This window comes from Cydia pomonella, chromosome 12 (genome assembly GCF_033807575.1).
Source record: "Cydia pomonella isolate Wapato2018A chromosome 12, ilCydPomo1, whole genome shotgun sequence".
Classification (NCBI taxonomy): Eukaryota; Metazoa; Arthropoda; class Insecta; order Lepidoptera; family Tortricidae; genus Cydia; species Cydia pomonella.
In genome coordinates, this window is record NC_084714.1 from 21695405 (window position 1) to 21939197 (window position 243793).

Here is a 243793-nt window from a genome sequence, read left to right on the forward strand (position 1 = left end):
TAAAATAACAGTTAGTTCTCGTAAGCCGGACCCCGTAAGGTTGCACTATGTTATTGTATAACCTGAAACCGTTACGGTCGACTATTGTTCAATGTTCACTCATTAAGTTCCGTAACGTTATTGTATTATATTTGTTTATTAGGGTTCACCTCCGCAGAATTTCGGCAGAGTCAAAGAAGTATTGTCCATTTTATTGTGTATAATTAAGCGTAGCTTTAGTTGCGTGGGAAACTTTCGGTACCGTTACACCGTTATCAGGAGATAGTAATGTTACCTCAAAAGGACCAAGGATACGGTTATACGCGTCATTCTCTCGCACGCACTCGTTCGGCAAACGTCAACCTCCTGAGTATCGTTACGCTAGTAGAGCAAAATAGTGTTGCCTCTAGTGTAGTTAAGCTTTCACGAATAAAATAATCTTCGACGATCAAGATCTATCTTTAAGGAGTATTTTCCTCGATACCAAAACACGCATTATCTAAATATTTAAGTATTTTTATAGTATATATATCGTTGTTTGAGTACCCACAACACAAGCCATTTTGAGCTTACCGTGGGACTTAGTCAATTTGTGAAAGAATGTCCCTATAATATTTATTATACATTATTTACGTTTATCTTAGCGTTTCGTTTTCTACAAACGATCGTCATCTTGACTAGGCCTCCAGGCGTAAAAAGTACCTAATCATTAATCGACAGACAGGTGGATACGAGGATACGAATTGTTACTTCCACTATGGAACTCTAATACAAAGCTATGGGTTGCTAACTGCGAAGTATCTTATTGTCAATGGTACCAAGCCAAAGAAAGCAAATTGAAATTTTAGTACTAAAAATACGAAGTGGTATCTTAGTACTGAAATTTCCACCACCACAGTAATACTCGTAATACCATAGTAATAGTCTACGTGAGGGATTTTTATATTGTATTTTACTCCATATGTCAAATGAATAAGGTGCAAAATGATCTTTGTAAATATTGGGTCGCTCACTAGTGGACTGTAAATGACACTTATTTGCACATTTTATGCGAGTGGTAAACTGGAGAGGTAACGTTCGAAGGCCTTGCCCTGACGTTTATTCATTACATGACCTGATTCCAACGGATAGGTAAGGAAATCGTTCAATTGAATTAACATTACTAAATTGAGCTGGAAGTGCCGTGTGGACGGTTTAGTAAATGCTGTCTTTGCGTTGCGAAAACTTAACCCGTTATCGGGAAAACTTACACTCCTCATAGGAGCCTCAAAGTAGGTTAACTTTGCTCATTTCCACTCAATCTTATCTTACAACAAGCTTCTCAGAGACAAGATTGGATGCTGGAAAGTTCTTAACGTACAAAAACTAGCAATATCTTAAGAATTTATGAAGTATGGACATACTTGTAACAACCGTTACTAACGCTAAGTATGTACCTAGGTACTCGTACATTATGACACATCTTCCATCATCATTGTTTGAATAGCTTTTGTTGGAAACAACATATCTATGAAACTTTGTTTTCAATTTTCATTTTGTATTAACCTTTTGAACGTTTTTCCACACGTGTCAAGAAATGCCATGGACGCCATAAAGTTAACTGGTGAAGAGCGAATATGAAGCTTAACTGACAGTAGGAAAGTCGCTTTGACAACGTCCGCCATAGCCTTTTTAATGGTCATTGGCGTCGCGGGCACGACAGACGATGACCGTTTTAGTGGTCTTTGGCGTTGAAAAGGTTAAATATGTTTCGAGAAACGTCGAACGACCCAATAACTATAATAATCTGATGCCCGCCATTGACATTCGTGCAAATACGCGATACCTCATGTACATGGCTATATTTAAGAAAATATTAATACAAATAAATTATGTTATTAGTTTTCCGTTATTGATATCGCTGGGGCGATGCTGTTGAAGCGGACTTGCGCGATCTCCAGGCCGATAACTGGCGGGAGATGGCACAGGATCGAGACAACTGGCGTGTACTCGTGTCGGAGGCCAAGACTCATTTTGGGTCGCTGCGCCATTAAGTAGTAGTAGTAGTTTTCCGTTCGTGTCAGTTTTTTAAAACACATAAAAAATCGCAAACCGCGAACGTCAACTGTCAACTTCGTATTCGCAAATATCTTACATACCCTGACATGCGTGCTAACCTTCGTAAATCTTCGTACGAATATCAGTAGTCTGAGTGAGCTGTGAGACAGACAATGGACTGGAAAATTCTGTATTTTGAGCCAGTTACGTAACCGCTCGCACATAACAGTCGATACAATAACTCAAATGAAAGCTTCCTGAGGGGATCAAACCTCTGGTTTCAAAGTCAAACAATACTCTCTGGCCCACTGAGCGGTAGAAACTTAAATTGGTTTCGTGTACAAGAAGACCTTCACGTGTGTCTCGTAAGAGATACACGTGTGCCTGAAGAATACTTTATATTTCGATGGATAGGGTACCAGGTTACCTCTTTACAACTTAAAAACGCCAAATCTCACCAAATTGTATTGAGATGAAAAAATACTGTAGTACTTCGCTGCGTACTCTTAAGACCTGTTTCACAATGTCGAAGTAAAGTATTGGATAGCTGATTAACAGTCATGCTTATTTGATGATTGTGAAATGCCATCGATGACTTTATTTGTTCGATAAGTGATAAGTACCTTATTTTAGGACTTTACTTGGAGGTTGTGAAATAAGCTCTTAAACAATGTTTTTAATTTTTGATGTTTTTAATTTAGAAACAGGGCAGGAAAGTGACAATAAATCAAGTTCCTTTCATCTAATGCTGCGTTAAGACATGAGTAAGTATTTGGAGTCCTTCGTTTTTAGGACTTCACAATTTTTTTAGACTTTGCTCATTATGCCACAACTTAAGTACTTCAAAACTTTTCGAGAATAGTCTTCTGTAGAGATTCATTTCATAACAATCAAAAACTTTGCAAGAAATTTCAATAAATCTATTTATTTAAGAGGTTAATGAGTATTGCAATAAATTCGATTCACAATCAAAAAGTTTTGAAATCTTAAAGTCTCGTAGAACTGCGTAGATTTTTTCTTATACAACTACTTGATCTAGTTCTTGTAATTGAGACTCGTTTAGAGACTCGTGTTCTTCCCGACTAGTGTTGGTTAAGACTCGAGTCCCTTGAGTCATCTACTTTAAGACTTGACTGTGTTACAGACTCTAGTAATTTGTAGAGATTTGAGTTTACAAAATAAAACACAATATACTAGGTATGGTTATAAGTCTAAATTATTTGTCACCAACAGTAACACTATTTCGCCTTGAGAAGGCTTAGCTTTGATGATAAAGCAATGGCCCGTTTTGAAGCTGTGAATATTTGAATTGAAAATAAATATTTGGGCACAATAAGTACGCAAATTGACCTAGACCCAAATAAAGGTAAGGTCTTTTAGAATATCTATTCTAGATACCTACCTACAAAGCTTGAGGGCAAGAACTAGACAATATACAAAAGAGGGGATGAAAGAGTAAGTCAGCTCAGGTTAGTTACTTTTTTTGTCAAATGTTTTCATTGGAAATATTATAGAGTATATAAATATGATATAATTGAATAAATTCGTTTTTAAGGTATTTAAGTACTGTATTGTTGGATATGTTTAAATTATGATTAAATCTTATCGGTAATATTACCTATGTTATGTATAATGTAAAGTCGTAGTCGAGTCCACCTTTGACACTTAACTGATTATTAGATATCCCTTTTGTAACAACATAAGATTCATCAAATGTTGTTGTTACGCGTTGACCTCTGACATTTGCACTATGACACAGTTTCGAATGTACATAATACCGACAATTAACCACCAATCATTTAATTGTCGAATGCGTCTAATGGTTCCTGTTTCATAATTAATAGTAGCTGTATCCGCTTGCAATAATGCCTTCTACTATCAACGTGATGAATTAATTTCATCAAATACCTCCCGCCCCGAATGATGGTCCCATGCCACGATAGTTCATTTTTATATGAAGAGCTGTCAATTCATTGTAGACATTTTTTGGAAGAGTACTACATTAATCTGAATATTGTAAAACCTAAATGATATACATATATATGTGTGTGTGTTGTATCAGAAGGATAAAAATTGTAAGAAATCATTTAATATTTCCTATTTACTGTAATTTAATTACACTGTTAACCGGATTACTTCGGCAACTTAACTGACAGCGGAAGGTTTGCAATATAAATATATTATATACATATATGTATATAAAGTAATGGATCAGTTTAAATGCTGTAAACCTGTCTGTTGTGTTGCACGATGAATCTATTTACCACTCAGTATCAACTCCTATGTTTCCACAATATAACTTGAAAAATGTTTCGGCACTGTTTGTCTTCTCCGTAGTCCATTTATTGTATCTTTTCATGTAATGACTGTTTGTTGCCATAATAAAATAAAATAAAATAAAATAAAATAATCTATGTAGAAATATTACATGTAAATAATAAAAATACGATATAAACATATTAATTCGATTAGTTTTTAAATTAACATTTTTAAAGAGATTTGAGGATCTGTCATTGACGTAGGGACCATCATTGGAAGCGAAAGGTATAGTCATCGAATGACTGAGGCAATCAGAATACATGTCGACTTAAAGGTAATGGCCCATTTCAAACTATGCTTATAAGTGATATTATCTATGAAAAGGGACCTTATTGTCGATGGCGCTTACGCCGCACTGCTTATGCAATATGGAAGCATCGATGAGATGGCGTTAGCGCCACCGACAATAAGGTCCCTTTTCAAAAGATGTTACAGCGATAATATTTAATCGATAACGTAACATAAGATCGTTGGCATTGAATATATTTCAATTTTATTTTTCATTTAAATTACTTATCTGATAAAGTTATTTATAACTTAGTATATTTTTTGTAAATATATATGTTTTTTTTTCCATTCGACTATGTATACTTTGACATCTCTTTTTTTGCGTGACATTGTTTCATTTATTGATTTCATATTTTTTTATTTCTTTTCTAATGTTAAGTTGACGATCTTTCAGTGAAAACCTTTAATTTATCCTTTTGTATAAAATACTCTATTTTTCTTTAATAAATAAATATAAAAAAATACGATACTGATCTGTCAGTGTCAAAAGTGATATTTCTTCAACCAAACCGCCTTTTCATACAAACGTAGTCCCCATTTTCCTCTCTGAATATTAACATTATTGAAAATATTTTTATACAATTTGATGTGTGTTAATTATAGCTATGCCCGACCGTTTGTTTTTTTCGACTGTTTCAATATTACTTATAAGAGTTAGGAGCATTTAAAAAAATGTATGAAACCTGTTTTTCGCTCCTAAGTTTTATAATAATTAAAAATACAGAAAATCTAACGGCATCATAGCTATGACTAAAATACATAAAATTCAGTAAAAATATTTTCCATAATGTCAATATCCAGGGAGGGAAATGAGGACTACGTTTGTATGGAGAATCAGTTGCCCTCTTTCCTCTTAATAGTAAAAAAAATAGGCTATAGTACAGTCAGCATCAAATACGCAAAGATAGTGACGTTCAAAGTGGCCAAATATCTCGGGACGAAATGGCCAAATATTTTGGGACAAAATGGCCAAATATCTCGAGACAATATGGCCAAATATTTCGGGACAAAATGGCCAAATATCTAGGGACAATATGGCCAAATATTTCGGGACAAAATGGCCAAATATCTAGGGACAAAATGGCCAAATATCTCGGGTCAATATGACCAAATATTTCGGGACAAAATGGCCAAATATCTAGGGACAAAATGGCCAAATATGGCCAAATGCTTATTTCTGTGGTAACAATGACGTGTTACGATATATTCGGACAATTTCGCGATCACTATAGGTATATTTTATGCCGACTATACCAATATTTTTTTATATCTAAATACAATTTTTTGGTTTGCCTCCTGATAAATTATAGAAACAAATCTAAAGACGAAATCACGCTGAAAATAAATTAATAAATCGTTTTGTAATCAGTCAAGTTATATCTTAATAAAATCTAGATCCTTTATCAAAATAACATGTTCTGAAATATCTGAATCCCACAAAACATCGCAAGTTCTTCGACACGAGTCATACTATAAAAAGCAGATTAAAGTTCAGTAATACCTTCCAGTAAATTGGATACGTAATACGAGTCCGTTTGACATGTCACTTTCAATCTGAGGATCCCGGAGACAAGCCGGTAATAAAATAAAGGACTTGTTTTGTTGGACTTGGCTGGGAATGTGCTTGACATTTGCGGGTCAGTAAACTGTTTTTGACGAATTTCTTTGGGGAATAGTGCATGGATATTTGAAGCTTTGTGATTTACTGTGGAACTTGCGGAAAGAATATTAAGCATTTTGAAAGAGATTCGTTTTGATTGTTTCAACACCTTAATATTGAAGTTGTAGCTTTAATATTTAGTATTTTTTATATAAATGAACAGTTAAATAATGAAACAAAAATTTACTTATCGTTAACCATCCAACTATTGCTTCCAATTATTGAAGTAAAACTTCTTATGCGACTTCCAACAAGGTTGCGTTAAACGTTTAACGCTATAATCGGTAACATAAAGTAGTAAGAGTTTGTGATGAGTAAATTCGTCGATTAGCTCAGCTGGTTCCATAGTGTAATGGTTAGCACTCTGGACTCTGAATCCAGCGATCCGAGTTCAAATCTCGATGGAACCCGACTTTTTGCATTTTTTCTTTTTATATTTACTATTATTTATCTCCGCATTACGAAGTTTCACTTCTTCCGCGCGGAGGGACTCCACAAGTAACTAGCCATTTAGCTAACGGCCCGATTCGAAGAATGATTAAGACACGTTTAAGATCGTGGAAAGATCTTTAAAAGATCGATAACTAAACGACATGTCAAAATTGACGTTTATTTCGATTCTGCTGTGATCCCAATAAAATCTTACTACGATATTTCTAACGTTAAAGTGACATTGGTTGCCCGAATCGAGCTACTTCTGTCAATTATACGACAGTAAACGATATCTAAATAAGAACTTATCTAAACCAGAACTTATCGTTATTTTATTGCATTAAGTCTGCATTTGCATTGCGTAAGTCTACCCATCTATGTTTTAAGGCAGTCCCTCTGCCAACAAACTGTCCTGTAGTTTGGCAGAAGAGTTGTTTGTAAAATGGGGTTTATTTATCCTGAATATATGATTTTTTTAAATAATGATTGAGCCTATATACGTCCCACCGCTGGGCCTATGACTCTTCTCATACACGAATGGGTGAGACATAAATTCACGGACTATAGTTGGATGTACTTATAGTACTTATAGTTCATAAACTAAAAAACTTACTCAGATCATAAAGTAAAGACTGGCCGATGTTAAAGGTGAAGTTTGCAAAGTTGTCTTTAGGGACACCTGCGCTCTATTATACTTAGGCTTTGTTAGTTTTAGCAAGATCAAGACCACTTAAATAGTTTTGATGGTTATGTAGGTTACCTATGACGTAGTAGAGCCGGACCAAGCTAAAGCCACCTAAAGTTACATTTCTCTATGCTCTGAGGGCCTACCGCGAACCACGTTCGACGTGTTGCCTCCCTGTCACACTTACTTACGTATTTACAAGTGCGACGGAGAGGTAACATGTCGAACGCGGTTCGCAGTAGGCCACCTGGCCGACCAATTTAATTTAAACGTGTAAGTGTGCAAACGACGTGCGAAGCGGAGGCAGTGTGCCATGCGCCTATAACATCATCTTTTTTTGTTATGTATATATTTTTAGGACTTGAAGGAGGCATTAAGCTTGAATCGTGTATTTTTTTTAAATCTTGACCGTTAAAGGGTTAATATGATTGTATTAAAACCTGCAAAGTATTCATAGTTTTAAGACAAAGCTTAAACAGTACTTGCTCAATCACCAGCTTAACCAGGAAACCTGCAGATTGGAAACAAGTTGCCTGTAGTCAAGACTATTATTACTTACCACAATGTTTTTGCTCCTTCCGCAATGGAATCGACACCATTCCCCACACACCATCCTTATAATAGTTATTTTATTTAAGCTGATTATGCTACTATTAGTTTTTCTTTTGTTTACGTATTTTAGTCAAATTTGTTTTATGGTTTACATGATCGAAAACGGATTGAGATTATGAGTTTCATCTTATTATTATGTTTGTCAAATCTGTCACTGGATTTAATTCGTGTAACTACCGCTGACCTGGCCTAGTTACGCACGCTTAATGCCGCACCACGATACGATCCGACCGGACCGGTACAGACTGATACGTTTGTTTCGTCCGTGCAATTTTATTTAAACTTAGTGTTAAAAGTATGTTCGTCATGTTTATTTTATGTTTCTTTCCTTTTTTCTGTTACCTTCCGTGATTATTTCGCACTCGATGGTCTCATCGGAAGATCAGCGCTGGAAGTCGCCAGCAACATGCTGAGATGAGGCCATTTCGTGACACTTTACTCTCACTATGTTCTCTTTTATGTCTGTCTATTACTCTTTGTGTGTTTATGAATAAAACAAATTCTATTCTATTCTATTAAGTTACAATCCAATAAAACATTAAACCCTCCTCCTCCTCCCCATCCATCTACTTCAGTTATTTATTTATTGTAATTTTAGTTTAAATACGTACTTTAAATTGTAGGCTAATGTTTTTAGACCTAACTAACCTAAATATATTATTTCTTTTATTCAAACTTACTCATTATTTTGTACGAACGACTCTAGGGATTATTGAGTGATGTATAGTTTTGTGTGAAATCCCGTTCTTATCCCACAGCTACTCTTGCGGGCTTCTGCAAAGATTTATCATAATTATTTAGGAATCCCTTAGCTTACTCATCACTATATCATACATCTTACTTTATAAGATTCCTGGAGATCAATTCTAACTTATAGCTTGATTTCATTTTGTTATCATACACACCTGCATTTCGCTCGCACTTTCGCATCGTATCAATACATATACGAGCGAGACGCACGGATGAATAACCAAAAAATGACATCATTAAGAAATCAAAATCTAAGTTAGAATTGGCCTCCTGTTTAGAAATCCGCATTCAATTAATTACTAGCTTCTGCAAACTATCTCCATACCAATTTTTATCTTGGCATTAATGTTATTAGGGCCAATTTTCAATTTGTTGTCGAATTTCTTTTTTCGACAGATTTAATAAAATTTGATGAATAGATAATGTTTCCTATTCTATACAATATAAACGCAATATCAGCGTATTCCTAAATAATTACTCTGAGTTACGAAAACGTCCATTCGTAAAACTACGAAATCTTATCCATATTCAATAAAAAAGTCGTAAAAAAAAAATTGGCTCATTAGGTAGGGATTATAACTGATCAGCAGTTATTGTTCCTAACCTTATTTTAACCTTATGACTGGCTGACGTTACAAATTTACATAAATTTGATCAAATTCAGATCAATTTGGAAGGTTCGAATGCTCGACTGCTCGAATTCATATATTTCAACGCTCACCATGGCTAGCACATGGTTTGTCCATGCAGTGTCCAAATTTCTATCTCGATCCGTCAATTCCAAACGAACTCCAATTCAAACCAGATTGGTGTCATAATTTATAAATCTGCATTATCTGCCGAGATAAATGCGTCACTTGGTGTAAAATGAGTCTATTGAAAATATCTTCGAAACGGAACATAATTATTGTTATTATAGCCGTCTACGTTAAAAGTTCGGTGACCATACTTCGAACATAGAGGGTTGCAGTTCTAAAATTTTCCATTTTGAAGGTACCTTCTCCGGAGTTGCAGGCGTACATAGGTGACGGAGACTGCTTACCGTCAGGCGGGCCGTATACTTGTTTAACACCGACCTAGTATAGACGCATTTATACCAATTGACGCATTTATCCCGGCTGACTTATGCCTTCAGCCCCTATTCTCGTTATATTCAACAAATGTAAACTGTATGTTTCCACAAACATTGAGATCTCCGGAGACTCCGAACTGGAAGCAGGTGAGAGGCAAACCGTGTACTCGTTGTTTCGAGAAATATCAAATTTCTTCGCAAATGCATTAGACTCACGTTTAGTTAGGGGACGTATTCGGACACGAGGATTCAAATAGCAGTATTGCTAATTCATTGTATAATGACGATGACGGCGACTGGGCTGGCCTAATGGGACCCTGCCTATGACATCGGCTTCATCCTCAGTCCTGGGTTCAAATCCCGATAAGGGCACCTCCGATGGACATAAACAATTTGTTCATGACTATACCAATATTCTTCGTAATGTTGTGGGCTTTGCGGAAGTCAAGTCTAACACACTAATTTGAACTTTGAACGTATCCTGATATAGTTCAATTCTCGTGCATTTCAGTCATACTAGGCCCTCCATTTATTGGCATCCATTTATCATTGACGTATATCTAAGGTCGGGCCTTACGGGTAATAAGAATGGGGCCAGTACAGCGGTGTCACGCACACGAATTCGAGCCAATCGTGCAGTCTAACGCCACAACGCGATTGCTTGATGAGTTCGCATCACGCGCGCGATTGGTCGCAACTAGTTGCGTTAGACTGCACGATCGGCTCGAATTCGTGAGTGACACCACTAAACTAGCACCATTCTTACTGCCCGTAAGGCCCGTCCTTAAATATGTGTCGATGCCATTTACATGATTCAAATATGATTCTGTCAGTGGACCTTCGAATTGGTCTGTAACATCTTGCAGTGGATTAAAGTAGGTAAGAGAGAGCACTCAAAACAATATACTCTCTATCTCACTTCTATACATTTCACTGATTCAAGAATAAGGTTCCAGGGCGTTGGGAGAGTACGAAGGCAAATTGAGGGAGACATTGTACCGCTAATAGTATAAAGGTGTATGTGACTACCATACCTATAGGAAGTTAGGACTTTGTCGTAACTAGTTGGGAACATTCGGACAGAACTTTTGACAGTGACTGGATTCTGAATAAGTTATATGATAAGGATAAGTTTCAAGAATTTAGTCGACGTATAGGATATAAATTATTATATTGTAATATTATTGTATAATATTTATTTAAGATCAGGTTTATAATACATTTAAATCATAAATATATACCTATAGTCTGATAAATATATAAATCGTCTCTCTATCGCTCGAACATGCAACAGTGATAGAGAGGCAGATAACGAAATTTCTGTTTTCGCGGAAGGCCCTCTGTTTCTTTTGATTGTGTGATCGTAGAAATAGTTGTTTTGAGTCTAGTTTATAACTAGAAATGTTCAAAAAAGGCCCTTACTACCGATGCATTCTTATAGCAAACAAACTACCCGAAAAAATAATAAACGAAATGGAAGACAACGTGTTCAAAATGGAACTAAATTATTTGCTCCTCAAAAAATGTTATTATTCCATAGACGAGTACCTGAGTGATGAATCTTTGCCCAAATAAAATTATGTATAATAATAATAAATTATATTAAATATGTTTTTAATATTATATAATGATAATTTGAATTTAATATAAATAATACTAATTTATTAATGTTTCTGTGGGAAAGTATTTACAAAATAAATAAATATAAATAAATTAATGGCAACTATTAAGTTAAAATAATAATAAAATATTAAATGTTATCTTTCAATTTTATGCCTTGAACATAAGTATGAATTAATAAGTATGAACATAAGTATTTTAATTATATGTGCTTATGTGCATGCACCTCCTAGTTTTAGTGTAGTTTAAGATATACTTGCTGTGCCCTAACAGGGTTCATGTGTGAACTTGCCCTAATGTAATACCACATGATTAATATGCAATAAATAAAATAAAAAAATAACTGGCATAATTATATTATTACCAACATTTTTAACCTTCCGTGTTACAAAAGCTGTCACTCGGACGCCGCGTCTCCTCCAATTGAAGGGGGATTTAAATCTCTTCGGGTCAGAGCCGGTGTAGCTTTATTTGACGTTCATAAGTGCATTGTAATATGCCTACTTGAATAATAAACTGTCTTTATCTTTGAAGTGTCAAAACTGAAACTGAACTGTATGCATATAGGTCTATGTTGCTAGCTATAGTCTATGCCTTCGCCAAGAGAAAAAAAGGCGGGGCAATTACTACCTACCTTTTCTCGAACCATTTTGTGTCATTTTCAAACCCTTATAGCTTCGTTCCAGAGTTCCAAATTCTCCGGATAGGAATATATGAAATACATCAAGTTTCATTAATCTGGCTTTAATACTGTAGATTTTATCAATGCCTAAAAAACGACAAACGACAAAATGGTACAAAAATCTTGACCGTTTAATAAAACGTAATTGTACTTATAGTATGCAAATACTAATGAACGGCAGAATATGCGGTATTTTACTTGGCCGCGAGCCACACCGCCCACTTGTATCCTGCATATTTCATACTACCTACCCATCCTAAACCAAATCATCAAAACATTATGTAAATGAATTTCCGCAACGTAAAACAAGTGACTCTGGAACTCCATCTTCAGTAAAAGTAAATTCCATAACCGAATTAGGAATGACAGTTTCTTTTTTTTCGTTCTTTGTGGTGCAATGGATTCAGCCAGCAGATTTTTTGTGACAACCGTAGCGCTGTTTTATATTATAATACGGCCAAAAAATATGAATAGCAATATTGAGGCCCTTCTCTAACTTAGTAACTTCATCGATTCGAAACCTAATTATACAATATTTAAAAAAAAGTCATGAACATAGGTCGGTCATTCTACAAAAAAAATATTCCCGTGGCTACACCGCATGGCTATTCGCAAATTCCAAGGAGATGCTGCATTATTAGCAGTGACTGTGCAACCATAACTGATGAGCGGAATATCCTGGGAATTTGTGAATAGGTATAGTCAGGGGAATGAGATTGCTGTAAATTGACCCAGGTCTAAAACGCACCATTAATGTTTTCTGCTAGTTTTGGAAAAAAGCTATTAACATTAAAATTGCTCCTAAAATTTGTAACTTTTTGTGTGTTATAAGTAACTAAAAATAATAACTCAATAACAATGATATCCGCGATCCAGTGCACGAACGGCTGTCCGCTCAGTGCTCAGCGTGCTGCGTTTGGAGAAGAACCTGAAATCACTGCACCTTAATAAAACACGATTGAACTGGTTTACAATTCATTAATAATTAAATATTGACAAACTTGATTATTTATAAATACACAAACTCAAAATACTTATGAATGAAAATACTGCTGATATGTATCTCGTACTAGAAACATTTAATTAATTAGTTCCTCGGCACTTTGAATATAAGCCATGAATGTAAAGGAAATACATGTCATATTACGGCGAAAATATAGAAAGGCGTGTGAAAGCCCATCCATATTGGAAATAAAATATAAAAGACTGACAACACTTTTGTACCGGAAGAGCAAACTTGTGCCCAGCAGTGAGACTTATAAGTATATTCGTTGCTTCTATTTTACAAGCTTTACACCCCTTAAATTAGCTCAAATTAACCAAGAGAACGTTTTAACACAACCAGCCTACATTTAACAGACAAACAGTCTACAGATCTTAAAAACAAATGAACCAACAAAAGCAATTATCAAGTCCAAAAACTTAGCAGCCCGGCCCTCAGTGACAGAACTAACAAAACTCAAAATTAATTAATTAAGGCCGTTTACCTAAAGGTTCAACCTTTGATCCGTGTGGACTTAAACCGTTTTAGTAAGTTCGACCCCAGAGTGCTTCTGATCGTCTTTATTTGCCGAGAATTTGGAAGTTGGAAAACGTTAAAACTAAGAAATAATCGAATTTAAACATTTTAAACTGTCGCGTGTCACTAACAAATAATACGGTTTAACACACGTATTTTAAATAGTGACTGAGTAAGCGACATGTGCTCACTGAGTAGTGAGCGACATGTTTCGGAGAGCCATCTCCATTTTCAAGCACTAACAAGACGACAGCGTAGCACAAGACCACCCCCCAACCGGTTATCTCATTACGCGTACAACGCGCGGCGCGGCGTGCAGCAATACGCGGTGCGCGGCAATCGTACTAATAAACACTATTGGAGCATAATCGCTCACGCTCTATGTGTAAAATTAACGCTTTTGTCCCTAGGTCACACTTACCCTGGTTCTTTAGAGACGACATACAGTCAAGCGATGAGAACCTATCAGATTCAATATTGCCGTTCAAAGATTACGTGCACCATAACGCTTTAATTACGAGTAATTGTAGGCTTTCGGCTAATGATAAGTTAATTATACAAGTTATACGGGCGGTGAAAGGGAATTTATTAGTATCAATCATTTCCTTTTGATCTAAACTGGTGTGGAAAGGCACCGCCATGTCTATATATAGGTATGCAAATATAAAAGAATTTCAAAGAATTTAAATAAATAATTTCGAGTAGTGAAAACACGTGATCTAAAAGGTACGAAAAAAGAAATAAATCTTAATTGAAAGTTTTATGCCATTTAGGAAAATTCCCTATTTATTATCTTTTACAGTACATATGGTGCTGCTTTACCGCCCTAGTTCAAAAATTTAAAGGGCCATTTGTACTGTAAACCGTTGTACAATACACGAAAACTTGATATAACAAAACACGTGTACATTATTTTTTCCTGTTCTCAAATATATAGTCAAACAAGCCATTAACTAGCAAGTTGCTTGAGCATCACTTTCTATAGGAGTTAGAAGATTTAGTAACTTTTTAGTACCTACTTTGGAGGACAATTTCTCCCAATAGGTTGAGTTTGGGCAGCTAAAAATAAATACGTGTCCGTTATTTTAGACTGCTCTATAACATATATAAATCAAATCGGAACCAGACAGTTGGGTACCTTTCCTTGTTAGTCAATTTGTGTAATAATGTCTTATAATATTTATTTATTATTTATGCTGTAGTTCGTCTGATAACTACGAGAGTGTTTGGGAATAAGTTATTTCTACCTTGTTAGTTATCAGACATCCATTTTAAAATAGTTGATCCGAAAAAGAGTATTCTCACAAACGGAATTGAAACCAATTACTTACGAACACGCTAGAAGACTTTCAACTCGTACTCGTAATTTATTGGATCACGTAAAGGTCGGCACAAATTTAATTGTGTTTCTGAAATTACTGATCCAGGCACGTTTTGTTAACCTATTTTCTGGCATTCAACTTGTTCAGCTAATACAGGCTCAAAACCACGTTAACACTGGGTGCGTGGGTCGTTGTTGTTCTAAAGTGTGCAGAAAATGACACGTTTCTGCTCCAGAGCACTGTACTTTCTTTTTTTTTCTCTTTTTTGACGATACGCAACTTTGGTTTTAAACGGATTCGTCGTACAATTTCCATTCTGGCAAATAACTCCCCATTGCATAAATAACAATCTTTTTACCTTAATTGTGTTTTTTTTTAATGTACATGTATTTTACTTTCCTCGTATTCATTCATTTCAGCCTCGGACTATTGGCGCTCTCACTGCGCTCGAGCGAAAACTACCTCGACAGGAATGCAAGGGAACCCTTGGTTAACAATCTACTATTTTTACTGCGGCATATTTTTGATCATTTTAACAAATGTTTGCGTTTAAATACCAAAAGAGTTTGAAAATAATACGTTTTGTTCTAGTTACTCGTAAATGAAAGTTAGTTTTAATTTTTAATGACATTTTGTAAAAGAGGTGTAAGCCTCTCCCCTTGATCCCCACAGCTCCCGATGTTGTGCTATTTCTGACCAGTTGCTGATGAAGGTGTCTAGGTCGTCCCGCCATCTCCGTCTAGGCCTGCCACGTCCGCGCTTAACTTGCGGCATCCAATTGGTATAGCCCACCTATCCGGATGCATGCGGCAGCCATAGCCCGCCTATTTCAAATTATTTTGTATTAAACTCACTCGATAATTACATTTCTAAGTGTCAGAGCCTAAGATTATTCAGACATTAAAGTACCCTTGACTGTTTATATTTGACACCAATATTGTTCCAAAGAAATGCAATCGTTCAATCACGTTGCTCCCATGAAGTTTAAATAAAAAGTGGCTAATATACTTAAAATTCATTCTAACTAGAAATTAAGCCAAATCTGACCAATAAAAAAAAATAACTTGCTATCGAAAACAAACAATTTGTAATATCGCCAATAAATCCATTAGAGCAAAAGGTCCGTGTTAACGCGCGATCGTCACGTTCTGCCTGGGGGGTGCGATTATTCATCGAACGGTCGGTATAACCAGTATAAGTGCTTTTCTGACGGTCAATCCTAACATTTGTGAGACAGCAGTGAGCCACAGGGCATACTAATATAATAATCATCATATGTGCTGAAAAGTGGCCGTTTTCAGCACATGCTGGATATAAGTATCCCCCAAAGATACCCACTGGGCATGTGCTTCTCACAATTTCTAGTAGATACCTCCACGCGTTCCCGAGATAAAGGGTCTTGCCAGACAGACGGACGACAACACAGTGATTCCATAAGGGTTCCGTTTTTTCTCTCGAGGTATGGAACCCTAAAGAGCCTCTTATTGCACAGTGGTTCATTAAATGTTTGACTCATCAACCAATAGATAGCAATAGGAACATGTCCATAAGAATCCGTTTTAGGTTTTCTTTAAGGGCTGCCCGCGAGCGTTAGATGTAATAAAATAGTTTTTGGGCGAGGGGCGTTATTAAAAGAAACCTCTTGGGTCCTCTGAAAAGAGCCATGGCTTCCCACAGCGTTACAATGCTGACAGGGTGACCTTTTACGGCAGTTTATGTAAGTTTTATTCGTGATTCAGTTATTTGTAGATAAATCTACTGCTCTATGCTTAAAAGGAAAGGGGACGGCCGTTTCTCCATACAAACGTAGTCCCCATTTGTCTGTCTGGATATTGACATTATGGAAAATATATTTACATAATTTGATTTATATTAACCATAGCTAGTAGGGGCATACATTTTACTTTTTTCGATTATGTGTTTATAGTAAAAAGTAGGTGCGAAAATCAAGGTTTCATAAAAAAAAAATGCTTTTAACTCTTATAAGCATTTAATTCTCTTCTCTTTTAAGTATTTTATTATTATTATTATTTGTATCTCCTTGGATTTCACGGGCCTATAAATCCCGGTCTTTTGATAGGCTTGCGTGGGGATATAGATCCAACACGTAGAGCCCCTTGGAGAGATTTAATGTCATGTAGAACGCATGCTGGAACCCGTTCACGGGTGCAACATTAGATACCCATGAACCGGTCGCAGCAGGCATTGGGACTATTGTAGAAAAAGTGAACAGTAAAACGGTCTATGGATTGAAATTTGGGTGGACAATGAGACTGGGTTATTGCAAAGACGTCCGGACACCTGCCATAACAATGTTTTCACTAGTTATCGAGGCAGGCGGTGACTCGCCGCCCACTAGATGGGCCCCTGAAACTGCCGTCGTGAAGACGACCAGGAGCAACACCGGTGTGAGCGGCTCAGGGGAGGGGAGGCAGGGAGAGGTGTACGACGCTTTCTGCCCAGTGGCTGATAACAGCCACTGTGCCAACTCGCGTCTTATGCAAATTTTCACTTCCACCCCTGGAGCATTTAGCTCTAACGACTCCTCTCTGGATGGCCAATGAAGGCAAGCCAGAGCTGAGAGTCCTGCGGGTCCCCTTGGGGTCCACTTCGACCGACGAAGATACGCCGGAGACGGAGACCCTGACCGACTCTCGGGAGTACTCGGGTCCGTGGGGTCGTTACTCCCCAGCAGCTCGCCACAAGCTGCCCTGCGGGCTTATTATTATAATAATTAAACATTTGAAAAATCAAACGTAGGGACATAGCTGTAGTTGATATGCAATAAATAGTGTCAAAATATTGTTAATAATGAAAATATCCAGAGAAGAAAATGTATTACGTTTGTAAGAAAAGGTGATTTCGCGCAGTCGGCCACTTTCGTCTTAAAATCATGGTAAATAAGCTTTTTAAACATGAGATTACGAAGGAATTGTTTCTTCTGTTTCGAAAGAAGGGATGTATTTTCTTGGAAATTTTCTACACGCTTTTATTGAACTTGCAATGATGTATGTAACTTCCGATCAATTCTTGCAAGCTAAATTAGATCTACTTTCCACTATTTCATTGTACGTTCAATTTGGCCCGTATGTATCTGATATAATATTGATTTTACTACGTGGCTGCTTTTCCGTAAAGGAAAACATTGAGAGGAAACCATAAAATTGATACGAAATTCAAAGTTGTATGTGAATTCACAATACAATAATTGGGCCTGCATTGGGCTATGCTTGGGCTAGGAACTGTTATTTTGTCTCATAGTGCCGAATGTATACATTTATGTATTCTAACGGTTAAAGGCGATGTATTTAGTCGAAGAACAGCGACGTAGCCTTTACAAAATAAAATCAACAAGCTTAAGCCAGACTTGCCTGCAGGAATATGTTTTAATTTTAATACAAAAAGAATATGTCTTCTTTTTTCCGTTACGTACTTACATGACAGGTTTTTATGGCTCTTTAAATTCGCTTCGTTGTGTAAATAAGATATTTTTCTGATTAATTACGTTTGTCTGTTTGTCTTCTTCATTATCTACCAAACTATATTTTAATTTTTATGTTTTGGTATATCGATAAATTAAATTAAACACAATTAAATGTTTTTGTGTTGATACGTCCGTATACGCTTTAATATGTATTTAAGTTCTTTAGGGCACTCAGTTAAAATACTTTCGGCGTAACCATTGCGACGTGGTAGAAGAAAAAGTTGTTAATTACTAAAATTGACAAGCGGAGATACATAAATAAATAAATATTATAGAACATCATTACACAAATTGACTAAGTCCAACAGTAAGCTCAATAAGGCTTGTGTTGAGGGTACTTAGACAACGATATATATAATATATAAATATTTATAAATACTTAAATACATAGAAAACACCCATGACTCAGGAACAAATATCCATGCTCATCACACGAATACATGCCCTTACCAGGATTTGAACCCGGGAACATCAGCTTCGTAGGCAGGGTCACTACCCACTAGGCCAGACCGGTCGTCAAAATGACGACCGGAATACATGAGATGAGACATTATAAATGTTGTTATGTATTTTTCATGTCACTATATGATATTACTATAATGTTTTACTGACTTGTAAAAGAGGCCTTGAGGCCTACTTGCAGAATTTTTTTTTTTTTTTAATTTGACAATACACCGGCATGTTGTACAACTAACCGTTATCTCTGTGCTATAATCTCTCGCGCCGAATAATTGTCCGTATGACAATACCTTCGTCTCTTTTCGTTGTAGTTAATTGAGAATAATATTGGGAAAGTAAGTTTTTCCGCATTGTAATTACTTAAATGTTACATTTCTAAATAAATTTAAGTGCTTCACTTAAAAAATGTCTACAATCATTTTACGTGACAGGCTATTCCGTATAAAAAATGAACTGTCATAGAAACCATCGTATATTATCGAATTGAGGCTTTGGCAATATGTGCACAATCTGCCATTGCGGGTAATTTCATTCGAGGCGGGGCGTGTAATTTCTGTACAAAATACTATTATTTATTCTGTAACCTAGAAATGGACGGAAGCTAGCTATGGATAATACAAAATATACTTATAATTAGGCTAGTATCGCGATGTAGGCTAAATTTTAGTTATTCTAAATCTGCAACGTATGCTGTCGTTTCCGACTAAACTGACTGCATTAAAGCTAACATCGCATGCAGTAATCAGGCTGATTCTGATATAACAATCTGTTACTGTTTTGATCCTTTTCTGTTACCTGGACGATAACCCACACTGATTGTTGCGAGAGAAATACACTGGAAGTCGTGACGAGTCGCGCTTATTGGTGCGCATGTCAATACGAGATCAAAACCATAAAAAAAATGTTGTATCAACTATCAAGCAGAATCGTCTGCTTAAAATATTTTTTAAGTGGAAAGTTTTATGTCCTCTGTGAAACTTGAACTCACGACCACTGAATCACTGACCCAGTGCTCTGCCATCTGAGCTGCCGAGACCTCAACCAAGGACAGCAAATATTTCCAACATATAAGCCTTTCAGAGAGACACCCTAGCGACATCTACCGTAAGAATGTTACCGTAAGAGTGTTCTTGTCCTTGGTTGAGGTCTTGGTAGCTCAGATGGCAGAGCACTGGGCTACTGATCCAGTGGTCATTAGTTCAAATCTCACCCAAGACAGTAAATTTATTCACTTTTAAATTTAAACTCATCTTTCTTCTTTCTCGGGCCTTATCCCATGTTCAGTTGGGGTCGGCTCTCCTAATCGCTTTTCGCCAGCTTGTTCTATTCTGGGTCGTCATTGGATCTAATTCTAGAGCTTCGAGGTCACTATTTACTACCGATAGCCATGTGAGACGGGGCCTTCCGGAACCTCTTGGACCGGTGTCGATAGCTAGCACTTTACGGGCCATATGGTCTTCGGGCCTTCTCATAACGTGTCCGTACCAGCGTAGTCTCGTTTCGGCTAGCTTATCAGATATCGGTGTTACTTTCAGGCTTCCACGTATATACTTATTTGCCACTTTATCCATGAGGGTTACACCTGCAGCGTAGCATCCTCATTTCGGCTACATGTAGTTGTTGCGCCTGGTCTTTAAATTTAAACTAATAAATAAGTAAATGAGAATCGGCCACAGAGTAAACATTGCTACAGTTTGCACGGCCTGCAAGCTGCTGACGACAAATATTGCATACATACACCGGCTGATCCTACATAATACTTTCACTGGTGTTACTTAGTAGGTACACAGATATTGAACTTATTTCAAGATGCAGTGCAGGCTAGCAGAGTTTAAAAAGTTAAGTACTTTACTAGGTCTACGTCGTGATATGATATAATATTTATTTGTAAATATTTACATTTACAAGTATATACAATTATCTTGTCATAGATTTCACATTGCATGTCTATTACATTATTGGATAATTTGCTATATTCATAATATATTGCCAATGCCGTCCTCTCAGAGCTTAGGGCCGGTACAGACGGACTGCAACTCGACTGCAACTTGTATGGGAACTGCATGCCGACTGCACTCCAACTGCAACGTCGACATGCAGTTCCCATACAAGTTGCAGTAGAGTTGCAGTCCGTCTGTACCGGCCCTTAACGAGCTGCGTTCGGAGAAGGACCTGTATCCTTACCATGAGTTTTACAGCCTGTATATCAAAATTGCATAATTGGCTACTAGAAAAAAGATTTTACAGTATTAATGAGTTCCTATCACAATAATGGACAGAGTAAAATGTATTATTTACACTATTTACTAGGTAATTCGGTTGATTCAATGTTTAATGTTCTTTATATGACATTTTAATTAATTGTGGTTCCTGTTCGTTATTGTGTAGTACTTTTATTATAATGTCTGTGTCGTAGTATTTTAATTCATCATGATGACTTATACCATAGTTAAGTTAATATTATGTAATAATTTGTGTAATTAAAATATTTGTTAATGAATGAATTAATGTACTATATGTATAATATTTAAATAGCTATTAATATTTGCACGCCTTCTTAAGGCAAAATAGTTGAACCAAATTGTACCTGCCTATTGACCATCTTACTGTACACTATTTTATGCAAATAAATTACTTACTTACTACTTACTACTTACTTACTTACTTACACTGAAATATTCGCTAGCAACTACGAAGGTAAACTAACTCACAATGCATGCCTCTCGTACGGACATTGGGACATTGGTGCAAGCGAGATGCACTGTGTTGACGCAGTTGCTAGCGTTTAAGGCCGCGTAAAACACATGGTGATGGCACTGAATCCTAAGGTTGTCCCTCACCTTAAGGTTGTCTGGAAGAGATCGCTTACAGCGATAAGACCGCCTGTGGCTACCTTTCTTTACATTGTAAATCTGTTTTTAAATTTGTTTTCTTTGTGGTGCAATAGTACATTAATATAGATGACGGGAAACGAAGGGTTGTACGAGCGCCGAGCGTATTAGCGAGTCTCGTCGAGATTTTTGGAGTGTTTTTCTGAAACTTGCAATAAAATAATAATAAATAGGCTGATGATAGTGATGATGTTGATGGTTGTTTCATGTCCTAATGTGATAGGTTATTCAGTGCATCGGGTATTGAAGGCGAACAAAAATGTGATTATTTTGGCGTTACGGCGCACGCCGTTACGCTTTTTTCCTGTTTTTTCTTTCTTTTTTCTTCTTTTTTGTGTTTTTAATTATCACTGTGAGGTTGTTGAATGGCAACGAATATTTGATTATTTTTGTGCTACGACGTACGGTTTAGGAGATACAGCCCTATAAAGATTTCTGCATGACTGAAAAAAAACTTTATAGGGCTGTATCTCCTAACCGTGCGTCGTAGCGCAAAAATAATCAAATTTTCGTTCCTCTTTAGGATACCCTGAAATAATATTTAACAAAAACAAAAAAGAAAACAAAAACAAAAAACAACAAGCAAAAAAAAGAAAAAAAACATAATGGCAGAATTTTGCTTTTAGGTTTTTTATGGTTGAATGCCAAGACGTGTCATAATTTGTCGCTTAAAAACAAAAGAAGGTTGCCTTACGTGGCCTAGGTGCGTAAGGCTGTATAAAATTCTTTCACATATCATCTTCACTCATCGCACCTGATATGTAGTATTTCCAGACCTAATTTGCAGTAAGTCATATCAACATTTCTATACAAGTTTGAGAAAAGAATATTTACTTACTGAACTCACAGCAAGTGGTCTGTGATTGCAGTACAATCCTCGTAAAGATTGCTACAACATATTCTAGCCTTCTCCGAAATCTTAACTTTCCACCGGCTGCAGGATATTGGTATTTTCTCCTGCATGGATCTGAACGTAAAATTACTCGAACTACTTTGAGTTTAGAAATTTAAAAACGTTCTAAAGAACGACGGGAAGTACAGTCAAAGAATTTATAATTTCAGTATCTGAACGAGATCTAGTAAGTAGTTTTTTTTAATACGTCATAAATCCCATAACAATCGAGATAGTATACTACATTATAAAATAAAATAGTTATTAATATAGGTTTAGTTTATTAGGTAATAAGTTACTAATATAATATAATATAATATGGAAATAATTCTGAAATAAATGTTTATTTAATTTAATTTAATTTAAAAAAATAAAAAATAAAAAATTTTCGTCAAACCCATACGTGTGGAGTATCTATGATTAGATCTTCAAAAATGATATTTAGGTTTCTAATATCATTTTTTTCTAAACAGAATAGTTTGCGCGAGAGACACTTCCAAAGATAAAAAAGTGTGTGTGTCCCCCCTCCCCCTGTAACTTCTAAAATAACAGAATGAAAAATCTAAAAAAAATATATGATATACATTACCATGCAAACTTCCACCGAAAATTGGTTTGAACGAAATCTATTAAGTAGTTTTTTTTAATACGTCATAAATGGTACGGAACCCTTCACGGGCGAGTCCGACTCGCACTTGGCCGCTTTTTTAGTATGTTATTGACACAATGAAAAAGTATGTTTATAGGTTTTCCTTTTTTTTTCAAAATTTGCAAAACAAATAAAAAAAAGCGAAACCTATAAACCTAGAATATATTATGCTGAAGCGATCGATATCAAGATCAAAGTGATGTGTTAAGATTTAGTTAATGCAAAGCGTTTCCTCCCGAAATGGAATTTCATAGAAAAATAACCGTTATTTCGTTAGATTCAAAAACCTCCTTCTTTAGACGTTAATCCGCTATTCTTACTCTCTTTTGTTAAATTGTGCAATAAAATTGAAATAAAATAAATAGACAATGACGCTACTTCATCCGATCCCTGAATATCAGAGTTCACTTCGCGAGTCAATACTATAGAATCGAGGAAACGGCTATAAAACAGCGGGGAATGAAATAACTGATATTAAATTGAAATGTCATGAATGTATGTTGAACGTTTTTCAATAAAAGAGTTCGTTTATTGCCATGGCCGACTCAACGGGGATTTAATTTGACAAGTGTGGCATATGGCGGTTATATTGTTTTAGATATATATTAGAATTTGAATATTATATAAATACTATCCCTAACCAAACTACTTAAATTTGCAAGGTTTTTAAATATAGGTTTTTTATTTTATTTGTTGAACACACTTTAAAAACGTTCGCACTCACAGTAAGTAATATAAATGGTTTTTCGCTATATTTCATATTTGCAAAATTAATTCTTAAATCCTAATTAAAAAAGTTATAAAAAACCAAAAAACAATCTAGATTTCTGCACACATTTTGGAAAAATATCAAAATTAGTGTGAACCGGCTTACTCGTGATTAAACAAAAAAGTTAACAGCATCCGGTTTTTTTTTCAATAGACTTTCAATCTGCGGCCTTAGAATGAGTTGATTCCATCACGATTTGGAGCGGGTCTGTATGACATACTGTTAATTATTCTGTGACCGTATGCCAGTTAATAAGGCATCATTATTATCACATAAGACGATTTTGCAAGTTTTGACCCCCTCCCACCTCCATGTAAGAAAAAATAAGAATATGCCGACCCCCTCCCCCTGTATTACGTAAAAATTGGAAGGAAACATGAATACACATTTGGTTGGTTTAAGTTTTCATCAAAAAAAATTGGACCGTTTATTTGTATGTACAAAGGTACTGGAATCTGTCTAAGCTAACTCTGCACCGAGTTTGATAGCATAGAGTGTGGAAGTATTTTTATGCTACGTCGGTGCCAAACAAGAATACGGCACGCCTGATGGTAAGCGGTTACCGTAGCCTATGGACGCCTGCAACTCCACAGGTGTTACATGCGCATTGCCGATCCTAACACCTCACGTCCTCGTTGAGCTCTATTATAAACGTCATCATTTTCATAGGATCTTACATAACAACTATGAAGACCCCTTTCCCTTCCCCTAAAATCATCTTACGTAATAAATAAATAAACGACGCCTAAGTACCATAATTAATTTGCGCCTAAACGCACTCTGGCCGTCTTACTTTCAACCACATAATTAGGAATGTACGTAGCGTCTTACCAGATTAACTCGTTAATTATAGAATTTCTAATAACCGCCGCTCGCTATTTCGAGAATCGCGAACGATGTCAGAATTCCAAGCATCATAATTAATTACACATATAACTTTTCGTGTCAAAATCGAGTGAGTGATTGACAAAATGAAATATCGATATGTATGCTATCGAGTTTCGATTATTAGATAGGTAATGAAAATTAATTAAGGAAGGATATAATTCAATATGAAGGATAGGATAACGTTATTAAGGAAGGACACGTCCGCTTTATTCTTTAATATATTGGCAGGGCCAAAATACTTTTTAATGCCTATAACTTGTCCTTTTTCAAATTAAAATCAATTTCTAACGCCAAAAATTCAGGTACGTACGTACGTAGGTAGGTAGGTATTATATTACTTGTTTCTGAATAAGCCAAAGGCATGAGAATGCATGAACATAATTACTTAATCCACCAATCCCGTGAGCTGATTAAATTGATAAATTTTTAATGAAATGGGAATACGTAAGTAACTTGAAGTTTTGAAAACGGAAGCATTTGTTAGACACTCATCTATATTCCTTTCAATAAGCGCTTTCCGTTTGCATCCAATCCAAAATTCTAAACATCATTACGAGTACCACTAATCTTCTCTCGACATTTGCAAGACATTAATTTGACAAATCCCCTCCAGAATGCAGCGGAGCGGAGAACTTAGCGCCACAATACCACGACTAATGGATATTGCGGAACGTGAGGGCAATTCTAACTTACATTTTGATATCAAATTAATAATATATGATGCCATTTTGTTCTCATTTGCCTGTATGTCTCGCTCGCGCCTACACATATCGTCGCTCCTATGCTTCGAGTAATCTAATATAACTGTAAAAAAATTGTTAGAGGAGAGCGATTTGTAGCAACAATATTTTGTTTTTCTTTTTTTAGAAGTAGTAGTTGCAGTTATATTGATGTAGTATATACACAGTGTTTTCAAAATGCATGTATTAGATGTCTCACTAAAATACTGAATTAGTTTAAAATAGTTTATTTATCTTTGAGTTTTTTACAATTAAAACAATACAAATCCTTCATTCAATCGCTTGAGTTTTTCCTCTCTGTCCTAATCTAACTTTCAATGTCACATTCTACCAAAACCGCGGCAAAACTATCTGTCACTTGTCAAACACTTGACAAAATAAAACTAAAAGATCGTTCGAGATATCCTTATCTAACACATGATCAATTAGTCAGATATGCATTATTTTATTGAAATTAGAAATTACAGCAAATTCGTGATTTCGTATCTCCATAGATAGCAAAAATACGGTAAGATTTTTCACCGCAATAAACTCACGAAAGTACCACTTTTGAAAATTAAAAATTATTTTAATATGTTCGATGTTTGAATCGAGGTAAAGATACGACAATGACGAATGAAGTGTTCATGTGTTTACTGTGATGTATGTGAAGGCCTTCCTCTTCGTTTGTATTCAAAAACTGAGTTGCGAATCTGTATTTATTTTTGATATCATCAAGAATATTTTGTACAATATTATATCCATTCATCGCGAAATAAATTTACCAGAGCTTATATTATAATTAGGCAGTTTAAATTGTCTACATTTTGATCTTGCGTATTTTGATACTATATGGATAAGTACGAACGAAATTCACACACGAATAATAACTAACTGTTGATGAAAAAGCAATTTCTTAATTAACACGATATTATCATGTAGTAATTTTGTGTTTAAATCGAGATATTGGTTCAAAAATTCTAGATATGATAACTAAAACTAAACTATAGATAAACTAAACTAAAGATAACTAAAACTAACTTAAACAAATTAGAAAGTATGCAAGTAAGATTCCTAAAACTGTTAGTTAGTAATAAAACTAAAGATAAAAATAAAAAAGATTATAGAAATTTGTTCAAAATTTGTAACATTCTTCCGGTAAGCCTTAAGCATAAATATTTAATAGTGTTTAATAATCACGGCAGTCGAGAGCACACCCAGTTACACCGTAACGATGTTTGTGGAACCAGGTCGGTGTCTGCGGGCAAGTTTGTCGTACCGACGGTCTCTAATTATTACGGCGATAGGTGCCTCCATAAACGCCTACCCTATATATTTAACAGCCTGCCCTCAGACATCAGACAGGAAGCCAATAAAGTTAAGTTTGGTAAAAAGCTGCGTAGTTACCTTGTAAACTGCATAAAATAATTATTGAGCATATAGAAATATCAAATATCAAATATCAAACATTTATTCAGCAAATAGGCCACAGGGGCACTTTTACATGTCCATTTTTACAAACAATAAATTTAAAAAAAAAAACAATTACAAATATCGAATCTATGAAATAATAAATATTTTATTAGAGATGTATACTGTCTCTAAATGTCAAATTACACAAAAAAAACTATGATAAAAAAATAAAACCATGAAACGAATCTCATTGTAATATAAATATAAATATAAGAGAGTAGAGACTGCACGATCCCACAGTCAAACCGTGTAAACTGTTTTGTGGGACTCCGTACCTGTTTGAGATGTATGATTTTATGTTAATAATAAATAAATAAAAAATAAATAAAAAATAAAATAAAAAAAAAGAGATCTGTTTCTTAAATGTAGTGATTGAAATAAATACATTGTTGAAAAAACATGAATTCGCATCCCCGCCGTCCTAGCTCACTAGGTCACTGAAAGAAATGTTTGGTTAACGGTAATAATAGTAGATTGTGTCACAAGGTAGCAAAATGAAAAATTACATAGGTATGTCATGATGTCATTTTCTCTCGCTTGCACCAACACATATGCGGACTAATACGAGTGAAATTTACGCACGAATTAATTAAATAAAGGAAATAAAAATGAGAAGATAAAACAATTTCAAACGATTTTACAATATTTATTAAACAATACCAATCAATATTTCAAATAAAATAATGTCATATAGATACTGTGCAAATGCAGCGAAGCGGAGTGTACCGCAATACCGCCGTTAATGGATGCTGCAGACACGAGACATAATTACTAACAGAACAGTTTGTCACCGAAACTAAAGCGAGGTTTAGAGTTTAGACTAGCAAGAACTTGCATGCAATTTTTATTACATTTGCGGTATCTGATTAAACTTTTGAGAGCAGTTTACCGAGGTAGTCGGCCAGACTCACAATTTTTACTCATTGTTCACTACAACAGACCCGGGTATGTCCTTAAACTACGTCCAAAAGATATGTATGAGCACTGTGAATGTCGTCTCGCTTTGTGTGGTAGAGCAGAGCCCAACTGGGGAAGTACCTCCACCTTACAGAAAACCGCAAGCAAATAACACTAGACCTTACTCATAGTGTTGTGTTCTTGCCGGTGAGTAAGGTTGCCAGAGAGCTCAACGAGGGTGCTGAGTGGTAGAGTCGGCAACGAGCATGTAACTCCTCTGAAGTTGCAGGCGTACATAGGTTACAATACAATTAGAATTTAAAATGGCGCAACTACAGCTCTTACAAAGTGATCTACTGTACCCCTCCCAATGCATATCTGGGATTTTTTATCTTATCGTATAAAATAATATAATCGAGTCTATGTAGCATTATTAATTATTTTTACAATATTATAATAATTTTTTAAAAATATTATACTCGTACCTACTGAGATACCGAACTTAACCGACCGCAACGATGACATTGAATTACCGTAGTAGATATTTCAATTTAAAGTTCGATGAAAATACATTGTTTTTAAAATAACTATAAACATATTCAGAACTGTTATATAGTAGGTTCATTATAGATTTAGCTGATAAAGATGCAAATTAGGTGAGTTCCCGCCTACAAAGTTTTCTCGTTGTTAAGAATTTCACAAATTCTTACAATTTCAGTTAGTAAGTTATTGGTAAAATTGGGCATTATTACTCAGTGTTCTGTTGACGACTGTTTCATACAATATTTACGTCACTCATTGGCATCTTTTTTTAGGGTTCCGTAGCCAAATGGCATAAAACGGAACCCTTATAGTTTCGCCATGTCCGTCTGTCTGTCTGTCTGTCTGTCTGTCTGTCTGTCTGTCTGTCTGTCTGTCTGTCTGTCTGTCTGTCTGTCCGAGGCTTTGCTCCGTGGTCGTTAGTGCTAGAAAGCTGAAATTTGGCATGGATATATAAATCAATAAAGCCAAGAAAGTCGTACAATAAAATCTAAAAATTTAATTTTTTTTAGGGTACCTCCCCTACAGGTAAAGTGGGGATGAAATTTTTTTTTCGCTTCAACCCTAGAGTGTGGGGTATCGTTGGAAAGGTCTTACAAAACTAATAGGGGTTTTCAAGAAACATTTTTTGATAAAGTGAATATATTCGGAGATAATCGCTCCGAAAGAAAAAAAAATGTGTCCCCCCCCCTCTAACTTTTGAACCATAGGTCCAAAAAATATGAAAAAAATCGTGAAAGTAGAGCTTAAGAAAGACATTAAATGAAAACTATAGCGGATATGATCAGTTTAGCTGTTTTTGAGTTATCGCAAAAAGTTTTCCCTTCATAGTAAAAAGACTTATTTTAATTAGGTACTGATTATGCAAATTTGCCTATTTGTTTAACTCAGGTGAAAAGTACCGTTTCATCCCTTGGTTAACAATTTACTATACTTTAAGCTCCAGTTTAGCTTATTGTGACGGAAGAGTAACTACGGAACCCTACACTGAGCGTGGCCCGACATGCTCTTGGCCGGTTTTAATTGTTATAGAATGAACGAACGTAACTGTAACAAGGTTCTGCAATATACGTGCAGAAAAAATATTTAATTTTTTTTTAATCAAATGAAATCATTTGAATGTCAAAATTTATTATGATCTCTGAATGATACTTTTCAAAGTGTATATTTCGAAATTGTTTACACCATTACATATTTAAGTAAACTTGGTTTCATGTCTACGTAATTTGAAAATTTCCTTTAACTTTACTCAATTTAAAAACGGATTCCTTAACCCAAATCCCGAGTCAACCGAGGAATGTTTATGAGCCCTAGCCAATTTTCCAGCTCGCACAAAATACCACACACCCTCGGTTAATACTACGCTACCACGTAATTCACACATATTATCTCAGTTAGCGCTTCTTTAAAAACCTATCTAAATTTATAAACCACGACGTGGAGGTCGATTCCAATGTAACCTTTTGAACGCCAAGATCACCTAAAGTCGTCAACTACTAAAAGCCAAGGACAACTATAGGTGTGCGAACGCTGTCAAACTAATCATCATGTGTAATCTTCACACTTTCGAGTAAGGTTTACATTAGCTTCATTGCGCCCGGGAGCTTGGCGTTTGAGTGATGCTTGTGTTTATGACATAAGGCGTTCAAAAGGTTAACAATTGATTAAATGGTTTGGAACTATTTTTCATACCTAGACCGTCTTGGTGAAAGACGGAATGAACGTGATAATCGCGGCAGTAATGCGGCGGCGAACGTCACTTATTTTATCAAAGAAATTGATAGATACAGCGGCGGCAACAACGAAACACCTTCCAATGTTTATAATTTGTAAATCGAGCAACACAACTGAGTTCAACTTTTACCATTTTAGCACATAACCGCCAAGCTCTGAATACATTTTTTTCTTTTAGAGTTAAAATATCAGTCCCTTTTGTTCTTCTACCTTCTGCATCATGTTTTGTTGTAACTGGACAGAAAGATTATAGAAAGAAGACAAGAAGATTATAGAAAATCCAGCGGACCTGCTCCACGAGGGAAACCCAAGTAAATAATTTTATCTCACTGACAAGGTACTATTTTCATTGTTCAAGGTTTATTTTGTTTCCCCTTCTTATTTTTCTAGCCCATTTTCGTTCTTTCTTTATTCTGTTCCTAACACTAAAATTCAATGTCGTCATCGTCGATACGACGTTGAAGATCGCCCACACTGGACTTACTTACGGTAGGAAATTACGTCACAGGACTTCAATGTTATGGCAAGCAGTAGATCTAAATACGAAAGGGCCAAGTTTAATCTGTGGTTCACATATACACTGGTTTAAGGCCATGAGATGGAAGAACAGAGTGAACAACAATTTTGTAATACATCAGGTTATCGGCAACCGTGAAATGACATCAGGAACGCGGCCATTAAAGAATGCCTTCAAACTGCCGTTACGCGATGAGCTTCGGTTATTTTAGGACAAGATTTATTTAAGGAAAGTGCTTCAGGTGTAGTTCATCCAGAAGAGATCTTTTTAGGGTTCCGTAGCCAAATGGCATAAAACGGAACCCTTATAGTTTCGCCATGTCCGTCTGTCTGTCCGAGGCTTTGCTCCGTGGTCGTTAGTGCTAGAAAGCTGAAATTTGGCATGGATATATAAATCAATAAAGCCGACAAAGTCGTACAATAAAATCTAAAAATTTAATTTTTTTTAGGGTACCTCCCCTACACGTAAAGTGGGGGTGAAATTTTTTTTTCACTTCAACCCTAGAGTTGTGGGATATCGTTGGAAAGGTCTTTCAAAACTAATAGGGGTTTTCAAGAAACATTTTTTGATAAAGTGAATATATTTGGAGATAATCGCTCGGAAAGAAAAAAAAAATGTGTCCCCCCCCTCTAACTTTTGAACCATACGTCCAAAAAATATGAAAAAAAATCGTGGAAGTAGAGCTTAAGAAAGACATTAAATGAAAACTATAGCAGACATGATCAGTTTAGCTGTTTTTGAGTTATCGCAAAAAGTTTTCCCTTCATAGTAAAAAGACTTACTTTAATTAGGTACTGATTATGCAAATTACCATGTCCGAATGGCCATGGCAAGACGTGATCGGGCGTTCCGGAAGTACAAACGCAGCCGGTGTGACGAAGACTGGCAACATTATAAGGCTGCTAGGAATCGGTGTAATCGACTGGTGAGAGCGGCTAAGCGTAAATATATACATGAAAATATTATTTCTTCATCCCAAGCTGACATTTGGAAATTCCTAAAATCTATTGGTGTCGTCAAATCTCATAGCCCATGCAATTCATTCTCTTCTTTTTCTATTAACGATTTAAATAAACATTTTGCAAAAAGTTCCACCTTAGACCCTGATACCAAAGATTTAAGCATCTCGTACATTTCTTCTTTACCTTCTATTTCTAATAGATTTTCTTTCTCCCCTGCCACTGATGATGAGATCCGTAAAGTAATCCTGTCCATTAAGTCCAATGCAGTTGGTCACGACGACTTGAGTAGATTAATGATTGTCTGCATCTTAGAATGTATTCTCCCAGTTATCACTTCTCTGATTAATTCTTCAATGTTCAATGGGGTTTTTCCTTCAGTGTGGCGGAATGCCCATGTTATCCCTTTACCCAAAAATTCTAACCCCATTTTACTTAAAGACTTTCGGCCAATATCCATTCTCCCATTCATGTCAAAAATATTAGAAGCAGTAGTTCATAAACAACTATCTACCCACATCTACTCTAACCATTTACTGTCGCCTTTTCAATCCGGTTTTCGCCCTGGGCACAGTACATCGACAGCTCTGCTGAAAGTAGTTGAGGATGTGAGGCACGGCATGGAGAACTCTCTGCTAACTGTATTGGTTTTAATCGATTTTTCCAACGCCTTTAATGCGGTTAATCATGATCTTTTACTTGCTGCGCTAAAACATTTAAACATCTCATCATCAGTCGCGGAGTGGTTCTCTTCTTACCTCCTGGATCGCCGGCAGGCGGTTCGCGCTGGTCAGTCCTTTTCTGACTGGCTAGAGCTCACTTCGGGTGTTCCACAGGGTGGCATACTTTCTCCTCTTCTCTTCTCTATATTTATAAATTTGATTACTAATAGTCTTAGCTGCTCTTACCATTTGTATGCTGATGACTTGCAACTTTATACGCAAGCAAATACCAAAGACATCGGATGTGCAATCGCTAAAATTAACGACGATCTTAACCGCATCGCTGTTTGGTCCCGTGACTTTGGAATCGCCGTTAACCCCACGAAATGCCAAGGTATAGTTTTGGGAAGCCCCCGCTTACTTTCGTCAACTGATCTTTCTCTCGTTGCGCCTATCCTATTCGAAAGCACCGTTATACCTCTGTCAGCGCATGTTAAAAATCTGGGCTTAATTATCGACAGTGGTTTGACATGGGAGCAACATGTGTCTGACGTTAGTCGCAGGGTGACCAATACATTGCGGGCGCTTTACAGGCATAAAAACTTTTTACCGGCAAGTACTAAAATTTTACTTGTTCAGTCCCTAATATTACCAATCATTGACTACGCTGATGTGTGTTGCACTAACATTACACAAGCCTCGCTTTCCAAACTTGATCGTCTCCTCAACAATTGCATCAGATTCGTTTTTAACCTCCGCAAATATGACCATGTCTCTGCTTTTCGCCGTAAACTCCAATGGCTCGCAATTCGTGAACGCAGGTCATTGCGAATTTTATGTACTTTGTATTCAATTTTATTTGACCCAGCTGCACCCAGTTATCTCAGGTCTAAATTTGAATTTATAACAGCCCGTCCTGGTTATGTTCTTCGTGCTTCTCGAACTCTGAAGCTGGCTGTCCTCCCTCATCGGACTGGATTCTTGTCCAACTCATTCACTTGCCAAGCAATACGTCTGTGGAATGCTCTCCCTCTGCCTATCAGACAAGCTCAGAGCAAGCTTTCTTTCAAAAGCAAGTTGCGTAAGCACTTATTTGAAAACATTCGTGACTAAATGTCTGCGTGATATCTCACACTAATAGGTACATTATTATTATATATATGTATGTTTATTTATATATATTGAATATGTATATATGTAGGTATATTTTAAAATATATATTAGTGTAAGTATAGTATCATAGTAGTCTCGACTTGTGTCTATTTCCATATCAACTCTTTACAATCCTGCACCAAACTAACTATTTCTGTTTAGCCCAATGGTTGACTGGTAGAGAATGCCTCAAGGCGTTAAGTCCGCCATTTGTACTCTTTTTGTAAATTTGTGCAATAAAGTTTAAACAAACAAACAAACAAACAAATTTGCCTATTTGTTTAACTCGGGTGAAAGGTACCGTTTCATCCCTTGGTTAACAATTTACTATACTTTAAGCTCCAGTTTAGCTTATTGTGACGGAAGAGTAACTACGGAACCCTACACTGAGCGTGGCCCGACATGCTCTTGGCCGGTTTTATTTAGTTCTTAATACGGCTGCCATAAGTTTTTTCTGAAGTAACTTTATCGATTCGAAACCTGATGAACTTTCCTTCCGTACCGGCCAGGCTGCCAGCACGCGCGCTGTTCAGAGGTTGGTAGTCCCGTCTAAAAGAGTACACGCATTATGTTAGAACTCACGCATATTGATAGAACTCATCGATTACTTACTACCGTACAGAAATAACACTTCCTACAAAACCGGAGTTTGACAACGATTCAGGGTCGAATCATACTGTCCCTTTCTAATGTATCGCACTGTCTCTTTCGGCTATTTAGCTGTCAAATTTCAAGTCATTACCTTATTGTAAAAACATTTGTATATGAAAATGAAATGAAAATGAAAAATATTTATTTCGTAACTTATAAGTAGCTTTTTACATCTGTGCCGATGCCTCTTTTTAAGTAATGAATATACTTGTATTAAGAAGCACCGCTCTCCCGTAGTGGTAGCTTACAATTTTGGTGTGTACATTACATATACAGGCCATAAAAATAATATTCTATTAAGTTATATAAAATTTAAATTAAATTAGTTAGGTACTCACTAAGTTGTTACAATTTTGCTGGTTCTAAAAGGCATAGCTTACAGAGAGTTATTGCTTCTTATAATTAACCTATAAGTAGATACTCTTATAAATATGCATGAACGCGTGAGTGAGCGACTGTGTATGTATGTGTGTGTGTGTGTGTGTGTGTGTGTGTGTGTGTGTGTGTGTGTGTGTGTGTGTGTGTGTGTGTGTGTGTGTGTTTATGTGTGTGCGTGTGTTTGTGTTTGTGTGTGCACGTATGTTACACGTGTAAGTGTTTGAAACCCGCATGGATTAGGTAGTTAAGTATTTAGCAACAAGTTTTCAATCTCAAAATAGCTTTTTGTTTTCAACCATTTAACAACCTTAATTTTACAGTCGTGGGTAGTGGTAGAGTAAATGTCAATATTTTGGTTTATCGCATTGTACAGATTAGCAGATTGTGCTGACTGCTGTCTCCTTGCAAATACTGTTTTGAAAATAGGGGGGTTAATTATTTTGGTTTGTTTTTTACGCCGAGAATCTATTATTGGTTTGTAAGGGGTTTTCTTATGAGTTTTTATAATTAGTTTTAAGATATAGAGTTTTCTGACAGACAACAAATCGCAAGATAACTATAGGTCAGTGGTAGGAAATCGGTACGGTTTAAAGTACATGACTTTAAGCAATGACCTTTGTGCTCTCTCTAGTTCTAAGAATTTTGTTTTTGTGGCACCACCCCATACAGTAATACAGTATGTTATAACTGATTGAACCAGAGAAACGTATATTTTATTTAGCATGTCCTTAGTAGTTACATGCCTTAAATTTTTAAAAGTCCAGATAAGTTTTCTTATTCTCGTCATAATACATTCTGTGTGAGAGTACCAAGTTAAACGTTGATCCAGCATTATACCTAAATATTTTGTGCGCTCGACTTTATCTATGGCGGTACAGGAGCACTCAGTTTGATATAGTACAGTATATGTATATGTAAAATCATTGTATAGGTAACACAGGTCAGGTAAGGAAGCGCATAATTTTTTTTTGTAGGTATAGCAATCTGTCAGATTTATATAATGTATATTCTCATTTCTTTATTAATTTTATTTTTCTTTTCCCTTTGTAAGAATTCGATATGTTTTCTGAAAGAGCTACGTATTTGTATGATTTGATATGACATTTTTTTTTTATCAAATTCTGCAGAGAAAAGTAGCTACTGTATAATCGAAATTGTATTTTTTTTTCTTATTTAATGCATTTTAATTATAAGGTGTAATGTTTTGAGAAGATGTGTCCCGCTGAGTTTCTTGCCGGTCCATATTGGGATACCCTCCTCCAATTGAGGGGGGATTTAAATCTTCTCGGGTCAGAGGTGTAGGGTTAGAGCCGGTGTAGCTTTATTTGACGTTCATAAGCGCATTGTAATATGCCTACTCGAATAATAAACTATCTTATCTGTGGTTGTGCACGCAACGGGACGTCAAGTTGTGCCAACCCTAATAATTGCTCGGAGCAATGCTGAGCCGAACGAAGCCGAGAACACCCGAACGCTCTGGTGTCTCCCCACTGCTTATGTATAAAGTGGACATAACGGTATCCCTAGCCATATTATACCTTTGTAAAGTTAAAAGTTAATATTTAATAATAATATTTAACGACGAATAACTTTAACCTCTTTATTTGAAAATTTTCCTCGTTGTACGGTCAAAAAATGAAAAAAAGAAACAGGAATGCAGCATCCTCGCGTAAATAAATATTGCAAGATTAATAAAGTAAATGTTAACTCAAAGCGAGCTGATTGCGCAAAAGAACTACTAATTATTTCCTTTGCGAAATTTATAACAAAGCGTATTTTCAATTACTATTTCTTAGTTCCATGTTTAACTAAGAGGCCGATTCCGATTTACCAACTTGTAATAGTTTTGATCTTAGCTTACGCTGATTGGTGCAACCAAAGAGAATTTGAAATAGAGGTAGATTGTCAAGGAAATGTTTGTAGCCACAGTAAATTTACTGCTATTTTTCGACTCACGATTAAAACTTCTAGAACGACATTTGACTTTAATCCTTATTTTATCACTGATATATATTAAATATCAAAAACGTAGTGCCTTCTTACCGAGCAACGGCTAAAGTTTGTGGTATACCTATGGCCTTTGATCTATTAGATGGCGCCACTTTTTGATATTTAACAAATTTAACACTTATCAGTGAATGAATAAGAATCAATGTCAAATGGCGTTCTAAAAGTTTTAATCACGTGTCGAAAGATGGCAATAAATTTACTGTTACTAAATGCTACAAAATTTTCTTTTACAATCCCTCTATTTCAAATTCTTTTTGTTGCAACAAAACACAGAATATACGAAATGAAGTAAAAGCCGGGCGTGAGGTGCGCGCCTATCACCAAGACGATCGTCAAGGTAACATCAAAACCAATTCAAAACCATTACAAGTTGTTAAATCTGAATCGAGCTCTATGTTTTGTATTACTTGAACAGTCTGAGGGTTTTTTCATTTATTTAACCTGGGAGTTTAAATTTAAATTATTTGTATTTAGTTTAAACCATGTTCTATGGTAGACAAAGGAAAAACACTCGCTTCGAATAATGGTCCATATGAAAATTCAGTTGTCTCGTGAAATGTTTGTAGACATTCATTTATTTAGAAATATAACATTCAAAGTACGGAAGGTGAAGGTAAGGAAATAAATCTCCATGTACCAAAAAGTATCATCAAAAAACCTTAAATAGGTGGCGCTACAATACCTAGAATACTTGAACAAAAAAATCAAATCACAGACAGCGCACTTCACTCTACTCTAGCGCTACTCTGGAGAGATTTGGAACTATTATTTATAGCTGACAGCTGGACACTTTTGCAACAGTTCTACCATAAGAGATGTCACTCCTCTTAATTCCACACTCCATAATTCAAAGAATAAAAACACGATGAAAACATATTATTGACAATTATTTTTTTAAATTAAGCCCAACCTAAAGACACTTGAAGGAATCTGTCATAGGAACCATCATTCGACGCAAGTGGTATAGCTATACAAAACGTGATATTGTATTTCCTTTACAAGAGACTGTTTAAATATTTGGTAAACGAGGGTGCGGGTTGTTAGGGTCGGCAACGCGCACGTAACACCTCTGGGGTTGCAGGCGTCCATAGGCTACGGTAATCGCTTACCATCAGGTGGGCCGTATGCTTGTTTGCCACCGACGTAGTACATGAAAAAACATGTATTCTATTGTGTACTATGTTTGACACGTTCAGTAGGTAGGTATATTAAATAATAATGCTTTATTGTGTCGTAAACAAAGCAATCAGAACGGAAGCGCGAAGCCGGGTCTATTGCAGCTGAATGGCACACATAGTAGGTCACTGCGCAGATACATAGGACCCAAAAATACCTACTTTATCAAAGAATTTTTATTAAGGATATTTCGCAGCGAAACTATTTCAGTCGACTGTTTTCAAAGCTTGCAAGGGTGAACTCGCATGATCACGAGTTTTTCGGATTGCCAACGACACTTTTATTTGTCAAGTTCGGCCTGGGTTTATTCGAATCCATCTATCGTGTGAGCCCCGGAAAATCGGCTTATAACCTCGCTACAAAGCGAATTGATGTAATATATTTTTATTTTATTTTATTGATTTTTTTTATACTACGTCGCGTCGGTGGCAAACAAGCATACGACCCGCCTGATGGTAAGCAGTCTCCGTAGCCTATGTACGCCTGCAACTCCTGACGGATTACATGCGCGTTACCGACCCTAACACTCCACACCCTCGTTGAGATCTGGCAACCTTACTCACCGGCAGGAACACAACACTATGAGTAGGGTCTATTGTTATTTCGCTGCGGTTTTCTGTAAGGTGGAGGTACTTCCCCAGTTGGGCTCTGCTCTAGATCTGGAATGACATCGGCTGTGCTGTGCCCTACCACACAAAGGGAGATGACGTTCACAATGCCCATACCTCTCTTTTGGACGTAGTTTAAGGACGTACCCGGGTCCATTTTATTTTATTACAATACAATGATGATGATGGTATCCTGCTATACCTCATCAGGGACATCGGGCTCTCGGAAGGGATTTCCATTTTGACGGTCCAGCGCGGCCTCCTCCAGCTACGCCCAGCCGAGGCCAACTGATGCAGCCTCCTTTTCCACTGTGAGCCTCCTGGTGGTGGGCAACCTTGTCCCCTTTTTTACGTATAAAAATAGGACAAAATATTTTTCGTATTCGATCGAGGGCATTAGGTAATACACTATTGATTGAATAAATGATTATCGTTTATTTACAGACACGTATGTTAATAAATATAAAAGACTAAAAATAAAATCCGTTTATTCCAGATTTCAGTCCACACAATTAAATATGTAATTGCAAAATGGAGTATTTTCCTCATCCGGCGAAACAGGAACTAATCGGGACCACATGACACAAAACGCGTTACTGAATTCTGACTCGCTGCCAAAAGTCGCCGTATGCTACCTCCCTGAGGCCCGCCGTAAAATAAATAAGTAAATAAATCAATATTATAAATATTATAGGACGTTATTACACAAATTGACTAAGTCCCACAGTAAGCTCAATAAGGCTTGTGTTGAGGGTACTTAGACAACGATATATATAATATATAAATATTTATAAATACTTAAATACATAGAAAACACCGCCGCCGAAAATCAATAATTCACTCTGTCACTCCATAACAGCATCCTACGAATGATAGCGGATAGGGTTGACTGTCCCTGCTTGTTGCCCTGTGAGGGATTGCATTCCCCCATCAGTGTTGTTTTATTTTAAATTAGTGTTTGCTGTACCTACTAACCCCTTAGTTTGTAAGTTCTACTAATAAAAATATATGTTCATGTGTTACATGTAATAAAAATTATTCATTCATTCATAAGTTACGGTGACTGCTTACCATCAGGCGGGCCGTATGCTTGTTCGCCAGTGACGTGTAATAAAAATATAGACTATATTACAATTTCGCGGTGTCCGTTTTAGTCCGTCCGCAGGCTAGCGCGGTTGCACCGAGCGGAGCGGGTTAACGAAAAATAGTACATGCGTCCACTCCATGCACCCGCGCCACCTAGCGGACGCCCTAAGGGATTTACCGAACAATGTAGTAATAAGTCAAATTAATCTGTGTTGTTTCGTGAATACCAACTCAATCACTGGTCGAATGCGTTTAATCAATCTGTGATGCTGTCAGGCGTGATTTCGATTGTCCTATCAATCTCGACCTGTAGCCAGATTCAGATTTACCAACTTGCCACGGTTTTGATCTTATTTTCAACATTGCTCACGCACATTGATGCATGCGAAATGAATTGAAAGTCGTGCGCGTCGTATCAACAACAAAGTTCAAAACAGTAAGAGCGAAAACGAGCGGGAGCGGAAGAGTTCGAAACGGCAAGGTACAGTTTTTTGCAGGTACGGTTTTCTGCAGGATCTCGTTTAGTAGTGTATGTGTTCACATTATAATCTCACATGAACAGAATTTTTGCAGTATCCGGCAAAAAACCAAACCGTTTAGTAAAAACAGGATCTAAATAAATTACATTTATAGTTTAATTGAAGTGACCGCTCAAGCTTCCTGCTTGTAGCGTCTGCCAACTTCACTCGTTTTCATTGCTTTGCCGCACAAAGCAGGAAGCAGGAAGCAAGCCTATTGAGTGTGGACTGTAAGAGATAGCAACATAGCAGGGAGGATGACAAACACTCGTGGTAGTTTAAATGTATATTTTTTATTTCATTTTAGCCACGTTATAACACGTCTAGTCTTAATGGCTGCCTCTTATGGAATGCCGGCTCGAATACCCGTTCCATCTGGCTGCGAGATCTGTGTAACTGTCACCAGTCACTGTCCAAAAAGCCGTAAAGGTTGCAAAGCTTTACATATCTAGCCTAGTCGAGTGAAAGAGACAAACATTATTTACAATACTACGCCCTAGCCTATTCTACCCTAACTATCGATTGGCCCTCCCTACCTCAACTTCCATTCGTTTCTTTTTTTTCTACTTTTTTTTACTTCAAGATGAATAGCTCCAGGAGCGTGTCATCTAGTCGGCCGTCTCAGTATATATACAAGGAAAAAATACATATATGCTGTTCCCTTCTTCTTCTTCTTCCTCGCGTTGTCCCGGCATTTTGCCACGGCTCATGGGAGCCTGGGGTCCGCTTGACAACTGATCCCAAGATTTGGCGTAGGCACTAGTTTTTACGAAAGCGACTGCCATCTGACCTTCCAACCCAGAGGGTAAACTAGGCCTTGTTGAGATTAGTCCGGTTTCCTCACGATGTTTTCCTTCACCGAAAAGCGACTGGCAAATATCAAATGATCCGACATGAACATATATGCTGTTCCCTACATTAACATAGACTTTATAATATAAGGATGTTAGTATTACAGAGTGACATAATTCCGTAGAACCATATAATTGTATTCATTAATTAAAATATAAACATTTGTGCATTCCCATCATTCTATCTTTGTAACAGTTATTTTTATATTAGGTATAACTTATCCCAATGGGAATCTATAGGAAAAGTTTAAGGTAACAGGTAAAGCTATAAGATATAACGTATAACATTTATAATTATAACTTACGTTGTGCAAAACGTATAGTATTTACAAAGCTTGCTGGCACAATATGAATTATTATGTTTGTAATTATTATGGGCGACTATATACAATACAATATATACAATATTAACTCTTTGAACGCCATGAACGCCGAAAGTCGTTGTTAATACTAGATGTGGCCACCACGCCATGGACGCCCATAAGTGTTAAGACATATGCTGTCAAAGTAACCTTCACACTTCCACATTGACGACGTTGGCGTGTTTGCGACGTTTTTGATTACAAATTACAATTCATTGCAGTTCTCTTTCATGCGGCATGAGTCGTCTCTGCACACGTCGAACAGGGACATACAGAATCTGACATTAGTTGGTGATTTGACACAAGGCCATTGACTCACAACCGGGGCAGTTAGGAGGTGTGTAGGCTACGCAGTTCTCTTCCCCGCGGCATGAGTGGTCTCTGCACACGTCGAACGAGGACATACAGGACCTGTAGGCTGAAAAAAACATTTATTCACTACAAGACAATGCAATACACTAAAGTACAGTACAATACTAATTGAAAGAGAGATATAGATGAAACAACAGGCGATCTTATCGCTTAAGAGCGATCTATTCCAGACAAGAGATAGTGGAGACAAGAAAATTAGAATTTGCAATAGGTGGTGCAGAGAAGAAATATATAAAAAGTCGAACAGAATATTCACCAAACAACACAACATTAAACACATGAATACACATAGATACTTAAGTACTTTAGATATAAAGATTATGATAGATAGATATATATTTTATGTATAAAATCTATATCTATCTATAATACTTAAAATCCATAGATTTTAAGTATTTTTGCTTTTGATGCCCCAAATAAAATAAATAGGAATAGGCGCTCTGGAGAGGGGAGTGCAATGTAAAATTGGTTTACCTCCATTTATAACTTTGTAAAAATTGCAGGATTTTATTTTTTATTTTATTTTTTGATAGGCAACAACACATAATGGAATGGAAGGATGGTTTATTGTGACTTTAAATACACGCAAAGGAAAGGACGAAGGCCTGTATTTGTCTTTGTAATTTTAAGTAAATAGGTACCATACTAAAGAAAAGGGACTGGGCTAAGTACTAACTATATTGCTTGAGGCCAGATTAGACCCGACTGGCCTTTGAAAAACCTTTGAAAGGTTTTAATGGGCTTGATCATTCTCTAAAATATTTTATTATTTGATTTTTCTTTGAATTAGCGAAAATATCTATTTAATTTGGTTGTGTTTTGACATGAATATGGTTACTTTCTGAAACTAAGTAAGATTTATCTTAGCAACAAAAATAAGTAAACTGCAAATAGGCCACAAGGGCGCTTTTACAAGTAATTATTTACTAGCGCTTCAGAAAATTGCCCATCTAAACAGAAAATAAGCGTTGAATTAACTTTAAAAGTGAGGGTAAAAGTAACTCTTGTAAGGTAATTTTTCTTATGAATTTTTCTTGTAAGTTATGAATTATGAATGTCAAAAACTTCCACCGGGTAAACTACACCACAGACTAAAACACCGCCCCGAGAAAATACCGACGCAAGAAACTCGGCGGCAAGAGAAAACAAAGCATTTTTACAAGCTTTTATTTAACTTGCAATGTAACTATTATGTATCTATCTAAAATATTTGTACGAGTCAAATCTTGCAAGTTAAATTTGACCCACTTCACGACTTCCAATGAAGCTGAAAATTTGCAATCACACGTAAGTAGGGAGACAATGCAATATTATGATACCATCGAGCTGATCTGATGGTGGAGACAGGAGGTGGCCATAGGAACTCTGTGATGAAACTGTGGACTTTATCGAGCGGGAATACGGTACACAATCGAATGCGTTTTTCAATGGCAGTTACGGCGGTTATGCCTTATAGGGCAGAGGTACTACTAGTAAATTCACTACAGAAAGTGAGAAATATAAGAGGGAGCGTAAAGCCAAGAAATTAGAAGGAAACAAAACATATGGAACTTGCGACGGAAGATATGTCTGTCGCGCAGGTTTTTATCTTTGATCGATTTGAACCCGGGACCATCGGTTTCATAGGCAGGGTCCACTACCCACTAGGCCAGACAGGTCGTCAAAACATGACATAGACATAGAGGAGGCTAAAGCATAACTGCATTTTTGCTTTAGCTCCCTCTTAAATATAATATTTGTTGATGAAGTAAACGGGCGGAGCAAAGTGTAAGTTTGCTCGGATTGCAGAATATAAGCTCTTATAGACTTAAACAGCTCGTGCAAGTAACAAGGTTTCAAAAGTATCTACCATTCTGTAACAGCTTAACAAAAAGTGATGGTTCTATATGTAGAATAATTAAGACGGTAAAAGATATACTTTTGTATGTTTTAGAGATTTATCTATATTTGGAAAAGTTATACGGAATATCAGATACTTTTGACGCGTTGTTTCATCCACTACTATTGAAGCTGACTGTACAGCGATATTCATTTTATTAACAATTGTTTCCATTTTTTTAAGGCCGTCCGTCAGCTGGCGCGGTTGCACGGGAGCGGGTGAGCGGGTTAACAAAAAATAATAAAAGCAACGCTTTTTTTGTGTAAAAAAAAATAGTTGTTCTCTAACAAAATAAATAAATAAATATATATATATTATAGGACATTATTACACAAATCGACTAAGTCCCACAGTAAGCTCAATAAGGCTTGTGTTGAGGGTACTTAGACAACGATATATATAACATATAAATAATTATAAATACTTAAATACATAGAAAACACCCATGACTCAGGAACAAATATCCATTGCTCATCACACGAATAAATGCCCTTACCAGGATTTGAACCCGGGACCATCAGCTTCGTAGGCAGGGTCACTACCCACTAGGCCAAACCGGTCATCAAAATTGCTATAAAAGTATATTACGTTTAAATATTTTACAAGAACAGTATAATAAATAAAAATGCCAAGTTTTACAACGAGCTCCCATAAATTTTTTCTGTTTGGAAAACTTTGATGGCTTCTCCTGAAAAGTAACCATTTTACAAATCCGACACTGTTACTGGGACCCTCGAATTCTGTGAAAACGACTGCCACTTTATTTAATAAAGGTTTAATATAAGTAATGAAGTACTTTCCCCAAACTAATAAAAGATGTCCCGGTGGCTACGAAACTATATCTCAAAGAGCGCCGTAAAACTAAGCCAGTTATCGCTTCATCCTGCTTCCTGAAGCGGCATTACAACTTTAGAAAGAATATTGATTTGATATTACTCGCTGTTGATGAAGATCCCGCTCGCACACTTGTACCTAAAGGTAACATTCGGATAGCAACAGTGGAGATATTACTGACGTGTTGACGCAGGTAATGTCCTTGATAAATTGCGTTGCTGGCGCTATACGTTCAATGTGAATTGGCCATACATTTTATCAAAGAGATTGTTAGTGATAATGCTGCTGCAGTCAACATCCGAAAATAATCGGTATTTAACGATTGACATTAAAAAGATGCAACGAAGCTTATTTTGACTGCTCCCTGCTTTTATGCTCCCATCTTAAATCCTGCAACACGCTTGTGTTGCAGGTGTCCATGGACGACGGTAATTGCTGCCCTTCAGGCGATTCATCTGCTCGTTTGCCTCCTATATCATAATCTCGCCTCCTATAAAAAATATCAAATCAAGCACAGATGTATCAACAACGTAGGAATGCCTCTGTTCCCTAAACTCCACATTTGTCCCGGCAGTCCGATAATCCGTTTAGGAGGTCCCTTTATTTTACTGTCGCAATAAGTCATTTTGTTTAGCCCTCGGCTCTCGTTTCCATTGCGTACCCAGTGCCAACCGCATGGCCTCGGGGCAAACAGTTTAAGGACAGCAGAAGATATTTTTGATTTGATTTGATGACGTGTTCAAAATGACTTGAAGGTCTACCGCGAAGCACGTTCGACGTATTGCCTCCCTCTCACACCTTACGTATGAATTTACAAGTCCGACAGAGAGGTAACACGTCGAACGTTGTTCGCGGTAGGCACTCTACATAACTCATTGAAACCGTTTCAAAAAAGGTGTCCTTGCATTAAATAAGGATCGGCAGTTTTTTTATTTGTGACAAAAAAGGATTTAACGTATGTCAACTGCAGCTACATTCCTGTTGCGGCGTCGTTGTTGCTGCGGCTGTATCTGTCAATTTCCTTGATAAAATAAGTGACGGAATGAACGTCATGATAAGTAAGTATGTAATTCCGGAAAATACCAAGTTAATACAATTCAAGCCTTCCCAAAAACCACCCTTGGACTTGACAAGATTGAGTAACGAAATTGGTATTGAAGAAGTAAAAGAAGTAAACCTTTTAGGATTAAAGATTTGACAGGAGCTTAACTTGGAAGGGACATAATGAAATTTTAAAACCAAACTTTCTCACTTCGTTTACGCACTAAGTGTAATAAAAAGAAACACAAATGTCGAATGTGCGCGGTCCACATATCATTCCTGGTTTCGGTACGGAATTATCCTATGGGGCCACAGTGTAAATGCTGACGAACTTTTTGTTGTACAAAAAAAATGTCTTCGCATTAATGTAAATATTCGGCTACCAGCAAGCTGCAGGCACTATTTTGTACTGCAAAATATACTGACTCTACCGTGTATATACAGGGTGATTCATGAGACGTGAGCAGGACTAAGCCTACACAATCAGGTAATGTTAATGAATCGTTCACCATCATATTTAAGTAAAACAATCACGCTTTTTATCTGTTATTTAACTTTTTGTTAAGGACAAATTTGATTATCTACAATCATGGACACCCTACAGCACTCAATTAACAAAGATAAAACCTCTTTAACCGTTATGACAGCACTTTGATTATGAAGAAAATAAAATGTCACACTTGAGTGAGATACGATTTTATGAAAGTAACCACACTCTTCGATGACATTCAATTTGTCACTTATTATGGATAAAACAAAGAGGGTGACCATAAATATCGAAAATAAAATAAAACTCTTTTTTTTTTAACAGTAAAAATTAAATTAACGTTAATCTCACAAAGCCCTCTCGCGCATGAGAGGAGGCCTGTGCCCAGCAGTGGGACGTATATAGGCTAAATTATTATTATTATTATTTATATTTCTTTACTTGTCTCTCCGACTGGAGGAAGTTTTATTCCCATATTCGCGGGCTTTTGACCAAACGAATACAGAAAGTGTGAAATAAAATCCTACTGTTCTAGAGTTAGGAACTTACGAACTATCCTGCATGTGTTCATAACAGCAGCTTTTTGCAGGAGGATATATGTGAGTGGATGAACATCGAGAGATTTTAGGCTGGTATGCAGAGAACGAGGGATAACACCAGTGGATGAAATTATAATCGGAATAGTTTTTACGGTATTCACTCGCCATTGAGTTTTAATCTCTATGGATAGGTCTGTATATTTACTGATCTTTTCGGTGTGTGTAGTGGTGAGATTGTGGGTGTTTGGAATAGCAACGTCGATCAGATAAACAGTCTTTGCAGTTTTGTCATGAAGTGTAATATCAGGTCTATTGTAGTGGATAGTTCTGTCTGTAATTATGGTTCTGTCCCAGTAAAGTTTGTAATCGGGTGATTCTAGTACAATCTGAGGAGTGTATTTATAGTAAGCGGTCCTGTTGTTGATGAGGTTGTATTTGAAGGCAAGATATTGGTGTATGATAGCTGCAACTTGGTCGTGACGATGCTTGTAGTCAGTCTGGGTTATGGATCGACATGCTCCTGTAATGTGCTGTATTGTTTCCGAGGCAGCATGGCACCTACAGCATAGGTCTGTGGTTAGATTGCGATCGCGGATGATATGTTTTCTGTAATTTCTGGTGTCTATTATTTGGTCCTGGATGGCTATCATAAATCCTTCGGTTTCCGGGAACAACTCACCTCTCTTGAGCCACATGTTGGACGCCAGCCTATCGACGTTGGGATTAATCAGGTCGAGTCGGTGTCTGCCGTGAAGTGCCTTCTGTACCCACTCTTGTTGTTTTTGTTGCGGCTCTATGATGACTTCACTTTTTTGTGCTGTGTGGTCGTTTAGATTTAGCGGAGTGAATTTTTTGTCGGTCATGACGACGGCCTGATGCATTGGAGAGCGGGAAGATTGGTCGTGGAAGAACTTTCTAAGTGACCTTACCTGTTTGTTGTGGAGGTTCCTGATATCAATCAAGCCCCTTCCACCATCAGCCCTCGGTAAAGTCATCCTCTGGGTGCAGCTTCGTGGATGGTGCTTACGGTATTTAGTCATTAAGGTGTTGATGATTCTTTGGAGATTACATAGATCTGTTTGTGACCATTGGATAATACCGAAAGAGTATGTAAGTATAGGGATTGCGTACGTATTTATTGCTTTAATTGTATTTTTAGCATTAAGGTGTGTGTTAAGAATTTTATGGAGCCTGGCTGTAAACTTATTTTTTAGTGAAATTTTAGTTGTTTTGTAATGGATTTGTCGTGTTTGTTGGTAACCTAGGTATTTATAGCCGTCTTCATCATTAATAGGGTCGATTTGTTCGCCACTATTTAGAGTGTAACTATTGTGTTCTACTTGACCATTTCGAATTGACTGAATTTTGCACTTATCTATGCCAAAGTCCATACAGATGTCTGATGAAAACGATTGAGTGATATCTGCAAGGTTGTGAATATCTTTTAAACTACTACTAAAGAGCTTTATGTCATCCATGTACATTAGGTGGGATAAGGAGTGCGAGGTGTTTCCGTACTTAAGTTTAAATCCAGATTTGCTATTGTTTAATAGGGAAGACAGCGGATTAAGTGCCAGACAAAACCAGAGTGGGCTAAGGGCGTCTCCTTGGAAAATGCCTCTGCGGATAGTGATAGGTTCCGTTTCTATGTTTGTTGTGTTGCTAAAAATTTTAATAACAGTTGACCAGTGTGTCATGGTATTTTGCAAAAATTGTATTATGGTGTCGTGTACTTTGTAATGTTTAAGAATATAAATAAGCCAGGTATGTGGTACAGAGTCAAACGCTTTTTTATAGTCAATATACATTGTGTAGATATTTCTTCGGTTAGAGAGTGCTTGTTTGCTAATAACGGTGTCTATTGTGAGTTGTTCTTTGCAACCTTGGCTTTTTTGACGGCATCCCTTCTGCTGTTCCGCTAATATGTTATGTTGGTCAATATGCCTGTATATAAGTCTGCTTATACAAGAGGTAATGATTTTGTAGATATTTTGTAGACAGGTAATGGGCCTATATTTAGCAGGGTTTTTTGTGTCGGTTTTATCCTTCGGTAACATATATGTTGTTCCTTGCGTAATATATTGTGGTAGGGTTTTAGGATCATGAAGGAATTGGTTAATGTGTTTTAACAATATTGGGTGCAAATAGGTGAATTTCTTAATCCAATAATTGTGTATTTTATCAGAACCAGTAGCTTTCCAGTTGTGAGTTTTTGCTATAACTGATTGTAGTAGATCTAGACTAATCTGTTCAAAGTTCATCATAGGCAAGGATCTATGTGATTCTTTTTCAGCCTCGATCCAGTCGGAACGTCGGTGTTCCACCGGCTGAGACCATATTTCAGACCAGAAATGATGTAGCTGTTCCGCAGTGGGAGATTCGGAGTTGCCGTTAGGATTTTGTCCCGGTTCTTGGTTACTATTGTGCGGTTGTTGCAGTGTCCTATAGAAAACTTTTTCGTTATTCATGAATTGCTTGTTTTGTTTTTTACGAAGAGTTGTCAGTTTATATCTGCGGATTCTACTAGTAAGCGCGCTAAGTTTTTGTTTGAGAGTATCGAGGAAATGGCTGAGTTGTGTGTTTTCGTTTTCATGCCGGGAGTGAAGTTGATATTGTCGTTTTATATTATTTATGTGCCTTGTAAGTCTTGGGCTAGAGTTACCATTGATAAATTCAGTTAGTCTGCCAATCTTAGCTCTCAAGTCGGTTATTCTGTCCTGTAATCTCTTTTGCCAAGTGGGAGGTTGATAGTTGTACTGATATGTGTCATGAGGTTCTCTGATTTTAGAACCGGCTTGGGTTGCAGCCACAAAGGCAGCGCAATAAAGGGTTGTTTGGGTAGTTTCAAAATCAGAATTATCGGTTAGGTACCTTGGTAGTAACACGGTGTTGATAAAGTGTACAATAGAGACAAGTTTTTTGGATGGCTTTTGTTTTGGTATGATCGGTCTATTGATGGGGTTTGAGCTATCAAACTGTTCTTTAGCAGCTATAAAGGCTTGTTCTATGTCGTCTTGCATTGTTTGCGGAATACAAATTATTGTTTCGTTTTCAGCGCTACTTAAATTGTCAAGTTGGGTCTCGTGGTGATCTATGGAGTTGTTTTCGGGTATAAAAGTTTGTTCAAATGTATCATTCTGTAAAGTTTCGGTCAAGACGTTGAAAAGATGTGGACTACCTGTATTTTGAACACTGTTGTCATCTAATGTCAGTTCACGCGAAATTTCATATCTAAGTTCTTGCAGTCTTTGTTCGCTGAGGTATTTATTATTTACAATAACTCGCCGTTGGTCTGCTATTCTCTGCTCGGATACATGAGACAATTGAGGGTGTTTTGCAATTACTGTCTGATATAGTGGTTTCCTATATGCTGTAGTATTGGTTTCTAAGTTTGTTATTCTATAGTACTCTCTCATTATTGACTCATTTATTTCATTCGTCCAGCTCATTCTTTGGCTACTATTCTGTGTGACTGTTTGTGATTGTGTTACATGGCAAGGTGAATCTTTTAGGTCGTTCTCGGCTAATTTCCTAACTTCTGCTATATCAGCATCTGATAATAGTTTATTTCCTACTATGGCCCTCCGTTGGTCTCCTAATCGTTGTCTGCTAACTTTGAAAGTGGGAAAAGTTCGGCTGAATTCGTCATGTAGCTGTGGCAAATATTTCTTTGTTTCAGATCCAAGAGCGGTAATTCTAAAATATGTGCGCAAGATGAAGATGTTCATTTCTCGAGACCATTTCTTACGCACATTCTGACGAGCCGTGGCGGGTGCAGGTTGGTTGGCAGATCTTGCCTCCTGCACAACATCCTCGGTCGTATGAAGTGAGTTAAAAGGTGACGTACTCGCTGATGTACTCTCGGAACCTGTATTAATCAAGTAAGAGTCTGGTGATGATGGGACTGAAGAAAACAAAGAAGATGGCGACGCTGGAATGAAGGAACACAACGAAGTTGGGGATGGTTCGCGGATTGGGGGTATTTCGGCTGTAGTATGTTCTTCGATGGAAGCCCGCCTGCTCAGCTCCGCATCGCCGCTGGTTCGCATGCTGTGGCACCCAGCAGCGGCTCCAGATGCGCCCCGACGATCACCCTCGGGTAGCGGCCCGTCTGCGGCTGTAACAGATTGTTCGATGGGAGCCCGCCTGCTCAACTCCACATCGCCGTTGGTTCGCATGCTGTGGCATCCAGCAACGGCTCCAGATGCGCCCCGACGATTACCCTCGGGCAGCGGCCCAGAGCGTAGAGTTCTCGATCGTAACTTCATTAACCTATGGGAGGAAGAAGATCAGAGAAAAAAGAAAGGAAGAAGAAGAAAAGATAGGAAAGTTGGGATCTTAGTTTGGGAAGGGTAAGCCTAGTTGACATTGGCAAATATTTTGTGTCTCCCTAATTGGGGTGCGGTCTAGATGTTTCGACCTCATATGAGATGGTATCACCAACCCGTAAGCCCGCCCACCACGGCAAGGTGATCTCTTTGGGGGGTTATTATTATTATTATTAATCTTACAAATACTGGTACAAAACAGTTGCTGATAATTTACTGAATATGCAGGCTTGATCCTGCTCGCGTCTCCTGAATCATCCTGTATATATTAGAGATCGGAATATTTGTCAGGAAACACATGCATATGTTCATACGAAAAACGCGCTCGACGCCAACACAAATTAGCGCTCCCTCAATATAATTGAAACATCTTTAAACAAGGTCCATATTACATATCAATTCAATAATAATAAAATACCGGAAAATAAAAAGGCGGAAAACAAGTGTTCTATATTCTGTAAGAAGCTTAAGACGTTCCTTGTCCAAAAAGCCTACTATTCTATTGAAGAATTTATGAATTATGTTACTTGACATATATTACTTAGTATGAATATACGTTTGACATGTTTTAATAAATAAGATACGAGTATAATATAATTTTAAATTTCAATTTAATGTAATCGTATGTGCATGTAAACTTAGTTATAATATGTATGTGGCTTGAAATTTTTGTGACATTATTTAATTACTTTATAATAACTGAACCTTATATCAATGTTTTGTCTGATTGGCGTTTTCTAAAAAAAAAAAAAACACTTCGGTAGGCCCCTGTCTAAGATCACAGGAAAGTGAGAATACTTTGAGAAGACTTTAATCGATTAGTGGACATATTTTGGCTGATATCATGATGATAATAATATTATGATCACATTTGAGTCGCTTAATTGCGACCTTTTTTTTTATACTACGTCGGTGGCAAACAAGCATACGGCCCGCCTGATGGTAAGCAGTATCCGTAGCCTAAGTACGCCTGCAACTCCAGAGGAGTTACATGCGCGTTGCCGACCCTAACCCCCTCACACCCCTCGTTGAGCTCTGGCAACCTTACTCACCGGCAGGAACACAACACTATGAGCAGGGTCTAGCGTTATTTGGCTGCGGTTTTCTGTAAGGTGGAGGTACTTCCCCACCTTGCCTTCCTTACCTTGGATAACCAACTGTCAGATTTTGGAATATTAGTATTAAGAAAAGGTAATAGGGTAGATATATTATTAGGGTAGGTATATATTTCCTAAGAAGGTAGAGTGGAGTTGTCCCAATTTGAAGTTAAGCGTCTCATTTACACTGGTTACCTTCATGCGAACCGTCAGTAATAAGAATACGTCCCGAGAAGGTTTTAAATGCTTAGGAAAGATGAAATATTTTGCTCAAACGGTTTCGAAATTTTCTAAATATCCGTTCTGAGAGATTTAGGAGATTAATTGCACGTAATACCAGCGTGGACGAAATTTTTAAAGGTATTTTTCGCTAGTTCGTATTTCAGCCGATTATTTATTTGAAAAAGTACTGTAACTGGACTGAGTAAGGTTTATAATAGGCTGAAAGTTAAATGAGACATACGATGGTATATAATTGTTTTGGGAAAGCGGAATGTAAAACGCGTGATTAGAGAGGTTTCTCAGATTGGAAATTAAGGTTGGATTACACAGATATAGAGATTTAGCATTTATGTTAAACGAGTATGAGCGGATATCTAAAAATATAAAGATTTTACATGGCTCTAACAAGGCAATATATGCTATTCAGGAGTTAAAAAAATATGAACTAAAGAACTACTAACTAGAATTTAATGAGCGAGATCTCATGCAATTTACTACACCATCTAAAATAAATAGTGAATTATAGTATCGTAAAAATAAAAATAAAAAACCGGGCAAGTGCGAGTCGGACTCGCGCACGAAGGGTTCCGTACTGTTATTTATAAAAACGCCAAAAAAAAATATGTTTGTTGTATGAGAGCCCCCTTAAATATTTATTTTATTCTTTTAGTATTTGTTGTTATAGCTGCAACAGAAATACATCATCATTTCATATTCATGAGATACAGACAACCTGTACACACGGACACACGGACGGTGTGATGACAGACGGACGGACAGCGAAGTCTCAGTAATAGGGTCCTGTTTGACCCTTTGGGTACGGAACCCTAAAAATATCCATTGGACATATGGACATGGACAGTTGACAGTTGACACCCTACTTTTATTGAACGGAGGTATTAGGTGTAGGTACGTGTGTCAAGTGCGTGTCGCTGTGCGTGCTAATTGCTCATAAGTCTTTAGCTTTTTATGCACAGAAGTTTTATACTCTTTAGATTAGAGAGACTAAACCATTGGGGTGACAATAATTATCAATTAAAATTTAACTCCAACTTAAAGATAAGGCATGACAAAAAAAAAAGAATGCCTCAGACAAACAGAAAGTGGCGTAGCGTGGTAAGTAAATAGAATATTTGAAAGGACAGACTTCAACCAAAACCTTAAAAGGTTAAAATTTTATAGCCAACCCTTCTAACTTTTTGGGTTTATGCCCCCTCTTAACCACTTGATGTGCAATGACCCGGGCAGAAATTACTATATAATATGTAGTTTACACGATTTATTTATTCTCATGAAATAAATCGATTGTTACCATACTTCATATTATACAGTTTTATGATTTACTCTAACTGTATTATAACCAACACAATCTTTCGATTTAGCCCTTAGTTGACTGGTAAAGAATTCCTCCTGGCATTAAGTCTGCCATCTGTACTTTTCATGTATTGTGCAATAAAGTTAAGAAATAAACCCTCTTGTATCTGAGGAAATGAAAGGTACTTTACTTACTATCGATACATTGACCTCCGACGCAGCACCCGCCACAGCACTGTCCGTGGTCTGCGCACTGAAACGACATCAACATCATACAAGTTCCGAGCTTTATGTTTATTGCTTATGTATTATGTATGTGAAGCATCATACGTTTATTAATACGTGAACGGAATAAAGGAAAAACTTTTCATCACGTGATCACCGATACGTCTTAGAAATCGAAAACTTTTTAATAGTCATAGTTTTATTAGAAGAATTTTATAACTATGTGAAACTAAATGTATAATAATATTAAGTTAAAGATAAAATATTAAAACTTAGTTTAAGATAAAATAAATTGTATGCCCGAAAAGGGTAAAACATATAACTAATTATACTTCTCGTACCTGTGTACACAATAAATATTTCTGATTCTGATTCTGAAGTGTCGGAAGCATCGGCCCGAAGAACGATTTTCTAGTTTGAGTCATCTTTGAAATATGCGAAATATATAGTATCGTCAACAAATCATGGAAAAACGGACGAAAAATCGCTACTAACTATATTGGAAGAGTTTCCGCAATTTCTCCAGAACTCTTCGTCAATGAGATCCTTACCTGAATTGATGTATAATATGTATTATCGCATTGCGCATCTGAATATACTATGTGTTCATAGTGAGATATATCCAAGGAAACATCTGTATCTATACATGTTTGTTCTATTGTTGTTTCTGTGTTATCTCCGAAATATAAATAAAAGGAAAATTGGGGAAATTACTTAGGAAATGAATCTGACGAATTAAGAATATTCATAATTACTTCCGATAACAGGACTTAAAGGCCTATAATTAAGTTTAAAAAATACCTCCGATGTTTCGAGGAGGATAGTCCCCGTGATTACGATAGTCTTCTCCGAAATTATACGTGATTATGTCCCGTTTTCCTAAATAATTATATGTAAAAGCCGTAAAAGTTTTAATCAGTATTGGCGCACGGAGCGGGTGAGCGGGTTAACAATAAATAGTATGAGCACCGCTAACTGTACCTCTAGTGTACATTTCATTCGATAGCGTAACGTAACATACGCGTTTAGCTTAAGTCTAATTTTGTATGGGATTTAGAAACAGCGCGCTAAGCGGGACGTTTTGGAAACTCAAAATCTCATACAAAATGAGACTTAACGCAAACGCGTACGTCACGTCACGCTATCGAATAAATTTACACTAGGGGTACTCACGCGGACGCATGGGGTGCATTACAGTGGCACCCGCGCGCTTGCGCCCGCTCCGTACACACGCACTAGCTAGCGGACGCCCTTAAAATGCTCACCTTGTTCCCACCAACTCTGCAGTCCTGAGCAACCGCCGCCGCGACCAACCAAAACACGACTATAAAGCGCATTTTAACACATAGTTTACTATAAACAACTATTAGAATTTAAGTTAAAATAATTATATTTTTGACTATAGGCCATCTACTCGTATCCACTCAACTGAGACATTTCGTTGTGTAAGTTTACGGTGTCTCTATAACTGAAAATAGTAAAAAAGGATTTAGTACTACGGTATCTACTGGGGAATCGCGGGAAGTACCTGACGAACCGTCTGACTTACGTTGTAGTATATTACTGGAATAAATATGCTAGAGATGCACACTTGCGCAGTGACAGAAAAGCGGAGCGACAGGCAAATTGTAGTGATCAATGTTATTGCTGCTGTTCAGGCGAGTATTAGTTTCATTCGAACCAATGTTCGTAAATGCCCTCAAAGAATACAAATGAGTTAACCACGTAAAGGCCCAATGTATGTAATAACCTAATGACGAATATGACGAGCATTATTTCCAGGATAGTATTAGTGGTACTTGCGTGGAATCGAAGTTCATCGGTGCCGCAGAAGCCTTATTGTCACCTCCGGCGGCAGTTTGTGCGATGATAACCTCTTCTTTTGATTTTGTAGACCCCATCATGATTTACCCGATGAGGAGCAGCATTACGTTATTTAATTGTTCTATAAATTGTCCACTTGAGCTATGTTTACATTTTAATTAATTTAGCTCTCATTATCACTCGGTGACTGACCGCACGCGCGACACAGTATATGGCAGGGTCGGCATGTAAGGTGAGGGTTCGGAGTTGAGTAGAAACGAGCGTTCCGCTTAAATGATGCTTTACTGCCCCTGCAGTGGTATCATGGTCGCATTTTTATCACCTGTCAATTCATGTGTCACTTTCGCACTTACATATTTGTTAGAGCGTGACAGGCATGGTGACAAATGATAAAGAGCCGACCATCTTAGCCCTACTGAATACATGAGTAAATGGTCCTTATATATATCCTATGAGCTACGTACATAACTATATCTAGCATACACTAGACTACACTCCGTTTTCAATTTATTTATATATTTTGTTTTATTGCTTTCTTAAACAAACGAAATTCATCCCAATTGTGTAATGGCCCTTACGAGGTTAAAACTAAGATGCGCCACAGAAACCTATCAAAGTTTATGCGTGGTACAAATGCATCACTTCGCTCACACAGAATTTTAGGTGTCGGCTTACGTCAGCGAATAACTCGCGAACGCGAAGCGGCGCGGGTGAATTCAATCCTTTGATACCTATGGAAGTGTCCTACGTGGGCGATCTAGTTGTGCCGTTGGGCCGCCGCGCCGCGCCGCGTCGCATCGCGAGTTATTCGCTCACGTAATACACTGCGTTAGATATTTAATTATATGTATAAGTCGGCAGGTAGGTATACCTGCGTATATTGCATTTATCTGGTTGATAATTTATTTCCGTGGATAACTGATATTATCTTATGTAGGTACGCCCAGTACACGTACAAACAAGAGTACAAGCGAAATGCACGAGAAAATGATAACAAAATAACATCACTTTGATATTAAAATCGAATAGACCCCGGGCTCACGTGCTTGGTAAGCAATAGATATTAGAGGTGTGGCGTATGTGAGCATGTGACGCGCGCGCAGCGGCCTTGCCCATTGTAAAGTTAGTTCAGGTGCATTACGTGTTCATAGCGAACGCAGAAAAATAGACGAGTACACAGTGACTGGCGTTAGACCTTATGTCAATGTAATAATGTTTACGAATAGTCAAGTCAAACTGTGTTTATGTCGATGGAGGCACGTGGAGACTAAGCGTTGTGGAAATTTGTTGGAAAAAAATATAAATTCTTAAAATAATAATCGACTGTTGCCTATCCGACACGGATTTTTTTTATTTATTTTTTTATACTACGTCGGTGGCAAACAAGCATACGGCCTATGTACGCCAGCAACTCCAGAGGAGTTACATGCGCGTTGCCGACCCTAAACCCCCCCCCCCCCCCCTCGTTGAGCTGTGGCAACCTTTTTGTGGTTGGGATTAGATGTATTTTAGAAATGTCGAAAGTGAAACGGTCTTCAATGTTTTTCCTATAAATCGGTAGGTAAGTATTATAAGTAAATGTGATTTTGGATATATGACGTTTTCAGTTTTTCTTTTATAAACAATGGAACCGTTCAGTTACAATATTTTAGATATTCTGCACGCAGGACTACTATTTATATCTATTCTGTAAACATTTACAAGGTAAAAGTGATTCCTAATAAGAGGATAGTGGACGCGACCACTTCTCAATACATACTTATTCCCCATTTACCTCTCTTGATTCAACATGAACATTATTAGTAAGTATATATATATATATATATATATATATATATATATATTTGTAACTAACAAAATATGGATTGTGTCGTCCGAAATAAATGTTTTTTTTTAATACATTTGGAACATTATAGAAAATATTTGTACACCATTTAATGAAAAGTAACCCTGTGGTTAAACGAGGGGTTCGTTTAATTTTAACATTTGTAATTTATTTTTATTTATTTTTAATTGTGTATCAATATAAAGCACATTTTAATGCCGCACTAACGATACCTTGTAATCAACGTAATTTTTTTTAAACAATTTTTTTCAGTAAGCTTCTTTACTCATAATGTCAACTTTACATTGTGTAAATTTGTCCTTATGAGTAAAAGAGCTGGGACGGCAACATAGTTGTATATTTGCATACTCCATGCTATAAATTTTAAAAGTTGAAAAGCCAAGGATTAAATATTAAGTCTATTCTGTGCTTATCATTTTTAAATAGCAAGTGTACATTAAAACGCATTACGAATATTAAAATTGCAAGATTCTTTGAAATCGTAAAAATTTGCAGTAAAAAGTCCCGTCCACTTTCGTCACTAAGTCAGTCCCTCAACAAATCCTCGACATTACCGCACTACCCTTTTATCGGGCATCTGCCCTTAGACATCTACATTATCTACCCCACAGACGTCTGACAGCCCTTTAGGAATCTGTGCACGTAATGGAAAAATGGAATTGAAAATTCCGATCGGATAATACTGGATATGGGTTTGAGGTGGATGTGTTGTTTGTTTTTATTTGCAGAGAAACTACCCAAGTATAGTCCAGTAGGTACAGTCAAGTGTAAAAATATGGGTGTACACATCTTACTTAAAAATATGTCCCATAGCATCTCATTCCAGTGTAATAAGAGCGTAGTACCATATTTATGAGACGATTCTCTCGATACATATTTTTGCAACTGACTGTACCTACTACAACTATGTTCCATAATAGCTACATAATAATCACATGTTGGCGAAACTGGGTGCGTAGACAAGACGTCAAGAAACCCAACTATTTCTGTCGCACTAATATGAAAGAGTGATAGAGAGAGATAGCTACGATACGGCGTTTTGTCTACGCACTGATTTTTTCCGGCATTCTTGGATCCGTTCGCCTCAGCATTGCTCCGAGCAATTATTAGGGTTGGCACAACTGGACGTCCCTTTGCGTGCACAACCACAGACAAGATAATAACTTGAATTTGACAACCCTATAGCCGAAAGGGATAGTGCCATACCTACATTAGAAGGGACAGCATGATTCGCTCCTGAATAGGTTTGTAGGAAGTTTCTTTTCTGTACAGTAGTACGGTCACAGACTATAATAGTTGCATCATCTAAGGTTCACGCTAATTTGGCTATCAATACTAACGGAATGAAATGTCCAAAGTAAAGCAAATTCTGACCCCCTTATTCATAAACGTCTACTAAAGTTGACAAACCGCTAATAATCGTTTATCCCTTTCCGACGTATTGGTATGATGGAAAGGGACAAACGATTATTAATAATATGTCGACGTCACCATCCCCCATGATCTCGTGAAGGCTGAGAACGAGATAACCGCCATGTGGAATGTTGACTCGTCGATCATTGTTCCGATAGTCGTGTCAGCGAACAGTCTCTCTAGAGAGACTCGCTGGGTGGCTGGATCAAAGGTCAGATGCAGAAGACGGTAATCTTGGACACACGGCGCGTATACAGTCAGTGTAATACGTCAGTTCCTCTCTCTGCGGCCCTGACCACCGGCAGCTTGGGCCCTGCCCCGCTGCTGGCGGCACCCTAGGTTAGGTTTTTTATAATGTGTTTATATGTATTTTACTCGCCGGCAGGATCACAACACTATGAGTGGGGTCTAGTGTTATTTGACTGCTGTTTTCTGTAAGGTGGAGGTACTTCCCCAGTTGGGCTCTGCTCTAGATCTGGAATGACATCCACTGGCTGTGCCCTACCATACAAAGCGAGATGACATTCACAATGCCCATACCTCTCTTGTGGACGTAGTTTAGGGACGTACCCGGGTCCAATTATATAATATATTCTCAATTCTTTTATTAATTTTATTTTTATTTCCTTTTGCAAGAATTCGATATTTTTTCTGAAAGAGCCACGTATTTGTATGATTTGTTTTTTTTTGCATTGTAATATGCCTACTTGAATATAAACTATCTTTATAGATACATTAACAGAGAGGCTCCATTGAATCGTCTGCTTTAGTGTCGAATTCGGTAGTTTTTCCCGGACACTCCCAAGCACGATTCAGCCAGAAGCCAAAATAGCGCAAGCTAGTTTGCGTATTTTGCTACTAACAATAAGCAAAGAAAAACAAGTATCGATACAAAAAAACCCGTTCCACCTGTCACACAGTTAATGGACAATCGAAAGATAAATTTGGAACAAACGGAAAAATAAAGGAAATTACGCAACCGTCACACAATGGAGCGATTTGAAAAGAAAAATAAATTACTTCTAACAATACAATACACGTTGACATCCCTAGAATTGTTCACCGAAACGAAACCTAACGATAATGGCGCTTACGACCTTTCCGGCACTTCAATGGCAATTCGTATACAAGCTTGATAATTCTCGATTATAATTTAAAATAGAACGACGTAACCGCTATGTGTACGAAATAGATTTATGTATTAAGGAGTATTTTTGAGGTATTTCCGAGACTCTGTTCAATCAAAGAATTCAAACCTCGCTTTGAGAGTTAATGGTGTGTTGCTGAATCGATCAATGCTATTTGAATTGCTTTGAGGTCTTACAAAAGAAGTAGTAATTAAGTATGTAAGTATTCGTTTGAAAAAAACTGGTTATAATCCATGTGTTACCTACACACGCCTGTTGAAAAACTATAGCTAGGTACTAGCGTACTAAAGTGTATGTCAGCGCTATCTGAGACTAGAGCCGGAGGCTTCCTTTGAAGTTTCACCACACTAACGGTTGAAACGTACTATTGTTCTGGGTTTGAGCATTAACCTCCCGCAGCTCGACTTTCGGCACTGACTATGGTCGTTCCGGGCCTTCGGCCTTAACACGGAGCTCGGCTTTCGGCCTTCACATTTGGACACTTGAACTATTGTTGTGTGATTAAGCACTAACCTGCTGCTCGGCCTTCGGTCTCGCGTAATGAGTGCGCCTCTCTTGGACGCTCCACTCCTACGGCCCAAAACGGAGCTCGGCCTTCGGCCTCGCTCTTCGACATGCTTGGCCATTGATTCGTAACTGAGCTCAGTTCACCTGAAGCTTAGGCCTTCCTTTGAATGCGTTCATCCTTTAATTTGATGCATTTAATAAAATGGGCTCATGCCGTTCTTAATCATGTCTGATGTAACATTATAATTGCAAGAATTCTAATGATACATCATATATGTATATCGGTTAAGGCATTCAGAAGTTATGGTGGAATAAACACTTACTTACCCCATATAAACATGAACCCTGAATACTTCTTTTTTTGGGAAGTCATGTTATAACATTCTCGTAATAATAGGTACTTATTACTTTTGCCCTTATCAACGTCAGGGCTCCCCCGTATATTACAATTTTGTATCATTACAGAAGGAAATCACACAAGAGTTCCCTATTTACTTATTTACCTTATATTGAGTCACGTATTTCAATAAAGGCTAATGGAATGATGAATGAATGGTAAAAGTAAAATACACACAAAGGTAAAAAGTATGGTGATAGGATTCTAAATCAATAAGACAGAAAGTTTATTGACATGCGTATACACGGTATGTATTTTTGATATAACCTCAAACTTAAAGTAGACGTAGGTTTGAGTGCTTTAAAACCATTTTAACTACCACAGAATTATTAATTTACGACTTTTTTTTGAGCGGCAATGTATTTCGTACATCATAATCAATTATGACAGTTGTAACGTCGCGTTATTCAATGCAACATTTTTGAGTTAAAACAAGGTAGTGACACATTGCTTGCTGAATTATTTTATATGGAAAATTAAAAGTGGTATGTTTTTTATAAAACCCATGAAAGTGTGTTCATTACAGCCTAAACTGACTACCCTTTGGTTATGCGGTCATATCAAAAATACACGCTGTACTAATAATAATTATAACAGCCATAGCAAGTATTGGACAGAAAAGCAGGGCTATAACCGCGAAAATAGAAGTTTGGCAATTGCTAGCATTTTTCTCTGTCACCCTAATTACGTCTTAGTGAGAGTAAAAGAGGAAGATCCCCGCAATTTGCGGATTTCGTTGCGAGTTTTCGCAGTAGGCCCCCATGTGCCCGATTTGGTTTTAAAATTTAAATCTGGCTTTTGGTTACGGTTTTGAATGTTTTGATCTTAGTTTGTGCATGCAAAATGAAGTAAAGGGTCGTATCAAAACGATTTTAACACAATAACAAACTGTTAAATTAGAATCGACCTCCAGTTTGAATATGGTCAAGAATACTGTAATAGTATTTTATGCAACCGTTGTATAAGAAGGGTCAAAAAAGGCGAGTAGCCTGGGTTAAAAAGGAATACGCTACGAGCATTTATTGACCTACTTACAGAACTACTAACTTATAAATAAAATACAAAAGTAATTTAAATTTAGGTATAAGCGCGGGATACGCCAAAATGAAAAACATTGTCTATGGTGAACTTTTGTTTTTAATTGACGTTCACTATAATGATAATGCAAAAAAATAAAGTTTTATGCGTATAGGTTATGCGTGTTATACCTAAGTCTATAACAGCGAGTATTTTAATACAACTGCAATTGGAGCAAGGGTTTTTTCGAATTATTCATTTTTTCGAGCAGCAACGTATGCAGTACATATCATCATCATTTGACAGTTGTGACGACGACGTTATGATTAAAAAGAAAGTAGTTATACACTGCGCGCTGAATTATTGTATAAGGAAAAATAAAAATTGAATTCATAAGGGCCCTTAAAACATCTGGCCCTATCAAAAATACATCCTGTATAGTAATGGACACACAGTTACTAAAGTTTAAAACTTTATACCCGCTTTATGAATGGAATTTATTTGCAAAGTGGGTATGCACTTTTTAGAGTATGCAAATATAAATAGAGGAGGCAAACGAGCAGACGGATCACCTGATGGTAAGCACTTATGCAGCTCGCGCTACATATCATGTACTTTGCATAAGTAGTCAACTTCTATACGTTGACGTTCAATTAATTAGAATAGAATAGAATAGAATAGAATAGAATAGAAAAACGTTTATTGCAAAACCATCTACAAACAGCACCGCATTAGAAAACAAAAAAAAAGTAAGAAAGAAGAATTACTCATCATCTTCCTTGCGTTGTCCCGGCATTTTTCCACTTTTTACGAAAGCGACTGCCATCTGACCTTCCAACCCAGAGGGTTAAATTACTCATACAAAATGCAATAATATTTGGTTAGTTCGAATTTATTTCGTAAAAGGATACGGATTCCTGTAATCCAATCTTCATTGACACTTGTTTTATGGTTTCTATCCAATTTTATTTCCTTTAATATGATTTTGCTGTTACAATTACACAGAGTAAAGTTTGAACTGCGCAATCCCTTTTGTATATTTAGTTAGTCACTTTAGTTATTTATATAACTTAATTATATTAGGGTTACGCCAGAGGCAGGCTCATGAATATCCCTAAATGGATACGAAGGAAGGGTCATTTTTGCGAGTACCGACAGACTAATTAACAAATATTCGGGTAACATAATCACATTTGTTATCACTACTCACTGAATGCCATTAGTTTAACTCAACACTAAATAATTATAATTTATTCTCGAAATCTTATGAAATATCACATTCGGCCATCCGACTGCGTGCTACCTCCGGTGCACGAGCAAAAATAATATCACATTCGGCCGTGTTGCTTAGTGCCTTTTTCAATCGTATTTTAGGCATAAATAGTGTTTATACAGTACAGTACTTACTAATACTATTCATTGTACAACTGAATACAAGAAAATAATACAAAGAATACAGCAACTCAAGTATTAATTATAAGTTTTTATACCGATATTAATTAATTACCTACATAATCGGCACGTATCTAATGCATCTATAGAATAATCCCAAATTATAGATATATTATAATCGACATGTATCTAATGTATCTATAAAATAAGCCCAAAGCTATTTAGAACCTTAGAAATCTATTAGTTCAAGGGCTAACATTTCTCATAATTGTTATAATTCCAGCAAGTGTTCTGTTTCGTTGAATAGGATTAGATCCGAATTTAGATAGTGTAAATATTTCGACTCAGCCCTTAATAATAGCAGTCATTTTAGACCGATCTTTAGGTCCAAAGATGTCTGAAGGTCAAAATAAAATCTATAACAAGTCCCTGTTTAAAGTCGAAATGTGCATAAAATGTGCCGATTAGTTTTGGTAGGAACTCGAGTCTTTTGAGTCTAAATGTGAAAAACTCGACTTGTTTTTACACGACTCAGCGCTTAAAAAACTTCCGAGTCTTTTAAGCCCCGAGTCAAGTTCTTTATTGAGTCTTTTAAGAGCAACGTAAAAGGACGAAGGAAAAAGGAAGGGAAAGGAGGAAAGGGGAGGAGCGTTCGGATAAAGAGTTCATAAAAAAATCTAGTCTTATCTAAATGTATTCCTTACCCTTGAATTTCATGTGAGGACAATGCGTTTTCACATTTTTTTATACATAATGTAATAGTTATCTTTAAAGGACTCGAGTCTTTACAGAAGACTCATATATGGATAAGAACTCAAGGAACTTGAGTCTTAACCAACACTAGTGCTGAATAAATCTGATACCAACTTCGTTACATCAACTACGAATTTTTGAAAATTTTTAATGTTTATAAAACCCAAAAACAATTTAATTAAAAATATACGATCTAACTAATACCTAATAAATAATTTGGCGTCACGTTTCCCTCTCCTTACGTAATACCCGATGGTCGACAAAATAGATCGCAAGAAATCACTTCGTTAGGGATCATTCCTTGGTGAACACTAATTTACTTTCACATTGATCAAATGTGGGGAGTTACTGCTAGCGAGATGTTGTCAAAAATCTATAGTTAAACACGAGTACCAGTGGCGGGGCATTTAGTCACTCTCATTATATTTAGGAATTTTATTGCCTAGAATGCTAGAGTGGTTAGTGAACTATCCCTTCCATCCCAATGAACATTGTTAACTTTACCCCTCTTAAATCTATTTAGCTAAAAGGGAATGAAACACGTTAATGAGACAAATTTAGTAAAAATAAAGGTGCAGTGCAAGGTGCCGTGCAGGTTAGGATCTCAACAACTCAAATAAAACTTCGATTCATAGTCAACAACTATAATCTTCTAAAAGATTGAGTCTCTTGTGCGTGAGTCCTGGATTGGTCCCGCGGTGACAACATACAGATTCTTATTCTCGACAGACATACGGCCAGATTCGAAGAATGAGATACGATAACTATAAGTTCTGGTATGTCATATAATTGACACAACAGCTCGATTCGGGCAACCAATGTTACTGTGACGGTAGAAATATCGTAGATAGATCTTATTGGAATCGAAATAAACGTCAATTTTAACATGTCTTTTAGTTATTCATCTTTTAAAGATCTTTCCAAGATCTTAAACGTATCTTAATCATTCTTCGAATCGGGCCGATAGTTACGTTCACCAAATCACTTATTACTCGAAGATAAACCGCCAACAGTGGGCTAATCCATAAAATGGGCCGATGTTCGTCAGAGCCTCTTGTTCGGACACAAGAGTCCCGGATTGGTCCCGCGGTGACAACTGACCACGTATTCTTATCATGTGACTAAATTTACTATAAGTAATGTCTACTCATTACTTAATTATACTACATTGTAGAAGAGCCTAGAGAGAAAGTGACGAATACTATGTGAGAGTCAGAATCGCGGGTGTACCTAAATAAAATTAAATGAAAACCATACCATATTTTTGTACCTAATTTGTACTATTTAGTACCTCGTTTAAAAAAAATTGTACCTCACGGTACGTAAAGTTATCATCAAAAAACAGGTCACCCGCCATCCTGACAGTCAGAATGGCGGGTGTACTTTATTACGCTATGTTCCCGTGGTTATTGATAAATTCTATAAAAGCCAAATTTTTGTACCTTTTTTGTACCTTCATATTCAATTATAATATGAGTCATTTTATTTGTGCTTTCCCAGTTTTACTCATTTTATATTTTGCTTGCTATTACAATTTTGCAGGCGTTATAATTTTTCAAGTTATCGATTTAATTTTTAAGAAAAAACGCTAAGGTACAATTATTTTTATTACACCAGGATTTAGTACCTTTAATGTTTAACCTGTTAAGTTCAAATAACTCAGTAAATCATGTCTTAAAAAAGGCTAAGCGCCAATTCAAAGAAATCTTCCTAAGAAAAATCATTTTTAAGACATGATTTTCTGAGCTATTAGAACTTAACAGATTAAACATTAAAGGTACTAAATCCTGGCGTAATAAAAATAATTGTACCTTAGCGTTAAAAAAGGCTAGGCGCCAATTCAAAGATATCTTCCTAAGAAAAATCATTTATAAGACATGATTTTCTGAGTTATTTGAACTTAACAGATTAAACATTAAAGGTACTAAATCCTGGCGTAATAAAAATAATTGTACCTTAGCGTTTTTTCTTAAAAATTAAATCAATAACTTGAAAAATTATAACGCCTGCAAAATTTTAATAGCAAGCAAAATATAAAATGAGTAAAACTTGGAAACCACAAATAAAATGACTCATATTATAATTGAATGTGAAGGTACAAAAAAGGTACAATAATTTGGCTTTTATAGAATTTATCAATAACCACGGGAACATAGCGTAATAAAGTACACCCGCCATTCTGACTGTCAGGATGGCGGGTGACCTGTTTTTTTATGATAACTTTACGTACCGTGAGGTACAAATTTTTTTAAACGAGGTACTAAATAGTACAAATTAGGTACAAAAATATGGTATGCTTTTCATTTGATTTTATTTAGGTACACCCGCCATTCTGACTCTCACAATACTATATGGAAGATTTAATTTTAGGGCCAACACGTTAGGGACTTACAGCGGTATTCTTACTTCTATAGTACCTTATATTATCAATCTTATAGTACTTATCAACCGCTAAATAAGCCTAAATAGTGAAACAGCTAGTATGCGGCACGAAATAAGCAAGTATAGTGCTCAAACAAGCAAAATAAGCAAGTATAGTGCAAGTGTACTCTTTCTCTGAATTTCTCGAAGTGTCAACTTTTCGTTTTCAGCACTAACCTGGAAAAGGAAAGGATAGTCGCCACTTTCAGAGAAATTGCTCAGCGCCCGGCGTTTTTATAAGGATTTAGCGTCGGGTTTGGTGGATTCCACGGGTGACCAAACGACTGGTCAGTATTCTGCCCAAAGAATTAGCATCACCATTTAACGAGGAAATGCGGCTAGCCTGCTGGGCACACTCCCTGCTGGCGATGAGTTAGAGGGTGTTTTTTGTTTGTAGGATTTTTTTAGTGTATACTTTTAGAATAAGTTGACAAAGCCTATTGCAGATTTTACCGTTGTATTGTATTGTGACGAAGCCTGTAGCTGATTATGACTTTCTGTTCACATGACGAATCCTGCGTTGTGCATATAAAATTATGGTCCCTCAGTATATTTTTTAATCTTAGCACTAAATTTTAAGCGTTATAAATTGTAAGTGAAGTACAATATTCAGTGTCCTGTGTACTTAAATTTAATAATTTCGAAAGTAAGAAAGATGATATATTATTTTCTTTATTTACTTAAACACAGTTAGGTAAGCGGCAAAACAAACAAAAGTAAAAATTCATTGTCTGTGTGGTTCCCGATTTAAATTTATTCATTATTTAATCTCAGCTCAGGCATGAATTAGTAACCCAGCCGAGAGCTTCCCAAATATCAGCCTCCATCTTTCACGTATTTTTTTTAGACAATTTTGCAATTTAAATTTCAATCGAGACGATGGGTTGGGGATCTCGTCCACATGGAATCCAGTCATTAATATATGTAAGGGGAAACGAATGTTGTCGGCAGTCAAAAAATCAAATATCGTTAGTGTTGTGTGTCGACAGACTAACATCTCTAGTGCGCCAAATACAAAACGTTCCAAGTTGATAAACAAGACCAAGTGCGGGTATTTCGACAAACTCGCGTGGCTAGAAGATGTCGATGTCAAATTTAGCCAGTCTTCTCCGAGACCATGCCGTCCTCGAAACGTCAGAGGTAAATTTAAAACTCAATACGCGATGAAGTCGCGTTTCTATAATTTAATAAGGGGTTAAGTAGGTACAATAATTTTTCACACATATCAGTGTAGTAGGATAATGACAGTCCATGTCCAATAATTGGTCCCTTTAGCTTATTTTAAGGCAGCAATGTAGATTGGATTGCATTTTACCCTAATTTTAAACTATGCGAGCTTGACCCGATCCAATATTATCCCGACATATTACTTTAATTGACATCCCCGATTGCTATTGACCATTTTATAGCCCCAGTAGTGGGTATCGGATTGTAACAATGTAATTTCACGCGCCGAATTACATCCGAACGCGTTTATGTACAATCAAATTAATTTCTTTGAGTTCCACCGTCTACTGGAGACTAAATTAATCTAAATATTTATCTGCGTAAATGCTCGACATCCAATTAAATGATTACTAAATGTGAAATCTGTTTAAAATTAAATAGAAGGTTAGGCCAATACTAAATTATACTAAATTATTTATATCTTTTGATAGCTTTGACAAAGGAAAACATCGTGAGGAAACTTACAGGCATAAGTATGTTTAGGTGCACAAGTGTTAAAAGCGTCTTCTGAAACTGTACATCATAATGTAACATTTCATGTCATGGATGTAACTGTGTAAAGTGTGCCCATTACATGGGCTTAGCGCTGTATTTTAATTTTTTTATTTCACTTGAAAAAAAATAACCATTACTAACTTTTGTACTTTTAAAAACTATGTTAGATCCAATCAATATTTTTAAAGTATTATTGCTGATCCATCGTTATGTTGTGGACTGACACTTTAAAAATAGGTAGGTAACTAACACAAACGCAGGATCATAGCCAGAGATCGCTTTTTAGCGATAAACCGCTTCTTGCTGACCTGTTCTTAAACTATTGTACCAGTTCTTTGTAAGTTTTATTAATATAAGTATTGTACAATAATAAGTATTTATATCTTCCTTGAATTATTTCTCCAATCAAATATACCATAACACGATTGAATATACAATCCATAAAACTCGTAATCTAATTCGTGGAGCTGCCACCGCCAGATCCGGCAATCCATACAATTCACACAATCCATACAACTCATACAAATCCCGTTTGAAATGGCTCATCTCTAAAGAGCTGAAAACGTGTGGAATATATTATACCTATACCCTTACTTTGTTATTGGCAACGGTTACCAAGCACAAACGTAAAACACAAGGAATAATAACTTTTTACTTTTAATTCTTCCTTACGGTAATTTCTACTACCTGAAGGTAGTCTGGAAGAGATTACTTTTTTAGCGATAAGACCGCCTGTTGTTGCTTGGTTTTTATGTTAATTTGCTGTATTTAATCATGTTTACAATGTGCACAATAAAGAATATTATGATTATTAACTTTATACAAAATGTCAGTCTTAACCCGGGAAAATAATTTAATTAAGTACGCAACGCATGCTCATAACTGACTGTCAGTTTTTATTTACCCAAACTAATATAAATTAGTAAAAAAAAATGTTTAATTCAGTTACTTGAATTTTATTTTTAAGTGAATAGTGTCTTACATATAAATAGTGAGTGAAATGATTTCATCAAAAATGCATTTAATCTTCATTTGCTAGACCCAAGTCATCCCGTAACTTCTCTCTGTGTATAAGTTTTATACGGAGCACTAAAAATCGTCGTGTTATGATTTTATATATGACTTTAAACTTAAACTTTAGCCACTACTACTACTTTAGTAGACAAAAAAGTTACAATAAGCCTTGGTCATCTTTTTAGATTGATCACAAAATTTAAGAAATATATTTGTAATCTATAGTTTGGGTCCAACAATGACCCGGCGTCGATTTTGACAGCGTCATTGCGCGGAAACCTTCGCGTTATGGAGTGTGGAATTAAAAGGAGTGAAATCTCTTATGGTAGAACTGTTGCAAAAGTGTCCAACCGTTAGCTATAAATAATAGTTCCAAATCTCTCCAGAGTATCGCTAGAGTAGCTAAGGACCTAGGCGTTATTAACGGAGTGAAGTGCGCTGTCTATGATTAGATTTTTTTCTCAAGTATTCTAGGTATTGTAGCGACACTTTTGGTATATGGTCCATATTACGCGTGTGAGGCAGTCTCTTGGCAGTTTTGGGGTTCCATGCCCAACTACACGATAAAAGTTGGTGGCAGAAACCGGATTTGAACTATTTATTTCTATAATGCACAAGACAATTTGCGTGTAACGCAATATGGTGTCCTACAGAGGCCACAGCACGATCACCAAAAACGAGCTGTAGTGCACCTTTTGGACGTTGGACACTTGAAACTATAAATAAATAAATAATAATTATAAATAATAAAATTGACAATTTGATCAACAATACCCAATTAAACCACCAATTTTAAAATCATGGTGACATTCGAACCCGCATCGAAAATGTAATCAGATTAAATGGACGCAGCTTGATGGATAATTGAGGGTCCGATGTATTCTGGTTCAGCCAAAGCGACGCTCTGTGTAAGCGTTTAGAATTACTGTTTTTGTGTATCGTCCATAATGGCCCAGCATATTACGGAATACAATACTATCCGCATTTCACGACCAGACACTTCAAAACGAGCGTGTTTGAAACCGAATAAAAGAAATGGGACTCCATTTTAAATTGAGCGTCTTTGATATAAAATGTGGATGTTGTTTCTATAGATTGTGGCTTCATAGGCTTTTAGAGTGAGAAGCTGTTAGTGTGTTTCTGCATTTTTTTATGATACAGGAGGCAAACGAGCAGCAGAAATTGTCTAATCCCATGCCCATGGACATCCGGGACAGCGGAGGGCTTGTACCTAAGTGAAGTTCTTTTCTTGAAGGCTTGCAGGTTGTATCGGTCCAGAAAAACCGCGGGGGACAGTTCATTCCGCAGCTTAGCTATGCATGGCAGGAAGTTTCTGGAGAAACGCACGGTTAAGAACTGCCACACTGCTATACTTCCCTTTTAAGGCATAGAAAGGGGTTTTTTTTATAAGCATAAGGCCCGTCTGATGGTAAGCAGTCTCCGTAGTCTATGTACGCATGCAACTCCAGAGCTAGAATAATTACGGGGATTCATTGACTTTAGGTCGCGGGTTCAAGTTCCAGTCAAGAGGTTTTGTAACGGAATGAGTTTAACAATAATAAAAGAATAACCCTTATTCATAAAACTTCACGAGTCTGAATTAGTTAAATAATGTTTATCCTTTTCTTACAAATGCATAAGTCAAAATGACAGATAAAGACAAACGATTCATAGCTACTTAATCCAGGCTTGTAATACGTTTATGAATAACGCCATAAGAAATAATAACAATAAGAAATAGCCATCCACGCCCTTGTCGCAATCCGGATAGACTACTTCCTGACGAAAATCCGAGAAACACAAAACAAAGCTGCACGATTAATCGTCTTAATGTGTACAATACATTACCTAATGATATGAAGACATTAAATAGTATAGCATTCAAGCAACAATTGCATCAATGACTAAATAACTACAATTTCTATAGCACAAATCAATTCTTGGACATGAAATTTAATTAATTGGACTTGACTCGTAACAACGTATATTATGATTATTAATAGAGATAGTATTTTATATGTTTTGCATAATAACTTATAAGTTTTGTACATATTTTGCATACCATTTCTAGTTGCACATAAAACCTACCACCTATGGCATAATGAAGTAAAAGTTGTGCGTGAGATGCACGCCGATTACTAAGACGATCGTCAAGGTCATACCAAAACCATTAGACATTGTTCAATTATAATTGACATATGCCTATGTACAATCTAGATATGTAGCATTAACCATCAATATTCAATTCCAAATTGATATTAACACAAGGTAGTTTTCTGGCTTTTGAGAAACCGCTCACGCCGGCGCCGGATGTTACTCATACCTATGAGGTTAATCTAGATAATCTAGCTCTGTACCCCTAGAGTAAATAAATTCGATTTCGAAACGTGACGTACGCGTTTGCGTTTAGTCTCATTTTGTATTGGATTTAGAAAGAGCGAGCGCGCCAAGCGGAACGTTTTGGAAACTCAAAATCCTATACAAAATGAGACTTAACGCAAACGCGTTCGTCACGTTATGATGTCGATCAAATTTACACTAGGGGTACTGTTTACACTTAGCAAAACTGACAGCCCAGTACATATTTTTTATACTACGTCTGTGGCAAATAAGCATACGGCTCGCCTGATGGTAAACCTATGGACGCCTGCAACTTCAATAGGGTTGTTTCCATCTACAAATCTTAGGGCAGAATTGTATCCCAATAAATTCTTTTGGATTACAAGAACATGTTAAACTACTTTTAGGGGACTTGTAATGACCATGTTTTTGTAAATATTGAATTTAAAATATCTTTTGGCACACGTTACGTAACCAAACTCGAAACGTCTTTGAAGATTCTGATGACGTCACAACTCTCGGATTGACACTGTTGACAGTTAGGCGATAAACAACAAATGACAAATGTCAGTTGACAGTTCGCATCTTCTACGTGTGTATGTAGTTATGTGTAAAACCGTAAACTGTGACGTCACACAATTTTCAAAGAGCGTTTTGGGCGCGAAAGCATCTGTCAAAATATATTTTGTTAATTTAACATATTTAAAGCCGTTTTTAGTATAAAAATTGAATTTTAGTGCAACTTTTAGTTAATATAGAACGCAATACAAGCGTTTCAAAAAATTGAAAACAACCCTATTGCCGAATTTTACAAAGTGGACAACATTCACACGGTCGAGTCACGACCCATCTCTGAAGCAAATCGAATCACGCCCCTAGCAAAAACAAAAGGCTATCACACGGTCAGTTCGACCCGTTCCGAAAAGGCTTGTCAAGAGCATAATGTAGCAACAGATGTGCAGCCGGGCTTGATATTGCCTGCCTTCGTGCCTATCCATCACGGCTCTGGGGTTCAGTAGAACAATCGGCAAAAAAGAAACCGTTATAATTGGCAAAAAAGAAACAATCTGATATTTTCACGATTTTTATTTATTGACTGCGTGAACGGTGTAATATTGACAATCGCTAATTTCTACACTTTATAATTTGGCAACACTCACGCGCACGCTACTGTCATATCGCTTATAGTTCGTGTCATCCATGATGACGCGCAGACTTGTCAAATCTAACCTTTAATAACATACAATACGAGTTAAGGCAGGCGTCGTCGTGAATGACACGATCCATATCAAGGCATCTTGCTTACTGTTGCAACAGAAAGTGCTTCTACAACAGTAGAAAGTTTAGAAGATATTAGCGATTTTCGAAATTATCCTCATACCACCTTACATTACGAAAAGTATTGTGCTGAATTATTTCCAAAAATAATATTACGTAGGTATAATGAAAACACATCAAGAAAGAAAGTTAGTAAAGTTCTCCGGTATCTTTCGGCCCACGGACGTACCAGAGCTGACTACTCTATTCCGTATAATGTATCTGCGAGTCGCAAGCTTCTCATACAGGATGAACTGCAGAGTTTCAACGACTAAAGAACAAATTATTATTATTTGCTTGTAAGTCACACTACTATATACCTACAAATAAATCAAAATAGATGTGATATACTAAAGAAAAAAGTGACCAAGCCCTCTGGTGGTGGTGGCCGAGGGCTGAATGTGGCATCTTCAGTTTACGCGGCCCGAACCCTCAACTCTGACCACCAATCATAACGGCGTATACAATTCAACGGCTCTTATTTGTTCATAACACGGAGGTCGATTCGAGATTTGGTTCCGATATCAAAACGATGTCATTTTGTAAACGTTCGCCCACGTGTCTCGCTCGCGCCAATATATATGCGAAAAACTTTACATAAACCTTCGGTTAATTTGGCACTTTCCTCGAGAAACTCGTATATTATGTGTATTCGTATTTATAATAAATTACCTGACATTTTTAAGAATAATAATTTGAATATATTTAAATCACAAGTCCAAGCTCGGCTAGTACAGAGATGTTTTTATAGTATTAATGATTTTTTAAATAATGATTTAGATAATGGAATCTGATTGTATTTGACTTCAATTTTATTTTATTTCATTTTTGTTATTGCATGATTTTTATTAATAGTAAGAGTTTAGATTGTGATTTATTAGTGTATTAATGCTTCGTTTTAAGGAAATGCTTGTTTGTACACCTGTAAAGGTAGAGTCTTGGTGAGTCCATGTAAAATTGTTACAATAGTAATTAACGGCAATGTAACCCATTTCTCACAAACAATAAAGATTATGATTATGGTTATAAAGTACGAGTGAATGCACGCACAAATTAATTTTTTTTTATCATTGTCATGTCAAAATTAAAGTTTGAATTAGCCGCAAGGACGAGGGAAGTGCACGCGCGAATGATAAAGAGAATGTATTTATTTAAACTTTATTGCACAAAACACAAAAATAATGTACAAATGGCGGACGTAATGCCTAATGGCATTCTCTACCACTCAACCATTAGTCCAAACAGAGACATGTAAAAATGATGCAACGAGAAAACAAAAAATGTATTTCTCAGAACTGTTCTGAAAGGCTTGAATAACTACACAGTTTGGCCTCACGAACATGTGGTGTAATGATAATGCCTTTAACGGTGCTTCCACATTGGCTGTTATAAAACGTTATATAACATTGTGTAACAACGACAACATAATAATAAATTAATATCAATACTATCATGATATCCTTGTCACACGATATTGTATAACATTATAACAGCCAATGAATTATTGAGCTTACTGTGGGACTTAGTCAATTTGTGTAATAATGTCCTATAATATTTATTATTATTTATTAATGTGGGACCACCATAATAACAATTTATTTCCATCCTGTATACTGCATCGCACTCTCTCTTGGAACATCGCCAGAACGTCTCTTCCAGTAAATGTTACCTTCCGCCCATGGTACCGTTGTGTCGCGGAACATTTTGAATTTAATCTCTTGTGTAAGCATTGTGCAGGCACAAACAGAAACACACGGGTTCGCTAACAGCAACTTTTAACAGGGTACTAACGCCAAATTGCGCGGTATAATATTTGATTTTTACACGTTTTAATCTGGAGCAAATATCATGAAATAATTCACACGGAAACTAGACTACATTTTCAAGGGCAGACTCCAAACAAAACTTTAAAAGGTTAAAGTTGTCTCGATAAAAAAACACCACGAATACATGTCTAATTTTCATTTAATTTCAGTTGTATATAAGTCCTCAGTATCAGTAGTACTTGTGTAGTATCCTGCATGCCATCGTAGTATTATTTTAGTAGGTATAAAATAAGCAATAGCTACTGGTATAGCCAATGGATCTGACAAGCAAAAGTTTAAAAAGAAGAATATTTGCAGAGGAATTGATATAAAAGATAAAATCTGTCTTAGTATCTTCTGCCGCTAGTTTCACGCTACGTACCGTATCTTTTATTTCCTGCTGATTTCCTGGTTTTACACCCCTCTTAACAGTGTGAGCGATGGTGTAGGAACGTTAGCAGGCGTTAACTTATGATTTTCGGGAGCCCTTTCCCATTGGGATCTTCTCTCAAAAAAAATGTGATAATTGAATATCAATTAATAATTCGAAAGAAAAAATCTTACATTAAAAATAATATAATAATAATTCAGCCCCCACTGCTGGGCACAGGTCTCCTCTCATGTGCGAGAGGGCTCGGGCTATAGTCCCCACGCTAGCCCAATGCGGATTGGGGACTTCACATACACCTTTGAATTTCTTCGCAGATGTATGCAGGTTTCCTCACGAGATTTTCCTTCACCGAAAAGCTAGTGGTAAATATCAAATGATATTAGAACCCTGGATAGAAAGTCGGACGTCATATCCACTCGGCCACCGCTTTTATATTAAAAATAATTAGATTAAATTAAGACTTATAGGTCAAAAACCTAACCTACATCCAGATGACCTAGAAACTTGATATTTGTCATCAAGGTAGGCTTAGTAATTGATAATTAGTATCAATCAACAAAGGAATAACAAAGTATTAAAGTATTGGTGAATAATGGAATAATTTTACAAATAACAATGTATTTATAATGGATACTATTAGATTGTCTCACTAAAATACTGAATTAGTTTACAATAGTTTATTTATCTTTGAGTTTTTACAATTAAAACAATACAAATCCTTCCTTCAATCGCTTGAGTTTTTTTCTCTCAGTCGTAATCTAACTGTCAATGTCACATTTTACCAAAACCGCGGCAAAACTATCTGTCACTTGTCAAACACTTGACAGAATAAAACTAAAAGATCGTTCGAGATATCCTTAATATCTAATATTCGGCCAACCTGATAATCTAGAAGTTTGTCCTCAAACTCAATCTAGCAGGTACTGAACAGTATAAAACCTTGTTTTTCAATGAACCACACGAGTATACATAAGTTCATACATTAGTCTCTAATGTGCCATCATGAATTTGTTTAATTAACCTTATTTACGCAAAATTTTGTAACATTTCACCCTTCAATACACTGGTCTCTAATATGCGGCCGTGTATATCCCCTTTGTCAATCCAAAACATTAACAATATCCACCTGAGATGGCATTTCACTCCACACCACACCAGTCACTAATGCGGCTGTATGAACCTGATCACTCAGTCTAAAACATCAACAATATTCATCTGAGGTGACATTTTCCATTTCACTCCGCACCACTCAAGTCACTAGAGTAGCCGTGTGAACCTGGTCACTCAGTCTAAAACATCAACAATATTCATCTGAGGTGACATTTCCATTTCACTCCGCACCACACTAGTCACTAGTGCAGCCGTGTGAACCTGATCACTCAATCTAAAACATCAACAATATTCATCTGAGGTGACATTTCCATTTCACTCCGCACAACACTAGTCGCTAGTGCAGTCGTGTGAACCTGGTCACTCAGTCTAAAACATCAACAATATTCACCTAATGTGACATTTCATTCTAAACCACATTAGTCTCTACCGTAACCATGAGCCTGGTCACCCAGTCTACAACATTAACAATATTCACCTGGTGTGACATTTCACTCTAAACCACATTAGTCTCTAGTGTAGCCGTGGACTTGGTCACTCAGTCTGCAACATTAACAATATTCACCTGCTGCGACATTTTATTCTAAACCACAGTAATCTCTAGTGTAGCCGTGACCCTGGTCACTCAGTCTACAACATTCACAATATTCACCTGGTGCGACATTTTATTCTAAACCACAGTAATCTCTAGTGTAGCCGTGACCCTGGTCACTCAGTCTACAACATTAACAATATTCACCTGGTGCGACATTTTATTCTAAACCACAGTAATCTCTAGTGTAGCTGTGACCCTGGTCACTCAGTCTACAACATTAACAATATTCACCTGGTGCGACATTTTATTCTAAGCCACAGTAATCTCTAGAGTAGCCGTGAACCTGGTCACTCAGCCTGCAACATTAACGATATTCTCTTGATGTGACATTTAAATCCAAACCGCACCAGTCTTTAGTGTGACGGGTGAACCGGTTCACTCAGTTTATCCATATTTACCAACAAATAACAGCAAAAAAAGGCAACACTAAATCTTTTCATACTTGAATGTCTTTTGACAACAATAAACATGACGTTTTCATAAACTAAAATCATTTTCTTTGACTTTCATTTTCTTTACTAAGTACATCAAGTTTCTTAGGTTAGATGGAATGGCCTTCTTTTCAGGCATACAATTATATTTTCACTAACTATTCTCACTATCGGTTACTTTGTTCAGATCAATCAACATATCATATTGTATCATCTAAAAGTCAAAAAATATTTTGAATAATCTGCTAAACCTGAATCATCAACATATCAATCATTATAATGCTATACTTTAAATTTGCATGACTGTATACAATCTATAACCTGGACATTTTTGCATTTTCCTTGTGTCGGTCTTATGCCCTATTATTTTGTTAACTGCCCTATTTCCACCTGTAATTCTATAAATATCTGAATTTTGTGTACCTACTTTATACATTTATTTATTTCATTTTCAATACAAACTTACAGTGTACACCAAATCGCTTATATGAGAACAATTACATAAAAAAAAAAAGTCTAAGTATGTTACAGGTTTAAACATATCTATAAACATAGCTATATACATTCTACATATATTTCCATAAGTCATGAGGTTCAGTAAATAGGGCAAATGCAGCATCTGCTTCAATAGTGCAGTCATCAATACATCATTCAGTTACGGATCGACCTAATATATATATAACAGGAAACAGGTCTACCTTAGGCACATAATCTACCATATCACGACGTTGGCAATGGCGGCAATGCTCATCTCACAGTTATGGTCACGCCAGTAGTGATCTGACCATCTGCGACATCGAACATAGGACTGCGCTCGAGCAATCCCCACAATCGGTTATCAGTTCAGCCTTCAGAAGAAAAGCCCTCGCCCCCGAATGTCAGCAAGCAGCACCGCAGAACCTCTGCGCCTCGTGCGCCTTCCAAAACGCATCAGGGGTCTCGTGACGTAGCCGATTTATGCTCAGCGGCTCCAATTGCTCCGACGGCCGTGCACCGCTCCGGCGTCCAGTCTCGCACAGCCGTTTAGCGGTACAGACTCGTACCGCCATTCAGACGTGTAGCCTCGCGTTAGAAGTCCAGACTCGCACTGTCGCTCAGACGTGCAGACTCTTGCCAGTACATTCTGCAATCATAACTCAGGACAATATCTGTGTTCGGCTTAACATAGCATGTTTCATTCAACATTTGAAATTACGGTTGAACTATCTTTGCTTACTAAATATTTTCTAATAATTTATCAAAATACTTTTTACTAAATGTTTGATCAAAACGAATTACTTAAATATGAACTGAGGAGGCCTGTGCCCAGCAGTGGGACATTATCTTGTAAAAATGATAATGGCTTCAATTTCATTGACATGCATCAAAATGCAAACTTACAAAACAAGACACAAAGTCTCATATTAAAAATAGGTTTTATATTAGTTAAATTATGTCAATAAATATGTGATCAAAATATTGACTTAAATTGTAGATCCAATACTGTATGAGCTATAGCAAGCTATCTTAGTCACAATAGTAATTACCGGCAATGTAACCCATTTCTCCATTGTAAAAATGATAATGGCTTCAATTTCATTGACTGCATTAAAATGCAAACTTACAAGACAAGTCACAAACTCTCATATTAAAAATAGGTCTTATATTAGTTAAATAATGTCAATAAACATATGATCAAAATTTTGACTTAAGTTGTAGATCCAATACTGTATGAGCTATAGCAAGCTATCTTAGTCACAATAGTAATTACCGGCAATGTAACCCATTTCTCCATTGTAAAAATGATAATGGCTTCAATTTCATTGACTGCATTAAAATGCAAACTTACAAGACAAGTCACAAACTCTCATATTAAAAATAGGTCTTGTATTAATTAAATAATGTCAATAAACATATGATCAAAATTTTGACTTAAGTTGTAGATCCAATACTGTATGAGCTATAGCAAGCTATCTTAGTTACAATAGTAATTATCGGCAATGTAACCCATTTCTCCATTAAGTCATTGTACTAGAGTCGGCATCTCTAACAAAATGTTTCCACACCTCAATGAAGTGTCGGCACTTCATTAGGTTTAGTACGACTCCGACTACAGGCGTGATACACGCATGTGACAAAAAAAAAAAGTTATTTTTTTTTTAAATAAACTGAAAATGCCTTTGTGCGTTATGAAAATGCATTCTAATAATATCAAGAAACGTAATTAAAGCAATATAATAAAGATTCAATGCGAAAAGCTCTTGTTTTAAGCTCATTTAGATTATTTTCAAACGTCACTTTAAACACTCACGGTGGTACGCCATTTTCTGTGGCGCATAAATTACATCTCGCAGATGTAATACATAGGTACTAATGATTACTTACCTTATTCTTTGCAAAATAATAATTATATACCTACACCAATAATGATATATTACTCTTTATCTCGTAATTTTTTTTGTAGTTTCTTCTCTTCTCATATTTAAAGAGTATATTATGCTATAAGTGCGATTTGATCAAAATTGCTACGAGTACGAGAGTCAAATAGAAAGTTCAAAGCTTTATGACCATTTTTATAAATCTTAATGTCGTCCGTATCACATACGTAAAACAATTTAAATACACTTATAAGGAAATACAATACATTTTATCTAGATTCTTTACAATGCATATGTAGACAGAAAATGAACAGTTGTCATAACAGTTTCGCCTCTGGCTAGCTACACAGCTATCCTTATTCTTTAGCTTAGTGACAGATGTCAAACGCCGAAAATGGCGGACACAATTTGTTCTCGATAGCCTGTCTAGTATATTTATGTCAATGCATTTCTCACAAACAAAAAAAAAGATTATGATTATGATCTTTTAATGTTAATTCTCCATACAGAATGTTATATACCAATAATTTATTTTATTTTAACTCTTGTAATTAAAAATATGTCTTGTACCACTTATTATTATAAGTATTTTATTTATACACTAGCAGTTTTTGAAGCGGATGCATGTATATCACAGCACTTGTGTTTATCTAGTGCCAATAATTTATTACCATTTCATGACATTGTCAGATTTCAACAAATTTGCTTGCATGAAACTTTCAAATACTTCAACTTGTTGAAACAAGGAACATGTGTGGAGTATACTTAACTTTTGTTATAGCAGCAAATACAGCATCCCCTTAACTTTTGACATAATACCTGCAGTCATCTCTCACCGCAGATTGCTTTTACTGTAAAGAATCCCTTGCACCATCCAGTTCGGGGAGGACACCCATCACGCACTTGCAGTACCCATTTGTGAAGACATTTGGAGATTCTAACAACACACAACATGCAACATGTTACATCTCACTCCACATTATCACTCGTCATGTAGATAAATACAGTGGAATCCATTTATTAGTCAACCGCTTACTATGACATAATTATTGTGTGAAAGTTTGAATATAAAATTCCTTGTAACAAAATCGCATAAGATGACTTGGCTTAAAGTGACAATTCGCTTAGTATGACCTATTTATCCTATTTTTATCAAATCATGGCTGACACATTCACTGGTTTTTATGGCAGTCCCCACACTTTCTACGCGAGGATGCTTGGTGCATGCTTGGCGTCTAAGTTGTTTAGTTTTGATTCTAATTGACAAGTTGATAATTGGTACAAAATTAATAAAAGTCATCTCTCATAAAGGAATTTGAGATTAATTAAGACAACATAAACAACAACTAGGTTTTATATGACATCCACTTAGTATGACATATTTGTCACGATCGATTGATGTCATTATATGCAGATTCTACTGTAAAATTATTGCATTGTAAGTTAACTCTGTAATATGAATCTTGAAATATTATTCTTCTTGTAGCAAGGCATTCAGTAACATTCTTTGGTTGCACTCAAGTAATTAGTATGAGTAAGTAGGTCTTCATGACTAACCAAGACTTAGTCGATATCTCTTAATATCGACACAATTTGCATTCCACAACAAAATATTATTATGAATAATAATTCTATATGCATAGATATATAAATATGTGTGTCCTGATTGACTGATTCATTAACACAGAGCCGAAAGAACTAAAACTAATAATTAATAAATGGCCACTTTTACAAGTATCATAACTAAGAATTAGACAACAGGCCTAATTCTTATTTACTCATCACTGAATTAACTACCTCTGATAATACAGTCAACATCAAGAATTCATGTGTAAAAGAATTTCATACTTTTTTCTTTTTTACTGCACATGTTACTACAACCATACCATTTGGACAACACAGGCCTTTAGTGGCTATGCTGGCTTGATATATTTCATTTGAAACATGTTAACAAATATTAATTATTCAGTTAACATAACAATTTTGATCTGTCGGAAACATACCTCAAAGCGACTAATCTTTTGTATTAGTCAATTTTATGTCTGGCAGTAATACTCACATGTCATTATTTAAACCAATACTTACTTGTAAATTATGTGAATGCCAATGAAACATTCTATAATTTGACCTTACCTCACTTCATCTTGTGATTATATATTTTTATACCTCCAAACCTTTTACACACGGCCATAGTGCATATTTGAGTGCAATAATTCTTCAACAATTAGGCCTTTGTGGGTATGCCAACCCCCATCTTGTTCACCCTGCAATTTCATCTTAGAATTCTAACATGAAGCTTTACTCAATATTAAATAACCAAACTTTCGTATCTTTCTTTGCATGTTTTAAGGTTAGCATATGAGCATTGTTGTTCACATGGGTATATGCCATTATAGCTATGATTTCATGCTGTAAAATGTTTTCATATATGTAATACTCAGGATTCAAGATTTGTTAGACACTATAGCACTCAGTTTGCTCTGTCAACATGAACTCTGAACATGATGGCCTGTCCCAGTTTTCCTGTTTTTTTGTTCTTTGATATTTCTTCAGTTCTTTGCCACTTCCGATATTAGATTGTCTCACTAAAATACTGAATTAGTTTACAATAGTTTATTTATCTTTGAGTTTTTACAATTAAAACAATACAAATCCTTCCTTCAATCGCTTGAGTTTTTTTCTCTCAGTCGTAATCTAACTGTCAATGTCACATTTTACCAAAACCGCGGCAAAACTATCTGTCACTTGTCAAACACTTGACAGAATAAAACTAAAAGATCGTTCGAGATATCCTTAATATCTAATAATACTAATAATTTCTGTACAAAAATGATAGGAAATGAGAGCCGAGATATCAATAACATATCCAGATCCAATTCATACGCCTCTGTGTGATGAGTGTTATAAGTATAAATATTCCACATTCTCCTCAAGTCCATATTAATTTGTTTAAAGCAGAGCATTTCAAATAGAAACCCTTCTATAACACTTTTTCTTGATATTTATAGACATTTTAAGCATTCAAAGCAAATGGAAAATGTTTCTAAGAGCTTGCATTTTTATAAAATGATTATATGGAAAAGCGCTCTTGTTAAATAAGTTTCAACTCAGTGCTTGGAAATAAAAGAACCCACAAACTATCCTATAACAGTAAACCTTTAACATAATTTGAACTGTGACGCCTTTTCATTAAGATTGAATATGCAGTACACGTTTGAAAGAGATAAGAAGTTGCTTAAGTAACTAATATTGTTACCAGTTGGCGGAGTATATAAAGTGATATTTAAATTAACTGCATATTAAATAGACTTTTAAAATGTTGCTGTATAAAATTAAACAGGGTACCAGGATTACGGTAAATATTTTCGACAGCGAAACGTGATGTACGCGTTTGCGTTAAGTGTGATTTTGTATGAGATTTTTGACTTTCCAAAACGTCCCGCTTGGCGCGCTGTTCAAAAACCCATACAAAATGAGACTTAACGCAAACGCGTACGTCACGTTTCGCTATCGACTAAAATTACACTAGGGGTACTGCACGTATTCGTATCAGTTTAAAAACCTCATACGTTTGATTTCTCCTGCTGCTAATTGTAAGAGTACCTACCTTACCTATACTAGTAAGTAATAGTAGATAAGTACGGTATTACAGTGCGTATAGTATTGCCCGAAGTTTTTATAAGGTAGAAGTACTAGTGCTCCACGCTGCACTAGTCACCGACGTGGGCACTTTATTTCATGGAAATATAGGTTAAATTTGAACAACGAAGATTTTTCTGTATTCGAACTTAATCCTTGTCAGTTTGACATAAACTGCCCATGTCGAGCACTAGTAATTCTACCTTACTATTTTTCTGTCCAAGGGAGCCGTTTGACGCTTTCCGGCCGGAGGGCAGAAAATGCTTTATTTGTAAACATAAGTTTTACAGTTAAGGTCTTATTTAGGGATTATCAAATATTTCTCTTCTAGAATCCGAAGCTGACGAAGTAAGTAAACCGATTCCCGACGCCCTTGAGACAACGGCTTGATGCCTCAGGGCGTCACGCAAGGTTTGTAATTTATTTAGCAAAACCTCTCTTTAGATTCGAGTGGTGTCACAAAAAAATGCAGGAATTTCAGATCAAACCGCACCTGGCAAAAAAATTACTCATCATTCGCTTGCCCTTATCCCATTCATTTGGGGTTGGCGCAGTTCCATATCTTTCTGTCACCCGTCATCTCATCGTTCACTCGCGTTCGTTTCATGTCATCTCTCACACAATCCATCCACCGTTTCCTAGGTTTTCCTCTCCCGTTCCATCCCTCCACATTCATTCGTAATACCTTTCTCGTCACATGACTGTCATCCCTCCGTATCACATACCACGCTCAGCGATTTACTCTTACTTTTTCTATTAATAAAATGACAATAAAATTACTATGAAATTAAAATACCAGCTTGAAACAGACAGCTTATTTGATAAGAAAGAAGTTGCCATATAAAAAAATAGCTTATGACACGACTCGCTGCTCGTAAGCTCGCAACTAAAAGGTGAAATTATGGAGTGTGGATTTAAGAGGAGTGAAATCTCTTATGGTAGAACTGTTGCTAAAGTATCCAGTGTCAGCTATAAATAATAGTTCCAAATTTCTCCATAGTAGCACTACAGTAGCTAAGAACCTAGGCGTTATTGAGGGAGTGAAGTGCGCTGTCTATGATTTGTTTTTTTTTTCAAGTATTCTAGGTATTGTAGCGCCACCTATTTAAGGTTTTTTGATCACAGTTTTTGGAATATGGAGATTTATTTCCTTACCTCCACCTTCCATAGGTGAAATGTTGAAAACCAGTTCAAACAGAACAAAACAAGCCTTTGTACGCCGGAAACACCAACGGAACAGCGCGTCACCAACCTAGCTCTCTATTTAATATTACATTTATTATCAACCTTAACTCAACGGGTTAAGGTCTAATTTGCAACTCGATAAAATGCTACTAAGCTTTTGTTTTCTATTAAAGTCGCCATCAGATATATCGGAGCAGACGAGGTGCTCAAAAATATTTCAACACGCACTCTAGCACCTTGACAATAGCGGCGGGTTCAGATGTTTGCGCGCACTGGTGCCGATCCGATATATCTGATGGCGACTGTACATTTCTAATTTATTTTCGACTTTAATTCAACGTGTTATAGTCTAAATTGCAACTATTAAAGTGTATGTTGTTAAAAGGGACCTTATTAGCTGCGGTGTGAAGTTTTACTTTACATGTAGTTTTGAGTTGGATTCGCTTGCGTGGGATCGCTGAATAATGGGTTTGTTATAAACTTTTGTACACGACAGTAGCCTACGGTCACGGGCTTTAAATATGGAGCTGTAATTAGTATTCGTTTCGTTATTACAGTTACTGTTGGTAGTACCTATTCATTTCAAATGCTATCTTGCCTTTTTAGGGTTCCGTAGTCAACTAGGAACTAGGGATTGCAATCCGGTCCGGCGGATCCGGTAATCCGGCCGGATCCGGCACTTTTCAGGAGCTGCCGGATCCGGTAAAAATCACCGGATCCGGACCGGATCCGGTCAAATAAAAGAAACGCCTAAATACAGCACGCACTGTGCGGTTTAGATGAGGAAAAGGCGACGGATGAGAGGTATGAAGTTGAACAGAGCATAAAACGAATGGAAAAGTGTAAATTTAGTTAAATAAAAATATATTTATTATGACGATGACTGGGAACAGAAGTTGCCTTTCATGTTGGTGGCACGATACGACGATTACATAAATACTGTAATAGAAGGAAAAATTAAATGATGGAGATGCCATGGAAGGCATTTGTAATTTATGCTAAAGAGAAGAAAAGAGTGTCATAATGTTGTGATTGAAGATTACAAGTAAACAAATGAGCAGGATTAAGTCGGCGGTACTCAACCGACTAGAGTTGGGCTAATCAATATGTGTTCCATGTGTGAATGAATATATGATTGTAAGTTTGTACTGAAAATTTATGTATGAAATGAAATGATAACATTGATAATCTTTAGTTTACTTCGATTTTTTATATATATGATAAAATATTGTTTATTTTCTATTCAAATTTGAGAGAATCTTTTGTATTTACAATTTCATCCAATCTTATGCAATTTCCTTCTTGGTACATGCTACTTTACGTCTAGCCAATTCTTTATTTGATCCATGTAACTTTTCTTAGGGAGTCCCTTTCCGCGATGGATTTCAATCCTACACTCTATTATTTTTCGTATGAGATCGTCGTGTCGTGTTCCTTTCCCTATAATTTGACCAATATAATTTTCTATAAATTAAAAAAAAAGTTATTTTTTTTAAATCTTACAGTCTAACTACTTTCTTGGGCAAAAAATTAGGGAAAATTTAATATCATTTTGGTTAATAGTAAAATATCTTATTTTCTTACTAGAATGGATGTCAACGTTACAAAGAATTCAATCAAGGAACAGTTATGAAAACTTGTCTTTTCAAGGAGTTCCAATTCCCACCCCACATCCCATTAACGGGCTTTGGAAACTAATCAAATTTATAATTGTAAACGAAAATTTGAGCACTTGTCAATGGTTATATATAATAAATGACCGATTTCATATTTTAATTTTTAAGTGATATTGACAATGTCACACTTTTTACTACTAAGGCTTATTTTATTGTTAAGAAGTTATTTATTAAATTCAAATTATAGATTTTTAGCGTTTCTTGCGTCGGCGCACGGAGTGGCTGGTCTTGTCTCTAGAATTTTAAATTACCATGGAGATGGGGTCACCATTCCGTTTGTTGATGATGCACTGGCGCGGTGGAGGACCCATTTCCCATCGGCGACATTGCCCGAAGCTCCGCAGGTCCAGCGGGCATGGGACAACGTGGGGGCCAAGGAAACGCTAGCGCGGCTCATTGGTGCGGCCACAGGGGTGGACTTAGCTAGACTCCGTTCGGTGTCGAGGGCAGATGCGGGGGTGTGGCTGCAGGCTCTGCCTGCTCCTCACTTTGGAACTCTCCTGGACAGCGACTCAATGCGTGTGGCAGTGGCGCTCCGCCTGGGATGCGATGTTTGTGAACCTCATAGATGCATCTGCGGCTCCATGGTGGAAGCGAATGGTCATCACGCATTGAGTTGTTGTCGCTGTGCGGGAAGGTTTCCGCGTCACCATGCACTCAATGATATCGTTCGGAGGGCCTTAATTTCCGCCAATATCCCTTGTGTGCTTGAACCGCCGGGTCTCTGTCGAAGGGATGGAAAAAGGCCCGACGGCTTAACTTTGGTCCCTTGGGAGAAGGGCAAGTGCCTGTTGTGGGACGCCACGTGCGTCAGCACTTTTGCCGCCTCGCACCTCAGCCGTACGGTGCATACAGCGGGGGCCGCTGCGGAATGTGCTGCAGCGAGAAAGCATGACAAATATTCGGCCCTACTTAATAATTATTACTTTATCCCCTTGGCTTGTGAGACGACAGGGTGCTGGGGGGTGGAAGCTATGGATTTTATAAGGGAGATAGGGCGGCGAGCTAGGGAGAGGGGGTGTGATGCCCGCGTGGGTTCTTTCCTGGCGCAAAGGCTATCCATCGCAATTCAACGCGGTAACACAGCGAGTGTGATGGGCACCTTTGCGCCGGGAACAACTCGCGGGGGCCTCTTTGAGTAGTTTGTTAGTTTTAGTTTAGCTTAAGCTTAATTTGTACTGTATGACATCATTATCTATTGACGTAATATTTAGAGTGTATTTGAATTAAATTGTAAATTATATAAATAAATTAATGTATTAATATGAAAAAAAAATTAAAAAATTATAGATTTAGGAATACGTATTACGCAAAAAACTAGAAAAATATGTCATTTAATTAACTTTGATATCCCTATACCAATCCGGATCCGGTCCGGCCGGATTGAAAATCAATCCGGTTTGCAATCCCTACTAGGAACCCTTATAGTTTCGCCATGTCCGTCTGTCTATCTGTCTGAGGCTTTGCTCCGTGGTCGTTAGTGCTAGAAAGCTGAAATTTGGCATGGATATATAAATCAATAAAGCCGACAAAGTCGTACAATAAAATATAATATATATTTTTTTTAGTACCTCCCCTACACGTAAAGTGGGAGTGAACATTTTTTTTGCTTCAACCCTACAGTGCGGGATATCGTTGGAAAGGTGTTTCAAAACTAATAGGGGTCTTCAACAAACAGTTCTCGATAAAGTGAATATATTCGGAGATAATTGCTCCGAAAGAAAAAAAAATGTACAAACAATCTACCATACTTTAAGCTCCAGCTTAGCTTATTGTGACGGAAGAGTAACTACGGAGCATGGCCCGACATGCTCTTGGCCGGTTTATTGTCATAGCTTTTGCACGTAAGTGACCGACACGTGACCGTCGCCATACATCAGGCAGGGACAAATGGGGATGATTGAAATGAAATCACCTATTGCTATCAGTGCACGGTGGGGTAAATGGGAATACACCTTGGTATTTGCCTGAATAATCCAAATTGGTTAACAGCACAGGAAGGAATTTGAGAGCCCTTCTGCAACGGACTCAAGCAGCCCTAATACGCCATGGAATTTACAATCACCTGATACAGTAAATGTTCGGTAGGTAGTTTGGGTACACCGTAATAATGTATAATAGAAAACTAGCACCTGTGTTGGTTAAGACTGGACTCATTTGAGTTTTCTGCTTCAAGACTTGACTGTGTTTTTCAGACTCATATAATCAAGTCAAAACTCGAGTTCTTTTCTTAAAGAAACAAAAATAAAAATCAATTGTCTTCATGTATTTTTTGTCGTCGTTACACACAATAAAGATATCCGCAACAGGCTTCGTAATTTTCCCTTATTTTAATTATTATAATAATGTAATTTTAAAGGACCGCCCCGAATCGCATCCGACCCAAAAGTTCCCATCACATTAGCAGCGTTTCCACGCTGTATAGCCAACGAGGCCCCCTGCACCAGATACGACCTGGAGCGTGGATCGCAGCCTCTATCCCTAAGCCGGCGACCAAGTTCCTCCAAGCAGTCTCTACAACAAGGCACAACCTCATACATTGGTTCCAAGGCATATTGTACTTAGTGTGCTTGAGTTTGGCTGTATATTCAGCGGCTGACCCAGCAGACCTAAGCGTACGGCTAAGGTGAGACGGTGCAAACGTACTGACACACGTGGCGTCCCACAAGAAATTGCTCATGTAAAATTAATGTGTAAGATACACAAATCGTATGAAAATATTTTATACTAGCGCCTGAAGGCCTACCGCGAACCACGTTCGACAAGTTGCCTCTCTGTCGCACTTGTAAATTCTTACGTAAGTGTGACAGGGAGGCAACACGTCGAACGTGGTTCGCGGTAGGCCTTCTGTTTCTTTTATCCATTTTGTACGAGTAAGACGAAACCTATAAAATTGCTGACGGAGTCTATTCGGAGGTTCTAGTCCTTTTGAGTTGTGCTAAAAAAAACTCAATAAAGTATATAACATATTAGGCAGTTTAACAGACTTGGAAGCGCTGAGCTTCATAAAAACGAATCCAGTTCTTCAAAATGTAGACTCAAAGAACAGGTGTTCCTAACAACACTACTGTCAAACAGTCTTGTGAAAATAGTCTGCGGCTCGGCGTTCGTGGATGCTCTTCCATACTGTTAACAGAACAGTTTCGTAGAAATACCAAGAGATGCTAATATAAAGCGACATTTCGGGTGTCTGGCTCGGTTACAGTCGTGCACTCTCCACTATGTTAGTTTTCACACAAAAGAGGGTAGCCGTTCGACATTGCTCAAGCCATCTTATGCAGATATTTAGGACTTGAAAACGCATGGTATTATACAATGGAGAATTATATAAATTTTTTGCAACAAGTTTTCATTTCCTATTAATATAATATTTATTTTATATAATATTTAATAATGTCCTATAATATTTATTTATTTATTTATTCCACAAGCTCAGTGCAGATAACTAGCTACGTACTCGTACTTGCCTATCCATTAGTACAACGCCCGCCGGCTTTTTGTAAATGTGGGATGAACTGTCGTCCGTGGATCGATGCGATTGTCAAACCTTTAAGAAAAGAGCGTACTCCCATTTTAAAGGCCGGCAACGCACTTGTGTTGTGTTGCACCTGTCCATGGGTGACTGTTATTGCTTACCATCAGGCAATGCAATTCGTCTGCTCGTTTGCCTCCTATTTCATAAAAAAATAATGTCTATAATTGACCCTTACTCTTGGTTTCGTTATTTTTAGAGCCTGTTAAATTCCCTCCGGCCGAGTGAAACGACAGTCTTGTCCGACATGTCGGACGACAAGGAATTCTAATTCCTCGCTGTCTGACCACTTGGACGATAAGGAATTCTAAGATTCCACTATGTTCGATCGTCGAACCACCAGGAATTCCAAACTTCCACTTAAATGTTGTTGTTGGTGTTGTGTTCCTGCCGGTGAGTAAGGTTGCCAGAGCTCAACGAGGGTGCGGAGTGTTAGGGTCGGCAACGCGCACGTAACTCCTATGGAGTTGCAGGCGTACATAGGCTACGGAAACTGCTTACCATCAGGCGGGTCGTATGGTTGTTTGCCGCCGACGTAGTATTAAAAAAAATAGTCCGATCATCGAACTACGAGAAAACGGACCACGCGGCCGGACGGGTTAAATTCACTTCGTAAAAAAAACGAAACTAGAACTCGTAGAACGAGGAACCACGACGTAACATATGACTTTGGCTGTGCGATGCTGTGGATTGTTGTTGGATAATCTACAAACAAGACATTTATCGACCGTCATCTAGCCAGAAGCTGGCACATGATTTCCTGGCGAGAATGAACGGAAATGAAACATTTTGTTTATGTCCCATCGTCCACACTGAGCTCTGTTAACTAAATATAGACTTTATTGCAAAGATATAAGACTTTACGACCGGTCTGGCCTAGTGAGTGACTCTGCCTACGAAGCCGATGGTCCCGGGTTCAAATCCTGGTAAGGGCATTTATTCGTGTGATGAGCATGGATATTTGTTCCTGAGGCATGGGTGTTTCATATGTATTTAAGTATTTATAAATATTTATATATTATATATATCGTTGTCTAAGTACCCTCAACACAAGCCTTATTGAGCTTACTGTGAGACTTAGTCAATTTGTGTAATAATGTCCTATAATATTTATTTATTACTTTATTTATTTATAAGGTCCACCAATGAACAATGGCCTACATGCATGAAATATTTATTTTTGTGTTTGTTGACAAGAGATTAATGCAAAAAATATGAAATATTAAAATATTGGTTATAAAATTGGCTGAAATATCGGACAACCTATGTCAACTTATTAAATTATAGAACGGGACACAATAATCCCTTATTAAGTTTTAGACAAGACCAAGTGCGGATAGTTCGAAAAACTCGCGCAAAATCTTCTCCGAGACCACGGGGACAACGCCGTCCTCGAAACGTCGGAGGAACTTAACTTTGTCAAAGATAGTTATGGGCAATGGAAGTGAAAACCAGAAATTAGGCTTCAGTATCATTTGGGTAAAAAATAAATAGACTATGTTTTTCTTCCTGTGTATTACCCAAGAAGATACTTGAATTTTAACGCATTCACTGCCAGGGGGCGTGGTCTAGAAACAAACTTGTATGACGGTGAACGCATATACAGCGTGTATTTTTGATACGACCACATAATCAAAGGGCAGTTAGTTTAGACTCTAATTAACACACTTTCATAGGTCTTATAAAAAATGGACGACTTTTATTTTTTCATACAAAATAATTCAGCAAGCAATTGTCATGATTTATAATATAAATGACATATATTATATATTATATGTTCACATTTAATAACAATTATAAAATTATAAACATATATTATATGTTCACATTTAATATAGCAGTTGAATAATAATTGGACTGTGACAACATTGTTATGTTGCCCCGATTGATACAGGGGTGGTTGGGAAAATAACGTTATGCTGTTGGCAACACGGTAGTTTTAGCAAGTGGTGGGGACACGGTAAATGTTGGACAGGCTCGTTCACTTGGATTGGGGAAGTCAAAGGGACGACATATTGATGGTAGCGGGTTGAGCAAGGTAAAGAGGCACTTCCATTTTATAATTAGAGCAATGGGATATATTTATAATATTTCAGAAGTGTTAACGTACCACTAACCCACATTAGGATTTTTAGATTCGGTCGGTAGATTAAAAACGTAAGTTGTCTTTATTTCATTAGTAAGTACCTACTTGATATGAATCTTGAGTGATTTATGTGTTTCGAATGCAGTTTGTTTCGCCGTAAGAAGCTTAAGAGTTTCATTATATTGTTGCTTTGTCGTGATGTTTTAAATTATCAAGAAAAAAAAAGGTAGTTTTATAATACGTGAGTGATAGTGTTATTCAATTTTATCATCAAGGACCAAGTAAACTTTACAACATTCAATTGTAAAAGTATTGAATTCAGTTTGGTTTATTTTGATGAAGGTAGTACCTACATTTTGCAAACGGAAAAATAGTTAAAGTTAAGTAGTCATATAAATGGGTGAGTAAGGAGTATGATTTAATTGGAGTTAAATGTTTGACAGTGTTAAAATTAGAGTATCTGACCTAACTACGTGTTCGTTGCAAAAGTATTTGGAATTTAAGAATAATTGTCGATATAAGTATTTTAGTTTTAGTACAATTATTTTGATCGGTTACGATTACGACACTTACCTACAATGCAATAATAGGTAATTATTGTAGTATTAAAGCGGCAGATTTTAGATATTGGAATGAGTTGATAGTTATGTACCCACCTATTTAATGGCTATTTAACACAGATTACTGTTTTATATACAGTTATTATCTATAAATGATCAAAATTTTTGTCATCAAATTGCAGCGTCGTGAGAAAATTTATACATTTATGAGTATTTGAAATGCCTATTATTTTGATCTTATTATGTTTTCACTATTACAGATTCTTTGATGTGTGGATTTGTGTTGATGGCCAATTATCGGAATCTTATTCCTTTCATTAAATATAGGACATGCCCAGCAGGTCGAGTTAAATTAAAACGTTATAAGCTCTGTTCATGGAGATTGATTAACTATTTAAAGTGTATGTATGGCGTGGAGGCGTCATTTATATGACATGGAGGTGTCATTTGTGTATGACGTGGATGCGTCATTTGTATGACATGGAGGTGTCATTTGTGTATGACGTGGAGGCGTCATTTATATGACATGGAGGTGTCATTTGTGTATGACGTGGAGGCGTCATTTGTGTATGGCGTGGAGGCGTCATTTATATGACATGGAGGTGTCATTTGTGTATGACGTGGAGGCGTCATTTGTATGACATGGAGGTGTCATTTGTGTATGACGTGGAGGCGTCATTTATATGACATGGAGGTGTCATTTGTGTATGGCGTGGAGGCGTCATTTGTATGACATGGAGGTGTCATTTGTTTGTGGCGTGAAGGCGTCCTTTATATGACACGGAGGTGTCATTTGTTTGACGTGTTGATGTCATTGATGTTGATTTGTATGACGTGTTGACGTCATTGATTTTGTTTTATATGACGTGGAGGCGTCATTGAACTTATTTGTATGAAGTTTAGATGTCATTGATGTTGTTTTGTATATTGTAGTGGCGTCATCGGAGTTGTTTTTATGCCGTTGAGACATCATTGAAGTCGTTTTGTATGACGTGGAGACGTCATTGAAACATATTTTTTTTTGACGTGGGGACGTCATTGATGTTTAATTTCAGCATTCGTCATTGGAGTTTCGTGTTGTATATTGGGCACGCGGCTGATGAAGTTGACTTTTGTACAGACCTATGTCGGATGAATTTGAGAATGTTGAGATACGTTTGGCAAAAGTATTACATCATACATACATGTATACTTGTATAGCGCGCGTGTACGTTGTTGAAGTTCAGTATACGCATGCCTGACCCAAAGTAAAAAAAAAAAAAAGCTTTTGTCGTAAGGGTCTGACTGGCTGATGTTTATAGTTTATTGCATGTCATCTTAAAATGGTTTAATTTGTTTCTTATAAAAATATATATGTCGCGCGAGTGCGACAGATTTAGGTATGTCGATGTCGAGACAGCTCAACAGATTGTTGAGTATTTTGTGATATAATGCATTTTAAGTCTATTTAAGACTCTAAATATGGGCGGTTGTAAAGACATGAAAAGGGTGTATGATTTTTTTCTTCTCAACATATCTTTCTTCAATGCAGCAGTTTTAGAAATCAGTGAATTGGTAATAGTAAAATAGAATACCCTCGTTGGACAGAACTAAAATGCGAAATAATTAGTACCTACTTATTTTATAGACATATTTTTGTCGAAAATTACCTACGTTTACAGTGTTACACATGTTATCTGTAAATTTTGTATGAGACTCATAGTTTCTGCTAATAAAAGCTTTACAGTTGAAAGCAGGCTAGCATAAAAATATAAGTAAATACAGATACTTATTTAAAGTAAGCTAGTGTACAATAACGTGAACAAGCGTTTTGTGTAGTATATACTTACGTAGTTTTAATGACATGAGTAATATTAAGAGGGTAATATTAAGAGTTTGGACGTGAAACTATGAGATAAATAGAATAACAGATTCATAATGTGAGCGTACATTATGGTAAATTTACATGAGCGTATGTAAATTAGATGATGCTAGTTTTTCATAATGTGAGCGTACATTATGGTAAATTTACTTGAGTGTAAGTAAATTAGATAATGATAGTTCTTCATAATGTGAGCGTACATTATGGTAAATTTACTTGAGTGTAAGTAAATTAGATAATGATAGTTCTTCATAATGTGAGCGTACATTATGGTAAATTTACTTGACTGTAAGTAAATTAGATAATGATAGTTCTTCATAATGTGAGCGTACATTATGGTAAATTTACTTGAGCGTAAGTAAATTAGATGATGATAGTTCTTCATAATGTGAGCGTACATTATGGTAAATTTACTTGAGTGTAAGTAAATTAGATAATGATAGTTCTTCATAATGTGAGCGTACATTATGGTAAATTTACTTGAGTGTAAGTAAATTAGATAATGATAGTTCTTCATAATGTGAGCGTACATTATGGTAAATTTACATGAGGGTATGCAAATTAGATGATGATAGTTCTTCATAATGTGAGCGTACATTATGGTAAATTTACTTGAGTGTAAGTAAATTAGATAATGATAGTTCTTCATAATGTGAGCGTACATTATGGTAAATTTACTTGAGCGTAAGTAAATTAGATGATGATAGTTCTTCATAATGTGAGCGTACATTATGGTAAATTTACTTGAGTGTAAGTAAATTAGATAATGATAGTTCTTCATAATGTGAGCGTACATTATGGTAAATTTACTTGAGCGTAAGTAAATTAGATGATGATAGTTCTTCATAATGTGAGCGTACATTATGGTAAATTTACATAAGCGTATGTAAATTAGAAGATGATAGTTCGACATAAAGTTCTGACGTTTCATTATAGTAATTTTAAATGAGCGTTTGTAAGAGATTAAGAGTATACGAGTATTACGAGTATAAGAGTTAACAGTTTAAGAGTATACGTCTTAGAAACAAAATAAATTCGTTGCCTTCCAAAACAACGTTATTTAGGAAAAGTATATTTGGAATGGCTCCAAAATTTTTAGTAAAATTCCTAATGAGTTGAGAAATACAGATGATATGTTTAGTTTTAAAAGTAAATTATTTAAATTTTTAGTTGACAAAGCATATTATAGTATAAGTGAATTTTTGTTAGATGATTATTAATGCTAACTGTGCACAGCATGCAGTCACAGTCCTTGAACGAAAAATTGTACGCCTTACGGCACAACATAGTGATATGATGATGATGTATATGGGACCTGTACAATTGTATACATACCTATGTTGGACAAATAAATGCTTTTGACTTTTGAGATCTTAATGAGATATAAAGAGATTTGTTACGGGCTAGAAGCCTGAAATAGTCAATATTTTTTTTATTAATGAGATAGTTTAATTGGGTTAAATGACACTATATGCATAATGTGAGAATGGATTTTAACAGTGTTTAAATTTAAATGCATTGATTCTAAATCACTTATTTAGTATTAAACGACAACATAGAAATTATGATGGAAAGAAGTTATGATAATTAAACTCATGCAGAGTTTGTGTAAAATTGCTATCCGAGATGGTCTACCAGTATGATTCGAAGTTACGCAGGTACACGATATATAATAACAATGTGAGAGAGCATTGTGGTAACTTAACACAAGCGAAGGTAACTTGAGAGAAGTTAACTCAAGCTTTTGTATGACAATAATAAATAATATATTTATTACCATGAGAGCGAGTATTGAGAGTTTGTTTTATACAGAACTATTCAGTGTCAGTGCCAGATGATAGTTTTGTTAAAGACATCAAAGAGCGAAAGAAATATAATTTATAACGAATTTGTTTGTTTTCAGTGATGAAAATATTTTTATTCAATTAAGTTATTTAACTTTTGTTGGACGTGAGAGTGCGTCTAAAATTTGAGTATTGTTTGAAGTGAGCGTGCGTCAAGGAATGTAAACATTAAAGTACGTGAGAGTTCGTCTTAATATTTTATTTTTGTTTGACGTGAGGGTTCGTCACGGATGTTGAGAATTAGATGAAATTGTTTGTTTTTTGACGGAAGTGTACATCATTGAAATTGAGAATTATATAATGCGAATGTGCGACTGGTCAATTCTGTATGACTAATTGCTAAAGATTTGACTATGGCGGTCGCGAGAACGCGACGGATGTTTTTTTTTAGTCCAAATAAGATGACTAATCTTTTCTTTGATTGTTCATAAATTATATCCTAACGTGACATTGCAAGTAATATTAACAGTATTCAGTACGATGACGAGAATGCAACTGGTTATGGATGGAATGATAATAAAAAAAGTAATTTGTAGCTTATATTGATTTTTAATTCCAACAAGCATACCTATGTATTGATTAAACGGAGATACAGAATCACAATAGTGACTTGTGAGAGCTGTGAGTAAAATATGAAAAAAAACGTAACGTTTGTAGCGAACGTTCGTTCTCTTGAAATGGTTCATATATTAATTTATTTCTTTATATGGATGAAATTAAAATAACCCTGAGCATAGGCCTCAAATTTTGGAGAGGTGAATCAAACGAAAGATGAATTAGTGAAATTACTCTTATGACGATAAGAATTATAGATTTTTATCGACGCTGGCAGTTTCACGACTGTTGTGTGTGTATGTGTGTGTGAAGATATAGATACGCGATTTTTTTAGATATAGAATTTACAGTGGCCTTGTGAGAAGAGAATATAAAGTATAAGTGGGTAAAATGTAAGACAGCGTATTGATTACAAGTTAGATCGAAATTAAGTTTGATCTCTGTTGAATTCTATAACACAGAGTATCAAATATTTTATTTTGTGAAATAAAGTAAAAAAAAGAGAGGCGACAAGATAGAGGTAGAATAGAAGATTTGAAAATATGATGCCTGGGATAAATGTAACGCATATGTTCGAACAATAGGATAACTAATAAATAAGTGTTGAACGTAGTAAAAGAAAGGAATTCTTGAAATTATTGATAATAGTCAAAAATAATAGAGTAGAGAGATTGGGTATGTTATAACATACAGCCGTTTCTTTATAATTGATATCGAGAGGAATATGGAACAAATTAGGAGTATAGAAAGATGATTGTATCTTATCAAATAATTAAAAGACATGACACGATTGACTGGCTTGAGTTAGCTGATGATCAGGAGTTTATCAAACGAAGTGGATGCTAATAAACCTATCTACGTTTAGTTGAGCTTTTGTAAATATTATTTTGGATAAATAGTATACACGTCGCTTTATTGATGTAAAAATAAACTTTTGTTCAATTTAATCCACTCAGAACAACATAGTTGACTAAATGACTACTTATACGCAGTCTTGACGAAAGATACATGTGTTAGAGTTGTAGCTCCTTTTTAGTATTCAACAAGCTAAATGTGATAGTATTAAAAATAGTAAAATGAAATTGTGATAACATTTGACATCTTATATTGGCTATGGATGTTTAGTGTTTTTTGACTGAACTTTTGAGTCGCAAACTTTTGTGACAGCGAGTTTGTGATCAGTATTAGAAGAAATATCTTTATATATATGTGAAATTTTAGTTAATATTTTAGATTATAAATTAGTTCATATTGCATTTTGAGATATGGTACAGACATTAGACATTAGAGACATTGTTGTATGAGTATATTTTTATGCACACGAAGTTCTAACTATCTTAATTTTGAAGTAACTTTAATGATCATCGAATAAAAAGGTGTTAAATGTATAGAAATGCATTAAATAAAAGATCAGAGGTAATTAGCATGGACTAAATGAGATATTCCGTTGAATAAAACTAATGAATGCAGGTGGATGCATAATGTTGAAGTGATAAGTGCTAACAAATAAACAGTAAGAGGATAGTACCTGTATAAGTATATGTATACCTACCTATGGAGATTACCAAAATACCAAATGTTATAGTATAATAAATGTGTTTTACTGTACGACTTAAATAAAGAACAAATATAGTATATAGAGTAGACTTCAGACAGTACAAGGGCATCTCTGGTAAACATATTTTGAGTAATCGAGATTGTAAAGTAAACAGCAGATCGAACATATTGCAAACGATTTGTTGTATCCATGGGATTTGTGACAAAGGCTAACAAGTGAAAAAAAAAAGTAAGCACTTGAGTGTAGATGATGGCAATTGCCCTAAATATAGATTACGTAGGGAAACAGGGAAGATAAAGGAGCAATTATTCAGACAGATCAATAGAGAGACGAATATTTTGTTTGCAGATTAAATGGTGATTATCTAGAATTGGTTGGAAGTTATATTTACATAATTAACGTTTTAAACTTAGCAAACGCGGTGTTCAGTTCGAACGATTCAATATAAGTTGTACTTGTAGTACCTATGCGAGTATGCGTTGTAGTCGTAACAGCATCAGTTAGTAGCGACGTTAAAGTTAGATAATTACGACAGGACAGATAAGATAATTGAGTTGAACGCAAATGTACATGGTCATATTTCGCAAGTTGAAAGTATAAAAATATGATACAGATATCCAGAAAACGTTTTAACCTGCTACGTAGTTCCCGAAATTCAAAAGTGGAAGTAGTAAAAAAACGATGTATAATTTATTAAAAAAACGCATGAAAAAGAGATGTGCAGTGCATAGACGATAGAGATTTGACGTATCTGTAGAGTTATTAGTAGCGTTACAAGGTAAATACGCAATAAATTGTATGTAATAAGCTTAATGAGGATAGTTAGTTAATAAAGTTAGTACTTACCTGACGATAATAACAAGTAGCGTCCAAATAAGCTATAAATATAGGTTTGACAGAAGAGTTATTTATATAATCTTTATTGCACAAAAGAAAACCTTATTTATTAAAAGGCGGACTTAATGCCATGAGGCATATTTGGGGTTATAGTCCTTTCAGTAAAGATATATCTGTTATGGTTTGCTACTTATCATAATTTATATTATTTACAAAACTAATACAAGATATTGGATGAAAAAAAAAACTCGTAGAGGTTTAAGGCAAGAGAATATTAATAAAAATGTTAACTTAGAGCAATGATATGAGCAATATATTATGGCATAGATGTAGTCCTAAAAAAAAAATATATATAGAAAAAGTAGATTTTATTGGATATGACAATAATTTGATTTGGTAGTTTCAATCATTGTTACAATTAAATGAACTTAAGTTTTTAGTGATGACACTTGTCATTTTACATTGATGTCACAGGCGCATCTAGCAGTGCTTTAGTCACCTTAAAAGTAGTATACTGGAATCTTATGTTACTGTATAAATACAACATAAAACCTGAAACCTGATAATATTTAAACTGAAACTTTTGTTAAAATAGTTGGCATCGTTTGAAATTACAAGGCACAAAATTTAATTACCTCAAGGACACTTTAGTATCACCTCTAGTAGAGAGTTGTGTAATAGCCTCTGAAAGTGGCATTTGAATAAAGAAATTGTCGTGTGTTATTGTCATACGAACACATATTATGAAATGAGTAGTATTATTAACAATCAGAGCACCTTTTAAATAAAAAAGTACAAAAATTTGAACATTGTTACAGGTAACAAGTTCCAATTATACGTTTATATAAGTTTGGCACTTCACGTGCATATATGGATCCAGAGACATAATATTGTACATGTATAAAATTTCAACTGAACTTAATAGTTTTGAGCTGAACACAGGACTAATCACCATTAAGATTGTCACGTAGACTTCAGAGTTAAAACCATTTAGGGGTTAAATATTATATCTTAGCTGTTACTACGTTACGTAACGATTAATACGTGAATGGAGTAAGATGAAGTCTACATTAACGCAGTGTATACAATATTGGGTCAAGAAAGGTTTGATTGTTAAATGTAGAACTGAAAAAGATAGTGCTGAAGTCGAACCACTTTTGACTGTAAAACAATGGGTATTGAATTAAATAAAAGACAAGTTTTAACGGACAGAAGTAATGTTTGGTTGTTTGAGAAAACAAAACAAACTTTATACATAATAAAAACTGAGCTTTGTTTTTTTTTTAGTTATTATACGAAATTAACAACAGGTATTAATTAAGATTTTTCATTGACGTACCTAGCAAAATGCTAATGTCACAGCATAGTAGTAAGTTATATGAACAAGGCGAAATAGAAGACCGAATGTCATGATATTATTTTCATGTAGAGATACATTATAATTTTATTTAACACATTTCCTGATTATGTAAATGTATCAATTGTGATAAGTTGAGTTTCAATTTACTTCATTGGAAACTGTTTTGACGCTTTCAATAATTTTTGACGGTTGGTGTAAGATTAAACTGGATCTAGCTTTTAGTGAGAAGGTTCGTGCGCCGGAGTCATGCACGAAGTTGGATGGCCGAATGTCATGATTTATAATATAAATGACATATATTATATATTATATGTTCACATTTAATAACAATTATAAAATTATAAACATATATTATATGTTCACATTTAATATAGCAGTTGAATAATAATTGGACTGTGACAACATTGTTATGTTGCCCCGATTGATACAGGGGTGGTTGGGAAAATAACGTTATGCTGTTGGCAACACGGTAGTTTTAGCAAGTGGTGGGGACACGGTAAATGTTGGACAGGCTCGTTCACTTGGATTGGGGAAGTCAAAGGGACGACATATTGATGGTAGCGGGTTGAGCAAGGTAAAGAGGCACTTCCATTTTATAATTAGAGCAATGGGATATATTTATAATACAATGTATCACTACTTTATTTTAACTCAAAACGTCTCATTAATGACGCGACGTCACGACTGTCACAAGTGATCATGATGTACGAAATACATTGCCGCTCGAAAAAGATTAAAATATGAATTATGCTTTGGTAGTGAAGACTAAACTAAAAAAATCTTTCAAAATGGTTTTATAGCACTAAAGCCTACATCTAGTTTAAATTTGAGGTTATATCGAAAATACACACTGTATGCGTCGTACAGTGAATGCGTTAAACCTCTAAATCTAATACATGTACGGTATACATAATTTATAAACGCTGGTTACTCGATAAAATCGAACAGAGTGATCCACTTAATAAAAACCTAAGAGATAGAGTTTTACTCGTATACTGGAACTCATATTATTCACCCACATTCATTCCGAAGATTTTAATTAATCAAATTTTAGGTGAAGCATTCGAGAATTGGTCAGATGACTAGCATATGTAGATGCTTATAGGATGTTGAACTTCAAAACTTGCCTTTCTTTATCCCTGCCCTTCGAATCAGAGTAGGTAGATACAGTGGACCACCGCCAACAATGTAAGATCGAAAAACGTTATCTACCTCTCTGTCGCTCGAATATACCAGAGCAATAGAGAGGCTAATAACGAACTTTGATTCATCGATGTTGGCGGTAGGTCCTCAGATACAGAGGATCTTTGAATTTGTTCGCGGCCCTCAGGGTCTGTCAGAATAAATGGATGGCAAACTTCTGACCCTCAAGTTTCGGAACCAATCCGAAAGTTGAGCTAAACGTATACGGAACTTGTAAATAGTTTGATTTTCTGGGATTGATTATATTAAGGCCTAATCGTCGCATATTCATAAGTTTGTTGTAACAATACTTCCACGTGGGATCGCAGATATAACTAAAGAAAAAAAAAAAAAAAAAAAAAAAAACGTGGGATTCATTCATAAATTATTTTTTCTACTCGTCGACTGTAATGATTGTAATTTTATACAGTGGAAACTGGATAAGTGGAATCGCAAGGGACCGGCTGTTTAGTTCCGCTTATCCAGGTTTTCCATTAATCCAGTTTTCCATTTAACCAGGTTCAAATTAAATTCAAAGTTCAAAGAACCAAACTGAACGATGTGTGACCTCATACAAAATACGTAGTTAAAACTACATACTACACTTTTGACTACTGAGTTACTTACCAATTTTCATTAATCATTTAGGTTTTATAGTAAAAAAAGGATTATTTTATATGAGTCGTAGAAAAAAATATTGTACACAATAGTGATACCTATAATCAAGCTTTTTAATCTTGTACCTTACTTTGCAGGCAACTCATTGCCTAAACAGCCTCAAGTGACGGCACCAATCATGAGAACAATCATGAGAACAATTAAGAGAACAATTTGAGTATTGTTGATATTTAACTGATCCTTGTAAAATCTCTAACCACTTTGCGCGTTAAAAGTTGGATGTCCCATTCGTCCTTTATGCTTTCGACGTGTTTAATGAAAGATAATACTTGGTTTCAATATAATCAACAAATTACAACTGTGTTTTTTTCTCCACTCATGGCAGTATGGTGCCATTTATTTATTAAACAAACAAAAATTAATGAAACATCAAAACTATGGAGTTCTATCTTATTTCGGATAAAATTTCGCCAGTGTTAAAAAATGATACTTATATTACAGCATTAGTATATATATCCCATTACTGGTGCCACGTCCATGATGGGGGTGTTTAACTATACACGGTGCTCACGAGGAACCCGAAAGATTTTAACCACGTACTTCTGAGGCCTGAAAAGAAGGAAAAAATGTTATATGAGTTTCACTAAATTTACCCAAAAAAATTTTTTTTTGTTTTTTTTTCAAATTTTAAACTTATTTGTACATAAAAAGTTAATGTTATGGTAAAACTGGCACTGAAAATATTTTTTACTTACTTTACTTGTCACTTTTTGACATCTATCAATAAGGATATTTAGACTAACGCCCCATAATGGCATCATCGCGATCAAAAAGGCGTTTTGCACTAAGTTACGATAAGATGTTTTTTTTTTACATTGGTATTAACTCTAAAACTAGGCGAAATCCAGAAAAGTTTATATGACATTTTAGTCTCTAAATGTGATCAGTAATACACTGTCAAAATCTTTTGGGTTCCTCGTGAGCACCGTGTATCCATAGATAATTTTTTTTGGACCGTAGCCACCGCCGGTTTTAGCGTTGATCATTTCGTTAATTTTGCGTGAGCAATTCGACCTTAATTTCCAGTATACTCGTATGAAATTTTACTTAAAGAAAGACCCAATTTGTCCCTAAAGGTCACAGGAATCTCATCACATTACCCATGGAAGTTAAAGCGCCCGTTAAAAATGTGGACACAATTTCACGCGCTAATTGTCCCTCTCTCCGTCTTCACGTGTAAATCTACATTCACGACTTCCCAAGGCAATCCCAACCTTATTCTCTTTAAAATAAGATTTATTTTGAGGTGATGTGATGCGGTTCTTGGAGCTATTTTAGCCGATGTCGTATTTAGCCGTCCCATTGCTCACAAGACGATATTGCAGAGATTATGCAAACGTTATTTGAATATGTATGGAGTTACCTAAGCATTTGTTATGCTATTTTAAACTACATTTGTACAGTAAGAGTGGGTGGTATATTTTCTTACGTTGGTTCCTTAAGAGTCACACGATCTAGCAGCCACCATAAAACGACTACAAATAACTTATACAGTGTGTAAATTCAATACGGGCAAACCTTTAAACGGTGGTTAGCAATGGGCCTAAATAATATATTGAGATAACTTTTGCTTAGAAATACAATGAAAATAATAACCATACAAATTAATTTCGCCGCACACACAGCACACAAGTTACGAAGTACTACAAAAAGCTCGTATGTCGTAATGTCATGTTATGTACCTATCGTAATGTTTGCAGTATATTGATGATCGGCAAATTTTCTAAAATTTATTACGGGGTCATAATTTGCCCTTTAAGTTGGTAGACAATTTTAAATACCTGGAACATATGATTACTTCTGACCTCAAGGACGGTGCTGACGTCGTCGCGTCGTGTCGCAGGGCGCTAGCTGTGAGGGCGAACATGATTGCCCGCAGGTTCGCTTGTAGCTCACCGGCAGTAAAAGTTACATTATTCCGAGCCTTTTGTACATATTTTTACCTGCAGCCTGTGGGGGAACTACACGCAAAGACAGTACAGTGTCCTGCGTGTTCAGTATAATAATGCGTTTAGGGTGCTGATGGGGGCTCCCTCGCTGCTGCAGCGCATCAACAATGTTTGCGGAGGCACGCGTGGATAGTTTTGCTGCCATTATGCGCTAAAGAGGCGCTTCGTTGTTACGTAGGGTGAGGGACAGCACCGACAACATCCTAGCCGTGTTTGCAGACAGGTTAGATGGGGCATGGGGCCTACCTGAACTACTGCAGTGCACTCCATATGAAGTTAGTTAATAAGTGTGTGTGAACCTACTAACATTAGTTGTAAAATTTAATGTGTTACTAACAATATTGATCATTAGTTAGTCTTAAATAAATGCAATTTTATTTTAATTTAATTTATAATTAAGTGTTACTTCTAAAACTTCATAGTTCATGGTTACACGGTTAAATTCGATGTATGGTTTGATTTATTGCCCGTATTGGATGTACATACTGTATGTCTGGTACTGTAATCTTGGTTGCTAGAAATTGTAAGAAATTAGAACGAGAAGATTTAAGTACATATAAAAACTCGCCCTTTTTTAAATATTTCTATCAACGAAAACACTAGTTTTCGTGCACACATACATCATATATTTATTCTGATAGGTTAGTACCTATGTATGCATGTATGTGTATGTATGTGTTCATGCCAAGTTTCATTTGCATTGCATTTAAAATGGAAGCGTAACCATGATTGTATGGGAGCGGCTTTCTTGCGGTATGTTCGTGTGACTCTTAAAGCCGAGAGCATTTTTACCCTAGGGCCAAAGAGGCCATGGCCCTGAGAGGCGGGCTGCACTGGGCTAAGTACGGAGCGGCAAAACCCCAAATCTAGAAATGTTCCACTGGCTGAAGGTTGCGATGTTTCGACCACCAGTAATATATTTAAAAATCTCACTATCGATAGCTAGATAGGTATTCTTAAAATACAGTCCGCACACGAGTTACTTCCATCTTTGAGATAAAGAACCTAGGTCCTTATTAAGTTACTAAACTTATGTAGGGATCCGAAACTTTTTTTTGATCCATGCCGTGTAATAATACAAAACCCAAATAAATGAATATATTCAACATTCAAATCGACAAAACGCTAGTATTCCCCTTGTTTCTCATTTTCCTCTCACACCTCGAAAAAAACAACTTTGCCTTGGGAATTTTAAACTCGATATGCAGCGCCAGCGAGGCCTTTTGCCCTTTGATTCAATAAAGGGCAAAAGGCCTCAAAGCGAACACAATCTGTTTAAACCGCCACACACATTTCAAAGCCAGGTGTCACGTGGACACGTGGACCAAACAAGGTAAAGTAAAAGCCAAAACCATGGTGATAATAACAGAGTAGGTGCGGACAAAAATAATTTGAAATAGAGGTGTATTGTCAAAAAAAACTTTGTAGCCACGTAAATTTACTGCCATCTTTCGACACATTTTTAAAACTTTTAGAACGCGATTTGACATTGATCCTTATTCTTTAACTGTTATGTGTTAAATTTGTTAAATATTAAAAAGTGGCGCCATCTTACGAGGCACAATCTAAAGGTTATGGAGCCATCGCTCGAAACGATGTCGCAACCTTTGGCCTTTAATCTATTAGATGGCGCCACTTTTTAACATTTAACAAATTTAAGACATAAGTATCATTAAAGACTAAGGATCAAAGTCAAATAGCGTTCTAAAAGTTTTAATCATGTGTCGAAAGATGGCACTAAGTTTGCTGCGACTACAGAGTTTTCTTTAACAATCCACCTCTATTTCTAATTCTCTTTGGTACGGTCAAGGAATTTAATTTCAGTACCATTTCGTACCTTGTCACAGTGACAATATGTAATAGGGACCGTGCGCGTTGGAGGGTCTGCCATCTTGTGGCCTGAATCGGAACCATAAACATGCACATGTACACGTCACGTGTTTTCTTGTGCATAATAGGTTCTGCCATCTTGTGGGTTACATCGGAACAAAAAACATCACTTTTACGCCTCGCGCCACAAATCTGACGGCTCCTGTGCTGCCTCCTACAGTTCATGCACGCTCCCTATAGGTCCTTAGCGACTTTCATGTTGTTTGTCACTGTGACAGAGTACAAAATGGTACTAAAAATAAATACTATGGCGTTATTCATAAACGCGTTACTAGCCTGAATAAGTATAAATCATTTTGACTTATGTATTTGTAAGAAAGGGATAAAACATAATCGAAATAAATCAGGTTCGTAAAGTTTTATGAATAAGGGGGTTAGACTGTACAAACACACTGTGACGTCAACATTAACGGGGTCTTAGCCTGTTCGGTAGTGACCCTGACCCTGCCTAGAGGAGATCCCGGGTTCGTATACTGGTAAGGGCATTTATTTGTGTGTTTGAGCATGCTATAAGTAGGTGTGTATTAATCTATATTAAGGACATATAAAAAGCGGTGGTGGCCGAGTGGATATGACGTCCTACTTTCAATCCGGAGGTCGCGGGTTCAAATCCTGGCTCGTACCAATGAGTTTTTCGGAACTTATGTACGAAATATCATTTGATATATACCACTAGCTTTTCGGTGAAGGAAAACATCGTGAGGAAACCTGCATACATCTGCGAAGAAATTCAAAGGTGTATGTGAAGTCCCCAATCCGCATTGGGCTAGCGTGGGGACTATAGCCTGAGCCCTCTCGCACATGAGAGGAGGCCTGTGCCCAGCAGTGGGACGTATATAGGCTGAATTATTATTATATTATATTATTATTATTAAGGACATATAGATTGTTCTTTATGCTTTGCTTTGTTTGGGAGGTTAATAAAAACTTGCAAAAAGTGACCCTAAACTACGTATACTCATAATGCGGCCAGTATTTTTTAGAACTTTTGCGCCGGGTACGTGTCGACTCGGGGACTAACGGGGAGTCGGAGGTCGTGTTAGGTTTTTGGACAAAGTTTGTTGTAGAATTTATCTTATATTCATTTATGACGAAACCTGTGGCGGAATATCACTTATGTAGATGGGACGAAGTTTGTTGCGGATTCTGTTTAGTGCCTATTGCTTTTGACGAAGCTTGCGCTATGGATTTAGATGATGGTTGTGGTTTCAAATTAGTTTTATTGAATAAAGGGATTATTTGCTTATACTGATTTAATCCTACTTTCTGAAATCGATCTGAACAACTGGAATCTATGAGTGCTCTAATTTTAAGGCATTAATTGTAAAAAAAAAATGCTAGGTTGAATTTTTGGAGTGCTAGTAAGATTCTAAGTTTTATTTGTTATAAAATGTACTGAAATGACGTGTGACACTTCTTGGCTTCTGGGGACTGCAATGTACCTGACCAGTAATATATGATCACGCGCCATATTGCGGAATTTCATTGGAACAAAATTTTTCATACTAAACTGAACTGTCACCCTATACATGAGACACTACAGCGCCCTCTTGACAATGATCATATATTTCTGGTCGGGCTTTACTTAGGTCGATAGTAATACTGATCACAAATCGGCACACCAAATACCACCTAGCCATAGAACGATAAAGGCCTTAACGAGGGCGTGAACTGTGATTACGCCTTCCGAAAATACCGACAGCGGCATTAGCGGAGCGTTTAGAGGCCGGAACCCATCAAGCAAGAGTAGGGACGTGCTATGGGGACATTCGCGGGAACATTCCGTACCAGAAACATTCCAGGAACGTGGAAACAAAGTCCTCTGCTCACTGCCAATCCTACTAGTAGATATGCTCATCTCGCTAATCAGGCGTTTGTATACTGAAGATTTGCCGCAAAAATCGAAAATATTAATTTCGTCATCTTCCGCTCTATCGCACGAATAGGGCAACGAAGAGTGATAGATAAGCAGATAATGAAATTTCGATATTCGTTTTTCGCAGTAGGCCCTCTATTACACAAGCTGGTATATATACCGACTGCTGGTCTAAACTTACGAGTAAGTCCAGATGGCTGACAAATGCTTTATTAAAGGTGACAAATGACTTGTTAAAGATATTCATGCTGTAAAATTCCAAGGTGTTGGCAGTTGGTGTTAACAGTTCTTGTAGATAAGTAGTTATGACTTCAAAACATTTGTCATTGTGTTTTCTTAATTTATTAAGTGTCAAAAATCCTGGATAATCTAGAAAGACGAAGGCACTAGCCAATCTCTCTCTACAGAATTATATCCGACACATCAGCCGGGCTAGCATACAAGTGGTGCAACAGCATCTCGCCCGCGAGATGGACTACTCGCCTTTTTGTAACTGTTCATGTATTAAATAAAGAGGAACGGGTAGATACTGCCGCACCCTTCCTATGCTTGGCCTACAGGTCTTCTTCCTCGCGTTGTCTCGGCATTTTGCCACGGCTCATGGGAGCCTGGGGTCCGCTTGACAACTTATCCCAAGATAGGCACTAGTTTTTACGGAAGCGACTGCCATCTGACCTTCCAACCCAGAGGGTAAACTAGGCCTTGTTGGGATTAGTCCGGTTTCCTCACGATGTTTCCCTTCACCGAAAAGCGACTGGTAAATATCAAATGATATTTAGTACACGAGTTCCGAAAAACTCATTGGTACGAGCCGGGGTTTGAACCCGCGACCTCCGGATTGCAAGTCGCACGCTCTTACCGCTAGGCCACCAGCGCTAATCGCTTGGCCTACAGGTATACTTTCAAAATAATTTTTGTTCTTTTTTCAGATAACTCGGAATGAACAAGGAATATTCCTACGAAGATAACATCACTCAGCACGCGATGAAACCGCGATCAAACAGACGGCCCTACAAGTCAAGCGGAAAATAGTGTCCGCCCGTTTCCGAACCCCCATCACCTACCCTAATTAGAACCGACATAACCTACAAAACAACACAAGTCACAAACCATTCGTCAACCTTATTACATTGACAATAAAGACCACAAATCTTCAGTTAAGAATTATGATTTCACGTATCTATTTACGTTGGAATTGGCGCGCCATGTCGACGCAATAATTCGAACGTATTAAGTACGCTTCATTTCACCAATGCTAAAAACTGTATTGCCCAAAAACATCGCGGAAAGGCCAATAAACGAAATAATTACAGACGATTAAACTCTTCCCGAATTGTTTTCGCGTTCGGAAAATATTGCATTTATGAAAACAACAGCGAGAGCTGTCCCACTTTAGAGTACAATAAAGTTAAAAGCAATTTTAATGAATCCATTTGGTATTAAACCGCCTTTTATGTTGGTGGGACGCGAAAGCAAGAACACACGATCGTGGCGATGCACGGTAAGGTAGAAGTACTAGTGCTCGACGCTGCACTAGTACTCGACATGGGCACTTTATGTCAAAGTGACAAGGATTAAGTTCGACTACAGAAAAATCTTCGTTGTTCAAATTTAATCTATATTTCCATGAAATAAAGTGCCCATGTCGTTGACTAGTGCAGCGTCGAGCACTAGTACTTCTACCTTATAGCACCCGTGACACAAACATAATAAAGTAAAATTTGATTTTTTTAAATCATTCAGATACATTTACATACATTTTGTGGGTCACACTAGGCTAAGCCTGTCCCGTGACTCCACGTTTGCGCATTCTGTTAGGAGCGATTTTTACATACATTTTACCGAAAGGAATAGAATAATAGTACTAAATATGTAGGTACTGAATTTCTCTAGGTACTGAAACTCTCTTCTTTGTCCTATCCTCACGGCTGAGGGACGTGACAGTAATCTTTCCCAACGCTTTCGGAGCCGCCCGTTTTGGGCCCGATGCTCTTAAGCTACCTAACCGTGCTTGGAGCTACTTTTGTCTAAATTAGCAAAACGCATGTACTGTCAGCTGCAGAGAGGTTTCAACCACTTCGTTTTTTCGCGCCTCTTTTTGCCTCTCGAATAAACAAGAGTTACAGAAAGACAGATAACGAAATATCTTTGTGGATCTATGTTCTAACCAAGTTTAACTAAGACAAAAACCACGTGATCTTATCCCTAGCGTGACTTGACGACACGCATCTCGCTGTGAAAAGTCGTGAGGAGTGCATATGTAAAAGTCGTGAGGAGTGCATATGTAAAAGTCGTGAGGAGTGCATATGTAAAAGACGTGAGGAGTGCATATGTAAAAGTCGTGAGGAGTGCATATGTAAAAGTCGTGAGGAGTGCATATGTAAAAGTCGTGAGGAGTGCATATGTAAAAGTCGTGAGGAGTGCATATGTAAAAGTAGCCTAATTATGAGTTTGAACAGCGCCGCTCCGTGTGTTCTGTCCCATAGAGCACCATCCACGACATTGCCACAAATATCAAATATCAAACATTTATTCAGCAAGAAGCGCTGGTGGCCTAGCGGTAAGAGCGTGCGACTTGCAATCCGGAGGTCGCGGGTTCAAACCCGGCTCGTACCAATGAGTTTTTCGGAACTTATGTACGAAATATTATTTGATATTTACCAGTCGCTTTTCGGTGAAGGAAAACATCGTGAGGAAACCGGACTAATCCCAACAAGGCCTAGTTTACCCTCTGGGTTGGGAGGTCAGATGGCAGTCGCTTTCGTAAAAACTAGTGCCTTCGCCAAATCTTGGGATTAGTTGTCAAGCGGACCCCAGGCTCCCTTGAGCCGTGGCAAAATGCCGGGACAACGCGAGGAAGAAGAAGAGGCCACAGGGGCACTTTTACATGTCCATTTTTACAAACAATAAAAATTAAAAAAAAAACAATTACAAATATGGAATCGATGAAATAATAAATACTTTATTAGAGATGTATACTGTCTCTAAATGTCAAATTACACAAAAAAAAACTATGATAAAAAAAATAAAACCATAAAATACTAAAATTCTTTAGAGATGTATAAGTCTCTAAGTGTCGGAGATAAATTATAAAAAAAGATATTAAATTATCCTTAGAGATGTAGAGGGTCGCCAAGGCTTGAATTCTTATATAAATAATTAAAAGACAAAAAATAAAATAATTAAAACAGACAAGAACCGAATGAATGTCTCACGTTAATGCCACTCAAAAGTAAAGTTACATACTTTAACATAACATGTACCCCGTGTAATAAGCTTAAATAGACCGGTCTCCACAAACAACACCCGTTCACGAGTATGACGTGTATCTCAGCCATCGCCTCCCTCAACCTTCATTCGGGAAAGTCAATAACGCAAAGAAACAATAACGCAAGTAGTTGCAGTATCACTATTTATAACTATCGTAGTTAAAACAAAGGGCCCATCTATAAATTGGCTGCTTTGTTGTGGTTGTTAGGTACATTATTAAGTTCGTTTGGGTCGTCCCCAATAAGATTTATCGAGAATATTATAGCTCCTGTTTTATGCTCCTATTTGCCTTTTATACATATTTTCTAGCGCTAAACAAATATTCACAGATTTGTATTTGCTGGTTAGATTGCTTTCTGAGTAATCTTCCTTAATGCAAGCTTTAATTAAATAAATAAAATAACAAGGTAATCTTTTACAAAAATAACTATTACAGTACATATACCGCACTAGTGCGAAAATTAGCATATTACGTTACTATGTCAAACATTTAAAGAGCCATATGTACTGTAAAACGTTGTACGATACAAGTACGAATAGGTAATTCGCAACTCGTGTCGATTTAAAACACTCCCTTCGGTCTTGTTTTAATTTATCGCCACTCGTTTCGAATTTCCTATTTTTCGCACTTGTATCGTAATGTACTATTACAGTACATGTGCTACTTTCCCGCAAGCGTGCGGGAATGAGCACTTTCCGTGCATATGTCGAAACTTTAAAAAACATTTGTACGATACATATGCGAATAGGTAGTTCGCAACTCGTGTTGATTTTAAAAAAAAATCACCGCTCGTTGCGTTTTTCCTATTTTCTGCACTTGTATCGTAATAAATAACTATTAATTTAAGAAATACGTTACCTTCTTTGTAAAGTTTAAAAACTTCTTCTCTCTTCAACTTCTTTCGATAAGAGTTCCATTTCAACAGCAATCAGAGTTAGGTAGCACCAAAGATACATTGATTAAGATGTGTCAAGTCTAAGACAATATTGCGCTTCGAATTTGACAGTTAAACGAGATGGCACTGTACAGCTCCGTATATTAAGCGGTAACTCCGATTGTCTAAACTTGACATTTGATAATTCAGAGATAACAAAACATATGACGCAGTACAGCGCCATGTGCTGCGGCTATCAAACTAGGGGGCACGTTTTTTCTTTGACTCTATATCCCTCTATTACAATCAATTTTCTTTGATAGCGCTATCTACCACTGAAGCCAAATATGTAACAATACCAAAGTTTCCATCACCAGTTACACTACTCAACTCAAAATATATAGATTACCAAAAAGATATTTATCCGCCTAATCAATTTAAAACACAGATTATTTTAGCATGCTATTTTTATTTCCAAATCAATTCTTTTTTTTTTAAGCCAAATGGTCTTTTTCATATTTTACGATTTTTTATTTATTTTACGTATTCAATAAATTTTTAAAAAACCTGTAATTTGAATACTTATACCGTGAAACCATTTGAGACCAAACTAATCGGGTGGTATCAACCCATCTGCTATCATCTTCTGCCTCTTGGCTTCTTCTCTCGCTCTCTTCTCTGCTTCCTTCTTCTCCTGTTCTTCCTTCTCTTCTTGTGCCTTCTTCATCGCCATGGCGGCCAAAGTCTTCTGGTCCAACTTGAAGAAGTTTATTGGTTCCTTTGTCGCTCTTTCATCCTGAAAGTTAAATAAATAAATAAATATTGGACAATCTTATGCAAATCGACCTAGTCCCACAGTAAGTTCAATAAAAGCTATAACAGACGGGCGTACTGGACCGTGACCTTGGTCCGGTCAAAATATCTCTTTCTCACTCTCACTTATAGCTGCGTCCTAAACGAACGTACTTTGGACCACCTTCCACACGCTCGAACAGGCCTGCGCCCGTCCGTTACGACTTTGAGGCTTGTGTTGTGGGTAACGTAGTGGCACCAATGACCGACAGGAAACCAGTAATCAGACTCTTTAACTTTTATCTAAGAAAATAACGATACATTTCCCGTATACATATGATTGAAAACATACCTTAGCGTTCATATTCTCAATAAACTTGACATAATTGATCCGTCCGGTCACTACATCATAAGTTTTATCTTTCATCGCCAGTTTGACCCAATCTACGAACTCTTCTTCTATCAGCGGCTCCCCCCAGGTGAACAGCTCTGTTTTAAGAAGCTCTAAGTCACACAACCCTGTAGAATAGAACAGAAAAGAGTTGGCATACGTTTGTTGTTTTTATAAATGGTATAGTTCGTGTCATCCACGATGACGCGCAGATTTGTCAAATCTAACCTTTAATAACATTACAATACGACTCAAGGCATGCGTCTTCGTGAATGTGTCATTGTGTGTGTGTGTCTACAATCAGTTTTGGGCGTGCTGCTTCGAAAGATCGAAGATTGTAGGTTCAAACGTCAGATCTAAAATTTATGTACAAAATCACCTGTCGAATATTAAGAGTGAAGTCACCACGACTACACTAGGTGGCCGTCAAAGTAAAGTTTTACCTGTTTCTTTTTCATCCTGCCCCAAAGTCTGCATGGCTTTGGTCACCACCAGCTCGATATCATCCCCCCACTTGAGCTTGGCTTCGATCATGAAGTACCACTCGTGGAGCTCCACCGTGTCGACCAGGTCGTCTTCAAGGAACAGTCGGAACATCTCCTTCACTTCCTCGGCTTTGGGGTTGAAGCCCAGCTTTCGTAGCATTAGAGGGATGAGCTTAAGTGGTATCTGTGACATATTTGTTTCAGGTTAACGAAATATTTCAAAAGGTACAAAGGTTTAAATTATTGTACTATTATATTACAGTGTGTGTGCTATGCCTCACAAAATAGCCTTAACGTACATAAGCGCATGTATGTGGTATTCAAATATATAATGATTCGTTTATATTTCTTTCTAACCAAGATATCACATTTCAATGCCCGCACATCACATGGCGACCCTGCCAGAGTGCGGCCTTGTGAGGCACTGGCAATTCGTCATTCGTCACACTACAATGTACTAACCTAATCTGAAAAATGTAACTGAGTTAAAGATATAATAACTTAGCGAGGTCTAGATTGATTGATTGAATGACCCATTTTTTAGGGTTCCGTACCCGAAGGGTCAAATGGGACCCTATTACTAAGACTTCGCTGTCCATCCGTCCGTCCGTCCGTCTGTCACCAGGCTGTATCTCTTGAACCGTGATAGTTAGCCAGTTGAAATTTGTATGTATTTCTGTTGCTGCTAATAACAACAAATACTAAACTGAACTACTAAACTACTACTAAATACTAAACTGGAATGACTGTAAAGCTCGGAGTTCCACAGGGTTCAATTTTGGGTCCTTTTCTCTTCCTTGTATATATAAATGATCTGCCGAACCTTGTAAAACATAAATGTGAGATAGTCTTATTTGCTGATGACACCTCACTAATTTTCAAAGTTGACAGGAAACTGAGCGATTATAGCCAAGTCAATGAAACTTTGGAAAAGGTACTAGAATGGTTCACAGCAAATAATTTACTTCTTAATGCGAAAAAGACGAAATGTGTCAAATTTTCGCTGCCGAATGTAAGAAAATCTGAAACTATCATCACATTAAATGGCGAAACGCTGGACCTTGTCGAGAATACGGTTTTTCTGGGCCTTACTTTAGATAGTAAACTGCAATGGGCCCCTCACATATCTGCCCTGGCGAAAAGGTTGAGCTCTGCCGCGTATGCAGTAAGAAGAATCAGGCAGTTTACTGACGTGGAGACAGCTCGCCTAGTTTACTTCAGTTACTTTCACAGTATTATGTCTTATGGCATACTGGCGTGGGGCAAAGCAGCTGACATAGAAACCATCTTCGTTCTTCAGAAGAGGGCAATCAGATCTATTTATAACATGGCTTCTCGTGACTCACTGAGAGAACGATTCAAGGAAATAGATATTCCCACAGTAGCTTCACAATACATACTAGATGTGATAATGTATACGCATAAGAATATAAAGTCCTTTAAGAAACTGTCCGATATCCATAGTTATAATACGCGAAATAAACATAAGTTAGTAGTCTCCAAGTTTCGTCTACAGAAAGTTAAAAAATCGTTCATGGGAAACTGTGTAACATTTTATAACAAAGTACCCTTAGAGGCATGGAACCTGCCCTATACTTCATTCAAGCAATACGTCAAAAATGCACTTCTCAAAAAGGGATACTATAAAATAGATGACTACTTGGGAGACACGGAATCATGGCCAAGTATCCAGTCTCAAAAGCTGTAATAGTTTTGCGTGCAGTGTCCCGGAGAGGCATATGGCGCTGTTGTTTCTAGCTGTTCAACCTTATGTATTAATGTTTGTTATGTTTTAGTTATTTTGATGATGACATTGACATATTAAATACATAGTAGTTATGTATTTTGTAGAACTAGTTTTAAGATTGTTAGCTTAACAGTCTCTTGACGTGAAATATGTATTTCATACAATTTTTTATTTTTTTTATTCTTTGACATTTGGAGAACCTTTACACCTCCAAATCTTATTATTGTGTATTATTATTTTTCTCAGACCGTGGGGACCTTATACATCTCCAAACTTAATGTATTAACCGTGGAGACTATACGTCTCTGTCATATTGTATAATATACTTGACTTGGTACATACTAGTTATGTACAGAATGTAGCATTAGTTTATGAGACTGCTAGTTTAACAGTCCAGACGCGGTTTATTTATTTAGTATAAATTTTATTTTGACACTTGGAGAGACTTTACACCTCCAAATTTTATTAGTATTAGTACTCTGACATTGGGGACCTTTTACATCTCCAGATTTAATGTGTTTTTAACCATAGAGACTATACATCTCTATTGTATTGTATTAATTATTTATTTTAAGATTATTATAATGTAATGTTTACCCAGGTATTGGCTGTTGTATTTATAAATGTTGTTATGTATTTTTCATGTCACTATATGATGTTACTATAAATGTTGTATTGACTTGTAAAAGAGCCCTTGAGGCCTACTTGCAGAATAAATTTTTGAATTTTGAATTTTTAAAAACAGAATAAAATAAATATTTAAGAGGGGCTTCCATACAACAAACATATTTTTTTTGCCGTTTTTATAAATAATGGTACGGAACCCTTCGTGCGCGAGTCCGATTCGCAGTTGCCCGGTTTTATATAAATAATGGTACGGAACCCTTCGTGCGCGAGTCCGAGTCGCACTTGGCCGGTTTTTTTATTTTCGTCATTAACTATAGGCGAAACCACTACCACTAGTTTTTCGGTGAAGGAAAACATCGTGAGGAAACCTACATACATCTGCGAAGAAATTCAAAGGTGTATGTGAAGTCCCCAATCCGCATTGGGCTAGTGTGGGGACTATAGCCCGAGCCCTCTCGCACATGAGAGGAGGCCTGTGCCCAGCAGTGGGACGTATATAGGCAGAATTATTATTATTATTAACTATAGGCGCTAGAAGTGTCATAAGGGACAAAGTGACGCCTTTAAAAATATTGGTTTACCTAGGTTATATTGCTTTATCTAAGTTCAGAGAATTCGGTAGGTGACAAGTATATTTTGATAGACAAAATGACCCTCATTTGAGGGCTAGTGGAATGAAAAAGTAAAAAAAAAGAAAGAAGAATATATAACTTGCACTCTAATTAGCTCCACGATTTAAAACTCTCACCTTATCTGCTCGTAAGTACAAATCTCGTGCGTCTTAATGTTCGACTTAGGCATGAATTATAAAGCGGCACGTGTCCATAAATTAAGCAGATACTTTGACTGCGATTAGAAAGCTGCCAGTAATTATTTTACGTTAATTATCTTCTACATATAAAAGCACACGAGATAGGAATTGAATACGTAATTTTGACGGAGCTTGGAAGTTCGGAACGAGATTAATTAAGTTTAACAATTTTGGTTTCACGGTAAGTAGTCTGGTCTGATTAGTCAAGGCGTTTCAAGGGTTTCAAAGTCTTCCAATTAGATAGTGTAGTTTATTTACAATACATTTCGACCTTGGGAACATTTATGATATTTTTTTTTAATTTAAATTGTTTTTTTTTAATGCATGGTAGTTATAATATGTATTGTTTTGACAAGATGTGTCTTTCCAAGAAGTTTCTTGCCGGTGCCATATTGGGATTTAGGAGGGATTTAAATCTTCTCGGGTCAGAGGTGTAGGATTAGAGCCGGCGTAACTTTATTTGACGTTTATAAGCGCATCGTAATATGCCTACTTGGAAAATAAACTTTCTTTATTTTTTTAGGTATATTTGTAAAGAAGAAAATTAAATTACGGTTTAACTCACGTGTTAGTCAACTTTCTTGGAGTCCTCGAATTTTCAAGCACTAGAAGTAGGGAATGCAATAACCGGGCGTTTTTCATTACCGGTAATTTACCGACGCGAGGTCCCACTAACCGGTTAACCGGTAAATTACCGGTTATACGTTTATGAAATAAAAAACATTGATTTTGCATTATTTTCGTCAGTAACCTTTAAAAGTAATCGACAGCACGTTATAGAAACATCGACAAAACATAATAATGAAAATAAACTATAAACTTTAAACAAGATATATTTACTAATCATATTAAATAAAAAATCAAACATGTATCATTTCAAAGCGAAATGAACTTGTACATTAAATAAGCAACATCAAACTTTTTTAATTCTTTAAAAATCGCAGTAATCAAAGGGTAACAAAAATTATAACTAAAGAGTGACAGTCGTCATTTAAATGTCATACAAGTTTGCATTTACACATCTATCAATATAATATTGTTATTAAAGTAACTAAAACCGTAATCAACATTCATTAAAATCTAGTAAATATAAGAAAAAAAAATTTAACAGCAAGATTAGTTTCATATCATTTTAACACTAGTTACTTTAAATTGCACTTTAAGAGGCCGTTATCGATTTTAGTCGCAAAAATGTCAAATTGATAGATTAAGCGCATGAAATAATACACCTTTTGGTTACTATTAAAAATGACAAGTACTGGTTTCTTTTAGCACGTCTTGTTATCTTTCATTATAATTTTTTTTTTTTTTTAAATAACAGACTCACTTAATTAGTAATGTTTTTTTTCTGATAGACGTTTAGGTAAACGCGCGAAAAGCAGTGATTTTGTCGATCTTATTTGTAAATTGGTAATTATTTGTAAACTGCTAAAAATGGTAATTTTGTAATACACATATCGTGTACTTCTACTTTAATAAACTACATTTTTGTTACTATTAATTTGAAGTAGTGTAAATGAAAGTTAGACGAAATCAATTTTCTCCAGAAATTACTTCAAAACAAGTGACAATTTCTCTGAAAATTGACTTAATTTCAACGTAATTTTGATACTTAAACAATCTACAACATTTGCTGAAACTGTTCTTATACATCATTTTGTATAATTTACTACCATAATTTATATGAATTTAAAAAAAATATCCCTTCTCGTCACCTATTACCGGGGACGCACGCTTGCGACCTCATTATTAAAAGGCAAGATGAAAAAACGTGCTAATAGAAACCAATACTTGTTATTTAGATATTACGTAACAAAAGGTGTACAATTCCAACGACTAAATCTATCAATTTAAAATTTTTGATCTAAAATCGTTACCGGGCTCTTAAGATAGGAGTTAGAACGTTGCTTAGACATTCGTGAATGATATCTTGAACACAAGTAACCAGCGGTAGAAAATGTTCTTTCGCATTCTACACTTGTCGGACACTACAGACTAAAACAAAGGACACTGAACATAGTAAGGCGGGTCGGGTAGGGGTGGCGAGAAGGGAAAGGGCGAGGGATTAGCGACCACTCATTTGTCACAAAACATTGCTTCCTAAATAGTTCCTACTCCGACGAGATCATAAGATGCAGAAAAGTAAGTATTTTAAGTGTCTCTTCGTAATCGTAAACCGTAGTAATTGTTTTTTTTTGTAAGTACGAAGACATAGATGGGCTAATTCAACAGGTTTTTACATTTTTATTTGCCTATACAACGTTCGGTAAATTCCCGGTTACGGCTGGAAATTACCGGTATTTTACCGACTGTAATATTGGTCAAATTACCGGGTAACCGGTTTACCGGTTAACCGGTTAGCATTCCCTAACTAGAAGTGCTTAGGATCTGAGCCTCTGAGGGCCTGCCGCCAACATCGAAATATTTTTATTTTTATACCACGTCACGTGGTAGGCAAGCATAAGATCCTTTGTTTTATAATATGTACTGTGTGTCTGTGCCAAGCGGTTAACGTTGCCTATGGCCACCTGCAACTCCAGCGTTGCTGACCATTTAATTACCTGTCTATAGCGTCTTTAGAAAATCACCACCCAACCCATCTATACTCCGTTACTACCTACATTTATGATCCACAAGTTCCATACATAATCAGTACACATTGCAAAACAAAGGCCCCCGCCGCGTATGTCTGTCTGTATGTTCGCGATAAATTCAAAAACTACTGAATTTTCATTCGGTTTTCATCTATCAATAGAGTAACTCTTTGGAAGAAGGTTTAAGTATGTAATTTGTTAAGGTTTACCCGTGCGACCAATCTTTTTTTTAGTTTTTCTGAGATTTTCTTCGATTTATGAAAATACACACCTGAACGAAGATATTCGAATTATTGGACCATATAGTTATGGGAGCTTTTGCACTAGATATAGTTGGGTTGTTTACGGTCGTTCATTTCAGCTGGAGCGGAAGGAAGTTCGTCTGAAACCGCGCAGTATTTACGGTCTAGAGTAACAATCGATAATTGCCATAAAATGTATGTCCGTAATCGTCGACTCGACTCGCCTGCGCCTGATAAGCGAAATTAGATAGCATAAAAATGGTATCGATTTCCATTACAATACTTACAGGAATCAGTGAAATATGAAAAACATTACATTCCTTCTGACGCTTAAATGTCACATGATTGCTGCCATTACTACAGTCCCTCTGCAGCAGACATTAAAATGATGAATACCTTTTCCGTGTTATCTTCATCATGCGCCTTAAACATTTCCTTATACTTCGCGATGTCTTCGGGCGTGAAGCAGGCGGGCGGTGGCGGGATCTTCTTCGGCTTCGGCGGGGCCCCCGCCATCATCGCTTTGGCCGCCGCCGCTGCCTTCGGATCTACTTTGCCTTTTTTGGGTCCCATTTTTTGGGTTTAGGTATATTTTTTATTGTTACTGAAGGAAAGTAAAGGCAGGTAGTGGGTAGTGGGAATTTGAGGTAGCTGAAAACAAACACACTTAAGGGCATTTCTGTTTAGAGTAGCCTATTAGCCAGACGCCCTTCGGCTGATAGAAATATAGCGTGGAAGCCGAACTAATGCCATAAGACATAGTTTCCCCTAGATTGGAAAGTCAGATTTCAATAATCGTAGTGCCTGCGACTGTGGTGAACTAGTGTGGTGTCGCCACACGCCAATTCTCGGTGATATGATGCCAAAAGACTACCCCGGGTTTCTTTAAGATGCAGCCGGGAAACAGCTAAGATTAGAAGGAAGACGAGAGTTTACTCGTTCTTAAAAAACTAGGCTGTCTAACACACGGGCGTACCGGACCATGGCCTTGGTACCGTCTGAGGCCTCTTCGATCGAGTGGAGGATGGCTCGCCGTACATTCGTTATGACGCAGCTATGAGTGAAAGCAAGAAAGAAATAAGCTGACCGGCCCAAGATCTTACTGGTCCGGATGCCCACCGGTTAGCACTTTTATTTGGATCAGAGCCCACTTGTTATCAACACACGGTGTTAATTGCCACATTTTCTTTGTCCCTGTTATGCAATAAAAACATAAACATTGGATTTGCTTTTGGAAATAAGAGGAACTAAAACCAGACTTACATGAAAAATTAACGGAAATTCAAATGCATTTTTGGCTGAGATATTTGGATTTGATTATGCAAATTTATCGCATTTGGCATGTTTTGAATGATTTGACCATAATTAAACAGTATTTGTGACAGTTAAATGTTAAAAATCAATGGTGCACTCCCGTGCTTGCCAAGCTATAGCAAAAAGCCCTCGTTATTTTAATGCCTTTAACGGCTTTAACTGAAAAAAACATTAAATTACACAGCAACATTTTTAGAGCTCTACATTTATTTTAACTCAATTCAAAAACATTTTTTGTTCATTTTAATCGAGTAACCATCGTTATTAACGATTAAACTAGTTATAACGACGTTTTTTACTACAATTTCTGAACGCATACCGAACGAAATGACGCCAATTTTGACAGTTTATTCGACGAAATTGCCACTGCCATTCCGCGTTAAGTTTTACTGAAAGTGTTCTGAAAATAGTTGTTTTTACATTAATATTACTGTATTTTATAGCATTAGTAAAATGGTTGCGCGAGTGGCGGGCGTGTTCGACGAGAAGCTGACGGGCGAGATCGCAAATTCAAAGATTTTAGTAGTGGGCGCCGGTGGTATAGGATGCGAGATTTTGAAGAATCTCGTGCTGACCGGCTTTCCTTACATTGAAATTGTATGTTTTGAGTAATTTGTCTGATTTGTGTAGCTTTAAATGTGATATTTAACTACTACTTTTCTTTACTTTTAGATTGATCTTGACACCATCGACGTAAGCAATTTGAATAGGCAGTTTCTGTTTCACAAAGAACATGTTGGTAAATCAAAGGCACAAGTCGCGAAGGACAGCGCTCTGAGCTTCAACCCTAATGTGAACATCATCGCACACCACGACAGCGTCATCAGGTTAGTACTTGATATGTATACATATCAATTATAACCTTAAAATGCCATATATAACAATATATAATATCCAATATATAACAATAAACTGTAAAAACGGGTTTGGTGAAGTTCATGTATATATAAACCAATGGTGTGTAAGAATCCTTAAACTGGAAAATTTTGATATGACAAGTTTCAACCATTTTCAATTCCATGATTCAGGTTTTTTTCATTGTAGGTTTTGGCTAGTCAATATAACTACATATGTGGCAGCCATGATCACTAATCAGTGAAAAATACATGGTACATATTTACTGGCCATTTTGTAAAAATATTACTTTTCTCATTTCAGCAATGACTATGGCGTCAGCTACTTCAAGCAGTTCAACATTGTGATGAACGCTCTGGACAACCGTGTGGCCCGCAACCATGTCAACCGCATGTGTCTTGCTGCTAATGTGCCACTGGTGGAGACAGGTACCGCTGGATATGCTGGACAGGTAAGAAACAAGAGTCATAGTAACCTGCTGTTGAAATACCACTCCCTTACAATTTAAGTTACACTATCATTTTAAAACAACATGCTTATAACACGATCAAGGGCTATGTGGGCTGCCCTTTGCATGGAACCACATGTTTGTCTTATGGAATCCGACCATCTTGCAGGAGCTGTTCCTCTAGCTCTAGCATTGTTTTACACATAGGGAGATATCTCTTTTTGTTCAGTTTTTACAGAATGGTAGATTCTTTTGATGCATAGTCTCATCTGCTACTTTTGATGCTGACGGCTGAAGAATCGAGTAATAAGAAAATAGAGTAAGTAGAAATTTATATGTAAAACTTCGACTGGGGTAGGCATAGGTCTCATAGAACCGTGTACAACAACAATTTTGGATTGCTAGAAGTGTCCTCATGTAAGAAATAATATTTAGTTGGCACAAATTTGAAGTATGATCATATCCAATTCTCTATTTCAGGTGGAACTCATTAAAAAAGGTCTAACCCAGTGCTACGAGTGCCAGCCCAAAGCTCCCCAGAAGACCTTCCCAGGCTGCACCATCCGGAACACTCCCTCGGAGCCCATCCACTGCATCGTGTGGGCCAAGCATCTCTTCAATCAGCTGTTCGGAGAAGAGGATCCCGATCAGGATGTCAGCCCGGACACTGCAGACCCTGAAGCAGCAGGTTTGTTGCATTGTCTGACCTAGCATAAGAATGAGCATAACTGCCGAATCATATAACCTAAGGTCACAAAACTAAGTGAACATAGTTCCAATATTTTACTAACAGCCTCCCAAGCTAGGACAAATCTGGACTGATGACAAACTTATATTAAAACTTCATGATGCATCACATCTCATAATTCCATATGGTGGTCAAATTGAGTCAGCAGAGACATTATAGCATATTGTGTGGTCGGGCCGGGCAGGCGACGCGGGCTCGTCGGCGCTGACGTCGGAAGGCACGGCGGCCGGCAACGTGCAGCGCCGCAGCACCCGCGCCTGGGCCGCCGACACCGACTACGACCCGGAGAAACTCTTCTCCAAGCTCTTCGGGGATGACATCAGATATCTGCTGTCCATGGAAAACCTTTGGAAGAAACGCAGGTACATATATGTTTACACTAAGTTTTTGTCCTTTTATTGGTTTATTTCGGTTTTACTCCGAACTTTCATAAGAACGCAAACGTTTTAAGAACTTTATCGTAAACTAAATAAACCAGTTTATTCGACGAGCGACGAGCCGGCCAGCCGACATAAGAATAAATCAGTCTATTTTTCTAAACCGGTTAATCAGACAAGAGCTTTATGGAAATGTTCTCCTAAAACTGGTAAAAATACATGGTAACGGTGTTTCCGAGCCTTGGTAATCAGTACCACGTTAACAAAAGTGTATGTTTGTACGCAGGCCGCCCGTGCCGCTGTCGTGGGCCAGCCTGCCCGGCCAGGCCGCGGCGCCGGCGCAGCACTGCGGCCTGCCGGACCAGCGGGTGTGGTCGGTGCACGAGTGCGCGCAGGTATACTCTTTATATTCATTATTTGAGTTTGGCAACAACAACTTGGCAACCATGATGCCAAATCTATTTAACGGTGATATTGTTTTCTTTCGTTTATTTCTAGCTGGGCCGTAAAAATGTGTATTCCAGTAATATGGCTTACTTAGGAATAGTTTATATCCTCTTTTTAATATTACAGAAGTTTTTATATATTATTTTTTCATATTATACTACGTCGCTAGCAAACAAGCGTACGGCCCGCCTGATGGTTAGCAGTCTCCGTAGCCTATGGACGCCAGCAACTCCAGAGGTGTTACATGCTCGTTGCCGACTCTATCACTCGCAACCTCGTTGAGCTCTAACACAGTTGATAACAGTTTGATTGTCCCAGTTTGTTCAACCGATCCAACTGTCATTTACGTTTCACTTAAATTCAGAATTGGACAGACAGGCAATCTAAGTGACATTTTGTGTGTAGGATATAAAAAGCGGCCAAGTGCGAGTCGGACTCGCCCATGAAGGGTTCCGTACCATTTATGACGTATTAAAAAAAACTACTTACTAGATCTGGTTCAAACCAATTTTCGGTGGAAGTTTGCATGGTAATGTATATCATATATTTTTTTTTATTTTTCATTCTGTTATTTTGGAAGTTACAGGGGGGGGGGGGGGGGGGACACATTTTTTCACTTTGGAAGTGTCTCTCGCGCAAACTATTCAGTTTAGAAAAAATGATATTAGACACCTAAATATCATTTTTGAAGACCTATCCCTAGATACCCCACACGTATGGGTTTGATGAAAAAAAAAAATTTTTTAATTTTTATGACTATCAAAAAAAAACTACTTACTAGATCTCGTTCAAACCAATTTTCGGTGGAAGTTTGCATGGGAATGTATATCATATATTTTTTTAGATTTTTCATTCTGTTATTTTAGAAGTTAAGGGGGGGGGGGGGGGACACATTTTTTCACTTTGGAAGTGTCTCTCGCGCAAACTATTCAGTTTAGAAAAAAATGATATTAGAAACCTCAATATCATTTTTGAAGACCTATCCGTAGATAACCCACATGTATGGTTTTGATGACAAAAAAATATTTTTATATTATGACTTATTAAAAAAACTACTTACTAGATCTCGTTCAAACCAATTTTCGGTGGAAGTTTGCATGGTAATGTATATCATATATTTTTTTTAGATTTTTCATTCTGTTATTTTAGAAGTTACGGGGGGGGGGGGGGGGGACACACATTTTTTCACTTTAGAAGTGTCTCTCGCGCAAACTATTCAGTTTAGAAAAAAATGATATTAGGAACCTAAATATCCTTTTTTAAGGCCTATCCATAGATACCCCACACGTATGGGTTTGATGAAAAAAATTTTTTTTTTAATTTTATGACGTATTAAAAGAAAACTACTTACTAGATCTCGTTCAAACCAATTTTCGGTGTACCCCCAAAATTTATTGTTTTTTTCTATTTTTGTGTGAACATCTGAATGCGGTTCATAGAATACATCCACTTACTAAGTTTGAACAGTATAGCTCTTATAGTTTCGGAAAAAAGTGGCTGTGACATAATCGGACAGACAGACGGACATGACGAATCTATAAGCGTTCCGTTTTTTGCCATTTGGCTACGGAACCCTAAAAACTACTTACTAGATCTCGTTCGAACCAATTTTCGGTGGAAGTTTGCATGACAATGTATATCATATATTTTTTTTAGATTTTTCATTCTGTTATTTTAGAAGTTACGGGGGGGGGGGGGACACTTTTTACCACTTTGGAAGTGTCTCTCGCGCAAACTATTCAGTTTAGAAAAAAATGATATTAGAAACCTCAATATCATTTTTAAAGACCTATCCATAGATACCCCACACGTATGGGTTTGATGAAAAAAGATTTTTTGAGTTTCAGTTCTAAGTATGGGGAACCCCCAAAATTTTTTGTTTTTTTTTCTATTTTTGTGTAAACATCATAATGCGGTTCATAGAATACATCTACTTACCAACAGTAGCTTTTATAGTTTCGGAAAAAAGTGGCTGTGACAGTTTTTTGCCATTTGGCTACGGAACCCTAAAAACAGAATTCCATCAGGTTAACTCTACATGGCATTTATAATTACAATAAACTAAACGGCTGCAAGGCTCAAACACGGCAAGTACTCCACCTTTTAGGTGGCGTATTTCGTAATGAGGCTCTGGGGCTGTTTAGGGAGTTGGGCAGCGTTTACGGGAGAAGGGTAATGATCCCCGCTCTGGGTGTTGGCCGGGCAATGCTCCATTGTTGGCAGGGCCAACCTTCATTGTTGGCCGGGCCATGCTCCATTGTTGGCCGGGCAATGCTGCATTGTTGACCGGGCCAACCTCCATTGTTGGCCGGGCAATGCTCCATTGTTAGCCGGGACATGCTCCATTGTTGGCCGGGCCAACCTCTATCGCCATACAGCGGGGGTAATCATGGGAACTATTGGGCCGCGCTTGTTGCAGGGTGGGGAGACGTTAGTCTATAGCCTCCTCTACACGATGGCCCAGCGTTGGCCAGTCTAAGGGACGCAGCTATGCGGTGAAATGAGATAGCAATATCATTTGCTCCCTCTAACATATAAATGCGTCCCTTGGACTGGCCTACGCTGGGCCATCGTGTAGAGGAGCCATATAGATGTTTTGTTTTTGACGAAACTTGTTGCGGAATTTATAAGTTGTTTTAGTGTTAATGTACAATAAGCTTGTGACGATGCTTGTGCGGATTACATTTTGTGCTTTGACGAAACATGTGGCGGATTGCATCTATATTTGATTTGAAAATGAAAAAAAAAATACAATAAAGAGTGGGAATGTCATCATTCATGTCAAATTTCTATGAAAATATGACATTAAATATAAATAATTGATCTATTCGAATTGGTTAAAGTTAGGTTAGATGGAGTCTGGCATTTAGTAAGATAGCATGAAGTATAGTTTCTATTTTTCTCCGTGAGCTTCTACGGATTATCGTCTTATCTATTGTTTAAAAACCGCAAAGGCGCGTGCCACTATGAAAAAATGGTCAAGCCGCATAGGTAGCGTTTATTGAATTACTACTCTATTGAGCACGGAATAAGATTCATTATGAACTAATACAGAATTCTAACAGAATAGCTGTCTGATCTCTATTGGTGCGTCTAAGGTAGGCGACTAAACGCTCTCAAACCAGCTTAACTTGTGACACTGCGATCCGAAACAAAGATACGTATTCGAAGACCTCGCTTGCACTGGTAATGCGAGCGCACGGCTAGCTAGCGCCAAGGAAGCAATGTTATGCTTTTCGAGGAGCAGGTAAAAAACAGGGCCGGATTTTCACACAAATATATTTGGGTGGTTTTACGTTCTTTAATTTAAAGAGATAAAACATAACACTATTGAAATAGTAGGTACACATCTAACAGAATGGGTTTGTGTAATTACAATAATAACGAGATATACTTATTTTTATAATCAACTGTTTAAAGAGTTGTTTGCTAATTTTAAACTTTAAACAGGCTAATTTTAAATAAACAATAAAACAATGGTAAAATAGTAATAAATATGTATATCCATTTAACAATCCCGTACTACTAATGTTAAAATAGACCTATATGTTATAATTATGTACACTAAAATAAAGATATTATTTACAATAGAGTACACATTTAGTAAAACATTTATACAAATTTATATTATAAGTCAACAAAAAAATAAGTAACATATACATAATAGTGTATGCATAAAATAAATAAATATAAAACAAAATATGCATATCGTTTAGAGTCAAATTACGCTAACTCTTTCAAGCAAACCATACAAACAGTGTCAGTTTGTTAGAAGTCTGAAGAGTTAGCGTTATTTCGTAAAACCACCCAAATATATTTGTGTGAAAATCCGGCCCTGTTTTTTACCTGCTCCTCGAGAAACATAACATTGCTTCCTTGGCGCTAACTAGCCGTGCGCTCGCATTACCAGTGCAAGCGAGGTCTTCGAATACGTATCTTTGTTTCGGATCGCAGTGTCACAAGTTAAGCTGATTTGAGAGCGTTTAGTCGCCTACCTTAGACGCACCAATAGAGATCAGACAGCTATTCTGTTAGAATTCTGTATTAGTTCATAATGAATCTTATTCCGTGCTCAATAGAGTAGTAATTCTATAAACGCTACCTATGCGGCTTGACCATTTTTTCATAGTGGCACGCGCCTTTGCGGTTTTTAAACAATAGATAAGACGATAATCCGTAGAAGCTCACGGAGAAAAATAGAAACTATAAGCCGAGCCGATTGGCCAGGTGTTCGCGGCGAGCTGCACGGCGCTGCGGGCCGAGCTGGCCGCGCGGCCGGCCGGCGACCACCTGGTGTGGGACAAGGACGACAAGAGCGCCATGGACTTCGTCACGGCCTGCGCCAACGTCCGGGCGCACATCTTCAACATACCCACCAAGAGCCGCTTCGAGATCAAATGTGAGTGTCCAAGGCTTTACACTCACATCAAACCTCCAATAAACCACGTATCAAATATGAATTTATCCAGATCTTCTAGGATTTACAGTCAAACCTAGCCAGTAGCCACCCAAATATCACAATTTTAATGTACCCATCTCCAAGAATTTTATCTAGTTATTTTGGGTCCAAGTCTCTTTTCCATGACCATACATTTAAGAGGCTGTCAATACCTAAAGCGCGCACACTGTCTATTTGTATCGGAGTAAATGAGATAGCACTGTCGCATGTTACTGGGCCTGGGCAAGGGAATAGTAAGAAAAATATTTAAATAAAAAAAAGTGGATTATTAGTGTAATATTTTACTCAATAGCGGTTTAAATATAAATGTTTTGAAATTGTGATTTTAATTGCAGACCCATAAGTCAAAACAATAAAGACATAAAACCGTTTAATTGTGATTTTAAGACCAATCTTTGCAATTATTTTCTATCGAGCCGATTTCGTTCAATCATGTATCGAGTACAACCACGGTCTTTGAAATATAATTAATATGAACATATATTTTTCTTACTTGACTAAAACAAAGTCTTTCTTAAAAAACTGTTTAAGTAACATCAATTTCAAGGACATTGGGTGTTGACAGCCTCTTAAGATAATGGAAGAAAGTTCTTCAATTATGAAATTAATTTGTAATTTGTCAATTTTATCAGATTTTCGTTAACCGACTTTCAAATTTAACAAAAAAAATTTTTTGGTTAAAATAAAAAAAAAATTTTTGGTTAAAAAAAAATAATAATTGTGTAAAGTCGCGAATCAAAATATTCAAAGCGTAACGAAAATGTTGTGCATCCGCTTAAGGGTTTATTAGGTATTTATTTGTCGCACAAAAAATAACTATAGGACAGTTCGTCCAAATCGGCCAACCCTCCACACAAAGGCCGGGTTCTACTTTTCCATTATCAGAATGTGATACTGAATATTTCCTTGAACGGATCCCCACTATTTTTGTTACACGGCTGATAGTCGATGAAGTGCCAAAAATATGTATACACCTTAATATATGTGCAGTAAGGTAGCATATACATATCTTTGGGACGTTGTTCGTATCGATATTTTCAGACGTGACTGTAAGCTGCAGTACTAATAACGTTAACGTAATTTAAACCTTTTCAATTGGAACACAGTTTAACTCCATTTGCACTGAAAAAAAAAAATAGCCGAACTGGTTTTGTAACTTTACTAAATAACTAAACTACGGTTATAAGAAAATAAACTTTGCATAAATTTACAAAACTTATTTTGTAGTGTATACCCAGTACCTGAACACTGATAGCCAAACACGGTTTTGTAACATACCTATAACACATAGTTCGCAAGTCCCAATTTTTGTGTAAACAGTAACCAAAATGTTTGTTACAGTTATGCAAACATTTATTTCAGTGTATATTCATGTTTTGTTGGATTTCACAAAAGAAATTAAAACATACGTATTTACTTTATTATAGATTTCAAATTCAGCTGCCAATTTTTTTTGTACGATAGATCTCAAAAGAATAAGGCAACAGTGGTTTTTTCTACAAAAAAAGAAGCCAAAACTGTACTTTATCCTAGCATCGGGTAAACAACCCTCTATCTTCCTAACCCATTAAACCTGAACCTTGTCGGTATGCACGAAGGTTGATATTAGGTCGCCACGCGCGTCAGAGACGGTTTTGGCGGCCAAATAATTAATGGGCTAAGTAAGGATACTGTTTGACAACGTTCTTGAGACGAAAGGGGACGACCACCCTGAAACTGTCTTTCCATACAAACGTAGTCCCCATTTTCCTCTCTGGATATAAACATCATTGTTTATTTTTACACAATTTGATGTGTTTTCATCATAATTTCATTTCATTTAAGTACCAACTAAGATATTTATTGCTAGCACAAATATGACTTAATAAAAGAGTTAGGAACACTTAACATTTATATGTAACCAGTTCTTCGCTTCAATTTTTTTATAATATTAAAAAGAAAACTAAAAAATTCAACGGTCAGGCATAATAGCTGTGACTAAAATACATAAAATTGAGGAGGGAATTCAGGGAGGAAAATGAAGAGTACGTTTGTACAAAGCATAGATCGTCCTCTTAAGGAAAGTTCTATCTATTGTGACAGCGATGGCCGGCAACATAATCCCGGCCATAGCCACGGCCAACGCCATCGTGGCCGGCCTGGCCGTGCTGCGCGCGCAGGCCGTGCTGGCCGGCCACGTCCACGCCTGCTCCAGCGTGTACCTGCGGCCCAAGGTCAACCACCGCGGACAGCTCTTCGTGCCCGAGAAAAGTGAGTACCAGCGTAGCGGCGGTAACACCGGCCGGGTGTCCACGTGGGCTTTGGTAACCGCTTACCATCAGGCGAACCGTATTCTTTTTTGCCGCCGACGTGGTGTTAAAAAAACCGAACCAGTGCGAGTCGGACTCGCCCACCGAGGGTTCCATACTTTTTAGCATTTGTTGTTACAGCGGCAACCGAAATACATCATCTGTGAAAATTTCAACTGTCTATCACGGTTCATGAGATACAGTCTGGTGACAGACATATAGAAGGACGGACAGGGGAGTCTTCGTAATAGGGTCCCGTTTTACCCAAGTACGGAACCCTAAAAAGCACTAGTCTTACCACGGCTGCCTTAGCAGCGTCAAACTGACATATTCGCTAACATCTGCGTAACTTACTTTCTTTACATACATTTCGCTCGCACTACTATGCGAGTACGAGCGAGATGTATAGAAACTAGGCTACGCATACGCTAGCGAATATCGTCGTTGAGAATGCCAAATCCGTTATGTGATTGTTTTTTTACGTCGGTGGCAAACAAGCATACGGCCCGCCTGATGGTAAGCAGTCTCCGTAGCCTATGTACGCCTGCAACTCCAGAGGAGTCACATGCGCGTTGCCGACCCTAGCATTTCCCCCCCTCGTTGAGCTCTGGCAACCTTACTCACCGGCAGGAACACAACACTATGAGTAGGGTCTAGTGTTATTTGGCTGCCGTTTTCTGTAAGGTGGAGGTACTGCCCCAGTTGGGCTCTGCTCTAGATCTGGAATGACATCCACTGGCTGTGCCCTACCACACAAAGCGAGATGACATTCACAATGCCCATACCTCTCTTTTGGACGTAGTTTAAGGACGTACCCGGGTCCTTACTTTGGGATTTGGCATCCTATATCCCAACAACAATATGTCAGTGTCAAACTAGTGGTAGCCGTACAGATTATAACAAAAACGCAAGATTTATGAGCGCTAAAAATGTCTATCTACAAACAACGGCCAAACAAGTAAAGGTGCCTCTGAAAAAACAGTGATCAATCATCCGTTGTTCACCATGTGCACAAGAAACTTCTATAAGTAAGAATCTTATACCTTTAAACGAGCAATTCTTGTATATATATATATTTCTGTGATCTCGGAAACGGCTCTAACGATTTCGCTGAAATTTGGTATATGGGGGTTTTTGGGGGTATACAATCTATCTAGATTAGTCTTGTGTTTGGGAAAACGCGTGTTTTCGAGTTTTCATGCGTTTTTCTTTCGACGCAGAATATGGTCGCTAATTTCGTGTTGCCGGCCACTGTCCGTCTGGTCCAGCGGGTTAAGACGCGGACTGCTAAACGAGTGTTACGGGTTCGAATCTCGCCCGGTGACTAACTTTTGTTTTTTTTTATATGTTCAAGTTTATAAATATTTTTTTAATTTTTATTGTTTTAGACAAGTTTAATTTAGTAAAAAAATGTAGTTAAGATTGTCACCTATACAAGTATACACCACCATATTACAATAAATAGTTATAACCGAGCAAAGCTCGGTCGCCCAGGTACTGTTAGAATTATGTATCACCGTGGGCCCCAAGCAAACAGAAATAAGTGAGCAGGAGATAAGGTTACAAAATACACACAAAGGACATTACTTCCTTAACAGCTCTCACTAAAACGTAGTAGCTTCTTAGTAGAATGTGGAGAAGTTGATGTCAATCAAGGGGCGGGGCACATGATTAATACAGAAAGTACTCCTTGAAATGTTCTACTAATCGGCCAAACATATGATGTACTTGGCATTTACGATTATTTGTAATGTACATAGGATTCCTGCAAGCGGGACATGTTGTCCTTCGGCATCGAACCGAACACCTGGGAAACGGAAGCCCTTGAAAGAGGGGAATGGCGTAACCTTCTGACGGCATAGCGAAGCATGATGAAATCTGGCTCGATGATATAAAGCAGAAAAGACTTCGGACTGCACAGGAACCATCAACAGATTCGCGCTTCACCTGCGATCTTAACCTTCTACATGACGTCATAGCGAAGCATGATGAAGTCTGGCTCGATGATTTAAAGGAGAAAAGACTTCGGACTGCACAGGAACCATCAACAGATTCGCGCTTCACCTGCGATCTTAACCTTCTACATGACGTCATAGCGAAGCATGATGAAGTCTGGCTCGATGATTTAAAGGAGAAAAGACTTCGGACTGCACAGGAACCATCAACAGATTCGCGCTTCACCTGCGATCTTAACCTTCTACATGACGGCATAGCGAAGCATGATGAAGTCTGGCTCGATGATTTAAAGGAGAAAAGACTTCGGACTGCACAGGAACCATCAACAGATTCGCGCTTCACCTGCGATCTTAACCTTCTACATGACGCCATAGCGAAGCATGATGAAGTCTGGCTCGATGATTTAAAGGAGAAAAGACTTCGGACTGCACAGGAACCATCAACAGATTCGCGCTTCACCTGCGATCTTAACCTTCTACATGACGGCATAGCGAAGCATGACGAAGTCTGGCTCGATGATTTAAAGGAGAAAAGACTTCGGACTGCACAGGAACCATCAACAGATTCGCGCTTCACCTGCGATCTTAACCTTCTACATGACGGCATAGCGAAGCATGATGAAGTCTGGCTCGATGATTTAAAGGAGAAAAGACTTCGGACTGCACAGGAACCATCAACAGATTGGCGCTTCACCTGCGATCTTAACCTTCTACATGACGGCATAGCGAAGCATGATGAAGTCTGGCTCGATGATTTAAAGGAGAAAAGACTTCGGACTGCACAGGAACCATCAACAGATTCGCGCTTCACCTGCGATCTTAACCTTCTACATGACGGCATAGCGAAGCATGATGAAGTCTGGCTCGATGATTTAAAGGAGAAAAGACTTCGGAGTGCACAGGAACCATCAACAGATTCGCGCTTCACCTGCGATCTTAACCTTCTACATGACGGCATAGCGAAGCATGATGAAGTCTGGCTCGATGATTTAAAGGAGAAAAGACTTCGGAGTGCACAGGAACCATCAACAGATTCGCGCTTCACCTGCGATCTTTGTGGCAGGAAGTGCCGTGCTGCGATTGGGATTTACAGTCACAGGAAAAGATGTGCCGCACCTCCGATCTCCGACAGCGCACGGACTTCTTCTTCTTAATAACCTGTCGCTGCAACAATCATCTGTCAAGATGCTGTGGCCAATGATGACAATTTCATGATGATTTTATAGAGGCATAATTTCTTAATTACGTATGGATCCCTATTTGGAATTTCGATAGAAAAATTAAAAATATTGAAAAAAAAAAAAATGTTTTTTCTACTTTTCGATTCTAAATTACAAAATAACCGTTAATGCAAAGTATATCATATGTTAGGCCGATTTGTAGGAAATTTTAAGGTGTCACTGACAGGCGACTGATATGTATTTATCATGTGCCCCTCCCCTTGATCGACATCAACTTATCCACATTCTACTAAGATGCTCCTATTGGATCAATCTTGCACCTAAGTGTATGTCTGGTACTAGTTTTCGTTGCTAAAAACTTATACAAAGAAATTAATGTAATAATAAAAATATGTTTTGAATCTAAAACTTATATTTGCTTTTAAGCAAAGAAAACTGCTACTTACCCGATATTTATAATGTATATGTTACATTAATTTTATGTAAAAATTTCATTATATTTCGGATAGAGCAGCTACGTTTGACTCTTAACATTAGACGTTGGTACATCGTTCCCCGAGCGACTGCAAGCAGCGGTAATGTAATTGTACTATTAGTCATGGTTAATCTACCATGATGAGTAATTGTACGTCCACGCGGATAACCGACCATTATAGACCTTATTGTGAACACATAAGGTGCACCTACGGTCAAAGTTGTTATAGTGCGCAACATGTTATGAGCACGTAACATGGGTTATGTTGGGATAAAAACCATTTAATTGATGTTACAACTATTACATAGTATCGATAATTTGTATCACGCACAATTCTTACTATTTTGTTATGTAGTTAACTAGTTATACGAAAGCTAACATAACATTGAACATACCAAACTTTTTATATACCACATCAGTGGCAAACGGCCCGCCTGGTGGTAAGCAGTTACTGTAGCCTATGGCCGCCTGCAACTACAGGGGTGTTACATGCGCGTTGCCGACTCTAAACCTGTTCACTCCTTTTTTGAACACAGCTAGCAGGTCAATAAGACATCGAGACGTTTTTCACACAGTATTAAGTATTTAGAGTTAGATAGCCCAGACTGTGCAAGGCTTACTTTAAACGTCAAACTTCTATCAAAATACGACGTTTAAATAACACTTTCACAGTCTGGGCTATCAAAATCGCTGCCATCTTAGCTTGGTCTAACTCTACATCATTGCATAATATACAAGCATTAAAGAAAAATAAAACAATTTTAGATGTACTATCTATAGAAATCATGCAATTACATACAGTAGCTACTTTTCTTTATAGAAATTTGATAAATATATATATATATATATATATATATATATATATAGTAACAATTCGATATGTTTTCTGAAAGAGCTACGTATTTGTATGGTTACAAATACGTAGCTCTTTCAGAAAACATATCGAATTGTTACAAAAGGAAAAGAAAAATAAATTAATAAAGAAATGAGAATATACATTATATAATTTCTACAGATTGCTATACTTACAAAAAATATATGATGTGCTTTCTTACCTGAGCTGTGTCACCTATACAATGATTTTACATATACACATAATACAATGATTTTAATTGCTACTTGTTTTTACAGTTTCTGGTTTGGACCATGCATATTTGTCTGTCAAGTAGTCCTCGACTCTGTAATAAGCCTTCAATATCAATGACTTTTTAAAGTTTTGAATCAAATAAATACACACCTAGGAAGAAAGTATAAACAAAGTTATTATAGCCGAGTGAAGCTAATTAAAAGGATGTAAAACATTATCTTCATTGGTTTCAGCACTAACCCCGCCCAACCCAAAATGCTACGTGTGCGCCCCCAAGCCCGAGGTGGCGCTGGCCTGCAACCTCAAGCAGCTCACCCTCAAGGACCTCAGCGCGGCCTTCAGGGAGGGCCTCAACATGCAGGCGCCCGACGCCACCGTGGAGGGCAAGGGGCTCGTCGTACTGTCTTCAGAACCGGGTGAAACCGACCATAACAACGATAAAACACTTGAGGAAATCGGTTTGAGCGACGGCTGCGCGCTCCTAGTAGACGATTTCTTACAAAATTATGAGGTTAGAGTCAGATTACAACAAGAAGATGAAGAGAAAGCTTGGCGCGTTGTCACACAAGCCGATGAACCGATGCCCGCGCCTAAGGAAGAGGAAAAAGAGCAAACAAACGGATCAAACGGCTCTGAACCTAAGCCTGGTCCGTCCACGTCAAGAAAGGATGACAGTGATAGCGACATGGAGATTATCGAGGAGGATGATGACGGGGAGCCAGCGGTGAAGGCGCCGAAACGCAGGCGCGTGGAGCTCAGCGATGAGGTGGTGGAGCTGTGCTAGTGTGTGCTGGTGGAGCTGTGCTAGTGTGTGCTGGTGGAGCTGTGCTAGCGTGTGCTGGTGGAGCTGTGCTAGCGTGTGCTGGTGGAGCTGTGCTAGCGTGTGCTGGTGGAGCTGTGCTAGCGTGTGCTGGTGGAGCTGTGCTAGCGTGTGCTGGTGGAGCTGTGCTAGTGTGTGCTGGTGGAGCTGTGCTAGTGTGTGCTAGTGGAGCTGTGCTGGTGGAATACGATTTTAAAATGTATGACGCTTGGTTACTGATCGCGGCGGGGCCGGTGCTTAAAAAAAGAAAGTAGGATTTGGAATTTCAAATTACATTAAATATAAACCCATCCTGTGAAATAAGTTTCCCAAATTCCTACGCAACTAGATGTATTAGTATGTAAAAGGATATTTTAAAGGTTTTACTTCTTGATGTAACGTTTGTTGAAGATTAAATATTTAAAAGATTAGCACCAGATTGTACCAGACTCATAACGTCAGACACGTAAATCTGGAAAACAATACATCTTTAGTAATTCGTCAAACTTCATAATGTACAACTTATAGTGTTAATTTTTAGTATTCTCTTAAATATATGATGATTCGTATTTGTAAGTGTAAGAACAAACATAATTTAAGATCTGTAAGATGTTTTTAAAAATCTCTCAAATAAATTTGGAAAATATGATATGATTTTTATTTTAAAATTATAGACATTATAGTATATATTTTCCTAAAAAAAGCATTGGTGGCCTAGCGATAACAGCGTGCGAGTTGAAATCCGGAGGTCGCGGGTTCAAACCCTGGCTCGTACCGATAAGTTTTTCGGAACTTATGTATAAAATATCATTTACCAGTCGCTTTACGGTGAAACAAAACATCATGAGGAAACCAGACTAATCCGAATAAAGCCTAGTTTACCCTCTGGGTTGTAAGGTCAGATGGCAGTCGTTTTCGTAAAAACTGGCGCCTACGCCAATTCTTGGGATTAGTTGCCAAGCGGACCCCAGGCTCCCATTAGCCGTGGCAAAATGCCGGGACAACGCAAAGAAGACAAGAGAAGATATATTTCCCTATGACCCAATATTATATTTGACCACAAGTCATCTGAAGTAGGAAATTGCTGGTATTAACTTTTTTATTAGACTAGTTCAGTATCCCACTGGTTAGACAATGCGACAACAGGGTTGAGTAGACAAAACAAGGCTATAAAGAAAACAAAATAATTTGTAATTAAACTCTATGTATTACTTATACTACATCTATAAAATATAATTACCATTAATTACATCAAGTTAGCATAAATTTATTTATTGAATTACAATATGAACACAAGGGCCTAAATCTGACTACATTTGCTAAACAACATTTATAAAGGTACATGCTGCAAGCACTGAGAGCACCAAAATGTATAAAAAAATAAATGCAATTGTATCCCAACATTAAAGTACATGGAAAATATTACAGATCCCTTTGTTTAGGATAATTATTGAAAGTCATAATGTAATGATAGTCATATTATCATTAGCCGTAACTCTAAAACCTTAACACATTCACTGCTAGACAAAAAACGGCGCACTATCCCAGAAACCGGTGGTCTATAGCTGCGTACAAAACAACCCGCCCAGCGGATTATCCGGCATCTGAACAAAGTTCACGAGCGCCCACCAGGTGGGTTCCCGGCAGGATGTGTTAACTTTTCAGGGATTTCCTTAGGTTATCCTATAGATAGGTTAGGTTTGTTTTATAGCAATCATGAAAACTTACGGTTTATGAGAAAAACCAAATTATGCCTTACGAAAATGCGGACAAACTACATTATTTTATTTTTTTTTTTTATTTTATTTTAGTACATGGAAAACCAACAGCGCTATATATATCTAGAACTTCCAATAGAATTACAGAGCCAATTACAGGTTCTCACTTATAAAAATACAATAAATTATAAAAAGTTTTTGCCCATCTTAATTTACACATACACATACAGTTCCTACAGCATAAGAACAGATCTATATATATATATGATTCATTTTTACAAAAAATAAATTAAAAAAAGAAAAAGTAGTTAAATCCTGTGAGTACATATTCAACAATGCACCGAACCTTGTCCTGCGCCAGAATTATTGTCACCCATGAAGTGTCTAAATAATTTATTTTTTATTACTGCTATGCTATCATTATATATGTCGATATCACAATTTATAGAAACTTTATTTAAACTCATGCCTGCCCTGCATAGGAAACTGTTTTTCCTATACCTAGTAGTAGCTTGGTAATTACTAATGGGACGAAAATGCCTTAGCCTCCTTGACGGAATATTAAAAGAGATCTTATTAAGCAAGTTTGGACAATCTACATTACCTTTAATAATATTGACTAAGTACATTATATCTGCAATTTCACGGCGCTTAACAAGTGGGATCAAATGATGTTTCTTACACTGCTTGAGATAGTCGATAGAACTATAGTTGACTCGCATTTTATAACAAAGGAATTTTATAAATTTTGACTGTAATCTCTCAACCCTATCAACATAAATTTGATACTGAGGATTCCATATTTGAGATGCGTATTCTAGTTTGCTTCTCACGTAAGCGCAATACAAGATTTTCAGAGTTTTAGGATGGGTAAAACAAACTGAACTACGCATTATAAAACCAAGTGACCTGGAAGCTTTACCTACTATATTATCAATGTGTTCACTAAAAATAAGTTTGGAGTCATGAATAATACCTAAATCGCTCATGCTTCCAACTCGCTGAAGAATGTTACTTTTTAGTGAATATGGGGTACAAATGTTATTTAATTTACGAGAGAAGGTTACTGTAAAACATTTAGTGGGGTTCAAATCTAATTTGTTTATAATGCAATAGGTATCCAGCCTTCTTAGATCAGATTGTAGTGCACATGCATCAGCCGGTGAGCTAATTTTAGCAAAAATTTTCATGTCATCAGCAAAGCTGAGCAACTTAGAGAACTGGAAGCAGCTACTTATGTCATTAACAAAGATGTTAAATAGAAGTGGGCCCAATAAAGACCCTTGGGGGACTCCACTTGGGATAGATACCCAGCTCGACATATAATTATTAATCACCACCGACTGGCACCGATTTTTTATGTACGACTTAAACCATCTTAAGAGATCCCCTCTAATACCAATCAAGTAAAGCTTAGATAATAGAATATCATGGTCAATACGATCGAAAGCTTCTTTATGGGAAACAATATTATGACTTAAAACTTTATGGGAAACAATAGAGACCCAAATTATTATTAAGGCCCAATATCATAACAATGCCTTTAGAACATGATTATGGTTATAAAACAGGAAACTACCCAGAATTATGTAAACAAATGCATAATACAATGTAAGTACACTCATGGATGTTTGATGACATAATAAGTTAGTAACATTTAAACAATATCTTAGTCTTAACTATTATAGAAATAGAGTACAAAATTCAATGGGAATTTTCATGCCTGGAACTGTTCATACTAAATTGTATAAAACCATAAACTATTGTTAAATAGTTGACACATACCTCATTGGCATTTTATTAGAAAGATATATTGCCACCTATTGCGGCCTATTACATTTTGGTTTTACTTCTCATCAAGAGGATTCTAACTCAATGAAGTTGAGATTAACTAAAGAGTTCTCACACCAACCAGTCTCCATTATGCTCCACAAGAATTTCATGGTACCATAACATTGTACAATAGGAACCATAAAATAATACTGAGAACTGGGAAAAATTTAATGTTTTATTAGTTTTGCCAGTAACATTGTAAAAACAGCGATAGCCTTAAATATACATAGTGATTTATAGCATGTCTAAAAACTATGAAGTTCTTAATTAATTTCTCTATAAATTCACAAGGCATAGTTGGCCGACACTTATCAAGCATCAAGTGACAAAAAATGAATAAATTAATGTCTGGTCCACTGGGAGTGAAATGAAGAGTTTCTATCTTCATAAATACATAGCAAGGTGGTTTCACTCCAATAAATCTAAGACATCACACTGTAAATTAAAGCTATAATTCATAATTAATTTACTTCTCTGGAAGCATTCCATATTCTATAAGAAAACGCTCCACATCAGTAGCAAAGAAATCATTACCCAACTCTGTGACCAGTTGGACGAAATTACCAATAATTTGGCCACCTTTGTACACAAGCAGTGCCGGGACACCATCAATGCGGAAATGCCGACTCAGCCCTGTGATGTCCACAGAAATGCGACAAAACTTGATCTCAGGATAATCTGCAGCTAAAATGTTAAGGCACCCATCCATAGTTCCGCAGGCGATTGAACTGTTGTTGTAAATGTGTATGATAACTGCCACTTTAGGGTCCTCCTTGTCAATAGAGTTCAGAAATTCATCCTGAGTCTTCAGAGTGATGACCTTGCCGAATTTGGGTGTTTTCTTCATTTGAGCCATCAGTTCCTGCATCCGTTGCTTTTGGTACTTTAGCAGAAAATCTTCGTCCAATAATTCATTCAGCTCATCCTCAAGAACCTCAAGTTCCTTATCCTGTTTCTCCGCGCGTTCTGGCTTCACGGTTAATGTCAGTTTCTTGGCCAAAGCGATGCGTTCTTTTTCAAGTTCTTTCCGATTTTCAGCTTCTAGCTGTTTGAAACGCCTCCAATCCTCCAGGACACCTTTAGGACCCGTGTTGCTCGCGGACCCCGACCAACTGTTGATGGGCGGCGGCTCAGGCGCTTCCGCTTTAGGAGGATTACCTTCCTCATCACCGCTCCTGCTGTCTTCATCATCGGAACCTTCATCTTCGCTGCTACTGCAGTAATTGTGCAGCTTCTCACCCAATATTTTATCGTCCAAAGTAGCCATGGTAAAACTTAATTACAACGCACGTATAACACAAAACTCTCACGCCAATTAGGAGTGACTGGACGTGACGAGGAAAACAACAAGATTATAACGGGCGGTGAGTAAAAGGAAAATTAATTGATCAACAACCACTACAAGCACGCGCTAAACTGTTTGTATTTGTAATTTTTCACAGTTCGGTTTTTTTTCGGTTCGGTTACTTTTCTCATTAATTCAATTAATTTAAGAAAATCAACGTTTTAATTAGAGTCTCAAATAAACGAAACTGTTGTAGCCTATTATTTGAGACTATATAAAAACGTCTGTTTTATTACACAGATATATCAAACTACAGTGTTTATAAACGTAGCTTAAATACGTTTAAAATTGGCAGGTTGCTTGTTGACAAGTAACACATAACCTCAAAATAAACCAAATAAAATGTGTTTACCTTGATTTCGATGAAGATTATAACACAATAGAAGTTTTAATAAAGCGAAAAAGAATAAATAGAAATGAGTAAGTGTCACTGTTTCAATGATGCGTTTTGATTAATAAACAATAATTTAAATAATTATTATTCTTTGCAGGTCAAATTCTAAACAAAATTCGGAATCTAGATCCTCACGATGTGGATGCAGCAAAGGAAGCCTTGTCCTCGTTTTTCCCTAATTTAGCAAAACACAAGGACGGCGACTGCGTGCGATGGCTAAGAGCACTAGAAAACGTTATAAACCGGTACAGTATTAACGTTAATCTTATTTCCACGTTATACGCTCTAAAAACAGTAAAATAATTATAACGTACTTTATTTTTAGGTTCCCAAAACTCTGCGGTTCGCAACGAGCAAATATAGAAAAATACATAGTCCATTTCATGGACTCGAGCAATTATAACACTGTAATAGAAGCTGCTAAATGTGCTCATGTGTTACAACAGGTAATATTAATAATTCATGTGTAAGTTAAATAAGTTAAACAAAGTTTTATGAAGGTTACATTTGGAAAAGTATTATCTAAACCATGTTTTATGTGAGAAATACTATATATGACATTGTAAATATATAAGGCAAGCGATGAAAACTATGTTTCCAATTGAAATGCTCATTGTTGATGACAGGTGCGGCCAGGGCAAGAAAAGGCAGCTACACCTAAAGTGTGCTGGAGGGACCTCATGAGTAATCTCTGCAATGCTGTGCACTCTCTTCTCTCCGAGATATTCCCTAATGCAGCTAACATTTTCAGAAGCAATGGAGAGCATGAGGTACTACTAGTTTTATCAATTATTAAATTAGAAAAATTTAATCTTAAGAAAAATGCCCTCTCATATAGGTATTTTTTAAGAATCACATATACAAAGCTTTCTTGATTAATTAGCCGGCTGTTATGGCACTTCTGGCAGACAATTCATCTTCTCAACCAATGATACATTAATAAAGAAGAATAAAAACATGTAAGAAGCAACATCATCAAAATTTTTATTTTATAGATTTTATTTATTACAGAACAAAATAACATCAGACTCAATATTGTTGTCTACTTTGAGCGAAGTATCCGTAGTGTCAGGGCAGGACCGCATACTGAACAGGGAACACATACTGTGCACCCGCCTAAGGAACGTGTTTGTGTTCATCCAAGCCATGCTTGTGTAAGTACACACATTTATTACTTCCCAATAGCCAGGTCCACACAGAGCGAGCATACGCGCGAGGCAATTGCCTCACGTGAGAGGAAATTGCCTCGCACGTACGTGCTCGCTCGCTTGCTCTGTGTGGACCTGACTATTCATCATGGCCGAAAATATGATTAACATCTTAAATATTATGCTTACCTTTTAAACGCCACGCCTACTATGTGCGGGTATTATCGTGAACCTTGTCGAAATCCGAATGCATGAAGGCTGTAGCCGCACGCATCAATCAACGTCTTTGGGGGTCTATGAGGGCATATATGCCGGATATGATATTCAACTCTATTGACAACTATCAAAGTTTTAATATCAACAAATATTTTTTAATACATGTCGTAATCGGTTCAATTCTGAGAAAAAGAATGCTAGTAAGAAATATAATGCCAATTAACAATCTCTGAGTACAGATTACTATCCAATTTAAAAAGATTTGAGTACAGAACAGTAAAGGTTTCACTCAGGAAATAATTACAACAAAGTGGTTTTTAATCACGTCAATGTCATCTGCGCTTTGATCTGGGACAAGAAGTGCCATTAATCAATACTATTATAGTATAATGTTGTTGAAGATGAATTTTCAAGAGCTCCAGTTGAAACTAGATATGTCTAACAAAGTTAATAACTCATGCTGTCTGATTAGAAGCATATAAAATACTAAATTAATATGTTTTTTTTTCAGAGAAATATACCCAGTGGGCAAGCCAGTGCGGCCACAGATCATTCTAGACGCCGTAATACGCGCGTTGGGAGCGAGCGCGGACGCACAGAGTCTGGAGCTAGTGAGCACCGTTAAGAAACAGGCACTAAGAACGCTGGACGCTCTTGTAGCTTGGTATGTATGTGCAAAAGAGTGAATAGCCGGGTCCACACAGAGTCGGGCGTTATCCTCGCCCGAGCGCGCCGCCTCGGCCGAGGCACGTCTACACTGGCTGGTTTGTGCGTGAGGAAATTGCCTCGCGCGTATGCTCGCTCTGTGTGGACCCGGCTAATAAGGACAAGCGCAGGGTAAGAGCAGCTCGGTCCGGAGCAGGCCCTTATTTTTTCCTTATGGCATTTATCTGATGCCCATCTTTTGGATCATTTTAAAACCCCAAGATTGATTGGTAAACATTTTTTTATTACAGTTTGGGATCCAATTTGATACCATTTTCGCCTCTAGTCTTCAAATGTGTGATGCAGACGCTGCAGTGGAGCTCAGAAAATCTAAATGAAGAAACCAGGTATTATTTGATTTAGATTCATTTATTTATGTTAAGAAGTTAGTTTTAAGGTGTCATTCAATTTTGATGCAATATTTAATGGTCTAATTAGCAGTTTCCTCATTTGTCTTATATTAGTGCATCTGATGAGATCGGCAACATCAGCTGTTATCTACATTGTTTATATAGGGACCGTGCCCATTGAAGGGTCTGTCATCTTGTGGGCTACATTGGAAACATAAACTTCACAGGTGTAAAACCTCGCGTCAAAAATCTGACGTCTCCCGTGCTGCCTGTTACAGTTTTTGCACGTTCCCTTTAGGGGATGTTTGTGTGTATAAAAAAAAAGGGAAGACTTTAAAAAATATTTTTAAATTTTTTTCATTCACACTGCAGGTGTTCTATCCTGTTTTGCTCCGTACTATATCAAAGTGTAAACAACAAATTTTTGTTCAGCGCTGTTCGCATCACAGCGTACAACAGCCTCTCCGCCTGGCTGGGCCGCCTGCGCTGCCACCGCGCGCCGCCGCGCGCCCGCGCCTGGCACGACGCGCTGGTCGCGCACGTAGCCCGTGACGTCACTCCGCACACGCACACTGTGCAACTTACAGTGAGTCCTATGTAATATACACACAGCGGAAAACAGCATCACCACTTCGCATGTAACGACAAATTGGGTTAGATTTTTCTAAATAAAATGCATTGTATTTAGCAAAAAACTAACCTAATTTGTTGATTATAATGTTCATTTTATCACAAACGTTTAAAATTCTCTTTAGATGAACAATCCACAACGCAACCTGTCAAAGAAGCAGAAGAAGAAGCAAGCGCGAGTCATGTTACAACAGAGCTCCATCGCGAACTACGCGCCCGGCGCCAACAAGACAACTACGTGAGTAATCACAATCTCTTAAAATACGAGTATCAACTCTATTTCATAATGTCATTATTGTTTTATAATTGTTAATGCTTATAATTATTTGTTTATTGCAGTCATGTACAATGCATTATGTCTAGGACTTATTACTATGGTAGATGAACCCGGATAGGGCAAAGCAATTTGCTACTTATATCTAACACGTAATTAACAATAAAAATAATCAAATCATAATACATAATTAAAATTACAGTTCTGGCATGCAAGTAACATAAAAGTAGTTTAAATTTGCAATGTCAATACTTTTATAATTTAATCGTGCTTGTCAATATTTGTGTCAAAAGTATGTAATATAGAGTACAATACATTTTATCTAGAAATCATACATTGGTGTCGTTTAGGAATTCATTAACAGTATAGTGGCATTTTTCAGTGAGCAGTTTCTTAAGATTGTTTTTAACGGCGGTGGGATTTACCTCGGATTTAATTCGTTCCGGAATTTTGTTGAAAATGTTTATAGATCTGGAATGTGGACTATTTCTATGCATTTGTAAGTGTGATTTTGGTAGTACTAGTCTGTTTTCATGGCGCGTTTTAATAGTACGGTTTGGAGCGTCTTTTATTTGTCTGAAAAGGTGTGTATTACTTCTAACGAATTTTGCTACCTCTAAAATATATATGGACGTTAATGTGAGCAGTTTCTTTTGTATCAAAAGGGGTTTACAGCTTTCTCGAGGGCGGGTGTTTGAAAAGGATGCGCAGACACTTCTTCTGCATTATGAACAGATCGTGGGCATCGGTACTGTTACCCCATAGGATCACCCCGTATCGTAACCACGCATAGGCGTAAGCAAAATAAGCCGCGAGAGCAGCGTCGTAATTGGTGTTTACCTTTAGTGCACTCAGCGTATAAATAAACCGCGATAACTTTGACTTTGTGTTTTGAATGTGTACCTTCCAATCAAAGTTAGAGTCAATCGTCAGTTCTCATAATAACTGCTGCTTGATACACGCACGCAGTAATAAATAATTGTACAGTGTAGTTATTAAGTATAGTTATGTATAGATAGTAGTTATAGTTCTAACACTTGGATAAGATTTACTAACACAATGATCCCCGATGGTCTTAAATAAAGAAATAAATAATAATAATAATAATAATAAGGTAAAAGCGGTAACTTCTTAAATTTTCTTGCCGTCTGATGTTAGACTAATATCGATATTTTGTTTTTGGCGCGGTTTAAACTGTATGACTTTTGTTTTCTTTGTGTTAATATTATTATTATTGCTGTTAGTCTAAGTTTCGTGACGCTTTGGTTCAACTGTAATATCATGTAAACATTTCTATCAAAAAAAATAAAAATAAGTATTACGGTCAGTTAGGCCGAACGTTAATTAAAATTAACCATTGTAAATTGAACCGTAACGGACGGTTACAGTTTACGGTTCAATTTGTAATGGTTATTGGCCAATAATGGTTAATTGCCTTAACGTTTCGGTCAACACTGATTACGGGCCTATTTCACGAAGCGAGCACATATTAGTAGTAGTAGTAAATTCTTTACTGTACAAAAATACATATTAAAAGAACATACAGTTAACCTTTGAGTAAATGAGAGGAGAGAGTGAAAATGCAGCAACATGTACAAGAAGGTACCAGAAAGACATAGGATATAATGCTTACATATTTTATAGGATAAACATCATCCTAAAAAAATAAGTAGAAAAATATAAAGCAACTATACAATAGAAATAAAGGCAAATTAATCAGTCATATTATGTTATGAACCAACAAGACAGGCCGTAAGTATCGGCATCTACTAATTTAAACTCTGTTCCTTAAGTATTACGGTCCTGTTTTAAGAAACACGAGTAATGCTACAACAGAGCTCCATAGTAAACTACATAAGAACTACACAGAACGAGCTGTTTAACTAGAGGGCGCCACTCCGTGGCCTAAACTAAATCGACAAGTGTAACTTGTCATTAACACTTTACGCCAATAAGTAAGCAGGAGGATGCTTAGCACGAGCAATTTCGTGCATTGACCCGCCTGTGAGATAGGACTTTATCGCACGCGCAAAATTATATCGCTGTTTCGCTCGTGCAGTGTCTGACCGCCGGCGTCAGTCACTAGATAAGTTTTGCAATAGACAAATATGAAACAAAGAGGTGGCCTATCACATATAGTTTCTAAAACTATATTACCATAGATAGACAATGATTGGCCGGAAAAGATTTACTTTTTTTTAAATTTACTTATTAAAAAATCTTAACTTTGTATGGAATGAAAATGTTGTATAAAATATGCGTAAATCGTCCTTAGCCCACGCCGACGTTTTTAAAGTTAAAATCTATTTTTTAATAAGTAAATTCAAAAATAAAGTTAATGTTTTCTGGCCAAACTTTGTCTATGGAAATATAGTTTTATAAAATATATGCGATAGGCCACCTCATTGTTTCATATTTGTCTATTGCAAAACTTATCTAGTGACCTACGTATAATTACGTGCAGCATCCACTATAGAGATAGGAACAGATGGATCATCCTTACTTTAGCGAGACAACCACTATTTCAGATGTGCAGAGTCGAACGAGCAAACCACTATAGCGGCGTTGGAATGCACGGAAATGTTTTTAACGGTGTGTGGAATATTCCTTAAACCGGCCACGCATAAGGTAAATTACTTCAAATGATTTATTACTTTCTAATCAAATCCTTCCTGTATGGTTTTTAGGGTTCCGTACCCAAAGGGTCAAACGCGGGACCCTATTACTGAGACTACGCTGTCCGTCCGTCCGTCTGTCACCAGGCTGTATCTCATGAACCGTGATAGTTAGCCAGTTGAAATTTCTACAGATTATGTATTTCTGTTGCCGCTATAACAACAAATACTAAAAACAGAATAAAATAAATATTTGTTTCAAATCTCGGTTCTCATCCAATCACCGAAGTTAAGCAACGTCGGGCGGGGTCAGTACTTGGATGGGTGACCGTTTTTATAAATAATGGTACGGAACCCTTCCTGTGCGAGTCCGACTCGCACTTGGTCGGTTTTTGATTTAATCTTATTCCTATTGGGCCCAATCTATTTTTAGGACATAGGAAACAATGACCCAACGTTCCAAAACGTGTACATGTACAATTATTTAAAACCAGCTTTTGCCCGCGACTTCGTTTGTGTGCAATTAGTAATTTGATTTGAGTAGCTTATTTTTTTTATCCTAAATATTGATTCCCCATACAAACTTCCTTATTTGAGAGACAACAATAACGCCTAGATAAAGTGTAAATGCAATCATTCAATTTGAGCATAGCTTACATCAGTTATCAGGCGATGCATCAATTATCTCACTTCCACTCCGGTTTTCACCCTCTTAAGGGTTGATTTCCGAGATAAAATCTATCCTATGTCCTTCCCCAGCTCAAACTATCTCTACACCCTCTTTCAACTTACATAATCGGTCTCTATCTATTTTTAATATGGGATAATAGTACATTACGATACAAGTGCGAAAAATAGGAAATTCGAAACGAGTGGCGATAAATTAAAACACGACCGAAGGGAGTGTTTTAAATCGACACGAGTTGCGAATTACCTATTCGCACATGTATCGTACAACGTTTTACAGTACATATGGCCCTTTAAATGTTCGATACAGTAACGTAATATGCTACTTCTCGCACTAGTGCTATAAAGTAGCCCCATATGTACTGTAAAAGATTTTTTTTTAATATGATGGTATGAAACTCTCGGCCGACTCACACTAGGCAATTTTTTTAAATATACTTGCTGTAGTTGTTCCACGAGCTGCTAGTCCGCGAGTGCTTCCACCTGGCCGACCACAGCAGCTCCCGTGGCCTGGCTCTACTGCGGGCTCTAGAGGCTTCCAGAAAGAGCGCCCCACCAGGGGTCCCTCCACCGACACAGTACTGCCTTCAGCTGTACAGTACCTCCCTCAATAGCCAGTGCAGAGAGGTAAGGAAGAAACAAAGGAAATACATTTTTATAGGTGTTCCGCTAACTGCTAGTCCGTATCATAAACATAACGCATAAACTTTTTTAAATATATCCACATATCTTTTTTTTTTACTACGTCGGTGGCAAACAAGCATACGGCCCGCCTGATGGTAAGCAGTCTCCGTAGCCTATGTACGCCTGCAACTCCATAGGAGTTACATGCGCGTTGCCAACCCTAAACCCGCCCCCCCTCGTTGAGCTCTGGCAACCTTACTCACCGGCAGGAACACAACACTATGAGTAGGGTCTAGTGTTATTTGGCTGCGGTTTTCTGTAAGGTGGAGGTACTTCCCCAGTTGGGCTCTGCTCTAGATCTGGAATGACATCCGCTGTGCTGAGCCCTACCACACAAAGCGAGATGACATTCACAATGCCCATACCTCTCTTTTGGACGTAGTTTAAGGACGTAAACTTAAACTAAACTACATCTTCTTAATTTTTATAGATTTTTCACATGCGCATTGCCGACTCTGTACTTATACAAACAGGGTTCCCTGGTAAACTACAATACTTAAACCCTTAGATGCATAAAGTATCAATTCTGATACTGTAACAAGACGAGTGCCACCCAAGTTCTCTTGAAATTAAGTTGTAGTATGGGTTAAATAAGATACGATAATATTTTATTGTCAAAATTGTGTAAAAAGTATGTCTAACATGTTATAGATATAAAGGCATCAATAATGTTGGCCATTTCGAGCGTACAATATATCCTTAGGAATATCCTTATATTGAACAATTCGACAGATCTCTAAATTCTGCACTCAAGCCCTCCTAGACATAAGGCTGCATCTACACTGCTCGCCGCCGTCGCTCAGCTTCGCCGCCGACTCGCAGACTGCAAAGAACGACGTAGAAGAGAAGAGAAGGATATCCAGGAGGAACAGGGAGGCGTTGGAGTCACTGCTGGGAGCTGATAAGTGAGTCCTTACTTTCAAGATTTTATATGATTTCCAAGAAACTCACAGCAGAGATCCGCAGGACCTTCGGTTTGAAACTCGCACGCCCTACGGCTAGGTCACCTTTCAGGGTATGTTTTATGGCATGCTTTCTGACATACAGCTGTTGGACCGCGGGCCAGGAGCATATTTCGTCAGTCATCGCCTCCCGGCTGATACTTTGTCAGATGATAGTTTTAAACTAAAAAAACCGTGGTTCTATCGCGGTGGAATGACCGTCAGCTGTAAAATGAACATGTAAAAAATATGCGCCTTACCACTTTATGTGCGGCAAAGTATGCGTAATGTCAAATGTGTAAATTGCGTAATCCGTTGATGGCTTTTCAGGCGTTTACGCGATGAAAACGTGCAAAGTTTTATGATTTGTTATTGCTGTCATAAAAGATATAGCGCTTATTTTTAGGTTCCGTACCCAAAGGGTCAAACGGAACCCTATTACTGAGACATAATTTGACAAAGTATCAAACGGGAGGCGATGACATTTTTTTTTGTTTTACGTGTTTCGGTGGCTGCCATTCCTCAACCCAGCAACGTTAACCACTTCACGAGTTTTCAGCCAGGAGGCGATTGGTCATGGAAATATTCTGACTGACGATTTACAATTTACACCATTACTGAATCAACCACGAATATATTCCGCAGAACGGTTCAATTTTACTCATAACATAAACATATTGCAAATAACGCCGAAAAACCCATTAAAAAAAATTAAAATTACGTAACATTTATTATCTCTATTCACAGAATACCAGCAGAAACCTGCGTCATAGAAGACGTGCCGGAACCGGAAGAGCCCGCCAACAAGAAGCCCCGCATCGACGACGACAAAATCAGCCTCAGCAGCTCCTCCGAGCACTCCGTACAAATCTGTGACTCAGACTCCGAAGACATTGAAGAAGTACCCATGAAAACCCATGAACCCGCAGAAAGTATAGTTGTACATGCCGATATCCATGAGATATCAACTGAAGACTTTGATAAACCTGACATGTCAACGGAGTATGAAAACCTTAAGGTTAATACTACAGAAGCATGCATTCATGAAGCGACAACACAAATGCCTATCGATACAGTAGACGGAGATAGTCTGTCCGGGAAATCAAATGAAGTTGGATATGGTTACCCTAACACAGGGAAGTCGGTGACAGTGCTTGAGAATTTAGAAGATGAGAATTTGCCTGATACTAATGACACAGATGATGTTCATATTACTTGTGGACAGGTTGCAGTAACGCCTGAAGTAGATAATGTTGATAAGGAACCTAAGGTCAATGGAGTTAAGTTGCCTGAGAATTCGCCTGAGAAACGTGAAGTGGAAGGAAGTGTTACCGTTAAAATGGCGGTGTCTAATGAGGGGGTGTCTGTGGAAGATATGCTGGCTGACTTCGTTGACGAAGTAAATGATGATAATATTACCCAAGCTTGATTTTTTGTTATTGCTAAGTAATAGAATTTCGTTTGAAAATATTCTATGATATACTTATCTACATCTACGTTATGGACCTTACTTTATAAAGCTACTATAATTACAAGTTCACAGGTTTAAAGCGGTTTTGCTTGACCAATAGCGAGACGTTTCGGTCAGTGTTGCCGCTTTAGACTTGTAAAGTTGTAAATTGTAGTTCTATGATATGTATCTATGGAAGCAGGCCTGTATTTCTAATAAATATTTGTAACTGGTATCAATAAGATGAACTTGAATCCGCCATGTTTCTAAGCTTATTAGCTTGTAAAGCTGAATTAATAAAGTGGTATATTAAATTAGACCTTTTTTATTTTTGTACTTCAACCTACAAATAATAGTAATGCCTTTTAAGGAGATAGTATTGAACTACAATAAGTTGCTTCGCAAATGGATACTAAACTTGATGAGCCTCATGGCTAGGCTCATGCCCCTAGTATTATATTCTTTGCTCATGCCTATGAAGATAATTTACAGTCAAACATGATTGTTATATTATTGTGAGAAATAACTCGTTTTTTTCATAATAAGACGTTTTATATAACTGTGTGTGTGTTTTGTATAACTGTTTGAGATAATTTTAAATACGCTGCTGCTACACATCTGTTGTATAGTAAACGTCACTTTTGACTTTGACAGTGATACTTTTCGATCTCAGATGGTAAACACGAGTAAACCTCTCAATTCTTAGCCAAATTTCAATAAATATTTGCTTTTCCCAATGGTTATAGCAATAGGTTTCGAAGGCAGTGCCAACAAGCTAGGCGTTGGCATAGTGAGAGATGGGGAAATACTTGCCAACTGCCGCAGAACCTACATCACACCACCCGGTGAAGGTTAGACTTTTGTTTTTATTATTTTGTAGGCATAAAAACTATCATATTGACGACGCTATGTTTAATTAACGTCCTTGGCCCTTTACTACTTGTACCTATAACATTGATTGTTACAGATAACTGGATCCTTTACAATTCCGTTTCAAACAACCTCATCAAAATTTTCAAGTTTATATCACAAATAGGTGCGAAAATGGCCGTTCGATTTCTCAATCCACCTGGTTTTGTTGTAAACTGACAGTTTGATCAGGCAGATTGGGCAATTACACTGTCATTTTAGTATCTCAAATATAAAAGCAGAGCTTAGTAGTTTAGTTATAAGAATGTAATATTGCAGGTTTCCTACCTCGGGAAACAGCAGTACATCACCAACAAAACATCCATGAAGTCCTTCAAGAAGCCTTTGAGCAGTCAGGGTTGAGTCCCGCAGACATAGATGTGGTGTGCTACACCAAAGGACCGGGTATGGGCGCTCCGTTGATGGTGTGCGCCATTGTTGCTAGGACTTGTGCTCTGTTGTGGAAGAAACCTATTCTGGGTGTCAATCATTGTATTGGCCGTATCCTTTTTAATGTAATTTAGATTTGATGAAAAATCTCTAAAATAAGCATTATTATGCTAACTTATGAATGTGGTAATTCTAGTGAAATCTTGAACCTTTTTGCATAATTCACCCCTTTTATTATAAATTATCAAAAGCCCCTGTTTACCCTGTTTGAATCCGATTAATTTATTTTATTTTATTAATGCACAAGAAGCATTCCATGAAATTGTCTATGTTGTCCCACACAAATGCAACACAGCCCATGAAATGCTCCACAAATATCTCTTTAAAAAAATATAGTTTGTCATCACCAAACATATAAAATTAAATATTATTTTACAATGATAAAATCCTCAACTGATATCATACTTATGATATCATACCCATTAATAGGTAATCATTTCAATAATCAATCCTTACATATTGATTCAGACATTGAAATGGGCAGACTAATCACCAAAGCAAACAACCCAACAGTATTATATGTGAGTGGGGGCAACACACAGATTATTGCCTACTCCCGCCAGCGATACCGAATCTTCGGAGAAACTATTGACATAGCTGTTGGCAATTGTTTAGACAGGTAAGCAAGTGTAGGGTTAAAGAATGCCATAGTTATATTGAGTGACATGTTTGAATAACTGTAATGTGGGTGCCAGTATTTGACAAGAACTGACAGATTTTATATAATTTAATGTATTTTTATTTCATTTATAACAAATTTAATTTTTATTGTAATGTCTATTTTAATCTTATGTTAATATAATTTGTATTTTGTGTACCTAATATGATATGTATTGTGTGGGCATTGTTGTCTATAAATAAATAAAGGATTGATTGCAAATAAAATAGATTAAGATGAAACAATAATTAAAATCAGCTTATTACTTTCGGCGCCACAGTGGAAGGCAAGGAACACATCACAAATGTACATGTACAGTCATGGCATAACATATTCCCTAATCAACAAATGTAAATATTTATAACATCTACTGTACTGTACCATATGTTCTTGTGAATAAACTTTCATTCATTCATTTGAAAGTTTGTTTCGTTTCTATGTAATGGCATTAAGGTTCAAAAGCGACACACCTTCAAATTCCGGGACTATACAAACTGGCTGTATTCAATAAAAGAAATAGTTTGAATCTTCTTCTTCATCCTTGCCTTATCCCTTCATTTGAGGTCGGCTCTCCTCGTCCTTAGGCGCCAGGACCACCTGTCCTGGGTAGTCTCTGGATTTCGCTACGGTTATCACGTAGCTAGCGGGCGCCCTCCTCCTCTTTGAATAATAATTTTATTTAATTGTAAATAGTCGGCTACATTTTATCTTGATAGGTACAGTGAACTGCAAAATTGCATGGACACATTATGAATTAATTAATAATTCAGTTAGAAGCTGCAGAGATAAGTGACTCTCCCCCAAAACTTGTTTGCAGGGGGGTCACTTAACTCTACAACTTACTGTACATTCACGTTGGTATAATTTCTAGATTTGCAAGAGTCCTAAAGCTATCTAATGCGCCGAGCCCCGGCTACAACATAGAACAAGCTGCTAAGAAAGGAAAGAAGTATGCTCATCTGCCATACTCTGTTAAAGGTAAACATCTCATTATCTATTTGTAAAAGTAAAATATCCTTTAAAATAAAATAACTACATATATTTAAAATTTTAAATGCGCAACAATATTACAATATCGTTTTGTGGCGCCATCTGCTCAGCTGCTGCATTAACAGTGGACGATGGGACTTCGGATGGCCAGTACTCACTACACTCAAAAAATACAAAAACGAATCAGAACAAACTTTCATTAGGCCAGTCCACACAGAGCAAGCATACGCGAGCGTTTTCCTCGCCTGAGCGCGCCGCGCGCTTTGTGTGGACCCGCCTATTTAATTTCATTTCGTATTTGAATTTCCATACAAAGTGATCCGTTCTCATAGCTCTTAGTAAGTATTATTTGCCGTCTGTATCTTTCTCAGGGATGGATGTGAGCTTCTCCGGCATCCTGTCCTATATGGAGGACAAAATCAATGAATTACTAAAGGAATATACCCCTGAGGACCTCTGCTTCTCACTTCAAGAAACTGTCTTCGCTATGCTGGTCGAGATCACCGAGCGCGCGATGGCACATTGTGGCTCCGATGAGGTTAGGAAACTCCTAGTCCCATATTTTAACATGGTTGAGCTCAGTCTTCAACTTTTCAATGGAACACCCAGCCGCAATATTGCAAGGGAATTTATTCATAATTCAGACTACATTTTTAACCGACTTAAATTTTTGTGTCCATATCAGACTTGTTTACGGAGCAGGAGCACTTATGAAATCAATGCGGCTTTGCAAATCGGTTAAATGCGTTTTTGTCGGACACCATTGGACGTAGACGCCTATAATTTAGAACAGTTATTTTTAAGACAATAACCATAGTTTGGTTCACTATACGGTCTATACGATGCCACTGTCTGTTTCATTGACTTGTGAAAAAGCACAGACATATTTACAGAATACATTTTTGGATTTTGGAAGTTTTTTTACCATTGACCTCCAAAGATGTCAACTGACTGATGCCCACGGCTACTAACAACCTTCATGCATGCACGATAGGCATGGCGTTCAAAGGGTTAAACGTTTTGCTTGTGTTCAGGTCCTAATAGTCGGCGGCGTGGGATGCAACGAGCGCCTTCAACAAATGATGGGCACCATGTGCTCCGAGCGCGGCGCCAAGGTGTTCGCCACCGACGAGCGCTTCTGCATCGATAATGGAGTCATGATAGCTTATGCCGGTGCCTTGGCGCACCAATCAGGAGCCAGGATGGAGTTTAAGGATGCCACTATAACGCAGAGGTTTAGGACGGATGATGTTCTTGTAACTTGGAGGGATTAAAGATTTCATTTAAAAAGATCTTTGATTTTTGTTGACAATAGGTAGGGATGAAAATATGACGTTCTCTATGAAAGCGTTAACAAAAAAAAGTTCTTAAGTTATAAAAAACTTTTATTAAATCAACCATCTTTGTTCTTAAAAAAATACTGGAAACACAGGGCCTCGCGCGCGCTTAATAATATTAGAAACGAGGAAATACATTCATTATTGCATCGATTTAAAGTTCACATTGAGCAACTAATGACTAAAAGTGGCTGCAATTTTTTTTGCATATTTTAAGGTGTAAAGGCCAAAGTCCTTTTCTAAAAAATATATTCTGTTTAAATAAATAATGAATATTTTGTGTGAAAATAATTACTGTTCGGCAAAATAAATGGTATAGCTATATTTACATTGATTATGTATTTTATCTGTAACAACTTGAATAAATATTTTTATTGAATGCATTTAAGCTAGGATCCATTGAATACCCATAATAAAAAATTAAAAGTCTGTTTAGGTTAAGTTTACACCAAATTGGCAGTGACAATCTACAGGAGCACCACACACAACATGCACTTGGCGTGACCACTTAGCATGATTAGACTATTTTATCAAAGGTACAAATATTTAAAAACTGCCACATTCACAAGTGAAACTACCAGAAAATACCTACAAAATCTTAGTTGTATGTATTAGTGACCCACAAGCTTAACTCGTCTATTGGGTCACTAATTTGTACAGTAGAGAATTATTTAATAGGTATATTTGGCTGCACATATTCCATTTTCAACCCCTATTAAATTACTGTCCTAAGCAGTTTGAAACCTTATTTCAACAGCACAAGTTACCAATTTACCAAAAATGAGTAATATCAATTGAAACATGAAGTAATATCAATCCCATCCTTCTCACATACATATGAACATACAAACAGCTGCAACAGACCCAAATTTGATTTAGACCCAGAAGAAATGCTCTAGTACTTTTTACAGGCATTTTACTGCATTACTCTGCAACAATTTACAAATAATACATTTCCAGATTAACTCTAGTTGTTATAATAGTAGAAGTTGATATCATTTGGGGTATCTAACAACTTATGACTATGACAAATGTTTTTACATAGCATAATTATATTACACAGTTTTTGCAATTTTCACATTTTATCATTACAACACATCCTCAAGTGTAGACTCTTTAACATATTGTCTTCCCAAGCTACTAACAATACTTGTACTTAGACTACATTGTCTGTTTGTCTGTCTGTACTTCACACATGTGAACCTCATAAACTGCTGCCATGGAGGCCTGTATACATGATTATCCAAGTGACCTGAAAATAAATATCAAAAATAACAGAGACAATACAAACAATAGGTGGTCCGTTTGGTGGTGGTGGCTCAGATAATGTTCAGTCTAACATTTAAAAAAAAGCTTTTACTTTTTTCAGGATGTTTTTTTCTTTTGATAAGAAATATTGTAAAATAAGAAGGCATTTGGGGATTTTCCTACAATGACATTTTTAGGATCTTTAGCAGCTGACCATACAATAAAAAATAGAAGATAAAATTGAAAATAAGATTCAGACAGGTGAATTGCAATTGTTTGAGGCAATAATTCATATAAGCATTGTCTGTGCCTCCATATAGAAACCCTTAAAAAACAATAACATTTTAATTATAAGCTCACCAAAAACCCAGCAAATGATGTCATGAATCCTTCCTTGGTAATTTCCCACATACCACCATACTCCTCTTCATCTATGTTTTGGAAATTGCTCACATAAAAATAGATTACAGCAGCATTCACTAACACAAATCTGTAAAGATAACAACAAACATGTTAGTTTTAAATCTACCTTGAACTGAAAAGATACCAATGTATGTATGTTTTATAACGACGGATTAAAAATCTGGGGTAGCCCGCGCGGATAGAGAGACGGGGGCAACAAACAATTGGCCGGTAATATCTGCATTTGGTAGACAACAGGTTAAACTAATATATAGATATCTATAAATATTTTTCACTACCATCTTTAAACCATCTAGCATCTTTCAACCAATAAAATACATGCTAATAATTTATTCAGAGTAATTACTTACAGCTTACTTATGAGAGGAGGCCTGTGCCCAGCAGTGGGACGTATATAGGCTAAATTATTATTATTTATTTAATTACTTACAGCAATAATCCAAGGAATCCTTTCAAGGGAAGCAACCCCCAACACAACCCCAAAATTATGCCAATGGCTTGTCGCATCCAGTAAATAACGTCAAGGAACTCCTCCTAAAACATTTAATTTATATTATAGGATTTAACTAATTTTTTGTCACAAATTTACAAATCCCGTGACCGAATTCTAACCTTATCAGGCCATTCCGCGTTCGCTTCGAACACTTTCCTCCAAACAGAGTCTGTTACTTTCCCTTTGTTGGCACTGTCAGATTTGTTTTTAGCGGACATTGTATTATCAGACTGTTATACTCTCGTTTTAAGTTAAAATATACTTCATTAGTCTAATCAATAATCGCTCGTAAAATGTTACACGTCACTGTGACATTGACATAACAACTTGACAAGGTTGTAGTGTTACAGTTGCCAGGAGCAAAATACATTATAGGTGAACCAAATTCTGGCAAACGGCACAAGAGCTTGCATAATTGAATTGAAACATCGTCGACGTTGTACAAAATTCAAAAAAGCCAAAATCAAAGTTTACTTCTACTCTACATATGCGCACGTGCCTAAAGCCTAATATCAAACGCGCGCGTGCGTGCGCTGTGCAAGTTACAACTTGTTTCTCGTTGTAGGCAGTCTTTTATAGAAATTGCGCTTATTCTGCACGCAGTGCGTATTAAATTGCGGACATTGCGGTGCGTTAGTTTTCGTCATGCTTGTAAAAATTTTTTTTTTTTTTTCATGTTTTTGTACTATCTATGAATATAAAGTTAGTCTGAAAAATTATACTGATCTTAATAATTGATTAATTGTTACTTATTTTAACCCTCGTTTACCGATATCTAAGTGTCAACGTACTATTCGGTATTCGGCCAAATAGTGATATTGTGGCCGAATACCCAATAGTGGCCGAATATTCGTTGCATCTCTTAATATCAACCTTCGTCCATTCCGACAAGGTTCACGATGGCTTTCAAAGGGTTAAGAGAAAAAACAAAATTAAAGAGTAAAATAAAAACGTGTAATAATAATAAATCACTGGTTCATGCTTCAAATAGTAATAAAAAAAAGTTTCGCACAACGAACTTCGGTAAACAAAAACAATCTTTTTTTTTCTAAGCTATAAAGTTTTTTCATATGGTCGAAGACACTCTATTCTTCAGCCGGTGCTGCAGCTCGGCCTCCATGGCCTTGGCGGTGTCCCAGCACTGCTGGGTGAGCGTGGCGTGTCCCCTGGAGAGACTGAGCAGGCGCGCCAGCACGAGCAGCCGGTGCAGGTCGTCGGCGGTCACGGGGGCGTCGGTCGTTGACTTGCGGCGCATTTCGATGAAGTCGTCTTCTACGAACTGTGGCAAATAATAATGTGTTAATGCGATTAATGGCTACCAACCTAACAAAAACAAAACGAATACAGTTTTAAACTAAGTGCATTGCTGCCAACTTACAAAATATTCATTTGGTTGCATAGTAAAAACAATCACTTCATAAGTCAGAAACACGCATGTGACACCCGTAATATAGCAACACCCATAGACTACGAAGACCGCTTAGCGTTGCTTGTTAGTCTCCGTAGGCTACGGTGGCCAAAATCGAGAAAAAACTGTCCAAAAATTTAATTGAGCAAGTAGCAAGTACCAGGGCCTCATGAGTTACGAGGAGGTGTCGCCGACCGGCCGGTCGCGGCCCGGGGCGGGCCGGGCGCGGAACAAGGTATGCTCGCGCGTCTTGGCTATATACTCGTACTTTTGCTTTGTTTACCTAAATTAAGATTTATTTTTGTTAACTCGTAGGAAAAGTATTGTATGCAACGTTGTATAAGTAGGTCAAAAAATGCTAGTGGCGTATTCCTTTACCGTCTTTTTTGACCCTTCTTATACAACTGTTGCATAAAATACTATTAATAACATACTCTTACTTATACTCTTTAGTTTATGAATGCGTGGCGGAAAATTTTCAAAAATTGCGAAATTTTGGATGGAACAAATTTTTCAGTACCAAAACAAAATTTTGTTTTTGTGAAATTTTATCGTTCCGAAAACTTTTCTAACTTCATTAGAAACTTTCTGCAACTTGCACACCTTTACTTTTAGTAGTAGGCAAGAAATTTTTATTTTCGTTAAAGTTTAATATCGTTTGAGAAAGTCCTCTGTCCATATATACTCATGTTACCTTCAAATCCTCTGTGATGGTGTACTTGACGAGCTTGAGGTTGGTGAGGTAGGCGCGGATGAGGTTCATGATCTCGTCCTTGAGGTAGTAGGTGGCGGCTTCCACTATGGCATCAAAGATTTCTAGTGAGGATTCTTCCGGTCGGAGTGGAACATGGTAATCACTCTGCAAATAAATAAATAAACATTCGGTCATTCTTTGACTTTCACTATTAATAAAAATAATTTATTCAGTAACTTCATAACTTAACAATATGCAGGTTGGCGTCTCTTTTTAAGTATACAAGATACCTGTGTCAAGAGACACCGCTCTTCCTTACTGGTTTGCTAAGTAACAACAAAACAATGGTTAAAAAAACAAAAATAAAACTAAAAAATTAAATTATGTTACATTTAAATTTACGTTGCAGGAACTTTGAATTTTATTAAATAGAAAGAAGCTAAATAACTAATTGAAGCCACATGTGTGTGTGTGTGTGTTTGTGTGTGTGTGTGTGTGTGTGTGTGTGTGTGTGTGTGTGTGTGTGTGTGTGTGTGCGCGTGTGTGCGTGAGGTGTATGTGTTAGCATAAAACTATAGCATAGAAGAAAGTTGGAAAGAATTAGCGAAATACTCGTATTACGTGATTTTAACTAATAAATCTTCTATTTCTGTGTAGTTCTTAGCCAGTTTAATATTTTATTTTTAAATTCTTTATTTGTAGAGGAATATAAGTCAATTGCATTATCTATAAGGTTATATAGTTTTGCAGATAACTATACAACAGTACTTTGTAGATAAAACCCACTCTCTATATCCTCCTAAGGCCTAGGCATACGAGAAAAACTCCAAGATTTGCCAGTGAAATATGAACCTATACTGTAAGAAATAGAGTTGATCTTGCTTATGACTGAAAATTGAACTTAGCAAAACGGATGTAACTTTATTTGGACTAAAATAGTACATTACGATACAAGCGCGAAAAATAGGAAATTCGAAACGAGTGGCGATAAATTAAAACACGACCGAAGGGAGTGTTTTAAATCGACACGAGTTGCGAATTACCTATTCGCACATGTATCGTACAACGTTTTACCGTACATATGGCCCTTTAAATGTTCGACATAGTAACGTAATATGCTACTTCTCGCACTAGTGCTATAAAGTAGCCCCATATGTACTGTAAATGATTTAAATTTTATCAAATTTAATAAGTACATTTAGTAAGTTGTGATAAGAGAGGTATGGGCATTGTGATTGTCATCTCGCTTTGTGTGGTAGGACACAGCACAGCGGATGTCATTCCAGATCTAGAGCAGAGCCCAACTGGGGAAGTTGCAGAAAATCGCAGCCAAATTATACTAGACCCTTCTCATAGTGTTGTGTTCCTGTCGGTGAGTAAGGTTGCCAGAGCTCAACTCAAAACTGGTATGGATATGTTCCTCATTGTCTCCAGAATACGAATTGACCGGTTTTAGTTTATGGAGGGGGGAGGGGGTCGGAAAAAAGGGGGAGGGGGCAGATGGCGACCAACCATCTTTGATATTTGTTCACAACTTGAGTGCTATGGGTCTCATAGTGTTGTGTTCCTGTCGGTGAGTAAGGTTGCCAGAGCTCAACTCAAAACTGGTATGGATATGTTCCTCATTGTCTCCAGAATACGAATTGACCGGTTTTAGTTTATGGAGGGGGTCGGCAAAAAAAGGGGGGGGGGGGGGGCAGATGGCGACCAACCATCTTTGATATTTGTTCACAACTTGAGTGCTATGGGACTGATCAGTTAGTGTGTGGTGTCGTTTGAAAGAATATTAAACGTACCTACTATATTGTGTCTTAATAAACGTAGTCATAACTGTGGTCGATAAAATAAGTACCGCTAAAACATGCTTCTAACTCAATAAATTACAACTTTACCGTAATTAATGTTATTACAAAATATACGAGAAATTTTATGAACTTCCCAAAAACATATTTTTTTTTGGTATATGATATTATACAACCAACTAATGCTTAAAAGTGGGTAAAAAGGGGGGTTTAATTTACTATGGATAGCTATAAATTTTACGTAAGGTCGCGGACAAAAGCTAGTGTATCAGAAATTAAAATTACCGGGAGCAGCGACTTCCCTTCCGACAATATCAAAACTGCCACATCCGCCTCAAAGTCCATCTGGTAATACTTGAAGTCGTATTTGACCTTCTGTGTCTTGATCAGATCGCCGAGAGCAGTGACGTTGTGCACGCCGGCGGCGCCCAGGCGGCCCTGCTGCAGGCGCGTCTCGTCCAGCACGAGGTGCGTGTGCCGGCTCAGCTGCAGGACCCCGCTGGTGAGGCGGTTGCAGTCGTAGTCTTTTCTGAAAAAAAAAATGTTGTTCCTACTTTGGATCGTCTTGAATAGAAATTTAAGGCGAAGTTACAAAGTCGAAGTTCTCGTTATAAAACGAAATGAGTTGCGTTCTACATTATATATTCTTTGTATAACAATTTTAAAAACGGAAAACGGGTGGAAAACGTCCGTCTGGGCGTCCCAGATACCGCTGGAGTGACGAAGTCCTAAAAGACCTGTTCGCCCTCGGAATCGACGATCGGGGGAGCCGCCGCGCGGCCGGCCTGTACTGCGGCCCAACGAGAATTCCCTCTTCTTACGGCCAGTTGACCAAGACGAGGTAAAAAAGATAATTACAAACTTAAAAACCAAGTTTAGCTATGGTGTGGATGAACTACCCGCATCGCTTATAAAAGCATGTGCTGATGAGTTGACGCCACCACTGACCTACCTAATAAACCAATCGTTTGCCGAAGGCTCATTTCCGGACTTGCTGAAAATTGCCTTAATAAAACCGGTCCATAAGAAGGACAAAAAAACGGATCCCAAAAATTATCGCCCCATCGCGCTTCTACCTGTGTTTTCTAAGGTGTACGAAAAGGCCATGTACATCAGATTAAACTCATTTTGCGAAAAATATAATATATTTGATAACGCCCAATACGGTTTCCGCAAGAATCGCTCCACGACATTAGCCGCCTACACGTATACAAACGAAATTTTAAATATTCTAAATAATAAAGAATACGCTTTAGGCATTTTGCTTGACATGACGAAGGCGTATGAAAAAGTAAATTACGATATACTACTGCACAAACTTTATAGCGTGGGAGTCCGTGGCATTACGCATGAATGGTTTAAATCATATTTAAAAAACAGAACCCAGTATGTCGAGATCGAACACATACATAAAATTTCGCAAGAGATACGTACTATCAGGTCTGAAGTCCAACCAGTTACGGATTCCATCCCTCAGGGGAGTGTGATTGGATGCGTACTTTTTATTATATACATAAACGACCTCCCTAAAATATTTAAAGAACCGTGTGTCATGTTTGCTGACGACTGCTCTCTATTGGTTTCATGTGAAAATAATGAAAATCTTAATGAAAACCTATACGAGATTATGTCTAACGTTTTACTTTGGATGAAAGACCATAATCTTGAGATAAATTTTTCTAAAACAAAATTAATGCAATTTAGGCCTTGTCAGAAATCAGAATTAGACGTAGATTTTACTTTTGATAATACCAAGATTGATTGCGTTTCGACATTTTCTCTTCTTGGTATAACAATAGACTGTAATATGAACTGGAAAGCTCACATCCAGAAAATAAAAACAAAAATAAGCCAATTTATTTATGCATTAAGGGAACTTAAAAAGTCAACAAACATCCAGTCAGCTATGGTGGCATATTATTCGTTTGCACACGCATGGCTTTCTTACGGAGTTAATTTGTGGGGAAATAGTACTGACGTTCAGGAGCTATTCATTCTACAGAAGAAATGCGTTAGAATCATTGTAAATATTAAACAGTTAGATAGCTGTAAACCTTACTTCCAAAGCTTAAGAATTCTAACTTTGCCATGTATCTACATATTTGAGACCTGTAAATTCGTGAAAAATCATCCAGAATTATACTCCACATTCGGTGGTGTGCCACGTCGATACGAATCACGTTACAAAAACAACTTGCTCCAAACGTCGTCAAAATTACAACTTCATAGAAATGGACCATACTCTATGTCAATACGAATTTACAATAATTTGCCAGAAGAACTAAAATCGGAAGAAAATTATAACAAATTTATAAAAACTTTAAAAAATTACCTAATCGAAAATGCTTTTTACACCGTTAATCAATACTTGAACTCTTAAATTCATCTTGACATTAAAATATAAACAGTCCTAGTCATAATGATATAATATTATATTCACCTCTCATCCAAATTTGAATTGTTAATTTTCTTATTACTTTGACAATTTTACCAATGCTTTATACAGATGTTTTACTAATTTATTTTACAATGTTTTACCATTATTATTACCGTAATTGTAGTGAATTGTGCGTCATTCATTTTGATTTATATGAGTTTTAACGAATAATTTTAGTTTACCTAAAAATATAAACGAATTATGTATGTATGAAACCTAGATTAGGAATATTCTGTATTTTGCTAAGCCCTATCCGGGTCCTAGTAGATATGTATGTACCTAGCATTAAGTTGCATTTGTCTACTGTAATCTACTTTGGTTGCAAATAAATATTGAATTGAATTGAATTGAATTGAATACCCAACTGGCGTGAAGTGGCGCAGGATAGGGCAGAGTGGCGCTCTCTTGTGTCAGAGGCCAAGGTCCTGTTTGGGTCACTGAGCCAGTGAAGAAGAAGAAGATAAGCAACAAAAACTATTGCCAGACCTGCTAGGCTAGCATGAGTTGCGTTCTCGCGCGCGACTCCATACTTGAAGTCGCTTTACATGTTTAAAGATGGAGTCGCGCACAAGAACGCAACTCATGCTAGCAGGTCAGACATAGATAATGTTACGTAAATGGTCATGTAAATTTTCATGTTAAAAGCTAATAAGCATGACGTTTTTAAAATGAGAGTGTAACTTGCATTGTATACTAGCGGTTTTTCAGTGCGGCGGGTTCAGGTCAAAGAGTAAAACAATATATGTATAGCTCAGGTGTCTCATAAGATGATCACTCAGATAAGGGAGGATTTCTCTATGGACAAACACACAAACAACAAACTGATAACGTTATATATGGCGGAAGCAATTGTCCACCGATAGAGAACTAAGTATCAAACTTTGAATAAAAACGAATGTTAAGGATGACGATTTTTTATACCACGTCGATGGCAAACAAACATATAGCCCTCCCGAAAGTAAGAGTAGGTTACCATACACTAATGGAATTCAGTCATAAAGTGGGTCACTCTCTCCTCTCGTCTAATACTCAAAGGTCAACTGAAAGAGATCCCTTAAACACCTTAAAAGGGGTATGTTCGCCTTTGATTTTCCTAATAGAGGGAGTATTACTGCAATGTTCTGCCACCAAAGTGCGGCACTAGGACCTATCGTAAACCATAGAGTAACTTATGTGTACTGTGCCTGGAACTGTTTATTGAAAAGTTTTCACAGATAATAAAATATGACATTGATGCATCAAGGCGGTTTGTTTGGAAAGGGCCTACCGGAAAACGCGAATATCTAAATTTAGTGATAGAGAGGTTAGATAACGAAATTTCGATTTTCTTGTTTCGCAATAGACCCTCAGATTGTGATGGATTGTGGTAGTGGCGCCCCCTATGCAGAGTTTCGCGTAATGTTCCCGATTGTAATTACTTTTAGGTACTATGTGTTTTTGTATCATCAAATCAATTACTGAATACAAAACAAAACAACTGAAATGGAGGTGGGCTGGACATACTATTAGAGGAGGAAATAAATAGAGCAAAATTGTAACACTATGGCTTCCTAGAGGACATAAAACAGAGGTAGGCAATTTAAAAGATGGTCCGATGAAATAGAAGACATGGCTGGAAGGACTAAAATATGGACCAGATTAGTGCAAAATAAGGAAGAGTGGAGAAGATTGGGGGAGGCCTTTACCCAAAGGCACACAGAATCGGTTATCGTAGATTAAGGAAAATTATAGATAAAGTATAGAAAGGCTATAAATATAAAAATACTGTGTTTTGTATAATAAAGAGTTTACTACTTACTTGGGCAGCAGGGCCATAGTATTCAAGTTGTCCACAGTGAGCGGCAAGTAGTAGCTCTTGGTGACGAACTGCCTGATGACGTCGTACAGCTGCCGCGCGAACTGCGGGTACCTGCGTGTCGGCAGGCTCGAGATGTTCAGGCAGAACGAACCCAGCGTCAGCGTCTCCTGGCGGAGGTAGCTGGGGAAAAAGATAAATTAAGATGATATGAGAACGGAGCCCTTTTCTCCGATTTGAGAACTTCTGGTGAATATATCTGTCACGCTATTGGGAACTCCTAAAATTAGTACGGTAAAAACAGCTGCAGCTTAGGCGAAAAATCCTGCGTAAAAATTTCAAAAATCGAGGTTTCGTACTCACCTGTTTTCTCCTCCAAAATTTAACCAATCGTAACGAAAAGCTTCATTATATCATTTTGTATAAAATACTTTTTCAACAGGTCAACTAAAATATTACTTTCTTTACTATAAAAATTGGCTACTTGACAGTTTTTTGTAAATAAAGTCAATCAATCTGGATTTTCCTGAGGATCAAATGTCTATGGACTCATGGCATTTACTCGTAAGCAACACAAAGGTCAGAAATGAGAGTTAAAGTCTGACGCTCGCACTCGACGATTGAAACGCCTCTAACAAATTGATATTGTAATGTGACGTCACATTACATTAGTCTGTCTTAATTGTATGGAATATTAAGAAAAATGCTATTTTGACCCTGAAATATTTAGTTATATATATAATTGAAATACAATTTATTTTACAATGAAATGTAAGAAATCGAATGGTACCATTTTCTTTTACCTTTTTGAAAGTAATAAAAAAATTTTTTTTTGAGACTGGAGCCTGTATTTTTTAATAATCTCAATATGTCTTTTTAAATTCCACTTTTTTTATAATAGATGGCACATTTTCTATCCATTTTGCTAAATTATGTTATAACATTCAACATGCGTCAAATACCCAATTAAACAAAATTAGGTACGTATCTCACAATCAGTAGATAAAAAGATAGTACAAAAGACATCAACGCACTTCTTATTCATTAAAAGAAGCACGTTGATGTCTTTTGTTCTATCATTTGGTTGATTCCGCTCGACTATGGGGACACGTGATTGGTGGAACTCATTAAAGTTGACTAAAGCGTTTCGTTAGAAGTCATTATAGTTGAGTGGGGAGCCCATAGTGAAAAGTATGCGATTACAGTTTGGTATACAGTCTTAATTCAACCATTAAAGTTGATGAGTAGAAAAATATAGTTTTGATAACTTACACACAGGCTATGAGGTGACATATGAGGTATTCAGCGGCCAGTTTGTCTCCTAATAGCAGCTCTGTCAGAGCCTTCAGTAAATGCTCCCGTGCTGTATTTGCTTCCTTCAACACTGTGCCTGAAAACAAAAAGAAGTTTGATCAATCCTTGATAAAATATATTCAACCTGATGAGGCCCTGCGGCTTTTAGGCCATAGCCTAAAAGCTTTGCATTAAATAAGGCTCGGCTGGATTTTAGTCAATAGACGTGCCTCTCCCAAGGCAATGCGACCAAGGCATGTTTACACGTGGCAATCTGCTCGCGAGGTGGCTCGTTCTGTGAGACCCCACCTAATGGCGCCATCGAGAGCCTGCCGCTTTATTAAAAACAGTGTGAATTGCTCCCAAACAGTTGATGCACATACACGTATATGGTGTCAAATGAAAACTGTTTAGATATTAACAAAACTAAAAATATAGATTCGGCCTTTCCAGTTGAACTTCATGACTTACTTTGATCAAACTCTCCTTCAACCAGGGGGTTACAATGTTCCAACTTCTTCACATACACAGCATGTAATCTCGGTACAAGACTCGGCGGCGGGTTGTGTGTAATGGCTTCTACCTCATTCTCACTCTGAGGATTGATCAGTGGGTCTGTCTCAGGTTGGAACTCGCCAGATAGTGCTGGGTCTATGGATAAGAATCCTACTACTTCTATCATTTCATTTAGCTTTAGATGGTCGTCTTCTGTGTATACCTGTAACATAATGCAAGCAAGCAAGTAATATAACATCTTATATATGAGAATTGGACACGGAGCCAGAGGAGGCCTCGAACAAGATGGGAGGATGAACTCAAAATCACAGCGGGCCCGAATTGGAGAAGAGTGGCCCACGACAGACCCCAATGGAAAGAGCTGGAGGAGGCCTTTGCCAAGCGGCACACTGAGTTAAGAGACATACTCTAACTCAGAATAAAAGGGCTTAATAGATAGATAGATAGATATGAGAATTGTGGTAAAACAACCTTAAATTCACATTAATAACAACAAATTATTCTTCACAAAGTAGTAATGGTCTGTTGAAACAATAGATCAAGATAATACATAGAATACAGAACAACAATGAAACTAGAGATTAATAACTTGCTTATAGTTTGAAAAAAAAAACTAATTTAAAAATAATCCTTGAGTCCTAATTATAGGCATTGACAGTTAGACTGTTATATACCTGCAGCTGCAACTCCAGGGAGTTGGGCTAAAGGAATGCAACAAGTGATCGACAGCCCACCTGTTTCCAGCCAGGCGCCCCTGCAATACATCTGGACTGTTATATCAAGTTATAAAAGAATCTCACCTTAACTATACAAGATTGGCTAGCAACATCAGGCAGCGGGAAGTTCAACAGATGTTCCCGAGACACCACATTTGCACCTGCACCCTCTGCCTCCTTAGTCCTAGGCTCTTTATTCGTAACTTCCTGCTCCACTTCCATCGCATCATCCTCTGTCTCATCATAGCTGCGTTTCAGCTTTGTTGAAGATGAGAGACGTTTTGAAGTGTTCGGTTGCTGTTTTAGGTGGCTTAAATGGTTTCGGCTGTCTTCAAGCTGCTGAGCCCACTCATTCAGGCCTGGCATAGAAACTACAACCATTGTCTGACGTTGCCCACTTTGAAGGTTATTTGCATAGTTTATTTTCTCATTTTCCTGTAATTGGAATCACATAATGTACTTTGTTAGGCAACTTTTGACATTATTACAATATTATATTATAACATCTTTGTTTTTTAAGTTGAGAGGTTAAATCCAGTGGCGGGGCAACACCAAAATTTTATTTGGGCAAGTTACATTTAGCGAGGCCCTCTGGTGGCGCAACAAATAACGAACATATTATGTTGTGTCCAAGATAAGGGTACTTATTTGAGGTGCGAGGCCCTTCGAACCGCGAGGCCGTAGGCCGTGGCCCACGTCGCCCACGCCTAACGCCGCCTCTGGTTAAAGCATTATTTTTAAAAGAGAGAAAGAATATAATTTATACAGAATGCTTAAACAACAACAAAACTGTGTCATTGGTTGAGGTAAAACCATAGAACCCTATTACAAATAAACAAAGCAATGTTGAAAATGGTTCCATTTCAATATTTTTTAAACAAAACTGTATTTTATTTCTTAACATTTCTAAACCTTTATAGATCTATGAGGATGCCAATTTTAGAAAAACTTATATGTATAGGTAAGTACAAAATACTACTTACCAAAATATTAGCTGTATCTCGATACTTCCCAGACTTGCTCCTAACCTCATTAGTCTCAGAGTTGTACACTTCAAACTGCTCAAAGTAGAACTCCGGGTTGTGCATGTCTTGGATCATACCCCGGAACCGCACCAGCGTCCCGTCGGGTAGATTGTGTGAGGCATTTGAGTTTATAAGAGGTATCTAAAAAGGTTAACTAAAGGTCATTCTAACTATTGAAAAAACATATTGTCCCACCTCAAATTAGAAGAAAAATAAATTAAGATAGTATTACCTGATACCAGTTAGGTAGTTTCAAAAGGTTTTCTTTCCAAGTTTGCTCGTTTGCGAGCCATGTATCCGGAGTTACAGTCTCGAAACAAAAGGCAGTGTCGTGCATTTTGTGAGTTATAAATTTGACTAAGTGCGGGACACGATTTAGAAGAATGTGTTGTACCGATTTGTGACCATTAAAAAGAACTATATTGTTATTTTATTATAAAATTTATCTATAAAATGTATCATGTGTGATTGTGTGCACAGATTGACAGCGCGCCAAATTATTTTTGTTTATAGATTTATATATACAGATATATAGTTTGTTAAACGACTTTGTCAGTAGAAAAAAAATCTATTGGACAATAACTCTTCGGGCCTATATTTTTTAAATTTGCCGTTTTTTCTACTGACGAAAATGGCTTAACAGAGTATAATTGCTAGAGGTTTTGTTTTTCATTAATTTCTATTTTTGGGTCCCGTGTGCCGGACCGTAGACCATAGTGAGCATTTTGTGTTTTGGTAACTTTTGACTTTGCTTTGTCTATAACGAGAACTTTTTTTTTACAAATGTCAAAATCGTCAAGTGTCGAAGTCTCGAGTGTCATTAATGTCAAAACATTATTGTGATGTGGTCGTATTTAATTTTAGTTTTGTAGGCGTTTTATTTAATTCTAAATAAAATAAAATAAGATTACTAACATGGGTACGACAGGCCAGTCGATCACGTTGGCCAACAGTATTATAGGTGTTGGAATCCTGGCGATGCCGTTTTGTTTTCAAAAAGTAAGACCAACTGTATTTCCTTCCCTCTTATTTTCCTTAGATACTATAAAATACGTGCTTAATCTCATAAAATGTTACTACTTACTAGTAATCGAATCTACTGACAGTTTTTGCTATCAGAAAGTTTTTTAATTATTACGTATTACACCCATTAGACTATTTCTTATAGTGATTCCTATTAAAACTTATATCATTTAAAATGGTTAATATTTCCAGTGTGGAGTTTTACTGGCTACGCTAATATTATTGTCGATGGGGCTCGTGTCCAGACTCTGCTGTCACTTTCTGCTCAAATCTGCACTTCTGGCTCGGAGGAGAAACTTTGAGTTTCTGGGTAAGTCACTAATTTCCTATGAGAAGCGCTCCACAAGTTAAACCTATAAATAAAATTGTCATATATTCTTCACTGTTATTCTTTTTCTTCCATTCCGGCCTCTAAGCCAAGAGGTATATTTACACAGATTATTTTAAAAAATAGGGAATATAAATCCTGTAAAATAATATTTCTAAAGTGTGACAAAAAGAAATGTAGCTTAAAACTTTTTATATCAGGAGAATTTCTACTATTTTATTTTGCTTGGATCCCTTTGTTTGACAAAATTATTGAAAGTCATAATAGATTATCATTAGTTATTCTAATAAAGCTCTTAAACAATCTATATTGACTAACTAAACTAAAATATAATATTACAAAATTAAAACTAAAATTAAACCTAGAAATAAAATAAAATCGTCTACTATAAAATATACTTATCATTAGTCATAACTCTGAAATCATTAACTTTTCAGGATTTTTGTAAGGTTATCCTATAGATAGGTTATGTTAGGTTTGTTTCATGCCAACCCTGAAAAGTTACGCGTTTCTAAGAAAAACCAAATTATGACTAACATAAATGTGGACAAACAATACATTTAGACTTAGAACTTTATGGGAAATTGTGATGGCAATGTTTACGTATTCATGAACATAGCACTATGTATGACTGTTTATTGCAACAATTTTGTAGATGAGTACATATTTTCCAGCATTCCACGTGTTTGGGTCTGCGGGCAAGATGGCAGTAGAGCTGGGCATAATTGGCTTCCTCATGGGCACCTGCATAGCCTACTTTGTGGTTGTCGGAGACCTGGGACCTCAGATCATTGCTAAAATGTTTAACATCAATCAGAGTGACATACTCAGGTGAGGTCTTTAACCTTTTGACCGCCAAAGACGTCATATGAAGCGCGCGGCTACAGCCCAATATCAACCTTCATGCGTACTGACAAGGTTCACGATTACGCGCCGCGTACGCTAGGCGCGGCGTTCAAAAGGTTAAGTATGTTGTAGACTAACCATTTAACAAGCATAAAGTAAAAGTGTTAGAAATTATGCAAATTGAACCTTATTATTTTGAATTAAAGTTCACAAACACTCTTCTTCCTGTTTTTTTCAATAATAATTGGTTAGAATTTTATTAAATACAGTATCTACTTAAAGCATACCTTAAAATAAAAGATCATCCCTAAAAATCTGGAAAAATGCAGTTGAAATAGATTTGGTAAAAGATTACATGCATAAATATTTGTATTTGGATTATTCAGAACAATCCACTAGAACCAGACTGTTGCTTATCTGGTATTTAATTCACAATTTTTTTACTTCTAATTAGTTAGCACTAACCAGTTGAAAGTTATTTAGTCATGCGAGCCAATTCTACTTCAGGCTAAATATTATTTTGACCAATTTTTTTGTTATTTTATAAGTATATGTTTGCAGAACATCCATAATGGTGATAGTGTCCTTGGTGTGTGTGCTGCCCCTTGGCCTTCTGAGGAATGTCGACAGCCTGAGTAATGTCTCTGCCGCCACCATCGGTTTCTACTTCTGTTTGGTTATAAAGGTCAGATTAATGTATCAGGCCTAGATTACTCATTATAATATATTCAACCGGCAATATTACATAGCTATTGCCACGCCCAAAATGCTACCATCTTATTTAATATATGTACCGGTCAGTATAACTGCCCGGAGCTCCTGGAGTCTATCAGTTTCCGACCTCCCACCTACAGGACACGGACACTTAGCTTATTCGCTGTCTCGACGGCTGCCACTAACGCTGGGGTACGAGCTTGTGTTTGTTGTACATAGGATGTGATAAATATTGTAATTGTTTAGTGTTAGTATAAGTAAGGATGTCTGTTTTAAGTTCCGATTACAACGCTGTCGTAAAATTATTGTCTGAACTCCTAGTGGGAATTGTGTTAGGATGTAGGCTAAATTTATCATTTTAGAATCTTATCCGTGTATATTACTGGCCAATATCTGTTTTTTTCCCCAATAAAAAAAAAGAAAAAAAAAGAAACGCATATAAACAAACAACTATCAGTACAGTTCGTATCATCCACGATGACACGCAGATTTGTCAAATCTAACATTTAATAATATAACATTACGAGTCAATCCACGCGTCTTCGTGAATGACACGATCTTTAGTCAGTAGACCTGAATTGATCTGTTTGATTGTAATGTTTCATGTGATTGAACATAAGGAAAATTATCAAGGAAGGAAATATAATGTTATGGCCCAGAATAGAAGTCATGTTTGAAGATAAGATTACAAAATCCTAAAACCAGCCGCGTGTATATTGGACAGTTAATAATAGGAGAACTTGACTACAATGTACCAATTTTATTAATTCCAAACTTTTGACACAATAAAACTACATATAAGGGGTTCTGTATTTGCCATTTTTTTTGCCATGTTGACTATTGATTTTTGACCAATATTTAAAAGTTAATTGCATTGCAGGTGATATCAGAGGCCACTTCGCAGCTCCTCACATCAGAATGGGGTACAGTCGAGCACTGGAAGCCCGAGGGAGTGCTGCAGTGTGTTCCTATTTTCTCCATGGCGCTTTTCTGTCAGACGTTAGTACTTTTAGAGTATGGATCAATTTTTTGGGTCCGTCACGGAGACTGTACAATGTTTACACTTTGTTAACAGTGATTGGACTTATGTAGCTATCCTAGGAGCGGCGACTATTTACTAGTATAATAAATTAATTTGGAGTTGTACATCAAAAACCTGTTTCGGCTGCCTGTCCACAGGAGCGGAGGCCTCAGGGACAGCCTCAAATTTTCGTCACGTAGTCAATATCCTGTAGGAAAATCTCGCGTAAACAAGTGTGAAAAATGAGTCACGTAGTAAGGATATGTTCCCTTAGAACACTTAGATGGCTCTGTCTCAATGTGAAATTAGAACAGAACCTTGTTTCCAGGCAACTGTTCGAGATCTTCGAGTCCATGCCGACCTTGTCCTTAGAGAAGATGAACGTGGTGACCAAGAACGCCATAAATATCTGCACGGCCGTGTACTTCACCCTTGGTCTTTTTGGCTACATTGCATTTAATAAACACGATATTTCTGGTAAGTCAAATCTTTCTCAGTGCTAGCCTTTCTAACCCTGGAAGGAGATAAAATCCATTGAATTTTAAATTAATGTAATATTCCCTCATTCATCATTGAATCCTATTTATTACAATTGTTTTTGATTCATTTTTTAACGTAAGGCACTAACAGACAATATTATGAATAAATTTTTTTATCCAGTTTATTTTCTGTTACAAAATTTTCATTAATTTTAACCTTTTGACCGCCAAAGACGTCACATGACGTGCTCGGCTACAGCCCAATATCAACCTTCATGCGTACCGACAAGGTTCACGATTACGCGCCGCGTACGATACGCGTGGCGCTCAAAAGGTTAACAATACGCCGCATTATCTGACATCGCGATATGTGGGGCAGGTAAACATTACTCAATACGCATGTAAATTATTATAATGTAGTTTTCCGTCCAGTGTATCACTTGTGTAAATACTTATTATGATTTATTACGCTCCGCTTTAAAATGTGATGCTTAATAATTACGAGAGACTTATAATTATACCGCATACTTATTTTATTAATATTGTCAAACATTTACAATTATCTTATACCTTTAAACGAGCAATTCTTGTATATTTATATATTTCGGGGATCTCGGAAACGGCTCTAACGATTTCGATGAAATTTTCTATATCGAGGTTTTCGGGGGCGAAAAATCGATCTAGCTAGGTCTTATCTCAGGGAAAACGCGCATTTCTGAGTTATTATATGTTTACCGAGCAAAGCTCGGTGTCCCAGGTATTTGCTGTTTAATCTTCATAGAAATGAACATTTTAGTGGGTATTAAATTAGCTAAGTCTATCCAAACACTTCACTAATTTAACAAGGGAGGTGTTTGCTAATTTACCTATTAGTAATTTGAATGAAACCTTGTGTTAGAAGCGAGAAGTCACTAAAAGAACTCTATATACCTACTTAAAAGGGAAGAATAGCTTTGCGACCCTAAAAGGGTCCACTGATTACCAGTTCGCCGGACGATATCGGCCTGTCAGTTATTCGTGATTGTCAGCTTTAATAACTAATCTATCGTCCGGCGAACTGGTAATCAGAGGGCCCCTTAACGAAACAACGGTACAATACAATACAAATATACTTTATTGCACACCTCAATACAGAAACAGTACAAATAATACAACACATAAAGAAGAGTTAAACAACAGGCGGTCTTATCGCTAAAAAGCGATCTCTTCCAGACAACCTTTAGGTAGCGGAATTAAAAAAAAAAATGTTATGTCAGTCAGTAGGTGTTCCAGATGCAATAAAAGAAGTCTAGCACAGAATAAACACAAAAGTAAACAATATATCATATACAAATATAAATAAAAAAGATATATAAATAAATACATATACATACATATATTAAAATACATATTATATATATAATAAATGCCAGCCATAAGTATGGAAAAGGAAGCAGATAAAAGTATTACGGAGCAGGTAAAAAGTGAAGTTTAATGAGTCTCTTGAAAGAATTAGGACATTGAGCGCGCCTTAAGTCTTATAGGCATAGAATTCCATAGTCGGATAGCTTGAAACGTGAAAGAATTATTATAAAATTTAGAAGAGGATGATGGTACAGAAAGAAGCAAGTTCTGGGAGCACCTAACAGAACGGAGGTAGCTGAAACGGTTCTTGAGATAGCGGGGAGTCGCGGGGTTAAAAAGAATGGAATACAGAAGGGACAAAACGTGAGAGTTATGGTACTTATTTCTATGAAATTTTCATTTCGGGAGAATACGGTTTCCACTAACTTAATTATAACAAATCACTTTGACTTTGATGTCGATCGCTTCAGCATAATATACTTGTATTCTAGATTTATAGGTTTCCCTTAAAAAAAATTGTATCGCAAATATTAAAAAAAAGGAAAACCTAACTTCGATTGTATGGGAGCGCCTAGCTAAGTAGGCAAACTATGAAAGAGTTTAGGTTCACATTCAACTTGACAAACATATGCAGTAAGTATAATTGTAGTATTGTTCCAGGCAACATCCTCATGAGCTTAAGTCCGACCATGGCGAGCGACGTCATCAAGCTGGGCTTCGTCATGTCGCTGGCCTTCAGCTTCCCGCTCATCATCTTTCCCTGCCGAGCCAGCTTGTACTCGTTCCTCTATAGAAAGGTAAGAAGAATATGAAAGGAGATTCCTCTATAGATTAGGAGGAGGGTTGAAAAATCTACGCTCTTTTTATAAAATACCTTAAAATAACACAACTATAGGCCAGTACTACAACTAGGTCATTCTCCAGATTTGTGCCTGCGTCTAAACCCCATCAAATCATACAAAATGTATGTAAAGTTTGACGGAGTCGAGGCTGAACGCAGCTATATAATTTGAGAACGACCCATCTATGGTCCACAAATGTTCACATCATCATACTCGTACCATTCATACTAATGTTCTTCTTGGTTGTGTCGGCGTTTTTTGTTCCATGTGTTGTATATAACTATTCTGCCTTAAAACTATGACATTCAAATAACAGTCATACCTGAAAGAAGCTATTCTAGACCAAAATTATCTATACTTGGGTAGTTTTATGGTATTAAATTGTATTTAAAATTAAACCCAGTGAATTTGTTTTTAGATATTCATTTCAACAAGAAAACTAATCAATAATGCCCTTATAGATAAACATATTTTATTATTCAAGCAGGCATATTACAATGCGCTTATGAACCTTAAATAAAGCTACACCAGCTCTAACTCCTACACCTCTGACCCGAGACGATTTAAATCCACCCTCAATTGGAGGAGGGTATCCCAATACGGACCGGCAAGAAACTGTGCAGGGCACATCTTTCCAAAACATTACATCTTATAATTAACATGCATTAAATAAGAAAAAATACAATTTAGATTACTATAGAAATCATGTAATTACATACAGTAGCTACTTTTCTAAAAATATATATATGTATTATGTATATCAAATCATACATCTTATATATATTGTTTTATTAAAAAGTGTATTATATCAACTACCAGTAAGTATCAACATTCGTGCATTCCGGCAAGGTTCATGACGACGCGCCACACACGATAGGCGTGGCGGTCAAACGTGCGTCGTATCTGAAATTCTGAACCAAAAAGGAATGAATTAAACTATTAAAGGATATAAAATTTGTCAGATTGCAATCGGTGGTTCCGCAGGTGCACTCGTCGCAGCACGACCACATCATCACCCACTCCATCCCCGCGGCCACGTTCCGCGCCATCACCGCGGGCATCGTGGGCGCCGCGCTGGCCGCGTCGCTGCTGCTGCCCAACGTGGAGCTGGTGCTGGGGCTGCTGGGCGCCTCCGTCGGCGTGCTCGTCTGCGTCGCCTTCCCGGCCGCCTGCTTCCTCCACCTCACCTGCAAGAATACCAACGAAAGGGTTCTAGCTAAGGTGAGCTAACTCCGAATGCCTCCGCCGTTATGAAAAAAATATACCTACATAACTGAATCGACAAAAAACTCAATATAAAGCCAAATAACACTAGACCCTACTCAGTGTTGTGTTCCTGCCGGGGAGTAAGGTTGCCAGAGCTCAACCAGGGTACGGAGTGTTAGGGTCAGCAACGCGCATGTCCTCCGGAGTTGCAGGCGTACATAGACTACGGAGACTGCTTACCATCAGGCGGGCCGTATGGTTGTTTGCCAATACGATTTCACGAGAATCAGTTGATAAATATGACCTGCTTTTTCTTGTGGGGTGGAAGCTCAGAGCTCAGGTGGTAGTCGTTTTCTCAAAGCCCAGTATTCTTCTCTCACTCTCACTGAGCATAAGCGCGAGCGAGATGGATGTGCGTGCTCGAGACCGCGGATATCATGTTTTTGAATTTAAATTTTTCATGTGTAAATAAAAAAGTAATCGCTGAGTTCCCTCAACCATAATATCGCTCGTTTTTAGAAATAATTTTCATAATTGTAGATATTATATTTATTACGTGCATTATAGACTTCTGTTCGTGATTTTTTTCTATAGAGCGAAAGTTCTATAGAGAAAAACTCAGGATACGAATCGCTTAAGTCCCTACAGAAAGGCCCCAAGATTGCAAATTAAATTGTTGGCAACCGTATTGTAATCTAAAAAGATGATTTATCTGTAACAATGATATTTAAACTCCAAATGGGTTGTAGGCGTTTGAAAATTGAAGTGCTCCAGATGTACATAATTTACAGTTGCTCTTTAGTCGCGCCTGGGCAAGCAAGAAACGTGCACGTATACGCCAAAATAGAAAGAACCAAGTGTTATTGTTAAAAACTAATGTAACAAAGGTGACCGGATTGCAAAAATTAATAACTAACTAACTATTGTGGCGCAGTGATCCAAAGAGGGTCTTGGCCTCCAAAACGAGAGAACGCCACCTGTCCCGATCCTGTGCCACTTCCTGCCAGTTGTCGGCTTTGAGTTGGCACAGATCCGCCTGTACGAGTACACTGTCGCTCCCGCGGTATCTGGGCCGACCCACTGGACGGCGACCAGTCGGTTGTCCCAAATAAGCTCTCTTAACACCCCGATCCTCACCCATCCCCAGTAAATGGCCGAACCAGCGAAGTCTGTGGCATTTCGTTTCGCCGATGATATTGATTAATCAACAATATAAATTTATTCTTAGGTAATGAAATAAACATGGAGGTATTTTTTGTGCTCATTATGTATGAGTACTATCTATCGCTATACCCCGTGTTTTTTTCCGTTAATTTCAAGGGTGCATTCCTGAGCTTAAATTAAGTATCTTTCTTAAAGACACCGGTATTCTAATTAACTCCATTTCAGAGATAATCAACAATTTATTTTTGTCTTATAAGGCCCTTACGAGCGTATACACTTGCCGTAGAGCCTATTCAAATATTGATTAGTGTTTAGTACGAGTGTATACATTTGCTATGAAACGTAAGTGTATTGTCTCAGACGATCAATGTTCGAAATGACATTGATATGTCACAGTTTTCAATGGTTTGTTTGTGTTAAATGTAATGCCCGTGTTACATCAACGCTATATGCAACATTTAATTAGTTTTTATAATTTTTTTTTTTTTTTTTTAATTATTGTGACATCTTTTTCTCTAAACGCACTTACCCATACCCCGGAGTTAACGGAATTCAATAAAAACACGGTGTATGATATCATGGAACTCAAATGGTTGTATTGGTTGCAGGTGGTACTGGTCCTGGGCCTGGGCATCATGGTCCTCGGCACGTACGCCAACCTGCAGGCGGCGGAGCACGCGCCGGACAAGTACGACAGCATCACGCAGGAGCGCATCGACAAGATCGTCGAGGACTTCTTCCAGTCCAGGCAGCTGGAAGATGGCGGTGAGTTGTCATGTAATATACATTTGACATTAGCCATTTGACGCGCGAGGCTGCAGCCCAGTTTCAACTTTCGTGCATTCCGACAAGGTTCACGGTCATGTGCTGCATACGATTGGATTTGACGTTCGAACGATTAGGCTGTTTTCAAGAAGATCACGTGGAGAAAGAGACGCTAAGCATATTTCTTTTCTAGGTGCAACTTTTTTTGCAAGGATTTTACGAAAACATTCGATTGTTTTCTGGAGACTGTTTTATAACAATCCAAATTTAAAGCAAAGACTTTAGCGAACTTCTGGTGCGAATATTCAGTAAAATAATATACAAAAAAAAAATTGCAAAATAAAATACAAAAAAAGACACAAAAATCAGCCTGACACGTATAAAAAGTATGTATGACTATGTTTATTTTAACAGGTATCATCAAAGCAGCGCCGAAAATCGAAATCGATAAAGTTTCAAAAGAAGATGTAAAGCACGACAAAGAAAAAGTCGCAGACTCGGAAGTGCAACCGCCCAATCCGGTGCCTCCAGAATCACAACCTGATGAGACGCCGAAGGATCCTCCTCGTCCCGAGATAGTCAGAAAGAAGCCTGAAACATCAGAAAAGCAGCAAGAGGACACACCCAAACAAGTCAAGCAAGAATCAGACAAAGTTTCAAAGACACATCCGAAGAACATAAAAATAACAGACGAAAAGCGTTCAAACGGTGACACAAAACAGGAAAAAAAGATAGATTCTCAATTGAAAGAAGAAATAAAACAAATGAGCAATCAACAAAAAATTGATCTTCTCAAACAAGCGCAACTAGCGGAGACCATCAAACAACATGGAGAAGAACAGAAAGAGTTAATCAAAGAGCAGAAAGAAATTCTAGATAATATTATTAAGACCAAGCAAGAGATACAGCAAGATAAAAACGAAGCGAAGAAAATTGCAGTGGAAAGTATTCAGAAGATAGCAAATGTGGCGATACAGAGTTTAAGTGCTGTTTCAGAACAACCTTCTGAAGGTAAAATAGAGCATGAGAACACCGCCAATGAGGCGGTGAAGAAAATAGCCGACGTGGCCGTTGAAGCTATTAAAGAAATTAAAGACAAACCGATAGAAGCCTTGCCTTTACTCAATAACGTTGCTGCTCAAGTTCCTGATGTCATAATAGCACCAATACAAAATAGTGTAAACGAAGTGAAACAAAATGAACCAATTGCTCAAAATCCTGTACAAAATGTTTTGAAACCAGCCAAATCAAACGATATCATTTTGGAAAACAATGAAGGAAAGGTAGATCTAAATAATAACATCCTACCTGCTGTACATAATCATGATATAGGGGAAAGTAATAATGTCGTTGCAAAAAATAATCTAAAGGCAAATAAACCTCAGGAATTCAATAATGTTCCACCTATAGTTCAAAACCCTGTAGTAGAAAATAGTAATCCAGTGGAAAATAAGCCTCTACCGCCATCCAATAATAATGTGCCTATACAAGAAGTAAATCCTAAAAATGTCCCTGAAACACCAGTAGATCAGAAGACACATTCGCATTCACCAGATGAACCACAGTCTTACAAACAAGGCGAAGATTTGCAGAAAAAACCCGACGTACGAGCGAATATTCTAAACGTACCTTTACCACTTGCAATGAATGCAAACAAACTTAAATCAGCCGAAGTTAAACAAGTAGTGGATAACCCTATAGATGTTCAAAATGGTGTTAAACAACCAAATAATGATATAGAAAATAATGAAAAGTCAAGACAGAAGCGTGAAACAGTAGATTGCTTGAATAAAGCTACATTAAGAGCTGAAGATAAAGAAGTATGTAAGAGTTTAGATTCACCAGAGATTCTACCAAAAGTAGACTTGAATGAGCTACCAAAACTGCCTGTAGACTTGAACATGGTACATCAGATAAGATCTTTAAAAAGTTACGACGAAGAGAAACGAAGGTAACAGTAATAGTTACATTATAAAATATTTCGAGTCAAATGTTTTAGAAGAAATGTTGAAGAGATAACTGTCCGGGTTAAACTAGTTTTTCTGATACATGTGTGCAATGTATAAGGTTTACTCATAGTAAGTTATGTTAATGAATGTATCATCGATTCACGTTTCGCCGTATTTTCAATTAAACCTTAATGATAAGGTCAAATGGTTCAATTTAAAGTGTTCGTCCCGCGATTGCAAAATAATTTTCACATTAAATTGAGCTTTTTACTTATTATTTTTCCGTTTAACTTAGAATGCGAAATAAACTGGTGCTGCCGCTTCCTGACGGTATTGGAATTGTACCTTTATTTCAAGCTTTTATCCAACTTGCAATGTACAGTCAAAAGATTTAACTTGTGACACATTTTGTCCCTTGTCACAGTGACAAACGACAAGAAAGTCAAAAGTCCTCAAACCTCATGCTATTATCACTGTGGCAAAGGTACGAAACTCACAAATTAAATCTTTTGACTGTACTGATTTTTCCTGTAATAAAACAAGTGTAAGCAGGTTGTGAAGACAAGAGGAATCTACCGATATGTCATTTTAAAAAATCGGGCCGGTATCCTAAGCTACAGGATGTTCTGAATCATCAGTACCCTACTTTTTGGTGAAGTCGCAGTCGAGTATAATGTTGATATTGGAGTAGATCATGTACAAATGTATAAACAAAAGTGGAATTCATATTCCTCCGAGTTTCCTATTAAAAGAATGTCCCCTGGAAGTGTATAAGCGCCAAACCTAGATTCAGCAACTATTTTCTATAACAAGATGTATTTATTCGCAAAGTATTCTAGGACTTTTTTGTGTAAAATATAATAAGCTTTAATGTTGTCTTACACCATATTTCCATAGACAACATAGATGAGTAAAATCCTGGTACACATTTTCCAAGATGGCTGCGATTTCTCAAGGTCCCCAAATGTTAAATGGCGTGAACATGAAAAAGGGGCCTTTAATTTATACACATACCAAATTTCATGACTGTCCTAGAGATATCGAGGTTTGTTCTATTCCGATTGGGCTATAAACATAGAATTAAACGAGAAACTTATTAAAAAAATATCGATAAACGATGATACCTTGTTATTGGAAACGTCAGACTTATCATATCACGTAAATTATTATTACTACCGATATCAAGCGTAAGACGTGCATTTATTGTATTAATTTATTGTTATTGCTTTATGTTTGTGCTCTATTTTGAATATTAAGATATAATATAAGTATTTATCTAATAAGATTTTCGACGTGATCTCGTACGCTGTTTCTAAATTTATCGTAAAATACAGTTTGGAAAACTTTTACAATTAATACTAAATATAGTAAATTAATGCGGTTGTAACACTGATGTGGGTCAAGCCGCTTCGGTGTGTGAGTTAGACAGCGCTATACACGTTTGGCGATGTCCCGCTCGCACACCGGAGCACCTTAGTATGGCCGCCTTAAACACGCATAACTAAGATGATAAGTGTTTGCGTTCTGTATAGTACGTCGACTGAATACTGGTGACTAATAAATAATATTGTAAATGTTTGTTTCTTATTTATTTCCTGCTCACACTTCCTTTGGTCCGTCTTCGCTATTGTATTTTAAGAATTCGCTACTACAAGAAAAAAGATTTTTAGAGAGAAGTTTCTAAAATATGCAGAAACAGCGGCCAAGTGCGAGTCGGACTCGCTCATGAAGGATTCCGTACCATTTATGACGTATTAAAAAAAACTACTTACTAGGTCTCGTTCAAACCAATTTTCGGTGGAAATTTGCATGGTAAGGTATATCATATATTTTTTTTAGATTTTTCATTCTGTTATTTTAGAAGTTAGGGGGGGGGGGGGGCACACATTTTTTTCACTTTGGAAGTGTCTCTGGCGCAGACTATTCAATTTAGAAAAAAAAGATATTAGGAACCTAAATATCATTTTTATCCATAGATACCCCACACGTATGGGTTTGATGAAAAAAGATTTTTTGAGGTTCAGTTCTAAGTATTCCCCCCCCCCAAAATTTATTGTTTTTTTTTTTCTATTTTTGTGTAAAAATCTTAATGCGGTTCACAGAATACAGATCTACTTACCAAGTTTGAACAGTATATCTCTTATAGTTTCGGAAAAAAGTGGCTGTGACATAATCGGACAGACAGACGGACATGACGAATCTATAAGGGTTCCGTTTTTTGCCATTTGGCTACGGAACCCTAAAAATCCGTGTTTCATAACCTACTATTTTAACAACGAAAAAAAAATTCTGCGGGTCTAGCAAAAAGCAGCAGTGGAGGGAAACTGCAGTGTTCGGGCGTTGTCGGCACCGTTCGGCTCAGCATTGCTACGAGCAATTATTAGGGTTACGGTTGACGTCCCTTGGCGTGTACAACCACAGATAAGATAATGACTTGAATTTTGACAACCCTAAATAGCCGAAAGGAATAGTGCCATACATTAGAAAGGGATAACATGATTCGTCCTTGAATAGCTGTCAAAGCTCGGTTGTGTAGGAAGTTTCCTTTCTGTACACTAGTACTATTATTTATTCTGTGACCGTAGATCCAAGGCCGATTAATCTGTCACAGACCACAGAGCAACATAGACCTACGTGCATATGCATACAGTTCAATTTCAGTTTTGGCATTTCGGTGAATTCGGTGACGTGGCGTCCGAGTGACAGCCTTTGTGTTTGACGCAGCGTCGAAAAGGTGCCTTTTATGGCAGAGTCAAATATATACCCATCATGATTTTGAACTTTATTTCAAGGCAATGGGGTTTAATATTGTGTAATTTTTGACATTTTTGGATTGAAACAAAAGGAAAATGTTGGTGACAAATAAAGCAAAAACATTTGTTAATCCGACTTTTATTCCATAGTGGCAAATGTAAATAAATAAAACAAAAGTTACTTAATAATAGGCTGACCAGAAATAATATTTTATTGCATTAATTATGCCTTAGTATGGTAAGTACGCTTAATTTACATTATAACTACAAATTTATTTCTGGTTGGACTATTTGTATTATAAATGCAAATAAACAAAACAAATAAAACCTACACTTAAAATTAACTATATCTTGGCATCACTTTCTTCTACAGTTGATAACTTCTTAGACCTGAAACAAAAATGCAATATATTACACACATACCTACTTATGTATTAATTAAAAATTATGAAACTAAGGAACAAATCAAATTATTTTGTTATAGTATATATATATATAGTCCTCCTCATCGTTTTCGATGACGGCGACCCTAAATAAACACATTATGGACGTTGTCTAGCGTGAGCCCTAATGTGGCTGGCCAGGCCGAACTTGCTCTTAAATGCTCTATTGCACGCGTGACAATAAAGTTGGCCAGCTGCGTTGAACGTGTACACGTAGGAGGGCTTAGGTCTCTCTTTCCGTAACTGGCGTTTTATGTAGACATAACACGATACAAGTGCGAATAATAGTAAATCGCAACGAGTGGGGATAAATTAAAACATGACTGAAGGGAGTAAAGATTGTGCCATGAGAGATGATATGTAAAGGAATTTCATACATGTTTTACACATTTTGTCTTCGAGCAACACCGGGGAAGCAGATGGCGACTGTGTGCACGTTTCCCCCCGCAGAAAATGGCAGAACGATTTGTTCGGTCAGATATCGCTAAGGCTCTTCCTTTCTGACGTGTCGGAAGCCGGTGTTGCTCGAAGCATTTTGTTTTTAAACGTTAGTTAGTTACTGCTTCTGGGCGTTTTCCGTAAATCGACAACCATTGTGCCTATTTTGCGTGAGCCACCACCGTTTTAAACGTTAAATTGTGATTGTGACACAACTTCTTCGTATTTAATTTTAAATAGTAGTTTTTATTTTGTTTCTTTGTTTCATTGCAAGTTTGAGAAAAGCAGTAAAGCTTAGTTCATATAGAATTGGCACATAATTAGCAATGTTTAAAAAATAATAATTCTATGACGGGAAAAAAAATGACAGTTATAGTTCAATCACCAACCTTCAAAGTATTAATGGTGAAAATATCATTTTTTCGACCATGAAAATTGAGAACAGGAGATTGATCGTGCACAAATACTTCGAAAATTCTTATCGATCCCGGACGAAGTCAGCTAAGTCGCTTAATATGCTAAAAGCTAGTATTTGTAGGATTATAAAACGTTACAAAGCGACTCTATCTTCCGACAGGAAAATAAAAAACTAATCGGAGGTCTGGGACAAATAACAAGATTTTGGGAAAAAAAGTTCCAAGTTCACTCAAACAAAATTCAGGACGGTCTAATTACGATTTAGCCCAAAATTTCAAAGAAACTTCTAGAAAGATAAAGATGATTCACCTCAGAGGTGGCTATAAGAGCTATTGACCAATAAAACAGCCAAATCGGACTATTAAACAGATTCGACAAGCTAAAACACTAGCTCGACTATTGTACGACCCAGTATTGACAAAATTCGAAGGTTGCTTGTTGTTGGACGACAAGACGTATGTAAAACTCGATTTTAATTAACTACACTACTCGGTTCGAAGTTTTATATGGCCAATAACAGAGGTAATGTACCAAAAAAATATAAGTTCGTGAAACTTGACAAGTTCGCAAAAAACATATGATATGGCAAGGAATTTATAATTTCGGCTGTAAGACGAAAAGTTTTATAACATAGTCAACAATGAAGACCTTTATATTAAAGAGTGCTTAGAGAAATGAGTATTGGCATTTATTAGAACCCATAACGGTCCTGTGAAATGTTGGCCAGATTTAGCCAGCTGCCACTACTCAAAAAAAGTTTTGGCACGGTATGTTAATAATCAGGCCAATTACATACCCCGCGAGATGAGTCCTCCGAATTGTCCCCAATTTTAATTTATCAAAAACTACTGGGCAATCATGAAAAAAAAACTTAAACAAGAATAGTCAAATTGTCCAGGGTATCATCTATAAGAAATCAACACGCTAAAAATGCCGACAAGTATTGTGCAAAAAATGAGGGGGGTCCATTATGAAAACAGTTCGTAATTATTTACATAATAGAGATTTTTCTTTAATTTATACATATTTGAGAGCTAAATATATTACTATTTAAAATTCATCATTCATAACTTTTTTATTTTATTTACTTAAAAAAATAACACATCTTCAAGTGCGTACCAATTCTATATTAACTATGCTTTATCTCGGCGAGAAACGGGGTCGCCGGTCGCGTATTAGCCGCGTCTTAGATAATAATAGTAGAACTCTCTATCATATTCGAATATGAATGAGTATTTGTTGATCTCCGGTCGTAGGGGTGTTACCTCTTCCCGGGGTCAGTAGAGACACTAGTGTTGGACTGCGTGGAGGCGCGGCGGGGGCGGCGCGCCGGCGCCTCCGCGCCGCCCGGGGAGCCCCCGCCGCTGTCCGTCTCCTTCTGTCGATATCAAATGACATTACTACATAATATAATATAATAACTCTAACAAATGTATCTAATTACCTTTTCCTACTCCTCTAATGTTATCTGTCGTTTATACATTCATTAACACGAATATAAGAACATACATAAAAGGTTTCAAGAAAAGTCTATATTGTCTATTCCTCATAATAGCACTTGTGCTTTAAAATCGCTATAACGTTACTGCGATTAATTGCTACCAACTTAACAAAATCAAAAGTAATGCAGTTTCAAACTAAGTGCATTGCTGCCAACTTACAAAATGTTCATTTGGTTGCATAGTAGAAACAATTGCTTCACAAGTCAGAAACACATATGTGACACTCGTAATATAGCAACACCCATAGACTACGACGACCTATAGCGTTGCTTGATAGTCTCCGTAGGCTACGGTGGCCAAAATCGAAAAAAAAAACTGTCCAAAAATTTAATTTAGCGCAGAGCAAGTACCAGGGCTTCACGAGTTACGGGAAGGTGTCGCTGATCGCGTAACAAGGTATGCTCGCGTATCTTAGCTATATACTTTTGCTTTGTTTACCTAAATTAAGATTTATTTTTGTTGACTCGTAGGAAAAGTATTATATGGAACGTTGTATAAGTGGATCAAAAAAAGCTCGTGGCGTATTCCGTTACAATGTTCGGCTCCGGCTCAAATTGTAACTCACGCCACTCGCCTTTTTTGACCCTTCTTATACAACTGTTGCATAAAATACTATTTTAAGCGCCAGTAGTTGATCACACGCACGAGCGAACCAACGGTAAAGCGGTCTTTAAAAAAGTGAATAGATGAATGAATGGTTCACTGACCCTGAGGTCCGCGGAGGCGCGGCGCCCTCTCGGCGTGTGCAGCGCCTCGCAGGCGCGCGTGAACGAGGCGCGCCGCCCCGCGCGCGCCGGGCTGCCCGCCCCCGGCGACTCCGCGCCCGCCGCTGCCACAACACGTACATTACTCACTCGCTTCTCCTCAAAACTATCTCCGTACCAAATCACAACTAAATCGGTTCCACGGTTTAACACATTCACTGCCAGACAAAAAACGGCGCACTACCCCAGAAACCGGTGGTCTATAGCTGCGTACAAAACGACCCGCCCGGCGGGTTGTCCGGCATCTGAACAAAGTTCACGAGCGCCCACCAGGTGGGTTCCCGACAGTGAATGTGTTAAACGTATACAAATAACAGATGGACACACAATAGTTATTTGTTTTACAAGAGAAGAACTTCTCTAATATTAAATTTATAAAGCTTACAAAAAATAATTTTAAATAAAAAGAAGCAAGGTTCTTACAATAGTTTATAAGAAACGAGAATATATTGCTACTTACCAACATCTACAGACACCCTTCTACCAATTTTGGCCGCTTTAGGAACAGTTTTCGACTCTGACGCCGCTCTTGCCATGCGAGCTGAAATCATCATCACAATTTGTCACGTTTTTTACAAAAACAATACTATTTACAGATTATCAGTCTAACTTACGTCTTCGCGAAATATCAGTAGGTGGAGTCAGTTAACACATTCACTGCCAGGAACCCACCTGGTGGGCCCTCGTGAACTTTGTTCAGATACCGGACAACCCGCTGGGCGGGTTGTTTTGTACGCAGCTATGGACTACCGGTTTCTGGGGTAGTGCGCCGTTTTTTGTCTGGCAGTGAATGTGTTAACGGTATGAACTATTCATGCCCAAAAAAAATCTTTTTTGATACAAGGTTTTATGGCTGTCTATCTGTACTTTTCTTTTAACAGGCAACTATTACCCATCCAGACAATTCTAACATACCCCAACACAATGCGGTTGCGTTGTTTTAACACAGAATTCCTATAACTTCCTCCTGTGTCCATCATCAGATCAGTTCGATGGCACCAAAATATTGTCAGACAACTTACATATGTATGTAAAGTTTCAGCTCAATCGAATAATGCGAAGTATGTCAAATTTAGTTGGCAAAATTGAACCCGAACATATTTTTTATTAGAAGCTTTTATTTAACATGAACTGTACGTCTAAGTCTGGTCTATGAAGGATATATTCAAGAAGAAAATACTAATGAAACCCAAAAATCTAGCCTTTGATTCATGCATTCTACACTGTCTTACATATGACAGTCAAACATGGTCACTCACAGGAGATCTCATCAAACAAATGCAAGTATGTCAACGGTCAATAGAGTGAAGTGTCCTTAACATAAAGTTATCCAACAGAGTTAGAAACACAGAGATACGAAGAACTAAATTTACAGACGCGGCAGTACATATTTTGTAGCAAAAATAGAATTGCGCGGGGCACATAGCCAGAATGAAAAATAACAGATGGACAAAAATAGCTACGAATTGGAATCCAAAAGTTGGCAAAAGAAAAAAGGGCATACCAAAAACAAGATGGGAAAAAAACCTCATAGAAACAATAGGGAAAAAACTGGAAAGGAATGGCAATGGATAGACAAAAATGGAAGAAAATGTTGGACAAATACCTAAATATAATAGAAAAAGGCGATTCGGGAGAGGCCTAGGTCAAAAGACCTTACGAACATGTTCATAGAAATTTTTGAATATAATAAGGAATTGTTAAATAGAATGCCAACAGTTCGTATAATAAAGGTTCAATAGTAATAGTATATACCTAACATTGCATGTTAAAAAAAAAGCTTGTAATAAAAATACCGAAATTATATTCGCGATCGACTCTGTGCTGACCCGATGATTCCCAAGTATCTCGGTGCAAGTGGGATTAAATACGTAATTTTTTTTGGCACACAAGAACAACAAGTTATTCTCATTATTATTTACACGAGAAAAGCATGCAAGCGGGATAAAATGAAGTATTAGTAAGCAATACTTACGAGTTCTGCGGCCAGAGGAGTGCGATACGACGTCAGGTTCGGGCGAGAGGCGCGCCGGCTCCGAGCGGTCCGCGGGGCCTGCGGGGGCGGGGCGTCAGGGCGGCGCGGGGCGGACAGACGAGGTATTTCATATAGACACAAACTGACTAAAATATGTATACACCACCTTATTGCCGATACATTAAGGTAGTGTGTACATATTTTTGGCACTTTTTCCGTGTCGATATTTAATACTTTGACTGTCCAGCGGTGCGATGCGGTCGGAATATTTTTTTAAAGGAAATGCGGGAACGCAAAAGCTCGGGTACAAATTTAAATGAAGGTAGTTTTAGACGCTGCAAGTAAAATATACTGCAAAATATGCAAGTAAAATATGCTGCTCTGGAGTTATAGGCGTCCATAGGCTACGGTAACCGCTTTACCACCAGGCGGGCCGTATGCTTGTTTGTCGCCAATGTAGTATTAAAAAAGCTGAATAGGGTTATACAAGGAGGGGGAGGGGTTAAATGGGGCACCGTGAGTAGCTACCTGATTCTGTGCCGTTATGCCAGGGGTTCCCAACCTTTTATCTTATGCGCCTCATTCAGCGTTATGGTAAAATACTACGCCCCTTAGGGGCCGACATGAAGATTACAGAACTAATTGAGGCTTGTAAAGTTTTATGAATAAGGGGGTTAGTCTGGAGCCGCTCGCTGCGCCCCCCTTGGAATGACTCTATGTCCCCCGAGTGGAGTGCGCCCCACCGGTTGGAAAACCCTACGCTATGCGAAAATGATCTTAGAAGACCTTTACTATTTTTAAAATTAAGAATAATTGGCATTTACAAATATTGAAAATAAGTATGTTAAACAATTACGATATTATCAAAGATCGAAAGCTAAAAGAGCAAAAACAACAAATAAAAAACACGTTTATACATTTAGTATAAATGAATATACGATATAAAATAGTTTAGTCACCTTCAAAGTCAGTCTTGTTGAGCAGGCTGATCCTGTCGATGGGCTGCACGTCGAAGGGCTCCCTGTCCTCGTCCTCCTGCTCGGCGGCGGGTCCGACGCCGGGGCCGACGCCGGGGCCGGCACCGGGGCGGCGCCCCCCGCGCGGCCGCAGCTGCAGCGAGGACAGCAGGGACCGCTGCTGCCGGCTCAGCCTGCGGACAACGCGACGGCTTCATTATAACCACTAGCCCCTCGAAAGGTATTAAGCCCGTGCACGACGACAGCGCCACACAGCGCATGCAAAAATCTCCGCACTGGTGTATGCCTATCTTTCAACGATAACTTTCTATGCCCATTCTTATCTTCTACAAAAAGATCACGTAATATGTGGGATTTGCAAAACTATTTATACGGATACAGTATCAATATTCATCAAATTAAATACGATAGTTATATTAAGCATTTCATACACATCACAATGAATTCTCTCTTCTTCAGTCGGTCCCTCAATGCTGAGGATCGTGACATCATGTGCTTCGGTTGAAGACCAGATTCCTCCATAGACTTATATTCCTCGCCAAGCGCAGGGTCTCGACAATGAATTACACCATACAATATAAATGAATATCTCAAGCAGGGATCGGAACCGGTTTTTTGCAAAAACATCGAAATAACCATATATTTCGGTTTATTTTATACTCTAAATGTAGGACTCAGTTGTGTTTTCAGATAACGACTTCGTATTATTAGATTGCCTAATTAGAAATGAAGTAATTAACAAAGAACGAAAAAATACCGTTTTCGTTCCCATACAAAAAATACCGGTTTCCGATCCCTGATCTCAAGAGTAATCGTAAATTAAAGTTCCGTTTCGAGCCATATAACTTGTACGAAATGTTAAAGACAATGCCAATATTGACCACCTCATGCGCTGCTATCGCTTTACTTACCCCCACCACAACTTCGCACGGTGCCGTAAGAAAATTTGAGTATATTTGAATAAAATCGAGACACTAAACAATAATATCATAATATAGACCTGATTTCAACCAAAACCTACAATCAATACAGGCAGTTCTAAGCACACTTAGATGAAATTTAACTGGCTGAAAACTTTCTTTTATAATAAAAAAACTATATTTTTTTTTACTAATGCCAATAAATAAATACTCAGTTTTTTAAATTTACCTATTTAAAATAAAATACACTAACGCTACAACTGAAACCATCCATTTTAAGCTTTATGAATTAATCCTCATTCCCACTTAAACTAAGTCACAAAAACTACTTATTATAAATACGAACATATTATTATGTATGTCTATCACATTCCTACTCCTGAAGTACTAAATCGACGCTTAACATTCTACTAATCCTTATTAGCCGTACAACAATTCAACTCCTACCGTCAGTTCGCTTTGGCGCCCAGTATCGCGACAAACAAACCCCTCACCTCCTCTCGCCGGAGCGGTCGCCGCCGTCCTCGCGCTCGCCCGCCGCCAGCTCCGGGATGGCGCTGAGCTCCGGCTTCACGCCCGCCGCCGCCTTCCTTCCCTTCCTCTCCTTCTCACTCGCCTTCCTCCCCGTCCTCTCCTTCTCACTCGCCTTGCTCCTCGTCGACCTACACATACACACTATATTTATTACTACTTTATGTGGAAACACTCCTCTGATGTTATCATGAAACTCGCCTTTGGCTCGTTTTATAAATCTACTTATAACGTACGGTCGAGTTCACAAACACCTTTACAAGCCAATGTTCCAAAAATATATCTACATGACCTTAGGGCGGAACTTCCGGAAGTAGATTGGTCGCGCGTTTATGTCTTTTGTATTACAATTTTATCTACTAAGATGCTTAACAATTTTTATTAATTATTTAAGTTTTATAGTAAAAAAATATTTTAAAGGAGTCGTAGAAAACGTATTGTATATAATAGTGATAGTATCAAGCTTTTCAATGTTGTACCTTACTTAGGCAACTCAGCAAACTTCGTTGCCTAAACACGGTACTCGACTGAAAAGCTCTATCACAATTGGCTACTTGACTTGTAAATAATGTCAAACGATCTTGATTTTTTTGAGGATCAAATGTCTATATAGGACTCACGCACGGCATTTAAGCAACACAAAGATCAGAAATTAGAGTTAAAGTCTGACGCTCGCACTCGACGATTGAAACGCCTCTAACAAAATGATAAGGTGATATGACGTCACATCACATAAGTCTGTCCTAAATGTATGGAAGATCAAGGAAATTGACCCTGAAATATTGCGTTTATGTGTATAGTTGTCATACAATTTATTTTTCAATAAAATGTAAGGAATCGAATGGTACCATTTTCTTTTCTATTCTCGGAAGACAAAAAAAAATATTTTTTTTTTTGAGATTTCGGAGCCATGTATTTTTTTATAATCTCATTATAATTTTTTAAATTCCACTTTTTTATAATGGATGGCTCATTTTCCATCCATTTAACTAAATTTTACAGTACATATGGGGCTACTTTATAGCACTAGTGCGAAAAGTAGCATATTACGTTACTGTGTCGAACATTTAAAGGGCCATATGTACTGTAAAACGTTGTACGATACATGTGCGAATAGGTAATTCGCAACTCGTGTCGATTTAAAACACTCCCTTCGGTCGTGTTTTAATTTATCGCCACTCGTTTCGAATTTCCTATTTTTCGCACTTGTATCGTAATGTACTATTTTAATATTACATCGTGTAATCGTGTAATTAAAACGTCAAGTTACTTACGTATTTATATATAACATTAACCTAACACTAACCTGACCGAATCCTCTGACGTCACGCTAACATTATCATCATTTTTACTCCGACTGCGCGTCGTTCGGCGCTGCGGAGTCACGGGACTTTCAACCTTACTCTCTGCTTCTTTAGATTCACGTCGAGCCATAAGCCTTCTCATAGCCGGAGTAGGATTACTTATTCTACTCGGCGTTTCTTCTACTTCCTCAGATTGGTTCGAGGTTGTAGATTTAGCGCGCTTTCTAGTCATAGGTCTTCTAGTTTCGACATTTCCGGTTTTTTTGTCGACATCCATTGTTTTATCATCTTTTTTGTTAGATGATGTTGACGATGCGCGTTTGCGTAAACGAGATTCTCGTTTTTCCTTTTCTGTTTTTCTTTCTGTTTCTTTAGATAGCTCTGAAGCATCCATTTTTTCTTGTAAACCTTTCGTTTCTTTTTCGACTAGTTTATCTGTTTTATTTTCAGCCGCTGCTTCTTTGTCTGTCTTATGTTTGCCAATCTTTTCTTCAGGAATGACATCACCTGTTTTAGATGTAATAGGATCTACTTCCATAACTTCCGGTTTATTTATAGCTGAACTGCCGTCAACGATATCAGTACTTTTTGCTTCAGCAGTAGCAGTAGGAGTTTCTTTGTTTTCTTCAATGGGATTCATTTCTTCAACTACTACGTCTATCGTTATGACTGCATGTGTTTCTGTTTTCGGTGCTTCGATTTCAATTTCTGCTGCTTCGGTTTCAGGTTTTGTTGCTTCCGTTTCGGTTTTTGCTGCTTCTATTTCAGTTTTTGCTGCTTCTGTTTCAGGTTCTGCTGTTTCTGTTTCAGTTTTTGCTGCTCCTGTTGCAGTTGTTGCTGCTTCTGCCTCCGTTTTTGGTGCTTCGGTTTCAGATTTCGCTGAGTCCGTTTCTAAAACAATTATGAATATTTACAGTGAATGATATTATTACATGAGGTGTAGTGAGGGTAGTTTTGAATACTTTAAATGTACAGTAATTGCTAAAATTAACCATACCTCTTTATAGTACACAAATGAAAGAATTAGCTCGTCGGGGCCAGCTACAAATCGAACGACTATAAAAAAGGGGAACTTAATTCCATAGGGCATTAATTCGAATAGAAGCTCAAAACAAAGAAATACCGATATAGAAACCACTATATTAATTAATACTAATCAAAAAACCATACCTGCTTTCTTACTTTCCTCCTCCTCTTCATCGTCATCATAATTGAGATCCATCTCATTATCCGATAAATAAGAATTGTCATCAGTAAGCAGGGACACCCGGAATTTATTCAGCGGATCTCTATTATCCGACTGTTCCGTCGTTTCCGGACTTTCCCTAACATTAACCTCTATTTCTTCGATCTGTCTGTTGCTGTCAGATGAGGTCTGTTCGTCGAGCTGTATGTCGTCGGACTCGGCGGAAGAGTCCCCGATTGATATTATCTCGTCGTCACCAGAGCCTGACATTGAATCCTGAAACGATATTATGGAGCGTTTTAGGAGATGCAAACTATAATAATGATGGTTGGACGGCGGATACCAAGATGGAGAAGAAAAACCATGAATAGATCGAACTGGAGATATGCCTGACCAGGCTAAGGCCCACCCGCGGCTGTAATGCCTCAGATGATGATGATGAAAATGTGATAAGGTCAAGACCTCATGGTCTTGGTGGCTCAGTTGGCAGAGCGCTGAAGTATCGATCCAGAGGCTGTGAGTTCAAGTCGCCCAAGGCAGTAATTTTTCGACTTTTAAATTGATTCTAAGCTTGATGCAAATATGTTTCATTTAGACATAAAAAATAGCAAAAACGCTTGCGTTTACCAAGGTAAAGAAGCATAATGACAGACAGGTCTTTATGGTGGGTAGTTTAGTCAATTCGAACCAGTTATACAAAAATCGTTCAGAACATGATTACCAGAATTAGTCATGAAAGTTCAACCATGGCATTTCCAAAGTTCGAACCAGATTTTTGTCTGACGAAATCAGATTTGAGCTATGATTACTTGGTTTGGTTGATTTCATTACACAGTAGGAAACAAAAAAAAAAAATTTTTACAAGCTTTTATTTAACTTTCAATCTTTTTACCTGTGTATGTTCGGGTCAAATATTGCAACCTAAAAAAGTTAGTCTACTGGCTTGCTATTTTTCCATTGAGCTAAACTTCACATGATTATTAGTTGCCTATTGAAAGAAAAGTACAGTCAGTGATAAAACCTAAATCAAAAAATTATTTTTGTTCAAAAATCTTAGTTATGTTTACTATCATTATGTTTACTTACATCTTCCTCCGAACTTTCTTCATCAGTATCATCATCAGCTCCCTCGACAATCTCCTCGTCCGTCAACCCCTCCTCATCGCTCATGTCTCCCTCTATCTCATTAATCTCCCTCTCAATCTCCACAATCCTCTCTTTCTCCTTCTGAATATCCTGCGCTGTACCTTCTACGCGTTCTATACGTTCCTTCCAATTAGACTTGTCTTTATTATCTTCGCTTTCAGATTCACTATCATTAGTTAAAAGACTTGATTGGTCTTTTAATACAGACTTGCAAGCGATAGTCGAGACTTCTGTTTTAGTTACTTTTGTAACTGATATCTCTTTAGTAACAGACACTTCATGTATGCTCGAGCTTTCAGCAACACTGCTCTCATAACTGTGTAGCACAGATTTGGTAAAAATACTATCGTTCATTGAACTAAATGCTGGTAAAGTTTTTACGTGATCAGATTCATTATCCTTTTCTTTTTCGAGTTCTTGTGAAGTTTCAATAGTGCTGCTCTCGCAGCTTTGTAGTATCGATTTACCAAATTGTGTTTCGTTCATTTTTGTAAAAGCTGGTAAAGTTTCTATATTAGTTTTGCTGCTGTCAGCTGACTGTACTTTGTCTGGAGTTTCAGTAAGTACAGACTTGTTTACAATCGGAGAGAACGATACGTCCATGTTGGCGACTTGTTTAGGCTTCATAGGCGTACATTTAATTAATTCCTCGTTTTCTTCTTGCTCAGGTTCGGGTTCAGTGTTTTTGGCTTTGAATGTGTTGGCTTCTAGTACTATTCTGGTGAGAGATTTTTTGGCTTTAGTCGAACGATCGGCTTTGGGAGACATGAGTTTTTCTGGTGTCTTTGAGCGGCTTCTACGAGAGGAGGATTATATTATTGTAAATTATAAACATTATAATAATAGTATATAGCATATTAATATATAATAAGTTACCGACTCGGTTTAAGGAAATGCTCTTGTCAAAATACAAAAGAAAACTAACTGAATGGCTCCTGGAGGAATGTTTCTATAATATACATGAATTTTTAAACTGTAATGAAAACTGAGATATATTTATTTTGAATTTTGTGTGATTATCGTATTTTTTTTGTATTTTCCTGACATAATCTTTTATTTTATTTTCTGCATTTTATTGTTGAAATGACCGATTGAATTTTGTATATTTTATTAATGTTTCTTAATGTTAAGTTATATAAATTTCTTGTTGTATATATTTCTACGCCAGTGATGGCAGAATATGCTGTTCTATACCAAGAAAAACAACGACACCAAAATTGTATATAGCATATTCTATGAAATAAATTAATTATGAATTATAAAAGTAATTGTCGATATTGCAGTAGTGGTGTAAACATTTTCACTATTTTCTGTAGCTATATTAAATTTATAATCGTTCAAGAAAATAAGAGACTGTGTGATATATGTTTAAATTTACTCTGAGAGTACGTTCCCGATATAAAGCATGGACGATAGAAAAAATCTATAAGTCAGTGATTAGTTACTGATTTCCCCCTAAAGGTATTCTCGTCACTTCGTATATTTTTAAAGTTTATCCTAGTGTGCAGGCTGGCCGCCATACATTAATTTGAATCAAAATATGGCGGTGAAGGTCATGTATTATGTTGATCGTGCACACTCAGAGCGTGCGTTTCATGGCCGAGGCTCGAAGCAGTTTCCTTGGAAGGTGTAATAAATTCTGTCACATAATTAAATGATTCCTGGGCCGTTTGTCATACTCATACCTCAAGCTCCTCGGGCTCTTCAGCACTTCGATGTCGAGCTGCGGCTCGCGCGAGCGGCTGCGCAGGCGGCGCGGCGCGGGGGGCTGCTCGGGCGCGGCGGGCTGCTCGGGCTTAGTGGGGGACTCCGAGATGGCCGGCAGGCGCGGGGACTCCGCCACCTTCTCCAACCTCTCCGGGGTGCGGGAGCGGCTCCTGCGAGAGGAACTATTCCTATCAAAACTGACCAAGTTAAAGGCTGACTCACGTTCCGAGGGTTCCATATCGTCACACAATGTTGACTAATTTTCTTAAGACTCCAACGTTCTCTCTTCTTATTATTGATTTTTTTAAAAGCACATCAGGTTAAAGGTTTTATTTCTTATGCTGGCACTTTACCTGGCGTTGCGTGTTCGGGTGTTTGCTTTATTCGGCTGAAAACTACCACGTGGGGATTTATTCATCTATATTTGCCATATTGCTCGAATAAGCCAAACACGCAAATAGGCCAACTCGCGTATCCGCCCGTTTGTCGGTTTTTGGTCCCACATCAACACAATTTTGAAAGATAGAAGTCTAGTCACACATCAAAGGACGCTAATATGGCAAATATTTACATTCACCGTTTACTCATGGCTCGCTCATAGTAACATCAAACATATTTACATTTCTCTGTTGGCACCCCAAGTGTGGATATTGTGTTTGACATGGCGTCTGGTTAACAGTGCATGAGTCAACTTTTAAGTCTCTTAGAGATTGCGGAGCGGAAGCAGCTGTTTTGTGGAAACATATATATTTAGTTTTGTCTACATTCAGGGTCAGTAAATTGTTTTGGAGCCATTTTGTCACCGTACTAGCTACGGTGACAACCGCATTCTGCAGAGGTGATTACTTCATCCCACGAAGCTCCGTGAAATAAGATTGCCGTGTCATCTGCGTACCATACAATGTCTGCATTGATCAAGTCTAAGAAAGTCAAATCGTTAATGTAGATCAGGAACAAAATTGGCCCAAGTATACTCCCTTGTAGCATGCCAAAAGTTATTTGTCTAAGATTACTGACTTGTTCATTAACCCTGACACATTGTGTGCGACCCGACAAGCTATGCATCCATTTTAATGGAGTTCCTCGTATCCCGGACATCTCCAATTTCCTAATCAAGATAGTAATCGACACTGTGTCGAAGGCTTTGGCAAGGTCAAGGAACACTCCGACACAGGTCTTTCTTTGATCTAAATGCTCAGCGACCTTGTCTGTCAATTAAGATATAGTAGCTTCGGTAGATTTCCCGTTTCAGAATCCAAATTGCTTTTGCGACTATATATTATTTTTTTCTAGGAAATTAACTACGCGCTTGTTAACCACCCTCACCAAGATTTTTGTAAGAGATCCTAGAAGCGAAATAGGTCTCTAGTTGCCAAAATTATTTTTGTCCCCGCTTTTGTACACCGGAGTCACGGAGTTGCGGCTTTCCATGCGTCGGGAAAAATCCCCTTTGCAAGACTCATGTTGCATATGAATGTGAGGGGTAAGTAATAGAACGTATACAAACCTATAATATATCACTCTGAATGTATAAATTCAATTTGTATAATTTTGATCGGAATAACATTCAATTGCAATAACATGCAATATGTATAACAACGAATTCTATAATTGTAAATTGTATAATAAACACTACATATATCATTGTTTACGATAACATTAGAAAGGTATAACGTTGAAATAATATAACATACAAAACAAATATCATACATTAAAAATACCGAACCACTACCGAAATTACATTATTTAAATATATTTTTGTGTGTTAGTTAATGAACAGATACAGTTTTTAAATTATTATGAAATGAGCAATGTATTTGAAACATCTATACTATGCGAATTTATATTTCAACGTAGTTTGCTCCGTATTTATCTATTACAGATTGCAGCTTTTTTCTGTGGTAATTCTGGTGCTAATTTCTTTATCTAGAGGATCACAGTTCTAACCTAACCTAACCCACTTTTCTGTTAACAGTTTCTTTTTCCGAAGCCTCAGAGTTCTAACCTAACCTGCTACCTATTCTGGAAACAATTTATTTATCTAGGGGGTCACAGTTCTAACCTAACCCACTTTTAGCAGTTTTTTTCTAGTAGTGTGTTCTATGAGGTTTGAAATTCTAGGTCATCCTACTAATTTTACTACTTAATTATATAAGATGATATTTATATTTTAATATGTATATATTATGACAGTTATATGAAATGAGCTTAACTTATATGTATATTATACCAAACAGCCATATGTATGTCGTATGTTATATTATTTTTATGTTATACTAATTGAAAGTATACGTTTACTTTATTATACATAAGATTAGTATACATTTTTAAGGTTTGTAAACTGAAGTTATTCCAAAAGTGCGTATATATTATAGGACGCACCCGAATGTGAGGGGCAAAACAATATGGTTTCTAATATTTTTCAAGAGCACGTTAGTCAAGCCATCGAGACCCGGTGCACTATCTGATTTAAGTTCGGCAATCATTTTTTTCAATTTCTGCTTCATTTGGATTCATAGAAAGAGGAGCAAATGGTATATTTAGAAGTATATTATGATTTGCACTTTACTGACCAGTTTATCCCTTGTAGTGGCAGACCGTCGACTCCCGACCGATTATGTCATTTAAATTTCAAATTTTAATAATTGAAATAAAATAAAAATTCCGACAACTCAAAAACGACATATGCCACTTGAAGAGGTATGGTGCATATTCTTAAAAATTGGAAAGGTAGGTAGGTATACAGGGTGACCTTGACCATTGGACAAACCCTGAAATCCCACGTAGGGTTATTTCTCAGGAATGCTCTGACGTAAATATTTTTTTAATTAGAACAAAAGATAAAAAAAATAAATTTTTCGAAAAAAAGTTATTTGCAATAATCTACAACAAAAAGAAAAACACTGTGTTAATCTTTGGCAGTGTTTTTGACAATTTGTTCCAAATATTTGATAATGATGACATTTTTCAAAAGTCAGAAGCTTATTAGTGTCATAAATAAAAAAGATAATCAAAAAGGTCGAAGGTTCCATACTATTCTTTGAGGATATTACCTTAGGAGCTACTTATCTTATCTTATCTAACACACACAGGCTGCTCCAAAGTAAAAAATGGTAATTTATTAATTTCATTGAAACCGCTACACCGGTTGTTATGATACTTTGTACACTGGTTCTAAATACCCTAATGCATATGTACATTTCGGCTTTGTACAATTGGCTAGGGACACACTATATATATTTTAAATACGATATAGTCAACAGAATATACAGATACCTTAATCGGCTCGGCGCAGTAATTGTAAGTGTGGTCTGGACCGGGTGCGGCGCGCTGTCCACCTCCTGCCGGGGCTGCTCCGGGATGGGCGCTAGAGGGGACGCGCGCGGACTGATGTCCGGGGTGCGAGACCGGCTCCTACAACCCGACATAATCACGGTTTCTTCAGAAGAAGCACAAATACATGACGAAAAATATGAAGATTGTATCTACCGAAGACACCTATAGCTAAAATCGTAAAAAAACTTTTTTCGTTCGAGTTTCCTTCGGCGTAATTTCAGTTAACTTACTTAAAATAGCTCCTTTATTCCTTACCTGGTATTTCTGCTCGTTCGTAGCGGTGTTACTGTAGGAGAATCCACGTGCTCTGGTGTACCAGACCGACTTCTAGAAAAGAAACATTGCAAAGTGACATTTACTATAATTCGTTTTTTTTTTTTGCATTACAAATTGAAAAACGCTTTTAAAAAATCAGTAACTATTACTTATCTCATCGTATGTGTTTTATAACTGTTACATATTTGTTGTGACCTATTTTTTAAAAGTGTTTTTCAATAAAAAGACATGTCAAGATTATTTTCTTTTTCTTTCTAATTCTAAAAAAACGAACTATAAAAATAAAACAAATAACAGTCGTTTTCAACTATTTTATTATAATAATCCTAGGTTATATTTTTTATTGGTACTAATAATACAATATAACAGTTAAAGTCAAACACGAACGGTATCATCTCAATACAATTCTGGGAGATTAAATGATTTAAAGTTATAAATTGTATGAGGATGACTCCTGTCACCGTACTGTCGCGTTTGAAAAATACTACAGCTGCGGCGCTAAGGAGATATCACATTCAAATAACCCTTACGATGAATACCGAACGCATTCGAAATATGTCGCGCAATATTCACATTTGCATGATCGTAACAAGAAAGAGACAGTAATATGAATAGCCGTCAGTGTGGTGAGACAGCAAATCGGGCCGGACGTAGAAACATACCTGGCAGCCAACGGCGTGCTCTCCCCCGCCGCCCGGATCCCGCGCCGCCCCCGCGGCGTGCGCGGCGCGCTGTCCCTCTCCAGCCCTGCCGTCTCTGTCTCGCCCGCGCCACTCGTGAAGCAACTCGGCGACAGCCTGCCGTCCTCGTCCACCGCCCTGTAGCTGGGGGAGGCGCTGTCTCTCTCCCGCTTTTCAGGCGTCTCCGTCTTGCGGTAGCGGGGGTTGATGAGCGTGACGGGGATGTCGGCGATGCTCTCGATGGAGGTGTTGGGGTCCTCGGAGAGGCTGCTGTTCGCCGAGATGGAGAGGGAGCGTCTGGAACAATAATAGTACATGTCGACGCGGGAAAGAGACGACTGCGCAGCTAGGTTTTGATTTCAAACCTTGGGAGTTTATTTAACCATTTGACCGCCAAAGGACGGCTACAACCCAATTTCAACCTTCCTGCATTCCGACAAGGTTCACGATGACACGCCTCACGCGATGTGTCCCTTGCGACCCGGGTATGTCCTTAAACTACGTCCAAAAGACGGGTATAGGCACTGTGAATGTCATCTCGCTTTGTGTGGTAGGGCACAGCCAGCGGATGTCATTCCAGATCTAGAGCAGAGCCCAACTGGGGAAGTACCTCCACCTTACAGAAAACCGCAGCCAAATAACACTAGACCTTACTCATAGTGTTGTGTTCCTGCCGGTGAGTAAGGTTGCCAGAGCTCAACGAGGGTGCGGAGTGTTAGGGTCGGCAACACGCATGTAGCTCCTCTGCGTCCATAGGCTGCGACGGCTGACAAGACGTAGTATAAAAAAAGGTTACACAAAATATATACCTCGCTCGAACGTTGTCTTTATAAGACTTCCTGGACAAGACTTTCTCCTCTGTTGCAAGTTTCTTTAGGGGCGATTCGAATGGATTGTCATCTTTCTGTAAAGATAAAATAAAATGTAAAATAAATCAACTGTACTGTCTCAAAGTTTAAAATCAAAGAACATACCGAATCAAGGCTGGAAACCGGTTAAATTTCCAAGCCGTTATCATGTACTTGACGCAAAACCTTTTAATTTTGGTTTCGTTCCTAAAACCGTATTTTTTATTTAAACATTTCCATAAAAGTAAAAGTTTAATGTATCTTTTATAACTGTGGGAATTCCTTGTAAAAATAAATTAATAATACATAGATTAACCGGTTTACAACAATAAGAACCGGTTTATTCCTATGTGGGTGTCTTTGTTTACGCGGGCCGGACGGCCGTCTCGTCGCTCATGGAATAAACCGGTTTATTGAGATTACAATAAAGTTCTCAAAACGTTCGTGTTCTTATGAAAGTTCGGAGTAAAACTAAAATAAATCGGTATTTACAGCTATTTTTAAAACCAGTTCCGAGCCTTGTACAGTCACGTCTGAAAACATCGACACGATCGAAGTGCCAAAAATATGTATACACGACCTTATGGCCCATATATTAGGGTAGTGTATACATATTTTGGCACTTTGTCCGTATTATTAGATAATTTCAGACGTGACCGTACCGACCATAGTTGTTAAAAAGATATGTCTATGGCAACCGGCTATCACCAGGCTAGCATAAAACACACTGTAAACTAAATCTTATACCATTAACATAAGGTTAAAAATACTGACCATAGGATGCGCGGTACTCGTAGAAGTAACGAAACTCTCCATAGATTCGTCCATCTCTTTCTGTCGCACTGGTTCTCTCTCTCGCACTTCGGCAGTAAAAGGAGCGGGTTGCGGCGAGGGCGTTGAACCCGACTCGGAGGCCGTCGGGATTGTGAACCGTAAGTGTCTGAAAATACAGTTAAGAATTAACTGGCAAGTTTTCCTATCGGCATTAATAAACGTAGATGTGAAGATTTCCCGTAGTCCGGTTCGATGTCCCGTAGTGGTTTGGAATTTCGCGCTTTTTAAATTGACAATTTGTTTTTCCAGATTGTAAATGACGACCCTCAGGCATATTTCTTTTTGTATTGGTTTTCTAGCCAGCCACCGGACTGGCGCAGTCGGTAGGATACACCTTAATTTTCGTGTTATGAGCACGGATATTTGTTCCTGAGTCATGGGTGTTTTCTATGTATATAAGTATTTATAAATTGTTATCTTTATCTAAATACCCATAACACAAGCCTTTTTGAGTATACTGTGGGATTTAGTCAGTTTGTATAATAATTTCCTATACTATTTATTTATTTATTTGTCACTGTGTACGTATGCGACGTATAGTCTGTTGCTTACTCAGGTATATACGACTGTTGCCAAGATTAAGCTACAAAAAGCTGTTACATGAATTTGAACCATATGAGCAGAACGCTAAAATTGCCTTTTAAACGTTTGATCCTTCTCTCTTATGGCCATTAGAAATCTCAGAAAAATTCAACTATAACATAGTTATATTTCTGTGCGATACAATCATCCTGACTAATATTAACCACAAAATTATAATAAAATTTAACCTAAAATTAAAACTACCTACGAAACTCACACCTAAAAATAATAACACTCACACCTAACCTAACACATAAAAACATGGGCGACCTAGCCCAATATTAGGCTAGATCGCCCAGGTCCGACCCCTTATAGTTATCGTAAGTTACTTGTTGGTGGAGTCGCTGTAGTGCGTGTGGTTGCTGGCCGTCTCCAGCAGCTCGTCGTCGCTGTCGCCGAGGTAGCGCGAGTCCACGGGCGACGGCGCGTCGCGACCGAGGGCAGAGTTCCTTATCTGTGCACAAAATGTTACATTAAAGTGAGTCCACGTTACATTTCTTTATGAGATACGTAAAGGCGCCTAATACCGTGGGTGTCTATTTCCGCGGTATTCACAAATACACATATTAAAAGCGAACCGCTCGATTTCCTAGAAAGTATATTTCAAACGAACGTAGCATATTTCGTTAGCTAACGGACCTATTAGTGCCAGTGTGCTTGAATGAAATAAACAGCTCTTGATTCGTCAGTATCCGCGACGGCAGCGCAGGAAGAGAACGTGCCATACAAGTGAGCGACGCCACATGTAAGTGAACTCGAATTTTATTTAGTATTTTACGTAATAGTTATGGCAATAGAATTAATGCCATGGTTTTTAAATGATTATTATAGCTTTATGCATCACTTCCGAGTACTCTTTATACACCGTGTTTTTTATTTGGCCGAGAAATACGTTTAAAACGAAAAACAAGATACAGCGGTGATAGGCGCCTTTTTTGCTATGGCTCCTAATGACGTGGTATACCACGGTATTAGGCAAAATGATGATTTTATTCTTTATGCTTTATTTCTACTATATGGCATCGGTTATATACTTTCTTTCAGTTATTCCAATCTTGATCTATTCATGTTATTAAACAACTATTTCCGTGGTATGGAAAGTATTCAACAAATCCTCCTTCATTGGCAAAAACTTCAGTACTGAACTTGTAGTTTCCATAGAAACCCTTATTTTGTCACGATGTCTGAATATAGAGATATTTAACTGTATTTACCTACCAATAATGTATAAACTCCTCAGTATTAGGTCGACAGAGAGATATTAAGCGTTTCGTTCACAACGGCGCAAACGATTTGTAATTTGCTATCCCCCCTGTTCCCTCTTTGACCCCACGTCCTAATAATAAGTTTTTTTTTTTTAGAAAACAAACAGCCTTTTACAAATATGTCTAGAGTAAATGAACTAAAAATAGGCCTAAAGTTTCCTACATTACTAAGAAAACTATTACATAGAAATGTAAATTACGCAATTATAAATTACCGGTTTAGTTGTGTACGACATGCAAGTAAGTTAAGAAAACATACAAAATTATGAAAAATATGACTGGAACCAAATTGATCAATTTCTAGTTCTAGTTTTGTTAGTTAAATCTGCTGGTATAATTTGTTGATTTATGGTTTAAACATTTTATAATATGTTTTACTACAATTACTACCTACCCAGTAATAACTAGGTAGCAGTGGCGGATCGTTCAAAGAACTCGATTCCCATCGGCTTGTCTAATTTCAGCCCGTTGAGTACTTTCACGATCGATTCATGGAGAAAAGGAAAGCAAAATTAGCTCCGGGTTCCCTACGAATATTTGTGACGCACCGCCACTGCTAGGTAGGTAGGTATACATTACTAATTTCTCATGTTTTTTTGTAAGTACTACCGAAATACAAATGATATAATCATTATCTAAAGTTTCATTTAGTTTTTCTTGAATAAAACTTAATGTACAATAATATAATAGTATACGGAACCAAAGCTATTGTATTTTTTTAACCCTCGGGTCTAGGTTTCCAATCGTGAGTCCGATTCTTATTACCGATACCATCGGTAAAATTGGTAAATTGTTATACCCTCGGTAATCAAGCCCCTCAGAGCTCAACGAGGGTACGGAGTGTTAGGGTCGGCAACTCTTCTGAAGTTGCAGGCGTACATAGGCTACGGAGACTGCTTACCATCAGGCGGGCCGTATGCTTGATTGCAACCGAAGTAGTATTAAAAAAAACGAAGCTAAATTCGCGGTATTAGAATCACAACCAGTCATTACCACGGTAATATAAGACTCGCTTATTTTAGTTTCAATAATTATTTTCTTAAATATAGTAACTAAATTGAGTCTTAAAAGTTACGAAGGTGAAAGTTTTCTTTAATAAAAAAATATTCTAGCTCGTTAAGAAGCTTTGATATCCTTCATAAATTAGTCATTAAAGTCTCCATGAATTTCAAAATACCACGGTATTAGGCGCCTTACCTTATTTATGGCAAACGATACCAAGACCAAAAATTGACATAGATTATGCTAATAGAACTATTAGGTAATGCAAATTAGCTTTATGAAAAGCTTTTATATTATCTTGTTATAAAAGTGTCTCGTATTCTGTCAGCGCATAATCTCATAGGTGTGCGGGAATTTAGATATAATGTTACACTATATCTTACGCGTGTCTTTATTTCGACTCTGTATTTCGCGTATGTCTAGCACTCATATTCTCGTTCAGCAGTGTGCGCGGGAATTCAGGCTTTCAAATAATGCACTTCGGGTATATGCAGATATTTATATCATATTCTCAAGCCTGCGTGAGATGTTGGACGTTGAACACGTAAACATAAGGTAGAATATACTGTAAACTTACCTTCAATATACTACATATGTGGAGTCACAGTCCCACATCGGTCTTATATCTCGGGTATAGTAGAGTAGCCATCTGTATTGTATTGTATTGTATTTATTTATTTGCAAAGAATAAGTAGGTACAAAAGTGTCTTAGGTGGTAAGTGACAATTGGTTGCTTATTCTGCTATTTGTACTAAACAGGTTGTACTAGCATGCAAAAATCGTAAAACTACTACAAATCTGGCTGTATATCTTCAGAGAGGAAATCTTTTACACTATAATAGCTTTTATCAGATAATAGCTTCATTAATTTGTTTCTAAATCTATCTACAGGCAGTTCTCTTATAGATTTTGGTAACTTGTTAAAAAGTTTCATGCACATAACGAAACAGTGATTCGAATATAATGCTGTCCTGGGAACACAATTAAGAACCAACCTTCCAGGATCCCGTTGATTTCTGGTAGAGGCGCTTTCAGCTGTTGTAAATAAATACATATGCCTCTTTACAAACATGCAGATTTCTAAGATGTATAAACATGGCAGCGGTAAGATCTTAAGTCTTTTGAAAGATGGTTTGCATGTCTTGTATGGGGCTAGATTACAAATAGCACGTATACATTTTTTCTGTGCTACGAATGCTATGTTAAAATTCGTACAGTTTCCCCACAAAATAAGCCCATATCTTAACACTGAACTAATATACCCATGATACGCGGTTAACGCCGTATGTAAACCTGATGAGCGTCTTAACTTGCGTAGTACATAAACAAGTCTATTTAGTTTACAACGGATCTTTTCTATTTGTGCTTGCCAGTCCACTTGGACTTTATCTAAAACTATCCCTAAAAAACTTACATTTTGCATTTCTTGAAGTGACTCATCTCCGTAGTTTACATTAATCTTAACATTTTCGCCAAGTTTGGAGTTAAATTGTATGTAATTAGTTTTACTCATATTAATTCTCATATTGAATTATATCGGGTAATTCATTTATATAAGCAATAAATAATAAAGGCCCAAGTACACTACCTTGCGGTACACCAAAGTCGTTACATTTTAGCTCCGATCTATAGCCGGTTTCTTCATTAAAGTCGTTGAGTTTCTACACATTGTTTCCGATTTTTTAAGTAGGTTTTTAACCATTTAAGTGCAAGACCTCTTATACCATAATTTTCTAGTTTGTTTAAAAGTAACGAATGGTCTACAAAGTCAAAAGCTTTGGACATATCTAGAAAAATAGCTGTAGTATGTTTTTTTTCGTCTATGCATTTAACGATGTGGTGAATTAGATTAAAACCAGCAAGTGTCGTCGATTTATGTTTTTGAAAGCCATTTTGTTCTAAATTTATTTAAGAAACTGGTTAGTCTTTTGTGCATGCACTTTTCAAAATTTTTTGCTAATATTGGAATCAGAGTAATGGGCCGGTAGTCCTTCTTATCATTTTTTTAAACAGGGGCTTTACTATAGACATTTTGAGTAGTTCTGGAAATGTGCCGCTTTCGAATGAAAAATTAACTAAATGTGTTATAATTGCACTAAGTTGAGATTTACATTGCTTAATGATGTATGTGCAAATACCGTCAAATCCTACTGCATGCGAATTATTTAATGAAGTAATGATATTCATTATTTCGTTTTCTGAATATGGACTTAAAAACATACTATTATAATTATAAGTAGAATTATTAGGATACTCTGTATTCCTTTGGTTATCTAGTTTCTTATCTTTAACGTTGGATAATCCAATAAAATATTTATTAAAACATGATTCTATTTCTTGAGATTTTATAATTTCTTTACCGTTTAAACAATTTTTTCTATATATTGTTGAATAATTTTGTTTTCTGTCTCTTTTTTTATTACATCCCAAGAGGCTTTACATTTATTTTTACTATTAGCGATGTACTTACTGTTACTGATTATTTGCGCCTTATTTATACATTTCTTCAGTAGTCTTGTGTAATTGTAGTATTGACTTTTCCTTTGTTCAGTTTTTCCCTCTTTATAATACTGGAATCTAAGTGACCTTTTCATCTTACAACTTATTTTAATTCCATTTGTTATCCACTTTGGTTTCTTAACAAGTCCACAGGTGACTTTAAGGCGTTGAAACGGAAAACAAAGATTATAAAAAAGTAAAACTATCTCGTGAAATTTATGTTTTATGTGTTAATTGATAATTTATAATTTCGGGAATTTAGTGGTTGAAGACATAAACATATAGTAGTTTAATGTAAATTTATCTTCAATATACTATGAGGAGGCCCAGCCTCCCATCCGGACTTTGTACTTCAGGCATATCTAAAAATGTCGCCATTTGACAACTCATGTTCTCTCAGAGTTGAGGAAATTTGGGCTGTAACAGCGTTGAATTAGGTCTAGTTCACAAGTAAGTTACCTTAAGTATACTATGGGGTGTCCCAGCTCCGCTTCGGTCATATGTGTTCCCATCCGGAGTTTGCACTTCGGGCATATCGAGCAGAGTCGCCATCTGTCGGCTGACGTCGTCTGCTCGCGGCGTGCGTGCGCGCGCGCAGGCCGGGGCCGGGGCCGGCGCCGGCTTGGCGCGCTTCGGCGGCGTGGACGACGGTTGGAACTCACTAAATATACTGAGAGAAAAATGAGGTTAAAACACAAATCTTAAAGCAGATGGCGCTTTAGTGAAAAAAAAAATTGAAATAATTTCATTTTTGGTACAAGCTTTTATCGCTCACTGTACTTTTCTTTCCACAGGCAACTAATAATCATCGAAACAATTCTAAAAATCTCAAATACAGTGGAAACATGCTGAGTGAACTCTGATATAGACGTACCAGCATCAGCTGCCTGTCTAAAACTAAATAATAATAAGTTCCTATGGCCACCTCCTGTCTCCATCATCAGACCAGCTCGATGGTACCCTAATATTGCATTGTCACCCGACTTACATATGTATGCTAATGTTCAACTCGATCAAAAATCGAGAATCGGGTCTTTAGCTTCCAAGATTTAATCCACACTAACAAAATAATATGCATACTAACAAGCCAAGTTAAATAAAAGCTTGTAATAATCTTCGATTAATCAGAAATATACGTTTATACTCTTACAAAAATCCGGTTTAAGACAATGGTTTTAAGATAAACCAAATTTCAAAGGTTTTACATCAAATACATATCATAATACTTTGAAATATAACCGGTATCCAAAACCTTGCACTCTCGTGTAATAACATATTATCTCTCTTGAGTTTATTTTGTATAGTATGTAATTTACTTCTTAAATAAAAAAACCTTTATTATTCCAAATATTAACTTCCTAACATGCAGTATTTTGTTGTTGTTTATTTAGTTGCATTACATTATATATTTCTTTCGAACTAGCATGAATTTGAGAATAGCTTTATAGTGTTCTAAATTTAATGTTTTTAATAAAATATTATTTTTAGTTACATTTGTGTAAATTATATTATTTTTCCATTGTTTATAAATAGTCCATTTACCTCTTAGTTCTTGATAACTTCGGAGTACAGATGAAGGGTGTGTCCTCGATATTCAGCGCTCGTTTGATGCCCCGCCTCATCTTTGGTCTATTTACCCAGGTCTCACTAGCGTTCTCTATCGTGTCCTGAAATATCATGTGGCATTTAAAATAAAATACTCTAAGAGTATAAGTTTATATTCTTCCATTCAACAATTTAACACTTTCAATCCCTAGTTGGGTTCATTTTGTATTGGAAATAGGGCGTTTGGCACTGAGTGTTGAATAAATGTAACAAATTTCTATATTACGCGCGGTTCGAAAACCAATTTTCATTGGAGATATTTTAAGTGTCTTTACATTTTGGTATAATATTTATGCTTGTTTGGAAGTAGTCAGATATTTCTATACAACCAAAATATCGTCAAAACATCGAAACACTTCATTAAAAAATGTGTCGATAGAAATTAAGGAGACAACGCTCTGATATGAATCCATAAGAATACTTAAATAGGAACCTATCAGAATAAGGGCTAGTTGCACCAAACCACCTGCTAACGTAAGCACAGTTCGCTAAATTTTAACGCTTACGTGGGGGTCTTAACGATTGCTAAATAAAATGCGTTGCACCAACTATAAAATAACAGAATGTCGGCGCTAATCGTGTGGCCATACTATGAACGCGTTCCTACCAAAAAATTTATGGTAGAATTATTTTTTCATATAGCAACCCAGTCATAAATGTCAAAGTTGTCAAATTTTTCAACAACGAGAAAACTTGTAGACGCGAACTAGTTTCTTTTCAGGTTTTAAATCTAAATATTACACAATTTATGCCATGCCAATCTTGAATATATTTATGATTATATTAATGGCACATTAAATTAAAGTGAAACTGCTGACTACGATTGTGCAGTGTCCAAGTGCTTTCCAAGCTGCAATACCGAATTAAACAAGGAGCTGCATTGCCCGGTAAGTTATCTTATTCGTTTAATACGTATCCCTAACTACTTTCAGAGCCCTAAGCACAAGGAATTACCTACGCTACCTACAAATACCGACAGTTGGGGCAACATTTCCAATTACATATATTGTTGACACAATAATACATAACTGTTAGTTCTGTTAGTAGCAGATATTCAAGTTACTTTTGTACTTTAATTTAAACCTGCTTGATCTAAGCATTTTCTTTTTGCCAATGGTTGAAACGGATCACAATATATTTTTATGCACAATAATTTCATGTTACTTTCTTTTCAGGTTTGATATACACCATTTGATATGGAATACAAGATGAAAGTTACACACAAGTGAATCGATTCAAGAAATCAAAGAATCATACACTAGATTAACTGGAAAAACTTGTTGCGAAAAATAAAGTATTATAAATGATATCTGAATTTAATTTTTGATAATAAAATACATTTTTAGTTACCTTATCTTACTTTATTTTCTATCTTACACTAAATCCTTTTTAGGTAGTGACTAATGGAGGTAAAAGGTTATCCGGAGAGAAATCAACAACTCATTGACATATATTATTTCACAATTATATTTAAGTGCCTACTTATTATATTTTCTGTCATACTGGTGACTTCACTTGTTTATTCCAACTATTATTTATTTTTTTCTTTATTGGGGTGATCATGATATAAATCATTTATGAAACATGCATGGGCTGTTGAAAAACTGGTATGGGGAAAACAAATAAAATCAATCTGAGGGCCTTTTATTATGACTGATTTTAGAGCTATTTAGGTATATTAGGTTTTAAATGATGATGAATAGGGATTGGTGGGTTAATATGTAGGTAGGGTATTGTCAGTAGTCAGTCATGTGTATAATAAATGTGTAGTCAGGTTTAAAAATAATGGGTTTACACATTCTCTAAAGTATGTTGTAATGCTCTTTTGCAAATTAAGACCTATGGATTATATTTTTACTAATTAACTGTTATGTTATTTCCAATACATGGCTAGGGTTACATACAATTGTTACATTGTAATTTATTTATATGCGACTTCACTGTATGACTGGTTGAATACAAGTAAAATTCAGGTGACAGAAGGGAGGCCATATTATATTTTATCTAACCCAGGTATTGGCTGTTATATTTATAAATGTTATCCAGTATGAAAGGAAACAATTAAGATGGTCAGCTCTTTATCATTTGTCACCATGCCTGTCATGTTCTAACAAGTATGTATGTGCAAAAGTGACAGGCATAGTGACAAGTGGATAAAAATGGAACCATGCTGCCACTGCAGGTTATACCTATTAAACTACTCAGTTGTTCTCATGTATATTCGATATTTCCAGAAGAATTACTTTATTAGGCTCGGAGGCCACTATTGTCTAGACACAGTAAGAGATCCTTTGGCGTAGTATCAAGGTAAGTATGTCAGGGCATGCCGAGGCATCCCTCACACAAACAAATGCTAAGAACATCTGGCATTTCTAAGACACTGTGGTAAACCTGAAAATTCCAGAGGGATACCTTGACATTCACAAGCAGAGCTCAATGTGTAGGGATGCCTCGGCAATATGCTGAAGGACGCCCTGCCATGCCATGTCGCTAACGGGTGCGGGACCCTATAATAGGTATAATGTAATAATTGAAGATAAGAGAAACCCAGGTAGCCCACACTTAAAATAAATGTAGATTTTTGGAGCTGTTAATTGTTAAATCTAATTGTAACTTTGTATTCTAATAAATATTAATTTAAATATAAATATCACCATAAATAAAACTGTTTTAGTTAATTACTTGCAAAGTTGTTGTTTCTAGGGTTAATGAATAAGATATGTTGTAAAAGCAAATAAAACACAAACAAGTATGTATGAATTGAAGTATTATAATCAGTTTTACATTAGGTACACATTTTGCCCACTTATATATAACCTATTATGCCGACTGGTCTGGAATTGTCCAATACATTTTCTTCGCACTAAAATACTTGATTTCATATGTAGCATCTTGTTTTATGTGATTTTATAGTTATAAATATAGTTCACTTCTCTTCTGGGTTACGATTTTCAGAGGCCGACTTTGTATATGTTTATAGTTGTCATCTCGCTGTTTTCGAATATCATAGTTAGTCCACTAATATTTCCAAGGGATATAACATTCTTATCTTGATTCCAATAAACAGAGAGCGTTTTAAATTGATTTTAATGACCAGTCTGTCGATAAATAGTTTTCATTACATGCCGTCGAGTTTCACTTTATGGGACGTATTTGTTAACCTGTGATAGCATCAATCTGGTCTTATCCTCAACTTAAACTCATTCTGCACTCGATTTCAATTTAAAACACACCTTTTCTTTGAATATCCGGAACAAATTAATGTATTTTATGAAACACAAGTAGTCTCGCAACTAAAATGACATTTAAAACCATTATGTCAACTATCACACGTTTTTGCGTTTAGATATTTCCACCTTTTTATTATTATAAATATATTTTTAATAATTTACATTACTTTTTACTCAAATTATTTAATAATCAAACATAAATTCGTGAAATACGGACGATTTCCAAAAAGCGCCGCCATATTTATCGAACGACTTTGCTGTTAACCAGTGCTCTGCCACCGGTTAAGGGCAGCGTAACTTTTTAACGGACACATAGCGTGGTGCAACCCAAATATGCAGTTAGCATTCGCTAGCGCCATATTTACACATGATCAGTACATCAAATGGGCATGGTGCAACTGGCCCTAAATGACGAATACGTAGCTTTATTTGACGTTCATAAGCGCATTGTAATGCGTACTTGAAAAATAAACTATCTTAGTCTGATTTATTGTGATTAACGCCAGAAACAAAAAGCATGTAAAGCTTTCACCGGACAAACAGATTTTTTTTTTTTACTTAATTCTTTGACGCAATATATTATTTAAGTATTGCTAGAAATTACCTGAATAAATGACGATTTGTAGGTAAAAGTGTTTTTGGGAGATTTCGTCTGAACAAACACTGACATCGGCTTTGCTGCTAGAACTGAAAATAAAGTATATTATCGATCGATTGGTGTGGTAACACCCTGTATTAGAATACATTTATTGAAATGGAGACATTTTGGTCAACAGTAAAAGCGTCATTGTGCATGTAGGCAAAAATAAATAAACTTGGTTCTGTAGGCTTATAATCAATTCACTACGATGATTACTGAGCAAGTAACGCTCACAGTGTGGTTCACAGTCGTCGCTGAACGCCATATGCGCCACTCTGGTCGCTATGGTCGGCAGCGACGAACACACCACCTCCACTAGGGTGTCGCGCGCCTGTTGACGGTCCATCACGTCCGCGATGGATGATGAGGAGGTCATGTTTGTAGAGACTTACTATGAGGCTCGCAGTGGTCACTGAGCGCCATATGCGCCACTCTGGTCGCTATGGTCGGCAGCGACGAACACACCACCTCCACTAGGGTGTCGCGCGCCTGCTGACGGTCCATCACGTCCGCGATGGATGATGAGGAGGTCATGTTTGTAGAGACTTACTATGAGGCTCGCAGTGGTCACTGAGCGCCATATGCGCCACTCTGGTCGCTATGGTCGGCAGCGACGAACACACCACCTCCACTAGGGTGTCGCGCGCCTGTTGACGGTCCATCACGTCCGCGATGGATGATGAGGAGGTCATGTTTGTAGAGACTTACTATGAGGCTCGCAGTGGTCACTGAGCGCCATATGCGCCACTCTGGTCGCTATGGTCGGCAGCGACGAACACACCACCTCCACTAGGGTGTCGCGCGCCTGTTGACGGTCCATCACGTCCGCGATGGATGATGAGGAGGTCATGTTTGTAGAGACTTACTATGAGGCTCGCAGTGGTCACTGAGCGCCATATGCGCCACTCTGGTCGCTATGGTCGGCAGCGACGAACACACCACCTCCACTAGGGTGTCGCGCGCCTGCTGACGGTCCATCACGTCCGCGATGGATGATGAGGAGGTCATGTTTGTAGAGACTTACTATGAGGCTCGCAGTGGTCACTGAGCGCCATATGCGCCACTCTGGTCGCTATGGTCGGCAGCGACGAACACACCACCTCCACTAGGGTGTCGCGCGCCTGCTGACGGTCCATCACGTCCGCGATGGATGATGAGGAGGTCATGTTTGTAGAGACTTACTATGAGGCTCGCAGTGGTCACTGAGCGCCATATGCGCCACTCTGGTCGCTATGGTCGGCAGCGACGAACACACCACCTCCACTAGGGTGTCGCGCGCCTGCTGACGGTCCATCACGTCCACGATGGATGATGATGATGACGAGATGTTTGTGCGTTTGGTGTGGCGGAGTTTGCAGTTGTATTGTTGTGCTTCCAAGTACCTGTGCATAAATAAACGGCATTATTATAGTGTTTTCAAGATCTAGAATATATGTACTGCAAAGATCTTAATCTAAATTATAAAAGTAAGCATAATGATATCGAAATATTACGTTATCTAATATTACATCATGGTTGGATGGTTTGGTTTTGGAGAAGCGCTGGTGGCCTAGCGGTAAGAGTGTGCGATTTGCAATCCGGAGGTCGCTGGTTCAAACCCCGGCTCGTACCAATGAGTTTTTCGGAACTTATGTACGAAATATCATTTGATATTTACCAGTCGCTTTTCAGTGAAGGAAAACATCGTGAGGAAACCGGACTAATCCCAACCAGGCCTAGTTTACCCTCTGGGTTAGAAGGTCAGATGGCAGTCGCTTTCGTAAAAACTAGTGACTACGCCAAATCTTGGGATTAGTTGTCAAGCGGACCCCAGGCTCCCATGAGCCGTGGCAATATGCCGGGACAACGCGAGGAAGAAGGAAAGACATCAATTGCCGATAAGTTCCCCTAACCTAATGCTTTGAAATAAAAAAAACCTATTTACCTGGCCTGCTGCAAGTAATACATGATGAGTATATCCGAGGTGTGTGGTTCGTTGCATTTCTCAAGATATTTTATAAAGGCCTCCTCTTCAAAGGGCAGCAGCGTCACCTGCAGGAGCCTCGCTAACTGGCCCGTGTTGCGGCACCCTGGAATTGAAGCACCACTACAGGTCTACCAACCACCACTACCACCACGGGTGGTTTGTGACAAGTTATTGCGGTCAGGTATGAACTGGTTGAAGGTTTAGTTGAAGCTGATTGGTCATGAAAAAAGCGGACAACTGCGAGTCGGATTCGCCCATGAATGGTTCCGTACCATTTATGACGTATTAAAAAAAACTACTTACTAGATCTCGTTCAAACCAATTTTCGGTGGAAGTTTGCATGGCAATGTATATCATATAGTTTATTTCGATTTTTCATTCTGTTATTTTAGAAGTTACGGGGGGGGGGGGGGGGGGGGACACACATTTTACCACTTTGGAAGTGTCTCTCGCGCAAACTATTCAGTTTAGAAAAAAATTATATTAGAAACCTCAATATCATTTTTAAAGACCTATCCATAGATACCCCACACGTATGGGTTTGATGAAAAAAGATTTTTTGAGTTTCAGTTCTAAATATGGGGGACCCCCAAAATTTATTGTTTTTTTTTTTTTGTGTATAAATCTTAATGCGGTTCATATAATACATCTACTTACCAAGTTTGAACAGTATAGCTCTTATAGTTTCGGAAAAAAGTGGCTGTGACTTAATCGGACAGACAGACGGACATGACGAATCTATAAGGGTTCCGTTTTTTGCCATTTGGCTACGGAACCCTAAAAACTAGTAGGAATTATTATTATAGGGACATACCTATTCAAATTTACTAAGTCCCACGGTAAGCCAAGAAGGCTTGTGGGTATTCAGACAACAATATATATAATGTATAAATACTTAGATACATAGAAAACATCCATGACTCAGGAACAAATATGTGCTCATCACACAAATAAATGTCCTTACCGGGATTTGAACCGGGGACCATCGGCTTCATAGGCAGGGACACTATCCACTAGGCAAGACCGGTCGTGTAAATTAAATAAGAGTAGCTTTTGTTAAAAACTACACCTAGAAGCATCCATACCGATTCTTGTTATTTGTTGTTGACGACCGGTTTGGCCTAGTGGGTAGTGACCCTGCCTACGAAGCTGATGGTCCCGGGTTCAAATCCTGGTAAGAGCATTTATTCGTGTGATGAGCATGGATATTTGTTCCTGAGTCATGGGTATTTTCTATGTATTTAAGTATTTATAAATATTTATATATTATATATATCGTTGTCTATGTACCCTCAACACAAGCCTTATTGAGCTTACTGTGGGACTTAGTCAATTTGTGTAATAATGTCCTATAATATTTATTTATTTATTTGTTATTAGGTAATGTCCTAAAATATTTTAGAGTCAAAATGTTAAAATTAGAAGAATTTGCAGTCCAAGCGTTATAAAGTTGTAATAGTTAATGGATATTTGAATGTAAAAAGAAGTAATTTAAGCAGATAATATGGAAAAAGATAGAAACTAATGGAATATCTATAAGTATATCTATAAGCAAAAACACGGAACAGAAGTAATTAAATGTGAAACTATTAAGTTTTTATTGTTTATATTTCGCATTTTCAACTATTTAAGAGTTTTCTGGAAGATATCGTTCCTTACCGATAAGATCTCTTGTTATTTACCTCTACTTATATAATTTTAAAATGAATACGCCTCTCCACCACCCACCACGTGCTCTGCCCGTGACCACGAACGTAACTTCACGTTCGAAACGTCAGGCCATATAATAAACGTAAGTTTACGCGATTAAGTCCCGTATTAGTTTTAAAATTATGAATGAAAATCATGTCGGTTTAAAACTTTAATTTTATCTTTTTTAATACGTCGTTTACACTACATCGATATAGGTATCTCGAAAGTCGATAAACGACTGCCACGAGAATTCTCGCTTCCGCTTACATCACTTACCTTTGAAAAAGAAGTTCAGCACATGCAGCTTCTCCTCCACAGGGGCAGCGCTCCGCACGCACGCCCGGACCACGTCCAGCGCCTCGAACACCAGCTTCCTGGCCAAGTACAGGTCGCAGCAGCTGCGCCAGTCGTCCGGCTGGTCGTGGTGGCCGGCCCGGCGGCTCTGCGCGGGCGCCGGCCTGCGCGCGTGCAGGTACTGCAGCGCGGCCTGCGCCATGCGCTGCGCCAGCAGCGCGCCCAGCACGGCGCGGTGCTGCCACGCGGACAGCGTGTTGCCCGTCAGGCACTGCAGCTGGTCCAGGGCGAACTGGAACAGCGGCTCATCTTAAGGCGCAGGTCGACTCAGACTCAATATATTCTTTATTCAAATACGCCTAGCAACAAGCGCTTTTAAATCGTCAAATTTTACAAATATCATCTTAATCTAAATATCAGGGCAATTTATTGATGCAGTTAGTATTGTTCTCAAAAAAAAAACGTTGAATTATTATAGATATGGTACACTGAATAATAAGAATTTCACAAAAGGATCGTCAAACACCAAAATTGTATAAAAATATTTACTAGTAAAGAAACTTTCTAGAATAAAATCTAAATGTCAAAAAATACGGTATATATACATTGAATTAACTAAAAAAATAATACATCAAGCCCTAGCTAACAGAAAAATAAGCATATTTACCAAAATAATAACTGGAGCGCAAACACAAACGAAGAAAAATGCGCACAAAGTTTGTATGGAAAGAGCTGGCCCTACCCCTCGCCTTAAACACTCCATTTTAGGATAATATTTCAACCCGAAAAAGGTAAATATTTACCGAAATTGTAACCTGTATTTAATAATTAATTTTTAGAGTATATTATTATTAATAAAATATACATATCACATAACCTTAAATTCGTAATAAAATGATAACTAGACCTAAATCAAAACATCTGAACTCTGCACAGATCGATTTTAACGACTTATCGTAACTTATACATACAGGTTTACAAAGTATACATTGACGCAGACATGAAATAGTACATTACTGCAGAGGCCGTGAAGTAAGGAATTGCAGGACGAGATTGCGGTAGACGGCCGAGTCGTAAACGAGGCCGGATAAAGCGAGTCTTGCAATCCCTGTTCTAGCCAAAGATTGTATAGAGCTTTGCCCAAACAATGTAAGAAATGTAAATTGCCGCCATTTTTTAATTTTTTAACTTGAAATTTGAAATAGCTATTCAGTAACATAGATATTATTTTTTTTATGTCACAAATATGTTTACAGAGAGTGTGCTCGTTGGCTGTATGTAATATTTCCTATGTCAGTCTAATCTTAGTGAGTAAATTTAAAAAGTTAGAGCAGCGGACAATAATGTACGTTTCATACTAACTCCCTACATTACTTCTTGACCTAGGTCAAGAAGTAATGTAACGAGCCATAAATGAACAACTTAATGTCTTCATTTCGTGACATAAACGCATACATTTCAGAGAATTTGAGGAAAGTTTAAAGCCATTGCAAAACTTACGTCAAAGTCTCTATGGTCGAGATGCCAGAAGGCCTGCGTGGCCTTGATGGCCGTGTTGCTCAGCCCGAACATCGTCGGGAACTGCATCAGCCGGCGCACCACCGCCTCGTGCCTACAACATTATACTACGTTTATAACACGAGTTTATAAACCATTGATAAACCTTATATCGTCACAATAAGGTTCAAATTTACACTGTTTAGATAGTCAAGGTTACTAAATGCCGCAAGAAAATGATATACGTTCACAGTGAAATTCTGCGTGTTTATAGCAGTAAAAAGTTATGACATGAGGATTATATCTGTAATTTGCATAAGATAATCAGTAGAAAAAATTTTGTTCTGAGTTTTTCAGTACCTACTTTAAAGTTTAAAATGAAAATATGTTTACCATGAAATGTTTTATTATTACTACTTCTTGAAATGTTAATGTTATATTCCATTAAATTACTTTTAGGAATATTGCAAAAGGGTAATCATATTTCCTTAAGAATAACTTCACTCAATATTACATTTGAAAGTGAAAATGTTCCATTGCTCATACGATCGAAGAAAACCTATAAATAAAGCTTCACATTTTATGCATTAGTTTTACGATCAAAACATCCGTTGTGCCAAATCACACGATCTGTTTTGCGAAAGAATTCAGGTCAAGTTTTAGCAAACAATGCCAATACATATTTAATATCCTTTCAAGTGGCATACTTCTTGAGTTGTAGGAATGAGGTAATTTTTGCTTTAAAAATCAAGGAAACGTATTGTTTGCGATATTAGTTTTGCCATAGAGACTATACTATATTGTAGTAATTATTTATTTTAAGATTATTAGGTTTAGGTTTAGGTTTAAAGATCATTTATTCCCATTAAGAATTTTACAATTCACTTATTATGAGAACATAAATTAATTACTTAGTAATAAGCGTTAAAAAAACAAGAAGAAGGTAGTTTACATTATTATGTAATGTTTTCCCAGGTATTGGCTGTTGTATTTATAAATGTTGTTATGTATTTTTTATGTCACTATAAATGTTGCATTTACTTGTAAAAGAACCCTTGAGGCCTACTTGCAGAATAAATTTTTGAATTTTGCCTTTATTTTGCATATTGTTTTGAAAAAAAAGTCCCGCCCACTTTTATCTTCTCGGGTTTAACCCTTCACTTCTGAAGAGTAAAACCCGATTTAAAAAATAAACGATAGTTGGTATTTATGTCGATACATTTGTCGGGCCGTTTATTTATGGTATATACATTGAATTATGGACTTACCTGACTTCATAGACCATAGAGTAGTCAACCAGCAGATACAGCACTAGCGAGTGCTTGTGTTCTTCAGCGATGTCGGGCAGTAAATACAGGCGCAGGAGAGAGTATAGCGAGGGCGGCGGGTACAGGCCGTTGGTCTCGCTGCCGCCTTTCAGCCACATTCTAAAAGAAGTTGGGGTTTGAAAAGGAAGGTCTATTTTTATAAGCTTTTATTTAGATTCACCTGTCCTGTTGTCTGCCGGTCTGTAATCAAATCTTGCAAGAACCTTTTGAACGCCACGCCTACCGTATGCGGCGCGTAATCGTGAACCTTGTCGGTACGCATGAAGGTTGATATTGGGCTGTAGCCGCGCGCGTCATATGACGTCTTTGGCGGTGAAAAGGTTAAATTTGATACACTTCCCGGTTTCCGATTGAGCTGAAATTTTGCATGCATGTATAAATCGGTTGATAATGCAATATTATGACATAGAGCTGATCTGATGATGGAGACAGGAGGTGGCCATAGGAACTCTATGATAAAACAACGCAACCTAATTGTGTTTGGGGTTTTGAGAACTGTCTCGATGAGAATTAGTTAACAAAAGCTTATTTCACGGGAAAACAACCTTTTGAACGCCTAAAGTTGTCCTTACTGGCCGTGCCCACAGTTACGGCGCTGTCAAAGTAACCCCACACTTTCAAGTAAGGTTTACATTAGCTCCCTTGCGCCCGGGACCTTGGCGTTTGAGTGATGTTTGTGTTTATGACATAAAAAGTTTAAATTGCAATCTAATTTTTTACAAGTTTTGTTTAATACGATCGCAGGGAACCGATGGATGAGTGCCACGCACGACTAGTTGATATGAATTACCTATTTAGGACTAGGTAGGAAGTTACGATGCCAGTAAATATTGCTGAATTTAAGTGTTATACCCTCATAAACGAACCAAGCGTCGAAGGTGGTAATGTTAGTTTTCAGTACAAAACTGGTACAAAAACAAAATGATCGGGCAGGAAATTGCCTAATGGAACTGTAATGGGCCGAGAGTTAGCAGAGGTCTTCGTTTCAGCCTGGGCAAAAATGCTTTCGTATGTCTGGATCCTGGTCTCCTCGCAAGTCGCATTTCTCAACCGATTCTAGTGAAATTTTGTAAGCAGGTTCGGTAGAATTTTTCTGTCGTTTAGTTTTTTTGGAAAATGTTCGAAATGGTGGAAATTGGCATAAAGGACTACCGGCAGGACTAAGGCAATTGGCACTTAAGACCGTTGTGAGTTACTGACCACTGTGATAACAACTTTTTTAATGTTTTAATTTTATGAAGCTCGCGAGGTCGACAGCTCACTAGTTTTAGGATCTTGTATTTATTCAGATATAAAACAGTTTACCGTTGCATTACGATATTACATAACACCTCTGGAGTTGTAGGCGTCCATAGGCTACGGTGACTGCTTACCATCAGGCGGGCCGTATGCTTGTTTGCTACCGACGTGGTATTAAAAAAAAACTTAAAAAACTTACTGGTGTATCCTTTCGCCGCCGAACTCGTGCTCGATCAGCTGGTCGATGTAGAGCAGCGAGCTCGAGCTGCTCGAGTCCTCGGGCAGCCCGCTCTGCAGCCGTTGCAGCTTCATTCGCCTGCAACCAGTATACAACTCAATTGGATCCTCGTAGCCTTCAAACATCCCTATACAACCAATACTATAAATGCGAAAGTAATTTTGTCTGTCTTTCTGTATGGCTGTCTGTTACCTCTTCATGCTTAAACCGCTGCAGCGATTTGATGAAATTTGGCATGGCGCCATTCATTCATTACGTAAGACGATTTAAGGGGGGAGGGGGGTCAACATGCCTTATTTTTTCTTACAAGGGGGCGGGAGGGGGTTTTCATAGTTCTTACGTAAGATCACAACACAAAGATGGGAAACATTTCAAATTTCTATAAAATTATGACGTTTTTAAATTAATATTTCCACACTTAATGCTATCAAACACGGTAGAGCTAGCTTAGACGGGTTCCAGTACCTTTGTAGGAAAAAACGTTCCAAAAATGATTTTTTTGAGAATAAACACTAAGACAAGCGAAATTTGTATTAATCAAAAACTGGCAAAAATAATCTTACGTGATAAATGAATGGCGCCTATGGATGGAGACAGTTTAAGGCCTGGGAAAGGATATACATACTATTACTACTACTTCATGGGTCAGTGACCCAAAAAGGATCTTGGCCTCTGACACAAGAGGGGCCTTTTACATCTCCAGATTTAATGTGTTTTTAACCATAGAGACTATACATCTCTATTGTATTGTAGTAATTATTTATTTTAAGATTATTATAATGTAATGTTTACCCAGGTATTGGCTGTTGTATTTATAAATGTTGTTATGTATTTTTCATGTCACTATATGATGTTACTATAAATGTTGTATTGACTTGTAAAAGAGCCCTTGAGGCCTACTTGCAGAATAAATTTTTGAATTTTGAGAGCGCCACTCTGCGTTATTCTGCGCCACCTCACGCCTTCGCTTTTTGCCTTCGCTTAGTTTTTCGGAAAAGGACATGGGATAGTTTTTATCAATCCTGAGCCTAAGGACGCTAACATAATTTCACGGCGATGGAATTGCGGGCAGAAGCTAGCAATATAATAAACAAATATTGTATTTGTACATCAGTTTCACTAATGAGGCATACAGCCTACACCGTCCTTCATCAAATTAGGTAATCTGCACCCTCACCCCCGGAAACCTCAAAATCGATTACCATGACGATTTATACATTACACTACAGTTTTTTTTATGCTACGTCGGTGGCAATCAAGCATACGGCCCGCCTGATGGTAAGCAGTCTCCGTAGCCTATGTACGCCTGCAACTCCAGAAGAGTCACATGCGCGTTGCCGACACTAAACCCTCGTTGAGCTCTGGCAACCTTACTCACCGGCAGGAACACAACACTATGAGTAGGGTCTAGTGTTATTTGGCTGCGGTTTTCTGTAAGGTTTCCCTTCCTTCCCCAGTTGGGCTCTGCTCTAGATCTGGAATGACATCCGCTGGCTGTGCGCTACCACACAAAGCGAGATGACATTCACAATGCCCATACCTCTCTTTTGGACGTAGTTTAAGGACGTACCCGGGTCCAGTGTCAATCTTGGATTCTTGTATATAAAAATGATCATAATTTGTGTTACTTTTTTGTATGAATCTCGTTTAACTCCGCACCCCTGAAAACCCTAAAAACGACTACTACGTCAATTTTCACAAAAAGTGCATAACGGCCATCTTGGATTCTTACATTTTAAAATGGTAATAATAAGTGTTACCTTTTTGTGTATATTTCATTCAGCTGCCGCGCCGGATACGGAAGCTCTTGGTGTCTCTCTGGCAACAGTCCTACTCGGAGAAACCACTGCACGACTTGGAAGTATAATGCCACCGTGCCGACTCCTTTGTATTTCTCTTCGATCTCGCTGAGAGCTGAAACAAATATTGTGATTAGAAATAAGTTTTTGGCAAAAATTTCATTTTTGGTACAAGCTTTTATCGCTGACTGTACTTTTCTTCCCACAAGTAACTAATACTCATCGAGACAATTCTAAAAACCCCAAAAACAACTAGGTCACGTTGTTTTATCACAGAGTTCCTATGGCCACCTCCTGTCTCCATCATCAGATCATCTCGACGGTACCATAATATTGCAGGGATCGGAAACCGGTATTTTTTGTATGGGAACGAAAACGGTATTTTTTCGTTCTTTGTTAATTACTTCATTTCTAATTAGGCAATCTAATAATACGAAGTCGTTATCTGAAAACACAACTGAGTCCTACATTTAGAGTATAAAATAAACCGAAATATATGGTTATTTCGATGTTTTTGCAAAAAACCGGTTCCGATCCCTGTAATATTGCATATGTATGCAAATTTTCAGCTTCATCGGAAACTGGGAAGTGGGTCAAATTTAACTTGCAAGATAAGATTACAAACAGACAACGGTCAGGTGAAAGTAAATAAAAGCTTGTAAAAATAACAACAGTATACTAAGGCAGGTAAGCTGGTGCAAATTATTACGCCGCAGTTTTGACAGTTGAAAGCATACTCCTTTTTCTGAGAAGAGGACCCAGGCGTTTTTTTTTAACGTGGTAGTTAAAAAAAAATAGTTGGTAGTTTCGGTTTTCTTCAGAGTGGTTACTCGGAAAGATTTATATAACTTATACTAATAGTATGAATGCCAATTCATGGCAGGAAACCGCGCTGGATCGGGACAGGTGGCGTTCTCTCGTTTCGGAGGCCAAGTTTCTTTTTGGATCGCTGAGCCAAAGCAGTTAGTTAGTTATACTAATGGAAGAAAGCAATATAAATAAATTTGTAGGTATAGTTACCGTCAGGGACTATGAGGTTGCAGCATTTAGTAAGGATGGCGTCCAGTAAGCCGGTCAGCTGCGTCAACTGTTGCACGCAGTGCTCCAAACATCGCACCACGTTCCTGTGACAAATGTAACGTTTTAGGGCCCCTCTACACGATGGCCCAGCGTAGGCCAGTCTAAGGGACGGAGCTATGCGGTGAAATGAGATAGCAATATCACTTGCTCCCTCTAACGCATAAATGCGTCCCTGGGACTGGCCTACGCTGGGCCATCGTGTAGAGGGGCCCTTAGGTGTTTTTACGATCTGTTGCACATTGTGACCGGCCAACCATAGGGTGCAACTACGGAGGTATATATCCCTTTTTTGCACGTAGTGGCTCGCAGGGTTTTATTTAACAATAGGGTTTTATTTGACTATACAAATAGACTTATTATAAACCACCTACAAAACTTTGTAATTGAAATGAAAGATTTATGTTTATACAGAAAGTATTAAGTCCAAATGGTGTAAAGAAAAAAGCTAGATGATTAATTCGTTTCCAGGCGTAGTACGATTTATCGACCACATACGCGCCGATAGAATGTCAACTTTAGAATTCTGATTTAAGGTTCTAATTAGATCGCACTTTCGGGAAATGTGATTTTTCTTCAAATAATCATCAAACCTGGATTAATTAGATCAGGTTATTTTATTTCATGATATAAATTTCAATATAAATTTACCAAAGCCAATATTATAAGAATTCACATCACGATCGTCAAAAACTAGAAACTAACATGTAAGAATTCCATAAAAACCATTAAATAATATAATATTTTATCTCCTAAAAAGGATCTAAGGAAGGAGGAGGAGGAAAGCATAGGAAGGATTGGAATATATTTGAATTTTTTGGGAAAACTTTATAGTTGGCGACCTGGAAAAGGGTTAACAAAAGTACAAAATACAATACGCAGCTAAAAAAAACTTGATAACAAGTTCAGGTTCAAATATACTTTATTCATGTAGGCCTAGCACTTATTATTATAACCTATAGATTTAAATTTAGATACTTATTTATTCTCATAATATAAAATTACACTATAAATTATGCTAGACTAATCTACATGAATTTATACTATGTTAAATAAATGTATAAAAGTATAATCACCTGTCAGGCAAAGACGAGGACGAGAACAGCGGAGCGGTGAGTTCCTTCGCGTTCTCCTTTAGTTGCAAGGCGCGGCGCCAGCACCAGTCCACCTACACAAGCAACACGTTTGCATAAGAGTAAGGGCCGAGTGCACACTCGCTCGGCGGCGGGGGCTCGCGAGTGCTGTGAGCGGCGTGCACTGAGGCCGCTGCTGTACGTTGGCATTTGTTCCACATGCACGCCGCACGCCGCACGCCCAACTGCAGCGTCCACTCGGGCCTTACACTACCGCCCCGGACACGACATCGCGCGTCGGCGGCAGCGGCGAGCATAGGTTGGAGCGAGACACAGCGATCCGACCTTTCGTTCCCACTTATGGCCGCCGCTCGCCGCCGCCGATCGAAGTCGTGGCCGGGCCGTAAGGCTATCTTCACATCGGATGCCGCCGGTGCACCCGCTGCGGTGTGGGAGCGAGACGTTAGTGCCGAATACGTGCATACCGCTGGCTCGTTTAAATGCTCGCATGAGTGAGATAACCCTGTTCAATAACCTCAAATGAATTGGATTTAGGTTAGAAGGTTAGCCGAATTGAGCTCATAGCTTTGCAGCGTTAAACCGTTGGCAGTTCCTAATAGTAAAGTGTATTGGTTCTGTAAATTATTTTCGAACGTCACTAAGCCAGGACATTTACGGGGGAGTACTACTGTCGGAGAAGATAAAAAAAACTCTTAACTGCAATTCTAAGCCTTATTACGAAGATACAAGTTCTACCTCAATAGGTCAATTTAAAAAGTAGCTAGCACGTACCAGGAAAGGGAGTGTGCAGCCGACCCCCTGATGGCTGCCCGTGGCCCAGTCATGGGCGCAACGTTTCAAAAACCGTGCCAGACGAGCTTCCAGCGCCACTGATAACAGGAATCTCCGTTGCTCCTCCTGTGACATAAATTCATTTCATGCACTCAACACCTATGTGCACACGGAGAGTTTAGCAGTCGTATTTAATATCCTTTTATATATATATATATATATATATATATATAAAGATTAGGATCCAGAATACATTGCGATGCAGTGCAGCCCTTCACAAGGTGTTAGTGTCCAAGCTTCTAAGCAGACGCACCAAGATCCGAATCTATAAGACCGTGATTCGCCCAATCCTAACCTAACGGATGCGAAGCATGGACACTAACACTCAAGGAAGAAAACATGCTGCTAGTCGCCGAGAGCCGAAATACTGGGCCCCAAACGAAGACCGGATGGAATTGGGACAGTCCTTAAGAACCGTGAGATTGAAGACCTAGGGGCTGAACCTAACATCATGGGAGAAAGTAAAGCCCACAGACTCCGTTGGTTGGGCCACCTCGAGAGAATGGACGAAGATCGGAACGTAAAAAGAGCGTACCTGGGTCGCCTAGCAGGAGGACGTCCTATCGGACGCCCCAGGTATCGCTGGAGCGACATGGTGGAGGCGGATCTGCGCGAGCTTCGAGTCGACAATTGGCGAGAGGTCGCACAGGACCGAGAAAAGTGGCGCTGTCGGAGGCCAAGTCTCATTTTGGGTCGCTGAGCCAACGGAGTAAGTAAGTAAGTAAGTATTTAATATCCTCACCGCACTAGGGTCGGTGGGCAGGCCGTCCGCGTAGAGCGGCGCGAGGCCGGCCGCCGCGCAGGCGCGGTACAGGCGCGGCGGGCTGAGCAGCGCCGTGGGGCCGGCGGCGTCCAGCGACGCGATGAGCTGCCGCTGGATGCCGGCCGTGCTCAGCACGCAGGCGTCGGACGTGTTTAGGCAGATGCAATCTGAGAGTAACGTTATTATGACAAGTTTGTATATATCTTGTAGTGTTTACGTCATAGTGACGTCAGCCGAAACATCGAGCGGTCGTACCGCGTGATGTTTGTGTTGGCGAACCGTTGGAAATACATCGTATGATACATGTTGGAGCCGTGCACGCACACGTCACGTAAAGACGATACGTATTGAGAAATTCTTATTCATTGGTTTCATGTTGTTATGTATTGACTTGCTCGTATGTCCAATAAGCTATTATTTTTTGTCATTAGTATTGTTATTATTTTCATTTTATTTTGACGATCATAATAGAAAAACTTATATTTTTGACATCAATGGAAACTTATTATGTAATTGTCTTTCATGAAAGAAATCATCAAATCTCTTAACTTAAATTAATTAATTAATTATCGCGCAGGAACTCGCCGCTGCCCCGCGCCCTCTCACTGCTCAATGCGCTCCTGGCATCGACGCCTGAATGCGATCTATTTGCTTGGCGATGGGCGGCAGTGTATAGTGAATGCTTGAGATTCTGTGAGGCGATGGATGCTAGGTGCTCAACTGTCCCAATTTAATTTGTTAATGTGCCATTATTGTTTTATAATTGTTAATACTTATAATTATTAGTTAGTTTAAGTTTCGTGACGCATTGGTTCAACTGTAATGTCATGTAAACATTTTTATCAATAAAATAAAAATAAAATAAAATTAATTAGGCACTGGACCTCCCAACATCTTAGTTTAGGTACTAACATAGTAATTTAAGTATATTTGTAACTAACAAAATATGGATTGTGTCGTCCGACATAAATGATTTTTATTTTTTATTTTTATTTTATTTATTTTATTTTAAACCATGTTCAATTGGAATCCAATTGCATTTCTCGTTTCGTTCTGTTTCAGTCCAGGGTTCGAGTTCCGACTCAAGCCATACATTGCTGAACGAAACACTTACTGTAATGTATAAAGTTGAGGTAAAGTGTTCCTCAAGGCGTGTGGCGTCACAGAGCCGGGCTGTAGGACGTCCAGGGTTCGATCCCGGCCGCGTCAGTTGTCACATTGTCGGAACACTTACTGTAATGTATGGAGTTGGGGTAGAAGTGTTCCTCGAGGCGTGTGGCGTGTGAGTATGGAGTCACGGAGCCGGGCTGCAGCCGGACGTCCAGGGTTCGAGTCCCGGCCGCGTCAGTTGTCACATTGTCGGAACACTTACTGTAATGTATGGAGTTGGGGTAGAAGTGTTCCTCGAGGCGTGTGGCGTGTGAGTATGGAGTCACGGAGCCGGGCTGCAGCCGGACGTCCAGGGTTCGAGTCCCGGCCGCGTCAGTTGTCACATTGTCGGAACACTTACTGTAATGTATGGAGTTGGGGTAGAAGTGTTCCTCGAGGCGTGTGGCGTGTGAGTATGGAGTCACGGAGCCGGGCTGCAGCCGGACGTCCAGGGTTCGAGTCCCGGCCGCGTCAGTTGTCACATTGTCGGAACACTTACTGTAATGTATGGAGTTGGGGTAGAAGTGTTCCTCGAGGCGTGTGGCGTGTGAGTATGGAGTCACGGAGCCGGGCTGCAGCCGGACGTCCAGGGTTCGAGTCCCGGCCGCGTCAGTTGTCACATTGTCGGAACACTTACTGTAATGTATGGAGTTGGGGTAGAAGTGTTCCTCGAGGCGTGTGGCGTGTGAGTATGGAGTCACGGAGCCGGGCTGCAGCCGGACGTCCAGGGTTCTAGTCCCGGCCGCGTCAGTTGTCACATTGTCGGAACACTTACTGTAATGTATGGAGTTGGGGTAGAAGTGTTCCTCGAGGCGTGTGGCGTGTGAGTATGGAGTCACGGAGCCGGGCTGCAGCCGGACGTCCAGGGTTCGAGTCCCGGCCGCGTCAGTTGTCACATTGTCGGAACACTTACTGTAATGTATGGAGTTGGGGTAGAAGTGTTCCTCGAGGCGTGTGGCGTGTGAGTATGGAGTCACGGAGCCGGGCTGCAGCCGGACGTCCAGGGTTCGAGTCCCGGCCGCGTCAGTTGTCACATTGTCGGAACACTTACTGTAATGTATGGAGTTGGGGTAGAAGTGTTCCTCGAGGCGTGTGGCGTGTGAGTATGGAGTCACGGAGCCGGGCTGCAGCCGGACGTCCAGGGTTCGAGTCCCGGCCGCGTCAGTTGTCACATTGTCGGAACACTTACTGTAATGTATGGAGTTGGGGTAGAAGTGTTCCTCGAGGCGTGTGGCGTGTGAGTATGGAGTCACGGAGCCGGGCTGCAGCCGGACGTCCAGGGTTCGAGTCCCGGCCGCGTCAGTTGTCACATTGTCGGAACACTTACTGTAATGTATGGAGTTGGGGTAGAAGTGTTCCTCGAGGCGTGTGGCGTGTGAGTATGGAGTCACGGAGCCGGGCTGCAGCCGGACGTCCAGGGTTCGAGTCCCGGCCGCGTCAGTTGTCACATTGTCGGAACACTTACTGTAATGTATGGAGTTGGGGTAGAAGTGTTCCTCGAGGCGTGTGGCGTGTGAGTATGGAGTCACGGAGCCGGGCTGCAGCCGGACGTCCAGGGTTCGAGTCCCGGCCGCGTCAGTTGTCACATTGTCGGAACACTTACTGTAATGTATGGAGTTGGGGTAGAAGTGTTCCTCGAGGCGTGTGGCGTGTGAGTATGGAGTCACGGAGCCGGGCTGCAGCCGGACGTCCAGGGTTCGAGTCCCGGCCGCGTCAGTTGTCACATTGTCGGAACACTTACTGTAATGTATGGAGTTGGGGTAGAAGTGTTCCTCGAGGCGTGTGGCGTGTGAGTATGGAGTCACGGAGCCGGGCTGCAGCCGGACGTCCAGGGTTCGAGTCCCGGCCGCGTCAGTTGTCACATTGTCGGAACACTTACTGTAATGTATGGAGTTGGGGTAGAAGTGTTCCTCGAGGCGTGTGGCGTGTGAGTATGGAGTCACGGAGCCGGGCTGCAGCCGGACGTCCAGGGTTCGAGTCCCGGCCGCGTCAGTTGTCACATTGTCGGAACACTTACTGTAATGTATGGAGTTGGGGTAGAAGTGTTCCTCGAGGCGTGTGGCGTGTGAGTATGGAGTCACGGAGCCGGGCTGCAGCCGGACGTCCAGGGTTCGAGTCCCGGCCGCGTCAGTTGTCACATTGTCGGAACACTTACTGTAATGTATGGAGTTGGGGTAGAAGTGTTCCTCGAGGCGTGTGGCGTGTGAGTATGGAGTCACGGAGCCGGGCTGCAGCCGGACGTCCAGGGTTCGAGTCCCGGCCGCGTCAGTTGTCACATTGTCGGAACACTTACTGTAATGTATGGAGTTGGGGTAGAAGTGTTCCTCGAGGCGTGTGGCGTGTGAGTATGGAGTCACGGAGCCGGGCTGCAGCCGGACGTCCAGGGTTCGAGTCCCGGCCGCGTCAGTTGTCACATTGTCGGAACACTTACTGTAATGTATGGAGTTGGGGTAGAAGTGTTCCTCGAGGCGTGTGGCGTGTGAGTATGGAGTCACGGAGCCGGGCTGCAGCCGGACGTCCAGGGTTCGAGTCCCGGCCGCGTCAGTTGTCACATTGTCGGAACACTTACTGTAATGTATGGAGTTGGGGTAGAAGTGTTCCTCGAGGCGTGTGGCGTGTGAGTATGGAGTCACGGAGCCGGGCTGCAGCCGGACGTCCAGGGTTCGAGTCCCGGCCGCGTCAGTTGTCACATTGTCGGAACACTTACTGTAATGTATGGAGTTGGGGTAGAAGTGTTCCTCGAGGCGTGTGGCGTGTGAGTATGGAGTCACGGAGCCGGGCTGCAGCCGGACGTCCAGGGTTCGAGTCCCGGCCGCGTCAGTTGTCACATTGTCGGAACACTTACTGTAATGTATGGAGTTGGGGTAGAAGTGTTCCTCGAGGCGTGTGGCGTGTGAGTATGGAGTCACGGAGCCGGGCTGCAGCCGGACGTCCAGGGTTCGAGTCCCGGCCGCGTCAGTTGTCACATTGTCGGAACACTTACTGTAATGTATGGAGTTGGGGTAGAAGTGTTCCTCGAGGCGTGTGGCGTGTGAGTATGGAGTCACGGAGCCGGGCTGCAGCCGGACGTCCAGGGTTCGAGTCCCGGCCGCGTCAGTTGTCACATTGTCGGAACACTTACTGTAATGTATGGAGTTGGGGTAGAAGTGTTCCTCGAGGCGTGTGGCGTGTGAGTATGGAGTCACGGAGCCGGGCTGCAGCCGGACGTCCAGGGTTCGAGTCCCGGCCGCGTCAGTTGTCACATTGTCGGAACACTTACTGTAATGTATGGAGTTGGGGTAGAAGTGTTCCTCGAGGCGTGTGGCGTGTGAGTATGGAGTCACGGAGCCGGGCTGCAGCCGGACGTCCAGGGTTCGAGTCCCGGCCGCGTCAGTTGTCACATTGTCGGAACACTTACTGTAATGTATGGAGTTGGGGTAGAAGTGTTCCTCGAGGCGTGTGGCGTGTGAGTATGGAGTCACGGAGCCGGGCTGCAGCCGGACGTCCAGGGTTCGAGTCCCGGCCGCGTCAGTTGTCACATTGTCGGAACACTTACTGTAATGTATGGAGTTGGGGTAGAAGTGTTCCTCGAGGCGTGTGGCGTGTGAGTATGGAGTCACGGAGCCGGGCTGCAGCCGGACGTCCAGGGTTCGAGTCCCGGCCGCGTCAGTTGTCACATTGTCGGAACACTTACTGTAATGTATGGAGTTGGGGTAGAAGTGTTCCTCGAGGCGTGTGGCGTGTGAGTATGGAGTCACGGAGCCGGGCTGCAGCCGGACGTCCAGGGTTCGAGTCCCGGCCGCGTCAGTTGTCACATTGTCGGAACACTTACTGTAATGTATGGAGTTGGGGTAGAAGTGTTCCTCGAGGCGTGTGGCGTGTGAGTATGGAGTCACGGAGCCGGGCTGCAGCCGGACGTCCAGGGTTCGAGTCCCGGCCGCGTCAGTTGTCACATTGTCGGAACACTTACTGTAATGTATGGAGTTGGGGTAGAAGTGTTCCTCGAGGCGTGTGGCGTGTGAGTATGGAGTCACGGAGCCGGGCTGCAGCCGGACGTCCAGGGTTCGAGTCCCGGCCGCGTCAGTTGTCACATTGTCGGAACACTTACTGTAATGTATGGAGTTGGGGTAGAAGTGTTCCTCGAGGCGTGTGGCGTGTGAGTATGGAGTCACGGAGCCGGGCTGCAGCCGGACGTCCAGGGTTCGAGTCCCGGCCGCGTCAGTTGTCACATTGTCGGAACACTTACTGTAATGTATGGAGTTGGGGTAGAAGTGTTCCTCGAGGCGTGTGGCGTGTGAGTATGGAGTCACGGAGCCGGGCTGCAGCCGGACGTCCAGGGTTCGAGTCCCGGCCGCGTCAGTTGTCACATTGTCGGAACACTTACTGTAATGTATGGAGTTGGGGTAGAAGTGTTCCTCGAGGCGTGTGGCGTGTGAGTATGGAGTCACGGAGCCGGGCTGCAGCCGGACGTCCAGGGTTCGAGTCCCGGCCGCGTCAGTTGTCACATTGTCGGAACACTTACTGTAATGTATGGAGTTGGGGTAGAAGTGTTCCTCGAGGCGTGTGGCGTGTGAGTATGGAGTCACGGAGCCGGGCTGCAGCCGGACGTCCAGGGTTCGAGTCCCGGCCGCGTCAGTTGTCACATTGTCGGAACACTTACTGTAATGTATGGAGTTGGGGTAGAAGTGTTCCTCGAGGCGTGTGGCGTGTGAGTATGGAGTCACGGAGCCGGGCTGCAGCCGGACGTCCAGGGTTCGAGTCCCGGCCGCGTCAGTTGTCACATTGTCGGAACACTTACTGTAATGTATGGAGTTGGGGTAGAAGTGTTCCTCGAGGCGTGTGGCGTGTGAGTATGGAGTCACGGAGCCGGGCTGCAGCCGGACGTCCAGGGTTCGAGTCCCGGCCGCGTCAGTTGTCACATTGTCGGAACACTTACTGTAATGTATGGAGTTGGGGTAGAAGTGTTCCTCGAGGCGTGTGGCGTGTGAGTATGGAGTCACGGAGCCGGGCTGCAGCCGGACGTCCAGGGTTCGAGTCCCGGCCGCGTCAGTTGTCACATTGTCGGAACACTTACTGTAATGTATGGAGTTGGGGTAGAAGTGTTCCTCGAGGCGTGTGGCGTGTGAGTATGGAGTCACGGAGCCGGGCTGCAGCCGGACGTCCAGGGTTCGAGTCCCGGCCGCGTCAGTTGTCACATTGTCGGAACACTTACTGTAATGTATGGAGTTGGGGTAGAAGTGTTCCTCGAGGCGTGTGGCGTGTGAGTATGGAGTCACGGAGCCGGGCTGCAGCCGGACGTCCAGGGTTCGAGTCCCGGCCGCGTCAGTTGTCACATTGTCGGAACACTTACTGTAATGTATGGAGTTGGGGTAGAAGTGTTCCTCGAGGCGTGTGGCGTGTGAGTATGGAGTCACGGAGCCGGGCTGCAGCCGGACGTCCAGGGTTCGAGTCCCGGCCGCGTCAGTTGTCACATTGTCGGAACACTTACTGTAATGTATGGAGTTGGGGTAGAAGTGTTCCTCGAGGCGTGTGGCGTGTGAGTATGGAGTCACGGAGCCGGGCTGCAGCCGGACGTCCAGGGTTCGAGTCCCGGCCGCGTCAGTTGTCACATTGTCGGAACACTTACTGTAATGTATGGAGTTGGGGTAGAAGTGTTCCTCGAGGCGTGTGGCGTGTGAGTATGGAGTCACGGAGCCGGGCTGCAGCCGGACGTCCAGGGTTCGAGTCCCGGCCGCGGTCAGCTGCCCGCACCACGATGCGCTCATGAAGGCGTTGCTTTGTAGCCCGTATGTTGCTACAAGGAAAAAAAGGTAACATTCCAGTATTTTTATTTTAGCCAAAGAGATAACCGACATTAAAACTAGGATCGTCTGAATATCAAATTACAATCTTACATTATAGCTTTATCAAATGTATTGCTTCCTACCGAGTGCGCCATATAGGCAAGTGGTCAGTCAAGTTACTAAAGTACTATAAAACACACTCACAGGGCATCTGATCCTTATACCACTGGTCTAAATCAAATAATAGCATCCCATACTCCGTTGCAGAATTCACGTTTTCGCCCCAACACTCCCAGACTAGTTGGCAGATGTTCAGCATACCTGGAAAATAATTTTAGTATTAGAACTATAATAATAAAATGTCTGTATATATTTCACATTCATTGTTAGACCTTTAATGTGCTAAAAAAATATAATCCTATGTAGGAAAAGCCACACAACTTGTATGTCTTTTCCCGGATGTATGCATGTAGCCTCTAACAAAAATCGATAAACAAAAATAAAACCCGTTCGGTGAAGTTAACAACTTGTCGACTTATTTTTACAGACATGAAACCACAGAAAACCACCTATACCCACACCAAGCCTAATATTGGCCATTTTGTTCACGACGCGAATCACTAAACCGGGAGGTGCGGGACGGGTGCTCACGGCGTTGCGATTGGTCGTTCCAAACATGGCGCGCATGGCATAATCTACCAACTAAATAACTTAACTACATATGAATTATTCTCAATAAAAAATAATTTTCTTTTACACAGTTTTCATGGAGTAGGCGTGGCACGACACGCACCTGCCCCCGACAATACTTACTGTCTTCCCCTTCCTCCCCCAGCGTGGAGCTGACGGAGTAGGCGTGGCACGACACGCGCCTGCCCCCGACAATACTTACTATCTTCCCCTTCCTCCCCCAGCGTGGAGCTGACGGAGTAGGCGTGGCACGACACGCACCTGCCCCCGACTATACTTACTGTCTTCCCCTTCCTCCCCCAGCGTGGAGCTGACGGAGTAGGCGTGGCACGACACGCGCCTGCCCCCGACAATACTTACTATCTTCCCCTTCCTCCCCCAGCGTGGAGCTGACGGAGTAGGCGTGGCACGACACGCACCTGCCCCCGACTATACTTACTGTCTTCCCCTTCCTCCCCCAGCGTGGAGCTGACGGAGTAGGCGTGGCACGACACGCGCCTGCCCCCGACAATACTTACTATCTTCCCCTTCCTCCCCCAGCGTGGAGCTGACGGAGTAGGCGTGGCACGACACGCACCTGCCCCCGACTATACTTACTGTCTTCCCCTTCCTCCCCCAGCGTGGAGCTGACGGAGTAGGCGTGGCACGACACGCACCTGCCCCCGACAATACTTACTATCTTCCCCTTCCTCCCCCAGCGTGGAGCTGACGGAGTAGGCGTGGCACGACACGCACCTGCCCCCGACAATACTTACTGTCTTCCCCTTCCTCCCCCAGCGTGGAGCTGACGGAGTAGGCGTGGCACGACACGCACCTGCCCCCGACAATACTTACTATCTTCCCCTTCCTCCCCCAGCGTGGAGCTGACGGAGTAGGCGTGGCACGACACGCACCTGCCCCCGACAATACTTACTATCTTCCCCTTCCTCCCCCAGCGTGGAGCTGACGGAGTAGGCGTGGCACGACACGCACCTGCCCCCGACTATACTTACTGTCTTCCCCTTCCTCCCCCAGCGTGGAGCTGACGGAGTAGGCGTGGCGCGACACGCACCTGCCCCCGACAATACTTACTATCTTCCCCTTCCTCCCCCAGCGTGGAGCTGACGGAGTAGGCGTGGCACGACACGCACCTGCCCCCGACAATACTTACTGTCTTCCCCTTCCTCCCCCAGCGTGGAGCTGACGGAGTAGGCGTGGCACGACACGCACCTGCCCCCGACTATACTTACTGTCTTCCCCTTCCTCCCCCAGCGTGGAGCTGACGGAGTAGGCGTGGCACGACACGCACCTGCCCACGACAATACTTACTGTCTTCCCCTTCCTCCCCCAGCGTGGAGCTGACGGAGTAGGCGTGGCACGACACGCACCTGCCCCCGACTATACTTACTGTCTTCCCCTTCCTCCCCCAGCGTGGAGCTGACGGAGTAGGCGTGGCACGACACGCACCTGCCCCCGACAATACTTACTATCTTCCCCTTCCTCCCCCAGCGTGGAGCTGACGGAGTAGGCGTGGCACGACACGCACCTGCCCCCGACAATACTTACTGTCTTCCCCTTCCTCCCCCAGCGTGGAGCTGACGGAGTAGGCGTGGCACGACACGCACCTGCCCCCGACAATACTTACTGTCTTCCCCTTCCTCCCCCAGCGTGGAGCTGACGGAGTAGGCGTGGCACGACACGCACCTGCCCCCGACAATACTTACTGTCTTCCCCTTCCTCCCCCAGCGTGGAGCTGACGGAGTAGGCGTGGCACGACACGCACCTGCCCCCGACAATACTTACTGTCTTCCCCTTCCTCCCCCAGCGTGGAGCTGACGGAGTAGGCGTGGCACGACACGCACCTGCCCCCGACAAATGGCCCGGCATTTTCCATCACGCTTAGCTCTACTTGGAACCTGATGGTCGCCATCATGAAGTCCTGGTAAATAAATGAAAATTATAACAGAGGCAAATCCCTCCATAATTAAAGTATTATATTTACGACAAAAATTCCAGCCAAAAAAACAATTGTGAATGAATTTTGGCAACATTGTTAAAGCAACATAAAACAATATGAAACTAAACGTGCACTTTGTCCTGTTCGGTATTGCAACGGCAGGAATGTATTTAATTTAACTAAATCACACGTATAGGGTAATACTCGTAAACTACCTGATGATTGGCCCTTTACAGCCATTGAGTCCTATTTTTGTAGAGGCACCACCACTGCCTTTGAATAAAGTATTATGGTGTACTGTACCCTACCTGATATAGACACTTGGTGTCGGAGAGCATCCTCTTCCCCTGATAGGTGAGGGAATACATCACAGCCAGTGGAAACTCTTCCTCTTCGAACCGTTCCATAACGGAGAATACTGCCCAGAGGTAGCAAAAGGCTCTGGGGTCGTCGCAGGGCTCCTGAATAGTATATTGTATGTTATTAAAAGTATTCAGTTTTGAAGCAAATGTGTAGTTTTAAAAAAAACTTTAGGCTGCATACTGTATAATGAACACCGCACAAAATGTCCTTTGCAATACTAGGTGTCATGCTTTATGCGTTACAATATCCTTATATAGTCCCTTTCGCCTTTTGGAAGACATCCAGTTAGTAAATGGCGACATCCAGTTTGACTCTTTTCAAAACCCTTGTCTTTAGGAAACCGTTCAACTTTGCGAAAGCGACGTCTTGAAAATCAGACGTTATAAGAATCATTTTTAAACAGGGCAGTCAGGCAGGCTGTCAAACAAATAATTTTGTTTGACAATAGATAAAAGGTACCTATGAAAATATATGGATATATGTATGATCAGAAAGTTACCTGAAATCCAAAATGTGTGACCGGCAAGCATTCCCGATTAACCTGCGACGCAAACTCCAACTCCAAGCTCATCATGTTCCAAATCTGGAACGCCCCAAAATTAAACCCAACCGCCAAACTTCCCAGCTGCGGAATATACTGAAGCGCCGACACTCTTATATGATCCTGTTTTGCTTTCATTCTGATAGAACCATCTGGGTTCCTAAATAAGTATTGGCCATCTACAAGTGAGTTTTCGTTGAGGATTATGGCGAGATGGTCGTCGTTTTCTACGGCCTGGTCTCTATGTTGGTCTACTTGGGGGATAGCGTTGAGAGATAGGAACGCTAGGTTGGCTGGGTTGGACTCCATTCGGACTAGGTGCTCGTAGCCTTGCGATATGTCTTTTAATGCTGAAAAATTATGATTAGTGTTAGTTTTTAGTTATCTAGAAAAATAATAGGTGATTAACACTTTACTGTTGATTTTTTTACCGTCACGACAAAGCAATGCGTGACGTCAGCTTGATATTTTTGGTAGATAGATGGTAGCTTGATAGATGGAAAAAAATTGTCACTAAAGTAGGTCTAATGGTTTTTGGACTATACTATCTGCTAAGGTCCGACCGAGATCTCGGTCTCGGTCTCGGTCTCGGCATTCTCGGCCAAAAATCGAGCCGAGATCTCGGTCTCGGCTCTCGGCCAAAATCGGCCGAGATTCCTGCCGAGACCGAGACTAGGCAATGAGTTATCATTGGTGAATTTGAATTTTCCGCGCACGAGCACCGGGATCTAAGCCACCCGTTGGTTGCATCGCCCGATTTGTGTGACGTTTTTTGTGATTTTGATTGGTTTAGTACCCACATTTTAAGCCAATTACTTACCAAATACTAAGTGTTGGGATCGGATAGGCGCGGTTGCAAGTAATGACTTGTTCATTTCATTTGGGTCTTTTCGTTTGTGGTTGTTGTTATTGATGAAAAATTTAGTGTATAGGTATTGTGCTCGGGATGTAACTTAGATTAACTTTTTGTGAGTGGAAGATGACACTGGATATTTGGATACTAAATATATTTGTGTTAACGGGAAAAAACAAAGCAGTAGGTAAATACAAAACGACACCTGTAGCGGATTTTTTGGGTTACAATATATAACTCTTTATTGTGATTATTATTATTGTACCTCTTTTTGTGCACATCCGTACTGAAAAAACCTGCCAAGTGCGTGTCGGACCACGCATAATGGAAGGTTCCGTACCTTCACACAATACAAAAAAGCCATACAAGCAAAAGAGCGTATGTTAGTGGCACTTTCGTCATTTTAATAAGATCAGTTTTTTTATAACTCTTAAATGACTTAACCGACCATATTCTAAATAATTTTCCTGAAAAATTTTTTGCTTATGAAGCTTTATTATTTAGATATTTTGGAAGTGGTTTTGCTCTACCGGTTCAAAAGTTAAAGGAGATCACACAATTTTTTTTTGGAGCAATTATTTCCAAAAATATTGACTTAATAAAAATAAAAATAAAAACATTTTTAGCAATCTTTATGTATTTTTAAAGACCTATCTAATGATGAGCCACATGAATTATTTTTAACTTTTAGTTACATTTGTATGGAGTATATATTTGAAAATATATTTTACAATTTTTTTTTCTAAACTAAGAAGCAACTTACATAATACATTTACACCTACGTTCCAAATTTATTTATAAAATATATTGTGTAGTTTATGAGTAAAATGGCTGTGACATACGCACAGACCGACAGACATAAGGACGTGACTAAACTATAAGGGTTCCATTTTTGCCATTTTGGCTACGGAACCCTGAAAATACTATTTAATAGCGCTACGAATTGATTACCTATGATAACTTTTTGCTGATAAATTGTCGAATTTCGATATTAAAAACATTTTTAGCACAAAATTCGTATTTTTTTTCTAGTTTATAAATTCTCGGTCTCGGTCTCGGTCTCGGCCGAGAATCCCATTGAATCTCGGTCTCGGTCTCGGTCTCGGCCGAGACAAAAAAGCGTTCTCGGTCGGACCTTACTATCTGCTATACCCTGCCGCCAATCTGATTAACATTTGATTGTCAAAGTGACTTGATAAACCTTTATACTTAAGTTTGATTTGGCCTAATGGCTATCTAGAGTGTTATAATAAGCTTCTGATTTGAAATCAACACAAAATATCTTGCCTTGAATAAGACTAGCTCTATTCAGATCAAAAACAAAAATCTCTCCTCTTTTCGAGCCAGCCATGATAACTCCATCAAAATATGTCAACGGCCCATCCGGCACCTCATCACACACAGCTATCTCCGTAATCACCACATCTGTCTGGATGCACCGGAGGATCTGCGAGCCGTTGACGTGGAGTACGCAGATGAGGCCGGTGAGATCCTCGCATTCTAGGCAGATGATCAGCTGCTTGGAGTTTTCGGTTAGTGGTGTGGGTAGTTCTATAACGCTGGTGATTGTGCAGTTGGTGTTGCTGAAATTGGTAATGAGTACAATTTCAAGTTATGATTTTTACCTACCTATTTAATGTTTGTGCTATAATGTGACCAATTCTCCATAATTTTACATGGATTTTGCAATTTAAAAAGTGGTAAATGAATGATGAAGTAAACAAATAAAAGCGGCCAAGTGCGAGTCAGACTCGCCCATGAAGGGTTACGTTTACGTACCATTTATGACGTATTAAAAAAAAAACTACTTACTAGACTATCTCGTTCAAACCAATTTTCGGTGGAAGTTTGCATGGTAATGTATATCATATATTTTTAGGGTTCCGTAGCCAAATGGAAAAAAATGGAACCCTTATAGATTCGTCATGTCCGTCTGTCTGTCCGTTTATGTCACAGCCACTTTTTTCCGAAACTATAAGAACTATACTGTTCAAACTTGGTAAGTAGATGTATTCTACGAAACGCATTAAGATTTTTACACAAAAATAGAAAAAATAAATTTTAGGGGTTCCCCATAGTTAGAACTGAAACTCAAAAATAATTTTTTCATCAAACCCATACGTAGATGTCGCTAGGGTCCCCTAGACCCATATGGTGGAAAATTTGCTGCCTATGGATGAGGTCTTGGTGGCTCAGATGGCAGAGCGCTGGAGTATCGATCCAGATGCCGTGAGTTCAAGTCTCACCCAGACAGTAATTTTTCCACTTTTAAATTTGTTCTAAGCTTAGCAGCATGCTAGGAATAAGAAAAGCTGATCGGATAAGGAACCAGATGATAGGAAGCAGAACCAAGATGCACGACATTGTAACAAAAATTAAAGGCAGAAATGGAAGTGGTCAGGTCATACCAGTAGAGGCATGGACAAATGGAGTAAAAAGGTGATCCAGTGGTACCCAAGAGGCTGTAAAAGGAAAAGAGGAAGGCAGTTCAAACGATGGGATGACAACATCAGACCTGTTGCTGGTGCCACATGGAGCAGGGTTGCCAGAAACAGGAACGAATGGAGAAAACTGGTGGAGGCCTATGCCGACTGGCAAGCGGGCACCCAATACATTTAACAACACAGCAGTGAAGAAACAAATAAACAGCATTTGGGTGTCATGACAAAAAGGCTATAATAAATAAAAATAAAATAATAGCATGTTCGCAGTCGTTTCTGCTTGTTAAAAATTAATTTATGGCTAAAAATGTTGTTCATAAGGAAGAACTTTAACAAGTATAAAGTTGTGGAATACTTCATGCATTTTTCAGAACATGATTCTAAATCTAATAATCGCAGGTAAACATACATACCTACATTCATACAAACACACGGGTCAATTTGAGAACCTTTTTTTTTTAAATATAATAATAATATTGTCATAAACTTATTTTCATTATAGGTTTCCACTAAAGCCTATTTTTTGTGTCAACCCTACCAATATTATAAATGTGGAAGTAACTCTGTCTGTTACCACTTGATGCTGAACCAATTTATATGACAATTTGGTATGAAGATATAGTGAGGCCGGAGAAAGGACATATGAATCATCATCATTATCTCATGGAGATGAAGTTGCGGGCCAGGCGGGAAGCCAGTAAACTATAAATCTCACCTAAAAGAAACTCCAAAAGTCCTACCTGCACCCTTCAGCCCGGTTCCAAGATCAACCACACATAACATGGACCATGGTGCCCAGCCAGGGCCACCCAGCCATGCTTGGAACATTTGCTTTGTTTTAGTATCAAAACTATAAATCTCACCTAAAAGGGACCCCAAAAGTCCTGGCTGCGACCTTCAGTCCGGTTCTAAGGTCAACCACACAGAACTTGGAGCCCAAGGCCAACCAGCCATGTTTGGTGTCACTTAGAATACCACCGAGAGGAACATTTTCTGTAAAGGCACATTAAAAACATGTTACAAAAAATGTAAGGTCAATGTAGGGAAGACTGCCATATAAAAAAGACCATAACAAGGCAAGATGGAGAGTATTTGGACACATACTTCACTCAAACACAGTCAGAAGGAAGGGCTTTCTGCCTTCTGCTTTACCGACCTTCTCTAAGTGGAGTATATGTACAAATGCAAGAGTTAGAAGTGGCAAAAAGATTATAAACGGACTTCCCCACATTAATAAAGATAGTTTATATATGATATAGGCATATTTCAATGCGCTTATGAATGTCAAATAAAGCTACGCCAGCTCTACACCTCTTTGGAGGTACTGTTGCCGCCCCAGGAGATTTAATTCCCTCCTAAGTTGTAGGAGGGTATCCCAATATGACACCAGCAAGAAACTCGGCCTTAACCTTATAAAAGTTTATAATATAATGTGTAAGTCTTTTAATACAATAATAGGCCATTATTGCTGAAAACTATTTATATTGCCAGTTATTTAAAACAAGCTTCAGGTACATCATTAATAGTGTCCAAACGAAGTTTTGGTTTCGGTTTCGCCAAAAAACCGGGTTCGGTCCACATTAATCATTAACTCTAAAATAGGTGTTGAATAATCAAAATGACTCATTAATCTCAATAGAATAATGTGAAAACAGTGATTACATCAACTTAGTGTCTACAAAGGAAGCTGCGACCTCCGTGGGATCATAAAGACTCAGTTTTTTTTCGTTGTCACTACCTACTAATTTTGTAGATTCTGTCATCAACTTACCTGCATTTTCTGATGGCTGCAAATAACTGAACACGGCAGGTGAAAGGTTAGTAGTTTTTGTGATAGAAAAAACACTATCTTGTAACTTCTGCATATTAAACTTAACAGATTTTAAAATTTATAACGGAAAACAAATTCAGCTTTTAGGTTATAATGCATTATACTTTCGCCGCTTAAGTTTAGAACGACAAGTATTATGTTTTGGAAAATGTTACCCTATAGATTTTTATTAACATTAACACTTAAATTATGTACAACTAAATAAAAAATCTGTTGGTGCGTAATTTTCCATTTGAATTTTAATAAAATACTCTGCGCGCGCGGTATCACAATAAGCAAACGTCAAATTTCGACTTTTTGACAGAAGGAAGGGAGGAAGTAAAGCCGGTGATGTATAGTGATGTTTCCAACGTTGTAAGTAACTTGAAATAACGGCCGTTATGGTATACCGTTGAATGTTCTTTGTGTGTTTAATAAAAAAACGAATTGACGATTGATATATGCTATAAATAATTACGATATATTTTTTAGCTCATTCGCACTGATTTACCTTTTATGGTAAATTTGAAAAGCAAATGCAAGAGACAAAATATCTCTTTCTAGCCTGTGAGTGAGCGTTAAGGATGGATATCAATAGTTAAATTTAACTTTTCTTATGCTAGAATAGGGACCGCGGGGGAAAAGGGAAAACCGGGAATAATATTTACCTGATAATTTATTTAATTACAGTTTTATTTGCGTTTCAACTAAGGTATAATATTTTTAGCTA

General features: G+C 38.1%; 9 protein-coding genes, 2 long non-coding RNA genes and 2 other non-coding genes across 14 annotated transcripts; 7 read left to right on the plus strand and 6 right to left on the minus strand.

Annotated features, from left to right (window-relative positions):
- The first annotated feature begins 6621 nt into the window (after positions 1-6621).
- Trnaq-cug (transfer RNA glutamine (anticodon CUG)) lies at positions 6622-6693 on the plus strand. The gene has a single exon. It is a non-coding gene; the product is annotated as a tRNA-Gln (tRNA).
- A 13372-nt stretch (positions 6694-20065) lies between these two features.
- Trnas-acu (transfer RNA serine (anticodon ACU)) lies at positions 20066-20138 on the plus strand. The gene has a single exon. It is a non-coding gene; the product is annotated as a tRNA-Ser (tRNA).
- Positions 20139-75609: 55471 nt separating this feature from the next.
- LOC133523845 (uncharacterized) lies at positions 75610-82250 on the minus strand. Its single transcript, XR_009800290.1, has 2 exons — positions 81526-82250; positions 75610-80377 (listed from the first exon to the last, which is right to left on the minus strand). It is a non-coding gene; the product is annotated as an uncharacterized LOC133523845 (long non-coding RNA).
- A 30052-nt stretch (positions 82251-112302) lies between these two features.
- LOC133523847 (uncharacterized) lies at positions 112303-121013 on the minus strand. Of its 2 annotated transcripts, XM_061859594.1 has the most exons (6): positions 120806-121012; positions 120083-120193; positions 119939-120037; positions 113480-113705; positions 112998-113164; positions 112303-112649 (listed from the first exon to the last, which is right to left on the minus strand). In XM_061859594.1, the coding sequence occupies exons 2-6, from the start codon at positions 120113-120115 to the stop codon at positions 112464-112466; spliced, it is 711 nt and encodes a 236-aa protein (XP_061715578.1). In that variant the 5' UTR covers positions 120116-120193; positions 120806-121012; the 3' UTR covers positions 112303-112463. The 2 variants fall into 2 exon arrangements, with proteins under 2 accessions (XP_061715578.1, XP_061715577.1); XM_061859593.1 differs by having other exon boundaries at positions 119939-120193; positions 120806-121013.
- Positions 121014-121203: 190 nt separating this feature from the next.
- LOC133523846 (SUMO-activating enzyme subunit 2) lies at positions 121204-136624 on the plus strand. The gene is made up of 9 exons (XM_061859592.1): positions 121204-121453; positions 121529-121683; positions 122015-122162; positions 122640-122847; positions 123092-123269; positions 123571-123679; positions 127959-128130; positions 130273-130440; positions 135410-136624. The coding sequence occupies exons 1-9, from the start codon at positions 121310-121312 to the stop codon at positions 135958-135960; spliced, it is 1833 nt and encodes a 610-aa protein (XP_061715576.1). The 5' UTR covers positions 121204-121309; the 3' UTR covers positions 135961-136624.
- Positions 136625-139689: 3065 nt separating this feature from the next.
- On the minus strand, positions 139690-140975 carry LOC133523849 (phosducin-like protein). Its single transcript, XM_061859597.1, has one exon. It carries the CDS (start codon positions 140791-140793, stop codon positions 139993-139995), a length of 801 nt encoding a protein of 266 aa, XP_061715581.1. The 5' UTR covers positions 140794-140975; the 3' UTR covers positions 139690-139992.
- A 173-nt stretch (positions 140976-141148) lies between these two features.
- LOC133523850 (proline-, glutamic acid- and leucine-rich protein 1-like) lies at positions 141149-151282 on the plus strand. Its single transcript, XM_061859598.1, has 13 exons — positions 141149-141291; positions 141363-141510; positions 141591-141711; positions 141892-142035; positions 142277-142419; positions 143141-143293; positions 143586-143681; positions 144117-144270; positions 144440-144552; positions 147117-147216; positions 148338-148517; positions 149307-149479; positions 150263-151282. Exons 1-13 carry the CDS (start codon positions 141288-141290, stop codon positions 150942-150944), a joined length of 2211 nt encoding a protein of 736 aa, XP_061715582.1. The 5' UTR covers positions 141149-141287; the 3' UTR covers positions 150945-151282.
- A 350-nt stretch (positions 151283-151632) lies between these two features.
- On the plus strand, positions 151633-155264 carry LOC133523853 (tRNA N6-adenosine threonylcarbamoyltransferase). The gene is made up of 6 exons (XM_061859600.1): positions 151633-151816; positions 152154-152375; positions 152793-152943; positions 153854-153960; positions 154344-154510; positions 155007-155264. Exons 1-6 carry the CDS (start codon positions 151702-151704, stop codon positions 155244-155246), a joined length of 1002 nt encoding a protein of 333 aa, XP_061715584.1. The 5' UTR covers positions 151633-151701; the 3' UTR covers positions 155247-155264.
- A 72-nt stretch (positions 155265-155336) lies between these two features.
- LOC133523854 (GEL complex subunit OPTI) lies at positions 155337-157944 on the minus strand. Its single transcript, XM_061859601.1, has 4 exons — positions 157593-157944; positions 157411-157514; positions 156918-157047; positions 155337-156561 (listed from the first exon to the last, which is right to left on the minus strand). Exons 1-4 carry the CDS (start codon positions 157689-157691, stop codon positions 156514-156516), a joined length of 381 nt encoding a protein of 126 aa, XP_061715585.1. The 5' UTR covers positions 157692-157944; the 3' UTR covers positions 155337-156513.
- A 461-nt stretch (positions 157945-158405) lies between these two features.
- Positions 158406-169641, minus strand: LOC133523851 (mini-chromosome maintenance complex-binding protein). The gene is made up of 9 exons (XM_061859599.1): positions 169392-169641; positions 169118-169300; positions 168219-168569; positions 167374-167620; positions 166882-166999; positions 165613-165792; positions 161663-161906; positions 159576-159740; positions 158406-158752 (listed from the first exon to the last, which is right to left on the minus strand). The coding sequence occupies exons 1-9, from the start codon at positions 169494-169496 to the stop codon at positions 158540-158542; spliced, it is 1806 nt and encodes a 601-aa protein (XP_061715583.1). The 5' UTR covers positions 169497-169641; the 3' UTR covers positions 158406-158539.
- Positions 169642-169862: 221 nt separating this feature from the next.
- On the plus strand, positions 169863-180880 carry LOC133523855 (putative sodium-coupled neutral amino acid transporter 10). The gene is made up of 10 exons (XM_061859602.1): positions 169863-170158; positions 170375-170492; positions 171185-171341; positions 171918-172041; positions 172951-173069; positions 173420-173568; positions 175575-175711; positions 176741-176977; positions 178735-178891; positions 179306-180880. Exons 1-10 carry the CDS (start codon positions 170075-170077, stop codon positions 180844-180846), a joined length of 2823 nt encoding a protein of 940 aa, XP_061715586.1. The 5' UTR covers positions 169863-170074; the 3' UTR covers positions 180847-180880.
- A 2836-nt stretch (positions 180881-183716) lies between these two features.
- Positions 183717-243367, minus strand: LOC133523893 (uncharacterized). The gene is made up of 41 exons (XM_061859647.1): positions 243025-243367; positions 242117-242246; positions 240100-240395; positions 237918-238309; positions 237364-237516; positions 236902-237037; positions 234634-234750; positions 234273-234440; positions 227498-227685; positions 226696-226821; positions 225907-225998; positions 224774-224877; positions 223715-223868; positions 221916-222032; positions 220418-220576; positions 219153-219264; positions 217635-217944; positions 215625-215769; positions 214866-215082; positions 214409-214505; positions 214093-214245; positions 213665-213747; positions 209768-209892; positions 208685-208895; positions 203789-203913; positions 202818-202983; positions 202005-202099; positions 201178-201492; positions 200495-200566; positions 200180-200317; positions 196882-197073; positions 195137-195992; positions 194035-194326; positions 192867-193755; positions 191524-191691; positions 190092-190282; positions 188875-189210; positions 187618-187698; positions 187101-187222; positions 186157-186269; positions 183717-183983 (listed from the first exon to the last, which is right to left on the minus strand). Exons 1-41 carry the CDS (start codon positions 243116-243118, stop codon positions 183938-183940), a joined length of 8076 nt encoding a protein of 2691 aa, XP_061715631.1. The 5' UTR covers positions 243119-243367; the 3' UTR covers positions 183717-183937.
- Positions 210285-211184, plus strand: LOC133523856 (uncharacterized). Its single transcript, XR_009800291.1, has 2 exons — positions 210285-210717; positions 211006-211184. It is a non-coding gene; the product is annotated as an uncharacterized LOC133523856 (long non-coding RNA).
- Positions 243368-243793: the final 426 nt, after the last annotated feature.

Excerpts from the sequence above, each read along its gene's own strand:
- LOC133523847 (XM_061859593.1), bottom strand. The coding sequence starts at position 120,115 with ATGGGACCCAAAAAAGGCAAAGTAGATCCGAAGGCAGCGGCGGCGGCC. Across the intron at positions 113,706-119,938 it reads ATGAAGATAACACGGAAAAG|ATACCACTTAAGCTCATCCC; the intron begins GTATTCATCATT and ends AATATGTCACAG. Across the intron at positions 112,650-112,997 it reads TTGAGAATATGAACGCTAAG|GATGAAAGAGCGACAAAGGA; the intron begins GTATGTTTTCAA and ends TTTAACTTTCAG.
- LOC133523846 (XM_061859592.1), top strand. The coding sequence starts at position 121,310 with ATGGTTGCGCGAGTGGCGGGCGTGTTCGACGAGAAGCTGACGGGCGAG. Across the intron at positions 121,454-121,528 it reads GCTTTCCTTACATTGAAATT|ATTGATCTTGACACCATCGA; the intron begins GTATGTTTTGAG and ends CTTTACTTTTAG. Across the intron at positions 123,680-127,958 it reads CGGTGCACGAGTGCGCGCAG|GTGTTCGCGGCGAGCTGCAC; the intron begins GTATACTCTTTA and ends CCGATTGGCCAG.
- LOC133523849 (XM_061859597.1), bottom strand. The coding sequence starts at position 140,793 with ATGGCTACTTTGGACGATAAAATATTGGGTGAGAAGCTGCACAATTAC.
- LOC133523850 (XM_061859598.1), top strand. Across the intron at positions 144,553-147,116 it reads GGCGCCAACAAGACAACTAC|ATGTGCAGAGTCGAACGAGC; the intron begins GTGAGTAATCAC and ends CCACTATTTCAG. Across the intron at positions 149,480-150,262 it reads TCACTGCTGGGAGCTGATAA|AATACCAGCAGAAACCTGCG; the intron begins GTGAGTCCTTAC and ends CTCTATTCACAG.
- LOC133523853 (XM_061859600.1), top strand. The coding sequence starts at position 151,702 with ATGGTTATAGCAATAGGTTTCGAAGGCAGTGCCAACAAGCTAGGCGTT. Across the intron at positions 151,817-152,153 it reads CATCACACCACCCGGTGAAG|GTTTCCTACCTCGGGAAACA; the intron begins GTTAGACTTTTG and ends GTAATATTGCAG. Across the intron at positions 154,511-155,006 it reads CACATTGTGGCTCCGATGAG|GTCCTAATAGTCGGCGGCGT; the intron begins GTTAGGAAACTC and ends GCTTGTGTTCAG.
- LOC133523854 (XM_061859601.1), bottom strand. The coding sequence starts at position 157,691 with ATGTCCGCTAAAAACAAATCTGACAGTGCCAACAAAGGGAAAGTAACA. Across the intron at positions 157,515-157,592 it reads ACGCGGAATGGCCTGATAAG|GAGGAGTTCCTTGACGTTAT; the intron begins GTTAGAATTCGG and ends TAAATGTTTTAG. Across the intron at positions 157,048-157,410 it reads GGATTCCTTGGATTATTGCT|ATTTGTGTTAGTGAATGCTG; the intron begins GTAAGTAATTAA and ends TTATCTTTACAG.
- LOC133523851 (XM_061859599.1), bottom strand. The coding sequence starts at position 169,496 with ATGCACGACACTGCCTTTTGTTTCGAGACTGTAACTCCGGATACATGG. Across the intron at positions 167,000-167,373 it reads TGAAGGAGAGTTTGATCAAA|GCACAGTGTTGAAGGAAGCA; the intron begins GTAAGTCATGAA and ends TTTTGTTTTCAG. Across the intron at positions 161,907-165,612 it reads ACTATGGCCCTGCTGCCCAA|AAAAGACTACGACTGCAACC; the intron begins GTAAGTAGTAAA and ends TTTTTTTTTCAG.
- LOC133523855 (XM_061859602.1), top strand. The coding sequence starts at position 170,075 with ATGGGTACGACAGGCCAGTCGATCACGTTGGCCAACAGTATTATAGGT. Across the intron at positions 170,493-171,184 it reads GAGAAACTTTGAGTTTCTGG|CATTCCACGTGTTTGGGTCT; the intron begins GTAAGTCACTAA and ends CATATTTTCCAG. Across the intron at positions 176,978-178,734 it reads ACGAAAGGGTTCTAGCTAAG|GTGGTACTGGTCCTGGGCCT; the intron begins GTGAGCTAACTC and ends TATTGGTTGCAG.
- LOC133523893 (XM_061859647.1), bottom strand. The coding sequence starts at position 243,118 with ATGCAGAAGTTACAAGATAGTGTTTTTTCTATCACAAAAACTACTAAC. Across the intron at positions 224,878-225,906 it reads TCCTCGTCTTTGCCTGACAG|GAACGTGGTGCGATGTTTGG; the intron begins GTGATTATACTT and ends CATTTGTCACAG. Across the intron at positions 214,506-214,865 it reads ATAGTAAGTCTCTACAAACA|GCGCGCGACACCCTAGTGGA; the intron begins TGACCTCCTCAT and ends GACCGTCAACAG.